Source organism: Gigantopelta aegis, chromosome 9 (genome assembly GCF_016097555.1).
Source record: "Gigantopelta aegis isolate Gae_Host chromosome 9, Gae_host_genome, whole genome shotgun sequence".
NCBI classification, from domain to species: domain Eukaryota; kingdom Metazoa; phylum Mollusca; class Gastropoda; order Neomphalida; family Peltospiridae; genus Gigantopelta; species Gigantopelta aegis.
In genome coordinates, this window is record NC_054707.1 from 23,839,345 (window position 1) to 24,076,844 (window position 237,500).

The following is a 237,500-nucleotide window of genomic DNA, read 5'->3' on the forward strand; positions in this document are numbered from 1 at the left end:
GTCAGAGAGTTGTTTTCAACGTACGCGGTTTTTGGCGCCGTGCGGGCGAAATACGGACACACACACAAAACATCGATTCTGTTAGGCCTAAACAAAAATAGTGATTTCGGGGGGTGGGGTGGGGTGGGGTGGGGTGGGGGAATAAGTATGGTCGATCGGCTTTTTGAAGGGTTTGTTGTTGATGTTTTTTGTTGTTGATGTTTTTGGCGGGGTTTTTTTTGGTGGGGTTTGTTTATTTTTTGTTTGTTTTTGTGTTTTCCTTACTACATTTTCACTCTTTTTATCTACATATTAATGGAGAGAAAATATTGAATTGAATAAAAAATTTTTTTAAAAGTCGGCCCTTTTTTCTACGTAATGTCGGTTTCCTAAAAACATTTTAGTTTTTCAACGCCTCATCAATAGCAATGTTTTAATTTATACGACACTTTTTTTCTTCAGAAATAATGCCCGCACCGCGCCCACGCCGCGCCAAAAACTGCGCGGATATAAAATTACACGTAACATAGTTACGTGGTGTTCATAAACAAGGGAAGGGGATGGGGGGAGGGGGCGGGATTTAGCTCAGTCGGTTGAGTGCTCGCTTGAGTGCGTCGCAGGATCAAACCACCTTGGTGGATCCATTCAACTGATTGGGGTTTTTCTCGTTCCAACCAGTGCACTACAACTGGTTAAAAACCGTGGTGCCGTGGTATGTGCTTTCCTGTCTATGGGGAAGTGCTTATAAAAGATCCTTTGCTGTTAATGGAAACATGTAGCGGGTTTCCTCTGATGACTACAAGTCAGAATTATCACATGTTTGACATCCAATAGCAAATTATTAAATAATGTTCTTCTTCATCATCATAAATCGGCCTCGGTGGCGTCATGGTTAGGCCATCGGTCTACAGGCTGGTAAGTACTGGGTTCAGATCCCAGTGGAGGCATGGGATTTTTAATCCAGATACCGACTCCAAACCCTGAATGAGTGCTCCGCAAGGCTCAATGGGTGGGTGTAGACCACTTGCACCGACCAGTGATCCATAACTGGTTCAACAAAGGCCATGGTGTGTGCTATCCTGCCTGTGGGAAGCGCAAATAAAAGATCCATTGCTACCTGTCGTAAAAGAATAGCCAAATTCTTTAAAAAAAACAGTATCAAAATGATCATATGTTTGACGTCCAATAGCCGATGATAAGATAAAAAAAAACAATGTGCTCTAGTGGCGTCGTTAAATAAAACAAACTTTACTTTACTTTCATCATCATAAACAAAACTCCTTACTTTATATGAAAGAAAATTACATGGGCCGGACCCTTCTTCCTCCGCGAAAATCCAGCCTGACTGGGGCCGTTCCATAAATGACCCGATAAACGTATGGTGGGGGATTAATGTAGATGGATGGGGGGGGGGGGGGGGGGGGGGGGGGGATTCGTTGATTATATTCGTAATGTGGTATTACAAAGTTTGTTTTATAAAGTTTGTTTTGTTTAACGACACCACTAGAGCACATTGATCGATTAATCAGCGGCTATTGGATGTCAAACATTTGGTAATTATGACTCGTAGTCATCAGGGGAAAGCCGCTACATTTTTCAATTAGTAGCAAGCGATCTTTTATATGCACCATCCCACAGACAGAATAGCACATATCACGGCCTTTGTTACACCAGTCGTGGTGCACTGGGTGAAACAAGAAATAGCCCAATGGGCCCACCGACGGGAGTCGATCCTAGACCGACCGCGCATCAAGCGAGCGCTTTACCACTGGACTACGTCTCGACCCTAATGTGGTATTGCAGTCAAAGTTTCACTCAAACGTGTTAAGCTTCAACCAAATGGAATATAAAAATGGCATTTAAAGACGGATGGCTGCTTAATATAGGTCACATTTTTACTATATTAGATGGAATGAAAATGTGGCTTTTTAACACAAGTGGATGTTTTTTCCTGTTATTTTACAAAATACAGGATAATAAATACCACAGCATTTGATATGCTAGTCGATGGAACGAGTTATAGTTTTATGTGTTATATGAAGTGGGTCGGTACTATAGTAGCTGGCTGCCCAAAGAGCACGCTGTTCTGCTTCTATAATAAAAACAAGGGCTCCACTATTGAATATTTAGCCATTAATGATTTATGATCCATTAAAAAAAAAAAAACTACCTTCAGTATCTGTCTACAGTACTAACGTAAGGTGCTAAGTTGTAAAGCGCTCGCGTGATGCGCGGTCGTTCTGGGATCGATCCCCGTTAGTGGGCCCATTTGGCTATTTTTCGTCCCAGACAGTGCACCACGACTAGTATATCAAAGGTCGTGGTATGCGTTATCCTGTCTGTGGGATGGTGCATATAAAAGATCCCTTGATACTGACGGGAAAAGGTAACGAGTTTCCTCTCTAAGACTATAAGTCAAAATTACCAACTGTTTGACATCCAGTAGCCGATGATTAATAAATCAATGTGTTCTAGTGGTATTGTTAAACAAAAAACTATTATAAAAACAAAGCTTCATTATTGAATACTTAGCCATCAATTTGTGATCCATTTTTAAAAATAATCTACCTACAGTACTACCGTAATTTTAATGAAAACTAAATAATAATGTTCTTTTCAATCGATAAAATACATTTTCATAATTCGTTTGACCTATAAAATCAGTTTTAATCAAATCGGTCTATATACTGCCAACATGAAAATATCCAACAACAAACAGTAGACGTGTTCTTTTAATCGATAGCGTCAGCTGGTGGTAAGATATTGCTATTCTTTGTTTTATTTGTCTTTAAACATATAATTGATTTACAACAGATTGTTAAAACATGTTTCTTACACACACGTTGGTGAGAACGCCATGTTATTTTTGATAGCACATGGTTCTTTGCATAGTTAACCTTACAACCATGGGTCTGTGACGCGTAAGTTAGCTACAAAGGAAGGAAATGTTTTATTTAACAACACACTCAACACATTTTATTTACGGTTATATGGCGTCAGACATATGGTTAAGGACCACACAGATATTGAGAGAGGAAACCCGCTGTCGCCACTTCATGGACTACTCTTTTCGATTAGCAGCAAGGGATCTTTTATATGCACAATCCCACAGACAGGATAGTACATACCACGGTCTTTGTTACACCAGTTGTGGAGCACTGGCTGGAACGAGAAATAGCCCAATGGGTCCACCGACGGGGATCGACCGTAGACCGACCGCGCATCGAGCGAACGCTTTACCACTGAGCTACGTCTCGCCCCAGTTAGCTACAAGTGCAACGGCTGTAAATAACTTTTAGTCGAAAAAGATGTTAACATTTGCTTAAAACGTTTTTTGAGGATATGTAAGAAATAGAATAATACATTCGTGCCCGTTAGATAACATTCGCTCGTTAGATACATTTTAAAACAACTCGTCAGATAAATGGTATCTAACGGCCACTCATGAATTATTCTCTATGTATTGATTGTAAATATTATGCAGTAATATCTCTTGTAACATCCAAAATCACAAATAATTGTATTGTTATAAAACATATTATGCGATATAAGGTATATAATACTCTTAAAATGAGGAAAACTGACGGTCTGGAAATACCGATGATTTCTCATATTCAGAAAAATACGCCCAACTTCTTTGATATACCAGTCGTGGAGCATTCATTGGGACAAACCGGCCTCGGTGGCGTCGTGGTTAGGCCATCGGTCTACAGGCTGGTAGGTACTGGGTTCGGATCCCAGTCGAGGCATGGGATTTTTAATCCAGATACCGGATCCAAACCCTGAGTGAGTGCTCCGCAATGCTCAATGGGTAGGTGTAAACCACTTGCACCGACCAGTGATCCATAACTGGTTCAACAAAGGCCATGGTTTGTGCTATCCTGCCTGTGGGAAGTGCAAGTAAACGATCCCTTGCTGCTAATCGGAAAGAGTAGCCCATGTAGTGGCGACAGCGGGTTTCCTCTCAAAATCTGTGTGGTCCTTAACCATATGTCTGACGTCATATAACCTTAAATAAAATGTGTTGAGTGCGTCGTTAAATAAAACATTTCTTTCTTTCATTGGGACGAGGAAGAAAGCCGAGGGTGTTTGATCCAGCTACCGGTTGCTCATCAAATGATCGCTCTGCGACTGAGCCATAACTGGTCTTCCTAACAAAAAGTTTTGTTTTGTTTAACGACACCACTAGAGTACCATGATTTATTAATAATCGGCTATTGGATATCAAACTTTGATAATTTGACTTATTGTCTTAAAGAGGAAACCAGCTACATTTTTTCCATTAGTAACAAAGGATCTTTAATATGCACTATCCCACAGCAGGACAGCAAATACCACGGTCTTTGATATACCAGTCGTGATGCACTGGTTGGGACGAGAAATAGCCCTACCGGTCAGGATCGATCCTAGATGTGTTCTCTCTCTCTCTCTCTCTCTCTCTCTCTCTCTCTCTCTCTCTCTCTCTCTCTCTCTCTCTCTCTCTCTCTCTCTCTCTGCATATACAGCAGGTGTTTTGATATGTCAGTAGTACAGCACTTGTACATTTTTGCATAATCAGTCAAAATTAATTAAATGGCTACCAAAGACCACATAACACATGTCACTGATGAATTCTACTAAAGCATTAAGTAGTCAATGGTCTTCTCATATGAACACAACTGCAATTAAAAAAATATATACGTTCGGACAGAAACATGACCAAAATACAGGTATTTTGAAATTGTAATATTATTTGAGCATGTAGCGTCATGCATCATGGTCTGACGGCATATAACCGAAAATAAAATGTGTTGAGTGCGTCGTTAAATAAAACATTTCCTTCCTTCCTTCATGCACGATGGATTTGTTCCTATGGCGTATTTTCTAGCAGTCACCGATCGAAATATTAGGCAAGTCTAATGTTTCTGAATTGTGGTGCGGTCAGGTCTGTTGCATCACTATTTGCCACATCGTGCCGGGGTGACAAACAGTGAAGCAACAAGGTTCTTTGGACCCTTCTGCCGCTAATGAAGCTGGTCTGACCCACGGCACTAACTAACGACCGCCGGTAGTAGGGGAACATAGTAGGTAGTTACAAGTGCCTCTTAACAATGCCAGAAGTAACTATTGAACACTCTCTGAAGTGGTCAGACTTAAGCTGTATCCTAACCGGACGCGACAATATTTCTATCCTAACCAGACGCGACCATAACGCCATGAAACCGCCAAGTAAAAGTGGTTTGATTAGTTAATATATGTTTGTCGCTCGTGTTGTGCGACAAACAATATAAACAGTTCCTATCGGTATTGTGTCGCGCGCTCGACTACATGAATCTGTCGCGCCGTACGCGTGCGGTTAGGATGCAGCAATTGAAATCAAGGGTTTTTAGATATTAGAGAGGAAACCCGCTACATGTTTCCTTTAGTAGCAAGATATCTTTTATATGCACCATCCCACAGACAGGATAACACATACCACGAACTTTGATATACCAGTTGTGGTGCACTGGCTGGAACATACACACGTTATAAGAATTTAATGAAAGGGAAATGGCTAATTTGGTGTGTAACATATCGTAATTCCCACTTTTGGTCGATAAAAAAGGCGAGTGCCCCATCCCTCAGTTCTTCTGGTGACACCTCGCACTTTTTTTCAAGCACTGTCACTGTCACACTGGCACTAGATTAAATCAAATTACTGGAATCAGAAATCATAACAGTAATATCTGTCACACGGGCACTAGATTAAATCAAATTACTGGAATCAGAAATCATCACAGTAATATCTGTCACACTGGCACTAGATTAAATCAAAATACTGGAATCAGAAATCATCACAGTAATATCTGTCACACTGGCACTAGATTAAATCAAATTACTGGAATCAGAAATCATCACTGTAATATCTGTCACACTGGCACTAGATTAAATCAAATTACTGGAATCAGAAATCATCACTGTAATATCTGTCACACTGGCACTAGATTAAATCAAATTACTGGAATCAGAAATCATCACAGTAATATCTGTCACACTGGCACTAGATTAAATCAAATTACTGGAATCAGAAATCATCACTGTAATATCTGTCACACTGGCACTAGATTAAATCAAATTACTGGAATCAGAAATCATCACTGTAATATCTGTCACACTGGCACTAGATTAAATCAAATTACTGGAATCAGAAATCATCACTGTAATATCTGTCACACTGGCACTAGATTAAATCAAATTACTGGAATCAGAAATCATCACTGTAATATCTGTCACACTGGCACTAGATTAAATCAAATTACTGGAATCAGAAATCATCACTGTGATATCTGTCACACTGGCACTAGATTAAATCAAATTACTGGAATCAGAAATCATCACTGTGATATCTGTCACACTGGCACTAGATTAAATCAAATTACATGTCTCCATTAGTAGCAAAGGATCTTTATATGCAACATCCTACAGGCAGGATAGCACATACCACGGTCTTTGATATACCAGTCATCGTGCACTGGCCGGAACGAGAAAAAGCCCAATGGGTCTACCGACGGGGATCGATCCTAGACCCCTTAAAACTTCTGTTGATACACCGCACATCTTTCAAGCACATACTGGCACTAGATTAAATCAAATTACTAGAATCAGAAAACAACACTGGGTGAATAATTCTGTCAAATATATATATCTTCAATGGAAGACGAGGAAACTAATGTTAGATGCTCTTGGATAAAGATTGAAAGTGGGTAATAAATAGAATACCCAACTCGCTACTCGGCAATACCGTTTATCTTGCACTCGTGAATTGATATTGTCCTTCCCGAGCCTTTGGGCTTAGAGTGCAAGATAAACGGTATAGCTTCGTAGCTCGTTGAGTAGTGTCTAATTACTACCTTAAAGGGACATTCCTGAGTTTGCTGGATTTTTAAAGATGTTATCGACTAACAGAGACTTTTTAACGATTGTAATTACATATCAAATATATTTTTCTGCATAAAATATTAGTGGCTGTATATTAAACGTGTTTATGATCATTCGTAGAAACATTTTATTAGTCGGAAACATCTTACAATGTAGCAAACTCAGGAATGTCCCTTTAATCAACAGCGTATACACTAACTGCACAGATTAACTTAGTTTCATTAAATAACGCAAACAGTAAGGTTCTGGTTTTAGTAAATCAGAGTATGACATACTGTTGCACCAGATATCGTCGGTTGGCAGTATCTGACGTTATGTCACAGGGGTTTTACAGATAATCGCATTAAAGCAGAAATAATGTACGCAGTCTGCTACCCGGAGGCAATGTAATAAAAGATTTGGGTAATCGCTTCAAAAACCAGTTCATTGTGCCGCAGACTTTAGCAGAAACTAACAAGACGTTATGACACAATGAAAAAAAGTTGTATAATACACAAAAATATATGTGTTGGGTTCCCCACTTGTTTGAGACTGTAACTACCGAAACAGCTCAAGACACGAAGAGTGCGCGGAAAGAAAATTTCGCATTGACGGTTTCTATACAGTTGTTTGGATACATAGATTCCTTTCTGCCGAGGATATGAAGATCGTTGAACAGATTTTCCTTAATCTTACTTCCTCATCCTTAATTTTCGACGTGACATTCGCATTCATAGTTCAATAGTCTTGATTATCTTTAATTGAACTGTGCACTTTGATATAAGTGCATGAGTGTTATGTACACTTTGAATGACGAAAAAAACCCACACCATGTTTTTAACTAAATATTTATTTTCACATGTGTCTCTCCTTATAAACTAGGATTACGGAAAATGTTATATTTATCTTGTATGTAAAAATCATCATTTGTCCATCACTCATCAAACACATAACCAAAAGCGGCTATCAAAAGATCGGACCCATCACGGACATGCCTGAAACCCTAGTGGTATAGGGTCATGAGACAATAGTTCAAGCTCAAACTTCAGTTTTGTGATCCTCAAAATCTGCTTTGGAATAAAATATGATTTCTTCAAGGAGCTAATTACGATGTTGAAACAACTATGAATTACTCCTTTAAGGTGCTTACCAATAACACAGGGGATTGATAAGGAGAACAGGAAAGGTCTCCTAACTGATATAATTCATAAGAATTCCACATTTGTTCGAATGTGGCGCTGTGACAAGTAGACATGGAGAGGAAAGGGTCGAGCTTCTTCACGAACTCGGCGTCTATGCGCGAGCTGAAGAACAGGAACAGTCTGGCCACGCTGAAACTGAGGAAGGAGATCTGCCATTTCGAGGAGCAGCAGAAGTTCCTGGTGAAACACATGGCGAGAGACAGGGTCAGCCAGTACGAGTTCCTCAAGGAGATCAGGGTGTGCGAGACGAACCTCAACCCGAACTACCACAGGTAATCACTGTTATCACAGGTAATATATACTACCACAGGTAATCACCACTATCACAGGTAATATATACTACCACAGGTAATCACCGCTATCACAGGTAATATATACTACCACAGGTAATCACCGCTATCACAGGTAATATATACTACCACAGGTAATCACCAGTACCACAGGTAATCACCAGTATCACAGATAATATATACTACCACAGGTAATCACCACTACCACAGGTAATATATACTACCACAGGTAATCACCACTATCACAGGTAATATATACTACCACCGGTAATATATACTACCACAGGTAATCACCACTACCACAGGTAATATATACTACCACAGGTAATCACCGCTATCACAGGTAATATATACTACCACAGGTAATCACCGCTATCACAGGTAATATATACTACCACAGGTAATCACCGCTATCACAGGTAATATATACTACCACAGGTAATCACCAGTACCACAGGTAATCACCACTATCACAGGTAATATATACTACTACAGGTAATCACCACTACCACAGGTAATATATACTACCACAGGTAATCACCACTATCACAGGTAATATATACTACCACAGGTAATCACCACTATCACAGGTAATATATACTACCACAGGTAATCACCACTACCACAGGTAATATATACTACCACAGGTAATCACCCCTATCACAGGTAATATATACTACCACAGGTAATCACCACTATCACAGGTAATATATACTACCACAGGTAATCACCACTACCACAGGTAATATATACTACCACAGGTAATCACCACTATCACAGGTAATCACCACTATCACAGGTAATATATACTACCACAGGTAATCACCACTACCACAGGTAATCACCACTACCACAGGTAATCACCGCTACCACAGGTAATCACAGAACAGAACAGAACAGAACAGAACTTTATTACACTCAGGCCGTTATGCAACGGCGTAAGAGGAACATACATATTTTGATTTTGACAAGATGGTTAACAGGAGGATAAAAATAATAGGAATACATTGCTTGGTATATATATATGAATACAAATACAAATACAGTGCATGACATTACATTATAAAGATATGTGTATTAATAATATAAATACATGATATCACATTATAGAGATATGTGTATTAACCATGTAGATGCATTCTGCGATGTAACAGAGTAGAGGTATATTGTAAAATATAATTATTCAGAAACTTTCAGTTACAACTGTGTACTTTATAAGTATTGGTATTGCAATATATAGATATAAATAAAATAAATAAATAATAATAATAATAATAATAATTAAATTTTCATAAAATAACAATAAGACATAAAATAATGTAATACGATTTAAATTATATCAAGTATAGTTGTATGTTGACCTTTAGTTTCATTAACTGGTTAATGTATGGTACTTTTGGTTGTTGTTGGGTATTGTTGTTGTTATGGGCGTTTAAATACTTGAAAAATTATATTCATGAATTTGGCTAATTTTTTTAGTGTGCTTATTCTTTTACTGCTCATAAGTTCTCTAAATTTATATATATTTGGTCGTATATAATAATATGGACGTAAACATTCTTTCCGGGTATTATTGAAAAAACTACATACAAATAAATAATGAAATTCGTCTCCTATGTCGTTTTCATCACAAATAGTACAAAATCTATCTTCTAATAGAACTGTATTCCAACGTCCAGTCTCAACGGGTAAATAATGGTTAGAAGTCCTAAATTTTATCATAACAGTCCATAATTTTTCATGAATAATATTAAGATAATTTTCAAAATTTAATTGGTCTTTGAAATATTCGTAGGTTTTACCTCTCGATGGATTCTGAAATATAATTTTTCCATGTTTGTAAATACTGGTCGTTTTGTCGTAAGCTAATTTGTTGTGATAGCCATTTTACCGATAGAAAGGTTTGTGATAGCCATATATTACTCATTCCTAGATAATCTAAAATATTTTTAACAGCAGTAATCCAGTTATAGTTAGTTCCATTGCTAATATGGTCTCTCATCATTGATTTGTATAATAATAGAGACAGTTTAGATTGTTTCCCCGAGATAACTCGTGCCCAATAACAAATTAATCTTTTGTGGATAGTCAACTCGACTGGCATTCTATCAAGTTCACCATATAACATGCAAATTGGGGTAGCTTTTTTCACAGGGAGAATATGTCTAATAAAATTGATTTGAACAGAGTTATAGATGTCGTTGTTTTCGAATCCCCATATTTCACATCCATATAATAATATTGGCAGAACCATCGAGTCAAACATTTTGAGTTTACATTCTATTGATAGATGACGATCTTTTGCTTTTGTCAGAACGAAATACATAGCCTTTGTCGCCTGTTGTTTAAGTCTAATCTTAGTATTTTTGAATTTATTTAGTTTAGTAAAAATGGCACCTAAATATTTGTATTCTTTGACATTTTCGAGAGTAGTTTTTCCAATCTTAAAAGTATATTTATAATCTTTAGAATTTCCATTAAAAATTAAGACTTTTGTTTTTCTAGTATTTATTTTAAGTTTCCAAATATTACAATATATATTTAACGTGTGTTGTAAATTGACCGCACTTGTTGCCAGTAAAGCAGTATTGTCAGCGTACAATAAGCAAATAAGATGTATTCCAATGTCTAGTGTGTTATTTTTATTATTTGCGATGGAAGAAACACCTTCACAACCGTGGTTAAGTAAATAGTTTTCTAGATCATTTAGATACATGGAAAATAAAATAGGGGATAAATTTTCACCTTGACGTACACCATTATGGCATGCGAATAATGGTGATTTCTTGTTATTTACAAATATTAATGATTTTATACCTTGATACATTTGATATATGATTCTAAAGAATTTACCATTTATGTTATTTTCTAGTAACTTGTGCCATAGATGTGCTCTTGGGATCATATCGAAAGCTTTTTCAAAATCCACAAATGCGTAATATAGTTTCTTTTTCCTTTTTTTCAGGATATTAATTAGTGAATTAAGTGTAAATAAGTGATCTATAGTCGAATAACCTCTGCGGAAAACATCGTTTTCTTCAATAAAAGTAGTTAACCGGTTATTTAATACTGTTGTAAATAACTTTGAACAGCAACATAGTAATGTAATTGGTCGATAGTTTTCAGGCGATGAACTACTACCTTTATTTTTAAAGATTGGTATAATTATTCCAGTCAACCATTCTTCTGGATACACACTATGGTCTAAAAGTATATTAAAGAGTTTAACAGATGGGAGCAATAAATGGGCTGTCGATTTAATATATTCGTTAATTATTTTATCTACACCTGCTGCTTTATTGTTTTTTTAGTTGTTTTATTGATTTTCGTATTTCGTCCTCGCTGAATCTTCCATTTATGATATCATCGTTGCTTACTTGGTCTACGAGAACATCAATATTTATGACGGGCACTGTATCAGCCGATAGGTCCTTATTTAATTCGCTGAAATAATTAAAGAAGTCTTCAACCGGTGGTACACTTTCTGTCCTGCTTTTTGTCTCTTTAAATATTTTATAGAATTCTTTGGGGTCATTTTTTTTAATACCCTCATGTTCTGCTCTGTTTTAAATTTGCAATGACAATAAGATTTAAATATATATTTCTTATAACATTTACTTGCGTTTGTAAAGTTAATTTTATTTCCTATAGTTTTATGTTTCGACAAAAAATTATTTTGCCTCAAAATATTTTGTTCGTAGAAACTTGCACCGTTTTCTGAACCAGGGTCTCTTATTATCTGGCGAAGTGCTAGATCTATGTTTACGTCTCGGCACGTGGCCGAATGTTAAGTTCGCCACAGGTAATAACCGCTACCACAGGTAATCACCACTACCACACGTAATCACCGCTATCACAGGTAATATATACTACCACAGGTAATCACCACTATAACAGGTAATCACCGCTACCACCGGTAATATATACTACAACAGGTAATCACCGCTATCACAGGTAATCACCACTACCACAGGTAATATATACTACCACAGGTAATCACCGCTACCACAGGAAATCACCACTACCACAGGTAATATATACTACCACAGATAATCACCGCTATCACAGGTAATATATACTACCACAGGTAATCACCGCTATCACAGGTAATATATACTACCACAGGTAATCACCGCTATTACAGGTAATATACACTACCACAGGTAATCACCGCTATTACAGGTAATATACACTACCACAGGTAATCACCACTGCCACAGGTAATCACCGCTACCACAGGTAATCACCGCTACCACAGGTAATCACCGCTAGTACAGGTAATCACCGCTATCACAGGTAATCAACGCTACCACAGGTAATCACCGCTATCACAGGTAATCACCACTATCACAGGTAATCACCGCTATCACAGGTAATCACCACTATCACAGGTAATCACCGATACCACAGGTAATCACCGCTACCACAGGTAATCACCGCTACCACAGGTAATCACCACTATAACAGGTACTCATCGCTACCACAGGTAATCACCGCTACCACAGGTACTCACCGCTACCACAGGTACTCACCACTACCACAGGTAATCACCGCTACCACAGGTAATCACCTCTACCACAGTTGCTCACCGCTACCACATGTACTCACCACTACCACAGGTACTCACCACTACCACAGGTAATCACCACTATAACAGGTAATCACCGCTACCACCGGTAATATATACTACCACAGGTAATCACCGCTATCACAGGTAATATATACTACCACAGGTAATCACCACTATCACAGGTAATCACCGCTACCACAGGTAATCACCGCTACCACAGGTAATCACAACTACAACAGGTAATCACCGCTATCACAGGTAATCACCGCTACCACAGGTAATCACCGCTATCACAGGTAATCACCACTACCACCGGTAATATATACTACCACAGGTAATCACCACTACCACAGATAAGCACCGCTATCACAGGTAATCACCACTACCACAGGTAATCACCGCTATCACAGTTAATCACCACTATCACCGGTAATATATACTACCACAGGTAATCACCGCTACCACCGGTAATATATACAACCACAGGTAATCACCGCAACCACAGGAAATATATAGTACCACAGGTAATCACCACTACCACCGGTAACATATACTATCACAGGTAATCACCGCTACCACCGGTAATATATACTACCACAGGTAATCACCGCTACCACAGGTAATATATAGTACCACAGGTAATCATCACTAACACAGGTAATATATACCACCACAGGTAATCACCACTACTACAGGTAATATATACTACCACAGGTAATCACCACTATAACAGGTAATCACCGCTACCACCGGTAATATATACTACCACAGGTAATCACCGCTATCACAGGTAATCACCACTACCACAGGTAATATATACTACCACAGGTAATCACCGCTACCACAGGTAATCACCACTACCACAGGTAATATATACTACCACAGGTAATCACCGCTATCACAGGTAATATATACTACCACAGGTAATCACCGCTATTACAGGTAATATATACTACCACAGGTAATCACCGCTATTAGAGGTAATATACACTACCACAGGTAATCACCACTGCCACAGGTACTCACCGCTACCACAGGTAATCACCGCTACCACAGGTAATATATACTACCACAGGTAATCACCGCTACCACAGGTAATAAATAGTACCACAGGTAATCACCACTAACACAGGTAATATATACTACCACAGGTAATCACCACTACTACAGGTAATATATACTACCACAGGTAATCACCACTATAACAGGTAATCACCGCTACCACAGGTAATCACCGCTACCACAGGTAATCACCGCTACCACCGGAAATATATTCTACCACAGGTAATCACCGCTATCACAGGTAATCACCGCTACCACAGGTAATCACCGCTACCACAGGTAATCACCGCTATCACAGGTAATCACCACTATCACAGGTAATATATACTACCACAGGTAATCACCACTATCACAGGTAATCACCACTATCACAGGTAATATATACTACCACAGGTAATCATCGCTATCACAGGTAATCACCACTATCACAGGTAATATATACTACCACAGGTAATCACCACTATCACAGGTAATATATACTACCACAGGTAATCACCAGTACCACAGGTAATCACCAGTACCACAGGTAATCACCGCTATCACAGGTAATCACCACTACCACAGTTGCTCACCGCTATCACAGGTAATATATACTACCACAGGTAATCACCGCTATCACAGGTAATCACCACTATCACAGGTAATATATACTACCACAGGTAATCACCACTATTACAGGTAATATACACTACCACAGGTAATCACCACTGCCACAGGTAATCACCGCTACCACAGGTAATCACCGCTACCACAGGTACTCACCGCTACCACAGGTAATCACCGCTACCACAGGTAATCACCGCTACCACAGATAATCACCTCTACCACAGTTGCTCACCGCTACCACATGTACTCACCACTACCACAGGTACTCACCACTACCACAGGTAATCACCACTATAACAGGTAATCACCGCTACCACCGGTAATATATACTACCACAGGTAATCACCACTAACACAGGTAATATATACTACCACAGGTAATCACCACTACTACAGGTAATATATACTACCACAGGTAATCACCACTATAACAGGTAATCACCGCTACCTCCGGTAATATATACTACCACAGGTAATCACCGCTATCACAGGTAATCACCACTACCACAGGTAATATATACTACCACAGGTAATCACCACTATTACAGGTAATATACACTACCACAGGTAATCACCACTGCCACAGGTAATCACCGCTACCACAGGTAATCACCGCTACCACAGGTAATCACCGCTACCACAGGTAATCACCGCTACCACAGGTAATCACCTCTACCACAGGTAATCACCGCTACCACATGTACTCACCACTACCACAGGTACTCACCACTACCACAGGTAATCACCACTATAACAGGTAATCACCGCTACCTCCGGTAATATATACTACCACAGGTAATCACCACTAACACAGGTAATATATACTACCACAGGTAATCACCACTACTACAGGTAATATATACTACCACAGGTAATCACCACTATAACAGGTAATCACCGCTACCACCGGTAATATATACTACCACAGGTAATCACCGCTATCACAGGTAATCACCACTACCACAGGTAATATATACTACCACAGGTAATCACCGCTACCACAGGTAATCACCACTACCACAGGTAATATATACTACCACAGGTAATCACCGCTATCACAGGTAATATATACTACCACAGGTAATCACCGCTATTACAGGTAATATACACTACCACAGGTAATCACCGCTATTACAGGTAATATACACTACCACAGGTAATCACTACTGCCACAGGTAATCACCGCTACCACAGGTAATCACCGCTACCACAGGTAATCACCGCTACCACAGGTACTCACCGCTACCACAGGTAATCACCTCTACCACAGTTGCTCACCGCTACCACAGGTAATCACCGCTACCACAGGTACTCACCGCTACCACAGGTAAACACAACTATCACAGGTAATCACCACTATCACAGGTAATCACCGCTACCACAGGTAAACACCACTATCACAGGTAATCACCACTATCACAGGTAATCACCGCTACCACAGGTAATCACCGCTACCACAGGTAATCACCGCTACCACCGGAAATATATTCTAGCACAGGTAATCACCGCTATCACAGTTAATCACCGCTACCACAGGTAATCACCGCTACCACAGGTAATCACCGCTATCACAGGTAATCACCACTATCACAGGTAATATATACTACCACAGGTAATCACCACTATCACAGGTAATCACCACTATCACAGGTAATATATACTACCACAGGTAATCACCGCTATCACAGGTAATCACCACTATCACAGGTAATATATACTACCACAGGTAATCACCACTATCACAGGTAATATATACTACCACAGGTAATCACCAGTACCACAGGTAATCACCGCTATCACAGGTAATCACCACTACCACAGGTAATCACCCCCACTACCACAGATAATCACCACTACCACAGGTACTTACCGCTATCACAGGTAATCACCACTACCACAGGTAATATATACTACCACAGGTAATCACCGCTATCACAGGTAATATATACTACCACAGGTAATCACCGTTATCACAAGGTAATCACCGCTATCACAGGTAATATATACTACCACAGGTAATCACCAGTACCACAGGTAATCACCACTATCACAGGTAATATATACTACCACAGGTAATTACCACTATTACAGGTAATATATACTACAACAGGTAATCACCAGTACCACAGGTAATCACCGCTATCACAGGTAATCACCACTACCACAGTTGCTCACCGCTATCACAGGTAATATATACTACCACAGGTAATCACCGCTATCACAGGTAATCACCACTATCACAGGTAATATATACTACCACAGGTAATCACCACTATTACAGGTAATATACACTACCACAGGTAATCACCACTGCCACAGGTAATCACCACTGCCACAGGTAATCACCGCTACCACAGGTAATCACCGCTACCACAGGTACTCTCCGCTACCACAGGTAATCACCGCTACCACAGGTAATCACCGCTACCACAGGTAATCACCTCTACCACAGTTGCTCACCGCTACCACATGTACTCACCACTACCACAGGTACTCACCACTACCACAGGTAATCACCACTATAACAGGTAATCACCGCTACCACCGGTAATATATACTACCACAGGTAATCACCACTAACACAGGTAATATATACTACCACAGGTAATCACCACTACTACAGGTAATATATACTACCACAGGTAATCACCACTATAACAGGTAATCACCGCTACCACCGGTAATATATACTACCACAGGTAATCACCGCTATCACAGGTAATCACCACTACCACAGGTAATATATACTACCACAGGTAATCACCACTATTACAGGTAATATACACTACCACAGGTAATCACCACTGCCACAGGTAATCACCGCTACCACAGGTAATCACCGCTACCACAGGTAATCACCGCTACCACAGGTAATCACCTCTACCACAGTTGCTCACCGCTACCACATGTACTCATCACTACCACAGGTACTCACCACTACCACAGGTACTCACCACTACCACAGGTAATCACCACTATAACAGGTAATCACCGCTACCACCGGTAATATATACTACCACAGGTAATCACCACTAACACAGGTAATATATACTACCACAGGTAATCACCACTACTACAGGTAATATATACTACCACAGGTAATCACCACTATAACAGGTAATCACCGCTACCACCGGTAATATATACTACCACAGGTAATCACCGCTATCACAGGTAATCACCACTACCACAGGTAATATATACTACCACAGGTAATCACCGCTACCACAGGTAATCACCACTACCACAGGTAATATATACTACCACAGGTAATCACCGCTATCACAGGTAATATATACTACCACAGGTAATCACCGCTATTACAGGTAATATACACTACCACAGGTAATCACCGCTATTACAGGTAATATACACTACTACAGGTAATCACTACTGCCACAGGTAATCACCGCTACCACAGGTAATCACCGCTACCACAGGTAATCACCGCTACCACAGGTACTCACCGCTACCACAGGTAATCACCTCTACCACAGTTGCTCACCGCTACCACAGGTAATCACCGCTATCACAGGTAATCACCACTATCACAGGTAATATATACTACCACAGGTAATCACCACTATCACAGGTAATCACCACTATCACAGGTAATATATACTACCACAGGTAATCACCGCTATCACAGGTAATCACCACTATCACAGGTAATATATACTACCACAGGTAATCACCACTATCACAGGTAATCACCGCTACCACAGGTAAACACCACTATCACAGGTAATCACCACTATCACAGGTAATCACCGCTACCACAGGTAGTCACCGCTACCACAGGTAAACACCGCTGTCACCGGTAATCACCGCTATCACAGGTAATCACCACTACCACAGGTAATCACCACCACTACCACAGATAATCACCACTACCACAGGTACTCACCGCTATCACAGGTAATCACCACTACCACAGGTAATATATACTACCACAGGTAATCACCGCTATCACAGGTAATATATACTACCACAGGTAATCACCGTTAACACAAGGTAATCACCGCTATCACAGGTAATATATACTACCACAGGTAATCACCAGTACCACAGGTAATCACCACTATCACAGGTAATATATACTACCACAGGTAATTACCACTATTACAGGTAATATATACTACCACAGGTAATCACCAGTACCACAGGTAATCACCGCTATTACAGGTAATCACCACTACCACAGTTGCTCACCGCTATCACAGGTAATATATACTACCACAGGTAATCACCGCTATCACAGGTAATCACCACTATCACAGGTAATATATACTACCACAGGTAATCACCACTATTACAGGTAATATACACTACCACAGGTAATCACCACTGCCACAGGTAATCACCGCTACCACAGGTAATCACCGCTACCACAGGTACTCACCGCTACCACAGGTAATCACCGCTACCACAGGTAATCACCGCTACCACAGGTAATCACCTCTACCACAGTTGCTCACCGCTACCACATGTACTCACCACTACCACAGGTACTCACCACTACCACAGGTAATCACCACTATAACAGGTAATCACCGCTACCACCGGTAATATATACTACCACAGGTAATCACCACTAACACAGGTAATATATACTACCACAGGTAATCACCACTACTACAAGTAATATATACTACCACAGGTAATCACCACTATAACAGGTAATCACCGCTACCACCGGTAATATATACTACCACAGGTAATCACCGCTATCACAGGTAATCACCACTACCACAGGTAATATATACTACCACAGGTAATCACCGCTACCACAGGTAATCACCACTACCACAGGTAATATATACTACCACAGGTAATCACCGCTATCACAGGTAATATATACTACCACAGGTAATCACCGCTATTACAGGTAATATACACTACCACATGTAATCACCGCTATTACAGGTAATATACACTACCACAGGTAATCACTACTGCCACAGGTAATCACCGCTACCACAGGTAATCACCGCTACCGCAGGTAATCACCGCTACCACAGGTACTCACCGCTACCACAGGTACTCACCTCTACCACAGTTGCTCACCGCTACCACAGGTAATCACCGCTACCACAGGTACTCACCGCTACCACAGGTAAACACAACTATCTCAGGTAATCACCACTATCACAGGTAATCACCGCTACAACAGGTAAACACCACTATCACAGGTAATCACCACTATCACAGGTAATCACCGCTACCACAGGTAAACACCGCTGTCACCGGTAATCACCGCTACCACAGGTAATCACCGCTACCACAGGTAATCACCGCTACCACCGGAAATATATTCTAGCACAGGTAATCACCGCTATCACAGGTAATCACCGCTACCACAGGTAATCACCGCTACCACAGGTAATCACCGCTATCACAGGTAATCACCACTATCACAGGTAATATATACTACCACAGGTAATCACCACTATCACAGGTAATCACCACTATCACAGGTAATATATACTACCACAGGTAATCACCGCTATCACAGGTAATCACCACTATCACAGGTAATATATACTACCACAGGTAATCACCACTATCACAGGTAATATATACTACCACAGGTAATCACCAGTACCACAGGTAATCACCGCTATCACAGGTAATCACCACTACCACAGGTAATCACCACCACTACCACAGATAATCACCACTACCACAGGTAATCACCGCTATCACAGGTAATATATACTACCACAGGTAATCACCACTACTACAGGTAATATATACTACCACAGGTAATCACCACTATAACAGGTAATCACCGCTACCACCGGTAATATATACTACCACAGGTAATCACCGCTATCACAGGTAATCACCACTACCACAGGTAATATATACTACCACAGGTAATCACCGCTACCACAGGTAATCACCACTACCACAGGTAATATATACTACCACAGGTAATCACCGCTATCACAGGTAATATATACTACCACAGGTAATCACCGCTATTACAGGTAATATACACTACCACATGTAATCACCGCTATTACAGGTAATATACACTACCACAGGTAATCACTACTGCCACAGGTAATCACCGCTACCACAGGTAATCACCGCTACCGCAGGTAATCACCGCTACCACAGGTACTCACCGCTACCACAGGTACTCACCTCTACCACAGTTGCTCACCGCTACCACAGGTAATCACCGCTACCACAGGTACTCACCGCTACCACAGGTAAACACAACTATCTCAGGTAATCACCACTATCACAGGTAATCACCGCTACAACAGGTAAACACCACTATCACAGGTAATCACCACTATCACAGGTAATCACCGCTACCACAGGTAAACACCGCTGTCACCGGTAATCACCGCTACCACAGGTAATCACCGCTACCACAGGTAATCACCGCTACCACCGGAAATATATTCTAGCACAGGTAATCACCGCTATCACAGGTAATCACCGCTACCACAGGTAATCACCGCTACCACAGGTAATCACCGCTATCACAGGTAATCACCACTATCACAGGTAATATATACTACCACAGGTAATCACCACTATCACAGGTAATCACCACTATCACAGGTAATATATACTACCACAGGTAATCACCGCTATCACAGGTAATCACCACTATCACAGGTAATATATACTACCACAGGTAATCACCACTATCACAGGTAATATATACTACCACAGGTAATCACCAGTACCACAGGTAATCACCGCTATCACAGGTAATCACCACTACCACAGGTAATCACCACCACTACCACAGATAATCACCACTACCACAGGTAATCACCGCTATCACAGGTAATATATACTACCACAGGTAATCACCACTACTACAGGTAATATATACTACCACAGGTAATCACCACTATAACAGGTAATCACCGCTACCACCGGTAATATATACTACCACAGGTAATCACCGCTATCACAGGTAATCACCACTACCACAGGTAATATATACTACCACAGGTAATCACCGCTACCACAGGTAATCACCACTACCACAGGTAATATATACTACCACAGGTAATCACCGCTATCACAGGTAATATATACTACCACAGGTAATCACCGCTATTACAGGTAATATACACTACCACAGGTAATCACCACTATTACAGGTAATATACACTACCACAGGTAATCACTACTGCCACAGGTAATCACCGCTACCACAGGTAATCACCGCTACCACAGGTAATCACCGCTACCACAGGTACTCACCGCTACCACAGGTAATCACCTCTACCACAGTTGCTCACCGCTACCACAGGTAATCACCGCTACCACAGGTACTCACCGCTACCACAGGTAAACACAACTATCACAGTAATCACCACTATCACAGGTAATCACCGCTACCACAGGTAAACACCACTATCACAGGTAATCACCACTATCACAGGTAATCACCGCTACCACAGGTAGTCCCCGCTACCACAGGTAAACACCGCTGTCACCGGTAATCACCGCTACCACAGGTAATCACCGCTACCACAGGTAATCACCGCTACCACCGGAAATATATTCTAGCACAGGTAATCACCGCTATCACAGGTAATCACCGCTACCACAGGTAATCACCGCTACCACAGGTAATCACCACTATCACAGGTAATATATACTACCACAGGTAATCACCACTATCACAGGTAATCACCACTATCACAGGTAATATATACTACCACAGGTAATCACCGCTATCACAGGTAATCACCACTATCACAGGTAATATATACTACCACAGGTAATCACCACTATCACAGGTAATATATACTACCACAGGTAATCACCAGTACCACAGGTAATCACCGCTATCACAGGTAATCACCACTATCACAGGTAATCACCACCACTACCACAGATAATCACCACTACCACAGGTACTCACCGCTATCACAGGTAATCACCACTACCACAGGTAATATATACTACCACAGGTAATCACCGCTATCACAGGTAATATATACTACCACAGGTAATCACCGCTATCACAAGGTAATCACCGCTATCACAGGTAATATATACTACCACAGGTAATCACCAGTACCACAGGTAATCACCACTATCACAGGTAATATATACTACCACAGGTAATCACCACTATTACAGGTAATATATACTACCACAGGTAATCACCAGTACCACAGGTAATCACCGCTATCACAGGTAATCACCACTACCACAGTTGCTCACCGCTATCACAGGTAATATATACTACCACAGGTAATCATCAGTACCACAGGTAATCACCGCTATCACAGGTAATCACCACTACCACAGGTAATCACCACTACCACAGGTAATCACCACTGCCACAGGTAATCACCACCACTACCACAGGTAATCACCACCACCACATGTAGTCACCGCTACCACAGGTAATCACCACTACCACAGGTAATCACCGCTACCACCGGTAATATATTCTACCACAGGTAATCACCGCTATCACAGGTAATCACCGCTACCACAGGTAATATATACTACCACAGGTAATCACCACTATCACAGGTAATATATACTACCACAGGTAATCACCAGTACCACAGGTAATCACCGCTAGCACAGGTAATCACCACTATCACAGGTAATCACCACCACTACCACAGATAATCACCACTACCACAGGTACTCACCGCTATCACAGGTAATCACCACTACCACAGGTAATATATACTACCACAGGTAATCACCGCTATCACAGGTAATATATACTACCACAGGTAATCACCGCTATCACAAGGTAATCACCGCTATCACAGGTAATATATACTACCACAGGTAATCACCAGTACCACAGGTAATCACCACTATCACAGGTAATATATACTACCACAGGTAATCACCACTATTACAGGTAATATATACTACCACAGGTAATCACCAGTACCACAGGTAATCACCGCTATCACAGGTAATCACCACTACCACAGTTGCTCACCGCTATCATAGGTAATATATACTACCACAGGTAATCACCAGTACCACAGGTAATCACCGCTATCACAGGTAATCACCACTACCACAGGTAATCACCACTACCACAGGTAATCACCACTACCACAGGTAATCACCACCACTACCACAGGTAATCACCACTACCACATGTAATCACCGCTACCACAGGTAATCACCACTACCACAGGTAATCACCGCTACCACCGGTAATATTTTCTACCACAGGTAATCACCGCTATCACAGGTAATCACCGCTACCACAGGTAATCACCACTATCACAGGTAATATATACTGCCACAGGTAATCACCAGTACCACAGGTAATCACCGCTATCACGGGTAATCACCGCTACCACAGGTAAAGACACCTACCACAGGTAATCATCGCTACCACAGGTAATCCACACTATCACATATAATTTACACTATCATAGGTAATTCACACTATCACAGGTAATTCATATTATCATTGGTAATAAACCTCAACTCACACTATCAAAGGTAATTTACACTGTTATAGGTAAAATAAACCCCTTAACATACACTATCGCAGATAACCACACTATCACAGGTAACCGACACTATCACAGGTGACACACACTATAACAGATAATCCATACTATCACAGATAATCCACACTATCACAGGTAACCCGTACTATCACAGGTAATCCACAATAACGCAGGTAATAAACACTATTGTAGGTAACCCACACTAGGTAAATCTCAAGTCACACTATCACAGGTAAATCTTAAGCCACACTATCACAGGTAAATCTGAAGCCACACTATCACAGGTCAATCTCAGTTCACACTATCACAGGTAAATCTCAAGTCACACTAGCACAGGTAAATCTCAAGCCACACTATCACAGGTAAATCTCAAGCCACACTATCACAGGTAAATCTCAAGTCACACTATCACAGGTAAATCTCAAGCCACACTACCATAGGTCAATTTCAAGCTATGCTATCACAGAAAACTCCCAAGCCACACTATCACAGGTGAATATCAAGCCACACTATCACAGGTAAATTTCAACTCACTCTATTTTAGTTATTATTGATAGGCCTCAGATGACAGTTATCTTCCCATTTCCTTATCATGTCTAATTGCCCGAATTTTGTGACTTTTACCATCCATCTGACACATTTCTAATACGGTAAAATGAATTCAGTCACCATATCTTTAATAAGCCTCCAATTATCATATCTAAAATGCAAAATTTTACAGATACAGATTTTATTTTTTTTCTCAAAAATTTGAATTTAAGTTTAATATTTCATTAAAAATTAGTGATTGATTTTTTTCTTTAAATATTTCATAATCTTTCCAAGACAACACTGTGTAAATAGAACGTATGTAGAAGAAAATATAGCTGTTTATTGTATGCACAAATTCCAACATTTGATAAAGTTATTACATTTTGAAGTTAGGGTCCCTCAAGTTTCCATTGCTAGAATTGGCCGCGCAAGTAGTCTGCTGGTTTGACTGTGATTATTTGACTGAAATGACAGGGGAGAGCATGTAGTTTGTAAACATGTGTAACTTGCTGACATTGAAGACTTGTTTGTGGTAATTCCGGCCCATGCAAAAGTAATGCTTTTTTGTGTAAAATGGGTGTACCCCGGCCAGGTTAAAAGGGTGTGTTTGTTTAAACTAATAAGCTGGGAGAAAGAGCTGGACAACAGGGGTTGTCCTTTTTAGAGTATGTGTCCCCCAGACAAAAATCCACGTGCCTGCTGATATTAATAAAAATGTTATAGCCACTAAGGCTATATAGAAACATATAGCGAAATTAATTGTCGTCTGTGGCCTGATGACTATTAAAAATTAAATAGGGGAGATAACACCACACGGTCCTGTCGCAAGGAGCAACTGTCAAGAATGATCAGTGATAGGCTGAAGGAAGCGCTTCGCACTGTTGGGGGGGGGGGGGGGGGGTGTGACTGGGGTGAGGCTCGTTATATTATTTGTCTTGTATCTGCATTTCGAGTTCAATGAATGTGATACGCTAATACGACTAATTTGAAAAGGATATTACGTTAAATGATTTCTTTGTTTTCTTTCTTTCTTTCTTTCTTTCTTTCTTTCGTTCGTTTGTTCTTTCTTTCTTTCTTTCTTTTCTTTTCTTTTTTCCCCTTTTTTCTTTGGTTAGTTTTAAAGGGAGGTAACAAATATTCAAAATTCGGTATATTGCCCTCCCCTCCTTCTTTATCTCTCGCTTTCACAACCTTCTTCAGCCCCCCCCCCCCCCTCTCTCTCGCTCTCTCTCTCTCTCTCTCTGTCTGTCTCTCTATCATTCTATCTATCTCTCTCTCCAAAGTATTAAATGTATGCCTAAAAAAACCCCAATAAAATAGCAGCTAAATCCGAAGTAAAGACACGTTACAAAATGGTTACAAAACACGTCTAGACTGACAGACAAGAACTGTGAGTTTTAATCGAATAAATGACGTGTCGTAAACAAAAGACAATTGTTCCTTATAACCAAACACATCGATTCGTTATAGCAGTAGTTCGTTATATACATTTGCGGAAGTTAGCTGTTTTCATTCAGTAAGGCGGACATTTTGAATTTTTCAAATTTAAACACAAAAATTAGTGGGGGGGGGGGGGGTGTTTAATATTTCATTTATTATCACCAATATCAGTGCAATCATTTTGGATGCATTGCCGTTGATGATACTGACTGATGCGATACAAATAAGATAAAAAAAAGAGAAGAAGTTACAATCGGTTTACTGCATATACACTAAGTCTAATTTACACTGAAATTATCAAGTAAATAAGTTTTAGTTTTAAAAACAAATAACAAAAAAATCTAGTTTTTGAGGATATTTAACATACGTAACAGTTAATCCATGCAGTTAGTGTATATGCTGTTCATTAAAGGGACATTCCTGAGTTTGCTGCAATGTCTTAAGATGTTGTCAACTAATTAAATATTTCTACGATTAAACTTACATATTAAATATATTTTCTTGTTTAGAATATTAGTGGCTGTATATTAAATGTGTTTCTGATCGTTCTAATATTTGTACTAGGTTAATTTTCATTTTATTTCCTAAAAAATATTAAAAGACAAAATCCAGTTTGGGCTTCTTACAAATATTAAGACGACCAGAAACACACTGAATATAGAGACATTGATATTCTAAACAAGAAAATATATTTAATATGTAAATTTAATCGTAGAAATATTTTATTAGTCGGAAACATCTTACAATGCAGCAAACTCAGGAATGTCCGTTTAAGGTATGAATGAATGAATGTTTAACGACATCCCAGCACGAAAAATACATCGGCTATTGGGTGTTAAGCTATGGTAATGCAAACAAATAAAGTGATGATCAACATCAATATAAAAATTCAAGATTTAAATAAAAACAGTGTAAAGAACTGTGCAAAAATACAAATATCACAGATAGATACTGACTTTTACTCAAAATTTTAATTGTATCTCGAAGAAAACAAGGGGATTTGTGCTGTATTGGCCATTCGCAAAGAGAATGTTACACCCCTGCACCACGGTGAGGTTACAGCACGCGCAGGGGTGGTACTATTCCAAAAAGCTTCTTATCAAAGATCATCTAAAATTAAATAGTGCATTAGTTGCCTCGTCTTCAAAGGAAAATATATTTGACAGAATTATTCATACAGTGTTGTTTTCTGATTCTAGTAATTTGACTTAATTTAGTGTGTGTCAACAGAAGTTTTGAGGGGTCTACGATCGATCCCCGTCGGTGGGCCCATTGGGTTATTTCTCGTTCCAGCCAGTGCACCACGACTGGTATATGACCGTGGTATGTTCTATCCTGTCTGTGGGATGGTGCATATAAAAGATCCCTTGCTGCTAATCGAAAAGAGTAGCCCATGAAGCGGCGACAGCGGGTTTGCTCTCTCTATATCTGTGTGGTCCTTAACCATATGGCTGACGCCGTATAACCGTAAATAAAATATGTTGAGTGCGTCGTTAAATAAACCATGTCTTTCTTTCATTGCACAGAAAGCATATTTCGTTCACAGCTGATCCATCATTTAGAAATGGAATTAGAAACATTCTGGAAGGAAATACCTAGTTTTTTTTTTTTTTCTATGTCAGATAACCAAACTAACTGTACTGGGTTCGGATCCCAGTCGAAGCATGGGATTTTTAATCCAGATACCGGCTCCAAACCCTGAGAGAGTGCTCCGCAAGGCTCAATGGGTAGGTGTAAACCACTTGCACCCACCAGTGATCTATAACTGGTTCAACAAAGGCCATTTCTTTCTTTCGTGATAATAAAAACAACACGTGTTACACCACTGCTTGCAAACAGTCAGTTCAAAGTTGAATCGTATGCAGTAAGTTAATTTGCTTTGCTGTCTTTGACTAACAATTGACATGTTAATACTTTCGATATATGCAACAATTGACCTAGCAATATGCGTAATATGTGCAACAGCTGACATCTCAATACTTCCTATATGAATTGTGGCCAACTACTAGCATCTCGCAAATTTTTCGCGACGCGCAGTACATAATGTTTGTGCAGTATATGTATGCCATTTTAAAGTTAACAAATCTGTATATTACGTTGGGCACAAACGTATTTGTAAATTATAATCTGCTTAATTTAAATAGGTCAGCCTTTTGAGTGACGTAATAACGAGTGATCTCGTAGGCTAATTCCGTCACATTTTATACAAGACAAGACAAGAATATTATTCTCATAAACTGCACCGAGTGCAGTATGGAGAAAATATAAACAAAATAAGTTACAAAGTGTTTTCTGTAGTGGTAATGGACATAATATTTAAGTAATATTAACCCGGAAGACTGACCCTCTCAATGACAATTTGCAAATACTTACATAGTTTACACAAAAGTGATTTTTTAGTTGTAGAAAATAAATGGTAAAAGGTAATTGCACTTGCTCTATTGGTATAGTAGCTAGGTATATACACATTTCGCTCAGTAGATAAAGACGTACATTTAAAAATATAGTGAAACTCATCACCAACATCAGTGTTGCACAAGTGACATATTCTGTTTTCTTTCTCAATATTAAACCATCTACCGGTTTCAATAGGAAGTCTGACATTACCAGTTCTAAATTTACAAAGAATTGTAGCATTTTTTGTTGAGAGTTTCAACAAATAATTTTGTAATTTAAATTCATGTTTGAACATTCTGTAGTTAATACCTTTTGATGAGTCAAATTTATCACTATTCCATTTTTTTAAGTACTGGTCACATAGTATTCGTTTAACTGCATGTTTTAACCATAAAACATCCACCTGTTTACATGAATATATATTACATAAACCACATTCATCTAATATAGGTTTTATAAAGGATAACCATAATAGATATAATTAGTTTGGCGGTATTAATAATTAATGAATTTTCAACTGAACTTGTTTTCTAATAAAGATAGTGTATGTGTCCAATGACAATGTAGGAGTTTGTTTATTGATGTTTGTTAGGTAGGGATTTTTAACACCCCGTGACGGAATTACAGGGTGTATACTACCAAATCAAATCCCATAGACGACGTTATAGCCGAAATCGTTTATGAAAATAGAGGAATTAATTCCTACAGAAGCGATGTTTGGTGTATGCAATATATAGGGCGTCTTACCTAACATAGTAAAAGTTCACCACAGTCTTTCGATGCTAAATGCCTTCTTTTCTTCTCTTTTTTTTTTCTTTTTCTTTTAGTGTAAAAAGCGTCTATGACTACCGTAGTTCCGCACAGGATTCGAGTACTTTTTTTTACAGGTACCCCGTACAGTTTTCGCGCAGATGAAACTATTTTCTTTCTTTTTTAACAACCAACACACTTACATTTATCACGAATCACAAGACGTGTGGTGTTCAGTTCTCTATCAAAAGTTCGGTGCACCTCGAACTTTGACCCAGTCGGAAGTTATTTGGTTTAGTACTACCTACAGTTTATGGCGTGACGGAATTATATGTTTTCGTAATTCCCTCACATCTGAATACTTTCATTAGTTTAGCCACGAGAAATGCCTAAAATATGATTCTTAAGTTCTGGATTGATCCATCGCGGAATCAAATAGGGATGACAAGTTCATAGTAGTAACATTAGATACTGAAGTTACTTGGTTTTGTACTACGTGCAGTTTATGGCGTGACGGAATTACATGTGTTAGTAATTCCGTCACATCTGAATACTTTCACTAGTTTAACCACGAGAAATGCCTAAAATATTACCAAATTCTGGATTAATCCATCGTGGAATCGAATAAGGATCATATATTCATGGTAGTAACAGTAGATACTGGCCGTCTGACGCTCGAACGGTGTAAGTAAAGAACACGGTCGTGTCAAATAACTTTAAAGAAACTGGCCTACCGCCGTCCATACACACTTTAATAAGTGAATCAGCACCACATGGTAAAGATAAATTTATGGTGACAAAGGCATTACCATGCAGTCCAAGAAAGAGTTCAAATGTTTTAGTCACTTACGTGCGTTTCTTAGGTGTGTGTAAAGAAAATGCTAAACGTGTTCCCGTGAAAAGACCGTTTATATTTACATTTAGTAAAATCGTGTCATGTATGACCGAAAATACCTGAGTAATATAAATGATCTCTACGAGAGTAGTATTTATTACATAGACAATAATATAAACCGGCCTCGGTGGCGTCGTGGTTAGGCCATCGGTCTACAGGCTGGTAGGTACTGGGTTCGGATCCCAGTCGAGGCATGGGATTTTTAATCCAGATACCGACTCCAAACCCTGAGTGAGTGCTCCGCAAGGCTTAATGGGTAGGTTCAACAAAGGCCATGGTTTGTGCTATCCTGCCTGTGGGAAGCGCAAATAAAAGATCCCTTGCTGCTAATCGGAAGAGTAGCCCATGAAGTGGCGACAGCGGGTTTCCTCTCAAAATCTGTGTGGTCCTTAACCATATGTCTGACGCCATATAAAATGTGTTGAGTGCGTCGTTAAATAAAACATTTCTTTCTTTCTTTAGACAATAATACATGAGTAGGGGATAGTTCAAAATGAATTCCTTAATCATAAAACCCAGTCATAGGCGACATATTTGTCATACTATTGAAAGTATCAGATAGTCAGTTCTGTGTTTTGACAGCCATTTTGGACGCCATCTTTAATATTTGAAAATTCTAGAAAGTGCCAAATTTGCAGTCCATGGGTCCTCAAACAACACCTTCCACAGATGCAAAACAAGTGTTGGTACCGAACTGCAAGTTTCAATGTCCTGCCGGCTGACTAACATCTATCTTTGGGCGACCATTTTGGTGGCCATCTTGGATTAAAATGATGGTTATATGTCCTAGTTAGCAAGACGTTGTTATAAATGAAATGTATCACCACTAAAGTCCAATCATGTTTTGGCTTAAGTGAGAAATAGCAGTTTATATGTTTTGGCAGCCAATGCGATATTGATTTAAGTTAACCTTGACCTTGGAACGACCTTGATATTTAACAGTGGGCAGCCCCATCTCAGATATTCTTCATGATTTTAAAGTACAACTTGCCCAGTTTAGTGCTTGTATTGACTTGCTCTAAATTTGACATTTCACCTTGACATGACTTTGAACTCTAAAATCGGTTAGCCCCTCTCAAAATAATTGCATGGTCTTACGGTACAACTGTGCCAACGTTGGTGCTTTGGGCCAACGTGTCACAATATCGTAAACATTTTGACTTAAGCCACCGCACTAAAAACAAAAAAATTCACAGACGGTTTACTAGTTGAAATCCTCTTAGTGGAGGCTGATTATTACTTAAGGCTATAATAAAATAAATGTGAGATGTTCATAGGGGTGGTGGTGAATTTTTTCTTTAATATATATATATACATACACGTTGAGCACAAATTTGATTGGGCTCTGTTTTTTTGTGTGTATTGTTCCGGAGTTTGGAGGGTTTTTTTTCTTTGTAGTTTCTTTTTCAAAGAAATGAAATAACCGTATATGGTTTATATGCTCAAAACGCAAGCCGTAGATGCATTAGCCGCAACAGTCGGACCGCACGCACGCACCGGATCCAGTTTATATGAGCCTTTACAAGGACGATTAACTAAACAATTCTAGTGTAAATGGGTAAATGTATTCTGTTTACTTTTGACTTGATACTAAATAATTAGTCTTTTTAAATGATGAAGGATTACTATACGAAAATTATTTTTGTATGGTTATTAATTCTCTAATACATATTAGTACATAGACCTCCAGGGAGTTTACGGAAACCCCTATAATAATGTTTAATAAATTATGATAGACGTGCCTTTACTTGTTTTATTTTATATACAATAGTTTTAATGTATCTCAATCTCTCGGGCTAGATTTAAGTAAATCATGATAAAAAAAACATGCTAATAATAAATATTGTTTATAACCTCATACACTACTATATATATATATATATATATATATATATATATATATATATATATATATATATATATATATATATATATATATGTATATATATATATATATAAACAAAAATGCATGTTGAATTTTTATTTTACATTATTCAGATTACTTGAAGGTAGACTGTCAAAGGAGCTAATGCCAAATGCTTTACGGAAGTCGAGAAAAACCGTGCAAACAGCGCCACCTGGATATCGCACAGGAGGTACAGGGCTGTCTGCCGGTGGCAGCGCCCTAGTCATACCCCCTCGGACCGCAGCGACCGCCCTGCCGCACCGCATGAAGTCTCAGCTGGAACTGGTGCGCCATCACCGGCGGAAAAGACCGTCGACGCACGACCAAGCGGAGGAATTCCTGAAACAGTTACGAGAGAAGGAGCAAGAGGAGGAGCTGCTACTGAAGGAGCTCTCGGAGCCCAACATCGAAGCCATCCTCCTGAAAAGAATACACAACGGACTCTCAAGGATCCCGCATCCAAAAGTTGTTAACAGTCTGCCCTGCGAACGATGGGCGGGGCCGAGAGAATCGGGCTTTTACTCGTTCTCGAAACCCGACAGTATTTCGGGACATCATTTAATAAAAGTGGCCGATAGTACGCCCAGCGAACGGTGGAACGGACCAGCGGACTCCGGATTTTATTCCTTTTCTAAATCGGACAATACCTCGAATCTACTGCCGCCGAAAGACATGGCGGTACCCAAACTGGAAATAGTGAGTGACGAACATGACTTGGATAAGGACACAGAACAGAAAATGAAGGATCCACCGTTCGACCTTGATGTGTTGTCCACAATGGGAAGTGGCAGTAAACGCAAGTTCAAACGCAAACCGGTGGAACTTCGAATACACGAATTTCTCGAGAAACTAGAAGTCATGAAAAAGGACCAAGAAAAAAGATTGCAAGATTTACCGTTCTGGGAAAAAAGACGCCAGTGGACTGCGTTGACCAGAGGAATTGGAACAACCTTCGTCGAAGCCGGAAGTGACGACGATGAATGACGATGTTTTTAATTGTCATGGCGTGTAGCCAAGAGTTTCGCACGGGATGTGAAGAGTATGTCTGAAAGCTAGTGTTGCCATTGTTTTCACAATGATTTGTAAAAGCTGGCTATTTTAACTTATCAAAGTATTCCTTGAACTCCACTGTGTAAACAAATAGCAATTAAATTTCATGTTTAATGGTACTTGGTCGTCTTGCAATATGGAACGGTATGTTTGGTTAAAACCCATAGTCCGTCCCATCCTCCGTCCCATCCTTCTACAAAAATGTTTTTTTTGTATCCTACAAAGATGTTGTGTTTTTTGTATCCTACAAAGATGTTGGTTTTTTTGTAAATAATGTCAGTTTGGTTTGAGGTAAGAAGAAAAGTAAAAGTGTTTTAAAAAATTTAAAAACTCACAATTTTTGTGTGTATGTGTTTTTTAATCGGTTCAGAAGTAAATATCTTGTAGTAAATTCCATAGTATGAAAAAAAGGCGTTACCTGTAAGAAAGATTATAGCGTCTTGCATCAAATGGTAAGTTTTTTTTCTTTTTTTAAAGTGTTCGATACTCGCCTGTGCAAAATGTATAGATTTTATCTGAAGACGAATAAACCATTATGTTCGTGTTTAGTTGAAATGTTCTGAATTATAAAACATCTCAACAAATCAGTACGATGAATTTGTAGGTGGTAATTAGGAGTAACTAGTATCAGAGGCGAATCTAGGGGAGGGGGCGGACGCCCACCCTAACTTTTGTGACAGTTATAATTTTATTATATATTAATTTTCATTCCCCCCCCCTCCAAACCTCCGCCAGAGTTCCCTTGGCATTCCGCCTCATGTTAATCCCCCCCCCCCCCCCCCCCCCCCCCCTATGGATTTTCGGGATCCGCCACTGAGTATTGTCACTATTATGACGTGCGCTAAACGATCAAATTAACACCGTGTTGAGTTTCTGGGGCATGATTTACCTCAGTCGGTTGAGTGCTCGCTTGAGGTGCTTGCGTGGCAGCATCGAACAACCTCGGTGAATCCATTGAACTAATTGTTTTTTCTGGTTCCAACCAGTGCACCACAACTTGTTAAAAGCCGTGGTATGTGCTTTCCTGTCTGTAGAAAAGTGCATATAAAATTAAAGTTGCTCCATTAGGAAAAATGTAGCTGTGTTTTGACATCTGTTACGCGTTATCACCATAGCAAACATGTCTGACGAAGATGAAATAATTTTGGCTTATTATTATTATTATAAAACCATGAAAAAAAAACGAAATGCAGAGAAATGTGGGTGCGTGATATAACACAAATCAACAACTACGACAATTTCACATTGTTTATACACACCTTTCCTTTTCTTCATCTGGCGTTGTCAAATTATAGCGCATGTCCTTTGTTGTCTGGTGCCAGGACTGTAGTTAGCGCCAGCACAGACGCTGTGTGGTGCAATGCGTTTCATTTTGGACTGGATATGGGGATCAAAGGTCATCAAGGTGCAACACTGTTTGTTTGTTTTGTTTTTCGAAATGACGCAATGTAATACATTTTGGTTAGAATCGTTGGTAATCCACAAGATTATGACAGTTCTGTCCACTGCATATTCAGGTCCTTTACCTCCACTGGGTTCTTACTTCCCTTATTTGCTGCCCGGTAACCATAATCCGGACTACCTTTCACATTCCTCGCTCTACACGGACATCGAGTTGGAAAGTGGTCTGGTAGCAACTGCTGTTGGGTGGAAGGCTTCATCATACAATCTTCCAACTTGAATCCAGAGCTCTTGGAATTTCGGCACAGTGCAACTGCTGGAGGATTCCCTGGAAAGCCCTTAGTATAAGACTCATTGATGAAGGTAAATCAGCGATTTGCACGATGATCCAGATTTGAACACCTGCACAAGATACCGTTTATCAAATCCAGATCAACACTTATCCGGTATCACGATCATCCCAAAGAAATGTTTTATTTTAACGACGCACTCAACACATTTTATTTACGGTTATATGGCGTCAGGCATATGGTTAACGACCACATAGATTTTGAGAGTAAACCCGCTGTCGCCACTACATGGGCTACTCTTTCCGATTAGCAGCAAGGGATCTTTTATTTGCGCTTCCCACAGGCAGGATAGCACAAACCATGGCCTTTGTTGAACCAGTTATGGATCACTGGTCAGTTTAAGTGGTTTACACCTACCCATTGAGCCTTGCGGAGCACTCACTCAGGGTTTGGAGTCGGTATCTGGATTAAAAATCCCATGCCTCGACTGGGATCCGAACCCAGTACCTACCAGTCTGTAGACCGATGGCCTAACCACGACGCCACCGAGGCCGGTACATCAAATCTAGATCAACACTTATCCGGTATCACGATCATCCCAAAGTCATTCAAGTATATTTTCAGATCTGTAGCTTTAGTTGCAAACTTGCTAGCTTTTATCACAGTCAGTTAAATAACGCCCTATGGCACGGACCGTACACACATCTGATCCGACTTTAGTTGCTAAGGTATGGACTAATATGTATCTGGATGTACTCCTAAATGATGGGAAATTATTTATTTACAGCGAGGATATGGAATGTCTTACTCAGTCGGGTGTTTCCGGAAAACGTTGCCTATAAACCCGAGAAGTATATTTGAAAGTGTGGGGTATGTGTAGAGATGTATTTTTTAAGGTCTGAACCTGTTGGAGGGTTCGGGAGTATGCTCCACAATAACAGGGAAACGTGGAGGGTGGGCAAGCCAAAGCGTTTCTCCTGCTCCGCGGATCCTGTATAATTAAAGAAAGAAAGAAATTATTTATTTAACGACGCATTCAACACATTTTATTTACGGTTATATGGCGTCAGACATATGGTTAAAGACCACACAGATTTTGAGAGGAAACCCGCTGTCGCCACTACATGGGCTACTCTTTCCGATTAGCAGCAAGGGATCTTTTATTTGCGCTTCCCACAGGCAGGATAGCACAAACCATGGCCTTTGTTGAACCAGTTATGGATCACTGGTCAGTGCAAGTGGTTTACACCTACCCATTGAGCCTTGCGGAGCACTCACTCAGGGTTTGGTGTCGGTATCTGGATTAAAAATCCCATGCCTCCACTGGGATCCGAACCCAGTACTTACCAGCCTGTAGACCGATGGCCTAACCACGACGCCACCGAGGCCGGTCCTGTATCATTAATGCGTAGCAGTGTATTTTAAAATAATGCAGGCGCCCTTGCTTAAATGAGCACCCCTTTCCTAGAACATATAACAAACAAAATCCTATTTAAATACAAAACAATGTACACACACGTTTTCTTCCTATTTTATTCTCCTGTTTGGTAATATAATGTACCAACCGTAAGATGTTGTAAACCATGATATTGCATTATACATATATTATACAAACATACATATCCGAACAAAAGTATATTCATTATGCTAAACATGCATAGGGGGGGTGGGGGCAACGCCCCTGTCCAGCTCTGAAGACAATACAATATCCTGTCCTCTTGCCGGAATGAAAAAGAATATACAGTGAAACGCCTCTAAACCGGACAATGGTCGGGACCAGTGCCGGATTTATAAGGGAGCAAAGGGGGCAATTGCCCCGGGCCCTTCTGCTAGAGACCCCCCCCCCCCCCCCTCTCCACAGACTAAGGACTTACTTTATAAACAAAAGTAATAATTCTAAAATTAGTTCATTTTTTTTATTCGTCATGTAATTTAATTTCTATTTTTGAGGGACCCCGAACCTGAACTGCCCCGGGCCCCTGCTCCGCCCGCCCCCCCCCCCCCCCCCCGCAAGGTCTAAATTCGGCCCTTCTCGGGACCAAGTAAAAAGTCCAGTATTAAGAGGTATCCGGTTTGCATAGTTTCTCTTCTGCACAGGGACAATGAACAACGTCCGGTCTTGAGGGAATTCCGGTTTACAGAGGGTCCGGTTTTTAGAGGTTTCACTGTATGTAGACCTTCTCTGTCTCTTAAATACGTTGGAAATCACTTTTGAGACTTTTGACCGATAGCTTCGCGGTGATGTCCCGATCGGTACAGACAACAAAATATCCATGCCCGAAATTGATTGCTCCATGACGTACAAGTTAATTTGAAACTGATTACTCTGTGACGTAATGTTTTTTGTTGTGTTTTTTTGTGGATATGTAAGAAATTGATTACTAAACTCGGATTGTTTGGTGTTTTTTCAAAAATGTCTCCAACTCATTTTCTTTCGTTAGATACGTTTTTAAAAGAATTTAAAAAATGATATCCAGAGGCAATCCCTGGTACCATTTATCTGATTAATTGTTTTTAAAAGTTAAAGTTAAAAGTTTTGTTTTGTTTAAAGACATCACAAGAGCATATTGATTTATTAATCACTGGCTGTTTAATGTCAAACATTTGATACTTCTAACAGTCTTAAGAGAGGACATCCCCTACATTTTGCCCACAGACTGGAGTAAACAACAGCCTTTGATATTCCAGTCGTGTTGCACCGGTTGGAACGGGAAATAGCCCAAATACGCCCTCGTGTCACAGCCTGAGAACTATCAATCTGGATCGTTCCAACTAGTATTTCATTAGATGGCATGGCTGTGGCGATCGGATCATCACCTAGGAGCAGTCAATCGTATGTGTGTGTTATTGTCATGTGAGATCATAAATAACAAATTCTAATAATAAAACGCTATTACACAAAATGACCACATATATATATATATATATACCCACAAAAGATAATACATGTAATACGCACGATGCATGAAAATTGTACACCGACAAGAAGAAGTTTGTTTTGTTTAATGACACCACTAGAGCACATCGATTAATAAATAATCGGCCATTGAATGTCAAACATTTGATAATTCCGACTCGTAGTCATCAGAGGAAACCCACTACATTGTTCTATGGAAGGAAGGAAATATTTTTATTTAACGACGCACTCAACACATTTTATTTACGGTTATATGGCGTCAGACATATGGTTAAGGACCACACAGATATTGAGGGAGGAAATCCGCTGTCGCCACTTCATGGGCTACTCTTTTCGATTAGCAGCAAGGGATCTTTTATATGCACCATCACACAGACAGGGTAGTACATACCACGGCCTTTGATATACCAGTCGTGGTGCACTGGCTAAAACGAAAAATAGACCAATGGGCCCACCGACGGGGATCGATCCCAAACCGACCGTACATCAAGCGAGCGCCTTACCACTAAGCTACGTCCCGCCCCCATTTTTCTATGGAGCAAAGGATCTTTTATATGCATTTTTCCACAGACAGGAAAGCATATACCACAATCTAATTAAAATTAGCTTCACTATTACATGTGTAATAGTGGAGCTAATTTTAATTAGATTGCATATACCACGGCCTTTGTCCAGGACTTTCTGCACATTAAAAGCGATATTTTTGTTAGCGTTCAACACAGTTATACCGACACTTTGTCTAAACAGAGAGGTAAATCGCCGTCCGCCACCCATACATATAATTTTGCATAGGCATGGTAGCTCATATCAAGGGCTTTTTTGTGCATCAGTCGTGGAGAATTGGTTGGAACGGGGAGTGGGAGGGGGAGGTAGAAACATTCATGGTTCTAAACACGATTACAGGTAGTATATGTGTGTGACGCGTGCAGGCGTGCGTGCGTGTGTATGTGTGCTTGCGTAAGTGGGAGGCCCAGTTCTAAGATGCTCAGTCGGATGTGTGTGTGTGTGTGTGGGGGGGGGGGGGGCATTTTTATTTACTTGTGTCAACACACGCGCATACGTATATCTCCAGCACGCATGTACACACCGACATACTACCAACTGCATGTATGCACGCACAGTCACACACTCACACGTGCACGCATAGAAACGAAAACACTTAAAAAGAGTTATCCAGGACACTGCAAAAACAGGCCCACAAGAACCGGGTGAACCGGGTTAGCATCCCCCTCGCCCCCCCCCCCCTCCACACACACACTTGGAGACCATGAAGTGTTTGTTGTAAAAAAAAAAAAAAAAAAAAAAAAAAAAAACATAGATGTATAACCTTTAAAACAAATTAAAACCTGATATATTGAGGCTATTATATTAATATCCACTCAAAGATCCTTCGCCACTCACATTCAAATATCTCACACCTCCACATGAAATGTCTTTGCTACTAACCTGTTTGACCCAACAGAATGTCAGGTTTCATCTACGTTGGTAACCAACATAATAAATAGAGGATGCTCCCCGAGTGTCTGGTAATATCATAATTTATTATATAACATTTAGTGAAATATCTAAAAATATCAGTGAAATAAAAGTGTTATCGGTCACTCGGTGGTGATAACACATTTTTGAGTGAAAATTTCACTATTTCACTCTAAAATGTGTTATCGTCACTGTAGAAAGTGTTATCTTAACTGTAAGAAAGCCGGAACTATTTTGTTGCTGTCATTTTAAAAATGAAAGTAAATTGCCAAACGTTATATAATAAATAGAAAATTTCATGTTTTTTGTCAAAGCGCGACTCGTGAGATATGATTGCAAACTTCTCTATTTATCAGCACGAGTTGATAAAAGTATGAAATCCGAGGCTTGTCGAGGATTTTTATACTTTGATTAACGAGTGCTGATAAATTATGATATCACAAGACACGAGGGTGCAAGGTATTCTTTTTATCATCAATCCTTATTTTCATTTACGACAATTGTAAACATTGTCAGTAATGTGGGTTGAATGTCACTATATTTGTCAGCGGTACTCATTAACTAGCAGAACGACAGTGGCGTGACGTCACTAATGATAGGTTTAGCACTGAAACATACACAGTGACGTAACAAAATAATGTCTTGTGGTTAATCTTTGACCAATCAAGATTATAAGAAGCGATATCTCCTAGGGGATATCGCATATTATAGTGTCAGCGATATCCCCTATAAAAGCCTTTAATGGATGATAAATATATGATATCAAGAAACCCACACAAAAAACTTTTAGTAAAGACAATACAAAAAACCGTTTAACTTTTAGTAAAGACAATACAAGGCTCAAAATAGCGGTCTGCAAAAAGAAAATCGTGGTCCATTCTTTAAGCGCGGCAGGTGAAATAAAAATTCACCTATTAAAATTACTAAGAAAATGTCATTTTTCAAGAGACAGATCATCTCATCTTCTATTAAACTGAGATTGTGCTCGCGATTCGGTCCAGCAATGCTAGAACGCAATGCAGTTCCCCGGCAAAGGACATCCAGAATAACGATATTCATGTACACACAGTGATCGTAATGGCGATGTTGGTGAGTGATTGTGAAGCATGCGAACTCGTCTATGCATCCCTGGGATTTGCTGGACTCGACGGTAATCTCCTGTACACATTGGTGTTAGCTCTCAACCATCGTAGTTTGGCCGCTGTTTGCAGTCGTTTACTACTCTCTGGATCATGAGCAAAACCTTTCTCGTACAGCATCTTCTTAACGTAACTCAGAGGACGTTTATTAACATGGGACAGTCCTCCCTGCCCGGGCACGGCCCAGCTCAAAACAATGCCTTCCTTGGCATGGCGAACTACGTTGTCAATGTAGATACCCTCGTACATTCTCGGGATGTGTTCGGCAACTTCTAAACTTATAATCCAGTCATAGAGCGGAAGTCCGTACTGCGGCGCCGTGAGGTCAAGGAATTCTACCACACCTCCACTCGTCTCCTTCCCATAGGGGGCGCCGTCGTAAGCGTCGTAGAGTCGTAGGCGCTTTGTGGAATCGAAGTATTTTTTGTAGTCGCCTGGCCCGTCGCCGAAGCTTGCTACTGCTTTTCCTTCAAAGAATTTCGACAGGTCTTCAGCAAGAAGTCTGTCGTGTGCGTGGTTTCCTCCAGTCGAGCTGCTTACCGCTTTGCACCATCCTCCAGTTGCCGACACTCTAAGGTCTATCTGAAATGATGAAACAATAATAAAGATAATAATATTATTAATAATACATGGAAGGACGGAATGCTTTGTTTTTAACGACGCACTCAACAAATTTTGAATTACCGTTATATGGCGTCGAATAATATGGTTAAGGATCGCAGCTAATGGGCTACTCTTTCCTATTAGCAGAAAGAGATATATCTTATGCAGTGTCCTATATACAGGATAGTTGTGGATCACTGGCTGAAACGAGAAGTAGTCCAATGGACCCACCGACGGGGGTCGATCCTAGACGGACAGTGCACCAAACGAGCGTTGTACCACTGAGGTACGCCCACCACCACCTCTCTCCCTCCCCCCCTCCCCCACCACCACAAAAAAAAAGAAGAAGAAAAGAAAATAACACGGAAAAAATAAATCATAAGCAAATAATGTGCACACAATTAATAAGTCCAAACCCCAAGCAACAAAAAATAACTCACACAAAACGCAGACGCGAACTTTTTGGTTTCTGCAGCCGAATGAATGAATGAATGAATGAATGTTTAACGACACCCCAGCACGAAAAATACATCGGCTATTGGGTGTCAAACTATGGTAATGCAAACAAATAAAGTGATGGTCAACATCAATATAACAATTCAAGATTTAACTAAAAACAATGTAAAGAACTGTGCAAAAATACAAATATCACAGATAGATACTGACTTTTACTCAAAATTTCAATTGTGCTGTATTGGCCATTCTCAAAGAGAATGTTACACCCCTGCACCACGGTGAGGTTACAGCACGTGCAGGGGTTTTGCAGTCGAAGACAAACATACCACTAGAAATGATTTTCATTCAGCCAGTTTTCTGGTATATTACTGTGTACACCACAACCTTTCATATTGCAGTCGTGGAACACTGCGTACCTGTTGTCTTTTTTTTTTCCCCCCGTCCCAACCTGTGCCACACAACCTGTACTAGACTGGACACTGCTGGATAGTCTCGATGTGCTCTAATAATAATGGTGTCGTTAAATAAAACAACTTTTAAATGATTGCAGTAATGAAAGTGACCGGCCTCGGTGGCGTCGTGGTAGGCCATCGGTCTACAGGCTGGTAGGTACTGGGTTCGGATCCCAGTCGAGGCATGGGATTTTTAATCCAGATACCGACTCCAAACCTTGAGTGAGTGCTCCACAAGGCTCTATGGGTAGGTGTAAACCACTTGCACCGACCATTGATCCATAACTGGTTCAAAAAAGGCCATGGTTTGTGCAATCCTGCCTGTGGGAAGCGCAAATAAAAGATCCCTTGCTGCTAATCGGAATAGTAGCCCATGTAGTGGCGACAGCGGGTTTCCTCTCAAAATCTGTGTGGTCCTTAACCATATGTCTGACGCTATATAACCGTAAATAAAATGTGTTGAGTGCGTCGTTAAATAAAACATTTCTTTCTTTTTCTTTTCTGATGAAAGTGGGTTTCGAAAAACAAAACATTCTTAAATTTTAATACTGGAGGCCGGGTACTGAGATGGGTTTGGGTTTCACAATTGTCTGAAACGACAGCCCTATTCAGAATGTATGTACAGTCTCAGCCGAAACCATATCATACCTCCTGGACGGGAAATGCAGAACATTTTGGACAAGCAACGAAAAACCAGGAAACAATGTACACTCCATTAAAAATCCGGAATCCCGGTTAAATTTCTGATTGGAACGGAAAATGACACAATGGTAGTTGCTCCAACAAACTATCGCAGAACATATATCCCAATGGTGGATCCGTCCACCCATTGTTTTCTATGTTAGTTCTAACGTGCTGATTTAAATACTACACCACTAGAACACACTGGTTTATTAATAATCGGCTATTGATTCTATAGTATTGAACGTCAAACATTTGGTAATTTTGACATTTAGTTTTAATAGAGGAAACCCGCTACATTTTTCCATTAGTAACAAGCGATCTTTTATATGCACCATCCCACAGACAGAATAGCACATACCACGGCCGTTGATATACCAGTGGTGGTGCACTGGCTGGAATGAGAAATAGCCCAATGGGCCCACTGACGGGAATCGATCCCAGACCGTCTGCGCATTAGGCGAGCGCTTTACCACTGGTCTACGTCCCGCCACGTTCCAGTTACACAAAAATCAGTGGAATGGTTTATTTCTTCTCATATTCTTTTCAGAAATACAAATCTAACTGGAGCGTTTCAGTGGAGTTCAGTATGTATAACACGTCCACGAATGTATCTAATATTTACCTACTTACAATGTGTGCTCGCTGGTCGTTCATAACGAAATGCTGCGTCCCCCCCCCCCCCCCCCAACCCCCTCCGCCCTTTCGCGTCGACTTTCAAAAAGCTTTAATCGTGTTGAGCTATCTTGGAATCTTTATTAAAATAGTATTTGTATTTTGATCCAAAATAAAGAGAGACATGTTTTATTTAACGACGCACTCAACACATTTTATGTACGGTTATATGGTGTTAGACATATGGTTAAGGACCACAGAGATATTGAGAGAGGAAATCCGCTGTCGCCACTTCATGGACTACTCTTTCCGATTAGCAGCAAGGGATCTTTTATATACACCATCCCATAGACAGGGTAGTACATACCACGGGTATTTTGATCAGTTCACTAAAACAAATGCCCCACTCCTGTCTGTCTGTCTGTCTGTGTCTGTGTGTCTCTGTCTGTCTGTTTCTGTCTGTCTGTCTGTGTCTGTCTGTCTGCCTGCCTGCCTGTGTCTGTCTCTGTCTCTGTCTGTCTGTATATGTCTGTCTGTCTGTCTGTCTCTGTCTGTATTTGTATATCTGTCTGTGTCTGTTTGTCTCTGTCTGCCTGTCACTGTTGTTTCTGTCTGTCTGTTTCTCTGTATGTTTGTTTCTCCGTATGTCTCTGTCTGTCTGTCTCTGTTGTTTCTGTCTGTCTGTCTCTGTCGCTGTCTGTCAGTCTCTGTCTCTGTCTGCCTCTGTCTCCGTCTGTCTCTGTATGTCTCTGTCTGTTTGTCTGTCTCTGTCTGTCTATGCCTCTGTCTGTCTGTCTCTGTCTCTGTGTGTGTAGGTCTCTGTCCGTCTCTGTATGTGTATGTGTGTCTGTCTGTCTGTGTCTGTGTCTGTCTGTCTGTCTGTCTGTCTGTCTCTGTCTCTGCCTGTGTCTGTCTGTCTGTCTCTGTCTGTGTCTGTCTATGTTCGTGTCTGCCTATGTCTGTGTCTGTCTATGTATATGTCTGTGTCTGTCTCTGTATGTCTGTATCTGTCTGTCTGTGCCTGTCTGTCCGTGTCTGTGTCTGTGTCTGCCTCTGTCTGTCTGTCTCTGTCTGTGTCTGTCTGTGTTTGTCTGTCTGTCTGTCTGTCTGTGTTTGTGTCTGTCTCTGTCTGTCTGTCTGTCTGTCTGTCTGTATCTGTATATGTGTGTCTGAGTGTCTCTGTCTCTGCCTGTCTGTCTGGCTGTGTGTCTCTGTCTCTGTCTGTCTGTATGTCTGTCTGTCTCTATCTGTCTCTAGATCTCTGTCTGCCTCTGTCTGTCTGTGTTTGTATCTGCCTCTGTCTGTGTCTGTTTCTGTCTGTGTCCGTCTCTGTCTGTGTCTGTCTGTTTGTGTCTGTCTATGTCTGTGTCTGTCTGTATCTGTCTCTGTCTGTCCGTCTCTCTCTGTCTGTCTGTCTGTCTGTCTGTCTCTGTGTCCGTCTCTCTCTGTCTGTCTGTCTGTCCGTCTCTCTCTGTCTGTCTGTATATGTGTTTGTCTGTGTCTGTTTGTCTGTCAGTCTGTGTGTCTTTTTGTGTCTGTCTCTTTCTCTCTGTCTCCGTCTGTCTGTGTCTGTCTGTGTCTGTCTGTCTGTCTGTGTCTGTCTGTGTATGTCTGTGTCTGCCTATGTCTGTGTTTGTCTGTCTATCTGTGCCTGTCTCTGTCTGGCTGTATCTGTATATGTATGTCTGTGTGTCTCTGTCTGTCTGTGTCTGTCTGTCTCTGTCTGTGTCTGTCTGTGTGTCTCTGTCTGTGTCTGTTGTTCTCTGTCTGTCTGTCTGTCTGTCTGTCTCTGTCTGTGTTTAGGTCTCTGTCTGTCTGTCTGTCTGCATCTGTCTGTTTGTGTATGTCTGTATCTGCTTCTGTCTGTATCTGCCTCTGTCTGTGTCTGTGTGTGTCTCTGTCTGTTTGTCTGTGTCTGTCTATGTTTGTGTCTGTCTGTATCTGTCTCTGTCTGTCCGTCTCTCTCTGTCTGTCCGTCTCTCTCTCTCTCTCTCTCTCTCTCTGTATGTCTGTCTCTGTGTCTGTCTGTGTCTCTCTTTGTCTGTCTGTCCGTCTCTCTCTGTCTGTCTCTGTGTATGTCTGTGTCTGCCTCTTTCTCTCTGTCTCCGTATGTCTGTGTGTCTGTCTGTCTGTATCTGTCTCTGTCTGTCTGTCTGTCTGTCTGTCTGTCTGTGTCTGTCTCTGTCTGTGTTTGTTTGTCTGCTTGTCTGTCTGTCTCTGCATGTGTCTCTGTATCCGTCTGTCTCTGCCTGTGTCTCTGTGTCCGTCTGTGTCTGCCTCTGTCTGTTTGTCTGTGTCTGTCTGTGTGTCTGCCTCTGTGTCTGTCCATCTGTATCTGTCTGTCTGTGTCTGTCTCTGTGTCTGTCTGTCTGTATCTGTCTGTCTGTCTGTCTGTCTGTGTCTGTCTCTATCTATGCCTGTCTGTCAGTCTGTGTGTCTGTCTGTCTGTCTCTGTCTCTCTGTCTCTCTCTCTCTCTCTCTCTCTCTCTCTCTCTCTCTCTCTCTCTCTCTCTCTCTCTCTCTCTCTCTCTCTCTCTGTCTCTCTCTCTCTCTGTCTCTCTCATACACACGCGCGCACATGCATATATATATACACATATTGTCTAAGTGCATTCTATACGAGTGTATAGTTTTAATTATGTATCGTTTATGTATATATACAATAATACCATGTACAGCAATGATTCAAGCCCCAACGTTGACCTTGCTTATGTTTCTGGGAACAATAATAAAAAAAATGCCCTCGATTCTCTCTGTTGAACGACATACTTCCCATCATCTTGATATAAAAACTTAGTGGGCTTATACACCGCAACGACCTTTTTATACCAGAAATTGAGGGTGTAACGACCTTTTTTGTACCAGATATTAAGGACCAACGTAAAAGGTCTGATAATATACATCGATGTGCGGTAACTAAGCATTCAAAAGTGTGGTTAGTTACGGTTTTTGTTATTTATTTATTTATGTTTTGTGTGTGTGTGTGGGGGGGGTGGGGTGGAGAAGGGGGGGTGTCCAAGAAGGTAGAGACCATGTTTTATATAACGACATTCTCAGCACATTTTAATTACAGATGGGGAGAGGGGTTAATGAGGTCAGGAGATATTTACATACGTGAGTATATCCGTCATGAGAGTGCATTTACATACGGGTTTATATACTAAAAGGCAAAAGTTATTGTGACACAAAAAAGACAAAAGATAATTGAATTTTTTTTTTTTTACTGCCGTGTATGAAACGTTATGACATAGAAAGAGAAATGTCCGAAGGTATGGAAACGAGCAATAGCCCATGAAAAGAGCGCACCTGTCATATACAAATGAGCCACATTACTAGAAGGGGTTCCAGAGCGAAGTTCACACAGTCAGTAGCGAGTGTGTCCACCTTGAGCATTGATACCGGCCTGGCACCGTCGTCTCACTGAGGTCACTAAACGCTGGAGAAAGGGACGGTACGGGCTGTGAGGGTTGCTGGCTGAAACCTGTTTCGCAGATGCGTGGTTCGGATCCATGTGTCTTGGCGAGGGGTTGTCACGGGTGGTCGGCCGCTACGGGGACGGTCCCTGATCTGGTTGTTTTGTTGGTATCGTTGCCATAAGTGCCATATGGTGTTTTTGTGGACGTTGAAGTGACGTGCGACGTCACGCTGCGAGGTCCCAGATTCAAGCATCCCTATGACTCGCCATCTGTCATTTTCACTGAGGCGTAGCATGACGAAATTGCATCAAACAGTTCACTAATGTTGTTTTTCTGACTTCTGGACTTCTGAAGGCTGCACAGAGTGGCAATGATTTGCGACTGAATGTCTGGCCTTTTATGGTGAACAATTGACAGCATTTCTCCCGAATATTCCATGTTTCTTGCACAAAGCATGCAATCGCTGCAACAACTACGTGATTGCATTTCTTCGAGCTGTTTCATGCATATTTTCTCTGGTTTACATCCATAAATCCATACATAAATTTATTATTTTAAACAATCCATATCACAATAACTTTTGCCTTTGAGTATATATACTCCTGGATTATATTTGCACGAGCAACAGAGGTTATGCAAAATTATATTTGAGTAGGAGTAAATGTACTCGATACGCAAAAGAATTGAAAACAGATTTTACAACATTCCTATATGACACAATGTTATTGTAATGTATTGCATAAACAGGTACATATATAGACATATTTTGACACTGGCAGTCAGACACGCAGTGTAACAGGTTTGGACAGACTTGGGCGAAGCTCTTCACAAAGAAAATAGAATGTTTCTTTTGTTATTCGAAAGTTTTTAACCCATTGATTCCTTCGCAATACATGTCCATCAGTCACGAGATCGTTACCTCGTCCACAGCACATACCACGGCATTTGATATACCAAGACACCAACTTAGGCCTAATTCATTAAATTGTCGCAACTTTGCGATCTAGTAGTGCAATTACCAAAAAAAAAAAAAGACTTGCAAAATGTTTTGAGAATCAGGCCTCTTGTTGGGTTTCTTTTTCTTCTTTTTTTCTTTCTTGTTTTTTTTGGGGGGTGGGGTTTGTTGTTTTTTTGCTTTTGTTGCTTTAATCTGTACTTACGTTTTCTCCCGATTTCTTGCGCACTTCCAGCATTTCACAGCTCTGTCTGGAGAAGTTGTGTTTCATCGAATTGAGCATCCTTGAGAGTCGGATTCGATCCTGGTGCAGTTTCTGTTCTCCTAGACACGACTCTTTCGTGTTGCCGACCGAGGAGGAGGATTGCGCGGGAAGGAGGTATTTCAACAGCATCGTGTTGTCGTGGTTTGTATCACGGTGGTACATTACCATGAAGACGAAAAACATCAACAGAAGAAAGACGGACAAGAAAGCTTCACGCCTCGTACAAGTAAACATGATTGTTTGCTACACGTTACTGAAATTAAAAAGAAAAGAAGAATATATTATTTTGTTTTAAAATCTCAAACAAAATACCTCACTACGTTTTGAATTGGCTATTGGGAGTCCAAGCAGGCACATGTGCAAAGTGGGGTGGGGTGGTGGAGATGGGGTCGAAATGCCTTCAACCCATTCCATGAAAATTCCTTTTTTACCAATGTATTTTCAGGGTGAGCATACCGGACCCTACAAAAAAAAAATTCAGTTGCCAGTCTAGGACCTCCCCCCCCCCATCCCCACAGACCCCCCTCAAACGTCCAAACTGACAGTAGAAATAAACATATTGCTAGACTGTCCTAAAGGCACAATTGCAATAAACAGACTTAGCCTGTCTTCAAGTTTATTACACAGGTGTGTAGACAGAGTTTGTCCAGAGTTACGGTTCTTGCGATATACTGATAAAAACAAAACAGCGAGACCTTAATAATCCGGACAGTATGGTTTTTCTAAAAGTGTCCAGTTTAACGAATTTCCGTAGTACTGAATCATACCTGAAGACTAAATTTCCCAAGAATAACAAACCAATAAAAAAATAAGCAACAAATACAAATTTGTACATATATTTTTGTTTTTGTTTTATCAAAACATATCTATTGGTGAAAAATAATTCTAAATGAATATTTAAGAAAAAAAAACAATCAATTTTAAAAGCCATTTCTTTACAAGATTTTGAATTTTAAAATTTATTTGTACTGACATTTTTCTTTCAATTTAAAGGCTGTACTTTTGTGACATTTTCATTTCTTTGGATTAGTGTAAACGGTGTGCTAGATCAGTGAACCATGTCATTCCCACGTTGAAGGAAAACTATCGAACAAAGCACCAACACTTAAACATAGTCGGAGGCGTGAGACTAAACTTTGACACATTGTTAACGGTCTATTGCCATGTACTGGCCAAGGTGGTGGATACCGCTGCTTACTGGCCATGGTTGAATGAACTCGGAGCAAGTTATATTCATTTCATTTCAACTTATTTTCGTGCTTATATCCTTTTAAGGTTCAAGCACGCTGTCCTGGGCACATACCTCAGCTATCTGGGCTGTCTGTCCAGAACAGTGGGTCAACACATTTTATTTACGGTTATATGGCGTCAGACATATGGTTACGGTCCACACAGATTTTGAGAGGAAACCCGCTGTCGCAACTACATGGGCTACTCTTCCGATTAGCAGCAAGGGATCTTTTATTTACGCTTCCCACAGACAGGATAGCACAAACCATGGCCTTTGTTGAACCAGTTATGGATCACTGGTCGGTGCAAGTGGTGCCCAGAACATCGTGCTTGAACCTTGAATGAATATAAGCAAGGAAAATAAGTTGAAATAAAAAATGAAAATGAATGAAAAAGTAGCAAGGGATCTTTTATGTGCACCATCCCTCAGACAGGATAACAACATACCACGGCCTTTGTTATACCAATCGTGGTGCACTGGCTGGAACAAAAAATAGCCCAATGGGCCCACCGACAGGGATCGATCCCAGACCGACCGCGCATCAAGCGAGTGCTTTACCACTGGGTACATTCAGAAAAATAATGGTAGTCGAAGAAATAATCGTAGCGGATCTCATACAGTAGTAAGTATCGACAGTTACAAGAGGGATCAGTAATAATCTACAGCGGACCGGCCTCGGTGGCGTCGTGGCAGGCCATCGGTCTACAGGCTGGTAGGTATTGGGTTCGGATCCCAGTCGAGGCATGGGATTTTTAATCCAGATACCGACTCCAAACCCTGAGTGAGTGCTCCGCAAGGCTCAATGGGTAGGTGAAAACCACTTGCACCGACCAGTGATCCATAACTGGTTCAACAAAGGCCATGGTTTGTGCTATCCTGCCTGTGGGAAGCGCAAATAAAAGATCCCTTGCTGCCAATCGGAAGAGTAGCCCATGTAGTGGCGACAGCGGGTTTCCTCTCAAAATCTGTGTGGTCCTTAACCATGTGTCTGACGCCATATAACCGTAAATAAAATGTGTTGAGTGCGTCGTTAAATAAAACACTTCTTTCTTCTTTTTTTTACTAGTTACATCACCTACATATTTATCTTTTCCGCATCTACCATTTAATATATATATATATATACTCTTCAAAAAAAGAAACGCAAAAGGGTACAAATGGGTTATAACTCCGATTTTATGTTTCCTACCGGTTCATGCTTTGTGAATATAAGGTCATTGCATGTCCCAAACACATTCCCACGGTTACATTCGATAAAACGCAGCTACTGTACAATAAAGTTCCAAAATGTGAATATTCGCAAAAACGCAGCCACGTGCAAACCATGTCACCACTGCACGTGCGTTGTCTGCACGTGCAACATGAACACCGACAGTATAAAAGTGCAGGGTGTTCGCTTGCCTGGCCTCTGTATCTGGCCGACAGTTGACAATCCAGGACATGCCACGTCTCAGTGAACCGCAGAGAAACAATGCCATCGGCCGACTAGACGCAGGCGAATCCAGAACGGCCGTTGCCAGGGCATTCCATGTGTCCCCAAGCACCATCTCCAGACTGTGGGACCGTTACCAGCAACATGGATCAACACGTGACCTCCCTAGATCCGGTCGACCACGGGTCACTACCCCCGGGCAGGACCGCTACATCCGGGTACGCCACCTTCGGGAACGATTGACTACTGCCACCTCCACAGCCGCAGCAATACCAGGTTTGCGCAGGATATCCGACCAGACCGTACGGAACCGCCTACGTGAGGTAGGAATTCGTGCCAGACGTCCAGTTCGAGGTGTCATCTTAACACCACAACACCGTCGACTCCGACTGCAGTGGTGCCAGATTCATCGACAATGGCCTCAACTGCGATGGAGACAGGTGTGGTTCAGTGACGAGTCCCGATTTCTGCTCCGACGTCATGATGGAAGATGTCGCGTGTATAGGCGTCGTGGTGAACGTTATGCGGCAAACTGCGTGCAGGAAGTGGACAGATTCGGCGGGGGTAGTGTCATGGTGTGGGCAGCCATCTCACACACTGGCAGAACTGACCTGGTCCACGTGCAGGGCAACCTGAATGCACAGGGCTACCTTGACCAGATCCTCCGGCCACACATCGTTCCAGTTATGGCCAACGCCAACGCAGTGTTCCAACATGACAACGCCAGGCCTCACACAGCACGTCTCACAACGGCTTTCCTACAGAACAACAACATTAATGTCCTTCCTTGGCCATCGATATCACCGGATTTGAACCCAATTGAGCATCTATGGGACGAGTTGGACCGACGCCTCCGACAGCGACAACCACAGCCCCAGACCCTGCCCGAGCTGGCAGCAGCCTTGCAGGCCGAGTGGGCCACCATCCCCCGGGACGTCATCCGTACTCTGGTTGCTTCAATGGGCAGGCGGTGCCAGGCAGTTGTCAACACACGCGGAGGCCACACCCGGTATTGACTCCAGATGACCTTGACCTTGGTGGTGTGTCCTATCACTTACTCACAATGGACTAGAGTGAATTGTGAACAATCCTGCAACATTTGGTAATTATCGGACTCGCCATTCAATAATTAAATCAATTCTCCAAATGTTACGACAATGTGGTTTTGCGTTTCTTCTTTTGAAGAGTATATATATATATATATATATATATATATATATATATATATATATATATATATTATGTATTTTATATAATTCTAGAAGTTTAAGACCATGCCCATTTACCCTGCCATTATCCTTGCTTGCCCGGTCTCTAGGTATATTAAACTATCAAGCTTTGATATATCATTCAGGAAAGTTCTATATCAATATTTTCAATATATATAGAATTATCATCTGGTTTAGTGTAATCTGATAAACACTTTGTTCTTGCATTAAAATCACCCACTAAAAACATGGGTTTTCCAGGTTCCACATTTTGAAAAATCTCATTTTCAAGAACATCAAATGTATTTTCTTTAAAAAAGGGTGAGCCAATTGGAGGGATACATACAACACCAGCAGTTATACAGTTTGTTTTACGTCTTTATAACATATTTTGTCTGTTACATCTGTCTGGGCAAACATGGAATGATTTTTACAATATTTAACCCGATATATCCTTCATTTTTCTTAATGTTATGTTCTGTATTAGCTTCAGAATGGTTGTTCATGGGGGGAGGGGGGGGGGGGTAAACATCACAATGTTGCACTATGGGGTTGTGTCTGTCATGTACACTGTTTAAAATATCTAACTGAAAAACATTTTCCACTGTACAGTTAGTAACAGGAGAGAAAGAAGATAATTTTGGTGTTAATGTACCCTTTTGTTCCTTGTCATTCTTTCCTCATTTTAGACTTGGTCACAGGTACATGTAAGTCAGTTACAATATTACAAATATTAGAATATCTATTTTCATGACAGCTGGGGTATGTGTTATTATGTACAGTGTTGTTTGAAATGTGTACGGGTGAATCAGTTTCAGTATTACAAGTATTAGTACATCTATTTTCATGACAGCTGGGGTTGGTATCAGTATATACAATATTTTTTAAAATGTGAACAGGTAAGTCAGTTTCAGTTTTACAACCATTAGGATATACATTTACGTAACAGCTGGGGGGGGTGTATCACTATATACAATGTTTTTTTAGAAAGGTACAGGTAAGTCAGTTTCAGTATTTGCAGATATTTGAATATCTATTTACATGGCAGCTGGTGTGTGTGTCTCTATACTGAAAGTCTTTTGAGATTGATACAGAAAGAAAGAAAGAAATGTTTTATTTAACGACGCACTCAACACATTTTATTTACAGTTATATGGCGTCAGACATATGGTTAAAGACCACACAGATTTTGAGAGGAAACCCACTGTCGCCACTACATGGGCTACTCTTTCCGATTAGCAGCAAGGGATCTTTTATTTGCACTTCCCACAGGCAGGATAGCACAAACCATGGCCTTTGTTTAACCAGTTATGGATCACTGTTTGGTGCAAGTGGTTTACACCTACCCACTCAGGGTTTGGAGTCGGTATCTGGATTAAAAATTCCATGCCTCGACTGGGATCCGAACCCAATACCTACCAGCCTGTAGACCGATGGCCTAACCACGACGCCACCGAGGCCGGTAAAGATTGATACAGATACGATATTAATATTAGTGTTAACCTTAGAGTCAATACAATGTCATATAGATCTTTGTGGAGCCGGTTCATGACATCTAGAGTGTAGGTCTCCTTGACTGTCCTAACTGCTGTCATCCATGGGTAAACCAGTGAACCTGTTTGTCCTGGGTAGTGGAATTGCTTGGGTAGGAGTACTTTGCCTGTGTCTTTTTCTGGGGGGTGTTGATTTATTTGAGGAGACCCAGAGGGTGGGTTTATGTGTGATGTATTTGAGTTCTTAGTTACAGGTGGGTATGGGTTCATAGTTGCAGGTAAGTATTCTTTTCCCTCAATGGCTTTCTTGTTGTCCCGTCTTGATGCTCTGTAAATGGGGTACAATTCTCTTCTCCTCTCAGCAATTTCAGCCAATGCGTAATAATCAATGCGCTCTAGTGGTGTCGTTAAACAAAACAAACTGTAACTGTATAACCTGCAAATACAATTGCTATTAGACTCTCTAAACATTGCTATACCAGTCAGTCTGCAGTTGGTACTAAATGGTAGATCGGCATTAAATGATGACACTTGAAAACAAATATTTCATTATGTTCAGAACAAAGCGATTTAATCAACAACAAACCCAGTCTGATTAAATCATCACCAGACAGAACTTCTTTATAACATATTTTGTTTGTTACATCTGTCTGGGCAATATGTAACCCGATATATCCTTCATTTTTCTTAAGTCAAGCAACAAATCGTGTACGTACTCGTCCATGCGCTTTGTCGGCGATCGAGCAAAGCAGTATGGGGTGACGCCCATTCCTTACATAGTATCAACCTTTGTGGTGAAAAGCAACTCGGATACCAGGGCCGTAGCTAGGATTTTTGTTGGGGGGGGGGGGGGGGGGGGGGGGAGTAGTTAATAGTCTAAAAACTCCTTAAACTGCCCCCCCCCCCCCCCCCCCCACCACCACCACCACCACCACCACCAGCTACGACCCTGGATACACGTTGTATACGAGTTCAACCACCGGCTTTGTTTTGGTCGGATGAGCTGCTGGGAGTGACTAAACCAGTTTTTCTTGCCCAAACGCGGTCTCCTGCCACATCGAAATATATAAAAAGAATTTAAGGGTCAGACGATATTTTCGACATTATTTTCTGAATGTCAATTATATTAGCTAGACCATAATGTCACGCATGGTATTGTTCCATTTTGACGAAAGTGGGTCTAAGCAACCCATAAATGAATTAAAATCCACTGTCATTGACACTGTCGACTAGTTCTAATGGCGAAAACATGCTTACATTTGCACGTAAATTAGGGCGAAAGCGAAAGGTCTGCTAAGTGCCCATAACTTGCTTTTTCACAAAGCGCTTCATTTGCACGCTTTGCACGTGTATTCCATGTTCCCAATGCTGAATTTCCGTATAATTGGAGCTTGCGTTCGTGTACGGTGCACACTCCAAATTCGACAATGGTACGACTTCAGCTGACTATCGAAGATCGAGGAAGGGCTATTGCTTGGCTTCAGGATGGCAATACGCAAAGAAATGTTGCTCTGAGACTTGGTGTCAGTCAGAGTGTCGTTGGCCGACTGTGGCAACGGTACCAAGCAACGAATTCTGTTCGAAATCGTCCACGTTCGGGAAGACCCCGAAGCACTACAAATAGAGAGGACCGCTACATCACCAATATGGCTCTACGTCAACGCACAACCACTGCACGCCGATTACGTGACAATCTGCGGACTGCGACTGGAACTCGAGTGTCTGATCAAACCATACGCAATCGTCTGAGAGCCAATAATCTACGCTGCCGTCGCCAGGCTGTTCGACCACCACTCCTACCACGTCACAGAACGGCCAGACGTCACTGGTGCACGCTTCATCTGCGGTGGCAACGTGTTCAGTGGGGTCGAGTGATGTTCACTGATGAGTCCAGGTTTAGTCTCCAGTTCAACGACGGTCGGGTTCGTGTCTACAGACGTCCTGGGGAGCGCTTCGCTGACGTTAACGTTAGACAACGTCACCGGTTCGGTGGTGGCAGCGTCATGGTGTGGGGCGGCATCTCTATCCACCACAGGACCCCCCTCTGTGGTGGATGGCAATCTGAAAGGAATCCGCTATCTGAATGAGATTATCCGGCCGTTGGTTCTCCCAGGCCTTCAGCAGATTGGCGGCGGGGCAGTTCTGCAGGATGACAATGCCAGACCCCACCGCGCCAGGGTGGTAACGGACTTTCTCAGACAACAAGGTATCGCCAGGATGGATTGGCCAGCATATTCGCCTGACTTGGCCCCAATAGAGCACGCCTGGGACGAATTAGGCAGGAGAGTTTGGGATAACCATGCCCCTCCGGCCAACCTTCATGATCTGGGTCAACTTCTTATGGCAGAGTGGCAGGCCATTCCCCAAGAGTTCTTCAGACGTCTGATCAACAGCATGAGGCAACGAAGTGTCGAGTGTATTCGCGCCAGGGGTGGATTCACACACTATTAAACGAATGTTCTAATGTGTAAAATCCATGTTTGACAACCTTCAACTTTGACAGCATGTCATGTGACTGTCTTGTATACAGTGACGTTTATTTGTGGGTTTTTGTAAATATGGAACAATAAATAAAAAATTTGGTGTAGTTTACATCATCAATCTAATACACTCTGAAACTTATTTGGTTATAAATTTTTGACCCTTAAATTCTTTTGAGTAGTATATATAGATTAAGGCGTGCCCGCAGAGGCTCAATTACAATGTCTCGGTAACATGAGATGATAAAATGTATTATGACTATACATATATTTTCGAAAAGTATGGAAAGAAGGTCGGTGTATTTCGAGGCTACATACAGTTGTTTGTATTTGAAACCCTGTTATCCAATAATAGTTTTGCGCGATCTATTTTGATCAAGAACAAAGTTTTGTCATTCCTCTCGCACAATGCAGTTGGTTTCGGCAAACGTGCAGATTTCTTTCCCCCACCTACCCTGGGGGCTATGATTAGAAAGAAAGAAATGTTTTATTTAACGACGCACTCAACACATTTTATTTACGGTTATATGGCGTCAGACATATGGTTAAGGACCACACAGATTTTGAGAGGAAACCCGCTGTCGCCACTTCACGGGCTACTCTTTCCGACTAGCAGCAAGGGATCTTTTATTTGCGCTTCCCACAGGCAGGATAGCACAAACCATGGCCTTTGCTGAACCACTTATGGATCACTGGTCGGTGCAAGTGGTTTACACCTACCCATTGAGCCTTGCGGAGCACTCACTCAGGGTTTGGAGTCGGTATCTGGATCAAAAATCCCATGCCTCGACTGGGATCCGAACCCAGTACCTACCAGCCTGTAGACCGACACAGAGTAATGTCCAGCTGTTCCACAACGTCTTAGACGTGTTCGCAGGAATCACTTCAGGAGCGTAACTCCTTCTAAAAACTTTTTTTTCTCTCTCTCTCTCCAATTAAAATTAAAATCTTCTTCATCGTCCAAGTTAAAATGCATAGAAACAGTAGTCAATTTGACGGAACAAACTGTTTAACAAAAAAACGCCATTCCGGACTTCAAAGTCCTTTTTTTCTCGCTGGCTTATCGTCACACACATACGACCGTCTATCACAGTTCACGGTTACAAAATAAGACAAAAAATGGCATTGCTTGGTGACACATCATTTGCATATAACAAAGTTCAAATTATGTTTTCGAAATATTTCAACCAATAGAACTAACCATCTACAAAAATTGGTTTACCTGGGGACATCATTTGCATATACCAAAGTTCAAATTATGTTTTCGAAATATTTCAACCAATAGAACTAACCATCTACAAAAAATGGTTTACCTGGGGACATCATTTGCATATACCAGAGTTCAAATTATGTTTTCATAATATTTTAACCAATAGAAAGAGCCATCTAATTACACATGCGCACTTATTCACAATTCCCTTCAGAGATATTCAGCAGTTAAAAATCATGCAACCTATAAACATTTTAAACGTGAATATTTTACTTAATTTTATGAATCAACTCTCTTGCCAGGATTGCATAGAAGTGCTTTTTGTAAGTTCAGATGCGGAGTTGCACCTTTAAGGTTAGAAACCGGCAGACGTGAACGTTTGCCACTTTAAGAGTGAACGTGCCCTATGTGTAAAAGCCTTTTAATTGAAGATGAATTCCATGTTGTGATGAAGTGCCTTCTGTATGTAGACCTTAGCTATGCGCTGTTTTTAGAAACTAGCTTTTTAATTAATGATTTTTTTTTTCAGTTGTCTGAAGAAGGAAACATTTATGTGCTCTTCAGCGGTTCTCGTTTGTCCGTTTTACGCGCCAAACCATGAAATTCCATACATCTATGTTATGGAATGACCTGCCGCAGAAGTGGTACAAGAAATCATATTTTTTTTTACTATCATAAATATAAAACTATGTTTTAAAGTGGCAAACCTATAAAGCCATTGTTTCGGAAATAGTTTGTCATGAATAGAGTTAATAACAAGAAGTAAACTTACTTGTTTCTTCCTCGAGAAAAAAACATAACAAGGCGGATCCCGTCTTTTAAAAGTGACGCGATGGCCAAAACATCGCCAGGTGTAAAGGGTATTTTGTGTCTCTCAGCTCGGGCCCGACAAGGTCAACAGCTGGCGACCATTACCATCAGGTCAGGGGCGGTGATACCAGTTGCAGCTGCATGAACCCAGTGAGACGTACTACGCCACATCGGATCGGAACGGGGTGTACCGACAAGGATTGCTGAGGTCTCACTACACAGATCACTTCCGGGTGACAGTTCATTCATCACGGTCCACTATAGTTCCTAACTGGGACACATGTTATGGGTCACATATTCACTTCTAGCAAATGGTGAAGAATTAAAACAATATGTATGTTTAATGGTAAGCCTTCTGGCTGTATTTTGCCCATGTTATTTTGTAATATTGTGCATCGACCTTTTGGGACATGGGTATATAGCGCAAGTGACAGCCGGAGTGAATCGGTTAATGAACCACCTATTCGGACCGGTACTACAGCCAGATGCGGTCATATAGCAAAAAACTGAGACGGAAATGTTCTCAATTTTGGAGTGAAAATAAATGCTTATATAATGTATGTTTGCAATGGTGTATGTTGTTAGTGCCAACGAGAACCCGTTCTATGGGCAATCTTCACTTGAAGTTGGGCAGTTTAACATGGGTTTCAATGGCAGATGACATCTGTGTAGTGAGACCTGAGGCACGACATGGATAGCACCACCATCATGGCGTCGTGAAGATGATCATGCCAGAGGATTACCCAGCAATTCTTCGGACTGTTATGTCAACCTGGCGATACACCCCTCACCTTGCCATAAGTTCCGCCGACAACCTCTCCTAGGACAGGTACCTCCTTTTTGGGGCACGTTGGATTAAAAAAAAAATTGGACCGTCATTAAAAAATTTTGTAAACATTCCAACACAATTTAATTTGACAGCCCGTCAAAATTGCACAAATCACCTTAAAACCTTTTCGGCCGAGCACTCCAATTTACTTTTGGGTTTAAACGTTTTTTGTTCCAGACATGTCAGGTTATGTCAGCTACTTTTGGCTTAGGTCTCAGGACCTACTTCTAAATTTGTATTGCAAATTACGCCCACCTCAAACTTACCCCCCCCCCCCCCTCCCCTCCCCCCTGGCCCGGACTTAGTCACTGGCGAAAGTCGGAGATTAAGCCCGTGACAGGCGTGCGTGAAGCTCTCGTGGCATATACGCACGTTAAAACTTATCCGATCCGCTCCGCAAAGTTTTGTCATCGTTAGATTGGGCATAGAATCGAATGTTTCCTGTCACCAGAGGAACGTCTTTTTCTTCGTTTATTTCTTATTCGCATCTCATCACCCTCATCTGACTTTCTTTTCTTTCTTCCGAATTCTTGTCTGTTATCGTCTTTTATACGCTGCATTGTCGATTTTAAATAAGCAAGCTTCTAATTCGGAATATGAAAAAAAATGTTGATTAGTTTAAAAAGGGCGCCACAAATACAGTTTGGTGTTAATATTTGGTTTAGTCCATTTTTCTAAAGGGCGAATTTACTTGTCTAGTGACAAGATACATATGACAAAACGACAAAATTATTTTATTTAATAATGCACAGTTTAGTTAGACTTAGTATAGCCTCTACTAGAAATTATCGAGAAAATTAGGCAGAGTTACATCGCCTAACCGCTGTCCACTTCCGGCGCGTTCCGCTAACAGCAAGCATGGCCGATGACCACAGTTGTTTGTGAATCCTCAATCTGAGATTTATGCATGTCAGCCCCTGGCATCATAAATGTCACCACCTATGCTTTAAAAATAAGGAATAATACAGGTAAAACTTGAGTTGCTGAAATTGCGTTTTGTTATAACTGACCATGTGTTAAATATAGTATGGTACCGCGTAAGCGCTGGTAGGCAAGAAACCACAGTTGACATTAGTAGTAATGAACAATCGAATGTTTTGATAAATGGTATTTCGTCATGGTAATTTCACACGTTGTTGTTAGACGCACAAATCACTATAGGAAGGATTATGAAATTAGTTTCATCAAATACCACTGGAAGCGAAACGTCGAACAGTTAGCTGACAGCAATCAACGTTGTCCATCCCACAACGGAGATCGTCATTTTATACAAGGTTTGTTATATGTTATTCATTCGTAATACTACAACACGTCAGTATTTATTGAAATGAAAAACTGAAAAGATAATAAAAAAATAATAATAATAATAATAATAAACCACCAAACTCTGACATGGAAACAAAGATGTCCTGTGAACAGTACCCAGTCAATCGACAAACAACGTTTTATCCAACGTTTTGTTTGTATTGACAAATCCATTGTAGTGGATAAAAAAAATCTGAATATATTTTATATTGTATCATGCAATAAAATATGTAGGTGGCTGGAGTATTTATATTTTTAATTAAATAACAGGGAGCTGTGTGTGTGCGTGCGTGCGTGTGTGCAATCAAAAAAACACACACACACACACACACACACACACACACATATATATATATATATATAGATAGATAGATAGATAGATAGATAGATAGATAGATAGATAGATATATATATCTATATTCATCATATATGAAAATGGTTTTGAAATATTTCCATTTATAAATTATATTATATGTTTATAATGTTTTACTTTTTTATTGAAGAAGTGATCCACAGGTGTATTTGTAATGTGTAAGTTAATTTTTTAAATAATAAAATAAAAGGTATGAACATTTCAGGGTGGCATATCAGATGTATTAAATCATTTGTTTGGGATTAAAAATAAAAAATAATAATAATAAAATTAGATAGTGATTCACAAGTTGGTGATATCCACCATATTTTATTAAAAACATAAATTGTGCTACATGCATTTATTATATAAGTTACCTGAATTTGTTTGTATGTGTATTCAAACATTCAATAATATTCAATATATATGTCCTTGGGCTTACATGATACAGTCAAATCTTCCTATAGTTACTAATACTAATATGTACACAATATAAAACTTTCATACTTATATCATAGAAAATTAACAATTAAAAAAAAAAAAAATTCTAGATGTCAGTGATCCCTGTTTATGGACTAAAAGAGAACCGGCAACTCTTGGATGAAATAAGGGCCTTTCACGATGGATTAAAGGCGTTTACGTTTTAGGGTGAATAAAGGGATGCTAAGGAGAACACTGATATCAGATTCAGCGATTCTTTTCTACGGTATCTCATCTTTAGGTGCAACAGAAAGAAGGATACCAGAACTTTTTTCACTGACTTTCTATGCAACATTATTGGGGCTATTCAGTATGTGATGATGACATTGACAACACTTAGATTTAATCTTTTTCATCAGGATAAAAACAGACTTTACAAAATCAATAAAAGTATATGAGAAACAATAGACAAGGCATATTTCTTATTTTCTTTCTTTTTTATCATTATAAACCAATGATTAAATGATATTTGCATTGTGTTAATGTGTGTCTTAAATTGAAACATTTTATTGTTACAATTTACAGTAATGTGTTGTTTTAACTTGTTTATTAATCAGGTTGAAAGCGATAGCCTTTGAAACTGTGCCTTTTGTCAAAGGTGACTGACACTGAAATTTGATAGGAAGGAATCTTTTATTTAACGATGCACTCAGGTTATTTCAATTACAGTTATATAGAGTCGGACATGTTTAGGGATCACACAGATAATATTAGGGAAGAAACCGCAAACGTGAGTGACCAAGTGAATTTAAGGTGTATCCGGTTTAAAGGCATATCGTCACAGACTACTGACCTATTTAATGGTCTAACAAAGTATTACCTGAACAAAAATAATTTGATTTGTCCCTAAATGTGCTTTATTCAACCATCTTCATAAGCACCATACTCCATTTATTAATGATATTTTTTTTAAATAATTGAATTATGGCAATGGTCCATAATTCAAAAACTAAAACTGCCGAGAGGCATGACATGGATTTCATTCCATCATGGTTCAGTTACGGTGATGCGATAGCTAGATTTGATTTCCAACAATTAATGTAATTTTTATTTATTATCCATTTTTAGAGAAATAAGGGCCATAAATCCGTGACAGTATGCCTTTAAAAAGGCTAAGTTCTGTACTAATATTTAAAAAGAGACGCTGTAGCTAGAGGAACCAATGTATGTGTGGTCATGGAACATGTACTGAAACTAAATTTAGGTTCCTCCATTTTAATACAATGTGTTAATATGTATCCGATATCAGCAAGTTTAAGGAATAAAAAAAGGACTTAATAAAATTAATAGTTTTAAAGTTTTCGTAAAGTTTTCTAATAAGATACTTACTTGCTTAAACTTTATTGTTGATGAAAAGCCTTACAAATGAACCAGTAGACAAGTCTATATATTGTCTACTGGTTATATACTGAACAAAAAAAGAAACTTCCGATTTGTACATATAGTATTTGTTGTGTTAAAGAATTCATTGTGTAATGAAATTATATAGGTAGTATTAGCCTTGAGCTGTATTATCAGGATTCATGAATTTTATCGATTATTTTTGCACTGTTAATAGTCGGCAACGTGAAATTCAATTTGCACGTGCATGCATGGTTCGACATGTCCCGTGTAGTATTCGGTCAATTTGTTTTACTTGTCTTACTGACATTGTTGTCAAGTGAACGAAAACGCTTCAAAATTTGTAAAAAAATTAACGTTTTTTACATTGTAGCATTTTTAGTATGCCAAGAATACCCAATAATTTACGCGAACGGGCGATTGGCATACTTGATGCTGGCATGTCGACAGAAGACATTGCAAGGCATGTTGGGAGTTCTAGTCGAGCATACGAAATCTTCGCGTAAGATTTCGAACGACAGGAAGCACCAACGACTTGCCACGTCGTGGACGTCCGCGTGTTACAACGCGTGGTCAAGACCGCTATATCATAAACACGCATTTGCGCAATCGATTCCAAACTGCCACTGATACTGCTGCTAACACACCTGGGCTTCATAATAACCGAATCAGTGGGCAAACTGTTCGTAATCGTCTGTGGAAGAACGGTTTACATGCACGACGTCCTTACGTCGGATGCGTTTTAACGCAACGTCATCGTCTAAATCGTCTTAATTGGGCACGTGTACACACTCGTTGGATACGGCGACGCTGGAATACCGTTCTTTTTTCGGATGAATCCAGATTTTTTTTTACAACGTGGTGATGGCAGGGTGCGCGTCTACCGTAGGAGAAATGAACGCTATGCTGATTGTTGTGTTCTTGAACGAGATCGTTTCGGGGGTGGGGGTTGTGTCATGGTTTGGGCAGCCATTGCCCATGGTTATCGTTAATCGTTAATCAATTAACTCGAAAATTATCGATGTAAAAGTATTTAACGTCAAACATAGGATTGTTGTGATATTAGAGCGGAAATCTTTGCCAACTTTTTGGTTGTCGGGAATTGCCAAAAAAATGCATAGCTTGGTCTCTGACTGTAATGAGAGCATATTTATGTTCAAATGTCCGTCTAGCGCTCTTACAGTCAAAGTACTCGGGCTAATGTTTGTTATATTCAAACACTTTTATTTTTATTTTTACGTCAAACCAAACTGAAATTATTTACAAAAAAATCCCCCATTTTTGTAGGAGGATCAGAACAAACCCCTTCACCACGTGCTATATTATGTTGTTTGTTTTCAGTGTATTTCCAACAAATAAAACCCCACAACAATTTTACATCCCCTACCCCCAGTAACAACAACTCTACCCCCAAATAAACAATAGCCAACAAAACAAGCCCCCACACACCAGTACACACGCACAACCAAAACGCACATTTAACAACAAAGTTTTATCTATGTACATATACCAGTGGACCGGCCTCGGTGGCGTCGTGGCAGGTCATCGGTCTACAGGCTGGTAGGTGCTGGGTTCGGATCCCAGTCGAGGCGTGGAATTTTTAATCCAGATACCGACTCCAAACCCTGAGTGAGTGCTCCGCAAGGCTCAATGGGTAGGTGTAAACCACTTGCACCGACCAGTGATCCATAACTGGTTCAACAAAGGCCATGGTTTGTGCTATCCTGCCTGTGGGAAGCGCAAATAAAAGATCCCTTGCTGCCTGTCGTAAAAGAGTAGCCTATGTGGCGACAGCGGGTTTCCTCTAAAAATGTCTGTGTGGTCCTTAACCATATGTCTGACGCCATATAACCGTAAATAAAATGTGTTGAGTGCGTCGTTAAATCAAACACTTCTTTCTTTCTTTATATACCAGTGGCGTAGGAAGGTGGGAGGGGGGGGGGGGGACACACACACACATTCACACACACACACACACACACACACACACACATTCATTCATTCATTCATACACAAATACATACTTACATACGAGCAGTCGAAGTGATCCAAAACTTCGCTTTGACCAGCTTAACTTCGCCGTGCCAGTCACTAGCGATACTGTAAGACGAAATGTTGTGTCGCCTTTTAAAAATAATGACCAGTTGTATTGTACACAATCACGGATGAATGACGCGACAGGATCACAGATATTTATTTATCGATTTATTTTATTTTTTATTTTATTTTATTTTTCCAGAGCAGTTAACAACCAACAACAGGGACTTCTGGCAGCCCTACGCCTCACAAGTACCTCGGAATGAACCGGTAAGTATCTATTTTACAAACCGGCCTCGGTGGCGTAGTGGTTAGGCCATCGGTCTACAGGCTGGTAGGTACTGGTTTCGGATCCCAGTCGAGGCATGGAATTTTTAATCCAGAGTGAGTGCTCTGCAAGGTTCAGTGGGTTGGTGTAAACCACTTGCACCGACCAGTGATCCATAACTGGTTCAACAAAGGCCATGGTTTGTGCTATCCTGCCTGTGGGAAGCGCAAATAAAAGATCCCTTGCTGCTAATCGGAAAGAGTAGCCCATGTAGTGGCGACAGCGGGTTTCCTCTCATAATCTGTGTGGTCCTTAACCGTGTCGACTCCCTAAACATGGAAGATCCCTAGTAACCTTAAACTGTCGAGAATATCTCCGCAGATATTGCATAGTGTTCTGATGAGAACACCAATGAATACCAAAATTACTAGCAACAGCGTTTGTGCCATTCTAACCTCAATCATACCCATCGTTCGAAGGAGTCCATTTTCTGGGAGGCGTGGCATTACACTGACGACGATCAGATACCAACAAAAATGTTTTTCTGAGTGATGAGAATCCATACAATAGTTTTAAAGTCCAATAATAAGAAAAATGACGTCAAACAAGAGCACGTGACAAAGAATGCTAGTAATGCAACTTGTGGTCACAAAGCATGAATAGTTCATGCAATTGACAGGACACCGCGAGAATATCGACTGGAGTGGTTACACGTTCATTTACTGAAAATGTTTTGACCAGATTTCAAGTAAATTATAATCTATATGCAATTATTTGGTGCACAGGAACTTTTTTCCGATATATTATTATTATTATTATTTAAAGGCTCACAGATAGGCGGTCTACCTCAGACAACACCCATGTCTGGCAGTAACAGTAGGCCTACTGACTGGCGTAATTGATTACAAATGTAGTTTCACGCAGACTCATCATGAATAAATTTAACATACAAACAAAGATATCGGAGTTCTAAAATAATGCAGGCAAACCTGTTCTAGCGGCCACTGTAAATTCTATAATAAAAAAAAAGTGTCGCTGTTGACAAGGTGCAACATTTAAGCGATTTAATCGAGTGCGAGTGCAAATGTCATGTCATGTCATAGGGTTTTACGTGCACATTCAGAACAAGCTGTTGTAGCGCACGCCTGTCGTGGGCACAAGGCTCGCTCCTCCGTCCATGACAGGAAAGGTGGGGGGAGGGGAGAGGAGGGACCGCCTGCACTGGCAGGTGCAAGGGAGCACCAGCAGCCCGATCAAATCCGGGTGGGAGTGCGAATAATGTGTACATGCTTATATACCACTAGAGTTTCGAGCATGTCCGTCCCGGGGCCTGTCTCTGGATAGCCAGGCATTGACATTGGTAGATTAATGCACTATGACAATGCTCTGCATGGTGTAATAATTACATGAAAACAGAAAACAAACTTTTGAGAGAATGAATTCCAAACGGCTAAATTAGTACTTTGTAATTACATTTTATTATTTCTAATTGCATTTTATTATTTCTAAAGAAGGCGACATGTGGGAAAGGTGATTTTTTTTTTGATTTTTTTTTTTTAGAAAACTGTAGAACACCCCCCCCCCCCCCCCCCCCCCCATTAATTAGCAGTAAGACGGTAAAAAGAAAAGAAAAAAACAAACAAAAACAGACTGTAAAAGTTGTACCTGTATTCAGCGGTCACTTTTGACTACTCGTTTGTGTGGCATGTTTGATGATATTGGGTTAATATAATTGTTTTCCCCTATTTTATTATTTTAGATTATACATTCAACTCCTGTTAAAAACTTCGCCCTCTCAAAACTTTGAGAGAGAAATGACTTCGCTCTATTATTTTTACCTCGCGTGAGGCCTGTATATATAAATATAAAACATCGTTTCTGTTACTGGATCAAGAAAAGTGATATACAGTGCCATAACAGTGGCAAACATTAATCACATTTGTATTATTTTGGGAGGCTTTGTTTTGACTACGGCGTAGGTCGTAGGTAATAATGCAACTAGCGGTTCAGAAAATTGCAGCTAGTCATTTAGTCAGTGTGATGTACACGTTCGATCGTACACCGTGCACATGCATATTAATTGCAAATATAAAACATTTTATTAAGATGCCGTTTTAACGAGTCAGTCTTCAATGAGCCCCTTTTTCTTGGTCTCCCCAAGACGTGGTCGTAAGTATTTCTGTTGAGCACAATAATAATTGTACATTTTCTTTTCTGTAAAAGAAGGAAAGAAAGAAAGACATAGTTTATTTAACGACGCACTCAATACATTTTATTTACGGTTATATGGCGTCAGACATATGGTTAAGAACCACACGGATATTGAGAGAGGAAACCCGCTGTCGCCACTTCATGGGCTACTCTTTCCAATTAGCAGCAAGGGATCTTTTATATGCACCATCCCACAGACAGGGTAGTGCATACCTCGACCTTTGATATACTTTGTTGCAAGCGACTGGAGCGTAAACGCGCCGTAAGTAATTTAGTGGATGTTCGAGCCACTTAGCGCGCATGAAAATTAAAGGTAGATAAGTATGTTTCTAATAGAGGCTATTTACAGGGCCGTAGCTAGCGGGGGGGGGGGGGGGGGGGGGGGGGCATAAATGGCAATACACGGAGAATAGACATCTGTAAAGGCATTATTATTAAATGTATTTTGCAAATAACACATGCTTGTGTTTGCTACCATGCAAGTGAGGGGGAAAAGTACCATTACTCCATGTGGCCCGTTCCACGTGCGCCTTGTTACTCATGGTTGTCATGTGACATAAACAAGGTACGTCACATGTCCATATACGTCTATTCATTTCTACGCTTCAGAGTTATAAAGTCCAGTTTACCTCTAATTAAAATATCATTGTATAAAAATGTAAATCATTCTTTATATCTTTTACAGTTATATACAAGCGTATCAAATTTTGAGTTACAATATGTTTCAATTGTTCCATAAATAAAAATAAAAAAAGTAACTGTCCAACTTTCAAACATTTTGAATTTAAACTCCGCCCACTCCTATTTATATCGACGACGCCGGTCTAAATCAACACTCTACTAAGATCAATTCTGAATGTAGATTTGTGCCAACGTCGAATACGCGTGGAACATGTAAGACAGCTCAGGGTCCTAGTTTTCGAAGCTGCCTTAGCGGTACGAAATCACAAAACCATCATAAGCTATGACGCCACTATAGCCTACGATGGTTTTACGATTTCGTAGCGCTAAGATAACTTCGAAAATCTTCAGCCAGACTAGCAACTGGACAGTGGCACATGTAGAAGTCGTGACAGAAGAAAGTTAGTCGACTTTTTGATGGCTATTGGTAGTCTGAGCCTAGCATTAAACTGAAGTTGACAGGATTTAGCATGTAGTTTGCAAACGTGTAACTGAGGACATTTTATTGGTAATTCCTGCCCACGCAAACGTAATACTTTTTGTGTAAAATGGGTGTGTTCCGGCCAGATTCAGTTGGTGTTTTTGTTTAAACCAGCAACAAAGGCAGCGATTGTACTTTTCAGCATATTATTATGTTGCCATTAGGTAGGCAAATGTGCATACAAATATCCATCGTTCTAGCCAGTACACCACAACTGGAATATCAAAGGCCGCGGTATGTGCTATCCTGTCTGTGGGATGGTGCATATAAAAGATACCTTGCTTCTAATGAAATTTTTTTGCGGGGTTCCACTCTAAGACTATATGTCAGTATTACCCAATGTTTGACATCCAATAGCTGATGGTTAATAAATCTATGTGTTCTAGTGGTGTCGTTAAACAAAACAAACAAACAAAATACATAAATCCACGGGCCTACTATATATAGCCACTAACGTCATATAGAACATTATAGCGTAAATATTATTGTGGTAGATAATGTACGCGGGGTGATGTAGTGAGTCGCTGCGTTTTGATCACTTTCAGAGAGTTAAAGTTTGTTTTGTACAATGACACCACTAGAGCACAATGATTGATTAATCATCGGTTATTGGATGTCAAACATTGGGTAATTTTGACATATAAGGGTCTTTTATATGCACCATCCCACAGACAGGATAGCACATACCACGGCCTTTGATATACCAGTCGTGGTCTTAGAAAACTAGCTACATTTTCCCATTACGTCAGGGCAGGTCATATGCCTGCGTAACGTGCACATTCAGAGCAAGCTATTGTAGCGCACGCCTGTCATGAGCACAATAGCTCCGTCCAGAACAGGAAAGGGTTTGGGGTGGGTGGGAGAAGGGACAGCCCGCGCTGGATAGTGCATTTGTGGTGATATTGAAGCTGAATATCCCGTATGATTAAGTCTAAAATATAAAAGATTGCCCAGTTTTCATGAGGTAATTTGGCGAATAATTTGGAACAGTTAATCGAAAAGAAATTGAGCCATTTAAGTAATTTTGACTTAGTTTGCCGAATTGTAGTTTATACTGGAACCTTGCTTATTGGGGGGCCGTCGTGGTTGGTCTCTCGAGGTTGCCCTCTTTTTCTATTAGGACAGGTCAGGTCATTAGGTTAAACGTGCACATTCAGAACAAGCTGTTGTAGTGCACAACCAGCTTCGGTGGTGTCGTGGTAAAGCCATCGAACACAAGGCTGATAGGTACAGGGTTCGCAACTCAGTAACGGCTCAGTGGGTTTGTGTAAGACCACTACACCCTCTTCTCTCTCACTAACTACCAAAAAATAACAACTAACCAACTGACAAACAGAAGTTGAACTGAACGAATGAAAAGTAAAGTTTGTTTTATTTAACGACGCCACTAGAGCACATTGATTTTTTATCTTATCATCGGCTATTGGACGTCAGACATATGGTCATTTTGACACTGTTTTGAAGAGGAAACCCGCTGTCGCCACATAGGCTACTCTTTTTTCGACAGACAGCAAGGGATCTTTTATTTGCGCTTCCCACAGGCAGGATAGCACAAACCATGGCCTTTGTTGAACCAGTTATGGATCACTGGTCGGTGCAAGTGGTTTACACCTACCCATTAAGCATTGCGGAGCACTCACTCAGGGTTTGGAGTCGATATCTGGACTAAAAATTCCATGTCTCGACTGGGATCCGAACCCAGTACCTACCAGCCTGTAGTCCGATGGCTTAATCACTGCGCCACCGAGGCCGGTCCTGAATGAATGAATGTTGTAGCGCACGCCTGTCATGGGTGCAGGTGTCGGCCTGGGTCGGCTCCTCCGTCCAGGACAGGAAAATGGTTGGAGTGGGTGGGAGAGGGGACCGCCCGCGCGGCAAATAAAAGTGCGAGAGAACACACCAGTAGCCCGACCTAGATCGGTAGCAGGCGAGGGATAATGTTGGTGCTATTGAATGTTGAATGTCCCGTAGGATTGAGTCAAAAAGTTTTTAAAATGCGTACATTTCTTGGAAGTAATTTTAGTGCATTTTGGAACGATTCGTCGAAAGAGAAAGGGGGTTTCCACTGTCATGTCATGGGGTTTGCGTACACATTCAAAACAAGCTGTTGTAGCGCACGCCTGTGAAGGACAGGAAAAGGCTTGGGGTGGGGGCGGTTTCCATTTATCATTTCAGCTTATTTTCGTGCTTATATCCAATTAAGGTTCAAGCACGCGATCCTGGACACACACTTCAGCTATCTGGGCTGTCTGTCCAGAGCAGTGTGTTAGTTGTTAGTTGTTAGTTGTTAGTGGTTAGTGAGAGAGAAGAGGGTGTAGTGGTCATACACATACCAACTGAGTCGTTAAAACTCGCTCTGGGTGGGAGCCGGTATTGGGTTGCGAACCGTGTACCTACCGGCCTTATGTCCGATGGCTTAACCACCGTTGCTACTAGTGGAAAAATGTAGCGGGTTTCCTCTCTAAGACTATATGTCAAAATTACCAAATGTTTGACATGCAATTAGCCAATGATTAATTAGCCTCGGTGGGGGTACTCTTTTTGGTTTTTTAACGTGCCCCTATCCACTTAAAGTTCAGGCATGCGTATCCCGGGTTCGACCTCTGACTTCGCCAGTGACCGATCCCGGGACGGAAGAAGTGGGGGGTGGGGGGGGGGGGGGGGATAAGGAGATCATTTAGAATTTAGAAGAGATAATTAAAAAGTCCAAATACTGGGAAAAGTGGCGTTTAAACTGATTAATATTAACTAACGCCTTAGTCTTAATAAACAAGTTATTAATTTATAAAAAAAGAATTTAGTTGGCGTAATTTCGAACGGGCCAATCAAAAGAAATTTTACTGATACTATTTACAATATATATTATTTATAATATTTTAAATGTATAAATATTAAACCCATGGGCGTCAATCCGGCTTTAAAAGTGTGTGTGTGTTGGGGGGGGGGGGGGGCGACGTGTTTGTATGTATGTGTGTGTGTGTACATTGTTTTGTGTGTGAGTGTGTGTACACATTGTGTGTGTACATTGTGTGTGTGTGTGTGTGTGTGTACATTATGTGTGTGTGCTAAACGAAAAAGTGGGGGTTGGGGTGTGGGGTGGGGGGGGGCATTTATATAGATTGTCCCCCGGCGTTGAAAAGTGAGGGGGACGCGTCCCCCCTGTCCCCCACCGATCGACGCCCATGATTAAACCTTAACTTTACCATTTATCAAATATCATTATAATACTTTGGCCCTAGAGGAAAGGACCCTTAGAGTGACGCATCGCGACCAACTGAGAGTGCATTCCGACATTCAGGTAAGTACCTAAAGTAGGGTCGGATTTCCATGGGTGGGGTGCGCCGAGGGGGGGGGCGGGGGGGGGGGCATGAGAGAGAGGCCTCCTATCCAGGCAACCTAATTGCCGGAACCACCGATGCCCTACCGCACCCAAACATGGACCCTAACACGGCGTCCCTCCCCCACCCCGCCCAACCCCCAAGTTATCCATACAGCTGTGTTGGGCACCCATGTTGTTATGATGAGATGAAGGGAATGATAAGGAAGGGAAGACGATATAAATGTTGGTGAACAGCCCGCTATCAGTCGTCCCGAGTCATGGAGAGTGAGGAAGGAAGGATATGTTTTATTTGAAGACACACTCAACACATTTTATTTACGGTTATATGGCGTCAGACATATGGTTAAGGACCACACAGATGTTGAGAGAGGAAACCCGCTGTCGCCACTTCATGGGCTACTCTTTTTGATTAGCAGCAAGGGATCTTTTATATGCATCATCCCACAGACAGGGTAGTACATACCACGGCCTTTAATATACCAGTCGTGGTGCACTGGCTGGAACGAGAAATAGCGTGGAGAGTGAAATGCAGGGCTGGAGATTATTTGTCTACTTGAGTTGAGATTTTGGCCCAGAGGTGTTCTCTTTCGTTCTCCTCGAGCGTTCGTGAGCACTACATCGTCAGATGCCTCACGCATAAGGATGACAAACGTCATTAAAATATAAAAGTCCAGCAGTGCCCAGGAAATCACTGATCGTTAGATGAGCACCAACCAGACCTCTTCTTATTTTGTATTTGTTGGTTTGGCTGGTTTAATTAATGGCCAGCTAAAACTGATTTGTATATGTATTAAAAAAATAGGTTAAAACATTAACACACACACACACACACACACACACACACACAGATACACACATACATACACACAGACACACACATATATATACATACATACATACATACATACATGTGTGTGTGTGTGTGTGTGTGTGTGTATATATATATACACACACACACACACACACACATGTATGTATGTATGTGTGTGTGTGTGTGTGTGTGTGCGTGTGTGTGCGTGAATATAACACATCAATAGTTTAAAATAGTTTGAAACTAACATTAATATAAATTTAAATTATAAACAATCTAAAATATCTAAGGTGGGGATATTTACAACAATTAAAAGAATACCACGCCACGGCGCAACATCCAGGACCCTGGATAGATTCGGGGCCAAGGTCGGCGGGAATGCGGGAACTGTAGCCATATCCAATAAAGGTTCAGGCAGTGTACAGGTCGGTGGTTTCCATTAGTCACAAATGATCTTTTATATGCACCATCCTTTGAACCAGGCCTCTATTATGCTGACTCGATTTTGGTACACGGAGGTGTCAGTCATCCGTGACTATTGTGCTACAAGTTGTTTCTGTGGAGCAAAAGAGGTCAGATTAGTAGTCGTTCCCATTTGGCTGTGCAAGGACCGTGGGATGAAAAAGAAAGGAAAGTTTGTTTAACGACAGCTGAGCACATTTTAAACTACGACAATTTGGTGTCTATCATGGTTACTTCGATAATGTGCTGTCTGCCATGGTTACTTCGATACTTTGATGTTTACCCTGGTTATTTCGACATTTGACCGAGCACTCAAACTTTATTTTTGGATTTAACTTTTTGTTTTTGTTTCAGACTTGAGTAGACAGACCAATTCTCCAGTTTTAGCTTTAGGTCCTCGACCTACCGGTAACTACTAAATAGTTATTCCAAATTCCAACCACCTCAAATTTACGCTCCACTTCCCGCCCCGGACTGGTCACTGGCGATGTCAGATATTGAGGCCGTGGTGGGCGTGTCTGAAACCTTTGTGTTATAGGGGCATACCCTTTAAACTTGTAAAACTTGTGATATTTATCTGCCACATTCCACTCACGATGACGCTATTCTCACTAGCAATAAATATTTCCGCCTCACCCCAGGTTATCCTGTATTCCTATCTGAAAATGCGTACAGTGTAGACATGGGCGTACGACCCGGGGGGGGGGGGGGGGGGGGCGAGGGTTCAATTGCCCCCCCCCCCCCCCCGAAATTCGGGCAAAACAGTGGGGAAACAGTGGGGAAAATTCGGGCAGTTTTTATCTGGGTAAAATTTCGGGCAAATCAACCCCTTCAGCCCCCCTAAATCAAAGAGTCCCCATACGCCCATGAGTGTAGACATGTAGTTTGTGTTATGGGTCCGAGTTCCTAACTACAATACTTCGCATATTCAGTCCATCAACGATACCGTGTGAAAACCGTGTATTTTAAATTTCACAAAGCCGTGACATCGCTGTCGACTTAAACAACTTGGCTGGGCAATCAGCCAAACGCACGCACGAACATACAATGATACACACATCTACAGTGTTTACATGCGGAGATAATGTGTTGGACGTGGTTGATAGATACTTAGGATTCTTTTTAGATGAACACTTAAATTTCAATGTCACTGCTAAAGCAGTCGCAATGTCAGCCAGCAGAGCACTGGGACTTGTAATAGCCAGATGTAAAGAAATGGACGGTATGCCGTACACAGTTTTTACCAAACTTTATACGCAACTGTCTTACCAGTGATTGCATACGGTGCAGCGACATGGGGGAACTAGAGAGTACAGTGTTGTTAATAAAATCCAAAATCGGGCGGCCAGATATTTCCTGGATGTAGGAAAGTATACACCAAATGCTGCGGTAAACGGTGATATTGGTTGGCAGCACTTAAAGGAACATTCCTGAGTTTGCTGCATTCTAAGATGTTTCCGAAAAATAAAATATTTCTACTATTAAACTTACATATCAGGCCTGTAGGGCTAAAAATTAGTCCCCCCCCCCCCCCCCCCCCCCACACACACACACACACGTACTTTGAAAATCCGTCCTACGGGCCTGTATGATAAATACATTTTCTTGTTTAGAATATCAGTGTCTGTACATTCAATGTGTTTCTGGTCGTCTTAATATTTGTAAGAAGCCCAAACTGGATTTTGTCTTCTAGGAAATAAAATGAAAATTAACCTAGTACAAATATTAGATAGATCAGAAACACGTTTAATATACAGCCACTAATATTTTATGCAGAAAAATATATTTGATATGTAATTATAATCGTTAAAAAGTATCTGTTAGTCGATGACATTTTAAAATTGCAGCAAACTCAGGAATGTCCCTTTAATTGTGTCTCAGTGGAAAGCTGTTCTGGGTCAGTGGAGAAGGCTCGTCAACATGAAAGTTGAACGGGCAAGGTTTTATCTGGGCTGAAATCTGCAATCAAGACAATGTAAAAACGCAAAATACACAACACGCCTTTTCCTCAAGGAACTCAATATCGAATATGGATCACTTGTTTAAAGGCATACTGTCACGGATTTAAGGACCTTATTTCTCTAAAAATGGATAATAAATAAAAATTACATTAATTGTTGGAAACCAAATCTAGCTATCGCATCACCTTAACTGAACCAAGATGGAGTGAAATCCATGCCAACCCTCTCGGTAATTTTAGTTTTTGAATTATGGACCATTGCCATAATTCAATATTTTTTTTACGAAATATCATTAATAAATGGAGTATGGTGGTTATGAAGATGGTAGAATGAAGTACATTTAGGGACAAATCGAATTATTTTTGTTCAGGTAATACTTTGTTAGGTCATTAAATAGGTCAGTGGTCTGTGACAATATGCCTTTAAAGGGACATACCGTAGTTTTTAAACACTAAGGCATATTTTTGACTATTATAACCATTTTTGATAACTTAAATCATAATTTACTTAGATTTTACTGTTTAGATTATCAATTTCCATACATTCGAAGTGTTTTTGGTCATCCTGGTGTTTTCAATATCTCAAAATGCATTTATCATATTTTTAAGAACGTACGTGCATCTGAGAAGTAACAGTTATGGAGTCAAGTTTCAGTCTATTTTTAAGAGGATATTTCACCATTTCAAAGTCACAGACTCATGTTTCTCTCACCTGTAACTTTATCCAAACGTGTTACAAGTTTGTAGATTAACTAAACTTAGAGTTAATTTTCACAGGTTGAAACTAGGGTATATCCCTTTAATGTAAATAGTATAATATCTGTCGCATTGGTTATCAACGTCTTAGAAAAGTATACAAATAAATTAAATGACATTGCAAATAACGTCGGCAAGTTGCGCTCTTACCGTTTGTTAAAAAAACAATATGGTAATTAATGAACATTATGTTAATGTGATGATGCCTAAACAATACAGGAGTGCATATGCAAAATGTATATGCGGGGTTGCCCCAATTCGTCTTGAGACTGGGCGCTATGAGAACCTTCCAGTGGAACAGCGCATATGCCCTATGTGTCAAAATAATTGTGTGGAAGACGAGGTCCATGTTTTAACCGTGTGACCCATGTATATTGACGTACGTTTTAATTTTACATATTTAGCTCTGTTTTTTAACAACCAGTATGATCTCCTATTAGACGTGCACAAGTTTTGTTTTTTAATGTCGCACAAAGAATTAATTTTTAATACTGCCAAAACCCTATTTTTAATTTTGGCCCGACGTTGGGCACTGTTATATTCTTAAATTTGTATTATTTATAATTTAATATGGTTAAAAATTGATGTTCTACTTTAACTCGAAGTCAAGCCCCTTTTTATTCTCTTAATTTTTTATATTATGTAATAATTATTTTGCATATCCGTATGGAGTGGCTTGCGTACTTTTATTCCTGTATTTTTGTATTTTAATGTTTTTAAACCTGTGTACACATGGTGAGACGTAAATAAAAATATATGTCTGTCTGTGAAATACACACGAACAAACACACACACACACACAATACACACACACACACACACACACATGTACTCTCATACATACACACATACACACACATACAAACATATACACACACACATACACACACACACACGCACATACACACATGTACACACACAACACACACACAACACACACAACACATATACACACGCATGTACACTCATACACGCACACACACGATACACACACACAGACACATATACGTGTACACTTATACACACGCATACATACACACACAAACACACACATACACGTACACACATTTACACTCGTACACACACATACAGATACACACACACACACACACATATAGATACACACACAGAGACACATACATGTACACTTATACACACGCATACATACACACACAAACACACAGACACATACACACATGTACACTCATACACACACATACAAATACACACACACACATACACACACACATACACACACACGCATACATACACACAGAGAAACACACAGACACATACACACATGTACACTCGTACACACATACAGACACAGACACATACATACACACACACACATGTACACTTATACACACGTACACATACACACACAGACACACACATGTACACTCGTACACACACATACATATACACACACACATACATATACACACACACACACACACATGTACACTTATACACACGCATACATACACACACACATAGACACACACACACATGTACACTCATACACACACATACAAATACACACACACACATACACACACACATAGACACGCACACAGACACACGGACACACACAGACACACACACAGACACAAACACAGACACGGACACACACATAGACATACACACACATACACACACACAGACACACACAGACACAGACAGACACACAGACACGCACACAGACACAAACACACACACAGACACAAACACAAACACAGACACGGACACACACAGACACAAACACAGACACAGACACACGGACACACACACACACACGGACACAAACACAGACACGGACACACACAGACACAGACACACGGACACACGGACACACACAGGAACACACACCATTACGACTAACGATTAAAAACACCCGTCGTGAAATGGTAACGAGGAACTGGACGTAGTCCAGTGGTAAAGTGCACGCCTGATGCGCGGTCGGTCTGTTTCTCGTTCCTGGCAGTGCACCACGACTGCTATATCAAAGGCTGTGGTATGTGCTATCCTGTCTGTGGGATGGTGCATATACAATATCCCTTGCTAATAATGAAAAAATGTAGCGGGTTTCCGCTTATGACTGTATCAAAATTACCATGTTTGGCATCCAATAGCCGATTATTAATACAAATCAATATGCTCTAGTGGTGTCGTTAAACAAAACCAACTTTTTGGTAACGAGTTACAGGTAACCCATTAAAATGAACAAACACGGTTCCGGGAAAGTTTGGCCTCATACTGAGATTTCTTTTTCATACATTTGACGGGGCACACTGAAAAATTAATGACTAGGGAGTGCTTTTTATTTAGCTGTACTTTATATACATTTTATTTTGCCCCCAAAAAACCCCAACATTTTATAGGCATACATACGTATTTATAAGTAAAATAATATAATGTGTACATTGCTGGGAATGGTAAGTAGCACGGGTTACAAGAAATAAAAGTCAAGAATAAATGGGTAATGCATGCATAGTTAATGATACACAATACAATATAATACGACTTCATGTATCAATGTACCGGCCTCGGTGGCGTCGTGGCAGGCCATCGGTCTACAGGCTGGTAGGTACTGGGTTCGGATCCCAGTCGAGGCATGGGATTTTTAATCCAGATACCGACTCCAAACCCTGAGTGAGTGCTCCGCAAGGCTCAATGGGTAGGTGTAAACCACTTGCACCGACCAGTGATCCATAACTGGTTCAACAAAGGCCTTGGTTTGTGCTATCCTGCCTGTGGGAAGCGCAAATAAAAGATCCCTTGCTGCCAATCTGAAGAGTAGCCCATGTAATGGCGACAGCGGGTTTCCTCTCAAAATCTGTGTGTTCCTTAACCATATGTCTGACGCCATATAACCGTAAATAAAATGTGTTGAGTGCGTCGTTAAATAAAACATTTCTTTCTTTTTTTCCTTCAGTGGTACAGCGCTCGCTAGATGTGCGGTCGGTCTGGGATCGATCCCAGTCGGTGGGCCCATTGGGCTATTTTTTTTTTCATGTATCAATGTTGTCTGTTCTATGCGTGGTAGTCGTAAGTGCCACTCTAACGATAAACATCTTCTGTCCGGCCATTGAGTTATTTCTCGTTCCAGACAGTGCACCACGACTGGTACATGAAAGGCCGTGGTATGTACTATCCTGTCTGTGGGATGGTGCACATAAACGAACCCTTGCTGCTAATCGAAAAGAGTAGCCCATGAAGTGGCGACAGCGGGTTTCCTCTCTCTATCTGTGTGGTCCATAACCATATGTCTGACGCCATATGACCGTAAATAAAATGGATTGAGTATGTCGTTAAATAAAACATTTCTTTCTTTTCGTACCGGCCTTGGTGGCGTCGTGGTTAGGCCATCGGTATACAGGCTGGTAGGTACTGGGTTCGGATCCCAGTCGAGGCATGGGATTTTTAATCCAGATACCAACTCCAAACCCTTAGTGAGTGTTCCGCAAAGCTCAATGGGTAGGTGTAAACCACTTGCACTGACCAGTGATCCATAACTGGTTCAACAAAGGCCATGGTTTGTGCTGCCTGTAGGAAGCTCAAATAAAAGATCCCTTGCTGCCTGTCGTAAAGGAGCGGGTTTCCTCTAAAAAAAAACCAGTGTCAGAATGACCATATGTCTGACGTCCAATAGTCGATGATAAGATAAAAAATCGTTAAATAAAACAAACTTTACTTTCTTTTGGTAGTTGTAAGTGCCACTCCAACGATTCAAATCTTCTGTGCGGACATTGGGCTATTTCTCGTTCCAGCCAGTGCTCCATAACTGGTGTAACAAAGGATGTGGTATCTACTATCCTGTCTGTAGGATGGTGCATATAAAATATCCCTTGCTGCTAATCGAAAAGAGTAGTCCGTGAAGTGGCGACAGCGGGTTTCCTCTCTCAATATGTGTGTGATCCTTAACCATATGTTCGACGCCATTTAACCGTAAATAAAATGTGTTGAATGTGTTGTTAAATAAAACGTTTCCTTCCTTTGTAGCTAACTTACGCGTCACAGACCCATGGTTGTAAGGTTAACTATACACCACAATGTAATCGATTTCCACCCTTCCTTCTGAAGGCGCCCGGCCTCGGTGGCGCCGTGGTTAGGTCATCGGTCTACAGGCTGGTAGGTACTGGGTTCGAATCCCAGTCGAGGCATGGGGATTTTTAATCCAGATACAGACTCCAAACCCTGAGTGAGTGCTCCGCAAGGCTCAATGGGTAGGTGTAAACCACCTGCACCGACCAGTGATTCATAACTGGTTCAACAAAGGTCATGGTTTGTGCTATTCTGCCTGTGGGAAGCGCAAATAAAAGATCCCTTGCTGCTAATCGGAAAGAGTAGCCCATGTAGTGGCGACAGCGGATTTCCTCTCAAAATCTGTGTGGTCCTTAACCATATGTCTGACGCCATATAACCGTAAATAAAATGTGTTGAGTGCGTCGTTAAATAAAACATTTCTTTCTTTTTTTCCTTCAGTGGTACAGCGCTCGCTAGATGTGCGGTCGGTCTGGGATCGATCCCAGTCGGTGGGCCCATTGGGCTATTTTACGTTCCAGCCAGTGCTCCACAACTGGTGTAACAAAGGCCGTGGTATGGGTCTATAGACTGTTGTGACAGAAAACAGAAATTTTGCTTGAGCCGGGGGTGGGATAGGGGTGGCAAGTGGGTTCCTAGGTCATCATTAAAACCAGGGGGCATTCTGTTTTGTGGCAATAAGTCAGAAATACGACCGTACGTACAAAATGAACATGCTGAAAGAGTGGAAAAGGGGGGAGGGGGGTAAACATTTAATAAAAATCATTATAATGGTTTATATCGTTGTTCCGAAAGAAGACATCTTAAGTAAGTTTTAAAAACCATAACCTTTGAAAAAAAATATTAACCCTTCCACAGGCATTTGACAGTTTGACCAAAATCCAATAATTACTAGATTTTTGGTTTAAAAAAAAGTGTGTGTGTGTGTGGGGGGGGGGGGGGGGGGGGGTGGAGAGAATCGAACTCTACAAAAATGGCAGGACTATTGTTTCATTTGAGAAATAACATTTACCAATGTTCAAAAGCATAATCTGGAAAAAGTTCCTCACTAACTGACATATGGGGTCAAAGGTCATCAAGATGCAACAATGTTGTGTGGGTTTTTTTGTTTGTTTTTGGTTTTGTTTGTTTTTTCTTTTAATCGAAATGACGCAATTTCATACATTTTGGTTAGAATCGTTGGTAATCCACAAGATTATGACAGTTTTGTCCACTGCATATTCAGGTCCTTTACCTCCACTGGGTTCTTACATCCCGTATATGCTGCCCGGTAACCATAATCCGGACTACCTTTCACATTCCTCGCTCTACACGGACATCGAGTCATTGTATCTGGTAGCAACTGCTGTTGGGTGGAAGGCTTCGTGATACCACCTACAAAGTTGAATACAAAGCTCTTGAGATTAGGCACAGTGCAACTGCTGGAGGATTCCCTGGAAAGCCCTTAGTATAAGACTCATTGTTGAAGGTAAATCAGCGATTTGCACGATGATCCAGATTTGAACACCTGCACAAGATACCGTTTACCAAATCCAGATCAACACTTATCCGGTATCACGATCGTCCCAAAGTCATTAAAGTATATTTTCAGACCTGTAGCTTTAGTTGCAAACTTGCTAGCTTTTATCAATGTCAGTTAAATAACGCACTATGGCACGGACCGTGCACACATCTGATCCGACTTTAGTTGCTAAAGTATGGACTAATATGTATCTGGATGTACTCCTAAATGATGGGAAATTTATTTACAGCGGGGGATATGGAATGTCTTACTCAGTCGGGTGTTTCCGGAAAACACTGCCTATAAACCCGCGAAGTATATTTGAAAGTGTGATGGTCAGTGTGATGGGATTTTAAAAAATGTTTTAGGGTGTGTGTAGAGATGTATTTTTAAGGGTCTGAACTTGTTGGGAGGGTTCGGGAGTATGCTCCCCCGAATAAAGTTTGAATGTCAGGTGTTAAAATACTGCATTTCCAGCCTTTTAACCACAATAACAACGCCAAAGCGCCCCCCCCCCCCCCCCACTCCCCTGCTCCGCGGATCCTGTATCATTAATGCGTAGCAGTGTATTCTAAAATAATGTAGGTGATCTTGCTTTGTTGAGCACCCCTTTCCTAGAACATATAACAAACAAAATCCTATTTAAATACAAAACAATGTACAAACACATTTTCTTCATATTTTATTCTCCTTTTTGGTAATATAGTGTACCAACCGTAAATCTGTATCCTAACCGGCCGCGAGCGACGCGAGCGATTATTTTAGAAACCATTGCTTTCAATTGCCGCATCATAACCGCACGCGTGCGACTCGACATAATTATCTGTCGCGTCGCGCGCGTGTAGTTAGGATGCAGCAATGGAAATCAATGATTTCTAAAATAATCGCTCGCATCGCTCGCGTCTGGTTAGAATAGAGCTTTACGGTTGGTACATTAGATGTAAATCATGATATTATATATATACACATATACACACACACACAAACATACATATTCGAACAAAAGTATATTAATTATGCTAAACATGCATAGGGGGTGGGGGCAATGCCCCTGTCCAGCTCTGAAGACAATACAATATCCTGTCCCCTTGCCGGAAGAAAATAGACTATACACAGTATGTAGACCATCTTTGTCTCTTAAATACGTTGGAAATCACTTTTGACCGATTGCTTCGAGGTGATGTCCCTATCGGTACAGACAACAAAATATCCATGCCCGAAATTGATTGCTCCGTGACGTACAAGTTAATTTGAAACTGATTACTCTGTGACGTAATGTATATTTTTTTTATAGTTTTTTTTGTGTGGATATGTAAGGAACTGAATACTACACTCGGATATTTATTTTTTTTGGAAAACGTCTCCAACTCGTTTCCTTTTGTTAGATACGTTTTTAAAAGAACTTGTAAGATAAATGATATCCAGAGGCAACTCTTGTAACACCCCCCCCCCCCCCCCCCCACACACACACACACACATTTGTTGGCAACCTTCCGACGCACATGACCCGCACTATTCGGTTTCACATATGTTAAATGTTAAAGATTGGTATGTGTGAATACCGGTACCATGTATCTGATGAATTGTTTTGTAAAGTTAAAATTAAAAGTTCGTTTTGTTTAACGACACCACTAGAGCATACTGATTTAATAATCATCGGCTACTGAATGTCAAACATTTGGCAATTCTGACAGTCTTAGAGAGGACATCCGCTACATTTCCCCCACAGACTGGACTGCACATAAAACGGATTTTGATAAACCAGTCGTGTTGCACTGGGTGGAACGGGGAATAGCCCAAATACGCCCACATGTCACAGCCTCAGAGCTCTCAATCTGGATCGTTCCAACTAGTATTTCATTAGATGGCATGGCTGTGGCGATCGGATTATCACCACGAAGCAGTCAATCGTATGTGTGTGTTAATGTCATGTGAGATCATAAATAACAAATTCTAATTCTAAACGTTATTACAACAAACAAAAATACCAGTAGGCGATAGGCTTTTCCCCCCCCACCCTCTCAAATAAAGCAAAACTAAAACAATATATATATTATATATATACATGTATATATATTTAAAGCACACAATAGATAATACATGTAATACGCACGATGCATGGAAATTGTACCCACCGACAAGAAGAAGTTTGTTTTGTTTAATGACACCACTGAAGTAATTCTGACTCGTAGACAGACATCAGTGGAAACCCGCTACATTTTTTTTCTAATGCAGCAAAGTATCTTTTATATGCATTTTTCCACAGGCAGAAAAACACATGCCACGGCCTTTGTCCAGTTGTGGTGCACTGGTTGGAACGAGAAAACAAATCAGCTGAATGGATCCACCGAGGTGGTTCGATCCTGCGACGCAAGCACCTTAAGCGAGCACTCAACCGACTGAGCTAAATTCCGACAAGAAAGTCTGGAAAACACATTTTCGTAGTCCCCAAGTTCAGCTGGACCCATATTTTCGAAGCTATCTTAGCCTACGAAATCGTAAAATCATCGTAAGCTATGACGTCACTATGGTGTGCGTTGTAGTGACGTCACAACCTACGACGGGTTTATGATTTCGTAGAGCTAAGATGGCTGCGAAAATAGGGCCCCTGGGCCATAACTCGGTCAAAAATAGGTAAATCGCCACGATAGACAAAACTTGATCTAAAGTTTGTTTCTTTTGTTTAACGACATTGATTTATTAATCATCGGCCATTGCATGTCAAACATTTGGTAATTTTGACAGGAAATCCGCTACATTTGTCCATTAATAGCAAGGGATCTTTTATACGCACTATCCCATAGGCAGGATAGCACACACCACGGCTTTTGGTGTGCTCTAGTGGTGTTATTAAACAAAACATACAAAGAAACTTATCGTTTTGAATATTTAAAAGAGTGTATGTTATGTCTCCTTTTCTGCATGTTACCATTATGCTTCTTTATTTCTTCTTCTTTTTTTTCCTTTTTTTTTTGGCTTTGCTTTCATCCCCCCCCCCCCCCCCACCTTTTCTAGTCTTTCTTACTTTTTTTTTTTTTTTTTTCGTTTTCCTTTTTCTGTAGATGATTTAAAAAACCCAGAAGACTGTTTATCAAATTGTGTAGATTTACACATAAACACATTTATTATTACTTTTTGTTATTTATTTCGTGTGTATCGGTACGAGTACGCGCGTGCGCGCTGTGTATGCGTTGGGTGCCGTGTGTCCGAGTTCTTGTGTGTGTGCGTGAGAGAGAGAGAGAGAGAGAGAGAGAGAGAGAGAGAGAGAGAGAGAGAGAGAGAGAGAGAGAGAGAGAGTTTCATGTTAAAATACAACCATCTATTCATCCATTCATGTAACAAATCTAAACCTTAATTGTATAAAAGACCAAATTAATGGAATCAACAACAAACATTATGCGTTTCATTTTATTACGAAAGGAAAAAAAAAAAATAGGAGTACAAAATTTATATGAAACAGGATTTTATACGAAACTGCACGATAATAAAGGCACGTACATTACATTTATACAGTTTCTTCCTATGGCATTCGAGTCCTTTTTGGAGTGTGTGGGTATTTAGTTAGTTTGTTAATATAACTAAAAAAAGAAAAAAAAAAAGGAACAAAATATAAGTAGATATTCTATGTCCTATTCTATGTGACGAGCATGCTGTTGAATCGCCTGTGGTGTTATGTGACCAGGGCCGTACCCTCCGGGGGGGGGGGGGGGGGGGGGGCGAGAGTTGTCCCCCCCCCCCCCCCCCCCCCGAGAATCTCACTTTTTTTTTTTTTACTCCATAAAATAGCATACACATCTCAGGGTTTAATTTGTATAGTGTTTCATTTGTTTATAAAAAGTAGTGCCCCCCCCCCCCCCCCCCCACTAGGATTTTGATCAAGGTACGTCCCTGGTGACGTATTGTCTACAACAGATCAGTAGGTCATCATAGTCAGATTTCGATCATTTTGAGACCTACAATAAAAATCATATTTGCTTGAAAACAGTGGCAAGCGATGGACATGTTTGCATAATTAAACTTTTCCTGAGTAATGAGAAATCATACTTTCTAAATAAAACTGGATGCAGAGATTAAAAAACCTTAAAACTGAAACCTGTTCAAAATCTATAAATGTGGTTTTAGGTACGACATGCTATAGGATTGCAATTAGGAAAAAAACACGAAAAAAAAACAACAACAACAAACCAACAACATACTGTACTATGCAACTAATACGTTGTAATTGAGGTGAACAATAAGAAGAAAAAAAAAATAATGAAGCAAAGAAAGAAACAAAGAACGGAAAGAAGAAAAACCTATAACCGCCACCGACCTATATATACTCTTCAAAAACAAGTAGGGGAAGATGAAATATTAATGTTAATATCGACTATTAGACCGAACATACGTTTTGTCCACAGACATCCTAGTAAAGTAGGGGAAGCTGAAATATTAATGTTAATATCGACTATTAGACCGAACATACGTTTTGTCCACAGACATCCTAGTAAAGTAGGGGAAGCTGAAATATTAATGTTAATATCGACTATTAGACCGAACATACGTTTTGTCCACAGACATCCTAGTAAAATAGGGGAAGCTGAAATATTAATGTTAATATCGACTATTAGACCGAACATACGTTTTGTCCACAGACATCCTAGTAAAGTAGGGGAAGCTGAAATATTAATGTTAATATCGACTATTAGACCGAACATACGTTTTGTACACAGACATCCTAGTAAAGTAAGGGAACCTGAAATATTAATGTTAATATCGACTATTAGACCGAACATACGTTTTGATCACAGACTTCATAGTAAAGAACGTACAGGTCTGTTTATCAACACACCGAAACACATTCCATAGTATGCACGTGCATCATGCAGTTGCCCCGTACCCGTGCGTGGAGTGTCATTCTCGATTTTGGCAATTTCCAGCAAGGTCCATTGATCACTGTGGAACACTATTTGCGAATTTGCGATTTACTGATAAAAAAAACGTCAACTTTCAAATTTCACTTCTGACCCCAATCGTCCTTCAAGATCTTTGGTGGTCATAAAACCTACTGTAATACTGAACTACTGGTTGTAATGTTTGCCCAATAAATTCACGATTATCATATAACCATTCCCCACAGCTAATATATCTTACAATTTTGGTAGTTGTAAATTCTTATTAGAGTTCCCCTACTTTTTTTGAAGAGTATTCTATCTATCCTAAACGGAGACCATGGCGTGATTTAGGTGTATCAATAAAATCCATTGATGTAGGAAACTGTGTGGATCCAAGTTCTTGAGCAATATCAGTGCTTTTCGTCAACATAATTATGCTATATAATAATGCAAGAACTTAAAAAAATAATGAATTAACATTATTTTCAATCTCATACATATAACGTACATGTCTATCAATGTTAAAATGCCACCATATTTGGTGCTGTAGAACAAACTGAATTATGCTGCAGTATCAGAGTAAAATACAATGATGTATTGCGAGTTGTATGTCAGTAATGTGGGTTGAAAGTCAGTAATATGGAACTGAACAGGGCTCCTAGATTATGGTAGCCCCACTCCCAAGGCTAGTGCTATGTTGGGCTAGGAAATCAACTACTATTGCCATGCTCGACGGCCAGTGAAAAATCCTGACCCCACCCCAACCCCCTAATGTTAACGTTCTTAAGCTCTATCTCCCCCTTTAGGTGACATATCTGATTATTACTATTGTTTAGTGAAACTGTATTAACTTAAAGTAAAGTAGGGCTAGTGAATTTTTAATCATGGCTAGTACATTTTTTAAATCCCTGATCCCATGGCTAGTGGATTTTATAAAAATTCTAGAAGCCCTGGACTGAATGTCAGCAAAGTGTGTTGAATGTCAGTAATGTGGGTTTGAATGTCAGTAATGTGACATTATTACATGGATGGAGGGTTTTTTGCAGTCACTCTTTAACACGTGTTACCGTTGGAGTGCGCCCTCATTTCTTTTCATTGGTGTATTATGCTTATAACTATACGAACATAACATATTTTCTTGTCTCTTAAAGGAACATTTCACAAGATTTTCTGCACATTAAAAGCGATATTTGTGTTAGCGTCCAACATACAGTTATACTGACACTTTGTTTAAACCGAGAGGTAAATTGCCGCCGCCACCCATACAAGAGGTATAACTATATATATATATAATTTTGCATAGGCATGGTAGCTCGTATTAAGGTGTGTTTTTTTATGTATCAGTCGTGGAGAATTGGTTGGAACGGGGAGTTGGGGGTAAAAAAAAAAATACATGGTTCTAAACACGATTACAGATAGTGTGTGTGTGTGTGTGTGTGAGCTTGTGTATGAGGGAGTCCCAGTTCTAAGATGCTCAGTCGGGGATCGGGGGGGGGGGGGGGGGGGGGGGGGCATTTTTATTTACGTGTCAACACACGCGTATACGTACATCCCCAGCACGCACAAACCGACATACTGCCACCTAACACTGTCACACACATGCATGCACGCAGTCACACACTCAAACGTACACGCATAGAAAAGAAAACTTAAAGAGTTATCCACGACACTGCAAAAACAGGCCCGCAAGAACCGGGCGCACTTGGGAGACAATGACGTGTTTGTTGTAAAAAAAACAGAGATGTACAACATGTTAGTTGATACCAATACATTAACATCCACTCAAAAATAAAAAAAATCCTTCGCCACTCACATTCAAACAATCCACCCCTCCACGTGAAATGTCCTTGCTACTAACCTGTTTGACCCAACAGAATGTCAGGTTTCATCTACGCTGGCAATCAACATAATAAATATATGGGGCCTAATTCACTATACTCTCGTAACTTTGCGATCTCGCAGTGTAATGCTAAAAGACTTGCAAAGAGGATGCTTTGTGAATTAGGGCCATGATATCATAAAATCGTTTAACTTTTAGTAAAGACAATACAAGGCTCAAAATAGCGGACTGCGAAAAGCAAAACGTGGTCCATTCTTTAGGCGCGGCTGGTGAAATAAAATTTCACCTGTTAAAATTACTAACAAAATGTCATTTTTCAAGAGACATATCATCTCATCTTCTATTAAACTGAGACTGAGCTCGTGATTCTGTTCTATTTTAATTGTATAATGCTCTAAATTACATCTGGATTGCCTTGTTTTGTCACACACTGTCCCAAAGCCTCCACTCGCTCAATGCCCTCTAATTTCCAGCAGACCATATTTTTGTCTTAGCAGGCCATATTTCATTTGATCTTCTAACTATTTTAAAAGAATTACAGCCAACCGTATTTTGCTTCCTATTTCGAGCCCTGCAGTATTATGATCCATTCAATTTAAGAAATAAGCATACATGTATGAAATTCATTTTAAAAACACTCAACTAATTGTTGCACCAACTTCTGGTCCTTCGCTGGCGAGTGATAGTGGGAATGCAGTTGCGAAAACGAAAAAGTAATCTTCTAAATTTACAAGTACTAACGGTGTCTATCATTGCCATGTAATAATTTTGCCTTCATTAATGTACCGCTATTTAAACAAAAATTTCTAAATTCATCCCTCCCCCCATTAACTAAATACGGTCCAGCAATGCTAGAACGCAATGCAGTTTCCCGGCGAAGGACATCCAGAATAACAGTATTCATGTATACACAGTGATCGTAATGGCGATGTTGGTGAGTGATTGTGAAGCATGCGAACTCGTCTATGCATCCCTGGGATTCGCTGGACTCGACGGTAACCTCCTGTACACATTGGTGTTAGCTCTCAACCAGCCTAGTGTGGCCACTGTTTGCAGTCGTTTACTACTCTCTGGATCATGAGCAAAACCTTTCTCATACAGAACCTTCTTAACGTAATCAAGAGGACGGTTATTAACATGGGACAGTCCTCCCTGCCCGGGCACGGCCCAGCTCAAAACAATGCCTTCTTTAGCATGGCGAGCTATGTTGTCAATGTAGATACCCTCGTACATACTCGGGATGTGTTCGGCAACTTCTAAACTCATAATCCAGTCATAGAGCGGAAGTCCGTACTGCGGCGCCGTGAGGTCAAGGAACTCTACCACACCTCCACTGGTCTCCTTACAATAGGGGGCGCCGTCGTAAGCGTCGTAGAGTCGTAGGCGCTTTGTGGAATCGATGTATTTTTTGTAGTCGCCTGGCCCGTCGCCGAAGCTTGCTACTGCTTTTCCTTCAAAGAATTTTGACAGGTCTTCAGCAAGAGGTCTGTCGTGTATGTGATTCCCTCCTGTCGAGCTGCTGGCCGTTCTGCACCACCCTCCAGATGCTGAAACTCCAACGTTTACCTGAAATGAAGAAACAATAATAAAGATAATATTATTATTAATAATAGATGTTTCTAACGACGCACTCAACGCATTTTGCATTACCGTTATATGGCGTCGGATAATACGGTAAAGGACTGCAGGTAATGGGCTATTCTTTCCGATTAGCACAAAGGGATCTTTTTTTATGCAGTATACAGGATAGTATATGCCATGGATTTTATTAAAGCAGTTGTGGATCACAGTCTGAAACGAGAAGTAGTCCAATAGGTCGATCCTAGACAAACAGTGGCACATCAAACGAGCGTTTTACCACTGAGGTATGTCCACCACCACCACCACCCTCTCTACACCCACCCCCCCCCCCTCCAAAAAAAAAGAGGGAAAAAAAGGAGAAAAGAATAAGAATAAAACTATAAGCAAAAATAAAATCATAAGCAAATAATCTGCACACAATAAGTCCAAAACCCAAGCAACAAAATAAAACAAAAAACCTCAAACAAACGCAGACGTACACTTTTTGGTTTCTGCAGTCAGACAAACATACCAATAGAAATGATTTTCATTCAGCCACTTTTGTACCATATTGCTGCGGACACCATGATCTTCTATACAACAGTCATAGAACACAAAGGACCTGGGCCCTGTTCCACGAAGCAATCTTAGCACTAAGATCACATTAAGTGCATAACTACTCTTATGCACTTAAGGTGATCGTAGCGCTAAGATCGCTTCGTGGAACGTGGCCCTGTAGTGTTATTTTTTTCCCGTCCCAACCCGTGACACACAACCTGTACTGGACTAGACACTGCTGAATAGTCTCTTTAATTAATTAATTAATGTGCAACAATAATAATGGTGTCGTTAAATAAAACAACTTTTAAATGATTGCAGTGATGAAAGTGGATTTCGAAAAACAAAACATCCTGAAATTTTAATACTGGTGGCCGGGTTAGGATTTCACAATGGTCTGAAATCTATTAGTAGCAAGGGATCTTTTATATGCACCATCCCACAGACAGGGTAACACATACCACGGCATTTGATATAGCAAGGCACCAACTTAGCCCCAATTCATTAAATTGTCACAACTTTGCCTCTGGTTGGTTGGGTTTTTCGTGTTATTTTATTTTATTTTTTATATATATATATATATTTTTTTATTTTTTTTTTTTTTTTTTTTTTTTAGGGGGGGGGGGGTGTTTTTGTTTCCTTAAGCTATACTTACTTTTTCTCCCGATTTCTTGCGCACTTCCAGCATTTCACAGCTCTGTCTGGAGAAATTGTGTTTCATCGAATTGAGCATCCTTGAGAGTCGGATTCGATCCTGGTGCAGTTTCTGTTCTCCTACACACGACTCCCTCGTGTTGCTGAAGGAGGAGGATTGCGCGGGAATTAGGTATTTCAGCGGCGTGATGTTGTCCTGGATTGTATCACGGTGGTACGTTGCCATGAACACGAAAAACGTCAACAGAAGAAAAAAGACGGACAAGAAAGCTTCACGCCTCGTACAAGTAAACATGATTGTTTGCTACACGTTTCTGAAAAAAAAAGAAAAAAAAAGAATATATTATTTTGTTTAAAATCTTAAACAAAATACCTCAGTACATTTTGGACTGGCTATTGGGGGTCCAAGCAGGCACGTGTGCAAAGGGGGGTGGGGTGGGGGAGATTGGGTCGAAATACCCCATACCCATTTAATTCCTTTTTTTCTCAATGTATTTTCAGGGTGAGCATACCGGACCCTAAAAAAAAACCACAAGAAAAACTTCACTTGCCACACCCTCCTACACATACACTCACACCTAAACACTGCACAATTTTCTGCACACACACACATGCCAACATGTGGTTATTTTGACATTTTGTGTAGCCGTGACACAGAGGAAACGAGCTACCGTCACATTGAAACAACAAAATAGGCATAGGCGTACAGGCTCCCATTTTTGTAGGGGGTGGGTGGGGAAGGATATTTTGAGCGAGTTAAACGAAAATGCCAGAATTTGGAAAAACATTATTTAATCATAATATTATTAGCTTCTATACAAAGTTTTAAAATGTACTTACCTTGATTTTATGTATTGTATTATACTTTTCACCCACAGCTATTATTTACATATACTTACCATTTGTGACACCCAATAGCCGATGTGTATTTTTGTGCTGGGGTATCGTTAAACATCCATTCATTCATTCATTCATTCATTCATTCATTTATTCATTCATTAATCATATTAGCATTACTACCAAACAGCTGCGCCTTTTTACATGGATTAATACTAATTTTGAGGGTAGAATGATGGAAATACATGGTAAAAAGGTCTCAGGTTAGTACATTTTGCACGAATATCTGTATAATTGTTTATACTCTTTTCGATTAGCAGCAAGGGTTATTTTATATGCACCATCCTACAGACAGGGTGGTACATATCACGGCCTTTGATATACCAGTCATGGTGCAGTGGTTGGAACGAGAAATACCCCAATGGGCCCACCGATGGGGATCGATCCCAGACCGACCGCGCATCGAGCGAGCGCTTTACCGCCCCTCCGAAATTAGAAAGAAAAAAACCCCTAGATTTTACCCTCTTAAAGATTTAACGTTCCAAACATTTTGACCACAACCAAGCATGTATCGCATCTGCTTATGATTCAAGTTTGTTTTGTTTAACGACACCACTAGAGCATATTGATCAATTAATCATAAGCTATTAAATGCCAAATATTATATAATTCTGACTCCCAAGAAAGTTGATAACATACTAAAGTCTGGAGGACCTGCGTATAATATGGTGACAAACACTAGCTGGAAGAGTTTAAAGGGGATTTCAAGATGGTGTCCAAAAACGGCATCCAGGACGTTTAACGGTGTATACTACCCAATCAAATCCCATAGACGACAATAGTAACATAGGTGTCTAAATCTCCTACATTCAACGTATCAATCGACACATACACCGCGGATATACCGTAAATACTACCCCCCCCCCCCCCTCCCTCCCATACACACACTTAAAGTAAATCAGAACAAAGAAAGAACATGAAGGTCGATAAATAACGAGCTACTCTCGAACCACTAACGAGCTACACTCGATTTCCAAACCTATACTAGCTCAAACATTTACCTTTCGACCGACCGTTCAAAATTGCGCCAAAATTACTCAACAAAACTGCGCACCTTTTCTCTTTGGTTTAAATCGCTCCACTCAAAATTCCATAGCACCACCATCCCCATCCGCCTGCTACCGATTCAATCGGACTGCTGGTGCTCCCTTGCACCTGCCAGTGCAGACGGTCCCTCCCCCCCCCCCCCCCCCCCACCTTTCCTGTCTTGGACAGAGAGGCCGGCCAAGGCCGGCACCTGTGCCCACGACAGGCGTGCGCTACAACAGCTTGCTCTGAATGTGCACGTAAAACCCTTTGACCTTGACCTTGAAAGAAAGAAATGTTTTATTTAACGACGCACTCAACACATTTTATTTACGGTTATATGGCGTCAGACATATGGTTAAGGACCACACAGATTTTGAAGGGAAACCGGTGTCGCCACTACATGGGCTACTCTTTCCGATTAGCAAACAAGGGATCTTTTATTTGCGCTTCCCACAGGCAGGATAGCACAAAGCATGGCCTTTGTTGAACCAGTTATGGATCACTGGTCGGTGCAAGTGGTTTACACCTACCCACTGAGCCTTGCGGAGCACTCACTCGGTGTTTGGAGTCGGTATCTGGATTAAAAATATCATGCCTCGACGGGGATCCGAACCCATTACCTACCAGCCTGTAGATCGATGGCCTAACCACGACGCCACCGAGGCCGATAAAATCAGAACAAATGCGGGGTGGTGTGGGGGTGGTGGTGTGGGGGGGGGGGGGGGGGGTAAACTGCTCAGAGATAACGGGAAGCGTCTGTGACTACACCAGTCTGTGACTACACCAGTTCTGTGACTACACCAGTTCTGTGACTACACCAGTTCTGTGACTACACCAGTCTGTGACTACACCAGTTCTGTGACTACACCAGTCTGTGACTACACCAGTCTGTGACTACACCAGTCTGTGACTACACCAGTCTGTGACTACACCAGTTCTGTGACTACACCAGTCCTGTGACTACACCAGTCTGTGACTACACCAGTCTGTTCTGTGACTACACCAGTCCTGTGACTACACCAGTCTGTGACTACACCAGTTCTGTGACTACACCAGTTCTGTGACTACACCAGTTCTGTGACTACACCAGTTCTGTGACTACACCAGTCTGTGACTACACCAGTTCTGTGACTACACCAGTCTGTGACTACACCAGTTCTGTGACTACACCAGTTCTGTGACTACACCAGTCTGTGACTACACCAGTTCTGTGACTACACCAGTTCTGTGACTACACCAGTCCTGTGACTACACCAGTCCTGTGACTACACCAGTCTGTGACTACACCAGTCTGTTCTGTGACTACACCAGTCCTGTGACTACACCAGTCTGTGACTACACCAGTTCTGTGACTACACCAGTCTGTGACTACACCAGTTCTGTGACTACACCAGTCTGTGACTACACCAGTTCTGTGACTACACCAGTTCTGTGACTACACCAGTTCTGTGACTACACCAGTTCTGTGACTACACCAGTCTGTGACTACACCAGTTCTGTGACTACACCAGTCCTGTGACTACACCAGTCTGTGACTACACCAGTTCTGTGACTACACCAGTCTGTGACTACACCAGTTCTGTGACTACACCAGTCTGTGACTACACCAGTTCTGTGACTACACCAGTTCTGTGACTACACCAGTTCTGTGACTACACCAGTCTGTGACTACACCAGTCTGTGACTACACCAGTTCTGTGACTACACCAGTCTGTGACTACACCAGTCCTGTGACTACACCAGTTCTGTGACTACACCAGTCTGTGACTACACCAGTCTGTTCTGTGACTACACCAGTCTGTGACTACACCAGTTCTGTGACTACACCAGTCTGTGACTACACCAGTTCTGTGACTACACCAGTTCTGTGACTACACCAGTTCTGTGACTACACCAGTCTGTGACTACACCAGTCTGTGACTACACCAGTCTGTGACTACACCAGTTCTGTGACTACACCAGTCTGTGACTACACCAGTCTGTGACTACACCAGTCTGTGACTACACCAGTCTGTGACTACACCAGTTCTGTGACTACACCAGTCTGTGACTACACCAGTCTGTGACTACACCAGTTCTGTGACTACACCAGTCTGTGACTACACCAGTTCTGTGACTACACCAGTCTGTGACTACACCAGTCTGTGACTACACCAGTTCTGTGACTACACCAGTCTGTGACTACACCAGTCTGTGACTACACCAGTCTGTGACTACACCAGTTCTGCACAAAAATAGTCATGCTATTTTTAGTAGGACCCCGCACGTGTTTCAAGCACAAGACAACTTGACACAGTGGTACGAGATGAAATAAAATTGCATACATTTTTAAAAACACTGTTGTAGTTATTACTAGTGGTATTAACTGCGCGATAAAAAGTCAGGTGCACCTCGAACTTTGATTCAGCCGGATGGTATTTGGTTTAGTACTACTTTAAGGGTTGTGGCAGGCATATAGATTTTCCGATAGGTAAAAGTTAGTTTTGTTTAACAACAAAAACCCAGAGTACGCTCATTTATTATATTATTCATCGACTATTGTATGTCAAACATTTGGTAATTTTGACTCGTAGTATTAGAGGAAACTTACAGCACTTTCCCACAGACAGGACAGCACATACCACGAATATTTTCTGATAGAAGAATGTATATAGTACATTCAGCTATACAATAAGACTTAGTGTTGGGGTTTGTTTGTTGTTTGGGGGAGGGGTGTTTGTGTATGTTTTTGCTGCTTATTATTTCTCCAAAGACGCCACACAAATATTTAACACAGTGACAAAGACACTTTTGCTAGGATGTGATTATATAGATGATTTAAGCGTTTTTAAACTTTAGCAGAGTTCCCCTTCACCTATCTTCATGCATACTGGTTGGTTTGTTGTAAAGCAAAGTATGCGTTTTTAAACTTTAGCAGAGTTCCCCTTCACCTATCTTCATGCATACTGGTTGGTTTGTTGTAAAGCAAAGTCATTTCATTTCATTTCAACTTATTTTTCGTGCTTACATCAAATTAAGGTTCAAGCACGCTGTCCTGGGTACACACAATTCAGCTATCTGTGCTGTCTGTCCAGGACAGTGTGTTAGTTGTTAGCTGTTAGTGATTAGTAAAAGAGAAGAGGGTGTAGTGGTCTTACCAACCCAGTGAGTCGTTAAAACACGCTCTGGGTGGAAGCCGATACCGGGCTGCGAACCCCGTATCTACCAACCTTATGTCCGATGGCTTAACCACGACGCCACCCTTGCTACTAATGTAAAAATGTAGCGGGTGTCCTGTCTAAGACTATATGACAAAATTACGAAATGTTTGACATGCAATTAGTCAATGATTAATAATCAATGTGCTCTAGTGGTCTCGTTAAACAAAAACTGTAACTGTATAACCTGCAAATACAATTGCTATTAGACTCTCTAAACATTGTTACACCAGTCAGTCTGCAGTTGGTACTGAATGGTAGATCAACATTAAATGATGACACTTGAAAACAAATAGTTCATTATGTTCAGAACAAAGCGATTTAATCAATAAAAAACCCAGTCTGATTAAATCAACACCAGCTGTGCCGAACCGATCTATTATATATTAACTAACATAGTCGGTCTGTCTACTTTATTTGTTTTGTTTCATCTTTTACATAGTTTTGAGTTCCTACGTATTTAATACGTTATTGATGTTTATATTCTAATAATAGTTGTATTAGCCGATATTGTCATTGTTATTTGTAATTCGAGGAGGGCGTCGTAAGTTGGATACATCTGTGCAGTCCTTTTGTAGGTCATATACATTAAACTGTTCCAATCAATATATGAATGCATGTATGCCATTTGTGAGAGGGTAATAGTGCATTTACACTTTTACCATATCAGAAATGTCAGAAATAATTGCCTCACAGTGGATTTACAAATTACAGTGCACAGCCAGGTATACGAAATTTCTTTAGGTTGAACTATTTTAACATGCGCCTGTACCACTAAGATTTCAGGCATGCCCATCCCGGGTCCTGTCTCTGGATAGCCAGGGACTTGACCTGGGACAGAAATGTTTTAGGTCAATACCGTGAAACACTGCAAATAAAGGTATTGTTCGTAATGGTTGTAATAGCTCCTAAGTTCATGCGCCATATCTCCGAGAGAAAGAAAAAGGGCTTAAACCACGTGCAATTCAAACTTGGTTTGCAATTCTTCACGATAAATGTATATGCGAAATGTAAGCTCAGTATCATTTAGGCTTAGTATCTTGACGCAGTGCAAACACGCCAATTGTATATGCAAAATTTACGCTCAGTATCATTTAGGCATAGTATCTTGACAGTGCAAACACGACAATTGTATGTGCAAACACGACAGTTGTATATGCAAAATGTACGCTCAGTATCATTTAGGCTTAGTATATTGACGCAGTGCAAACACGACAATTTAAGTGCAAAATGTACGCTCATTATCATTTAGGCTCAGTACTGTGACGCAATGCAAACACGACAATTGTATATGCATAATGTACGCTCATTATCATTTAGGCTCAGTACTGTGACGCAATGCAAACACGACAATTGTATATGCAAAATGTACGCTCATTATCATTTAGGCTTAGTATCCTGACGTAGTGCAAACACGACAATTGTATATGCAAAATGTATACTCATGATACTGATTATCATTTAAGCTTAGTATCTTGACGCAGTGTAAACACGACGATTGTAAACACGACGATTGTATATGCAAAGTGTACGCTCATTATCATTTAGGCTTAGTATCGTGACGCAGCGCAAACACGACAATTGTATATGCAAAACGTACGCTCATTATCATTTAGGCTTAGTATCTTGACGCAGTGCAAACACGACAATTGTATATGCAAAACGTACGCTCATTATCATTTAGGCTTAGTATCCTGACGCAGTGCAAACACGACAGTTGTATATGCAAAACATACGCTCATTATCATTTAGGCTTAATATCTTGACGCAGTGCAAACACGATAATTGTATATGCAAAATGTAAGCTCATTTATACTGAGTATCATTTAAGCGTAGTATCTTGACGCAGTGCAAACACTGCAATTGTATATGCAAAACGTACGCTCATTATCATTTAGGCTTAGTATCCTAACGCAGTGCAAAGTACCAACAACTGTGATGATTGTTTATCTCCTAGGTCCAACGGCCATAATAATTGTCAAAAATGGTGAAATCGCAATCAAACTTAAACTTCATTAATAACTCTAGATAACTCTTTCTTTTTTTAAAATGGGATCTTTGTCCGGTTCACGAATCCATATGTATTATGGTTCGACGTATCATGAAAACAATATGAAAACCATTGTGTCAACTTACCTTCAGTCCATCACTTAGTTTAAATAGTTCAGGCTCTGTCAACGCTATCGCCACATTTCACATACATACAAACTGACGGTCGAGCTATAAATTGTCGCTTGTCGGTGGAAATACGTCATTCGCGGTCAACAATATATGTTCGTTAGTGTGCATACTTGTAGAAGCAAGGCGATGTTTCCATTGACTGGAAATCTAATATCTAATCCGCAACTCATATGTGTAGACAGCGCTACTGATATCCATAGAATCGATTTGTTTTTAAAGGTCTAGGCTCATGGCATATTATTAATACACGGTATGTGTGTGTGTGTGTATATATATATATATATATATATATATTAAAAATAAAAATAAAAAATACCACCCCAATTATTAATAGCGACTTTTTGTAAAACGCTTGGGAAAAAAACACTGATCCAGTCGATTCGTATCGCATCAGACATGTGACGTAGCATGTGGCGGATTCCACTCATGCTGTTAGTAAGTCAACATGGAAATAAAATGAAAATTAACCTAGTACAAATATTAGAACGATCAGAAACACATTTAATATACAGCCACTAATATTTTATGCAGAAACATATATTTGATATGTAATTACCATCGTTAAAAAGTCTGCGTTAGTCGATGATAACATCTTAAAAAATTGCACCAAACTCAGGAATGTCCCTTTAAAAAACAGCTGATTCTTAACGGACGCTAGTTTGGACATTAAATTTTTGGTCAATCTATTCTAATGGTACAACGCTTGGTCACGAAAGAGGATAAAATCTGTTAGGGGTCTCAGAAATACTTAATAAAACATGTCTCTAACCAATGAAGCAGTGCACAATCTGAGATACACTACAAATTGTTTTATGTCTGTCATAAATAAACATTGTGCATAAATGTAGGCACGCCCTTGTATCCAAAATGATTTGCATGTCCGGTGATTCGGCGCAGTAGATGTGGATCGGTGACCCCGCTATTTATAGACCGCCCATGACCGCACTTTGTAGCCCATAAACGCTACATTATTGTCCCAAAATTTTGTTTTTGTCTTGTTAAAAATATTACTATGAAAATAAACTATCACACATGACACTTCGCATGTTCGGTTTCCAAGTCGTTTTCTTGACTGGCACATTACTGCAGATGCATACATGGATTTTTTTTCTCAGGTAGATTGTGCGCACATGTGGATCTTATAACAATGTGACAATTGTGAACTGGACTGAATGTCAAGTAAGGTGTTAAAACTTTTGTTTTGTTTGCATTTTTTTGGTGTTTTCCTTTTTAGTTTAAATAAAAAAATAACCGAAAAAAGAAAAAGAATTATACATAATTTAAAAAATGCGGGAAAGGTTTTCGTAATCCCAAAGGATGAAGTGGTCACTAGATCCTATCGCATCGTGACGGTCATTTCCATTACACACTGTGATGGTCGGTTCGTCTAAAGATCGGAAAAACTGCAACTTTGATACATCCAAAGACTAAACAATGGTTCACCATACTTTACATTTGAAAACTATCTCCAAAAGAATATTCCATCCATACAAGTCAATTCACTGGAATAATATTTTCGCATTTAAAAAAAACAAAACTGCGGTCCAAATCAAATGTGTGAAAAGGTCAGGTCAGGTCAGGTGTGAAAAGCTGTGTACAATGATGCTTTCATAGTATGCCGCATAGCGCGTCACAGGGACATGTGACTTTGACGGAGGAGTTTTTGGCAAGCGATGGGGAAAACGCGACTTTTTATTGCGAATATATTAAAAACGGGTAAATGTTTTGGAATTTGTTTTATTGCTACTTCATATATATTGTAAAAGGTATAGGTAGATACCAAGCAATAGTGAATTATGTTTTCGATAAGCCTGGACCTTTAATGCATTTGTTTTCCACATTCTGCGCACATTGCAAACGGTCCTGTCGATACAGAGATAGTCTTCTGAGTGGTTTCGGGTATACACGGCTTGGCGGCTGTTGTCTGTGTGTACGGATTTGGTGCGGATGCGGAATCGAGGCACAGCGGAGCGGGGGCTGGGTAAGGGGGACTATCAAAAAACTATTTTATGGTTATCAATACTGGTTTCAACTTTTAACTTTTTTTCAAGGTTTTATTATTATTGAGGTGGGATTTTTTGTTTTTAGGGTGTGTGGTTTTTTTTGTAGTTTTTTTTGGGGGGGTGTTTTTTTTTGGGGGGGTGGGGGGGTGGGGTTTTTTTGTTGTTGTTTTGTTGTGGGGGTTTTGTTTTGAGGGGGGGGTAGGGTTAATTAAAACAGCCAATTTTTATATTATTATCCGTGTGGATAGCCAGTCCTCATTTGCCGAGGCAATATACATGGCCGCCGTGTATATAGCTAATTCTGTTAAGTTAAGTAACAAATATGGTGACCTCCATTACGGTTGTATTGATGGAATTCATAATTATACGCAATAGTTACCACGTTGTGTGAACGGTAGTTAGTCGACTGGACCTGAGCGCAAAAAAGATCCTAACTGAATAGAAAGAAGTCTGATCTTGTCAAAAGTGGAGAAGCGGTCAGAACGATGGGAAACTACCCAGTAATGTTGATCGGTTATGTCAAGGCGACACTGAAAGGAGGTTGGGCTGTTACAAAACGTTATCTGGGATTTTTTTTTTTTTTTTTTAAACACACAATTTTTATTTAGGTGATTGTTGTATGACCCTTTTCTTTCAAAGAAGAACATGTTTTATTTACGACGCACTCAACATAGTCTGCCGAGGTCCGTGGATGTGTAAAAAAAAAAAAAAATAGTCCGACGATGTGAACTGTATGAAGTTTTCGTAATGCGCAGTAGAAATGTGCTGTAATTTTTCCGCGGATCCGTTTTGATAGACACTAACTTCATTATCTCCCTTGCCAATTTGCTGTCATTAAAGCTGTAAATGATCTTGGCTTAGACATTGAAAACGTCAGAGGTCAAGGCTACGATGGAGCAGCAAAGGCACTCAAGGAGTGTGATCAGTTGCTGTTTCCAAACATTTCCACCTTGCTAAAGCTAGTTTGTACTATCCCTGCCACGAGCTGTCAATGTGAAAGGAGTGCAAACTGTGCGTTACGCAGACTACACACTTACAACAGAGCCAGCATGACTTAAGAGAAACGTCCGGCATTTGCACTCATTCACTACACTGCGACCGTCAACCTGGATAAAGTTGTGGACATATTTTCAATTAAACACTCAAGAAGGATCGAATTTGGCACACTTCTCAGGGACAACCAAGTCGTACGATTGTAACTGAGATACTAAATGAGTCTCCTGTGGTCATACAGGGACACATTGGCAATCATTATACCTCCGCAGTATTCTGGCATCAGGTTGTCTGTCCGTCCGTGTGTGCGTCCCAACAAAACTTAGTGTCGTTAATTATCGTAATTCCGTCCGTTTCATTCTGTGTCCCACCCATGTTGCCACAGGGCCCATGTTCAAAATTAAGTTCATATGAGCTCATTATAGTGACAACTATATGTGTTGGACACCTGTCGTCTGTACTTTATTGTTATGAATCATGCATGCAGATGTAGCCTATCGCATTACCTCTTTCTAGTCAGTACAGTAGTCCACATGTTTTGATACAATTATGTTCTAGTCATTTCTTGTTTATTTTGTTATGGCAAGAAATACAAACTTTTTTTCTGTTCATTTATAGCTAGTATTCTTATGTATTGCTTCAGAAACAAATATTGCAATACTGAAATTTGTGGCAATATCCGCCCCTACTAGGTTGACCCAATGATGTGATACACATGTACCAGGTTGCTGAAATTTTAAACACCGAATCAAGCAAAATAGATTAGTTGATACCGAGTATACACTTTGTATCAAACAATCATTATGCTACTGTCTGAACTTGAGACTTCAACTATGGCCATATAGAAAACCAATGGTCTAGTGACAGACGGTCATAACAGCCACGCATAGCAGTCACAACCTTCTGTTACCAGCCCCTAGTTACATTTTTACCCCCAAAATGCGACGACCAAGAAATAATGTTGTAAAATATTGTCTAGTTGTCCTCGACATGGTATTAAAATTAATGTGTTTGCCAAACAATAGACATATATTTTATTAGCCGTAAACATACAGTTCATAGGCATTACAAACATTAAAATATAATACACATATCACTAAAGGGGGGAAACAATTTACTTATAGACTTACGTTTATGTTGCTGAAAAGACAGTTATTTTCGTACCAGCAAACAAATGGTCTACAACTTGTGGATTATGATCCAAGTCACAGTGTTCATTACCGTTGGGTACTAGACAGCCTATTACGTCGGGAGGGTGTTATTTATCCAGAAAGTTGTTAATCTCTTTTTTTTAAATAATAATTAAGAAAAATAACGCACCCAAGCTTACAAATAACTGAAGTAGTCTTGACACTGGATTATTCTTGGATTATTCTTGCATTTCAATGCAAATTCCCATACACCGTCATCACATACACATACACGTACACATACACACACAGACAGATATATAGATATATATCTGCAATGTGACAATTCAGTATGTGATTAATCTCCTTTACTCTCTCTCTCTCTCTCACACTCACTCACTCACTCACTCACTCACTCACTCACTCACTCACTCACTCACTCACACACACACACACACACACACACACACACCCATTCACACACTCTCTCTCTCTCTCTCTCTCTCTCTCTCTCTCTCTCTCTCTCTCAGGAAGGACTAGATTAATAAGTGTGTGTGTGTGTGGGGGGGGGGGGGGGGGTCATGTAGCAAGGCATATATGGCCAACGTAAAACATTCCGCCAGATAGTAGGTCTATAACGCGAGTGCTATAAACTATTTTAATCTTACAAATATTGACCCAATATATTGATTCATGCAGGTAAAGGTGTTGGCCTACAAAATGGCGATGTCTACCGAGGTTGTCATGGCAATTTCTGCCATGCACGCTTGCTTCAGGGTTTCATTATTTCAGAAATCATTCACATAGGCGTATGGGCTCCGATTGTTTTGTTTTGAGATATTTTATTGATCAGGGCCCCGTTCACGAAGCGATCTTAGCACTAAGATCACCTTAGTGCATAAGGTAGCTATGCACTCAAGGTGATTATAGGGCTAAGATCGCTTTGTGGAACGGGGCCCAGAAAAAAAGTCAAAAGGATTGAACAACAGGCAGAGCCTATATAAGAACAACAGGCAGAGCCTATATAAGTGCTCTTCTAAACAAGATGGACATTTGACAATAATCAATATTCCAGATCATATATAAAAAATTAACATAATGTCCAATGACATAAAGTATTTAACATAATAAACGTATAGTAATAAAAGGTAGAGAGTAGATAGAATAGAAATGGGATAGCCGAGAAAAGTTATCATAGTGATGATCCTAATGTTGGAGCTAAACCTTATATGGGGCAATAAAAAAATCAGAATAATAAGTTAGTTCAACTCGAATCTCTTACTTTCAGCTGTATAGTTATTAATCTGATTAAAATTAGCTCTACTGGTCTACCAGTAGATCTAACAGCATTGCGTGGACTCCTACGTCCAGGTGACATTTCATCTATAAATAACAATTTAAATATCGACCAATTACATTTCGCCTTTTATAGCGTTATTCGGGACCATACAAATTCCAAAAATATCGGGCGAGACTATTTATGCAATAGGCAACTTGTCGGTCTATTTCAACATTAAAAAACGGGGGGGGGGGGGGGGGGGGGGGTGCAGTAATAAACTCTGGATTGTTTACTAGTATAAACATATTTTATGGCTAAACCATCACGTTGTTTTTTTGTTTCGTCTTGAAACGAATTTTATATAAAATTTTATATTGAAATTAGTTTCCGGCATACTTCGTAATTCACCCGAATCATTTCGTATACCCTAGACACAATCCCGAATATTTACAAATTCTTTTCAAATCACTGGCATGATCTTGCAAGCAAGGTTTCGATTGGTCGAATGAAAGGTCAACTGGACATGAGTTCCAACGGGGTGCTGTTAGATCCACAGGTAATAGTAATTAACCAGTGGAGCTAATTTTAATTAGATTGTATAGTTATGTACTGCTTTAAAAATTAAATAGTTTTCTTCAATTGGTAGGTTTATTGAACCGGATAATAGTAGATCAATCTCTAAGATATCAATGTAATTCCTTAAGGATGCAAATACATTATATCTTTGTCTGATGAACAGAGGGCAGACATAAAAATAATTAAAATTATCTTCACAGTTATCTCCACATGCACAGCTTGGGTTATCAGAAAGATGGCTTAAAAATAAATTATAGTTTAGGTTGCTAGTAGAGTTACGAAGCTGACAATGGATAATGTTACATTTACGATTTCCATAATAATAGAGAGTAGATGAAGGATTGGGATTTCCTTTTTTATTAATTTTTTTATAGGCACGAAGACATGATTCATTTTGAGTTAAACTGTCAAGATCATTCCGTAACTCCATAGTATTGGGAATAAAACTGTTTTATATGAATTAGTATGGCATGATGGTGGAGTGAATGGACGTTGATTTCTGAGTGTGAAACGATTATTGGGATTAACATAATATGGTAATATTTCATCCAGTAGATATTGAGGTGTTTCGCCTTTTAAGTATTTTATGTATTAGAATTAATATACTATTTTTGCGACGTTTATATAATGCTTCCCAACAAAGTTCGTGATATAGTTTGTCAGATGTTCCTTTCACCAAGTCCTGTAATGATATAGGCAGTCTCAAGTTGCACTGACTCAGTTGTATTGGATTCTTCTGCTGTACAATTATCCCAAATTATATTACCACATTCCAAGATTGTGGCTCCGACTGTTCTATGGGGAGGGGATGAGGGAGGCAGCAGGCTGATTTAACCCGAATTAAACGACAATGCCCGAATTTTGGATAACAACATTTATTCAAATAATTAGCATTACTGCCAGATAGCTGCATAGGTTTGCAAATGAATCACTGCATTTTTACATGGATTACAACTAATATTGTGGGTAGAATGATGCAAATACGAGTATATGGTAAAAAGGTTTCAAGCCAGCTCATTTTGCTCGAATATCTGTGGCGTTTTTGCGCAAATTTGAGAATTTGCTTCAGCACTGGGAAGGCTTTATTTTTAATCACCGAACACAGAAACAATTGTCAGTAACAGTATAAACTTGCTATCGCTCAAGACGGTCTCTTTAAATCTTTATTTTTAATAATCAGTAACAGTATAAACTTGTAATCGCTTTCATAGGTAAAACGCATTGCCTCGAAACTGATGATTGTTAAGATTTCTTCATTTTCGTTTTATGTTAATATTTTCGGATAGAAATAAAGTGGTGGGATATCAAATGAAAAATTCGTGTAAAAATTGTGCGTAAACTTTACTGGGGCAAGGGGCAGGGGCAGGGCAGAATCAATCATTGGCTAGTTTACTGAACACAAGACGATAGGGTGCATACATTTGGATATATGCAAAACATTAATTAATGTTTAACAACAATGCAACATATGCACACACACAAGCACACACACCCACTAACAATCTGCTACCGGATGTCAAACTGTAAATATATTATATGCAAGCTATAGAAGAGAAAAATTCATGAGATCCACTCCTGCCCCGGAATTGGTCACTGACGAAAGAAAGAAATGTTTTATTTAACGACGCACTCAACACATTTTATTTACGGTTATATGGCGTCAGACATATGGTTAAGAACCACACAGATTTTTAGAGGAAACCCGCTGTCGCCACTACATGGGCTACTCTTTCCGATTAGCAGCAAGAGATCTTTTATTTGCACTTCCCACAGGCAGGATAGCACAAACCATGGCCTTTGTTGAACCAGTGATGGATCACTGGTCGGTGCAAGTGGTTTACACCTACCCACTGAGCCTTGCGGGGCACTCACTCAGCCTCTCAGGGTTTGGAGTCGGTATCTGGGTTAAAAATCCCATGCCTCGACTGGGATCCGAACCCAGTACCTACCAGCATGTAGACCGATGGCCTAACCACGACGCCACCGAGGCCGGTGGTCACTGACGAAGTCAGAGGCTAAGTCCAGGGTGGGCGTGTCTGAACCACTGTGGATATGGGTACGTAAATAGAGTTCCCGATTCCCGATTCACGAGATCGCTATACCGGCAAACGCGTTGTAACGGCAATACAGAAATTGCACAGACATGGCCATTATAACGAGACTTGACTGCTCATAAATTATTCATGAACATTAACATAAAAATTCAAGAGTTAATTTAAAACACAAGCGTAAAGAAAAGCTATTAAATAGGTATACATGCAGTGCAGTGGAGTCGACATTGATAAAAACTGATGTTTTATTTTAATACATACCCTATGTCGCTACGCTTACAATAACGAATGAAAATCTCCTGTATCCCGTTGATAATGTGAAAGGTAAAAGAGGAAACTCCCATTTCTCCTGGCCAATACCAGTGCGTCATCGAAACATGCAGAGCTGCTATTCAACGAATTCGTACGCACGCAAAAGGTTGCTCACAATACGTAACGGTTACTGGTGACACCTATTATTCGTATTGTTACTGGTGTTTTGACAACAGGTTTGGAGAATGAAGTTTGAACAGTGTTTTCGCGTCTTATCTGAACACTGGTTGCGGCGCGTGCGTGCGGTCTAATTTTTATATTGTATTCTCATGCACTACACTATATTATGCAGTCATTGTATGTAAGGTATGTGGGTTTTTTTGTACCGATGAGCTGTAAAACTCTAGGTAAATAAAGAACTGAATTGATTGTTGCACATGCACTTGCGTTTAGGACATTTACACCAGCTAACCGCATGCGTTATGCCAGGCGTTGGACCCCGGAGAGACATGCCTGAACCTTGAATGGATATAGGCATGTAAAACAAGTGTCATGTCATGCGTTATGCAAACACACGCATCGTGCGATCGAAAATAGTAGCCCATGATGTGGCGACAGCGGGTTTCCTCTCTAAATAGCTGTCCTTAACCATAAGTCCGACGCCATATAACCGTAAATAAAATAGTGTCGAGTGCGTCGTTAAATAAAATATTTCCTCCTTTTTACATCACGCGAATCTAGTCTAGACTAATGTACTGTATTTTAAAAAAAACACCAAATTAGCCGGACCGTCGCATCAAGTCAATATGAGCATTCAGACTCGACCAGGTGATGTAGTGGTTAAGATGGTAGGCACTGGGTTCGCCTCCCGGCACGAGTTTCCACACAGAGCGGGTTTTAACAACTCGGTGGGTAGGAATTGTCTCTCACTGAACACTAATCCACTGCCCTGCACAGGAAGGAAGGACATGTTTTATTTAACGATGCACTCAACACATTTTATTTACGGTTATATGGCGTCGGACATATCGTTAAGGACCACACAGATATTGAGAGAGGAAAACCTCTGTCGCCACTTCATGGGCTACTCTTTTCGATTAGCAGCAAGGGATCTTTTATATGCACCATCCCATAGACAGATAGTACGTACCACGGCCTTTGATGTACCAGTCGTGGTGTACTGGCTGGAGCCCTGCACAGAGTCTGACAGACCAGATACTTTAACCATAAAGAGACAGGCCCTAGTTTTTAAACACTACAGCATTTTTTTTCTCTCACTATTACAGCCGTTTATGATCACTAAAACCAAACACTAGTTATATTTCATTGGTTAGATATCCATTTCCGTAGAACCGAACTGTTTCTGGTCATCCTGTTGTTTCTAATAACACAAAATGCATTTTTCATATTTAAAAAAAACCACAAAAAACAAACAAACACGTGCGTCTTAGAAGTAGCGGTTATTGATTAGATTTCTAGTCCATTTTTTTAAAAGGATATTTCCCGGTTTTAAAGTCACAGACTCTTCTTAAACTCGGTTGTAACTTCATCCAAATGTGTTACAGGTTTGTAGATGAACTAAACTTGGTGTCCATGTTTACGAGTTAAAACTAGGGTCAGCGCCTTTAATTGGATATCTGCACGAAACTAAGTATAAATGAAATGAAATAAACGCTTTAGATTTTTCTATGCGTACATGATTTAAACAAAACGTAATTTGGTGGGTGAAAGTACACTCTGGCCTATTCAAATTAATGGAGAAAAAAATTACTCCATTTTATTTTCATTTCAACATATTTCCAGGACAGTGGGTTAGTTGTTAGTGAGAGAACAAAGGTGCAATGGTCTTACACCTACCCATTGAGTCGTTAAAACTCGCTCTGGATATGAGCCGATACCGGGCAGCGAACCCAGTACCTACCAGCCGTATGTCCGATGGCTTAACCACGACATCAACGAGGCCGTTCACTACATTTAAATATGTTCAGCTTCAGCTATGGTTCTATACATGTAGAAGTATTTTCACATTGTATAATGTAAAACAAAACAAAAATAATAATGTCAATTGTCGAACTTTAATATATTTCAGTTTATTTCTTGAATTCTTTTTTTAAAAATAAAAAATGAGGACCCAGCCAGAATGGGCGTCATTTGCTAGCTGGTTTTTCAGTTCAATGAAAAGTTTGTTTTGTTTAACGACACCACTAGAGCACATTGATTTGTTAATCATCGGCTACTGGATGCCAAACATTTGGTCGTTTTTGACATATAGTCTTAGAGAGGAAACCCGCTAAAAAAAATCCATTAGTAGCAAGTTATCTTTTATATGCATTATCCCACAGACAGGATAGCACATACCACGGCCTTTCTTATACCAGTCGTGGTGTACTGGCTGGACTGTTCAATGGATACATTATAGTATTGTCAATTAATGGTTAAAACAACAAATCTTGAAGTACTGGAATGCGCATCTTCCAACTTTCCAGGTTTATTGGCTAATACGTTGACTTTAATATAAACGAAACAAAAAACACGTTTTACAATATTGGAGGTTACTCGATTTTTGCAAACAGGTCAAAGGTCTGACCAACAACAGAACTTTGATATAGTCCCTTTAAAGGCATATTGTCACAGACCACTAACCTATTTAATGGTCTAACAAAGTATTACCTGAACAAAAATTATTTGATTTGTCCCTAAATGTACTTTATTCAACCACCTTCATAACCGCCATACTCCATTTATTAATTATATTTTGTAAAAAAAAAAATTAAATTATGGCAATGGTCCATAATTCAAGAACAAAAATTGCCGAGGGGGATGCCATGGATTCCCATCATGGTTCAGTTAATGTGATGAGATAGCTGGATTTGGTTTCCAACACTTAATGTAATTTTTATTTATTATCCATTATTAGAGAAATAAGGTCCTTAAATCCGTGACAGTATGCCTTTAAATGCCTCAGTCACTAGGTTTCAACATACATGCACGTGGTATACCTGAAGGCAACTTGACGTGTGGCATAGTATATCTATTCATCACATGGTATCGTATCTGCTGTATGAAACACGCACTGTATATATCATTAGCCAGCCATCGAATAACGGGCACAAACAGCGCATCGACTAGTGCGTGTCGAACAAAGATAGCTGTGACTGGATCGCAATCAATACTAAAATTGTAAACCCATCAATAAGACGACCGTGAGAGACGATCATCCATCAGAGACACAATGATACAAATCAAGATACCATAACAAAAAAAAGAAAGAAAAAAGAGAAAAACAAGAGAGATAATAATGGTTATGGTCCATAGAAACGGTGTTTGAAATTACCAGGCTCTAGCCCCCACTCCCCCTCCCCAATTCTGAATAAAAAAAAAAATTATTGGTAGTAAGTCTTAAGACAGATGAATTTTACTTGTAGAATGCCGGAAATTGCAATTCAGGACATCTAGTTTTCAAACGTTTTCGCGGGAACATACCCTCAAAACCACTACAAACTTTGCTTTGCGCACTCGATCTATCAGCCCCCCCCCCCCCCCCACCAATGTGTACTTGCTTCCGCTGTGCCTGGATCCCCACCAGTGGTCCCATTCGGGTTATTTTTCGTTCCAGCCAGTACACCACATCAGATATATCAAAGGCTGTGGTATGTGCTATCCAGTCTGTGGGATGGTGCATATAAAAGATCCCTTGCAGCTACTAATATATTTAGGCAAATATCAGGGCTTCTAGAATTGTTTTAAAATCTACTAGCCATGGGTTAAGTGGTTAAAAAAATTTACTAGCCACGATTAAAAATTCACAAGCCCTACTTTACTTTAAGTTAATACAATTTTACTAAATAAAAGAGGGAGATATAGAGCTTTAAAACACTAACATTGTGGGGGTTGGGTGAAGGTCTTGATACTCATATTTACAAAATAGAAAACTGCAACATTTGACTCTTTTTTTTTTCACTAGCTGTCATGCATTGCAATAGTAGTTATTTACTAGCCCAACATTGAATATCACTAGCCATGGGAGTGGGGCTACCATAATCTAGGTCTGCAAATATCTAAACAAACACTGCCCCGCCAACTATTTATAACGGATCATCGGTGATCTGTGGGATGGGGCAAATAAGAGATCCCTTGCTGCTTATCAGGTTTCCTGATGACTGTGTCAGAATGACTAAATGTTTGACATCCAATAGCCGATGATTAAATAATCAATGTGCTTATGTGGTGTCGTTAAACAAAACAAACTTTTGATTGAACTGAAAAACCAGCTAGCAAATGACGCCCATTCTGGCTGGGTCCTCATTTTTCATTTTAAAAAAAAGAAAAAAAGTTCCATCCCACAGATCATTGATAGTCGGTTATAATTGGCTGGCACCAACCAATCAACTTTCGATTACACAACTGGTTAGAATTACACATGTTACTTGTATGAACATAAGATTTGAATTATAAAGACAATGCACCACTTGTCGTGTTAAGCCTACAAATGGCTAATTTTACCTTTAATAACTTCATATCTTTTTATCTTTAAGCACACATGAAAACAAACCCAAACCCTAGCTTATTTACATCACTTCTATTACCTGAACTAGGGAAACAATTAGTTAGACCACAGGGCACGCCCTCCTGACTTTTAACATTTTCTCTCTCCCAACCAGTACCCCACAACTGGCAGATATCAAAGGCAATATGGTATCATACTATGTTTAGCTATAGGGAAATCTGTATATGGTATGCTTAGCTATAGGGAAATCTATATATATGGCATGTTTAGCTATAGGGAAATCTGTATATGGTATGCTTAGCTATAGGGAAATCTGTATATGGTATGCTTAGCTATAGGGAAATCTGTATATGGTATGCTTAGCTGTAGGGAAATCTGTATATGGTATGCTTAGCTATATGGAAATCTATATATGGTATGACTAGCTATAGGGGAATCTGTATATGGTATGGTATGTTTAGCTATAGGGAAATCTGTATATGGCATGTTTAGTTATAGGGAAATCTGATGTTTAGCTATAGAGAAATCTGTATATGGTATGACTATAGGGAAATTAGTATTATATGGTATTGATAGCTACAGGAAAATTTGTATATGGTGTGGATAGTTATAGGGAAATTTGTATATGGCATGTTTAGCTACATGTATAGGGAAGTCCGTATAAAAGTAGTATTAGTAGTAGGCTGTGGTGGAAGTGGGCTTCCCTTCTCAATGCATTGTGAAAAAAGTCCACAAAGCTATGTTGGACAGATTATAGGAAGGAAGGAAGGAAATGTTTTATTTAATGACACACTCGACACATTATTTACGGTTATATGGTGTCAGACATATGGTTAAGGACCACACAGATATTGAGAGAGGCAACCTGCTGTCGCCACTTCATGGGCTACTCTTTTTGATTAGCAGCAAGGGATCTTTCCCTGATCTAAAGTTTATCTGTTTGTTTTTTAAAGACATCGATTTATTAATCATCGGCTATTGCATGTGAAACATTTGATAATTTTGACAGGAAACTTGCTACATTTGTCGATTCATAGCAAGGGATCTTTTATATGCACCATCCCACACACAGGATAGCACAAAACACGGCCTTTGATATATCAGTCGTGGTGCACTAGCTGGAACGAGAAATAGCCCAATGGGCCTACTGACGGGGATCGATCCCAAACGGACCGCGCATCAAGCGAGCACTTTACTACTGGACTACATCCCACCCCCTATAGGCAGAAAGAGACAAAACCTATTATCTACTCCAGATGGACTGGTAGGGGACAAATATCTCAATAAAAAGATGTTCACTTGTTGTGATCCATATTATTGATGATTAGAGAAGAAACCTGCTGCTACTACACCATGGGCTATTCTCTTTCATTTTCATTAGGGGCCATTAAGAGCTTGGCATATGTTGGCAAACCCATCTCTCCGTTACCTATTTATAGGTAAATTAATGCCCGAACCCTCGCCACCCTCAAGGTGTACATGTATGTACTACCATTTATGGCCCCTAATCCAACTAGGGTCTGGACATAGTTCAGTGTGCTCACTTGATGGCCCCTAATCCAACTAGGGTCTGGACATAGCTCAGTGCTCTCACTTGATGCACAATCAGTTTGGAATCGACCACGGTCGGTGGGCCCATTGGGCACTGGCTGGAACAAGAAATAGCCCAATGGGCCCACTGACGGGGATCGATCCCAAACCAACTGCATATCAACCAAGCGAGTACTTTACCAGTGAGCTACATCTCGCCCCTATTTAACGATAGTGTAACACACTCATTCAACACATTTGTATTATAGTTATAGGGCATCTGACATAATCTTACATACAACACAGATCAAAGGAATCAACCTGCTGCTGTCAAGCCATAGGTTACTCTTTTTGATTAGCGGAAAGGGTAATTTTATATAATATTATGCACAATTCCACATAACCCTTGCTGCTAATGAAAAAAATCTAGCGGGTTTCCTCTGCTGACTTTGTCATAATTACCAAATGTTTGACATCCAATAGCCGATGATTAATAAATAAATGTGCTCTAGTGGTATCATTAAACAAAACAAACTTTAACATCCCACCTCAACACTCTACTACCACTGACCATTTGAAAATATTTTACAGTTTGTGTTCGCTAAAAAAACTAATTTATTACCATTTTGTTTTTAACTTAATTTAACTATCTATGTTATGACCATTACATGTACTATTGTTCTTTATATTTCAGGCTGTCCAGCACACCCTTATGAAAAAGTAGGACAAAAGTAGGACTGAAACAGTACGTAGTGCAACATTAAGAAAAAAGAAATGTTTTATTTAACGACACACTCAACACATTTTATTTACGGTTATATGGCATCAGATATATGGTTAAGGACCATACAGATTTTGAGAAGAAACCTGCTGTCGCCACTTCATGGACTACTCTTTCCGACTGGCAGCAAGGTTATCTTTTATTTGCGCTTCCCACAGGCAGGATAGCACAAACCATGGCCTTTGTTGAACCGGTTATGTATCACTGGTTGGTGCAAGAGGTTTACACCTACCCACTGAGCCTTGCGGAGCACTCACTCAGGGTTTGGGAGTCGGTATCTGGATTAAAAATCCCATGACTCGACTGGGATCCGAACCCAGTACCTACCAGCCTGTTGACCGATGGCCTAACCACGACGCCACCGAGGCCGGTTTACATTGAAGGAGGAAATCCTCTGTCACCACTTCATGGGGTACTTTTTTCGATTAGCAGCAAGGGATCTTTTATGTGCACCATCTCATAGACAGGATAGCACATACCAGTTTTGATATACCAGTCGTAGTGCACTGGCTGGAGCGAGAAATTGGTTTAGCGGAAATAGTTTTCATATACTCCATCAGGGCTTTAGTTCAATCTCACTAATTTGAGCACAAGAGGTTTTTGTGTAACAACACCACTAGAGCACATTGATTTATTAATCATCAGCTACTGGATGTCAAACATTTGGTAATTCTGACTTAACAGTCTTAGCAAGAAAACCTGCAACTGTTTCCATTAGAAGCAAGGGATCTTTAATATGCACCATCGCAAAGACAGGACAGCACATACCACTGCCTTTGATATACCAGTCGTGATGCACTGGCTGGAACGACAAATACTTGAGCAGAACAGGTTTTCTGTCTGTTCCGAGCATGGTGTTCTTTTTAGTGCAGTAATGATCTTACCTGCGGCTGAAGACTCTCAGTTGTGAATATTCAGAAATGCATATCAAGTTATTTTAATCTTATTAATTTAAGCTTAACAATTCATGGTTTATGTGGTGAAATGTTTTGAGGACAACATGTTTTTTATTTTATTTAATCTAATTATGGCGTAACATTTCAGTGGATTTGAGGTGAAATGTTCCGAGGTCAACTGGTTGTACTTAATCTGAAGCATGATTATTTTGATTTGGAAACAAAGTACATCATGACAATTGTGCGATTAAAGAAAGAAAATGTTTTATTTAACGACGCACTCAACACATTTTATTTACGGTTATATGGCGTCAGACATATGGTTACGGCCACACAGATTTGGAGAGTAAACCCGCTGTCGCCACATAGGCTACTCTTTTATGACAGGCAGCAAGGGATCTTTTATTTGCGCTTCCCACAGGCAGGATAGCACAAACCATGGCCTTTGTTGAACCAGTTATGGATCACTGGTCGGTGCAAGTGGTTTACACCTACCCATTGAGCCTTGCGGAGCACTCACTCAGGGTTTGGAGTCGGTATCTGGATTAAAAACCCCATGCCTCGACTGGGATCCGAACCCAGTACCTACCAGTCTGTAGACCGATGGCTAACCACGATGCCACAGAGGCTGGTTTGTGCGATTAAAACCCTGTCCATGTTTTGAAACAGGGTTTCTTTTCGAGGTCGACATATTTAAGTGATTTAACTCAACATAGTAAGCTTTTTTTTTTTAAATAACTTGCTCAATGATATGCAATAGCCATGCCATGCCATCATGCAAAATATCTCATTTGAGTTGTGAATAATGTAAGCAACTGAAATTACATGTACATGTAGTTGCTGGTTTGCCCATGTTTTGGAATGGGACTCGGTTTCAGAGGGTTGTCTTAAGGCACAACCATCAATCAGATTAATATTAGTGTGTGTGTGTGTTGATACCTAACTGATTTTACTCTTATCAATTCAGCGAGTTATACTTGTCAGCCTAAAGTGTAAACAACACTACCTGCAATCGTACGATGTTAACATTTCTGTGGAGAGAAAACGAATAACAAATGGAAAGTTTGAAAATCTAAATGGATTGTTGCACCAATGGTTTAATCAGGCAAGATCTAAAACTCTACCAATTTCTGGCCCAATTTTAATTAATTAATTTTTTTACGATCCCACTCCAAACCTCCCCAAAAGTTCTCACCAATGGGGATTGATCCTAGACCATCCGCACATCAAGCGAGTGCTTTACCACTGGGATACGTCCCACCCTTTAAAATGTAACAGATTCACAAGCTAAATAACAGTTGACACAATCATACATACGACTGAAAAATGACAGTAGTTTTTGCGGGCGAATTTCTATTTCAAGTCCTCCCAGGGGACAATATTTCAAAATCGTAGGCAACCGAAGTCAGTTCACATGAGTTTTACTTAGGTAACCGATTGTTCGTTTACAAGACTATAGTTCTTGTAACCAATGACATAGGCCTACCTAATCGTAAAACTCTCGAAACTATGGTTCTATGCTACATTGGTGGTTTAAATGTATTTAAAAACAAACTGATATTTACTTTCATTACTGATATATGGTACTTTTAAGTTTAGAATGTAATTGTTCACCACATAACCAATTGGCAGTTCTCGTGATTTTAAAGTTGCGTAACCGACATGCAAACAGAATGGTTTTCATGAAATATTGTGCCCTCAATCCTGCTTTTGTCACTAAAAACACTTAATAAAAATAATAATAACATGCTCAGTAAAATTTAATATCTTTACTACCATGCAGTTATCTCAAATGAATTTAGATATTGTAAAGAATGTTAAGCACCTAAAAATACATACAGATGTGGTAATTTAATATCCCAAGTCTTGAAAGGGGATTTTTGAAGGCCGAATGTTAACAGTACAAGCACATTTACACTGAAAATAAATTTAAAAATATATATATTTAAATAATAACACCAAACATGCTCAATACAATTTAATAGATTTTACCATCATGCATCACACAGGCATCTCACTTGAATTTGGACTGAATTAATTTAACATCTGTGCTACTCTCCATATCCAACAAGCCATACTGGTACCGTACAGTACTTCAACAAGACAATATAATATCTTTACTATCATGCAGAACAGGCATCTCACTTGAATTTAGACCGATTTAACTTCTGTGCCACTCTCAAGTCCAATATGCCATACTGGTACAGTGCTTCAAAAAGACCAAGCTTAGTGCGACCTTTCCCACAGCTCAGGCTTGCTCCAGACTTGTCCTGATAATAGGGTGAAGAGGGTATTAAATTTAAACTACCTGTACTTCTGATGGACTTGCCCGCATAATAGGGTGAAGAGGGTGTTAAATTTAAACTTGAAGTTGAAGTGCACAAATCACCTGTTTACTGACATATTTTTTTTAATTTCAAGAGTACCGGTAAACATCACCTTATACATCAATGCGAGCCCAACCAAGTAAATGCTAAATTAGGTAGAGTATCATTAAATAGATATTTACAAAATACTTACATGTCAGTTTAATATGAAAGACATAATCGACGAAAATAAGTTTATTTTATTCCGACACTACTTTAGTAACGTTTCACCTAACACTTAAATGTAGCAGCTGATCTCATGACACATGTAGTGGATAAGCCATTAGAAGTAAAGTTGGTACATGTACGTGCATGCAACCCCTGCAAGTAAGAAAATGTCCATTACAAAACACATGCCGTAGATAAAACAATTCTCCTGTAGTCCACAGCAAAAGGGGGCGGGACGTAGTCCAGTGGTAAAGCGTTTGCTCGATGCGCGGTCGGTCTGGGATCGATCCCCGTCGGTGGGCCCATTGGGCTATTTCTCGTTCCAGCCAGTGCACCACGATAGCCATATCAAAGGCTGTGGTATGTACTACCATCTGTGGGATGGTGCATATAAAAGATCCCTTGCTGCTAATCGAATAGAGTAGTCCATGAAGTGGCGACAGCGGGTTTACTCTCTCTATATCTGTGTGGATCTTAACCATATGTCTGGCACCATATAACTAAATAAAATGTGTTGAGTGCATCGTTAAATAAAATAGTTCCTTCCTTCCACAGCAAACAAATAAGTGCTGTGGAGAATAAAAACCTCCATCGCATTGCTGATTGTCGTGGGCAATTGCATGGCTTGTGCATGTACTGGTAGCAGCTCAATGGCAAGGCACATTATTTCAAGTGAACCACCGTTTTCTTTACGTGTCGTTTTGCAACTTTAAATTCACTGTCACATCTCAGACTAAAAGTTGCAAACTTCACAGTATCAAACTTTATTCATGTATTTAAAAAAAACCCAGCAGTCCCTTCACGTTTGAGAATATCAGACAAGTAATAAATCACTTGCTTCATAAGCTTCAGGAAGGAAATGTTTTATTTAACAACGCACTCAACACATTTTTTTAACGGTTATATGGCGTCGGAATGGTGAAGGAAGGAAAATTAAAAATAAATAACGGATTATTCCGCTCTTTATAATTTGACACGACATAGTGGGTAAAAATTAAACACACTTCTACGAGTAAGTAAGGAAGAAAGGAAATGTTTTATTTAACAACGCACTTAACCACGGCTTCTAGAATATTCTTTTAAATCCACTAGCCATGGGATCAGTGCTTTTTTTTTAATTTACTAGCCACGATTAAAAATTCACTAGCCCTACTTTAAGTTATCAAATTTTACTAAATAATAGTAATAATCAGATATGTCACCTAAAGAGGGAGAAAGAGCTTACAAACACTAACATTGAGGGTTGGGGTGGGGTCAGGATATTCATATTTACAAAATAAGACTTAACTGTACATATCACGGCTTTTGTTAACCAGTTGTGGAGCACTGGATGAAAAGAGAAATAGCCCAATGGGGCCACCGTCAGAGATCGATCCTAAACCAACTGTGCATCAAGCGAGCGCTTTACCACTGGGCTACATCCCGCCCCATATCCTGTGGTGAAGGTATGGTGTGTGCCAGCATGTTCGCACACCTCAGATGTGAAGGATTGAAAACATGTTCTACACAGATTTGTACACACATAATGCCAGGGCCGTAGCTAGGATTTTTTGTTTGGGGGGGGGGGGGGGGGGGGGGGGGGGGGGGGGGCAACTGAATAGCTAATAGTCTAAAAATCCTTAAAGGGTTAAAGGGACATTCCTGAGTTTGCTGCATTGTCAGATGTTTCCAACTAATAAAATATTTCTACGATTAAACTTACATATTAAATATATTTTCTTGTTTAGAATACCAGTGTCTGTATATTGAATTCAATGTGTTTCTGGTCGTCTTAATATTTGTAAGAAGCCCAAACTGGATTTTGTCTTCAAATAATTTCGTACGTACGAAAAAGCTATATTTTAGGAAATAAAATGAAATTTAACCTAGTACAAATATTAGAACAATCAGAAACACGTTTAATATATAGCCACTAATATTTTATGCAGAAAAATATATTTGATATGTAATTACATTCGTTAAAAAGTATCTGTTAGTTGACATCTTAAAAACTGCAGCAAACTCAGGAATGTCCCTTTAAGAAGATATTTTCTTTAAGTTTCTATAATACTTTCCGGATTTTTCCCAGGATGTGTGCCCTTCTAGCTACGGCCCTGAATGCACAGTTTGTGCTCGCACTGGAACACATTTTGCTTCAGTTAATTTTCAGATTTATAAGTATTCTAATACGTTTTTGAAAATTACAGGCTTCAACAAATCCACTGGATCTCATTTCCGGCTAGTGAATTTTTGGTCTAGGCTATTGGATATTATCAACTGTATTACTATAATATATAAAGTTTGTTTTATTTAACGACGCCACAAGAGCACATTGATTTGTTAATCATCTGGCTATTAGATTGGTATTATGGTAATTTGGCAATTTTGACATAGTCTTGTACAGAGAAAACCTGCTACATTTTTTCATTAGTAACAAGGGATCTTGTATCTGCACCATCCCACAGACAGGATAGCACATCCCACAGACTTAGATATATCAGTCGTGTGCACTGGCTGGAATGAGAAATAGCTCAATGGGTCCAGTGACGGGGTGCAATATATTATTATAGGGCACTAGCTAAAGCTTCTGTAAGGGCTAGTGACTTTCTCAAACATTTGCTGAACACTGAAATTATTAAAATGTAATTAATTTTAAAGAATATTTTATTAGACAAAGACCAAAAATTAGCAGTTCTGGCTAATTTGGCAATATACAGACAGACTGATAAATGCTATTTTCTTGGTAAATTGGTTTTGTTTAAAATGCATTGCCATTTGGATAGTCAATGCAGTACACAACCTCAGTTGAAATGTGTTACATTTCAGGGCTTTAGATCTCACTAATTTGGGCACGACAGGGACTTTGGCCTTGTCCGAGTGCAGAAAGGTCGGTTTAGTTCAGTACTGTTATTAACAGTTGCTGCAAAAGTTGTAAATATTTAAAAATACATTTTAGTTATCCTCTTTGTAGGATGGTGCATAAAAAAGATCCCTTGCTACTAATGGAAAAATGTAGTGCAATTCCTCTCTAACACTATAATAAAATTACCAAATATTTGACATCCAATAGCCAATGATTAATGGATCAATGTGCTCTAGTGGTGTCATTGAACAAAATCCTTTTTTTGGTGATTGTCGGGCACTTGTCTCCCCTGGAAGACGGAATTGCTGAGTAAGCCATCATGTGACGCTACGTCACAATATATGTAAGCAAACTTAGAATTCTGCTGTCCGGAGTTTGCCAAAGCTTAGCTGAATGTGGGTGCTGTCAGGTTTCTTTCTGTAGTGTGTTTATTAGTGATGAATATCTCGATTTTTTTAAATCAAGGAACTCGAAAATGATTGATGTAAATGTATTTGACGTCAAACATAGGATTGTTCTGGTATTAGAGTGGGAATCTTTGACTACTCTTTGGTGGGCAGCGATTGAAAGAAAATTACATAGCTTGGTCTCCGATTGTAATGAGAGCGTATAACCCTCCAAATGTCTGTCTACATGTAGCTCTTACAGTCAAAAGAACTGGGTTACATGAAATGGAGCCCAGATTATTAAACATTTTAAATTTTACAAATTATTTACAGGTATGAAAATGTTATCCATATGTATTGATATCAAGTTTGACAAGTCAGTGTGCCTGGGAAACAAAGGAATCCGGGTTGTTTTGCCCTAGAACCATCTTGAACTCTGCGTTGTTTCGCCCTTAGTCCTATTGGATCGTAGTCATAACGGCCCCAGTACTAAATGGCCTTAACAATAATTGGTCAAAACGGCCCTAAAAAAGTCAAAACGGCCAAAGTGAAAATGTCAAAACGGCCCTTAACAAAAGTCAAAACGGCCCTTGAAAAAAGTCAAGACTTTAAAAATGTATTTCATCTACACAAGTGTCGAGAAAGATAACTGTGCAAAGACAGTTTTTATAGTACGGTCTCACTACATGGATATTATCTACGTCTTATTTATGTTTGAATAAAAAAAAAGGATTTAAAATCTACATATGTGGTTAGTGTACTAGTACATCTGTGTTAATATGTAGATTTTAAGTACAGGTAAGTTTTGGAGAAACATGAATAGTTATTAATATAACCATTTCAAACACATCGCCCGAGCCATTATACAAGAGATTGCACCAAGCAAAGGGCGTCCCACCCCAACCTTACCTCAAAGCCCAAACATGAGAGGGAACGCTAACAAATACATTTACGATGAAAACTATTTATTACAAACTATGGTTGCATTAAACCAGTATTTTATTGATATTTAAGGAAGAGCTCTCTTTCAAGATTAACTCACAGCGATTTCTTTTTTTTTTTTTTTTTTTTTTACCCAGGGCAGAGGAAAAGTTACTCCTGTTGATTTGACAATCAACAAAACCACCCGAGCCTTAAAACACTCCGAATACCTAACCAATTACCTAATAAAAACATGAATGGTATCATGAAATGTTTGTAAAGCAGATTTTATACAAACTCGATACACTCACTGTAGAATTTAAAAGGCTAATTGCTGTTACCTGCCGACGGTATCAAAGATCGGTCTATCGGTCTTTTCAAATACAGGGTCGATTGGTGGTCTTAATTATATTAGTAAATTGGGGGACAGGCCCGTTGTGGCCCCCGGGTGAGCAGCGCCACTAGGAACTCGTTCAGACGATACGCACTCACCCGGAAAGCCTAGATGGTCCACTACCCCCCCCCCCCCCTCCCTTTCTGTGATTTAATTATTAAAATAATGAATTACAGGGCGGGCACGCACGACACCCCGACGAGTAGCGCCACATGGAACTCGTCCGGGGGACACGGCCGGGTCGGTCTATCAGTGTTGTTAAATAAAATGTTAATTGGTGGTCTTAATTACAATAGTAAATTGCATTGTGTAGGCTAATAAATTGTTACCAGTGATTCCGTAGTTTTTATACATATTTTTGAACTGCCTGTGATATAGGCTATACTAATTATTACTAATGGGAATTAATTTAACGTGATAGTAGGCCTACCTATTGGCAGTTTTGACCATTTCTTTTGGCCGTTTTGACTTTTTTCTTTGGCCGTTTTCTTTGGCCCTTTTAACTTTTTTCTTTGGCCGTTTAGACTTTTTTCTTTGGCCGTTTTGACTTACATGTTCAAGGCCGTTTCATCATGGGGCCGTTTTGACCGCATACCCTCCTATTCACCCAGGGTTGGTTTGCCCTAAATCTCATTCGTACCGAGTCGTTTTGCCCCCAAAAATAAAAATATTTATTATAGTTTTGAAGTATTTTTTCTTGTTTATTCAATATTCATGACCAAATATTAGGTAATTTTCTGTCTTTGGATATTAATGCTTTATCAGCAGTTTACTTTCTGTCAGCTGAAGCTAGGCGAAATCAACATACTGTACTCGGCATTTTAAGACCATGCTACACGATACGACTCATACGAGTCACTCAGATTTCAACGCCAACAAGCAAATCGTAACGTGCAAGGGCTATAACGGAGTTTTAAGTACAACACGATGCCGTTAAACTTTTGTTTACAAGAATGGATTCGTTTCACATTTAGCTTATTTATATTGTACATAAACTACTTGGAATATATTTAATTTTACATACCGTAATTGTAAAATGTAGAATATTATTTACGTACATAGGGGCTACTGCATTCGTGTACTGGTCATTACCCTAACGAAATGTGGCATTGTGGGACATGTCTGTACGCAAGTCACGTACAATCTCAACAATGTGGGTGGTTACCTTTCATTTTAACAGGCCTGAGAATATACGGCGTGTGTTAGTTCGGCTTGCCTCAGACTCGCTTCCTTTTAACGCGAACGAAAAACCGGTTGCCATGAATTGATTTGTGTGGGAAAAAACCCATAAAAATTCCCCAATACTAGCGCGACATGTTTGTTATTCTGTATTATAATTTCCTCCTAGAGAAGTGTATTCGAAGCTGCGTTCGAGAACGTCTAAAAACCAGTTCTCGTCACGCCATCAGGCGAAGAAGCAGTTCACGGTAACCGTGGAATATTGCGTTCACAAACCCGCTCCCTACACTAGAACAGAGTTTCGAATGCACGTCTACGCTTGTGAAACTGAAAGGTACCACATGCAGAACTTCCGTTATCGTTGTTACTGGTTGGACTATACCAATTAAAATCCCATAGGCGACCATGTTAACGTCTGTGTTTAAAAACACTATATGCAATATATCAACCAAACTATGACCTATACATATCAGTACTACAACCATACCTCAAATGGTACCTTTCATGGCTCATTTTCGGTATAACCAGATGTTTTTACAACACCCCTAGTTTCGCACAAAATTTGAGTACTTTTATTTACAGGTATCCCATACGTGTTCTAAGCACAAGGCTACTTTACAGTGGTACCAGATGAAATAAATTGCACACATTTTATTAGCCCAGATGAAACTAATTATTTTTACAACCAACACACTCACATTTATAACCAATCACAGGAATTTCTCTATCAAAAGTACGCTGCACCTCCAACTTTGACCCAACCGGAAATTATTTGCTTTAGTGCTACCTACTGTTAGCGTCGTTTCAAGATGCTATCTCGAGTATTACTATATGTTATGTAATCATTTAGAAAGGACTACTTCATCCACATTAAACGTTCTTATCATTTAACACTATTTTTCAAAGGGGCGGAACGTACCCCAATGGTAAAGCGCTCGCTTGACGCGCGGTCGGTCTGGGATCGATCCCCGTCGGTGGGCCCATTGACTATATGCTATATGCAAATAATTAAGCATCACCAGGATTCGTACGGGTAATGGAAAACCTGGAAAGTCATGGAATTTGCTAATGGCCTGGCAACTCGTACATTTATTTTTTGATTCATGGAAATTCATAAAAAATTAAACTGACCTGAATTATATTGCAGCTCAAAAGAAGAAGTTTTGTTTAACGACACCACTAGAGTACATTGATTTATTAATCATCGGCTATTGGATGTCAGACATTTGGTAATTTTTACATATAGTCTTAGAGAGGAAACCTGCCACATTTTTCCATCCCACCATCCCACAAACAGGGTAGCATATACCACGGCCTTTGATATACCAGTCTTGTTTTAGCTATATATATCTCTCTCTCTCTCTGTGTGTGTGTGTGTGTGTGTGTGTGTGTGTGTGTGTGTGTGTGTGTGTGTGTGTGTGTGTGTGTGTGTGTGTGTGTGTGTGTGTGTGTGTGTGTGTGTGTGTGTGTGTGTGTGTGTGTGTGTGTGTGTGTGTGTGTGTGTGTGTGTGTGTGTGTGTGTGTGTGTGTGTGTGTGTGTGTGTGTGTGTGCTCATGTATTATTAACATTTTATGTCACCGAGTTCAAATAAAAGTTGTGTTTTTGGTTTTGATTGACAAAAAGCGGATAAATAACGATTTCTTTCATGCTTAAAAAATATACTTCGTACTTTTTACATAATGTATTCGATTGTTTAGTTATACATTTTTCCATCTGCCCGTTTCAATAAGAAGGATATGATATGAAAATCTGAATCGTAATAATGGGCACCAGTGATTTATCTCTATAAGTGTGAGATATGTCTCAAAAGCAACAGTCCGTTTTTAATAATTTGTCATTTGTAGCTTTGGATGAATTATTAACGTGAGTTTTCCCTGTATCACTTGCTGCCAGTCTTTTTCAATAGGCTACCCTTGTATTGATAGAACATTACTGTCAGTGCTTCATATTCATAAAATGTTCACAATTACTTACCAAGTATATAAGCCACACGGTCAAATATGGATTGCGGGCAGCTGATGACAACCGCTGTTTGCTATTAACTACAAGGTAATTATAACTAATACTGTATAGCAGGTGCGTTTACATTTTGTATCGATCAGTAAATAGAAGTGATTACCAGAGTGTTTTTCGGTATCGTCAATATCATACATTCGGAATAAAACAAATGTATTATGCGAGCAACTGGCGAGTATGGCTGTCACGTTTAAACGGTATCGTTTCATTTAGGTCATCTAAACGTTCATTAAGCTTGTGGCACGTTTAAACGAAAATATCACATGTTATTAAAAATATATATTTTCTTAATAAGTAAACAATATATAGTTGCTTTATAGAGCAAATCTCTAGTACTTTTAGTGTTAAAATAATTCCAATATATATATTTTTAATTTCTATATTTTGTTTAAGGTAGCCTTGATTTTTCGTTTTCAAGCATTGCTGTTTTTGAAACATAAAATTCATTGGATTAACCAGATGATTGTTACGCACATAACATTACATACATTACATACACATAACTTGCACCGGCCTCTGTGACAGTGGTTAAGCCATCGGACTGCAGGTTGGTAGGTACAGACCCGGTACCGGCTCCAACCCAGTGCGAGTTCTTAAGGGTTCATCGGTGTATGGCTACTACACCCTCTTCTCTCTCACTAATCAACTAACCCACTGTCCTGGACAGACAGCCCATATAGCTGAGGTGTGTGTGTGTGTGCCCAGGGTAGCGTGCTTGAACCTCAATTGGATATCAGCACCAAAATAAGTTGAAATGAAATGAATATAACTTGCTCCGAGTTCTTTTAATCATGGCCAGTAAGCAGCGGTATCCACCACCATGGCAAGACAAGACAAGACTTTATTTACACAACGGCATAGGAGGAATATGTACATAAACATTTTGTTATATACACGTGACAAGATGGTTGACAGTAAATACATTAATTACAATACATTCACAAACACATATACAAACATATACAATCACGCACATCAATATATTATGTAATAATACAGATATTTGATACAGATATACGGGTATCCAAGTACTTATAAACGAATAGATTGTTAAACTTGTATATGGTGCAGTGGATAATGATAGTATTTTGTTAAATATGTTTGGTTTTGATGGTGTTTGTAGTCAAGGGCGTTTGAATTCATTAGTTATTATATTTATGAAATATGATAATTTCTTTAGGGTACTAATTCGTTTATTCTCCATTAGTTCTCTAAATGTATTAGTACTTGGTCGCGTATAATAATATGGGTGTAGCAACTGGACTCTTGAATTATGAAAAAAAGGCAAATAAAAAGATAATGGAACTCGTCGCCAATGTCCATTACATTACATAATGTGCAAATTCTATCTTCTATGAGTATATTATTCCAACGTCCAATTTCAACGGGTAGGTAATGGTTAGACGTTATACATTTTAAGAGTGCTGTCCAGTTTTTCTGGTAGTTTATTGATATAGCTTTCGAAAAATAGTTGTTCTTTGTATAATCGTTAAGTGTTGCCTCTCGATGACAGTGATATGTTATTTTTCCATGTTTGTAAATACTGATCGCATTGTCTTTGTTTAATTTGTTGTGAAAGACAATTTACTGATATGAAAGATTGTCTTATCCAGATATAACCCGTACACGTCAATGGACAGTTAACAATGTGCCAAAGTTTAGGTCTCACACCTCCGACTATGTTTAAGTGTTGGTGCTTTGTTCCATAGTTTTCCTTCAACGTGGGAGGGGCGGGACGTAGCCCAGTGGTAAAGCGTTCGCTTGATGCGCGGTCGGTCCAGGATCGATCCCCGTCGGTCGACCCATTGGGCTATTTCTCGTTCCAGCCAGTGCTCCACAACTGGTGTAACCCGCTGTCGCCACTTCATGAGCTACTCTTTTCGATTAGCAGCAATGGATAGTGCATACACCAGTTGTGGAGCACTGGCTGGCACGAGAAATAGCCCAATAGGTCCATCTATCCTAGACCGACCGCACATCAAGCGAACGTTTTACCACTGGGCTACGTCCCGTCCCTCCGGTTACCCATAACAGCGTACAAAAATCGTCCGATTTAACATGATCATTAACAACTGAAAAATAGGCTTATGGTAACAAGTTGTGATAGAAATGTAATACATCGTTAAAAGTCCAGGAGGTAATATTTGTCTGACCAATATTGACCACTGAAGCGGTGTTTGCGATATGATTAACAATTAAGCCTTTAGCAGAATAATAATAATAAAAAATTATCACCAGTACTACTACAATCGAAGAAATTGCTTTATAAACCTCATGACTGTATTCTGTATTGGATTGTATAACATATTAACGTGCCTATATATATATATATATATATATATATATATATATATATATATATATATATATATATATATATATATATATATATATACAATTAAGGTTCAAGCACCGCATTCTGCAACTGACCGTTGATATACCCAGAAATATAACCAAACAGAACTGGATGTGAATTCAACGTTCACATACTGATATGCAGAGTTTCTGTCAGAGGGTGTTTTTTTGTATTTTTTACATTTAATTCAATGCTAACACGAGAAGGTATAACGGGTATGGCGCCATACCCACAAAATTAATTACTCTTATCATTACTTTATGATTTTCTTAACCCTAAGAATAAACTTAAACCATTCTCTTTCTGGGCAAGGCCTCCCATACTCCCTGTTGACAGTGGTTACATTCAATTTCATAGCGCCACACCCAAAACTTTCTTCCTGGCAGAAACACTGGTGTGAAATGGGCTGGAAGTACGTCGACACGCTTGGTACCTAAGTTGCTATAGCAACAACCAGAAATACTATTAGCCGTACTGAATCCATCGATTAGATTTGGATGTTGTGAATCAAAGGTATTAATCACATGTACCCCGAAACAACAACCTCGAGATGCTGTCATATAATAAAGAGTACTTTTATTAGTGAATAAATAAAGGTAACGGGTCGTTTTGCCCTTAGTACTAGATCACCCATGTCATTTCGACCAGGATCCATCCTAGATACGATAACGTAGCGTTGACATCGACACGGGGTCTTCGGAGACATAGGCGAAAGTTTCTGTTACAATACCGTAACTCATGGGCGTACATAGGATTTTGAAAAGGGGGGTTCCAATACATAGGATTTTGAAAAGGGGGTTCCAAAATAGATTGCAGAGATATTGGGCATATATTTCTATGTTGAGTAAATATAATAATGTCAGATATTAATAAAGTACATTTATTCATTGATTTGTCCTATATCCACTGATTTTTAGATGTCACACATAGCGATCTATATTGCGTGTTTATATTTACAGTAAAAAACAATATTATAATTTTGTTTATTTTCAATATCATTTATTCAAGCCATATACACGAAATACATACAGGCCTTAGATAATATACAGGCAATGTATTCACATTAATAATTAATTCATGAACACTCACACTGCAGAGTTCGAAATGGTTTTAGGGCGAAACGACCCTGATTCCTTCCTACCAGCAACAGAGTCGTTTCGCCCCCATGTAGAGTTAATACAAAATCTTAAATTATTCATCCTATATCCATCGATTTTTTTTTTCATTTTATATAACAACCACAGCGCTTGGTCCAATACACGGAATGGTTTATACTAAACTTCGCGATGATCGATTTATGTCTGTGGTTATTTGTTAAGCTTATAATAGTATTATTGTTCAGCGCTTTATATATATCAACAAAAAGATCATGATCTAGTAGAATTGGAGGGATGCACGAGGCATGTACATATTAAACAAGAAATCCTCAAACAAGCACAAAAATCAACATCATCACAAAACCTACTACTACACAAGAAAACTAATTATATCCATACCTTTGTGCGACTTGTCCAGCACATGTACCTGCAAGCGATATTAACGCACACAATCCTTTCTAGAACACCCTCGGGATTACGTAACAGCGAAAGCTTTGTAGTTACTGCCTGGACGTCATAATGTATTGTCTCCGAAACCGCAGGTAAAAAGTACCACAGTAGTACTAGTGTAGCCAAGCGTAATGGATACCCTTTGTGCTTTAACTAGCAAACTGTAGGCTACCCAGTTTCTTGTGCCAACGCGACAATTGCTGGCCTTTTCCCGCGTACAAACACTCTTGACAAGTACTCCAGCGTGGCTGGCCTTGTATTATTTATGGAATCTTTCAGGTAAGCTAAGTAGCACACCTGGATTTTATTTTCTCTTCTCTCAAAGAAAAAATATCGATCCGCACCCAAAGGCAGAACAAAAGAAAATTATTGCCTGGCTAATGCTACCAGCCTAATGCTACCAGCCTAAGCGACATGCCATGAAACGGTTAACACTACATCGGACAAACAATGTTCATATTATGCAAAACTAACTGTAGACGTAGCCTGGTTCATCGGAATCTGAATAAAATGTTATGTATGTTATATAACTAACATTAAAGGGACTATATATCCTAAGCTTTCGGCCATTGTTAGGATGATGTCGACCACCGGCCTCGGTGGCGCAGTGGTTAAGCCATCGGACTACAGGCTGGTAGGTACAGGATTCGCAACCCGGTACCGGCTCCAACCCAGAGCGAGTTCTTAAGGGCTCAATGGGTAAGTGTAAGGCCACTACACCCTCTTCTCTCACACTAACCACTAACCAACTTATCTACTGCTGTTGCACTCACTCACTCACTCACTCACTCACTCACTCACTCACTCACTCTCTCTCTCTCTCTCTCTCTCTCTCTCTCTCTCTCTCTCTCTCTCTCTCTCTCTCTCTCTCTCTCTCTCTCTCTCTCTCTCTCTCTCTCTCTCTCTCTCTCTCTCTCTCTGTCTTATAAATACCACAGAAAGCATTAACATATTCAAATAGCATATTTTGTTTAGATACTATTGTTTAAATATGTACTTTGTAAGGCAGTGACCACGGCTCCCCAACCTGTTCACTGCCCATGTTCTGGGGGCAATAAATCTTTAAAAAAAAACAAAAAACAAACAAACAAACAAAAAACACACACAAAAAAATACTAACCAACTAGCAACTAACCCACTGTCCTGGACAGACAGCCCAGATACCTGAGGTGTACGCCCAGGACAGCGTGCTTGAACCTTAATTGCATATAAGCACGAGAATAAATCCGGGGAAAATATAGAAACTCTTCTCTTTTTAACCGTTTAAGGAGTTTTAGACTATTAACTACTCAGTTGCCCCCCCCCCCCCCCCCCCCCCAAACAAAAAATCCTAGCTACGGCCCTGAATTTTAGGTCCTAAAAACAGCCTACAAAAGTTACAATATTTCTTTGTTTTTAGCAAATAAGACGTACGACATTTCAACAAAAGAATTTTTTTTTTAAAGAATTTCGGTTTTTATGCCCCTACATAGCGATATCCCATTTTCCCAGTCAAATTCCCTAGCATCAAAAGAGAGAATGTCGATAGTAGATTACGATGGCTGTTACACTGTTACCCAATGACTCTGTACATCATGGTACCGGCCTCGGTGGTGTCGTGGCAGGCCATCGGTCTACAGGCTGGTAGGTACTGGGTTCGGATCCCAATCGAGGCATGGAATTTTTAATCCAGATACCGACTCCAAACCCTGAGTGAGTGCTCCGCAAGGCTCAATGGGTAGGTGTAGACCACTTGCACCGACCAGTGATCCATAACTGGTTCAACAAAGGCCATGGTTTGTGCTATCCTGTCTGTGGGAAGCGCAAATAAAAGATCCCTTGCTGCTAATCGGAAGAGTAGCCCATGTAGTGGCGACAGCGGGTTTCCTCTCAAAAACTGTGTGGTCTGACGCCATATAACCGTAAATAAAATGTGTTGAGTGCGTCGTTAAATAAAACACTTCTTTCTTTCTGTACATCATGGCATTGCACAGACAACAATTTTATTTATTAACAGATCACTACAATATCCAGTACAAAACTGACAATAATTGAATGCATTGGCTATATTTTTTCATTGCAACTTATTTTTTCGTGATTATATCCGATTAAGGTTCAAGCACGCTGTCCTGGGCACACACACCTCAGTTATCCGGGCTGTCTGTCCAGGACAGTGGGTTAGTTGTTAATTGTTAGTGGTTAGTGAAACAGAAGAGGGTGTAGTCGTTAAAACTCGCTCTGGGTGGGAGCCGGTACCGGGCTGCGAACACTGTATTTACCAAGCCTTATGTTCGATGGCTTAACAACGACGCCACCGAGGTCGGTATTGACTATATAATTATTTTTTAACAATGTAAGCAGGCGCGGATCCAGTTTTTTTTAAAAACCCGTTTTAGTTTTTGAAAATAGAATTTAAAGATCCTTCACAGGTGGACGGGATAACTTACTATTCTGTGGAGAAGCAGAACAGACGACAAAACATGTCATCCAAGACTGCATAAACCTTCAGCAGCTGAGTGAGACTACAACAACTCCCCAGAAGAAACTGTATGGCACAAGAAGTGATCTACAGAGAACCGTATCGTTCATAGTCATTGCTGGCCTTGACGTGTAGTCAACAAGCGAACGAAAAGACGACGACCACGACGACTTTGTATTTTGGTTTATTCTGTAATATATATTGTTTCACCAAAAATAGGGGTGTGTGTGTGTGTTGGGGGGGGGGGGGGGGCTCTGCCTGAATGCGCCTGTTAAGGAGGATAACTATGTAAAAAGAATACAATTTTCAGTAAAATGACAAAGCATTACGAGTGCAATGTTACGCCGTAATAGTCGTATGACTAATTCAAACAAAGGAACCACTTTGGGACTTCACTTTCGAGACAGAGCTGGATTAGCAATTTACGAACATACACTTATTTGTTTTGCAAGAACATATATCATGTCATTGCTGAGTTGCACAGTATGACACAGACCACGACCTCTCAAAAGCGATATTCCACAATGTGACGAGGCAATAAATATGTCATGGGTACATATATCTTCCACTGCGGTGTTGTAAGTGTTGTAAAAAAATCCAACATCAAACGGGACAACTGGTTTGGATATTTATTCTGATGTAATTTGTTTTATCGTTTGTTTGGGTGGGTTTTTTTGGTGGGTTTTTTGTGTGGGTGTGGGTACTTTCTGGCATGCTTCAAGCACGCCTGTCGTGGGTACAACCTCCGACTTCACCAGAGTTCTGTCCATGACGGAGCATATTTTTGTGGATGTGGGTAATTTCTGGCATGCTTCCGTCAAAGGACTGTTCAAGCACGCCTGCCGTGGGCACAAGCTCCGATTTGCCAGAGTTCTGTTCCTGACAGAGCAGATTGATTTTGGGGTGTGTGGGTAATTTCTGGCATGCTTCCACCAAATAACTGTTCAATCACGCCTATCGTGGGCACAACCTCCGACTTTGCCACAGAGTTCTTTGTTGTTAAATGATAAACAGTGCCTTAAATATAGGACTGTCTGGCACACGTGACATAGGCAGGCTCATACACACTGCTGGAGGGATGGGGGAGGGGGCGAACCACAGAGTCCATCAAATATTACAAATATTCTTGTTTCTGGTCATATATCTTCGTTCCAGCTAGTGCACCATGACTGGTGTATTAAAGGACGTGGTATTGGTTATCCTGTGTGGGATGATACATATAAAAGATCCCTTGCTACTAATGGAAAAAATGTAGCGGGCTTCCTCTCTAAGACTGTATATATGTAATTTTTTTTACCAAATGTGCTCTAGTGGTGTCGTTAAATAATTTTCCCAACTAAAGGCTTTCGATCTCTCACACTTTCATGCTCCGATCTTAAACCCGACCACTCTGAGCTGGCTTCCGCCGGGTCTGTGCGTGATATATTCTAAGGTCCCGTTTCTCAACCATGTTCTAGTGAATTGTGAACAAAACAAACGAAAAGGATAAAAGAACACTTGCGTAGCTGAGAAGACCAACACGTTTCACCCGAAAATAAGTACACATTTTAAAAAGCTAGGTACGCCCATCCCAAACAGTTTCAATCATATCCGAGAACAAGTCCGTGCTTATATGTGTGGACAGATAAAACGTTTTGAATTGTCATATATGTTTGTTTAGAAGGATGTATTTTCATTAAAAAAATTAATATAGATGAATAGCTTTTCGTGGAACAACAATTCACCGTTAACGGTTCGGTCATGACAGCGATTCAAATGAAAACGAACACGAATTCATATTTTTGAGTCGAATCAAGAATAAAAAATAAAAAATACACTACTGATCATGTATATATGGGTAGCTTAGTTGTTCCACATTATCACACGGCACTAAGTACATATCTTGAAAGCCTATACACCTGTAGCTAGTTTACGCCTATACCAAACACTTCAAATCGTGTTTAACGACGATCCAACGCTTGTGTTTGTGGTTAGATGAAGCGTTTTTTAACACACATAATGTTGATTCAGTATCTTGAATGTTATAGTACTAGAACTGGACAAAGGCCATGGTATATGCTTATAAAAGATCCCTTACTGCAGTGTTCGAGATTAACAGTATCCCGATATCCCGGGGATACCAGAATTTAATTTTGGATACCAGACTTCAAGAACCCAGTATCCCACGCAAGTATAATACAAGTTTGCAATTTATAAGGAATCGCGACTGACAACTTAAAAAAATTCTAGGTGTTCTAGGTGTCGCGTGAACAGTACATGCTGGTACATATTTTAGTGTTCTTTCTGTTTAATATTCTGACAATATTCTCCGAAAGTAGATATCTTTGAAAATGTTTCAAGCGGGAACACCCCTGCAGCACCAACTGCAAGAGGAGGACACCCCTCACACACCCACCCTCTCCGCCGACCCAGTGTCAAATTCCTTACGACGCCTCTGTTCTTCTTTCTGTTTTTCTTCTAAAAGTGAAATGGCCCAGGAAAAGGATTTTTATTGCCTAAAGTCCGTGTAACTTGAATTTGAAACCCACAACGCAACTGCAATGAATTAAAAGGCAATTTCTGTTCTTATAAGCGTTGATATTCCAAATAAAACGAAAATATGCTAATCGTTTTTATTTTTAATAATAGCAGAATAATTTTAAAAACTAAAAAACTAAACTAAAACAAAACAAAACAAAACAAAAAAATTTCAGTCTGAAATAGCAAAAACAAAATTAAATACAAATATTAACTGCTACGCGTCATCTGTGCCAATAATATCTGTCCTTCAATACAAGTTTGAACAACGATATTCAGTTACAAAATCACGCGCTTCTGTTTGCATAGCCACGTGTCAAATAAACTATACTAAACGTCAACAGAAACGCAAATTAATGTTTATTATGTGGATAAAGTTCGGTTAGGTTTACATACATGCGCTCACTCTGTGAAATGATTAAACAGTATACCAATGATAAACATGATACCAATGATAAACAGAATAACATTGATAAACATGATACCAGTGATAAACACTATAACATTGATAAACATGATACCAGTGATAAACACTATAACATTGATAAACATGATACCAACGAAAAACAGTATACCAATGATAAACTACACAAATGGTAAACAGTATACCAATGGTAAACAGTACACAAATGATAAACATGATAAACAGTATACCATTGATAAACCGTACACCAATGATAAACAGTATACCATTGATAAATAGTACACCAATGATAAACAGTATAACATTGATAAATAGTACACCAATGATAAACAGTATAACATTGATAAATAGTACACCAATGATAAACAGTATACCATTGATAAATAGTACACCAATGATAAACAGTATACCATTGATAAACCGTACACCAATGATAAACAGTATACCATTGATAAATAGTACACCAATGATAAACAGTATAACATTGATAAACAGTATACCAATGGTAAACAGTACACCAATGATAAACATGATACCAATGATAAACAGTATAACATTGATAAACAGTATACCAATGGTAAACAGTACACCAATGATAAACATGATACCAATGATAAACAGTATAACATTGATAAACAGTATAACATTGATAAACATGATACCAGTGATAAACAGTATAACAATGATAAACAGTATAACAATGATAAACAGTATAACAACGATAAACCATATAGCAATGAAAAACAGTATACCATTTGATAAACAGTATACCATTGATAAACAGTATAGCATTGATAAACATGATACCAATGATAAACATGATACCAATGATAAACAGTAAAACAATGATAAACAGTACAACAATGATAAACCATATACCATTGATAAACAGTATATCATTGATACACAGTATAGCGTTGATAAACAGTATACCATTGATAAACAGTATAGCGTTGATAAACAGTATACCATTACCAATCTGTAATTTTTCTAAATCTCAGTTGATATGTGTTAATCTCTTTAGAAAGGAAATAATAATAATAATAATAATAATAATAATATTTCCGTTTAAAACATTTCGCGTTTCGTTTGGTGCCCAGTATATGTCATAGTGTATTGTGTTGTGTAGGCGTGACCGACAGCTGACCGAGATCAAATCAAGTACTTGGACAGATTGCTTCTTAAACGAACACCACGCCCAGTCTTACAAACAGTTAAAGAGACTGTCACGAGGTTTTCAGCCATTGTAAGAAAAACAAAATTGATTTGTTAACGACACCACTAGAGAACACTATTTATTAATCATCGGCTAGTGGATGTCAAACATTTGGTAATTTTGACATATCGCCTTAGAGAGGAAACCCGCTACATTTTGTCATTAGCAGCAAAGGATTTTTTTATATGCACCATCCCACAGGCAGAATAGCACATACCACGGTTTTTGATATGCCAGTTGTGGTGTACTGGCTGGAACGAGACCATTGTAAGATGTTTCTGGCCAATATAGCCTTTTTGGCGACTACAGTGACACATTAAATACATTTGATATTTAGAAGGAAGGGAATATTTCTATTTAACGATGCACTCAACACATTTTATTTACGGTTATATGGCGTTAGACATATGGTTAAGGACCACACAGATATTAAGAGAGTAAACCCGCTGTCGCCACTTCATGGGCAACGTTTTTCGATTAGCAGCAACGGATCTTTTATATGCACTATCCCACAGACTGGATAGTACATACCACGGCCTTTGTTACACCAGTTATGGAGCACTGGCTGGAACGACAAATAGACCAATGGGCCCACCGACGGGAATCGATCCTAGATCGATCGCTCATCGGGAGAGCGCTGTACCACTGAGCTACGTCCCGCACCTTGATATTTAGAATGCCAGTGCCTGTATATTCAATGTGTTTGTGGTCGTTTGCTGTTTCCAGCACTGATTTATATTTTATCTCATATGTTTTGTTGTTTTGGGGTTTTTTAAAATCCCTACGTAGACATTATTTGGAGGTAGAATCCGGTTTGGGCTACTACAAACTTTAGGACGACAACAAACGCTGATATTGTAAACAAGAAAATGTATTTAATATCATATATAAATTTAATCCTCAAAAAGGCTATTTTAGCCAGAAACATTACAGGGGCGGAACGTAACCCAGTGGTACAGCGTTCGCTCGATGCGAGGTCTGTGTAGGATCGATCCCGTCAGTAGGCCCATTGGGCTATTTCTCGTTCCATTGCACGGCGACTGGTATATTAAAAGGCCGTGGAATGTACTACCCTGTCTGTGGGATGGTGCATATAAAAGATCCCTTGCTGCGTCGTTAGATAAAGCATTTCTTTCTTTCTTTCTTACAATGGCAGCAAACTCGGGACAGTCCCTTTAAACAGCAGGTAAAGAAGTTCGCATCCTGATACCAGCCCAGTTGAGACGTGTGAGGCCACTATGCCGACTTCCTTCTCCGTCACCGTTTACATCAACAACTGATCATTCCTTCTCCGTCACCGTTTACATCAACAACTGATCATTCTTTCTCAGTCACCATTTACATCAACAACTGAACATTCTTTCTCAGTCACCATTTACATCAACAAGTGATCATTCTTTCTCAGTCACCGTTTACATCAACAACTGAACATTCTTTCTCAGTCACCGTTTACATCAACAACTGAACATTCTTTCTCAGTCAACGTTTACATCAACAACTGATCATTCTTTCTCAGTCACCGTTTACATCAACAACTGAACATTCTTTCTCAGTCACCGTTTACATCAACAACTGATCATTCTTTCTCAGTCACCATTTACATCAACAACTGAACATTCTTTCTCAGTCACCATTTACATCAACAACTGAACATTCTTTCTCAGTCACCATTTACATCAACAACTGATCATTCTTTCTCAGTCACCATTTACATCAACAACTGATCATTCTTTCTCAATCACCATTTACATCAACAACTAATCATTCTTTCTCAGTCACCATTTACATCAACAAGTGATCATTCTTTCTCAGTCACCGTTTACATCAACAACTGATCATTCTTTCTCAGTCACCATTTACATCAACAACTGATCATTCTTTCTCAGTCACCGTTTACATCAACAACTGAACATTCTTTCTCAGTCACCGTTTACATCAACAACTGAACATTCTTTCTCAGTCACCGTTTACATCAACAACTGAACATTCTTTCTCAGTCACCGTTTACATCAACAACTGATCATTCTTTCTCAGTCACCGTTTACATCAACAACTGAACATTCTTTCTCAGTCACCGTTTACATCAACAACTGAACATTCTTTCTCAGTCATTGTCTAAACTAATAACTCATCACTAACCTGTCTAGGGCTGACAGTCCAGATAGCTGAGGTGTGTGCCTAGGACAGCGTGCTTGAACCTTAAATGTATATATAAAGTTTAATTTATTTAACGACATCACTAGAGCACATTGATTTATTAATCATAGACTATTGTATGTCAGACATTTGGTAATTTTTACATATACATGTAGTTTTAGACAGGAAACGGGCTATATTTCTTCGATTAGTAGCAAGGGATCTTTTATATACACAGACAGGATAGTACATACCACGGCCTTTTGATATACCAGTCGCCGTGCAATGGCTTGAACGAGAAATAGCCCAATGGGCCTACTGACGGGATCGATCCTACACAGACCGCGCATCGAGCGAACGCTACAGTGGGTTACGTTCCGCCCCTGTAATGTTTCTGGCTAAAATAGCCTTTTTGAGGATTAAATTTATATATGATATTAAATACATTTTCTTGTTTACAATATCAGCGTTTGTTGTCGCCTTTGATATACCAGTCGTGGTGCACTGGCTGGAACGAGAAATAACTCAATGGGCCCACCGACGGGGATCGATCCTAGTCCAACCGCGCATCAAGCGAACACTTTACCACTCAGCTGGGCTACGTCCCGCCCCAATGACGATAAGTTTGTTTGTTTTATTTAACGACGCCACTAGAGCACATTGATTTTTAATCTTATCATCGGCTATTGGACGTCAAACATATGGTCTGACACTGGTTTTAGAGGAAACCCGCTGTCGCCACATAGGCTACTCTTTTTTTACGACAGGCAGCAAGGGATCTTTTATTTGCGCTTCCCACAGGCAGGATAGCACAAACCATGGCCTTTGTTGAACCAGTTATGGATCACTGGTCGGTGCAAGTGGTTTACACCTACCCATTGAGCCTTGCGGAGCACTCACTCAGGGTTTGGAGTCGGTATCTGGATTAAAAATCCCATGCCTCGACTGGAATCCGAACCCAGTACCTACCAGCCTGTAGACCGATGGCCTGCCACGACGCCACCGAGGCCGGTCCAATGACGATAAGGACAAACTAAGTAAATATTGATATTCAAGAAACAGGTAAGCCAGAACGTATCCAGTGCAGTGTAGACGAACTATCTCAATTATTGAAATTAAACGTCTCGCTACCCAGATCGTAGTAATTGCAAGCATTGCTTAAATTGCCTATACATGTACATTACGTAACGAAGAATGCACGCCGAAGTAAAGATGTTCCAAAGATCGATTATAATCGAAAATTTATCGATTTGATGATCGATTATAAAAATCCATAATCGATTGTGTGGGAAAATATTAAATGTAATTGAAAGAAAGGCATGTTTTATTTAACGACGCACTCAACACATTTTATTTATGATTATATGGCGTCAGACATATGGTTAAGGACCACACAGATGTTGAGAGAGGATACTCGCTGTCGCCACTTCATGGGCTACTCTTTCCGATTAGCAGCAAGGGATCTTTTATATGTACCATCCCACAGACAGGGCAGTACATACCACGGCCTTTGATATACCTGTCGTGCTGCAATGGCTGTAACGAGAAATGACCCAATTGGCCCACCGACGGAACTGTAATTCTGGAAGGACTTTCCTTTGGCACTGTCACTAATCCTAACCCTATTTATGTTAAGTATTTATAATGTTCTTTATATGTGACAGTGCCAAAGGAAAGTCCTACCTAATAAACAAATTGGTTAAAATGGAAAGGAAATTTTACAAAACTTATAACCCCAAAACGATAGAATTATTTCGGACTTTACCTGAACTATTCAACAAGCAAATTCTCAGCAATGGATGGCTGACATTAGGTATGTTACACGTGCTGAACGTGATATCTGTTATTAACGATTTAGCATTCGGCAATCTTCGTTGTATTCCGCCTGATCAGGTTTATAAGGCTTAAAAGTTATTTCGGTGATGCATTTGTGTGTCCAAGGAGCGGGACGTAGTCTAGTGGTAAAACATTCGCTCGATGCGCGGTCGGTCTGGGATCGATCTCCGTCAGTGGGCCCATTGGGCTATTTCTCGTACCAGCAATGTACTACCCTGGCTGTGGGATGGTGTATATAAAAGATCCCTTGCTGCTAAGCGAAAAGAGTAGCCCATGAAGTGGCGACAACGGGTTAACTCTCTCAATATCTGTGTGGTCCTTAACTACATGATTGACGCCATATAACGGTAAATAAAATGTGTTGAGTGCGTCATTAAATAAAACATTTCTTTCTTTCGTGGGCTAAAGCGTTGTCCTTGTTTACAGCGTACAATTTAATTCAATTCAATTCATTTATTTTGGCAAGACGGTAAATAGTATAACAATAACGGTAACTACAATACAGTACTATAATTATAAGATAATAGTAAATACTTTTTGTACATACATTTAGAGATATATGTATAGGACGATTGAACTGAATTGAATTGACTTTCCGAAATATTGTATGTTTGACTCGTTGATAACTCCATCACACACAACAGGACTTTAATTAATTTGGAAGCTAACATATTAATCACAATCATTATAGTCTATGGGCCGAATTTACAAAGCATCTTTATGTCTTACAGGTAGTACTAAACCAAATAACTTCCGCAAGTGAACACCACAAGTCCTGTGTTTGGTGATCAATGTGAGTGTGTTGGTTGTGAAAAGAAAGTTTCATCTGGGCAAAAAATGTATGCAATTTTATTTCATCTAGTACCAATGTGTCAAGTAGCCTTGTCCTTGAAACATGTATGGGGTTCGAATCCCCGACCTAATATTCAAAGTTCTAATTGCATTGTTGTCAACTGCAGATTCTTGAAAAAATAATTTACAGTTATAACAATAGTGTGACGTCACAGGTGTGAATTATTATTGTCATACACGTCTGTTTCCATTTGGGTTCGATCATCGTTCCATCGAGTGGTACTAACTAAACAACCATAAGCTCGAACCTGGACCCGAAAGACCGTGGTTCTTAGTGTGCTTGTCTATACCGATAACATACATTGCACTTGTAACTTGCTACCTAGTCTAGTTGTGCACATATAAATATTTCCATTGAATGTTTATATAAACTAACTTATATTTGCGGAAACGTATCACGCTATGGTTGTATGGGAGATAAAGCGTGTATCTGTCTGGATTTTAGTATTATACGTCTCGCGGACATGCACGACTTCATGATAGGCGAATTATTTTATTTTATTTTATTTTTTTGGGGGTGGGTGGGGTGGAGGTGGATGGCATTACGACCAGGTAAACTTCAAATGTCTTAATATAACACAACATATAACCCATTCAAAATAAATAAGTGTGAACAGTTTCATGTTGTTGGGTTTTTTGTTATTATTATGATTAGTTTTTTGTTGTTGTAATAAAACAACTTCCAGGAGTCGCGTTCGAGTATGATGACCAATTACTAACATTCAATTTAGCCTTGAGACTGTTTTTAAGCTTCAGGGCGATAGAGCACATGGCTAGGGCATTGGAGTAATTTACCGCACGGCCGCCGTTAATTTCGAGCTATGACGGGTGCGAGCGAGCGCGCATGTGTTCAATTACTTATTATAATATTATGTGCGTTTCAGACGAAGAAGCGTTTAGTTAGGCATGGACGACCGAATCTATAAGATCTTTATGATTGGCGAATTTAATGCAAATGTATTTGAACGTGACCATTTTAGAATTGATCACCTGTGTACCAGCTTTCAATTATTTCAATTAATAAAAGAACCCACACGAATCACACAGAATAGTAATGGTGCTCTTGAGTTGGTGTTTGTTTCGTTTCCGTTAAATATTGTTAATTGTGTTCTTACACACCGGCCTCGGTGGCGTCGTGGTTAGGCCATCGGTCTACAGGCTGGTAGGTGATGAGTTCGGATCCCAGTCGACGTATGGGATGTTTAATCCAGATACAGACTCCAAACCCTGAGTGAGTGCTCCGCAAGGCTCAATGGGTAGGTGTAAACTACTTGCACAGACCAGTGATCCATAACTGGTTCAACAAAGGCCATGGTTTGTGCTATCCTGCCTGTGGGAAGCGCAAATAAAAGATCCCTTGCTGCTAATCGGAAAGAGTAGCCCATGTAGTGGCGACAGCGGGTTTCCTCTCATAATCTGTGTGGTCCTTAACCATATGTCTTACGCCATATAACCGTAAATACAATGTGTTGAGTGCGTCGTTAAATAAAACATTTCTTTCTTTTTTTCAGTTCTTACACCTTTTTGTAGTGACCATTCTCCTGTTGTTTCTGAACATAGAACGTATTAATAATATGTGATCAAAAAATGGTTGGTTAAGCTTAGTGTGGGAAAAAACTTAGGCTACGTCCTTCAGTCGTAAAATATGAACGTGACAAATAATCCAAACGTAGTTTTAGATGATGTTCAAATATTCGAGGTTGAAGTGGGACTCACATTCCACAAGTCTGGAGATTGGGAGTTTGATATAAAAAGTATTACGAATACGACCAGTAAAATGATTAACTGTATCCGATCCTTTGAAGTTAAAAGTTTGTTTTGTTGAACGACACCACTAGAGCACATTAAATGTATTAATCATCGGCTATTGGATGTCAAACAATTGGTCATTCTGCTACATTTTTTAATTTTATTAGCAACAAGGAATCTTTCATATGCACTTTCCCACAGAAAGGAAAGCGCATGCCACGGCCTTTGACCAGTTGTGGTGCACTAGCTAGAACGGGAAATAGCCTAATGGGCCCACCGACGGGGATCGATCGTACACCGATCGCGCATCACGCAAGCGCTCTACCACTAGGCTACGTCTCGCTCTCGACCATTTAAATACAGGCTACCCAAAAGGTTGTTGGATAAAATATATAGGTAATTTATTCTGTCCGTGTGACTACGCTAATATCCTTTGGGATAACTGTTCTCTGTAACTAGCACTCTCTCTCTCTCTTGAAAACATTAATTTAGATTTCCTCCGAACGATTCGTGGTGCTGTTCGAGGAACACAACACCAGCTTCTTTACAAAGAAACTGGATTTATATCGTTAAAGGAAAGGAGACGTCAAAATTATGTATGATGTACAAAATTGCTAATAATGTAGTACCCACCTGCTTGAGATAAATACATACTCTATACGTAAAGTTGATTAATTGCAAACATACTAAGGTCGAACAGAGTTCTTTGCGGACTATTTCTTTCCTTCTGCTGTTAAACTACGGAACAGTACAACACTTGAAACTAGGAAATCTGTACCATTAAACGAATTGGTCATACACTCCGGAAACCAGCATCGAATATCACCAGGCAGGCTCTGACATAGAACCCACAAGGCAGAAGAAAAAGAGGCCGCCCAAAGAACACATGGCGAAGGGACCTCCAGGTGGACACCAAGAAGACAGGCCCCTGCGCGTGCTGTAACCTCACCGTGGTGCAGGGGTGTAACATTCTCTTTGAGAATGGCCAATACAGCACAAATTGAGTAAAAGTCAGTATCTATCTGTGATATTTATGTTTTTGCACGGTTCTTTACACTGTGTTTTTGTTTAACTGTTGAATTTTTATTATTGATGTTGATCATCACTTTAGATTTGCATTTACCATAGTTTGACACCCAATAGCCGATGTATTTTTCGTGCTGGGGTGTCGTTAAACATCCATTCATTCATTCCAAGAAGACAGGATACACCTGGAGGCAGCTTGAAACCAGAGCCCAGGACAGACAACTCCGGAAAACTGTAGACAATGGCTTATGCCCCAGAAGGGACGACGGGCATAAGTAAGTAAGTAAACAAATTTAAGACACTACGAAATAAATAAGTCTGATCCCAAGGCACCATCTTATGTCTATGTGGGCGACAGAAGGTGACATATATTACACTGTCGACTCCGCTTGGGTATTAGTGATTAGTATACCATCAAATAAAATCACATAGTATGTAAGACACATACATACATGTACATATATGTTACTATTGTCGTCAGAAAACAACTGGGATTTAAGCTGCTCGTTTCAAAACAAGACAAGACAAGAATTTATTACACTCAGGCCGTATTCTACGGCACATGAGGACATGGCTGTATTCAATGGTAGGACATGGCTTACAGGAGCAAAAATAGTCGAAGTATAATATTGGTAGTAGTACAGATATAATACAATTGCGAAAATTAGTAAATATATTTTATCAATGGTATATAAATATAGCTTATGATGTAGTAGAAAAAAAAAAGTTATATGTTTGCTACATATAGAGTTTGGGGTGGGTGTGTACGAAACATAACATCCATGAAACCATTTCGAGATCTCAATTATACACGGCACTGGAAGTGAGAAACATGCACTGTTCAAAACTATGTACTTTTTTCCTGTAATGTTTTGTTCAGACGGTAAGATATCGTCTTTGACTACCCTAGTTCCGCACAAAAAAATTGTCATCCTGTTCATTGTAAGACCCCGCACTTGTTTCAAGTAGCAGTTCCTTTCCTTTTAACTTGTTTTTCGTGCTTATATCCAGTTACGGTCCAAGCACGCTGTCATGGGCACACACACGCACGCGCGCACACACACACACACACACACACACACACACACACACACACACACACACCTCAGCCATCGGGGCTGTCTGTCCTGGCCACTGAGTTATGGGTTAGTGGTTAGCGAGAGAGAGGAGGGTGTAGTGGTCTTACACCTACCCATTGAGTCGTTTAAAACTGGCTCTTGGTGGGAGCCGGTACCGGGCAGCGAACCCTGTAACCACGACGCCACCGAGGCCGGTGAAAAGTAGTAGTTTAATACAGGAATTTACTGGCCAGATGAAACAACATTGTTAGTAGCAGAGGGGTCACTTGAGCCCCATGTGTACTCGTTGACCCTGAGGTCACGTGACCTGGGCGTGGCCTCTTCTGATCTAAGCGTAGGGTGTGACGTCACTGGGACGCTAACCTTGACCTACTTAGAGTACCTCTGGGTTAATGGCTTGGACAGCTGTGGGTGTGGGAACATGACCTTTGTGTCAGGAAACGCTGGATGTCGACCAGATTTAGGGGTGTGTTAACCGTCGGGGGTTCTTTGATGTACTGGAAACAGATGATGCGGAAGTCGTTAATGTCCCATAGAGTGATGTCGAATGACGGGGGGGGGGGGGGGGGGGGGAGTATTTCCAGGATACATCTGCTGTGCCAAGGTTAAGACTTGCTGCTTGTCGATGGGGTTGTTGAACAGTGCCAGGTAATGACAGTTTCTTCTCCGTGTAGGGTCTTTGCTGTTACAGAGGTTCTGGTTGATGGCAATCACCGAGAGGTTTCTGTGGTGACTTCCTTCCGTGAACAGATCGCTGATACGAGAGTCTTTTCCAGCTGTAGACACGATGAGATTTCTGACTCTGGGGTCCAAATAACGATCCTTTTCCAAATTCTCGGGTATCCCTTGAACAAATTTCACTCGAGCATACCATTTTGATCGTATCATAGAGAAGTTGCCATGTTTGTAGAGCCAGTTGATGCGCTGGGGAGACGGGTGGATTTTACCATCCCTTAGCAGTTAGTACAACAAAAATGTTTTTCCACACGACGTGGGTCCCGACACGATCATGGTGAACGGATGTAACAATCTTAGGGGCTGCTGCTGCTGCTGTTGCTGTTGTTGCTGCTGCTGCTGTTGCTGCTGCTGCTGCTGTTGTTGCTGCTGCTGTTGTTGCTGCTGCTGCTGCTGGGAAGGCTTATTTTCAGATTCCAAGAGTCCATGTTTATTTCGTACATGCCGAGTTAGGTCGTGGGTCCAAATATATTTTTTTTCGCAAATGTGACACTGATTTATGGTGTTGACTGTTGAAGTGTTCGACGTGAACTGGCGATGTTGAAACTGCCATGCCCCCTTTTATAGTCTTCTCAGAAATGCTTGTGCCGTTTTTGACCAGTCTGCTCTCGTCGTTTCTGTTCCACGCCGCTCTGTTCTCGTTTCCGTTTCTGCTGAGCCTTGGCTTGTTCTACCACCTGCTGCGCTGGGGAGACCATGACGACTTTAGGTGTCGGGGGCTTGTTCTGTTCCTCTTTTTCTTTTTTCCAAGTGGGATCGTAGAGTTCTAGACATCGATCCACGCTGTACATCATCTGACTTTTCCCACCACGCTGCACTGGAAAATGAAGTGAAGTTTGCCTTGGGCTTGTAAAAGCGGGTCCACTTGTCCGCGTCGGGAATGTACAACTTGTACTGTTGCGCCCCTGAAGGTTCTATCTCAAATGACGATGTTACTCATTGCCCTTTTATTTATACTCTCTATAATTTCGCGCATGCGCACAAAGATTAAATTTTGTGTGACACGTATGGTCCATGCCCCCCATCCCAAAGAATAACTCGTGCACAGCGAGAGAGAGAGAGAGAGAGAGAGAGAGAGAGAGAGAGAGAGAGAGAGAGAGAGAGAGAGAGAGAGAGAGAGAGAGAGTGAGTCACCCTTACATTAATAACACACAAAACGTGTTATTCACGTTTATTTTACAAAACGAAAAGTAGCACACACATGTTTAATGTCTCAACACATTGTTAATGTAGGGACATCTTGGGGACAGCCTGTAATGTTCCATCACTGGATCGTCCATCTTCTGCCATCTGTAGGTGCGTAGTCCACAAAAGTAGCAGACGACGGCATCGTGGTCTCCCGTGTAGAAGAAACCGGCCTTGGCGAGTTCCTTCGGTTTCTGGCGTAACTGTATGGGCCACCACCCAAACGTGCAGAGTCGTCTGCAGAATCCTCTCATTTCGGGTCGATGACAGAACAAGTACTGTCTTGAAAGGCCATCCCATTCGTCATCGGCGTCGTAGGCATCATCATCGTAGGGAGCCGAGTCCGTTTTATATTCTCGAGCAGCATCCGTCTGATCCATGGGTTCTTCGTCCACGATTTCGCCAGGTTCACGAGCAGCGTCCGTTTGACCCGTGTCATTTACTTCTGGTTTGGTAGCCACTCTTTTGCATTGGATCGTGTGTCTTTCAGAACATTTGCATACCAAGACATCGTCACCGCTGCTGCTACAACTGTTGTTACTACTGCTGTCCATTCTCGAATATCCCGATGCCATCTCTGAAGCGCACGACTTCACTCTACAACGGTACTTACGACGCACAGTAACCACAGACTAAACAATATAGGTCTTCATCCATATCCGCATCATCTGTTTCCTGTACATCAAAGGACCCCCGACGATAACACCCCCCTAAATCTGGTCGATATCCGGCGTTTCCTGACACAAAGGTCATGTTCCCACACCCACAGCTGTCCAAGCCATTATCCCAGAGGTACTCTAAGTAGGTCAAGGTTAGCGTCCCCGTGACGTCACACCCCACGCTTAAGAGGTCACGTGACCTCAGGGTCAACGAGTACACATGGGGCTCAAGTGACCCCTCTACTACTATTGTATGACAGCAAACACTGTCACATTTATCACCAATGGCAGCGTTAACCGTGGAATGAAACAACATTGTATGACAGCAAACACTGTCACATTTAGCACCAATGGCAGCGTTAACCGTGGAATGAAACAACATTGTATGACAGCAAATACTGTCACATTTAGCACCAATGGCAGCGTTAACCGTGGAATGAAACAACATTGTATGACAGCAAACACTGTCACATTTAGCACCAATGGCAGCGTTAACCGTGGAATGAAACAACATTGTATGACAGCAAACACTGTCACATTTAGCACCAATGGCAGCGTTAACCGTGGAATGAAACAACATTGTATGACAGCAAACACTGTCACATTTAGCACCAATGGCAGCGTTAACCGTGGAATAAAACAACATTGTATGACAGCAAACACTGTCACATTTAGCACCAATGGCAGCGTTAACTGTGGAATGAAACAACATTGTATGACACATTTAGCACCAATGGCAGCGTTAACTGTGGAATGAAACAACATTGTATGACAGCAAACACTGTCACATTTAGCACCAATGGCAGTGTTAACTGTGGAATGAAACGGTGGGTGTACGTTGAACTTTGACTCAGCGAATTATTGTACGTTTGACTCGTTAATAACTCTATCACACACAACGGGACTTTAATTAATTAAATTTGGAAGTTGACATTGTTTAAACACCTGCGTTTAAGAAAAATAGGCTTCGTAAATTCGGCCCTATTTGTTTAATTTAAAGTTCTATACAACATATTTAATTTATATAATCCACATGGAGATTTTCAAACAATTAAAATAGATATATCTATACTGACGCCCAAAAGAAACTTTACAAGGCTTGAAATTGTATTGTAGAAAACCAACAAATGGTATGGTGGGATATGAAAACCAACATATAATATGGTGGGATATGAAAACCCACATATAGTATTGTGGGATATGAAAACCAACATATAGTATGGTGGGATATGAAAACCAACATACAGTATGGTGGGATATGAAAACCAACATACCGTACAGTATGGTGGGATATGAAAACCAACATACAGTATGGTGGGATATGAAAACCAACATACAGTATGGTGGGATATGAAAACCAACATACAGCATGGTGGGATATGAAAACCAACATACAGTATGGTGGGATATGAAAACCAGCATATGGCATGGTGGGATATGAAAACCAACATATAGTATGGTGGGATATGAAAACCAACACATGGCATGGTGGGATATGAAAACCAACACATGGTATGGTGGTATATGAAAACCAACACATGGCATGGTGGGATATGAAAACCAACACATGGAATAGTGGGATATGAAAACCAACACATGGCATGGTGGGATATGAAAACCAACACATGGTATGGTGGGATATGAAAACCAACATACGTTATGGTGGGATATGAAAACCAACATACGTTATGGTGGGATATGAAAACCAACATACGGTATGGTGGGATATGAAAACCAACATACAGCATGGTGGGATATGAAAACCAACATACGGCATGGTGGGATATGAAAACCAACATATAGTATGGTGGGATATGAAAACCAACATATAGTATCGTGGGATATGAAAACCAACATATAGTATGGTGGGATATGAAAACCAACATATAGTATGGTGGGATATGAAAACCAACATATAGCATGGTGGGATATGAAAACCAACATACAGTAATGTGGGATATGAAAACCAACATATAGTGTGGTGGGATATGAAAGTATCAGGAAGTTCAACAATGCACATAGTATCACATTGCATGTACTGCATGTATTGCATGCAAAACGTTAGTACGGTGGTTTCTAAATTGGTTCTTTTCAATTAGCAACAATATTGATCAAATTATTATAATTTTGGACGTCAATATATATATATCAATGCTCTGTTGTTCACCCCTTTATGACAAAGCAAATCGAGCAAGGCCGGCGATAAGTTAAATCAGCGTATCATATAATACTCACATTTATCAAAAGATGACACACATTATACAAAGAAAGAACGGGGATGTTTGTTTAACCCGTTTTCGGCTACTGGACTGAACTGAACTGAACTGAACTGACCTTTACGTATCGCATGACCGTACTTCAACGGCTCATATAAGGTACATTGTGTGAATGAATAACTCCCTGTCGTGGACAGAACTCTGGTGAAGTCAGAGGATGTGCCCACGACAGGCGTGCTTGAACCTGTCTCTGATGGAAGCATGCCAAATATTACCCACACCCACAATGAATAAATCATCTCCTGTATCCCTCCTGTCCCGGAATTAGTCACTGGCGAAAGAAATGAAAGAAATGCTTTATTTAACGACGCACTCAGCACATTTTATTTACGGTTATATGGCGTCAGACATATGGTTAAGGACCACACAGATTTTGAGAGGAAACCCGCTGTCGCCACTTCATGGGCTACTCTTTCCGATTAGCAGCAAGGGGTCTTTTATTTGCGCTTCCCACAGGCAGGATAGCACAAACCATGGCCTTTGTTGAACCAGTTATCGATCACTGGTCGGTGCAAGTGATTTACACCTACCCATGGAGCCTTGCGAAGCACTCACTCAGGGTTTGGAGTCGGTATCTGGATTAAAAATCCCATGCCTCGACTGGGATCCGAACCCAGAACCTACTAGCCTGTAGACCGATGGCCTAACCACGACGCCACCGAGACCGGTTAGTCACTGGCGATGTCAGAGGTTAAGTCTGTTTGCCTACTCGGTTGTAGGCAGATATTCCGCGTTTCCGTTTTAACATTAATTGTCCATCAGGGCAGATAGCGATTGTAACCGTCCACCTGTTTGTCTAGTTCTCGAATGACAGTGTACACGGGTTAAGGGCACATGCCCCCCTTGCCCTCCGCTTCCTACGCCAGTGAACAGTACATATAAAAGACCCCTTGCTGCTAATTGAAAACGTGCACTGGCTGGAACGACAAATAGCACTTTGCCTAATATCTCAAGGCCTTCTGAAAAAGAAAGTCCGGAAAAAACATTTTCATATCTCCTAAGTTCAAGGGCCATAATTCCGTCAAAATGAGTAAATCGCCATGGAAGTCAGACTTGATCTGTAACAGTACATGATAAAGCTATACACAAAATTTCAGCTCAATATCTCAAGGCATTCTAAAACATTCATCCGGAAAATGTGGGGCATAAACCAGAAACTCCATATGTATAAACCTGTGTACTGTATATTTTAGTTTTTAAAAGCGGACCATTTGCTTCAGCGGGGGGGGGGGGGGGGGGGGGGGGTGTCCCGAAACCTCCAGCCTATGTCCCTGCCTATAGCCCCTCCGGTTGGACCGACAGGGGACTAAAAAGAAGATGGGGTCTGCCCTACAAATTAAAGACCAATATCACTGATTGGCCGAGTAGGAATTATATTTGAAAGAATCGTTTTTAAGCCTCCTTATCACATTTAAGGATTGTCTGTTATTTCTTTTACGTTCATCGGGGTATGAACAAAGACAATCGTCCGCAAACTGTGTGAATAGGCGAAGCCGTTCTCACATAAGTTGGAGATGAATTTTCTTTCATACCCAGATGAAGGTGACGACAAATAAGAGACAATAGGTCTACTTATAATAAAATTTGAAAAATAGGCTTACCTACAATTAAATAATAACACTAATTTCATGTTTTATTTTGTATTATTATTTGGCTTTAAACAAAAACGCTCAATAAGACAAAATAAAATAAAATAAGGTGACGTCATCAGATATGACGTTCCCTGACATTATTGTTACGTTCATCGAGAAATGAATAAAATCGCGTTGGACCAAATGGGGTGACGTTAAATTGCAATGAACGTAACGGAAATTAATTATTTTTATATCCACTAATCTCTTTTATAAGTTTCAGTGTGCTTACCGCCCGAACCACAGCGCGTTATATCAATTAATAGAACTATATACAAAGATATGTTAATCGCTTGAATATAAGGCGCATTTATGTGCAGGTTTCTGTGGTATGTTATTGTCAAAAGCTTTTGACAGTCTGACAGTTTAATTTAGAAGCTATAGAAAACTGCATATATCAAACAGAACACAGAGAGGTTTTGTGAATTGTTCCCTATTCAACTATACAGTTAGTATATAGAGATTATTATCCGAGCTTGGTTTAAACAATATTTTATTTGCCAAAACAGCATACTGGGATTGGTCAGGCTTAGCCTATATTAAGACCTCTCCCTACAATTTACATGCGGATACATGTTTAGATACCACAGACTATAGTAGATTTAAAGGAGGAAGAAAAGAAGAGGGGATAGAGTGAAAGGTGTAGGTATAGTAAATAGAAAACCAGAACATTTTCTGTGGATTGGGGAATTTCTAGCCAAAAAATTTGTGTAAACTTTAGCCGAAAGGTTTAGTAGCAGTTATGTATTTTAAAGTAGTTTTAATAATGTTTTCATTTTCTTTTTCACTAAATTCTGAATTTCCTAATAGGATCTTCTTATAATTTAGATGTAAATAGTTTGACATGAAAGTGTTTCTTTGTTCAATGTATAGGGGACAGTGAAGAATGAAATGATTTGTATCTTCTATTGGATGGCCACAAGAACAAGAAGGATCATCTGAGATATAACGAAAAAAATTATGACTATTAAGATCACTGATGTCTAGTCGAAGTTTACAGTGGAGTATCTGCTCAAGTCTAGAACCCAGATAAAAATATCTAGCAACAGCTTTGTCCGATTCCTTTAATTGATGTTTAAAAGATGCCAATGATTTAGCTTTCCGGCCTTCAACATTTAATGCATTCCACAACCTTATTCCAGAAGGAAAAAACGACTCACAGTACAGTTTTGTACGACTTGCTACTGTTTTCATATTTTCTTTATTCCTTAGACCATATGTTCTATTAGAACTTGATAGAAAAAGTGATAAATAGGTGGGTGTACCATCATTGACAAGTTTGTACATCTTGCATAGCTTATGGCGTTTTCGTCTGTCTATTAGTGGGATAAATCCAGTTTCGTCATACAATTTTTGATGAGGTGTACCTTTAACTGCACCGCATTATCCGAGCTTGTGTGTCGTACTGATTTTACGATACGAGTGTCAGGATTATTGTATTGCCCGAGCGAGATCCAGGGTAATACATGAATCCGGACACGAGTTTCGTAAAATCAGTACGATTCACACGCGAGTGTAATCATTTCTTTATTATCCATATTATTATTGTAATTTTTTTTTTTTTTTATGATTAACAAGGCCTAAGGGTCGTCTCGAAATATTTCAACCACAACTAGAAACCCCCCCCCCCCCCCCCCCCCCCCCTAGCCAACGCCTCTGGTTGGGCCGTCTGAGCAGAACATGAATTATTTTGAAATCATTTGTTCCCTTTTTCTTCATTCAAATTATTTGTTTTGCTTCTTTTTATAAAGTTTTTAAAACACTTAAAATTATCTATACACAGTTTTAAAATATACCTACTTTGATGTTGGTTTTTTTTTGTTGGTTTTTTACTCAAAGCCTTTTAATCACATTTGGATTAGTGGTAATTAAGTGAATAATAAACAATATACAGTGAAACCAGTTTAAACAAGATCACTTTGGGGATCTAATATTATTTATCTGATTTAGGCAGGATCCAGTATTTACAGTGTAGCATGTTAGAAATTTAGAAAATTTGGAACCATGAAACTTGGCCGTTTTTGATAGGATTCTGGGGCCAATGATTCACAAATAAAAGGCCTCTTGGGCTCTGTTCGACAACAAAGCATGCTCTTTGCAAACGTCTTTTATCATTGCACTGCGAGATCGCAAAGTTGCAAGAGTTTAGTGAATTAAGCCCCTGGTTAGGCCAGGGTCCGATTTAGACAAGTTTCACTGTACGTGTATATACTCTCCTATCGGGGAGAGCAAATATAATAATAATTCTAAATTCTAACTTAAACAATGTTTTATTGTGTATTTAATAATATAATATATGCTATTAAAATTAATGAAAAACATTCATAATTACCATTACATCTCTTCAAAATTAATGTATTTAATAATATACATGTAATATGCTAATATTAATGAAAAGCATTCATAATTACCATTACATCGCTTCAAAATTAATGTATTTAATAATATACATGTAATATGCTAATATTAATGAAAAGCATTCACAATTACCATTACATCTCTTCAAAATAATGTATTTACCAATATAATATGCCATTAAAATTACAACAAAAAACTCCACAACACCACAAAGTTAAAGCTTGATGTTTCGTCTGTATAATACTATAAATTACATCTCTTCAAAATAATGTATTTACCAATATAATATGCCATTAAAATTACAACAAAAAACTCCACAACACCACAAAGTTAAAGCTTGATGTTTCGTCTGTATAATACTATAAATTACACCTCTTCGAAATAATGTATTTAACAATATAATATGCTATTAAAATTACCACAAAACCCCCCACAACACCACAAAGTTAAAGCTTGATGTTTCGTCTGTATAATACTATAAATTACACCTCTTCGAAATAATGTACTTAACAATATAATATGCCATTAAAATTACAACAAAACCCCCCACAACAACACAAAGTTAAAGCTTGATGTTTCGTCTGTATAATGCTATAAATTACACCTCTTCGAAATAATGTATTTAACAATATAATATGCTATTAAAATTACCACAAAACCCCCCACAACACCACAAAGTTAAAACTTGATGTTTCGTCTGTATAATACTATAAATTACACCTCTTCGAAATAATGTATTTAACAATATAATATGCCATTAAAATTACAACAAAAACCCCCACAACACCACAAAGTTAAAGCTTGATGTTTCGTCTGTATAATACTATAAATTACACCAGGTCATTTTGACGATGCCAGGGTTGCTACTTTGATGTTTGTATTGTATCACACTTTTCCCCACAGCTCTTTACACTGCGGTTTTAAATAATTATATACATTTTATTCTTAAAGGCATATTGTCACAGACCACTGACCTATTTAATGGTCTAAAAAAGTATTAACTGAACAAAAATTATTTGATTTGTCCCTAAATCTACTTTATTCAACCATCTTCAAAACCACCATACTCCACTTATTAATGATATTTTATAAAAATAATTAAATTATGGCAATGGTCCGTAATTCAAAAACTAAAATTGCCGAGGTTGACATGGATTTCACTCGATCATGGTTCAGTTAAGGCGACGCAATAGCTAGATTTGGTATCCAACAATTAACATAATTTTTATTTATTATCCATTTTTAGAAAAATAAGGTCGTTAAATCCATGACAGTATGCCTTTAATGTAGCCAATGTATGTTTGTGTTGTGTTTGTGTTAAACATTCATTCACGTTTTTATTCTTTTTTCTATGTATTTACTTTGTTTTGTGAGAGCAGGAGGTAACCCAGTGGTAAAACGTTCGCCTGATGCGCGGTCGGTCTAGGATCGATCCTCAAAAGTGGGCTCGTTGGGCGTTTTCTTGTCTCAGCCAGTGCACCACGACTAGTAGGTCTATATCAAAGGCTGTGGTGTGTGCTATCATGTCTGTGGGATGGTGCTTATAAAAGATCCTTTGCTACTAATAAAACAAAATATTGCGGGTTTCCCCTCTGAGAGTATATGTCAAAATTATCAAATGTTTGACATCCAATAGCCGATGATTAATAAATCAATGTGTTCTAGTGTTGTCGTTAAACAAAGATGGCATGGGTCGGGGCGGGGGGGGGGGGGGGGGGGTCTCATATTAAATAAGTGCAGTTCGTGCTGTTGCGCTGACAGTAAGGCAATAACAATACAGTGGCGGATCCAGAAAATCCATTGGGGGGGGGGGGGGGGCAATGACATGAGGCGGAATGCCAAGGAACTTTGGGGGAGGTTTAGAGGGGAATCATAAATTTACCCTCTGCACCGAAGTAAATGGGTCATTCCACAGAAAAGGGAAAAAATTCAGATTTTGATTTTCTTAAACATGAAACAACTTGAATATAGTTTTTATTTGCAGTACTATATTCAATATATATTTCTGCACATGAAATGATGGTTTGGCACGCTAATAGCCATTTCAGTTTGTATGTGTGTTTTTTAAAACTGTCACAGGTAAGAAATAGTGTCCACTAAGTTATGGACAACAGCAATATCAAACATTGCACTAAACATACACAGGGGACATTTTATATGGTACTACAATTTAGGCAAGCTGTCCTTTTCTATGAATTAATGTCACTTTGTTACAAGATAAGGTTATATTTTACGTAATCACCTAAATGTTTACTCTTATCATATATTTTCTTACAAACTATCATTTATCATTTGAAAAAATATTTTTTATATGTTGCAAGAAGTAGTTTTACTATATATCATCCAGCAAATCCTTTTACTGCCCTTGTAAATATATGCTAATATCCATTAACAACATACCTTTTAATTTAAAAAAAATACATTTGTTGATGAAAGTAACCTAGTGGACATGCGGTAACATAGTAGACCAGGTTTAACTTCCACTAAGTTACTTATAATAACCATCTAATGAACTAACTGACTTACAGTAAAAACTCTGATTATCTATATTTAATGATCAGAACAGGCTGATGAACTAACTGACTTACAGTAAAAACTCCGATTATCTATATTTAATGATCAGAACAGGCTGATGAACTAACTGACTTACAGTAAAAACTCCGATTATCTATATTTAATGATCAGAACAGGCTGATGAACTAACTGACTTACAGTAAAAACTCCGATTATCTATATTTAATGATCAGAACAGGCTGATGAACTAACTGACTTACAGTAAAAACTCCGATTATCTATATTTAATGATCAGAACAGGCTGATGAACTAACTGACTTACAGTAAAAACTCCGATTATCTATATTTAATGATCAGAACAGGCTGATGAACTAACTGACTTACAGTAAAAACTCTGATTATCTATATTTAATGATCAGAACAGGCTGATACTGATTGAATGTTTGTTTAACGACACCCCAGCACAAAAATACATATCGGCTATTGGGTGTCAGTAATAAGAATGAGTAACAAGGTCATATGTCTAAATACAGACAAATAATTATTTTACTGATGTGAGGTCATCATCAGGTGTAAATGATTCAATCGGAACTGACAATAAATAACATTTAAAATCTTAACTATTACACATTTAATTCAAATGAGTAAATGAATGATTAAAGACACCTCGGCATGAATATCATAATATTTGGAATCAACCAAAATGTTCCATGGACAGTGTTTCTGCCAGAAAGAAATGTATGGGTATGGCGCTATGGAATTGAATGCAACCACAGTATGAGGGCCTCCTCCAGAAAGAAAATGGGTTAAGTTTTGGGCTAGGGTTAAGACAATCTTACAGTGCTGATAAGAATAATTAATTTTGTCAAAAGTTAATTAAAACAAAAATCTACCTAAAAATGTGGGTATGGCGCCATACCCGTTTTACCCTCTGATGGATCAATATAACAAATACAAAACTGAACTACAAGCCAATACACATCTTTTTTTTAAATTTACTTAGCTGACAAAATCATATATTATTTCTGTTTTTATTTTTCAACACTTTTGAAACTGTATATGTTAAATGCATGCATGTGTACATGCTTATATCATTTATAAGATCTGGTCTCATAACTTGTGTCAGTTTGTTTATGCTTACTACCATTAGCAGTTGGTTTGGGAAGGAGACAAAACAGTTTTCATAAATATACCCATAAATGTCCTTATTGTTGAGGCAGAATGCACTCCACCTGTATAGCTGTCTCATTGTACAACCTTATAATGCCTTGTTTAACACTGAATCGTAAAAACTAAATACAGCCAGATACATTTAATGCAAAGATGCACGAATATCTTTCATTTGTAGTAGTTTGAGGTACAAGAATAAGGAGTGTACACATCAACAGCGACCCATGGGATTATATATACAAGAAGTCACTTCAGTGTTGATTGAGCTATTTGTGCTGTAATTTGAGTAAGAGTAGTGTTAGCCAATATTTCATAATTAACATAAACAGAAACTTTATTATGACTTAGGCTGATACACAACGGCATATGAGGTTCATGCAATGCATAATATAATACAGTGACAAGATGGTGTTTACAGGAGATAATATACGTGACTCTACAGAAGTTAGAATATAAGAACTCTGCAGAAAGAATGTATTTGCATTTGCACAGGTCAGCTATTGAACAAACATAACTGGCATCCCCCTGGTTAGAATTCAGTGTGTGTGTGTGTGGGGGAGGGGGGTATTTTTGGTTTGTTAATTTTTTATTTATTATTATTTACTTCGGTGACACTTTCATGTGCCAGGTAGAGAACACATTCATTAGGATATATATCACTAAATCAAACTGAAAAGATGCTATTAGTAATAAACTCAATAGTGCATACAGCAGCTATATGTATAACCATTAATTTATTTTAATCAAAATATTACCACAAAATTGAAATATTAATACAGTGCACACCATAACACCTGACCCTTAAAATGTTTTATATATCGGGACACATCTCTGACTTCCGACTATCCTAGTTCCACATAAAAAAGTTCATCCTAATTTTACTGGCACTCTGCATATGTTATAAACAGGGTATATAGTAATTAACTGGTACACTAGTAGTAGTTAAATAAAATCTACCTGTATTTATTAAAATAACTGAAAACAAGTATGTGTCCATCATTAACTATTAGTATAAATCAATGTGATGACAACTGTGATGTGTTTTATACTGGTAACTGATATACTGACAGTGTGGCCACTAAGTTACTCCGTTGTCCGCTATGTTACTAAAGTGTCACAAATTTACAGTAAAGCTAATGTTCTAGGACTACACTTTAAATAGGTAAACTATTATTCAGTATAAACATGTAGGAGACGTATTAATATTAACATTTTATTAATAACTCCATGTAATGATGGCATTTCTACCTGTTTGTCTACTAGGTTACCAACACTGGTCTACTAAGTTACTTTGTTAAAGGTAACTTAGCAGACAGTAACATAGTAGACATTTTCTTAAATGTCTCATCCTATGACCTTGCTTGTCTGACATATTACCACTCAGGCTTTTGTTTTAGGGTTTGGTATACTTAACCTACTTTGTGGTATAATGGTCAAACTCATTCAGTATATTGGTGGATTACTACATTGGTAACCTTGCAGACATATAATAAAGGAACGACTGACTCGCGTTTCCAAAATTGAAAATAAATTAGAAATGTGTCACATCTGATCAAAACCATGCTTCTCATTACTAACAGGGATTGCAATGCCATCTGGTGAGTATTTAAAAACATTCCATATGTATCTCACATTGACTATACTTGTCTAAAATAAAATAATAACATTGTGGACATAATAAATGGGGACACAAAGTAAATCCTAAATAATTTCTATAGTTTCAACAACTGTGTCATTTATATAATTGATTTCAACACTGGAAACAATCCAAAATAAAATGGTTTTGAAAGAAAAATAATACTACCTGTTTATTTGGTTCATACAACAGACTGCATGTATAGACTTACTGTTTGGGACAGTAACTTAGTGCACAAATTTGACAAAATTTGGTTTTTGACTGTCAGTTTCAGTGAAATAATTATTATTGAAATGATGAATGTTTATGTCCACAATATTTATTTTCATATAAAGATAAAAGTGAAGTAATTTGTTACTGAATAAATAGATGGGGACAAAATCATCCATAATTTTTTACCTTTTCTGTGGAATGACCCAAATACTAAACACACTGAAGGGAGGCGGAGGGGGGGGGGGGGGACGACCTATATTTTCTTACTGCAGGCCTGCTACAGACACATTTGCAAAAAAAAAAAATTAAAGTTTAAACAAGAATTTAGGCCTATATTATAATTATTTATTATAATTATTATATGTGTGTAATTTAGCAGTATAAACTTATTTTAAAATTAAAAAATAAATAAATAAGATGTAGTAGCTGTGGTATGGCAAAATAAATACAAGTATAGATAATATCCAAGCAACTAAGATTAAATGAAAAATAAAGACCACACAAATTTAATGATAAAGGAATATACTCTTTATAAAAGTTTATTCAAGAACTGGATGAATCGTTTTGTTGGGGGGGGGTTTTCATGGAAGATGATGGAATTGTGTATTTTATTTACAGTATAATGTGGGATTTTTATCACTGCACATGCTTTAACCATTTTGTTTGCTAAATTAATCTCTGCTGGTGTCAACAAGCAACAACATTAAAGTCAACGTAGTCACATTCTGTGAGGGAAGCCATGGAATTCCATCAGGTTTGTCGTTTTAATGACCCTACCCACAAGCGGCGCCTAGTCTCTTCTTTTGGAAATTTGTAAAACGATATTTTTTTTAACATCATGTTATGGTTTATGCAGCCAACTGCACAACATGTGTTAGGCATCGTGACCGTTAACTGTTGTAAATGATCGACCAAAGTTGCCTCATTTCACTATCAAACCATACGTAACTAAGGAGAAGCTTCACTGCGTCACGTGATAAACAATGGCGGTCAGGGGTCGAAGTACCCGTATGTTCGGTTCCGAGAATATTCGTTCCTTGTATTCACCCTGGCAAGTCATCTGTGATGTTTCTCCCAATGATCGACATGAGTGCTAGTGATGTTACATGCATTTACTCAACGCTGCAGTTTATCACGCCAATATAATGTGACATCAATTGTAACATTTGACCAACCTGTGACGGTATATGCTCTTAACTTGTTTTCGCCTGTGGCGATTTTTATTGTGTTAGAGGGCCGTGTACAGTTCCACATGCACTTAGCTAGCTGGGCAACTTGTTACGTAATACTTCGCGCGATCGGGCATTCCAATATGCACTTAGTCCAGCTGTGGAGGCCATGTGGCGAGTAGTTACGTAATACCTCTGCGAGTGCGGTTTTTACAACCGTGATTTGGCGACGATGGCGTCAGTAAGTCTGACGATCAGAGAGAAATATATCGACGCTAGTAGAGGTGAAATATCAGATGATAGGGGGAGGTACCGCCTTGTACCCCCAGGCCAATCCTGATTTATAATAAATAGCTAGTGTTTTGGAGATATCGAGGAGAACGAAAAGGACGGCTCCCAGGGAACGTAGTCCGTTGGACTTTGGTAAATATTTTTATTTCTGCTCTGTGTATAACCTTGATGTGATTGATGTGACTTTAAATATTTTGATACTGTATTATTCCAATATTCTTTAGACAGTGTCTTCGGTCATCTGACGAAGTAAATCGTAGACTTTTTGTTCTAACATTATACGAGTATTTGGTAATATAAAGCTTAGCCAGTCATCCTAGACGACCTAGGTAAACTGTAGGTTATTGTCTTTATTGTGATAAGTATTAATTCAGTGTTACAAGGTTACTGAATGAGTAGTTAGGGTTAATTAAAAATTAACCAGTTAGGAATGGTGTTGTAATTCCTTTATTAATTAACTTCTCCTGGAAGCGTTTCTCAATTATCACACGTGTGGGTGTGGTGTAACGGTGAAGTGATTCGCATATTGTGTAACTAGACTAGAGATTAACTAATTAAGTGATCAGTTCTGGGTTGTTATTATTGCTGTTATTAATTAACTACTACGGCTGTACATTTGTCAGCGTAGGATAATACAGATTCCAAAGTGTATTGTGTTTTGTTGTGTTTCTAGTGAGCTAAACGTGCTATAATAATATATACTTTATATAAGATCGTATCTCTGATCATACCTAGACGAGCCATACTAGGGTTTAACCGCCTGTTACAGAGAGATCTAATAGATATACAGTTAGGAGAGATATTTTGATAATCGTGTTTTATTCAGTTACGGGAATTATAGAATCCCCGTGACACAACCACTGTAGTGGAAAGCTCTCAACATTATCGATGCGGAACCTGTAACAAGCAAGTTGCATGATGTTGTCCTGAGCTTAGGTGGCTTTCATACACAAATGAGCTTTCTTGGATGTATCGGGCACCTCATGGCTGCATCTGGACTACAGCAAGTACTGGAATTAATCTATGCACCTAATGCAGTTGTACACATCCTTTCCGGTAAAGCAATTGCCCGAGCAGTTCGAGCACACCTCATTGTTGATGCTGCCCTCAATGCACTGGTGATATCCAACACATTCAATGTATCTCTATCAAGTCGGCTTGACGATCTGGATGACAGAGGTTTTCGAGGTACTGAAGCATTGGAGACTGAGGAAGGCAGACGTGAAGCGACTAGTGCACACATGTCTAGCAACCCTGACATGCAGGAAGTTTGTGATCTCTATGACAATCTTATGGAAGGTACAATGTCAGCAGCTGAAGTTTGCCAGGCAGACGTGGTGTCCAGAATCAAGAATCTTCTTGAAAAAAATAATCAAACCTTAAAGAACTCTTCTAGGACTGCTACACTCTGGTTGCACTATATGGACATGATGGATATTCTACGCATGTTTGTACGAGCTGAGCGTACTGGCAATTGGGCACTGCATCTTCATGCTGTTTCCGAAATGCTACCATATATGGTCGCATCTGGACATAACCTATATACAAAATCTGCACGTGTATATCTGCAACGGATATCCAACCTTCGAGGTGAATTTCCAGATGTCCACCAACACTTCGAGAACGGCATGCATGTGGTTAGACGGAGTGATCGTCTATGGGCTGGCTTGTCATCAGATCTGATAATAGAGCAAGTGCTAATGAGAAGCATGAAGACCAGTGGGGGCCTTACGAGGGGACGAGGCATGACTGAGCAACAGCGACTGACGTGGCTGATGTCGATGCCGGCTTGTGCTGAAGTGAACAGGGTGATGCAAGAATTGACAAGAATAAGCTACGACACATGAGAGCAGAACAAGGACATGACAAAAGCGAGACAATCCCGTGATTGGAAGGACACCCTGTCTGTTCTCGAGAATCTCAAGGAAAGGAGCCCTTTCAGTGATGATCAGACCCTCCGCAACATCTTCACAGGAGTACATGCCCACAGCACTGTCAACATCGACAAGGCAAAGACTGTTGGAAAGTCAATTCTGGATGGTATGGATGGGGAAACTGTTGCAGAGTATACCTTCAAGCGGAAACACCAGGTTGTCACACTAGATACCAAGTCAACGATTAAGATAGATGGCGAATCAGTGCAGACTGACCCACAGCTACTTTTCCAGCGACTGACAATAGCTGCAAAGACCTCAAAGGATCTTGAGGATGTCTTCAAATATGAATTGTGTACTCACCCACCAGCCCTCTTTGATCCCAATCTACTTCTTCGACAACCACAGAAGCCAGTTCTTGCCGATGCCATTTGGGCTCTTCTTACCCCAGATGACACAAGTATCACTGGTGAAATTCGATATGTGTTGGATGGTGGAGCACTCATCCAGCGCATCCCATGGACACTAGGGGCCACATACCTAGACATATGCCATGTCTATACTGAGTATGTTACAAGAAAATGTGGAGAAGCGGTTATTGTGTTCGATGGCTATGATGGAACATCAACAAAAGACATGACTCACCAAAGGCGAACTAAAAGCAAAGTTGGAGAAACCGTCACATTTGCAAAGGACATGCATATCGCGATGACCAAGGAACAATTTCTTGCCAACAGCATGAATAAGCAACGATTTATCAACATGCTAAGCGAGGAACTAGTGAAAGCAAACTGCCATACACATGCTCCTAGAGATGCCGACTTCCTCATCACTAAAGAACTGTGGAATCTGCTACACTTTCAGACACGGTATTGGTCGGTGATGACACAGACCTGCTGATCCTGCTTTGCTACCATGCCTGTCTCGACTCTCACAACATATTCTTCCGACCTGAACCAAAGAAGACCACCAAACATCATCGTGTTTGGAACATAAAAGCTGTCAAAGAACAGCTAGGTGCAGATGTATGTAATCATATCTTCCTTCACGCCATTCTGGGATGTGACACAACCTCGCGCATGTATGGAATTGGAAAGGGATTGTCCCTAAGAAAATTTAAGACAAGCCACCACTTTCGTGAGCAAGCAAAAGTGTTCGATGAAGAGTCAGCTTCCCAAGAAGCCATATGTGCTGCTGGAGAACAAATCCTGGTGAGTTTGTATGGTGGGAAAACTGAAGACACGCTGAACTCTCTGCGATACAAACGATTTTGCGAGAAGGTTGCATGCAGTAGTACTTCCCATGTCCAACCACAGAGTTTGCCACCTACATCAGATGCTGCGAAGTACCACAGCCTTCGTGTGTATTGCCAGATACAGCAGTAGAAGGGCTTTGATGATGGAATTTCACCAACAGAATGGGGATGGAGTGAGAGTAATGGTGGACTTATTCCTGTACAGACAGACCTGCCCCCAGCCCCACAAGAACTACTTCCTGTAATCAGATGTAACTGTAAGAGTGACTGTGGTAGTCCGAGATGTACCTGCAAAAAACATGACGTGGAATGCTCTCCAGCATGTGGCAACTGTCGTGGATCTGGTTGCAGTAACTCAAGTGGGCTTCTATTAGACGAAGATGACGAAAACAACGCAATGTACCTGTGACTTAATTGTGAGCAGCTGAAAAGGTATCAGGATAGTGATGAGCTACTGGTGATGTATGGAAATCTATTGGCTGATGGTTTTGATGCGCTATGAAGTAAAACCACTTCAATTAATACAAAAGTATGTATCATTATTGTGTATGAACTATATACATAAAGCTATAACAGAAAGTTTGAATTCAAATAGCTAATAGTTGAAACACCAGAAATTCAAGTAAAGTACAAGAGCACTGAAAATGTACAAAACATTGGGTTAGGGCCGATTATATGTACTTTCCGCTTCCAAGATGCCTCAATACTCTTACTTGTTTGTACGTGTTAAAGAGGACATCTTATATACAAACAGTTGAGCTACTTTCTGTAGCAATTTATGTGAGTTGCACGTATGATTGGATTGTTTAAATCTGATTTTTTTAAAAATAAGAAATCTAGTAACCATTTCCAAAATGGCCGCCATGGAAGGAATTTACGTTGGCTCCATATCTTGAAATTCTTAATATTCAGTCATTATCTGTTTGGGGGCCAAGCTTCATGCTTCTAATACATTTAGTAAGTATTTTAGTGCATCATTTCTGCGATACTAATATTTCTCGAAAAAGAATTTTAAAAATAGCCGCCATCTTGGATTTTATCGCTTTCTGATTGGTCGATTTTCTATAAAAAAAATAGTGTAGTAATGTGCACACCTCAACAAGCATAAAACCACCCAAAAGAATGCTTGTAGCAATTGTTTTTGGTGAGTTAAGCCGTATCTTGATTACTACATGTACAGACAAATCTACTAAAATGCACAGAAAGTTGTACGAGGGTGGGGTAATGCAGGAACGATTTAAAATACTTTCCCCTTGCAGGATTCATTAAGACTTTTTATATGTTAAAGAGGACATATTAATGTATATAAAACAGTTGAAATACTTTTTGTTGCAATTTGTGTGAGGTTTGACCTATATATCGCTCAAAATGCCTGGACTATTGATACACGTAGTCAAGATTACTGATATCCACTACTAGCGCCCTCTATTGGAACAAAATGTGTAACACCGATTATGTCCCTTACACGATGACATCGCTGACCAATCACAGCATCGGTAACATGTGACAATCTTGAAAGCAACATCAAAAATTAACCGCCAAACACGACACGTTTCCACGGACGCTGACGCTGCCATCTTTGTTTACAATAACAAGGGAATCTATAAGGAGCGTTGCGATTCGTTGCAATCAGATCTCACCGCATCCAATGAAATTTAAGCATTTTGTGGCACGATTTCTTGACGACATGTATCAAGGATGAATACGAGGAACGAATATTATCCTTGATTTATGAAGATGCGAGACTGGACGCTTGGGCTTGTGGTGACGTCAAGCCGGGAAGGACTGTACAGACGGCATTCTCTTCAGAGAAATGGACAATACCACCGTCCACAGAGTCCTTAAGATCATCGCCGGCGCCCATTACGTCGAGCTAGCTAAGACCCTGCTAGCCCAACACCAAGCAAGCTCATACCGTCAACACCAGGCGCTCATCTCGTCTCCATAGGCGCCAACCTCTCCGAGAACTTTCGCCTCCAGCTAAGGGCTCAGTCGGACTTTAAAACGTTATGGCCTCATTCAAAATTTTATGTTTATTTTTTTGTAAACAGTCCGACGCACTTTATTTTTAGATGCCCGTCTAAATTGCTCAAATCACCTTAAAACCTTTTTTTTTTTGGCCAACCACTCTAATTTTATTTGTTTAGACTTTAAAGGAGAGGACAATTAAGGCATTTGGCCAGGTATGCATATTCAACGATATATAATGCAGATTATTGCTTAATATCAACACGTAGGCCCTATAATCGTATAGTTAATTAATAAAACGGTTAAATGTGACGGCTATTATATATAACGGGCGCAGCCATTTTGTACCATCTCAGTGAGTACGCCCTCAGGCGAGCTGGTGGTTACGTAATACTTAACGCGTCACGTCAGGAATGAGCCTTAGAACTAGAGAAACACAATCTACCTGGTATTTGCGGGATGATAAATAGTCATACATTGCAATGTTCTGTAATAATATACATCCCAGTAAGCCAGCAATAAGTATATCCAGCACTATATAAAAAAAAAAAAAATACCATTGTTAAAGTGGCTACACAACAAGTCGAAACAATTAACAATGTTTTGCACATGCATTAACCTACGTACTGAAATGATATACGGAGTGTTTTCTTAGTTAATTGGTCTATGCTGTTAGTTGCTTCTACCTGTAATTCCTGATTGGCAGGTGTGTATTTGATTGGTAACCAGACGAGCCAATTAATTGACGCTGTCTAGACACAAAAATACATACCGGTATTGTGGAATATTACCTGTCGCCCCTAAAATTGTAATGGACATGGTTTATTACTGTAAATAGTTCTGTAAAACTATTGATCAAGTAGACTTTTCCATCTAAAACCACAGAACTGACCAATTACGTAGTCCCAAAAGAAAAGAAAAATTATCACTTGGGTATCGTGGGTTGTCGTTTTTGCTCCAACGTAGCATATCAATAGGCCTAATAGTGTACATTTTTCCTTTGGATTATTAAACAGAGAAAAATACTATAACCCCATTTTGTTCCGTTAATGCAACTTGAAATATATTTAGTTAAATAGTTTATTATATTATTACGTCATTTATGCTGTTTTACAAGTCAGGTTGATCAAAGAAAAGCGCCTTGTCGAAAATTACTGCTTTTGTTTACACTGTACATACAGGAGATGGTCAGGAGCTGACGTCACTTCGCCCCAAGCTATCCCACCAGACGTCACAAAAACGATACAAAATGGCTGCCCCCAGTTAGCAGGAATAATCATGTTTTTTAATTAACTCTAAAATTACGCGGTTTTCATTTGCTAAAGTGTCAGTATGTGTTGGTGGTCCGGGTATGCATCTTTCCAACACATAAGGCTCTTGTTTAAGTTGACCCTACCTTTAACGTTTTTTTGCCAGACATGGTAGAATGGATCAGCTATCTCATTAATGTTTTTGGCCTTAGGTCTTTGACCTACCTACTACATTTTTAGTCCAAATTCCGTCCACCTCAAACATACCTTTAAATTCCCATTCTTTTTCTTTTTTTTTTTGGTGTAAAATTCTAAATTGTCCTTTAGTATTCTGTCCCGGACCAGACCACTGGCTATCCAGAGACCTGGCCCATGACAGACATGCCCGAAACCTTAAAGGTATACACTCACTCTCTCACACTCACACACTCACACACTCTCACTCTCACTCTCACTCTCACTCTCTCTCTCTCTCACTCACTCTCTCTCTCTCTCTCTCTCTCTCTCTCTCTCTCTCTCTCTCTCTCTCTCTCTCTTTCAAACTTACGATACCCCCACCCCCCCCACCCCCTTTCTGGCCCGGACTTGGTCACTGGCGATGTCAGAAGTTACGCCCGAGTCAGGCGTGTGCGAAACCTTCGTGGTATATGCACACGTTAAACGAGTTACTCACAAGTATTCAGTCTACCACGCCATCGTAATTTACGGACCAATGTTGATATGCTCAACTGGTGTCGACCAACATAGCCAGATACGGTGAGAGGACACTTGATTGATGTGTACCTCACACATCCAGCGGCAGATCCAGAATTTTGGAACGGGGTGGGGGGTGGGGGGGGAGTATTATTGGGTTAAAGGTTGTTTTGTTTAATGACACCACTAGAGCATATTGATTGATTAATCATCGGTTATTGGATGTCAAACATTTGGTTATCAGGCGAGCGCTTTACCACTGGGCTACGTCCTGCAACTTATCACTGGGCGAAGCGTGTACTAGTCTATACCATCTGTAGTACACCGGTTGGATTGTGGGATCAAACCACTGGGTCTACCGACGAATAATCGATCACATGACCCATTGCGTCTCAGGTAAACCGTCTACCACTTAACTACAACCCACCCCCTCCCTGTATCCCCCAGCCCTGTATCCCCCAGCCCTGTATTTGGCACGAACAAATGAGCCCCAGATTTATAGCGCCCGAGCTGGGGTTTTTTTTTTTTTTTTATTGCTGGTGGTGGTGGGTGGTGGTAGTGGTGGTGGTGATGATAACACGCGATATGTCTGGTATGTCAATCCGAAGATTAATCGCAATGATGTTGCCCTATTTTAAGAGTTATAATTTTAGTATTACAGTAATTCGTTTTATTTGACAGTTATTTTGCCCCTAAGATAAACTGCAATAATTTTAGTTTGAAAAAACAAACATGTATGTTAATAATTACCAACATAATCGTATAACACTAACAAATATGTTGTTCAGTTTCGAAATGTTATATTTGGTAGAACCGTACCCTGATCAAAATCCGGGGGGGGGGGGGGGGGGGGGGGGGGGGGGGGGCACTACTTTTTATAAACAAATGAAACACTATACAAATTAAACCCCGAGATGTGTATGCTATTTCCAGAGTAAATAAAAATGAAAAAAGTGAGATTCTCGTGTGGGGGGGGGGGGGGGGGGGGGGGGGGGGGCAACCGCGGTGGCTATACAGGGGCGTAGCGTGAGCTGGACCTGGGGGGGGGGGGGGAGACCTTTTCTGTTTTGTTCTTGCACCACCAGAAACTCCATATGTATAAACCTGTTTGTTTTAGTTCTGAAAGCGGACCATTTGCTTCAGCCTACGACCCTGGCTATATTGCCAACCAATTCACCCGCCAACCTATCCGCCCATGGCACGAAACGGTCTACACCGAAACCGGTATTATCTGAATGTGAAAAAAAGAAGAAGAAAAAACGAGTCAGAAAAACGGTCACATAAACATACCTTTAAAAAAAGTGACGCTGTCAGATGTTCATTTACCAGACTTCAGATCCACGTAAGATTGACACACTGCAAACAGAGTAAGTGTGTACTGTCTGGTACATGGAAGATACACGAACTACGTCGGGCACGTCACTGAAACAGCCCAGCTCGACAGTCGCCAAATCTCGCGTATAGAGTTTGACAATAAGCAGCTCGAGGCAAACAGAATGTACGCACCAGCTTGTACTGTGTAATTTTAACATCGAACAGGGCCGCACTTAACAAAAGTAATGGAGGCGGGGGTGGGTGGGGTGGGTAAATGTTAAACTAGCATCTCGAGCCAAACAAAATATACGTACCAGTTTGGACTCTGTACATTTTAACATCTAAATGTAAAAATGTTCTTACAGGGTAGTACTTTAGCAAAATTTATGGAGGCGGGCGGGGGTGGGGGTGGGGGTGGAGGTGGTGAAGGGTCAGTGAAACAGCTGTGCTTCCGGGAACTCGATCCTACAGAGAAAAAGGGACGTTTGTTTTTATTTTGTTTTGTTCTATTCTGTTTTATTTTATTTTATTTATTTATTTGGGCTATTTATTTATTTAGGTTATTTATTTAGGCTATTTATTTTATTTTATTTTATTTGTTTGTTGTTTTGTTTTTATTTTGTTTTGTTTGTGGGGTTTTTTGTTGTGTTTTTTTTTGGGGGGGTGTTTGTGGTTGTTTTGGGGGGGGGTTGGTGTGTGTGTGTGTGTGTGTGTGTGTGTGTGTGTGTGTGTGTGTGTTGTTTTTTGTCTGTCTGTTTTTAAATTAATATGTAGGTGAAAAAAGAGTACATACATAATATTTTATCTAGATTCATTAAGGTGAATTTAGTAAAAACAAAATAATAATAACAATGACGTCATAGCTACTGGTACGTATATTTTAACACGCCTCTAGAGAGGAAACATTTCAGTGTTTAACGTGTATTTTCAGAGCAAGCTGTTGTAGCGCACGCCTGTCCTGGGCACAGGCTTCTACATTAGTAGCAAGTGGTCTTTTATACAGGACACATAAAGGATAGCACATACCACGTCATTTGATATAAGAGTCGTGTGTGCACTGGCTGAAACAAGAAATAGCCCAATGGGCCCACCAATGGGGATCAATCCTAGACCGACCGCGCATCAGACGAACGCTAAATACCAGAGGCTACGTCCCGCCCCCAATATGTATTAAGAATAAAACACATTTATATTGATACACATGGCTAGTTTACAGATATTAACAGTTCACTGCCAGTGATTGGGACATTCTTAAAGGGAAGAGATGTACACGTTCACTGAAGGGGCGAGACGTAGGCCAGTGGTAAAGCATTCGCTTGATGCGCGGTGGCTTTGGGATCGATCCCCCTCAGTGGGCCCATTGGCCTATTTCTCACTCCACCCAGTGCATCACGACGGGTACATCAAAGGTCGTGGTATGTGCTATCATGTCTGTGGGATGGTGCATATAAAAGATCCCTTGCTACTAACTGAAAAGAGTAGCCCATGAAGTGGCGACAGCGGGTTTCCTCCCTCAATATCTATTTGGGCCTTAACCATATGTCCGACGCCATCTTTTATATGCACCATCCCACAGACAGGGTAGTACATACTGGCTGGAACGAGAAATAGCCCAATGGGCCCACACCGACCGCGCATCGAGCGAGCGCTGTACCACTGGGCTACGTCCCGCCCCCGCGGGTGTTCGAATGAATTCTAAAAAGTTATCACAATCATATAAATTTGTGTCTTTTAAATAAGGTCTCGAGTACGCACTCCACCCCCCCCCCCCCCCCCCACCACCACAAACCATGAAATTTTAGTTGTTACATTGTTGTAATTGAATAAAGGGTTGTAGAAAATAATCTGTATTGAAATATTACCAATTATACTCAAGCCACGTGAGTAGGCCTACAAAGATAATAATAAACTCTTACACACACACACACACACACACACACACACACACACACGCAAAAAAATTTAAAATAAAAATAAAAAAAGTGTCCAAATTGTCTCCCGAACCTCCAACATCATATATTTAGGACCAGCCTTTACACATTCCGATCGTCTATTTTTAGACAGGTAGTGCGGCCACGTATCACGTAAATGGTATAGTTACATAGTGTTACCTCTCTTGTCACCTGTCAGACGGTGAAAGCTAAGCTGTATGACGACTAGCTCTAAAAATAGGATCAGGTGGAGTCTACCGCTTTTAAATCGTTTATTGTTAAAGGAAGGATCAGGTCAAACTTGTGGAGGCGACTTAAGGTAGTACTAAACCAAATAACTTCCGGCTGGGTCAAAGTTCGAGGTGCAGCGAATGTTTGATAGAGAAGTGAACACCTTAAGTCCTGTGAGTGGTGATAAATGCGAGTGTGTTGGTTATGAAACAAAACATACTTTCATCTGGGCAAAAAATGTATGCAATTTTAGTTTCATCTAGTACGACTGTGTCAAGTAGCCTTGTGCTTGTATGGGGTACCTGTAAAAGAAGTACTCGAATTTTGTGCGGAACTAGAGTAGTTATAGACGCTACCCGTTATCTCAGAATGAGCAGTTTGACCCCCCCCCCCCCCCCCCCATCCCACACACACATTTTTTTAAAATTCACTTTAAGGGTGAGGGATGGTAGTATTTATATCTGTGGCGTTTATGTCGATTGATACGCTGCAGATACGAGTTTAAGCCACATATGTTACTATTGTCGTCTATGGGATTTGATTTGGTAGTATACACCCTTAAGAACAGTGGTCGACCTGGTTTTGCCGGCCAATATCACTATGGGCAGGGAGAGTTGGTTTAAAGACTCGTGTTGATTGGAGGCGGTTCATCGTCAGTGTGATGCCACGCCTCCAAGAAAATGAACGTCTTCAAACGATGGGTATGATTGAAAAAAGTTAATTTTTTGTTTAACAACACCACTAGAGCACATTGATTTATTTATCATTGGCTATTGGATGTCAAACATATGGTTATTTTGACACAGTCATGGAGAAGAAACCCGCTACATTTTTTTCCATTAGTAGCAAGGGATCTTTTATATGCACCATCCCACAGAGAGGATAGCACATACCACGGCCTTTGATAGACTAGTCGTGGTGCACTGGTTGGAACGAGAAATATCCCAATGGGCCCACCGACGGGGGTCTATAGTTTATCCTATCCTACAATAATGTGGGGGTTTTTTTTGTAAATAATTTCAGTTTAGTTTTACTTAACAAGAAAAGTAAAAGTGTTTTGGAAATAAATTCTTTTTTTTACTATTTGTGTGTGCAGTTTAGAAAACAATCGCTTACAAATAAATAATTTGTAGTAAATTTCATAGTATGAAAAAGGCGTTCCCTGTGTGAAGAACTATAGCTATAACTACCTACGTTAAACACTGTTGCCGTGACAGTGTTTATGAGAAGGTAAAAAAAAAAAAAAATTAAAAAGTGCGTTACGTAATGTTGTTCAGTACACTCATCCCATGTAACGCTACATAATGTTTGTACATACATCCACCCACCCCCTCAATATTTGAATGGTCCTAAGGTTGTCACACAACACATTTTACTACCTTAATAATGCAGTATAAATATTATTTAATAAAATAATACTTTATTTATAAAAAAAAAATCTTTATATTTTTCATATACCAGTAAGACATTTAAAATATTAATTTTGGAAAAGTTTCATGTCTATTTTCATGTCTATTTTTTATTACTGTAAATAGTGAAAATTTGTTAACTTCAGTAATATTTCTTTTATTTGGGCTTTCTAATACATTATTTAGGTGCATATCACATTTCTCACTTTTAGTGACACCCAATAGCCGATTTGTATTTTTGTGCTGGGGTGTCGTTAAACATTCATTCATTCATTCATTCATTATTATGCCTTCTTCAACAACCCCGATCAGGCCCCATTATATCGATTGGTAAATTTTCTGAAATAGGTAATGTAACAATCAACGGTCACGGTTGTAATACACTGTTTTAAAGTTTTGACGGCAAAATACTTGAGTTTACAAAACTGGGGAGCTGTATATTCGTTCCCTGAATACGAGAAACGAATATTAGCCTTGATTTATGAAGATGCTTCGTCATTATCGTGAAATAAGTAGTAAGGCGCCATATTGGTTTCTAGTCTACGACAGATAGGAACCTGTCGTAGGATCTAAGATGTATTTACGATATTTTGGAGTTTCGACAATTTCGAAAATACACTAGGACATTTGCCGCAGTCACTTACGACTGATTTACGACATATCATGTCTAAGATGGCTTCGAAAATATGGGCCCTTGTTTATACATGTTACGTTGATAAGCAATACATTTTTAACAATTTTACAAAGGCGGACACAATCCCTCCCATGAAAATTCTGTTCAACTTCATGGCCTTAAATATATATATATTTTTTTTTCTTTCAGGTGTGTCTTTTTTCTCGAATTGTTTTATTAACATTCGGGTGAAAAGAGTACACGCATAACTACTATATGTATATAGTACCTACTACGTTTACGTTCCACACATTATCGTGAACGTGAACTGTAATACCTGCCTTGAATTATAATAAAAACTGTCCTGACTTGTAATAAAACTGCCCTGAATTGGAATACTGCCTTGAATTGTAATAAAAACTGTCCTGAATTGTAATGCCGACTTGAACTGTAATAAAACTGCCCTGAATTGTAATAAACTAGCTGACTTGAATTGTAATAAAGAATTGTCCTGATTTGTAATAACACAAAAATGGAAAGGAACGTGTGCTTGACGACACCGCAGTTTTATTACAATTCAAGTCAGTATTACAATTCAGGTAATTTATTACAATTCAAGGCAGGTATTACAATTCAGGTAATTTATTACAATTCAGGGCAATACATGCCCCCATACCACATGCCCCCATCTAAAAATAAAATAATTAATAAATATACACATTAACTGAAAACCGAATAACGCTCTATGTGTAAACATGGTCCAAACTGAACCTAGAAACATGGGTGTTTTTAGTTTCCAGTCCCATCTTGAATTAGAATAGGTAAACACACATATATTTAAAAACACGTGGAAAAAGACCTATTAGCTACTTACTATATAATGCACCTATGTGGGTATACCGATACGGTAACAAAAGGGGAATACTAAAGGCAAAATCAAAAACAACAACGGACAATTATGTCAAGTTTACCTGATACGAACAACAGTCAGTGACGTCGGCGTGTGTCGTGGTACACAGTCCACTTACTAGTAAAGGTCAGCCTGTAACTCCGATACCTGTAAGCGCTGTTTGAAAGAGTCATTATAAATCACAACCACAGGTCGGTGGAGTTGGACAGGGCTTTATCGGGCAGTACTGCCCACTAACGGATCAAGTTTCAATTCAGGCGCGGTTATACTAAAGTACTGATGACCACGAAATATCTTGACGTTTTATATTGATGTTGATCATCACCTTATTTGTTTGCATTACCATTGTTCGACACCCAATAGCCGGTGTATTTTTCGTGCTGGGGTGTCGTTAAACATTCATTCATTCATACCACGAAATGTTTTCAACGACGCACGCACTCGATACTTTTATTATTATTATTACTGTTTGTTTGTTTGTTTGTTAATTTACCGTTATATGTACCTGTGCCCGTCGGGCTTTTGGCTCTCACAGCAGGCTGATCGAAATTAATAATAATCAAACGTAAAGTGACCTTGGAATATGTTGTTAACAGGTGTTCCGCTGTTTAGTAACAGATCATGCATATATATATATATATATATATATATATATATATATATAAACAACGCAGCTTTGGGAAGTCATATGGCTGTACCACTTTGTGTGGGGGGAGGGGATATATTTGTTATATCTGAGAAAATGTGTGCGTGTGTGTGTGTGTGTACTGGCGTAGATATTTTGCTTTATATTTGCTTCATAATAGTGTAAAAGTGTGTAAATATAAAAGTGTGCCCCCACTTTTTGGCACCTTCCTACGCCACCGGTGTGTGTGTGTGTGTGTGTGTGTGTGTGTGTGTGTGTGTGTGTGTGTGTGTGTCTGTGTGTGTGTCTGTGTGTCTGTGTCTGTGTCTTGTGTGTGTCTGTGTGTGTGTGTGTTTCTGTCTGTGTGTATGTGTGTGTGTGTGTGTACGTGCGTGTTTGTGTGTGTCTGTGTGTGTGTGTGTTTGTAAGTGTGTCTGTATCTGTGTGAGTGTGTCTGTGTGTGTGAGTGTGTGTGTGTGTCTGTGTGTTTCTGTGTGTGTGTGTGTGTGCGTGCGCGTGTGTCTGTGTGTGTGTGAGTGCGTCTGTGTGTATCTCTGTGTGTGTGTGTGTGTCTGTGTGTGTGTGTCTGTGTGTGTGTGTGTGTGTGTCTGTGTGTGTGTGTGAGAGAGAATGTGTCTCTGTGTGTGTGTGACCGGCCTCGGTGGCGTCGTGGTTAGGCCATCGGTCTACAGGCTGGTAGGTACTGGGTTCGGATCCCAGTCGAGGCATGGGATTTTTAATCCAGATACCGACTCCAAACCCCGAGTGAGTGCTCCGTAAGGCTCAATGGGTAGGTGTAAACCACTTGCACCGACCAGTGATCCATAACTGGTTCAACAAAGGCCATGGTTTGTGCTATCCTGCCTGTGGGAAGCGCAAATAAAAGATCCCTTGCTGCCAATCGGAAGAGTAGCCCATGTAATGGCGACAGCGGGTTTCCTCTCAAAATCTGTGTGGTCCTTAACCATATGTCCGACGCCATATAACCGTAAATAAAATGTGTTGAGTGCACTTCTTTCTTTCTGTGTGTGTGTGTGTCTGTCTGTGTGTGTGTGTGTGTGTGTGAGTGAGTGTCGGTCTCTCTGTGTGGGTGTGTGTCTGTGTGAGTGTGTGTGTCTGTGTATGTGTGTGTGTGTATGTGTGTGTCTGTGTTTGTGTGTGTGTGTGTGTCTTGTGTGTGTGTGTGTCTGTGTGTATGTGTGTGTTTGTTTGTGTGTGTGTGTTTGTGTTTGTTTGTGTGTGTGTGTGTGTGTGTCTGTGTGTGTGTATGTGTGTGTGTATGTGTGTGTGTGTGTGTGTGTGTGTCTGTGTGTGTGTGTCTGTGTGTGTGTGTGTGTGTGTGTGTGTGTGTGTGTGTGTGTTCTAAAAAGAAATTGCACATGAGTCAACTCGTCAAAAGCGCAACTCCATTAAAAAACACAAAAATATAAACAATACAACAAAAAAACCCCACAATAAAATTAAAATAAAAACAATGAACCAAACAAAACACAAAACAAACAAACAACAACAACAAACTCAACAAACAAGGTACGAGACGGGGGGAGGCAGGGAACAGAACAGAGCAGGACTTTATCACTTTATCAGGACATTGACGTGTTTACAAACATATATATATACAATACAATGGAGGCTGCTGATTAAAATATACATGCATATAATTTATTATATATATATATATATATATATATATATATATATATATATATATGTGTGTGTGTGTGTGTGTGTGTGTGTGTGTGTGTGTGTGTGCATGTGCGTGTGTGTGTGTGTGTCATATACAAAAGCTAAAATATATTAGTTTAATAAATCTATGACAAAGGTGTGTCTTTTAATACACTATTAATGACATTAAGAAACGTACATAGTTTCTTTATAATAGATAATTGTTTTGTGTTAAAGAGCTTGTGTAATTTGAAAGTGTTTGGTCTGTTGAAGTAATATTTATTTAGGTAGGTTGATCTTTCGTTAGTAAAGTGTGGACATTGAAATAGATAATGAAATTCATCACCAATTGTGATTTTGCAAAGAGGGCAAATTCAATTTTTTCATTCAATATTTTGCCATCTGCCAGTTTTAATTGGAAGATAGTGATTGCTGTTTCTGAATCGACTGTAAATAATGTGTATTTCTTCAGGTAAGTAAACAAGGTAATTTTCAAAAGCATGTGCTGATTTAAATATTCTATAAGTAATACATTTGGGATAAGTGTTAATATTTTCGTTCCAGGTTTGTCTGAATTGATCTTTTAAGTTCAGTAACTAACTTAATAAATGAGTTCTTATTTGAGACTGTCTGGTTTAACCAATAATTTCCAGTCCTAATTTATTTAATATATCGTTTACATTACTTATTATTATTCCATTTTGCCAATCTTCTGGTAGTATGCCTGTGTTGAAAATGATATTAAATAGTTTTACTAAGATTGGGGCGAGTTTGCTTTCTCCATATTTAAGGTATTCATTTGAAATTTCATCTGAACCCATTGCTTTATTGTTTTGAAGGCATCTAATAGCTTTCAGTACTTCATCAGGGAGAACTGGCCTCGGTGGCGTCGTGGTTAGGCCATCGGTCTACAGGCTGGTAGGTACTGGGTTCGGATCCCAGTCGAGGTATGCGATTTTTAATCCAGATACCGACTCCAAACCCTGAGTGAGTGCTCCGCAAGGCTCAATGGGTAGGTGTAAATCCACTTGTACCGACCAGTGATCCATAACTGGATCAACAAGGCCATGGTTTGTGATATCCTGCCTGTGGGAAGCGCAAATAAAAGATCCCTTGCTGCTAATCAGAAAGAGTAGCCCATGTAGTGGCAACAGCGGGTTTCCTCTCAAAATCTGTGTGGTCCTTAACCATATGTCTGACGCCATATAACCGTAAATAAAATGTGTTGAGTGCGTTGTTAAATAAAACATTTCTTTGAGCTGGCCTGAACACTTTTCACCATGTATTTCCATCATTCTACCCACCCACTGTACTCGACAGACTTCTCTCTCACTAACAACCCACTTAACACACTGTACAACCACTAACTGTACTCGACAGACTTCTCTCTCACTAACAATTAACACACTGTACAACCACTGTACTCGACAGACTTCTCTCTCACTAACATTTAACACACTGTACTCGACAGACTTCTCTCTCACTAACACTTAACACTGTACTCGACAGTGTACAACCACTGTACTCGACAGACTTCTCTCTCACTAACCACTAACCCACTGTACTCGACAGACTTCTCTCTCACTAACAATTAACACACTGTACAACCACTGTACTCGACAGACTTCTCTCTCACTAACAGGATAACACTTACTTGTACTCGACAGACTTCTCTCTCACTAATTTAACACTGTACAACCACTGTACTCGACAGACTTCTCTCTCACTAACACACTGTACACCCACTGTACTCGACAGACTTCTCTCTCACTAACACACTAACCACTGTACTCGACAGACTGTACTCGACAGACTTGTACTCTCTCTCTCTCACTAACAATTAACACACTGTACAACCACTGTACTCGACAGACTTCTCTCTCACTAACATTTAACACACTGTACAACCACTGTACTCGACAGACTTCTCTCTCATTAACAATTACACCACTGTACTCGACAGACTTCTCTCTCACTAACAATTAACACACTGTACAACCACTGTACTCGACAGACTTCTCTCTCATTAACAATTAACACACTGTACTCGACAGACTTCTCTCTCACTAACAATTAACACATTGTACAACCACTGTACTCGACAGACTTCTCTCTCACTAACATTTAACACACTGTACAACCACTGTACTCGACAGACTTCTCTCTCACTAACTAACCACTAACCCACTGTACTCGACAGACTTCTCTCTCACTAACAACTAACCCACTGTACTCGACAGACTTCTCTCTCACTAACCATTAACTAACCCACTGTACTCGACAGACTTCTCTCTCACTAACATTTAACACACTGTACAACCACTGTACTCGACAGACTTCTCTCTCACAACCCACTGTACTCGACAGACTTCTCTCTCACTAACCACTAACCCACTGTACTCGACAGACTTCTCTCTCACTAACCACTAACCCACTGTACTCGACAGACTTCTCTCTCACTAACTCACTAACCCACTGTACTCGACAGACTTCTCTCTCACTAACCACTAACCCACTGTACTCGACAGACTTCTCTCTCACTAACCACTAACCCACTGTACTCGACAGACTTCTCTCTCACTAACCACTAACCCACTGTACTCGACAGACTTCTTCTCACTAACCACTAACCCACTGTACTCGACAGACTTCTCTCTCACTAACCACTAACCCACTGTACTCGACAGACTTCTCTCTCACTAACCACTAACCCACTGTACTCGACAGACTTCTCTCTCACTAACCTCTCTAACCCACTGTACTCGACAGACTTCTCTCTCACTAACCACTAACCCACTGTACTCGACAGACTTCTCTCTCACTAACCACTAACCCACTGTACTCGACAGACTTCTCTCTCACTAACCCACTGTACTCGACAGACTTCTCTCTCACTAACCCACTGTACTCGACAGACTTCTCTCTCTCACTAACCCACTGTACTCGACAGACTTCTCTCTCACTAACCACTGTACTCGACACCTGTCCCACTGTACTCGACAGACTTCTCTCTCACTAACCACTAACCCACTGTACTCGACAGACTTCTCTCTCACTAACCACTAACCCACTGTACTCGACAGACTTCTCTCTCACTAACCACTAACCCACTGTACTCGACAGACTTCTCTCTCACTAACCACTAACCCACTGTACTCGACAGACTTCTCTCTCACTAACCCACTGTACTCGACAGACTTCTCTCTCACTAACCACTAACCCACTGTACTCGACAGACTTCTCTCTCACTAACCACTAACCCACTGTACTCGACAGACTTCTCTCTCACTAACCACTAACCCACTGTACTCGACAGACTTCTCTCTCACTAACTCGACAGACTTCTCTCTCACCCACACTGTACTCGACAGACTTCTCTCTCACTAACCACTAACCACTGTACTGTACTCGACAGACTTCTCTCTCACTAACCACTAACCCACTGTACTCGACAGACTTCTCTCTCACTAACCCACTAACAGACTTCTTCCACTGTACTCGACAGACTTCTCTCTCACTAACGTACACAGACTTCTCTCTCTCGACTAACAACTTCACCCACTGTACTCGACAGACTTCTCTCTCACTAACTACTTACCCACTGTACTCGACAGACTTCTCTCTCACTAATCAAGCCAATAACCCACTGTACTCGACAGACTTCTCTCTCACTAACCACTAACCCACTGTACTCGACAGACTTCTCTCTCACTAACCATTTAAACTTTAGTAAACCCACTGTACTCGACAGACTTCTCTCTCACTAGACTTCTCTCACACTACCCTCTACCACTGTACTCGACAGACTTTTCTCTCACTAACCACTAACCCACTGTACTCGACAGACTTCTCTCTCACTACTCGACATACCACTAACCCACTGTACTCGACAGACTTCTCTCTCACTAACCACTAACCACTGTACTCGACAGACTTCTCTCTCACTAACAGTGATTGCTAACAATGGGTAGTACTCGACAGACTTCTCTCTCACTAACCACTAACCCACTGTACTCGACAGTACTTCTCTCTTCTCTCGGACAAACCCACTGTACACATTTCTCTCTCCCACTACTAACCCACTGTACTCGACAGACTTCTCTCTCACTAACATACTAACCCACTGTACTCGACGATGGTACTCGACAGACTTCTCTCTCAGACTTCTCTCTAACACTAACTAACCACTGTACTTAACAGACTTCTAAACCTCACTGTACTAACTCACTAACGTGTACTCGACAGACTTCTCTCACTAACCACTAACACCACTGTACTCGTACTCGACAGACTTCTCTCTCACTAAAATCACTAACAGGACTGTACTCGACAGACTTCTCTCTCACTTTGTGCCACTGTACCCACTGTACTCGACAGACTTCTCTCTCACTAACATTTTACACACTGTCACCCACTGTACTCGACAGACTTCTCTCTCACTAACCACTTAAACCCACTGTACTCGACAGACTTCTCTCTCACTAACCACTTACCCACTGTACTCGACAGTACTTCTTCTCACTCAATATTTAAACAACACTAACACACTGTACTACGACAGACTTCTCTCTCACTAACAATGGGCCAACCACTGTACTCAACAGTAGTTTCTTTCTCACTAACAGGTGTACTCACATAATGACACTGTACTCGACAGACTTCTCTCTCACTAACAATTAACACACTACAACCCACTGTACTCGACAGACTTCTCTCTCACTAACAATTAACACACTGTACAACCACTGTACTCGACAGACTTGTACTCGACAGACTTCTCTCTCACTAACATAAACACACTAACACAACCACTGTACTCGACAGACTTCTCTCGACAGACTTCTCTCTCACTAACATTTAACACACTGTACAACCACTGTACTCGACAGACTTCTCTCTCACTAACATTTAACACACTGTACTCGACAGACTTCTCTCTCACTAACATTTAACACACTGTACAACTTCTCCCACTGTACTCGACAGACTTCTCTCTCACTAACATTTAACACACTGTACAACCACTGTACTCGACAGACTTCTCTCTCACTAACATTTAACACACTGTACAACCACTGTACTCGACAGACTTCTCTCTCACTAACATTTAACACACTGTACAACCACTGTACTCGACAGACTTCTCTCTCACTAACATTTAACACACTGTACTCGACAGACTTCTCTCTCACTAACATTTAACACACTGTACTCGACAGACTTCTCTCTCACTAACACTTAACACACTGTACAACCACTGTACTCGACAGACTTCTCTCTCACTAACACTTAACACACTGTACAACCACTGTACTCGACAGACTTCTCTCTCACTAACATTTAACACACTGTACAACCACTGTACTCGACAGACTTCTCTCTCACTAACACTTAACACACTGTACTCGACACACTAACAATTAACCCACTGTACTCGACAGACTTCTCTCTCACTAACAATTAACACATTGTACAACCACTGTACTCGACAGACTTCTCTCTCACTAACATTTAACACACTGTACAACCACTGTACTCGACAGACTTCTCTCTCATTAACAATTAACACACTGTACTCGACAGACTTCTCTCTCACTAACAATTAACACATTGTACAACCACTGTACTCGACAGACTTCTCTCTCACTAACATTTAACACACTGTACAACCACTGTACTAACAGACTGTACTCTCTCACTAACACTAACAAATACCCACCACTGTACTCGACAGACTTCTCTCTCTACACTAACCACTAACCCACTGTACTCGACAGACTTCTCTCTCACTAACCACTAACCCACTGTACACCATTCAAATCCACAAACTAATGTACACACATGTAATTATACCAACCCAAAACATGATTATGCTGATCCTGATTTAACTATACCTAGTGATATAAAAGATGTCAATTGTACATATAGTAAATATAATGCTGAAAATGCAGATGCTACCCCAAGGTGTGTCCATACAAATACTGATAACAGGTTGGAAGCCAACACTTTAGATATTGATGATATGGCTAATACTGCTTTGAACAGTGACTGCATTAAGTTGCGAATACTCAGTTTGAATGTCTGTGGTTATACCTGTTTTCTTATTATCAATATACAAATATAGTATACTATGTTTTTTAGAAAGCAAAACAGATCAAACTGACTGCATGTCAAATCTTATTCCAGGATATACAACTTATTTCAATAACAGAAAGGGTATAAGGCCCTCTGGTGGCATTGTTATTAGTGTTCAAAACGAACTGGTTAATATTGTTAAAATTAATGAAACAAACCACTCACAGTACATGTCCTGGTTTAGTATCACAGGCACTCAGACTAAGAATGATAGTAATTGTCTAATGGTTGGTGTTGTATATATTCCACCTACTGGTTCACCATATTACAAAGATGACACTTTTAATATTATTGAAAATGAAATATTTGACAATGTGCAATCAGGAAAAGCACTGCTCCTGCTTGGTGATTTTAATGCCAGAACTAGATGTTCTCCCGATTACACTACAGTTGATGATAATATTTATATTGATGATACTGATATGGATAATTTTCTGAATGACATATTAAAACTTGATAACCTTAATATCCCTAGAGACAGGGCGAGCCAGGACCAAGGAAAAGTAAATCAGCATGGTGTTAAACTACTAGATTTATGCAAGTTACATAACATTTATATTCTCAATGGCAGATGTAGAAATGATAACAATATAGGTAAAGTTACCAGTAAAGATTGCAGTTTAATTGATTATGCTATAGGTACTTACCATGTTTTTAAAACTGTTACTGATTTTGAAATATGTGATTTTAGGTCAGGTCAGGTCATAGGGTTTTACGTGCACATTCAGAACAAGCTGTTGTAGCGCACGCCATGACAGGAAAGGTGGGGGGAGGGGAGAGGAGGGACCGCCTGCACTGGCAGGTGCAAGGGAGCACCAGCAGCCGATCGAATCGGTAGCAGGCGGGTGGGGGTGGTGGTGGTGCTATGGAATTTTGAATGGAGCCGTTAATGCCAAAGAGAAAGTGGTGCGCAATTTTGAACGGTCAGTCGAAAGGTAAATGGCTGAGCTAGCATAGGTTTTAATATTAGTGAATCGAGAGTAGCTCGTTAATTATAGACATTTATGTCGCTGGTTGTCTCCCTAGGTTGCCCATAGGCCCTGTGACGGAACATGTTCTTAATTTGTTTTCGCCTGTGGCGATGTTAATTGTTTCAGAGGGCTGTGTGCAGCGTGGTTACGTAATACCTCTGCGCGACGGTGGTCGAGCTGTGCTTAATACACACCCAGACCAGGTGCGGAGGCCATGTGGCCAGTAGTTACGTAATACCTCCGCTAGTTCGGTACAATCGGGGTATTGCTGGCGAACTAGGCGACGACCAGTCTAGGCTTCTAAGAAAAATATGCCGGCTTGGTCGCTGTGGAAATATCACTTGTAGGTATTCGGTTCCGCCTTGTAACCCCAGGCGATATTCGGTTTTTGTAATAAATAGATAGGATTTAGAATTATCAGGGAGAAACACAGGAAGGCTTCCAGGGGGAACGTTGTCCGTCCGGACTGGTAAATATTTTATTTCTGCTCTGTTGTATAACCTTGATGTGATTGATGTGACTTTAAATATTTTAATACTGTATTATACCAATATTATTTAGAGGGTGTTTCCGGTAATCTAACGAAGTAAACTGTAGGCTTCACTGTTCTAATATATATAAAGCTTAACCAGTCATCCTAGAGGACCTAGGTAAACTGTAGGTTATTGCCTTTATTGTGATAGGTACCAGTATTAATTCTGTATTACAAGGTTACTGAATGAGTAGTTAAGGGTTAATTAAAAATTAACCAGTTAGGAATAGAGTTGTAATTCCTTTACTAATTAAGTTCCCCTGTCAGCGTTTCTCAATTATCACACGTGTGTGTGTTGTGTCACGGTGAAGTGATTAGAATATTGTGTAAACTAGACACCTAGTGATTAACTAATTAAGTGATTAGTTCTGGGTTGTTATTATTATTGTTGTTGTAAACCATTAACTGCGGCAAATGTTTGTCAGCTTAAGGCTAATACAGATTCCAAAGTGTATTGTGTTTTGTTGTGTTTTCTAGTGAACTAAAGGTGCTATATTATATATACTTTATATAAGATCTTATCTCTGATCATACCTAGACGAGCCACTCGGGTTTTGAACTGCCCGATACAGAGAGATCTAATAGATATAGTTAGGTGAGATATTTGGATAATCGTGTTTTATTCAGTTACGCGTATTATAGGATCCCCGTGACAGGCCCTTATAAGGACCTGACCGCTTCTGGTCGTGGCATGACAACCCAGGGGAGACTCGTGCAATTGTGATGTGATTTTGACCCACTTCTGTCAGATATACATTGTGCACTGGTACTTACAAATACTTGCAGATGTAACACTGACAATAACCGAAACAATTCGGCTGACAACAGAGAAAAAGTGCCTAAATGGGTCCCTAGTAAACGTGAGGAATTTACTAATAATATAGACAACAATATAATTGAAAAATCTCTTTAGCTCTTGGCGACGCATCTGTTGATACAAAAACGCGTGTTAATCAAGCAGCCGATATGTTAAAAAATATATTTTTAGACACAGCAGTCACGACATTCGGTCACACGCGCGTGTACACAAATAGCCGGAGTGAAAAAAAAGAAATGATTTATTTAACGACGCACTCAACACATTTTATTTACGGTTATATGGCGTCAGACAAAAATCTGTGTGGTCCTTAACCATATGTCTGACGCCATATAACCGTAAATAAAATGTGTTGAGTGCGTCGTTAAATAAAACATTTCTTTCTTTACTCATACATAGAAGAATGATATGCTACTGGGCACGGCTTTTATCAGGAAAAGAATCAAAACTCTCTTTGTTATTATACAAATCTATGTTAAACAATCATCTTACTAACGGAATCAACTGTAATTGGATCACCGTTATCAAAAACATTTTGAATAACTTAGGAATGAGCAATGTATGGATATCTCAATCGTTCATATCAGTAAACTGCCTCTCGCAACAAATCAAACAAAGGCAACACGATCAATATTTACAAATATGGAGAAATAACTTATCACAATCATCGAGAGGGAAAGGTTACGAGCTATATAAAGAAAACTTATTTCTTGAAAATTATTTTAGTATACTTCCTGAAAAGCTATGGTCAGTTATCATAAAATTTAGAACGTCTAACCATTATTTACCTGTTGAAACTGGTCGTTGGAATAACACACCTATAGATGAGAGACTTTGTACACTATGCGACGTCAATGATATTGGCGATGAGTTTCATTATCTTTTTGTTTGTAATTTTTTTCATGATTTAAGGGTCCAGTATATACATTCATATTACTATAAACGACCAAGTACTTATAAATTTAAAGAATTAATGAACAGTAAGCGAATCGGAATATTAAAGAAATTGGCATATTTTATAAAAGTAATTATTAGTAACTTTAAACGTCCCTAACCAAACAAAACAAAAATATATAACTATTATTACGATGACATGTTTGCTTATAAGTACTTGGCCACACATGATGTATATCCAGATCATATTTATATGAACACCAACTTATGGTTTGTGTTCGATGTTCTTAAATATGTACATGTATCTAATGCATTTAGAGTTTTTGTTATACATATTGTTCTTATAGAATTTTATTTATTGGTCTTTGTATATGTTCATTATTAACCATCTTGTCACGTGAATGTTATAAATTGTATATGTATATATTCCTCCTATGCCGTTGTGCAACGGCCTGAGTGTAAATAAATTATTGTATTGTCTTGTCTTGTCACAACGGACCGATGCGATCAAGACTGATCCAGCAGGTTTTGATTCGGTCCGGTAGGTTTTGTAGCTTACCTGTCTCTGGGTCATTACACCGACTTCCCTCTCATTGTTAACCAACCATTAACACACTGTCTGGACATAAAAAATATAGCTGCTCAAGGTGTATGTCCAGGAAAACCTGCTTGAACCTTAATTGAATACAAGCAAGAAAATAATTTGTTTTTATTTATCTGTTTTTACTTTTATTTTTTAATTATATTTTAATTAATTTATTTTAAAAAATAATAATAATGTACATGTAGTTTCACCGGTCTCGGTTATGTAATGGTTAAACCATCGGATTTAAAACCGGTAGGTCCTGGGTTCATAACCCGGCGATGACTTTCACGGTAACATTTAGAGTGATAACGGCTATGTCGGTGTTAGGTACCTAAAACCAGTACACTGAATTCTCTGTTACAAACAACTACCCATTAAAACATTTAATTCTCTGTCTTGAACAAAGCGGAGGTGTGTCAAGGACGGCATGTTTGGAACTTGAATCTTTATTTGAGTACACTCAGGCCATCAAACAACAGTATATCTAAATCTTATTGAATGTCAGTGCGATTGTTATGAAGAAAACGTCACATAGGTTCCGTATTCGGGTAATATGGTGTGTGTGTGGGGGAGGGGGGGGGGATGCTGCTAAAGAGACATGACACATGAGCCAACTCGTCAAAAGCGCAACCCGATTAAAAAGACACAACAAAAAACAAACAATGAAACAAACAACAAAACAAACAAAACAACAACAACAAACAAACCCAACAAACATAAGCGTACAACAAATCCTCAAATTCGGGCAAAAACAATAGAAAAATTCGAGGGAAATGAGCTGGCCTGAACACTTTTCACCATGTATTTTCATCATTCTACCCACAATATTAGATGTAATCCATGTAAACATGCGTGGCGATTCGTTTGCAACCCTATACAGCTGTCTGGAACCAGGAAGGTGATGCTAATTGTGAACAGACGTTGTAATCCAGATTCGCGCACTTTTGATTGATTCGGGCAAAAATCGTACGCCTATGCCAACAAAGTACAACCCCAGGAAAGAAAGTTAAAGGGACATTCCTGAGTTTGTTGCACTGTAAGATGTTTCCGACTAATAAAATAGTTCTACGATTAAACTTACATATTAAATATATTTTCTTGTTTAGAATATCAGTGTCTGTATATTCAATGTGTTTTTGGTCGTGTAAATATTTGTAAGAAGTCCAAACTGGATTTTGTCTTCGAAAAAATCTTTTTTTTAGGAAATGAAATTTAACCTAGTACAAATATTAGAAAGATCAGAAACACGTTTAATATAAAGCCATTAATATGTTATGCAGAAAATATATATTTGATATGTAATTACAATCGTTAAAAAGTCTCTGTTAGTCGATAACATCTTAAAAAGTGCAGCAAACTCAGGAATGTCCCTTGAACATTTTTTTAACGACACCACTATAGTCCGTCCCATCCTTTTATATAAATTTTTTTTTTTTGTAAATATGTAAATAATTTCAGTTTGGATTGATGTAAGAAAAAAAGTAAAAGTGTTTTGGAAAAAAATAAAATTGTGTGCAATTAAAAAAAAATTCGATTTAAATAAAACTGTAATACATACCATAGCAAGAAACCGGCTATCGGCTATTGGATGTCAAACATTTGGTAATTTTGACATATAGTCTTAGAGAGGAAACCCGCCACATGTTTCCAATTGTAACAAGATATCTTTTATATGCACCACAGACAGTCGTTAGGTCATCGGTCTACAGGCTGGTAGGTACTGGGTTCGGATACCAGTCGAGGCATGGGATTTTTAATCCAGATACCGACTCCAAACCCTGAGTGAGTGCTCCGCAAGGCTCAATGGGTAGGTGTAAACCACTTGCACCGACCAGTGATCCATAACTGGTTCAACAAAGGCCATGGTTTGTGCTATTCTGCCTGTGGGAAGCGCAAATAAAAGATCCCTTGCTGCCTGTCGTAAAAGAGTAGACTATGTGGCGACAGCGGGTTTCCTCTAAAAAAAAACCCAGTGTCAGAATGACCATATGTTTGACGTCCACTAGCCGATGATGAGATAAAAAATCAATGTGCTCTAGTGGCGTCGTTAAATAAAACAAACTTCACTTTAATAAATAACAGGAAAAATATGTATTTAAGCAATGTGGTATTCTCGTAATTATTGCTGGTGTTTATAGAAGAAAACATATCCAGAGATAATATATGAACTCAGTCAATTATATTAATAACACGTAGCAATTACAGACCCAGACGTCAAAATACGCCAGACAGACAGTGTCAGATTTATAAGGGGGGCAAAAAGGGCAATTGCCCAGGGCCCCACCTGCCAGAGCCCCCCCCCCCCCCCCCCCCGACTAAGGACTTCCTTTATATTAAAAAAAAAGAAGTAATAATTATAAACTTAGTTCATTTTTTATTTTTTTATTTGTCATGAAATTTAATTTCTATGTTGAGGGGCCCCGGAAACTGAAGTGCCCCGGGCCTCCCAAGGTCTAAATCCGGCCCTGCAGACAATTAATTACGCAATTAATTACGCTATATGTTTCTGTATAGCGTTAGTGGCTATAGTATTTGTATTAATATCAGCAGGCCCGTGAATTTCTTTTTTTATGTACCTTTGCCTGCCTGAGGGAAACATACCCTGGAAATGATAACCCCTGTTGTCCAGCTCTTTCTCACAGGATATCGGTTTAAACAAACACAGCCACTAAACCTAGCCGGAGTACACCCATTTTACACAAAAAACACTACTTTTGCATGAGCCGGAATTACCACAAACAAGTCTTCATTGTGAACACAAGAAGTTAGACATGTTTGCAAACTACATTCTTTGCCCTGTCATGTTCAGTTTAATAGTTGCCACTTCAGAGCTGTCTGCCATGAAATAATCACAAACAGCAGACTACTTGCGCGTACAAATTTCCAAATGGACAACCAAATGGAAAGATAACTGTGTTCTGTGGCCAGCCCTTTGCCACATTCTCCTTACCCAGACCCAGATTCGGTGTGGTTTTGGGACTTAGTATTTTTATCCAAAACAACCAATACTATATAACATACTAAACATCTACCAAAATCTGAACATGAATGATATGTCAATTTTTAGCTTGTATGTTTTTTATTTTTTTATTACAATGTGTCAAAAAAAGTATTCTAAATACATAAATATTAAATGCTAAAACAGGTCTATATTTAAGTTAAATACATTTCGAACATATCTGGTGAGTTACAAAATACATTTAGAAAAATTCTTTACAAGTTTGAATTTATAAAACCCATTCATTATCATGATTTATGAAGTATACGTTAGTCAAAGGTAGCCTTATGGCAGTTAGTAATATCAGGTTTCGAAAGCTCAAAATTATCTCATTGGAAGTGCTTCGAGTTCTAGCTTGCAATAAATAGAAGGGCGCTGCGCCCTGTCCCCGGTTTGTGGCGCCCTGCCCTAATTCATTGCCGTACAAAACAAAAAAAAACAAAAACAAAAAAAACAAAAACAAAAACAAAAAACCCCCCAAAACCCCAATAAAACCAATAAAATTAATATATATTCAGTGAAACCTCTCAAAATCGGACCCTCTATAAATCGGAATTCCCTTAAAAAACGGAAATTTTTCACGTCCTTTAAAAAAAAATCAGTACCGAATTTAACCTCTCTAAACCGGATACCTCTTGTAACCGGACATTTAACTTGGTCCCAAGGGTGCCCGGTTTAGAGGGGTTTTACTACATATACATAATAATTAATACATATAATATCTGTTTTCCTCTCAAAGCGTGTAAGGTGTTGTCAAAGTCTCAATTCTTAACTAAGACAGGGGCGGTGCAGACGGTACGGCCGGTACGGCCATGGCCGTACCAGTTTTCAAAGAGATACGGCATGGCCGTACCACCTTTGTTTCGTGTGGGGGTTATATTTGTTGTATCTGTGAAAATGTCCTTCACAGGTAAATTTGAAAGGATAGTCTAGCAACTTCGAGCCGTACCACTATTTTGTACACTGTGCCGCGCCTGTAAGAAATCGTTTGGTCACAGGTGTGAAAGTTTACTAACGGAGCTGAAACATGTTTTCATTTTGTTTGTTTTAACATTTCGTTTAGCTTTCAATTGATTACAATGGCAGTCACCTTCACCCTGTCACAGATCCATATATCGCTATATAAGTAAACACCCAGTTGAAAGTTGTCCATCAAGATCAAGACGTTTTGTTTGTTTCTGCCCTCAGGGTTTTTTCATGACAAGATCTTTCTGGCCAGGTTTAATCTACAGGTAGTCCTGTCATAATTTTTTCTTTTTTTTCTTTTTTTTTCTTCATTTTTTTAAGCTTCATGGAAGAGTTTAAGAAACTGAATCTCGGTGAAAACAGAGTAATTAAAGTGGTCAAGGAGAGGATATTTTCACTTGCCATCCACCCATCGGAGGACAAGATCCTGGTTGCAGCTGGAGACAAGTGGGGCAACCTCGGTTTTTGGGATGTGGTAAGTAGAGCTGGGCGGTATACCGTATATACCGTTTGGTATCGGTATTATGTCAATACCGATTTACCGTACCGACCATATTTTAAAATACCGAAATTTCGGTACTGAAAACTATTTCCCGGAAAGCACTAATAATATATCTGACGAACGCAAAATGGGTTGGTATAAATCAGACGAGAGCCTTGTGTATGGAATTTGATTGTATTTAGATGAAATTAGCGGATGAGCCTTAACACAGCCATGCAATTAAAGGTGAATATACCGAAAATAGCGCTCGATATCGGTATCGTGTCAATACTAAATACCGTACAAATACTGAAGTAAATCACCCCAAAAATACTGATATCGCTACCGAACCTCAAATTTCAATACCGGCCAGCCCTAGTGGTAAGCTTTAAAAAGTTAAAGTTTGTTTTGTTTAACGACACCACTAGAGCACATTGATTTAATAATCATCACCTATTGGATGTCAAACATTTGGTAATTTTGACATATAGTCTTAGAGAGGAAACCCGCTACATTTTTCAATTAGTAGCAAGGGATCTTTTATATGCACCATCCCACAGACATGATGGCACATACCACGGCCTTTGATATACCAGTCGTGGTGCACTGGCTGGAACGAGAAATAGCCCAATTGGCCTACCGACGGGGATCGATCCCAAACCGATCGCGAATCAAGCGAGCGCTTTACCACTGGGCTACGTCCCGCCCCTCCTTTTAATTGAAGATGAATTCCATATTGTGACGAAGTGCTTTCTGTATGTAGACCTTAGATATCCGCTGTTTTTAGAAACTAGCTTTTTGGGGGTTTTCCAGTTGTCTGAGAAAAACATTTACGTGCTCTTCAGCGATTCTTTTTTGTCCATTTTACGCGCCAAAACATGTTACTGTATTTTAAAAAACCCCGTAAATGTTTTGTTTTTTTTATATATGAATAATATGTATTTTATTACATATAATATGTCTGTCTGTTTTACTACTATCCTATTCAATTATTTAGACCCAAAGATTTTTGCAAATGTTACGTTTATTTCCTATTCGATATTTGTTTTCTTTGCATTTACATGAAAACAAACCCAAACCCCGACAGGTTTTATATACAAATCATCATATAAAATGCACGAAGTTGACTTAATTCCACTTTTTAAAAATCTCTGTGTCTTTTAAATGCACGTTATTTCTCCTATAAATAAGGTCATTTGCATATCAAAACATTGGGATCTGAGGCTACGTGAAGGCCATTATAGCTTGTTTCACTAAATCAAGGTTATTATTGTTTTGCAGTGTGTAACAGCATTGTCTAATCTTTCCGTTAAACATAGATGTAAACAAACAGAACATGTAACCCTTTCTTGTAGGTGCATTATATTTAATAAATTTAGCTAATGTATTATGTATTTTTATTTTATTATATCAATTATATATTAGCATACCATACCTAACCTAACACAACTGAGGTGTAGCACAGTAATAAACACAAATCACCTCACACACCGCAGGAATGTGCTTTCCAAATTTATAAATAAATTTAATGCAGGGCCGGACCCAGAAGACCGGGGGGGGGGGAGGGGGGGATAAAAAAATGTCAAAGGCCACCAACATCAAATAATAATAAAAATGTTATTTAATTTGCCTCTAAATTGGGAACTCATACGTATATATATATATATATATATATATATATATATATATATATATATATATATAGTATTTAGGGTGGTGCTAGGGGCTGGGGTTTGGGGGTTGGGTGTTACATTTGTAATGCGAAAAACCAAAGGGCTATTGTTCGGACTCGTATGGGTTCAACCACTTTTTCATCCCGCAGACACAGCCCTGAATGTTCAAAATACGATAGCATTGCTTGGTCAATAACATCATTATTTCGATCTATGACTGCACGTGCTATTGTAGCAATGTGTAAACCACGTAAAATACAAGTTAGGTAGGGTATATAAATTCATTGAAAATGTATTAGTCGACATTCTTGTTATTGTTATTTGAGGAAAAATATTGGTAAATCGAAAAACACTTCAGTTGATGTAAAATCGTGTATTAAGAACGTTTTCGAATATTTTGAAGATGAATATCAGCGCGGTAGACCTAGGTATGCTTCTTATCGAATTGTCGATCGAGTTGCCGCTGCACTTAAAGTTTCGGTTTCAACAGTAAAAAGAACTGTGAAAAATCTAAGCTCTACGAATCCAAGCACAGAAATCACTGTTAAAAAACGCGACCGAAAACTCATCGATTTATTTGATTAAGATGTTATTAGACGACGAGTATACAGATTTTATAGAGAGGGCGAATTACCTACATTACATAAGATTAACGTGGCTTTAAAGTGCTGTTCCAGATGTATGATGTATTGAGCTATATCAATCAAGATATTAGTTAATATGATTAGAAAATTAAAAAAAAAAAGTTAAAAAAATTATATAACGGTATATTTTCCATTTAAAAATATTCCCCTGAAAAACAGAACCAGCTGAATTCGTTTCGGGAATTTCCGTAAGATTTGATCCGTGACGTCACGAAGGGAACGCCTTTCGATAGTCAGCGCCATTATTCATTGCTTCTTTTGTGTTTATTATGGTTAAACGGCGTGTTGTTGGCGGCTGTAGCAATACAAAAGCCGATAAATTTAGTCTTCACACATTTCCTAGTAATGTTGCTGTGAATAATCTGTGTGTAAATTTGATTAAAACAACGTTAAAATACTGGACAGGAAGAAAATGCCGGAGACCGTTGACTGCAGGCACTTTAGTTTCGATTCGTCCGAAACTGGCTTGTCGGCTTAAGCGAGATATGGGAATACCATGTGTTATGGCTTTTAAAAAAAAGATGCCGTACCAACAATTTTTTCTGCGACACAAAACAAATGACAACAGCCGATGCCATCCACACCGAAACGACTTTGGGGTGCATATCGTCAATGTCCCAATTGCGTTATGCTTTCAACTCCGGTCAGTTTTGTTTTTTCATGCACGTTTCGTGCAATCATCGAGATACGATTTGTTGTCGTTTGCATCTCGTTCATTTGTGAGATTTTTCTTTACAGTTCGAAAACATTAAAAACAATAAAGTACAAACAAGGTAAGTATCTATAGCCTAGTCCGTCCCATCCTACAAAAAATGTAGGGTTTTTTTGTGAAAAAAAAAAACCTAATTTTGTATGCATCTTAGAAAACAATCGGCTCAGAAATAAATGACTTGTAAATTCCATAGTATAAAAAAAGGCGTTCCCTGTAAAACAAACTATAAATACATTAAATTAATTTTACTATACCTTCCCACAAAGAAAACCTTTTTTTCATACTATGGAATGTGCTATAAGTTATTTATTTCTGAGCAGACTGTTTTCACAACTGCACACAAAAAAATAGTATTGTTTTGTTGTTTCCAAAACACTTTTACTTTTTTTTTTTACGTCAAACTAAACTGAAATTATTCGCACAAAAAATATCTTCATGGATGGGACGGGCTAAAAAGTCGTTTTTGTTTATTTCTTAAAATTAAAATAAGTTATTTATTTCTGAGCAGACTGTTTTCACAACACTACACAAAAAATAGTATTGTTTTGTTATTTCCAAAACACTTACTTTTTTTTTTTTTACGTCAAACTAAACTGAAATTGTTCATAAAAACCCCTATCTTCATAGAGGGATGGGAACGGACTAAAAAAATCGTTTTTGTTTATTTCTTAAAATTACCGATATCGGGTCCAACTTGACTCGTAGAATTCAAGAGTTATTTATCGTCTTCTCTACTACATCACAAGTATTAGAACATACAGTGTAGCAAAATAATTCGCACCAAAAGCTAAAGAACAAAACAAGAATAAAAGTTGTAACTTAGTGGTAAGCTGTCTCCACGACCATTTTCATCGTCATCTGTCAGGCCGGTGGTTCATCGGAAGATGTTCCAGGTTCAAACTGATAAGGCATTATTTTTTGTGTTGCACAAATATTAGTCCAGTCGTCATTACTACACTATTCATCATCGAAAGAAGAATCGCATGATCAATGAGCTTGGCAGTCGCTGTCGGTCCCACTTTCGCTTGCGCTAAAAGTCGTCTCGTGGTAGGTTTCTGTGAAGCCCGTTCCCTTCATGACGTCATGGCTATTTACAGGCAAATGTTTTTACCGAGAATTTTACTCGGTCGTTTCCGGCAGTGTTCTACGGGAGTGATGTTTTAATACTTTTATGGGGCATTTTCGTAATTATTGATTTACATATCGGTGTAAAATATTATTGCATTGAATTAAGAAAGCATTTAATTGTTGAATTTGAAATTTTAGTGTATGGTCTGGCACAGCACTTTAAGGGAGGAATGTGGAATCAACATATCCATATCCAACTTTACGAAGAACACTCCATGACCTCGATTTTAAATACCAACATATGTCTACAACCGGAAAAGTGATTTTTGAGGACGCTAATATATCAGACAGGAGACTGTCCTATCTCCATGAAATATCCAGTTTACGAGAACAGGGGTATTTAATAGTGTATCAAGATGAGACCTGGGTGAATGTCAACCACACAACATCCCACCACTGGACAGATATCCACCCGGGCACAAGTACCGCCAATCACCTGCCGAAATCAGACGCTGCTGATCGAGTTCCTAAACTCTGTTCGGTGACTGGGAAGGGAAAAAGACTTATTAGTTGTCATGCTGGCTGTAATAAATATGGATTGATAGATGGCTGTAAATTGATCTTTGAGGCTAAAAAAAACAGACGGAGACTATCATGGTGAGATGAATCATGAAAATTTCATCAAATGGTTTGAAGAACAACTTATGCCTTCTCTACCAGAACCTTCTGTTATCGTCATGGATAACGCAAGCTACCACAACAAATTAACTGAGATTACACGATGTCCTGCACTAAACGCTAAAAAGGAAGAAATTCAGTCGTGGCTACGAAACAAAAATATACCTTTTGAGAGTAACATGACAAAGCCAGTTCTTTATGAACTTGTGTAAAGTAACAAATGTGCAAAGCAATTTGTTACTGATGATATTGCTGAACGCCATGGGCACTTGTGTCTAAGACTGCCGCCAAGACATTCTGAACTCAATCCGATAGAACTGATCTGGAGTCAAGTCAAAGGGCACATAGCTCGTCATAATGATGGTAAAAAGACCACGGTGCGGAGAGAACTTGCACATGCATTGAACTCTGTCATACCTACACACTTCTCTGACGCAGTTAAACATGTAATAAAGATAGAAGAAGATTTTAGAAAACAAAATAGTTTTATAAGAAATAAAATACCCCCTGTGATAGTCCCCCTTAACGAAGATAGTGATGAAGAAATGAGTTCGTCGACTGATTAAGTTATTTCTCCATACCCATAAGGAGTATTACTTTAATGTATGCATGAACTCTTTAACACCAAAAACAATTTATACCCATTTCATTCACTATCAAACAACTTAACAACCTATAAACTAATCGACTAGAAATGCATATAGACTACACATACATACGAGAGAAATGTTTATTTAACGACACACTCAACGCATTTGATATACGTTTATGTGGCGTCAGACAAAACGGTTAAGGAGCATTATGAGTGAGAAAGAAACTCGCTACCGCCACATGGGCCACTGTTTCCGATAAGTAATTTTGATCAGCAATAAGGGACGTTTTATATGCACCATCCCATAGACAGGATAACACATACCACAGCCTTTATACATCAGTTGTGGTGCACAGGCTGGAACTAGACACAACCCAATGGGTCCACCATGTGGGATCGATCAGTCGACCTACCATGAGCGAACGCTTTACCTCTGAGCTACGTCCCGCTCCATATACAAAAGAAGCCTTAAGTGGGGTTGGGGTTGTGCAGAGGGTCACACCTCCACCAATCGCATGCATACCACATTCTTCTCTCTCTCTCCCTATAACCATATAACCATAGATTAAAATGTTGAGTGCGTCGTTACATAAATGACGTATCTCTCTCTCGCTCTCTCTCTCTCTCTCTCTCTCTCTCTCTCTCTCTCTCTCTCTCTCTCTCTCCCCCTTTCAGCTCGCGCGCTTGTGTATTCCACAATTTAATTATAATATTTGATACATTTTGTTTTTCAAACTGAGGTTTTGTTACTTGAACTCCCCACCTGAATCCGCGCCTGCATGATGTTTACAGATATTTTCTTAAATATAGGTCACACTACGATTTGTGCGGATAGGACGATAGAACCGAACATTAGTTTGAAACGCACTATAGAATGATGCTTTTGATATGCAAATGACCTTAGTTATTTATAGGAGAAATAACGTGCATTCAAAAGACACAGAGATTTTTAAAAAGTGGAATTAAGTTAACTTCGTGCATTTTATATGATGATTTGTATATAAAACCTGTCGGGGTTTGGGTTTGTTTTCATGTAAATGCAAAGAAAACAAATATCGAATAGGAAATAAACGTAACATTTGCAAAAAACTTTGGGTCTAAATAATTGAACAGGATAATAGTATTTAAATGCATTTTAGTCTCATAACTCCTTTTGTGACACCCAATAGCCGATGTGTTTTGTTTTATTCGCTGGGATGTCGTTTCAACGTTTAAAAACATTCATTCATTCATTCATTTATTCCATGATGAGCTTTGTTTTTGTTTAACGACACCACTAGAGCACATTGATTAATTAATCATCGGCTATTGGATGTCAAACATTTGGTAAATATGACTCGTAGTCATCAGAGGAAACCTGCTACATTTTTTCCTAATGCAGCAAGGGCTATTTTATATGCACTTTTCCACAGACAGGCAAGCACATACCACGGCCTTTGTCCAGTTGTGGTGCACTGGTTGGAATGAGAGAAAAAAAAACAATCAGCTGAATGGTTACAAGGAGTGGCCTTTACATTGTTTATTAAAATGTTTCTCATGTATTTTACTGTATATACTGGGTGAGACTTTAATATATATATATATATATGTGTGTGTGTGTGTGTGTGTGTTTGTGTGTGTGTGTGTGTGTGTGTGTGTGTGTGTGTGTGTGTGTGTGTGTGTGTGTGTGTGTGTCTGTCTGTCTGTATTTCTGTCTGTCTAATCGATCATTGGAACATCACAACTTTTGCTGCCGAGCCCACTCATAACAGAACCACTTTAAAATAGCAACCAAGTTTAAAATAATGTTGTCGTCTGCTGCTGACATGCAGGTCACCATATGTGGCTTCCTGAACTCAGTGGTATCAGATTTCTCCTACACAATTTTCTCGCCGCCACGTAACAGATATTTCGTGTCAGTCCCGAAGAAATATCGATAATGCTCTTTACTAATTACATAATTATTACACTAAAACAAAAATTAACTGCCATAGAGACATTTGGAACATAAGGCAGGGCAGACGGACTTTTTAATTGGTGTGGGAAAGGGGCGTGGGTGGACCAATCTTTCTGATAACATGTATTCTTTGGTGGGGTGTTTTGTTGTTTTTTCTTTATGTTTTTTTAAAATTATTACAACTCAACGTGGATCAAGAGTGCGCTACTCTATTTACAACTATAATATCCGATATAGGCAGCTAATAGGTAAGTGGTCCAAAGTTATGAGGTAGTCGTAGATGGGGTTTCTTATAAACCCCGCCATGGGCGTCAATCCTGCTTTAAAAGTGTATGTGGGGGGACGTGTTAGTGTGTGTGTGTGTGAGAGAGAGAGAGAGAGAGAGAGAGAGAGAGAGAGAGAGAGAGAGAGAGAGAGAGAGAGAGAGAGAGAGAGAGAGAGAGTGGGAGAGAGGAGAGAGAGGGGAGGGAGGAATGTCAATGAAAATCATAAAGCTACATTTTAGTGGTTAAACTTTTAATTTTTGTTTGTTTTTTGTTGTTGCTGTTGTTTTTGTTGGTGGTATTGTTGTTGTTGCTTTTGCTAAACGAAAAAGTGTGTGTGGGGGGCGGGGGCGGGGAGGGGGACACTTATATAGATTGTCCCCCGGCGTTGAAAAGTGAGGTGGACGCATTCCCCCGTCCCCCACCGATCGAATGAATGAATGGATGAATGAATGAATGTTTAACGACACCCCAGCACGGAAAATACATCGGCTATTGGGTGTCAAACTATGGTAAAGGCAACAAAAAAATGTGATGATCACCATCAATATAAAAATTCAACAGTTCAATTAAAACACAGTGTAAAGAACTGTGCAACAAATACAAATATCACAGATATATACCCACCGATCGACGCCCATGAACCCCGCAAATGCCATTCCATGCATCTATGTTGTGGAATGACCTGCCGCAGAATTCTACTGGAAGCAACGACAAATGTCGCCGATATTAATAACGGTACAAGAAATCATATTTTTTTACTATCATAAATATAAAACTTTAATGGGTTTTTTTTTAAAGTGGCAAACCTATAAAGCCACTGTTTCGGAAATATTTTGTCATGAACAGACTTAACAACAAGAAGTAAACTTACTTGTTTCTTCCTCGAGAAAAATGTACTAGGCGGGTCCCGTCATTCAGTAAAGCGTAGTTTTGTGTCAGCTCGCTGTGTCATGTATTGGTTGTCATGTGACATAAACAAGGTACGTCACATGTATTAAAATAACTTTAATAATAAACAAAACAAAAAACAAAAAAAAATCAGCTGAATAATATTATACGCCTATAACATAATGGAAAATGCTTTTTTTTATTTTTGTTTTTAGAGCCGTAATTATTCAGTGTTACAGATCACGCAAGTGCCAGTCACGGCTGTTTTATTGTATCAGTCAGTCACCAGGATATGATCAGTTGTCAGCTGGTTTTAAATAGCAGGAATTGTGGTCTGTTAGTCCAACAGACAAACGTTTGAATAAATGTACAACTTCGATTTCGGTTCCACAAAAACTTTAATGGGGCCGAACTACCTGTTGATCATCAATCATTTAAATTGGACTAGTATCTTTTATTTATTTTATTTATATTTATTTATTTAGGCGAAAATAAATGAAATAAATTTTATCGACACCTTAGCACATACTGTACATTGGCCATTGGGTGTTAAATAGAGTTAAGTAGACAAATCTGACCATTTACATTAGAAATACAAATTATATAAGTATGTAAAACCACAGTGTAAAGAGGTGAGGTGAGGGGAGTAGAATGTAAAACAAAAATCAAGGTAAGTATATTTTTTTTTTTTTTTATAGAAATTAAAATGTTTTGTATACTATAAAATAGGTTCTGGGTAGAATTTAAGATTCCGCCACCAAATATATATTTTCTCATCGACTCCAGATGATCACACTCCACCAAAATGTGGCGAACACCGGTGGTGCTTAGGCGAAAATTGTAAACAGTTAAATAAATAAATATAAAACAAATAAATAAATAAATATAAAACTAAATAAATAAAAAGTAAAGTATTTAACGAAGAGCAATTTTTTATCTAATCGGCTATTGGAAAACAATATGGTCATTCTGACACTGTTTTTAGAGGAAACCCGCTGTCGCCACATATAAACAGGCAGCAAGGGATCTTTTATTTGCGCTTCCCAAGGCAGGATAACAAACCATGAGCCTTTGTAACCAGTTATCTCACTGCCCGGTGCAAATCCCCCCCCCCCCCCTCGATTAAAAATCCCACCCGACTGGGAATTCCAGTTTACAACTGTATGATCCAAAATTAAAACACAATAAAAAAATCAAAAAAGAGATACAGTAAGACCAGTTTACGTTATGACAAAAATTAAAAGTATATCACAGTACTTAATATTCTGCACTCGCTTCGATTCCCTACCTGCTGGTTATGTCAGCAACTGTACACCTGTTCAAGTATTTATTAGATTGAGAATACTACATGCGTTGCCGTTAGATACCATTTAACCGGCCTCGGTGGCGCAGTGGTTAAGCCATCGGATTACAGGCTGGTAGGTACAAGGTTCACAGCTCGGTACCGGCTCCAACCCAGAGCGAGTTCTTAAGGGCTCAGTGGGTACGTGTAAGGCCACTACACCCTCTTCTCTTCACTAACCACTAACCAACTAACCAACCCACTGTCCTGGACAGACGGCCCAGATAGCGAAGGAGTGTGCCCATGACAGCGTGCTTGAACCATAATTGGATATAAGCATGAAAATAAATGAAATTATACCGTTATCTTACAACGAATTGTTTCAAAACATATATACGAGTTGTGAAAGCGAGTTGGATTAGTTTGTAAATGAGTTGTAAAATAAATGGTATCTTACGGACACATATCCAGAAAAGTTTTAAAATAAAATTAAACGCCTTTTCCAACTAAAACCTATGTACGGCCCTAGCATTTATAGTTAACTTGTGCGTCACAGACAAGTCAATTTCAGGTTAACTTGCACGTCACAGAGTGGTCGATTCGACAGTTGTTTTTTTGTGGGGGTTTTCTGTTTTTTTATTTTTTTTATTGGACGATATAGCATTGGTGACCAGGTCATCACCTAGGAGCAGCCAGTCGTATGTCTAAAATGTCATCGCACGTATGTGTGTTAACACTGTATATGTGTTATCAAAAATAAGGAATAATGTTCTGACCAACAGGTGTGTAAGAATACTAAATAACAACTTGAGACACACTTCACATGCGAAAGCAATGGAAATATTAATTTAACAAAAGGGTTGAGATTAGCGTTGTGAATCGGCTGGAATTTCATCATCGATCATCGGTTTACGCCAGGCGATCAATTTTCGATTACATCAATCTTTCAGGGTTATGTAAACATAAGCAGGATTTGAATTATAAGGACCATGCATCTATTCATCGGTACAATTTGCCTACAAATCAATAATTTTACTATCAATAATATAACAATTCTACTGTATTCCAAACTCCTCATATTTAATTTAGGGAATTATGTTTGGAAGGTTATTGTCTTGTAGGAGATACTGGAAAGGATTTTGTCGTGGGTTCACATTTTTCCATTAGCAGTAAGGGATCTTTTATAAGCACGTTTCCAAGGACAGGCCAGGACACAAATGCAATAGCCTGCATGTATAAACTACCAGTTGTGAGATCCCGGTTGGGACAGGAGCTTGCGTGTACTGGAGTAGGTTACGTTACCCAAGCAATTTCTTATTCTCAAGATTTTACAAGCTCTCGATTGAAACCTTTAGCAGCTTCTTAAAAATGGTCAGTAATTTTTTGGAACTCCTTTTCATTCAAGAATATTCCTTTTGTAAAAGATGCAGGGTTAATTTTGGCACAAAGTCTTTATATCCTTTAAAAGAAAGAAAGAAATGTTTTATTTAACGACGCACTCAACACATTTTATTTACGGTTATATGGTGTCAGACATGGTTTAAGGACCACACAGATTTTGTGAGGAAACCCGCTGTCGCCACTTCATGGGCTACTCTTTCTGATTAGCAGCAAGGGATCTTTTATTTGCGCTTCCCACAGGCAGGCTAGCACAAACCATGGCCTTTGCTGAACCAATTATAGATAACTGGCCGGTGCAAGTGGTTTACACCTACCCACTGAGCCTTGCGGAGCACTCACTCAGGGTTTAGAGTCGGTATCTGGATTAAAAATCCCATGCCTCGACTGGGATCCGAACCCAGTACCTACCAGCCTGTTGACCAATGACCTAACCACGACGCCACCGAGGCCGGTTTATATCCTTTAAGGCAAACACACATAGTTCATAATATTATATGCATTACTAACATTCCATTGTTCACATAAGACTGCAAATACCAGTATATAAAAGTATATTTTTGCCAATCTCGTATATATGATGGAGGGCCTAGTAAATTCCTTGCCCAATCCCTTTGATTTTTTTCAAATATATATGATAGGTTTCAATAAAATAAAAAAACAATAAACATGATAGACCAGGTTAACAAGTAATTATTTTAAGGATGTTCCAGCACAATCAATAATTTAACATGTTCAAGAAGAATAAATGTGTTGTAAAAAACAAAAAAACACAACATTTTCTGCATTCCTTGGTTTAAAAATAACAAAACGTCTTCAAAAAGTCAAAACTGAAATCTTTCTCACATTTTCTGCCATATTTGAACATTTTCTATCATAATCAGCCAATTATAATTAACAAGTAGAAATAGCCAACTTCCAACACTATTCTAGAATAGAGAAAAATGGAGACTGGTAATTTTCACCCACAACTGGCAATATTCTATCACAATCAACAAAAAAACAAAACAAAATAAAACAAATAACAAACTAAAATAAAAATACACAATCTTTTAATGGCAAAAAGATTCCCTTCTAAACTGAAAATTCCTCCTATTTTTCATTTTATTTCAAATTTTTTATTTCTGTTAAAAGTCAAATTTAATTAAATTTTATCTATATTTGAAATCATTATTGTGTGGTATACCACTTAAACCCACCAAATGATTATTATTACAACAGCTCTTAGCATAAAACAATAACCTATTACCTTGATAAAAAAAAAAGAAGGAAGTACCCACTCCTTTGCAAGGGGGCAGAACGTAGCCCAGTGGTAAAGCACTCGCTTGATGCGCGGTCGGTTTGGGATCGATCCCCGTCGGAGGGCCAATTGCGCTATTTCTCGCTCCAGCCAGTGCACCACAACTGGTACATTAAAGGCCGTGGTATGTGCTATCCTGTCTATGGGATAGTGCATATACAAGATCTCTTGCTGCTAATCAAAAAGAGTAGCCCATGAAGTGGCGACAGCAGGTTTCCTCCCTCAATATCTGTGTGGTCCTTAACCATATATCTGACGCCATATAACCGTAAATAAAATGTGTTGAGTGCATCGTTAAATAAACCATTTCCTTCCTTCCTTTGCAAGGTCTTGAAAAGAAGTGTTTATTGTAAAAAATTATTTCAAGCACATTTTCTGATGCACCTAAAGTCTGTAATTCCAGAACAATGAAAATGTCTCCATTCAGCGCTATAGTGAGACAGGGGCAGATAGTTTTGCTTGACAGCTTTCCAAGCAAACCGCTTACTTAGCAATAATTAAAGCAATATAATAATGCTACTTAAATGATACCCGTGTCTGGATCAAAAAAAGAAAAAACATTTATTGCTACATATTTTTTTTTTTTTTTAATTTTTAAATTTTGTTCATCCTTATATACAGTCAGACCTTGTTACAATGACCGTCATTACTACGACATTTACACCATCCGACCACAAATTGTCGGAACTAACGTACATCAGTGTTATTCTGTTCATTACACCGGAATTCACACCTTCCGACACCGACAGAGCAAATTAGGAACAAACGTGCATCCGAGGTCTGAAAACACCTCTTTACAACAACATTGCATAATCACATATATCGTAGCACGTTGGCAGTACACACACAGCCACTTAGAATCCTTGATCTCGTAGTGAGCCTACAGTGTCACATGCTGTCCGAGCTACCGATGTCTGCTAAATCTGTAGACATGTATTGGTTTTGCAAATAAGCCTTTAGTCGATCAATTAAAGGATTAACTTCGAACAATCAAGTCTTCTATTTAATGATATTTTGTAAAGAAACGGGTACCAATCATAGGCGAAGTCAGAGGCTAAATCCGAGGTGGGCGTGCCTGAACCGTTGTGGATATGGGCACGTTAATAGAGTTCCCATCCCATCCAATCGTAGATGTCTTTAACCAAGGAATGATTAGACGGCCTCAGACCACAATTAATTTCGCTACATGTTTCTATATAGCCTTAATGGCTATATCATTTTTATTAATATCAGCAGGCCCATGGATTTTTATGTACCTTTGCCTGCCTGGGGGACACATACCCTGAAAAGGACAACCCCTGTTGTCCAGCTCTTTCTCCCAGCATATTGGTTTAAACAAACACACCCTCTAAACCAGGCTGGAGTACACCCATTTTACACAAAAAGCACCACTTTTGCATGGGCCGGAATTACCACAAACAAGTCTTCAATGTCAACAAATTACACATGTTTACAAACTACATGCTCTCCCCCGTTACTTCAGTCAAATAGTTGCCACTTCATAGCTGTCTGCCATGAAATAATCACAGTCAAACAGCAGACTACTTGCGCGGTCAAATTTCCGGATTTTGGACAACCAAATGGGCAGATAACTGTAATCTGAGGCCAGAATGACGGTGAATGCGCCTTGTTTAATATATTTAATGATGTTTGTTTAAAAACATATTTAATAAATGTATGTGACAATTCGATACAACGGCAATTTCAAAATAACGACAAAGTGACCCAGGGACAAACATGGTCATTGCAACGAGGTCTGACTATATATATATATATATATATATATATATATATATATATATATATATATATATATACTGTATATATATATATATATTATCTTATATTATTACTTATTTTCATGCTTATATCCAACTGAGGTTAAAACATGCTGTTCTGAGCACACACTTCAGTAGCCCGAGTACTCTGACTGTAAGAGAGCTAGACGGACATTTGGACATAAATACGCTCTCATTACAGTCAGAGACCAAGCCATGTATTTTTTGGCAATTCCAGACAACCAAAAAGTTGGCAAAGATTTCCACTCTAATACCACAACAGTCCTATGTTTGACGTCAAATACCTTTACATCGATCATTTTCGAGTTAACTGATTAAAAAAAATCCACATAATAATCACTAATACACATACTACAGAAAGAAATCCGACAGCACCCACATTCAGCTACGCTTCGTGTCACTCCGTCACGCTTCGTGACACTCCGTCGCAAGAATTACAAAGCTCGGTGACCTATTTCGTAACGTAGATCACGTGATCGCCCACTGGGCGATTCCGCCTTGTGCAACAGTTACAGGGGCCATCTCATACCAAGCGACGTTACAACATGGAAGTGTTGGCTAATGGTTTCCTCTCTAACACAGTGATAAAATTACCAAATATTTGACATCCAATAGCCGATGATTAATGAATCAATGTGCTGTAGTGGTGTCGTTACACAAAACAAACTTTTTTTTGGTGATTGTCGGGCACTTGTCGTTTTGAGACGGCCCCTGGAAGACGGAATGGCTGAGTGGGCGATCATGTGACGCATCGTCACGATATAGGTCGGCGAACTTAGAATTCTGCTGTCCGGAGTTTGCCGAAGCTTAGCTGAATGTGGGTGCTGTCGGGTTTCTTTCTGTAGTGTGTGTATTAGTGATTAATATCTGAATTTCTTTTAATCAATCAACTCGAAAATGATCGATGTAAAGGTATTTCACGTCAAACATAGGATTGTTGTGGTATTAGAGCGGAAATCTTTGCCAACTTTTTGGTTGTCGGGAATTGCCAAAAAAATACATAGCTTGGTCTCCGACTGTAATGAGAGCATATTTATGTCCAAATGTCCGTCTAGCTCTCTTACAATCAGAGTACTCGGGCTAGCACTTCAGCTATCTGGACTGTCTGTCAGTGGGTCAGTGGCAGGGCTCACCCTGAATCAAAAATACCTGCAGCCAAAATATTAGTCAATTAGAATGTTTATTAGCCATATTGAAAATGCTTTAGCCAAAATTGTTTTACGCAGTACTGTATAGAGTTTGCTTTCATACATGTTGAATGCATGCCGTTAAAATTAATAACCGTGATTATTAAAATAAGCAAACATCATTAGGCCTACGCTGTATTCTGGATGACACCGTTTCTTGTTACTGGTCGTGAGATCGCTATTGTTGCTAATTGAATATTTGGTATTATTATTATGTTTTAGGTGTCGGATAGATTATGAAACCATCTGTTCACATCAGAAGATAGAAAATGACTTAGCCAAAATTTTAGCCACTTTCAAATTTTATTAGCCATTTTTTGTAAAAATAAGCCAATGGCTAATTTGTCTACCGACAGCGTGAACCCTGCAGTGGTTAGTTGTTAGTGGTTAGTGGTTAGTGGTTAGTGGTTAGTAGTTAGTGAGAGAGAAGTCAATGTAGTGGTCTTGTACCATTGAGTTGTTAAACTTGCTCTGGGTGGGTACAGGGATACAGGGAAGGAATCCAATACCTACATTTTGGTACCAGTCTTTAGACCAATGGCTTGCCCACTATACCTCAGAGGCCAGTCTATTGCTACATAAAGTACTTGGGTTTTTTTTTTATTAGCACCATATTATGCTTTAAATATATTTGTCTACATACTATACAAGCACATATCAAGTCCTTTGATTTTTCTTTTAAAACTATTTGCCCGCTGATACAAGAACAATTTTTGAGTAGCACCAGGCTTCTGATGATTGAACATTGATGTATGGTAACCCAATTTTGGGTTACGCAAAAACACATTCAGGTAATCAATTTTGTTTTTGTTTCAACATGTCAGGATTATGTAAATGGAAGTCCTATGACTCGTGAAAAATAAGTTATGCCAAACTAAAATTGTGCTACAACATGTGAATGGAACTATCACTTTCACAATTTTCACAGGCTTGTTAGCAGCAAAAGATATTTCACATATATTCACGGACTTTTGTTATTAACTAAATGTCATGACTTCCCATGATTTTTTTTTTTTTTTTTTTAAATGTCATGACTTCCCCATCTTTGTTTTATTTTCGGGAAATTTCATGACTTCCGATAATTTTTTTTTGCTTTTAAAATGAACTGTTCCCCTCTTTGTGGTTATTTTCGGGAAATTTTTAAATAATTATTAATCTTCAATGATTTTACTATAAAACTGTTGATCCTTTGGTTACTTAAAACTGCAAACTTTTCAGGCATGAAAAATGATATTTGTAAATTCCAGGACTTTTCTGGATTTCTACGAACCTGTAAGAATCTAGATTCAGCGTATATAGAGGGTTCATCATGAGTGTTTTTTAATATGGAAAATATCAACCGAATCTATGTTAATCAGTATTTGTCGAGGCTCTGCCGAGACAAATACTGATTAACTAGATGAGGTTGATAGTTTACATATTAAAAAACACGAGTAGCGAATTCTATTTATCCTATAACACTCCAAAAATAACACTTTAAATTGATATGTAGTCAAATCAAAGTTCTGAAGTCGCCTCACTGGTAATATGACGCTTATCGTGATTAGCACAAATAGCACTTCCACTAAATCTCATCAAAATGTTATGCTCAGGTATACAAGTCGTGTTGGCTGTAAACAAATGACCCATTGACAACAAAACTATATTAACTGAGTTAGTAAATATCAAATGGGTTCATGACATGGATATTATGGGCAAGTTATAAGATAAAAAACCAGTATTCTATTCTATCAGTCTTCATCTTAGACTTCACAATATTGCAGTGTTCTTCTGCACCACAGTTTTAATAGAACAGAAAATTTCTGAGTTTACACTTTCCGTCTACATGAACACGTGCACCCTGCCACTGGAGTTGCCACCAGCGAGGATGTTGCGACTTGGGTGGACCATGTTGATGGAGCACACAGAATTCAGGCTAACATCAGAGAATGCTTTGAGAAGCTGACCAGTGTCGGAGAAAATCTCGATCTGTAAATCAGAAAAAAACTAAAGTTTGTTTTGTTTAACAACATTACTAGAGCACATTGATGTATTAATTACTGGCTACTGGATGTCAAACATTTTGTAATTTTTACATGTAAAAAATATGTTTCCCTTGTAAAATTGTCCACTAAAACCCCCCCTCCCTTCCCCCTCCCTCTCCTGTCCCGGAATTGGCTACTGGCGATGTCAGAGGTTAGGTTCAGGATGGGCGTGCCTGAACTTATTTGGATATGAGAATGTAAAAAAAAAAAAGAGATCCCACATCCCATATAAACACTATACCATTGAGCTATATTCAGTCACACGGGGGGGGGGGGGGGGGGGGGGGGGGGAGAGGCATAGTCCAGTGGTAAAGCACTCGCTTGATGTGAAGTTGGTTTGGAATCGATCCCCGTAAGTGGGGTCATCTCGCTCCAGCCAGTACATCACAACTGGTACATCAAAGGCCGTGGTATGTGGTATTCGGTCTATGGGATGGTGCATATAAAAGATCCCTCGCTGTTAATTGAAAAGAGTAGCCCATGAAGTGGCAACAGCGGGTTTCCTCTCTGAATATCTGTGTGGTCCTTAACCATATGTCCGACGCCATATAACTGTAAATAAAATGTGTTGAGCACATCCTTAAATAAGACATTTCCTTCCTTCCTTCCAGTCGCACAGATTTAAAAATAGTGTCACTGCTTTACTAGGCAGTCTAGTTACAGTGACTCCTTGTTTTGTTCAAGTCATTGTGACATTTACCTGTCTGGGATGTGTCATGCTTCCACTAACAAACAGGTCGTCTCGTGATGGATGCCACACGGCGCGGAATTTTGTCAACCACCGCCCAACGTAGTTGTTGTGTCTGTAGAATAAAACAAAATAAACTGAATAAATATAGAACAATAAAATTCAGAATAAAACAAAATAAATTATTAAATAAACTTCAGACTAAAACAAAATACACTGAATAAATTATTAAATAAACTTCAGAATAAAACAAAATAAATTATTAAATAAACTTCAGACTAAAACAAAATACACTGAATAAATTATTAAACAAACTTTAGAATAATACAAAATAAATTATTAAATAAACTTCAGAATAAAATAAATTATTAAATAAACTTCAGAATAAAATAAATTATTAAATAAACTTCAGACTAAAACAAAATACACTGAATAAATTAATATAAATAAACTTTAGAATAATACAAAATAAATTATTAAATAAACTTTAGCAACCCCTGCAACTGTCCATGGCAATTTATATGGAGTAATAAGGGTATGATACTTTGCTTACAGTTTTTTAATGCATCTAACTGCTGAGGAGGGAGACCTATGCCATTTTGTGACTACTTTGTCGGCCTTCTCAATGGTTCATGCCATGTTCCAAAATCTAAACTCAAAGTATTTCATATCATTTTTTAATGACTGTCCCTTATTACCCCATGGATGGGTTTATAATGAATTGTTGTTGGTTTTAATTAGTGTCTCAATCAGGACATAAAATTTGAATTTTTCAGGCAACTGATATGTCGTTCGTGTGGTTTTAGTGTTTGCACAAACAATATCTTTTTTTTCAGTAGTTCAGATACAAATGAAAAGGTTAATGAACTTAATGAGCAACGATATTCAAACGATAATCTAAGATGAGCGATTTTAGTAGATTTTCTCCTATCATAAATATAAAAATACTATTTCTGTGTGCTAGGACTAACTTAAAAGCTACAAGGCGAATAAAATTAGGTTTGTTTATCCTAACCCAACCGACCCACGAAAATCACCCATGTCAAATCCTTTTGACCTGTTTCGGGGAAGATTTTTTAAAATTTGTTTTAAAATATTTAACCAATTTCAATTTAGGCTTAAACAATACAGCTTTTGCACGAACGATCCGTCGTTTATGTTGATAACGGATTTGCATAAGACAGACGAACGACAAAATCGTTCGTGCCAAATTTTATGCGCTGCTCAATTATACCTACAATAGGGGTTATAAGGAACACAGAGCATATTTTAAAAAATAAATTTAATAATGTTTCACAACAAAACAATAGAACACAAGTAAATAAGAGCTCTCAATAAAACCAAGCAAGTCTAGCGGGTCAATCTTTTGGCACAAAATTAACAGCAAGCAGGCAGCAAATGCCACTAAAAATGTATTATATACACTTTCTACAGATTAATTTCACAACTTCTTCCTGCTTAGCCTGATATGTTTACATCACATGACCTAGATTTTTGTCTTTTTCTTCATGTTACAATCAATACACAATATAGCCGTTGACAAATGAATAAGGAAGAATGGGCAGAGTAGGAAACCAGATAGGTAGTTAAGCCAAGCTATAGTCCTTCTCAAACACAACGCCTTTTGTCATACTAAGGAATTTACTACATGTTATTTATATGTGAGTCAGTTGTTTTATAAATTGCACACAAAAATAGTAGGGTTTTTTTGTGTTATTTCTACAATTAATATTACTTATTTTACCAAACTAAAATTTATAAAAACAAAATTTGTACGATTGGATGGACTATAAGTACATTGTATAACTAGCAATGTGATAATAGAGGGTTCGTCAAGAGTGTTTTTTAATCTGGAAAATATCAACTGAATCTACGTAAATCGGCAGAGCCTCGACAAATACCAATTAACTAGATGAGGTTGATACAGGGTGTGCACTTTACAGTTGCCCGATCGCTCATGGCGAGTCAAAATAGCATTGGGCAAGTCAAAACCTTATCACATGTCGCCCGCCTGGCGACCGAAAATTTCCGTATAGTGTATTATGTATCAAAATGCAAATAACTAATGTTTGTAAGAGATCGAAAAGTTATTTATTTATTTATTGTTTTCAACTGGTTTCCTATTAGTATCTGCGCAACCAAACCCATATAGGACATAATAGCGATAATAGCGATTACTTCCCCAGTCTATCGAACAGTCTAAAACCATTCGGAATGCCTCGGCCGGTTTTGATGATGTATTCAGAAAACCTCGGCCACATAAATGTATTCGTAGGTTCAGTTGTAACACCTCGATCATGTTCATCTTTACTTTCCATTTAGTTACAATCAGAACAACTCGTTACATTCTGCTACGCTATGTTTCGCAGACAGATTTTGCTTAGGTCTCACTTCACAGACGTCATCTGCCATTGAAACCCATGTTAAATTGCCCAACTTCAAATGAAGATTGCCAATAGAATGGGTTCTCGTTGGCACTAACAACATACACCATTGCGAACATACATTATATACGCATTTATTTTCACTCCAAAATTGAGAACATTTCCGTCTCAGTTTTTTTGCTATATAACCGCATCTGGCTGTAGTACCAGACCGAACAGGTAATTCATTAACCGATTCACTCCGGCTGTCTCTTGCGCTATACACCCATGTCCCAAAAGGTCAAAGAACAATATTACAAAATAACATGGGCAAAATACAGCCAGAAGGCTTACCATTAAACATACATATTGTTTGAATTCTTCGCCATTTCCTGGAAGTGAATATGTGAACCATAACATGTGTCACAATTAGGAACTATAGTGGACCGTTATCGATCAACTCTCACCCAGAAGTCAACTGTGTAGTGAGACCGAAGGGTCCACCAGAATAACCTGTGTCTGCGACGTCACAGTTGAATTTACAATATATATATGTGTATGTGTATATGAAGGGTCCACCAGAATAACCTGTGTCTGTGACGTCACAGTTGAATTTACAATATATATATGTGTGTGTATATGAAGGGTCCACCAGAATAACTTATCAGTGATGTCACATTTTCAATAAGGTGATATGTTTTAATTGAACTCTGCAATCACGGACTATTTATGCTCAAGAAAGCATGATTTACCAACTAATTCATACATCATACACATATCATACACACATCATACACACATACACTATAACACACACACACACACACACACACACTATATTTCAGACATACAAATATGGTTCTCTTAAGTTGGTTGTACGTCAATTTTTGACAATACACTCAACTGACTGTCCCTGATTTTGTTAATACACTGTAGATACACCATTAAAAATGTTAAATGTGTATGAGAGAAACGCACCAACGTGCAAACCAGTCACCACTGCACGAGAGAGAGACGAGCAGACATGAGACCGAGAGTAGAGAGAGTGCAGGGGAGGTGGAGGTGGAGAGGTCTGGTATCACAGGCTGAGATGTTTTCTGTTTGTTTGTCTGCTTTGTCAACTTTATACAAGTATTTAATATTTATACTGGTTACACGTAGAGGACCTGATTTTAATCAGACTGATATTTACTTCATGTACAATCATAATTCTCATCTTTAAAATGTCCCCCAAACATATATATGTTTCTACCCTTTCTGTCAGTTTCCTCCGACTCTGTCTTCTGAGCTGTTCACACCATCGCCTATCTGTCTCAACTTCCTCCACGGTTGCAATCTCTGTGTATTTCCCTGAACCCACCTGGCATCCTCGTCCTTTGCCACTAATAAAGTTGGTCTGACTTACGGCACTAACTAACGACCACTGGTAGTAGGGGTGCATAATAGGTGGTTACAAGTGCCTCTTAACAATGCCAGAAGTAAATACTGAATACTCCCCTGAAGTGGTCAGACTAAGCGACAATGCCTCAAAAGCTGCGATGGAATGGCAGGTGTGGTTCACAGATAGCCCCGATTTCAAGCACCGTACGTCATGATGGAGAGTCGCGGACTGGGCGTGGAGGTGGAACGTGATGCGGCAAACTGAAAGATAAGAGGAGTTGACAGATCGGCGGGGAAATGTCATGGTGTTCAAAGGAGAGACACACTGGCAGAACTGACAGTGGGATAACGTGCAGGGCAACCCCCCCCCCACAGGGCTACATTGACCAATCCTAAAACCACACATCGTTCCAGTTTGGCCAACGCCATTATTGTTTCCAATGATAACGCCATTTTTCAACAGCAATTCTAACAACGGCTTTCTTTTTTAACAACAACATTAATGTCGGTCCTTGGCCATTCGATATCACCGAATTGTAAGGGCGAGTCAAAGTGCTGCTGTGAGTGGCCAGATTGGCCAGTCAAAACAAATCCCAAGTGCATACCCTGTTGATATTTTACGTATTAAAAAATACGAGTAGCGAATTCTATTTATCTTATAACACTTCTAAAATAACATTTTCATTCGAAAGTTAGTAAATCACAGTACTCCATCGGTAATATGACGTCATCACGATTAACACAAATAAGTCTAACGTCATGCATTTTAACTAAATCTTATGAAAACGTTACTCTCAGGGGTACAACTCATTGGCTTTTAAAAAATTTACCCATTGACAGTAACACATTATTACCTAGAGACCTTGCAAATTTGCATATATCTTTAAATTTGCATATCATTATTAACCGGGTTAATACACAAAATTATCACATGGGTTTATGACATGGATATCATGGGTAAGCTATAGGATAAATATACATACTTAATGGAATGTGTCCGTGTAATATTCTTATTCAATGTGGAACTGTCGAACAGGCTGCAATGTAAATTGTAACAATTAGCACAAAATAGAAAATCCAGCACTGGCTTCATGAAAGGAACGGAATATTTGCTAATTATAGTCCTGAGACAGTACAATGTAAACTATGGCTATTTAGTGTCTAGTATTTGGCAATTTTAACACTAGTGAAAGAGGGAACCTACAGACGTCTGTTAAGACTACTCTAAAGCAGCTTTGATTTGTACATATACCAGACCTTACACATACCATCAGATTTGTTGTATGCACTTTCCAAAGACAGAACAGTACATACCAGACCTTACACATACCATCAGATTTGTTGTATGCACTTTCCATAGACAAGACAGTACATACCAGACCTTACACATACCATCAGATTTGTTGTATGCACTTTCCAAAGACAGAACAGTACATACCAGACCTTACACATACCATCAGATTTGTTGTGTTTGTTTGTTTCCAAAGACAGAACAGTACATACCAGACCTTACACATACAATCAGATTTGTTGTATGCACTTTCCAAAGACAGAACAGTACATACCAGACCTTACACATACCATCAGATTTGTTGTATGCACTTCCCAAAGACAGGACAGTACATACCAGACCTTAGACACACCAATCAGCCTATCTGTCTCAACTTCCTCCACGATAGCACAGTACAATATACCTGACCCACCTGGCATATCCAATCAGCTTAGCTATATGCATTTCCCACTTAGACGGCACAGTACAACGACCAAACCTTAGAATATACCAATCAGATTTGCTATACTAAAACAATGCAAAAGAAATACGCAGGTTCTCCCCCGAAGTGGATATAAACTATTAAAAAAACAAAAAGAAATGAAGATTTCAACATTTATTTGGCACAGACAGCCAAAGAGGCACACATTGGTGTTGGAAATTTTTGATTGAATTCCTTTTTGGCTATTGTTTCAGTGTCATAAAGTAGGGTGGGGGTCCATGTTAAAAATGTGAAAGAGACGACCTGTAGCATTGTCAAAGTCAGTATCGCGTGTGACCACCCTGGGCATTCAAACAGGCAAACTGCAACGTCTCCTCATTTGAGTTGACAAGCCGTTGAAAGAATGCCTGAGGGAGTGAGTTCCATTCAATTTACCAAGCTGCCTTTTTTTAACAAAATTCTGAGGTTGTCCATTCGAGCCTGAAGGGCGACGTCAAATTTCATCCCAGACGTGTTCGATAGGCAGCCATGTCCGGTGATAAGGCATGGCCCTGGCATACGTTGGGACGTTTAAAAAATGAGCCAGCAACGCCTGTGTTGCCTTGGCAGTGTGCGGCCTGGCATTGTCTTTCTGCAAGTTAGTAAACACGTGGGTGAGCGGCAAATGACGGGATCGACGTGATTGTTGATGACGTCATTTTGGTTAACGTCGGCATTTTAACGCGTTGTCTGAAAACATGAAGTTGTGTTCTGTGGTTGAATGAGAAACCCACCCCACCCATCACACTACCCCCGCCCCCATCGGTCGGCCTTGCAGAACACAGCATATATCTTAACGTTGCATGTCGACATTAACGCCATACTCGGATTCGGCCATCAGCGGTTGGAAACATTGTAACGGCTCTCATCAGTAAACATAACTTGTTACTTAATGGCCACGTGTGTCATCTTTGATGTTGTTGCGCCCATGTTGACGTGTCGAACGGGCCGCAATGTCAATATTGGTAACACATAAGCACGGCGGTTAGAAAATCCAGCTGCCCATAGACGGCGTCGGAATATCGCTAACACTGGTCCACGTGGACCATGCAAAACTGGTGAGCGGTATTAGCTGTCTGTAGCATCCGATTTTAAGGTAGTGTCACCCGGATGTACCTCTAGGGCTGCTGTTAAGTCTACTCTAAAGCAGCTTTGATTTGTCGATATACGTTCTTACACATACCAGTCAGATTTGTTGTGCACTTTCCAGAAAGGCAGTGCAGATTGTCGAAACATGACATACCCAATTGTGTGGCTACAGCACTTTCCATAGACAAGACTTACATACAGACCTTGGCACATCCCTCGCTGGAGTTGCGTGCAGTCTTTCCATTTTTAAAATGTGATTCCAGACCTCTGTCACATACTCAAATTTGTTTATGCACTTAAAGACCAGGTGTGTAGACTTTATAAGCTTTCAATCAGTGTGTTGTGCACTGGATTCCAAAGACGGAACATCCAGCACGACCAAACAACGTGTTTTCAGAATTCGTGCACTTCCCACAGACAGGACATTACATACCAGGTTAGGACATACGGTCAGATTTGTTGTAATGTCCTTTAACAGACAGTTGAGGTTCAATTACCACCAAAGAATACTGCTTTACAAAGTGCAATTCTTTCGCATTTTCAGGACCTGCGTTTCTTTTGCGTTTTAGTATATATGCACTTCCCATAGACAGGACAGTACATACCAGACCTTAGAATATACCAATCAGATTTGTTTTATGCACTTCCCATAGACAAGACAGTACATACTGTCTATGGGAAGTGCATATAACAAATCTGATTGGTATGTGTAAGGTCTGGTATGTACTGTCCTGGCTTTGTTGTCTAGCAGAGGCTAAGAGACCTTTGTGAATTAGGCCCCTGGTCATCCACCTAGTCAACCCAGCTGGTGTGTATGACCAAAACAGCATGCTTGATTCTCAACTGGATATAAGTATGAAAATAAAGTGAAATTACCAAAAATAACATCTGTATCTGTAATAACAGAAACTATCCATATGTTAATACAGCCAGGCCTGTACTGGATTGAAAAATCTTTTAAATTGCAAACACAGAGCCAGACTGCATAATTTTTATATCTTTCCTAAAAAAATAAATAATTAAAGTTAAGTATTAATCAGAGCTGTAAAATAAAGTCATAATGGAATTATCCCCCTTGATGATATAAATTTAACTCTCTTACTTGATTGTGTTGTCTGACGAGCATGACAGTATTTTGTTTCCTGTGATGGGCGAAAAACATGCTGAGTCAACACTTCGGGCATGCATCATTGTGGCAATTGCCACGTTTGACTTTGATTTCATCTTTCTCATGTCCCACAAACATACCGACCTAAAACAAAAAAAACAAAATATATAACCAAGGGTGCAGCATTTACCTGTTTGAGCATAATTTGGGGGGGGGGTTTAAAAAATAATTTATTATTTTAAGTCAAAATGCCTCTGGACCTCCTTGCATACATCCAGCCATACCACTTTTAGCTGTGATTGTATGGAGAAAACTTGGGAGTGTTTTCTCTTTTATAGAAAGAAAGAAAGAAATGTTTTATTTAACAACGTCAGACATATGGTTAAGGACCACACAGATTTTGAGAGGAAACCCGCTGTCGCCACTACATGGGCTACTCTTTCCGATTAGCAGCAAGGGATCTTTTATTTGCGCTTCCCACAGGCAGGATAGCACAAACCATGGCCTTTGTTGAACCAGTTATGGATCACTGGTCGGTGCAAGTGGTTTACACCTACCCATTGAGCCTTGCGGATCACTCACTCAGGGTTTGGAGTCGGTATCTGGATTAAAATCCCATGCCTCGACTGGGATCCGAACCCAGTACCTACCAGCCTGTAGACCAATGGCCTACCACGACGCCATCGAGGCCGGTTCTCTTTTATAGATACATCACCTGTCCTCAAACTGGTGCATATTCCCTAAGGTTAGTAGACTGGTCCGAACATCCCAACAGCCAATGGGATGGCATAAAATTCTTCTACTGCGCACCCCTTCCTGTTCCAGTCATGTGACTGTAACTTCCTTTTTTTTCCTTCGCGTTCGTTTTTTTTTCCTTTGGACCAGTCTACTAACCATAGAGAATATGCACTAGTTTTGAGGACAGGTGATGTTGAAAAGAAAAACAAGCATTCTGAGAATACTGTTAATGGCAATACAAATTTTCATATCTCAAGTGCCATAACAGAGTCTGTCATATTTCAAGGGCCATAACAGAGTCTGTCATATTTCAAGGGCCATAACAGAGTCTGTCATATTTCAAGGGCCATAACTCTAACAAATGGGCAAATTCCTATGAAAAGTCAAACTTGGTCTGTAACTCCACATATGTGATAAAGCTACATACAGAAGTTCAGGGGCCTAATTCACTAAACTATCGCAACTTTGCGATCTCGCAGTGCAGTGCTAAAAGACTTGCAAAGAGGATGCCCTGTTGTCTAACAGAGCCTAAGAGACCTTTGTGAATTAGGCCCCTGCTCAATATCTTGCGATATTGTGGAAAACAAGTCTGGAAACTGTATGTGGGAAAAACGGACCGAGAGAGACGAGACAAAAGACAAACCCATAGACCCCATGTACCGTTCTCATTATGCAATGCCATTAGTTGCACTAACTTGTCACATGCGATCGAATTATACTGTAAGAACACTGAAATGAGAATGACTTTAGTATTACCGGTACACATTTCGATTTTTGTAGGGCTGACAAATTGCATATGACAAGTCGGTGCGACTAAACGCATAATGTGAATACTGCTTAAGGGATTAGTAAAAGGGAAAGCACTATTTGCTGACACCACAGAAAGCTGTAAAAGGCAGAGTAGTACAGACCTGTAAATGGGCAAATAAAATGGTACAATAAAATTTATACATTTAGTTTGTTCTTTATTCAGCCAGCTACATAGAGATCAAATTCCACTTGTTAAAGTTTGTTTTGTTTAACAACACCACTAGAGCACATTATTATTTAAATTATCGACTACTGGGTGTTAATTTGTTCCATAAGCAGTTTTATATGCACTTTTCCACAAACAGGTCAGCACATACCATGGCTTCTGATATACGAGTCATGGGGTACTTGATGGTACAGAAAAAACCCAAATGGATCTGCTATGGAGGTTCAATCCTACAGCTCAAGCATCTCGGGGCAAGGGCTTTAATTGTCAATTGAGCTAAATTCTGCCCCTATTCCGCTTGTTTTCAATATTTTGTTCTTCCATAATAAATCTGTCTTGCATGGGCTATGACGTCACTGAATTTAACATGGGGAGTATTACGGCCTTGGTAATATATGACGTCATATCAATGCGAGTTGGTTAGTTTTATATCAATATTTTGTTATTAAAACCTTCATTATAAAAGCTACCTTGTTAATTTGTAGTGTTAAATTGTATTTAACACGAGACAGACGTCGCAAATATGATAGTGTAGTTTATTTATGATAAAACAGTTAAATAAAGAAGTGACTTTTTCAGCCATCTTTGGGGTTTTTTTTGTGTAAAATAATGGTTAATTTATCGAATGGATGGGAGAAAAAGACTATCATATGTGTTCATGTGGGATAGAAAAAATACACCCTCGATGGTGGAAATTTTGACCATGGTAATCAGCAAACCTCATCCCGGGTTGAAATTTCCACCACCTCGGGTGTACTTTTTCTCTCTCACATGACTGCATATGATGGGAGTCTATTAGTATATAACTGAAATATAGCTTTGTAGTCTTACATAAATCAGAAAAAAACCTATATTCATTTTTAGCTAGGGTTCTCATTCATCCAAAAATATTGAGAGTCCATGGACTCATGACCTTATATTTTGAGAGTCCATTAGGAATCAGCGGTTGCAAAACGATGTACTAGTAGGCATTGGAACTGACAGAGTAGGAGTTGGGGGTTTGTCGAGAGCTACATACACCGAGTAATGGGTGCATGCGGGGGGAGAGGGGGGTGGGGGCGCTCTATGAGCCGGAGTCTGTGTGCAATGTAGTCCACTTGTAATGCATATAGTCGGTGAAGTTGTTGGCCACAGAATACAACAAGTATGACTCACGGGTTAAGAAACATTTCATATCTTTAATGCACATGTCTTGCAAAAGTTGTTGGTTCAAACTATGTTACATCACATGATGTATTCTATTTCTCTGTTTCTAGACAAAACAGTGGCAAATTGTGTCAGAAAGAAACAGTCTCACTCTAACCACTCTAGCTGCTTCAGGTTCAGACAATTTGAAAAACCAAGAAATCTGACTGCCAGGCTGTGTGACCATTTGGTTTACCGTGAAGCGCATAATCCAGTCTAGCATTTGCCAATAGTACTGTACACGGGTCAATCATCAGTTTTACAGCGTGTGGCAATAGTAAAATAGTATTAATCATAGTTCCGTTTCCAAATGTAATCGCCACAGCAATGAGCAGTCCTGGATGCTGCATTCGTGGGAAGCTCAAAGTTTTCCTGAAGAAATTAACCCATAGAAGCCGAGCTATACATTCAGACAAGAACCAAGAAAATATGAACTGGAGTCTAAGCAACTGTGGCGAAAATAGACGTTGGAAATGAGGGTAGTAAACGTCACATGCGACACGTGGCGCCTTGTTTTGCAACCACTGGGAATGTAGGAGAGTCCACATTTGAAGAATTGATATATCTAATAAAATATCAAGTGAATTGTATAACAACTGACAACACAAAAACATTGACATTTAAATGGTTTTAGCCTATGTCATAATAAAAAGTACATGAACATGAATACATTTTCTTATTATTAAATTGTATGATAAAATATAAAACAAATACCAGGTAACTCATATATAATCAACTAATAATGACACAAAAGAACTCAAATACGTATGTATTTATATATTCTATACAGAATGCCCCACATACAAAATATTTTCACTACCACCTTACCAATATCTAAAAAAAAGAAACTAAAATAAAATTTCACCATTCTATCAAGGTTACTAATTCAATACACACACTAAAATTTGTTGTATTAAACTTTTGTTTGTAATTATAGCAACAAGTATCTTCAACCAGATCGATATAACAAAACATAATTGGTGACTATTATTAATATTTCGCCAATTGCAAAAAAAACCTAAAAACTACTGTGAAAGAATTTTCGGTTCGGCGCAAATTTTTGCGAAAGATTGTTTTCCATCGCGATTTTTTGAACCAAATATTTTCAACCAGTTTTGTTCAGTTGATCCGCCTCACGGTGTGAATAAGCGCTGTTCGCATGTCCACGTGGCCAGTCTATTCAGTAGTGTACTGTCAGCTGCTGGTCGTAAAGCTAGAAAACGCGATTAAATAAAATGAAATACTGTTTAAGACATGTTGCATTTTTTATATTAAATGTTTATTACTTGCAACAACAAATTTTACTTTTTATTAGTTCATGTTTTGTCCTACCGGTTAATGTTGTAAATCTGGGTCACGTGGTTGAGTTAATTTCCACGAAGTGGGTGCATTGATGAGGAATGTATGTATGTATGTACATGTATGTATGTATGCCCACAAATGACTGTCAGGTCAGATGTCGGGAAATAACGTGCTTATATCAATTTAATGTTCAAACACGCTCGTTTCGAGCACGATTTCTGACTAGGGCCAGAAACTGCTCACAACGAGAGGGGTGGGGAGAGTCTTAGTAAAAAAAAATAAAAATAATAATAATTAAAGTTAAAAATGTTTATACAAATGATTAGATAAAAAATACTAATTAATGGTTAAATAAACTTTATTTATGAGGAATACATATTGTTTCTCATTTATATACAATCTTGTGCCCAGGACAGGCATGCGCTACAACAGCTTGCTCTGAATGTGCACGTAAAGCCCTATGACCTGATCTGACCTTATCAAAACCATAGTATTAGTCAATGGCCTCCTGTTTTGACGACAGTTGTTTTGTAGTTGAATTTGCATGCGTTAAGGCATGGCCGCTAACAAATTTAATAATAATTTCCTTTTAAATCATGAATGGATAATCTTTAATGAGAAATGCGCCCAGAAAAAGCAATCAGAGTAGTTGTCACAACAGTAATTGGTCTAAGGGGCCTCAGTCATCCCGATCAGCAATCGTCGACAGTCGGTGACCATGTCAATCAGAATGAGTAGCCCCACCTGTAAAAACATCGACGTATGACTAGAGATATCATTTCCAGGCGGCTTTCTGGAGTGACCAACTGATTGTACCAATTAACAATAATTTCCAAGAATTTTTATGAATGTTGCCGATTTACTTTACAGTAAATTTAGATGTTTAAAAAAAAAAAAAAATTATATTGAAGTTAAATAAAAATTAAAATATACTGCGTCCACAGGGACGCACGTGTATGCAATATGGTGCGTCCCATCCTTGATCGCTGCGTCAGGGACCCGGGACTCCGGGCCCGTGAGAACCCTGTTAGCCAATGCTAGCCATTTTAAATCTTTGCCAAACAGCTTATAGTAAAATATGTTAGCTGTAGTATGCTATTCAATAGAAGGGAGATAACTCAGGACAAAATGACTTATATAGAAAAATCATAAACAGTGCATCTGTGAAATCAGGATTTCTGTATAAACCAGCACAAGTCTTATCCTGTTACAACTGCTTGGGTAACATCTATTCAAGGGCTCGAAACGGCCTGTAGCCAGGTCACCAAATGCAACTAATGTCCCATTTGGGTGACTTTAATATTTTAAAATAATGGTGTTAGTCACCCAAATATTATTTGGGTGATCTTCTTTAGAGCTGTATCATATGAGCCACTATTAATATTTGTATTGCTTATATTTATTCCACATTAAAATCTTGCTTGTGGTTCGTGGTTCGCTTACCATAATTTGTCAATATCCATTATTATTTTTTGGGGGCACCATATTTTTTGGCAAGTTTCGAGCCCTGCTATTCCACCACTCTGTGTAAGGTGAAAGCTGGTTGAGACAGTCCACTATGTAACAATTTGTATACATAAGGATTGTCTGTTATGTTTTTTTACGTTCATCAGGGTATGTGCCAAAAAAATCATCTGTAAACTATGTAAATCGGCGAAGCCGTTCTAACAGAACTTTGCAGATTTTTTTTTTTTTTTCCCCAGATGAACATAAAACAAATAACATCAATAATTAAATTTCTTACTAATAATAACACTAAAAGTTCATATTTTATTTTGAATTCTTTTTTGGTTATTAAACAATAATGTTCAGTAAGACAAAGGGCCAATATAAAGTGACGTCATCAGATAAGGGCCAATATAAAGTGACGTCATCTTATAAGGGCCAATATAAAGTGACGTCATCAGATAAGGGCCAATATAAAGTGACGTCATCTTATAAGGGCCAATATAAAGTGACGTCATCTTATAAGGGCCAATATAAAGTGACGTCATCTTATAAGGGCCCTGTGGGCAACCTAGGGAGACACCACAGCATCGTAGAGGTCTAAAGTTAACGAGCTACTCTCGATTCACTAATATCAAAACCTATATTAGCTCGGCCGTTCAAAATTGCGCCAAATTCCCTCAATCAAATTTTCTCTTTGGCATTTAACTGCTCCATTCAAATTCCATTGCACCACCACCACCCGCCTGCTACCGATTTGATCGGGCTGCTGGTGCTCCCTTGCACCTGCCAGTGCAGGCGGTCCCTCCTCTCCCCTCCCCCCACCTTTCCTGTCATGGACGGAGGAGCCGGCCAATGCCCGCTCTTGTGCCCATGACAGGCGTGCACTACAACAGCTTGTTCTGAATGTGCACGTAAAACCCTATGACATGACATGACATATGACGTTTCCCGACGCTATTTTTTACATTCATCAAGAAATGAACAAGTTCGTGTCACTACGACTGGACCAATGGGATGATGTTAAATCGTAAAGAATGTGACGAAAATTTAATTGTAATAAAATTGAATGCAACATGAAACTACCTACCCATCGACAGATCCTGTGAGGAAATACTGTTTGTTAGTGGGATGAATGTCCAGTGCTCGAAGGCCTTTCTTGTGGAGGTGATATATATTCTCTGCAGATGTTCTGAAAATGAAGAAGAAAAAAATGGTAATTGTTTTTCTGCCAATTTAAGTTTACAAATTTATGTACCTGTATGGGTTTTTTTTTTCATACCATTGCATTTTTTTGGAGAAAATTTCAAACATTTTTTTTTATTAAGCTACAATCAGATATTCTGACAAGTCCTTTTTTAGTGGATATGCCTATTACTTCCAGCGAGTACATAGAGATTATACGAACTTGTTTGTCATACTTATTTTACGAAACCAGTTTCAGGATTATTGTATATGAATCCTGACATGAGTTAAGTTATGATGTCGCTTCACAAAATTACGTCATTCGATATGCATGTGAAATCATTACGACACACGTGGGTCGTACTGGTTATATTTCCTTGAATATCTTGAACTATGTGGATAATAAATTTTCATAGGTGTCAGAAGATGGCAGCAACTGGGGAAGGGGGCAACTTACTAAATGCGAGTTCATATTGTGCATATTGTGGCCCCCCAGTTTCCAACGCCTATGGTTTTGCATAAACAACAAAATTACATGTTATCTCCCTTGTTTTCCACTGACAATATATTTTTAATAAAAATATCTGTAATTTTAGCCATAACAGTCTTAGAAACAATTAGATTTGTGTATGTCCTATTAAAGAGAATGGTGTTTGAGTCAATACACACCCAGGGGTTCTCTGATCAACCACTGCAACACACCCATCAGACTGGGCAATGGCGACTACATCTTTCGACTGGAAACCAAACGACCTCAGCATTATGTCTTCCTCCACGGGAACAGAATACACCTAAAAGGAAAGGAATGTTTTGTTTTATGACACCTAAACATATTTTAAACTACAGCTCTTTGGTGTCTAACATATGATTATTTTGACAAATGTTCGGGTTTAGGGGGATGGGGGAGGGGGAGACAAGAGTCTGACAGATAATAACCCACAGACATTAGACAGTATACTCTTAACAAAAAAGGGGGCAGGATTTAGTTCAGTCAGCTGAGTGCTCACTTGAGAAGCTTGCATCACAGGATCAAACTACTTCGGTGGATCCATTCAGCGGATTGGGTTTTTTTCTCGTTCCAACCAGTGCACTACAACTGGACAAAGGCGTGGTATGAGCTTGCCTGTCTCTGGGAAAGTGCATATAAAAGGCCAGCACTCAACTGAGCTAAATCCAGGGTTTCACATGACGAAGGAATCCTGCATATTTGAAGCAATATTTATCTAAAATACTCCTAAATAAAATCTGTGTGTGTCATGGTTGATGCAAAATATTTCCAATGTCAATCAATTTTACAGTATTATTTTTTAAATACATAAAAACCTAACTACTATGAAATTCAAAACCAAAATAGCCGAGTGGTTTAACTGGTTCCCAACCTTATCAATACGTTTAACGTAACCTAAGTGTAAAAACCAGTGTGGCTGATGTAGTGTGACAGTCATCACGACAATGTCGAATGCACAGTTTATTTACGAAGTTTTTAATTCAGTCTATATATCTAGTTTTTTGTTAAGTTTTTATTATTGTTCTTTATTGTTTTTAATACATGTAGACGGTTGAGCATATCACTAAAAAGAGTGAGTAAAAATTATTGTGCTAATGAAGCTATGTTACAAAACAGGTTAGCATGCAGCACTGGGTAGCCAATGGGTGCATGAAAAGAGAGAAAAAACCCACTATATTATTTACAAGAAGAAAAACAATGGATATACATGTATATCATTTATATGTATTATACAGATAGAAATAGTGGATATAATACATGTACATGCATGTAATATAAACGAGACAGTTATTCAGTTAATTATGTGATTTAAGAAATATATTATAGAAGACTCCCATTTTTTAATGCATGACTCCCCAAATAAAACTCCGTGAGTCATGACGACTCCCATTTTCCAGATGTTAGGTGGAACATTGTAAATCCCACCCCTAACTGTGGTTGCATTCAACTCCATAGTGCCATACCCAAATATTTCTTTCTGGCAGAAACACTGCAGACGGACTGACAGACAAACAGACAGAAGGACGGCCAAAACAAAACAAACCTCACTGAAGACAGCTCGTTCAAAATCACCATGTCGGAACGTTCCATCGTAACTACAGGTAAACACTGTGGCTGGCTTCCACTGACAGAACTCCACGTGGTTAATAGGTGACGTATGAGGAGTGTAGGCAGTCACAGCGTCATCTTCAGATTCCTGGAACCGTGAAGAAAAAACTACAGGTAAACTTACGATAAACATTTAAACCATATACAGTTGAATCCCAGGTTCGACCTAACTATTTCGTCAACAACTGGTAAGTGTAACTCGGGACTTCGTTTTTGGTTCGAGCATTGAAAGCGTATTCGACACTTCAGAGTTCAACCCAATGAGATTCTACTGTCCATGTAGTTTTGTGAGCAAAGCAACAAACAGAACATTATTGTAATTTATGCCAATCATAAAACGGACACAAATAAACAATAGCAATACAATGAATGCAGAGTACTGCTACAGCAATAAATGTCCCCTTCAGGGCCCAACAAATTTTCATATCTCCTAAGTTCAAGGGCCATAACTCTGTGAAAAATGGGTATGTCACAATGAAACTCAAACTTGATCTGTAACAGAACATAATAAAGCTATACCAGTCTCTGTGGCGTCGTGGTTAAGCCATCGGACATAAGGCTAATAGGTACAGAGTTCGCATCCCGGTACCGGCTCCCACCCAGAGCGAGTTTTTGCGACTCAGTGGGTAGGTGTATGGTCATTATACCCTCTTCTCTCTCGCTAAACACTAACAATTAACAACTAACCCACTGTGCTCGACAGACAGTCCAGATAGCGGAGGTGTGTGCCCAGGACAGCATGCTTAAACCTTAATTGGATATAAGCACACAGATAAGATGAAATGAAAAAAAAAAGAAGCTATATATACAAAATATTTCACCTCAATATCTCTAGGCAGTGCAAAAAACAAAAGGTCCTGAAACAAATATTTGTATCTCGCTATGAAAGTAAACTTGATCTGTAACAGTACATTATAAGGCTACACACAAAACATCAGCGTAATATCTTGAGGCGTTGTGAAAAAAAGGTCTGGAAAATTACATGTATATGAGGAAGGAAGGAAGGAAGGAAGAAATGTTTTTATTTAACGACGCACTCGGCACATTTCATTTTGAGTTATATGCAGGTGTCAGACATGTGGTTAAGGACCACACAGATATTGAGAGAGGAAACCTGCTATCGCCACTTCATGGGCTACTCTTTTCGATTAGCAGTAAGGGATCTTTTATCTGCACCATCCTACAGACAGGGTAGTACATACCACAGCCTTTGATTTACCAGTCGTGGTGTACTGGCTGGAACGAGAAATAGCCCAATGGGCCCACCGACGGGGATTGATCCCACACTGACTGTGCATCGAGCGAGCGCTTTACCACTGGGCTACGTCCCGCCTCTCCATGTATATGAGAAAGAAAAGTAAGAAATGTTTTATTTAATGACGAACTCAACACATTTTATTTATATGGCATCAGACATATGGTTAAGGATTTTGAGAGGAAACCCGCTGTCGCCACTACATGGGCTACTCTTTCCAATTAGCAGTAAGGGATCTTTATTTGCGCTTCCCACAGGCAGCATAGCACAAACCATGGCCTTTGTTGAACCAGTTATGGATCACTGGTCGGTGCAAGTGGTTTACACCTACCCATTGAGTCTTGCGGAGCACTCACTCAGGGTTTGGAGTCGGTATCTGGATTAAAAATCCCATGCCTCGACTGGGATGCGAACCCATTACCTACCAGCCTGTAGACAGATGGCCTAATCACGACGCCACCAAGGCCGGTCCATGTATATGAGAGACAGACAGATATATAGAAGAAGATGTAACCTATAGTCATCTCCAGTTGGACCAGTAGGGGACTAACAAGCCAACATTAGAGAAACAATTCTTTTTAATTTCATGTACAATCAATAAATTATTACAAATGTACACGTTTTTCCTTTTTTAACCACATATTGCAATGAAATAAGTAAGAAATGTTTACAGATGCTTTTTGTAAAAATTACAGATGCTTCTTGTAAAAAAAAACCGGCCTCGGTGGCATCATGGTTAGGCCATCAGTCTACAGGCTGGTAGGTACTGGGTTCGGATCCCAGTCGAGGCATGGGATTTTCAATCCAGATACCGACTCCAAACCCTGAGTGAGTGCTCCACAAGGCTCAATGGGTAGGTGTAAACCACTTGCACCGACCAGTGATCCATAAATGGTTCAACAAAGGCCATGGTTTGTGCTATCCTGCCTGTGGGAAGCGCAAATAAAAGATCCCTTGCTGCTAATCGGAAAGAGTAGCCCATGTAGTGGCGACAGCGGGTTTCCTCTCAAAATCTGTGGTCCTTAACCATATTTCTGACGCCATATAACCGTAAATAAAATGTGTTGAGTGCGTCGTTAAATAAAACATTTCTTTTTTTCTTTCTTTCTTGTAAAAAAAATTAATTTGAAATTTATTTTCGTAGATATATTTCAATTACTTCCCAGCACAAATAAATCAAGAACTAAATGACACATTAGCAGCAAGGGGTATCTTAGAGAAGAATACTTTATACCAAAGCCTCTAATACACCAAGGCAAGACTCGAAAATCGTTTGCTTTCATTGTAAAGCTTCAAATTAACAAATTAGTGCCAACTATGTTGACATTAGGACAACCAATATTAAATTACATATTTTTAAAAATAAAAATTTATATTTACATAAAATGAAAGTAAAGTTTATATAATTCTAAGAGTTGTATAAATGTGCAGGTTTACTTGAGACAAATGGACAAACATCCACAAAATGTTTATTGTCATCTTCCAGAGAAGCTCTCGCCTGATGTGTGTTCGGTTTGGGATCGATCCCTGTCTGTGGACCTGTTGGGCTATTTCTCGTTCCAGGTCCCTTACTACTCATGGAAAAATGTAGCAGGTTTCCTCTCTAAGACTATATGTCAAAATTACCAAATGTTTGACATCCAATAGGCGATGATTAATAAATCAATGTGCTCTAGTGGTGTCGTTAAACAAAACAAACTTTAACTTTTTAAAGCTTACCACTAGGGCTGGCCGGTATTGAAATTTGAGGTTCGGTAGCGATATCAGTATTTTTGGGGTGATTTACGTCAGTATATTTGTACGGTATTTGGTATTGCCACGATACCGATATCGAGCGCTATTTTCGGTATACTCGCCTTTATTTGCATGGCTGTGTTAAACCTCACCCGCTAATTTCATCTAAATACAATCAAATTCCATACACAAGGCTCTCGTCTGATTTATACCAACCCATTTTGTGTCCGTCAGATATATTATTAGTGCTTTCTGGGAAATAGTTTTCAGTACCGAAATTTCGGTATTTTGAAATTTGGTCGGTACGGTAAATCGGTATTAACATAATACCGATATCAAACGGTATATATGGTATACCGCCCAGCTCTACTTACCACATCCCAAAAACCGAGGTTGCCCCACTTGTCTCCAGCTGCAACCAGGATCTTGTTCTCCGATGGGTGGATGGCAAGTGAAAATATCCTCTCCTTGACCACTTTAATTACTCGGTTTTCACCGAGATTCAGTTTTTTAAACTCTTCCATGAAGCTTAAAAAAAAAAAAAAAAAAAAGAAAAAAATTATGACAGGACTACCTGTAGATTAAACCTGGCCAGAAAGATCTTGTCATGAAAAACCCCTGAGGGCAATGATTAATTAAAAAAGAAGAAGGAAATGTTTTATTTAATAATGCATCAAACACATTTCATTTACGGACCAGGACCCATATTTTCGAAGCCATCTTAGCACTACGAAATCGTAAAAATGTTATAGGTTGTGACGTCACTACAACACACGCCATAGTGACGTCATAGCTTACGATGATTTTACGATTTCGTAGGCTAAGATAGCTTCGAAAATATGGGCCCAGATATTGAGGAAGGAAATCTGCTGTTGCCACTTCATGGCCTACTCTTTTCAATTAGCAGGTCAGGTCAGGTCATAGGGCTTTACGTGCACATTCAGAACAAGCTGTTGTAGCGCACACCTGGCCAGGACAGGGTGGAGAGAGGGGCCGCTCTCCACTGGAACAGGAAAGGGGGGGGGGGGGTGGAGAGAGGAGGGACTGGGGAGCACCAGCAGCCCGACCAAGGTCAGTAGCAGGCATCAATTAGCAGCAAGGGATCTTTTATATGCACCATCCCACAGACAGGATAGAACATACCACGGCCTTTGATGTACCAGTCATGATGCACTGGATGGAGTGAGAAATAGCCCAATAGGCCCACCGATGGGAATCAATCCCAAACCGACTGTGCTACAATTCCAAAACCACTGGGCTACGTCTCGCTCCACAGTGATTAATTACTTCTCTCACTTAGATTATAAGGAACCATTTAAGTTATTACCATACTAAGCCTTGGTACATGTATCACAGTTTCTAGATTATGGTAGCCCCTTTCCCATGGCTAGTGATATCCAATGTTGGGCTAGTAAATAACTACTATTGTCATGCCCAGTGGCTAGTGAAAGAACAAGAAATCAAATGTTGCAGTTAAGTCCATTTTGTAAATATGAATATCCTGCCCCCATCCCCAATGTTAGTATTTTTTTAGCTCTATTTCCGCATTTAGGTGACATATCTGACTATTACTATTATTTAGTAAACTTGTATTAACTTTAAAGTAAAGTAGGGCTAGTGAATTTTTAATTGTGGCAAGTAAATTTTTAAAATCGTTGATCCCATGGCTCATGGGTTTGATAAAAATTCTAGAAACCCTGTTGTATCTGAAAAAAATTAATTGAGTTTAGCTACATTTTAATTGCCAGAAATATCATCTTTACACTGAATCTTTTAAAAATAGAGACAACTTTGTCAACATTACATGTTCAAGATTTTAGTCACCTCATATTTCTTTGTTCTGAAAAATGTGGACACTGTACTCTTATGACCACTGGCTATTTGAAAAAAATTGCCCCCCCCCCCCCCCCCCACCAAATTTTTGGTAATTTTTCCTTTTTCACAGGAAGGAAATGTTTTATTTAACGATGCACTCAACACATTTTATTTACGGTTATATAGCGTCAGGCATATGGTTATGGACCACCCAGATATTGAGAGAGGAAACCCGCTGTCGCCACTTCACAGGCTACTCTTTTCGATTAGCAGCATGGGATCTTTTATATGCACCATCCCACAGACAGGATAGTACATACCACGGCCTTTGTTACACCAGTTGTGGAGCACTGGCTGGAACGAGAAATAAGCCAATGGGTCCACTGATGGGGATCCCACCCCCCAATTTGTCACAGATGCAGTCACAAGCATTCACCTCTTCAGTGATGATGTGAGCGGTTCCACTTGTTCTTCCACATCACACGCTGATCGGACTGTGTCGCGCAGCTTGTTGTGTAAGTTTTCTGTCACAGACGGAAACAAACAACATGTCATATCGAAGGGGCCTGGTGGATGTCTTTCCTATGAATAACAAATAAGTATGTCATATTCATAATTAATCTAGTTCTGAAAACAAAAAGTTCTTAGATTTAGACCGATTTCAGTTCAGTTACCTTTTCTGAGATAAAACTCACCATGTATAATATGTAAAGTTTGTTTTGTTTAACGACACCACTAGAGCACATTGATTAATTAATCATCGGCTTATTGGATATCAAACATTTGGTAATTCTGAATAAGTGATCCCACTACATTTTTTCATTAGCAGCAAGGGATCTTTTTATGTACTTTTCCAGACAGAAAGGCACATACCATGGCCTTTGGCCAGTTGTGGTGCACTGGTTGGAATGAGAACAAAACCCTAGTTTAGACAGAGACCACTATATAATCTTATATTTTAAATATTCATCGTTCCCATGGCTCACCATATAGCTGTTCCTGACTCACCATATAGCTGTTCCACCTCACCATAAAGCTGTTCACGATTCACTATATAGCTGTTCCACCTCACCATATACATGTAACTGTTCCTGACTCACCATATACATATAACTGTTCCCGACTCACCATATAGCTGTTCCCGACTCACCATATAGCTGTTCCCGACTCACCATATAGCTGTTCCTGACTCACCATATAGTTGTTCCAGACTCACCATATAGCTGTTCCACCTCACCCTATAGCTGTTCCGAACTCACCATATAGCTGTTCCCGACTCACCATATAGCTGCAGGGCTCAAATTTAACGACAACAATTGCTGTTGTTGAGATATGAATTGCCATAGGTCGGGAGTAAAGCTCCTTAATGATAGCAAAATGTTTACACCTGGTGTACATTAGATGACAGTATATAACCTTAGTACATTTAAAATATGTCTACATACACAAAAATAACCTTTCAGTCTTATTTGTTTTCTGCAAAAGTCTTCTTTTTTTCTTCAAATGCCATTGGCAGGCTTTAAATTGCCGTGGGAGACAAATTCTTAAGTTAAGGCCCTGAGCTGTTCCTGACTCAGCATATATTTGTTCCTGACTCACCATATATCTGTTCCAGACTCACCATATAGCTGTTCCTGACTCACCATGTATCTGTTCCTGACTCACCATGTATCTGTTCTTGACTCACCATACAGCTGTTCCCAACTCACCATACAGCTGTTCCCAACTCACCATGTATCTGTTCCTGACTCGCCATGTAGCTGTTCATGACTCGCCATATCTCTGTTCATGACTCAACATATATCTGTTCCAGACTTACCATATATCTGTTCCGGAATAACCATATAGCTGTTCCTGACTCACCATACAGCTGTTCCCAACTCACCATGTATCTGTTCCTGACTCGCCACATCTCTGTTCATGACTCGCCACATCTCAGTTTACGACTCAACATATATCTGTTCCAGACTTACCATATAGCTGTTCCTGACTCACCATATACATGTATCTGTTCCTGACTCACCATATAGCTGTTCCCGACTCACCATGTAGCTGTTCCCGACTCACCATGTATCTGTTTCTCACAGACGAGTACGTCACGGAGGGAGTCTCCACCGCGTCTATCGGCTTGATACTGCGAACCCTCAGACTCCTTCTTGTTGGTTCTCTTGGGGAGCTTTCTTTAGCACTAAAACAACACAGAAAACAGATACAGTAAAATGAAACAAGACTTGCCTGCAGGTCACCGTCATCTTGTCACCTTTAATTACCATTGGATTTCCCCCAAATTTTGTCCAGACACAAATTGTGAAAAAATCATTGCAGTGACACAGATTTACGTATTTGAACCTGTAGTGGATGTAAGCTTGTCTGAATTGTTTTATTGTCTGTGCATGTTCAATCCAACAACCAGATAAATTTAACAACATCCAGGGCTAGGTCTGGGTCAGCAGAAAATTTCGCCAAATTATGTTAAAATTCAAAAATAGCAAAACCCCAGTTATTTTGTATCAAAATATCAATTATTACATAAAATTATTTCGCCAAATAAAAATAAAAATTTGCCAATTGTTTTTGAAATCCACAATTGGCGAGTGCCAGAGATAGCCCTGACATCATTGTTTCCCATGTCCAATACAAAGTAAAATAATAATAATTTCTTTGTAATTACTTACCTTTGTTGTCAACAAATGTAAAATTCCTACCATGAAGTGAATATTTGTAAATTTTTTAACACCATCGAAATCCGCCCCATGTGAACATCACAAATGTGGAATGTATGGAAGACCACATCCGTCATAAAATTGAGGAAACAAGAACACAACAGATTGTCAACGAAGCAAATGTAAATCAATTATGAATTTATCTATACGTTTTTGAAGAACATTGGTTGTCATCCAGCACCACTGTGTTCGAGAATAGAAAGTTCCCCTTGCTTTTTTGAAGAACATTGGTTGTCATCCAGCACCACTGTGTTCGAGAATAGAAAGTTCCCCTTGCTTTTTTGTTCTTTAAAGTTTGTTTTAGATTGAATTTTTTTTAGATGCTTTGTAAACAGTCATGCCACTCTTAACGGCTTTTCAAGTAGTCAACAAATTTTTACGAATATAGGAAAATGGTTTTCTTGTGCTAACAACTTTTATATTTGGCTGAAGAAAGAAGAAAATCAACTAATGTTGTTTCTTAACAACAATTGTGGATCTGACACAAACAGCCTTCCATACATCACCCCTCCCATAAGAGTGTCAGTTATGTTACTTTTAACAAAATATAGACAAAACTAATGTAGTCGACAGTCATAACCGATCTGTCAAGTCTAGTCTTTTCGTTTATACAGGTTTTAATCTATTATAACCTTTGGATATGGTTTCTGTATGCAATAACAGAATTACCGCTACTGTACAAGGAACAAACAGACTTTAAAAAAACTCTTTCCACCCTCATTTTCAATTTTGATCGATCGAGGCTTGGTTAGTTGATACCTGTACATATGCAGTAAAATTAAAATTTGTGCTTGCGCAGTTTGATTAGAGCGAGTGTGGAAGTGAAATGGGACAGAATGCGATGGGGGATGGAATTCGATAGTTTAGGATACATCTATGATGTTTTGCACCCACAGACAGTTTGCCCCCTGTCACTTCTGCCCATGAAAATGTGCCATTTCGCCTCATGTTGAAATGACTGGAAAACTGAATGTAAATTCAGACCAAAGTGGGTTGATACAGATAAAAAAAAAAAAAAGGGAAAAGTTACAAGAAAAAAAACACCCAACTAATTAAAAAAAATTTTTTTTAAATACACCGACATAATGGTGTCCAGTTTCATCTACCCTTTTGATCCAAGTAGTTTTGTAATGGAATTTTATTTACATGTAAATGATAATACATACATTTTGATCAAAAATCTGATTTTAAAATATCTTAATATAATGCAAACATGACACGTACTGCTAGTAGGTGTTACAATATTTTACGTGTTGTAGAATACTAAGTGTCATGATGTAGAGGCACTTTCCTGATTAAGTCACTGTTCCCGGTCAACTCAAGTGTTTTCCAGAAATTTAAAAAAAAGAAGAAAAAAAAAGCCAAATGTCACAGCATCAGTGCTAGGTAGCCTATCGGTTAACACAAAGTTTCGCCAAATTATGTATTAAACTTTCAAAAATGGCAGAAAACCAGTTATTTTCTAATAAAATGTAGTAAAATTATTTCGCCAACTTAAAATAAAATTCATCAATTGTTTTTAAGATTCGCAATTGGCGAATTTGGCGAGTGCCAGAGCTAGCCCTGCAACATGTACAGCACACATTAAAAATTCATTATTTTTTATTTTTTAATAGGGGAATTTGATAACATGAAGACTTTCCAAATATGCTGCACCCAGTAGATTCGTCTGGACTGAAGAGACATCCCAGAGTCGAAGCCGACTGGATAGAATAACAAGACTTCAGAAAAGGTGTACTCAGAAAGTTGAAGAGTTAACAGAGAAAGGTTGTTCAGATTGGACAGAGTAATTTAATAATGAAAAATTTATTAATGAAGAAATTATTGAAACAGTTGATGATTCCTTTCCTATTGTAAGTGATGTTGAGCAGAATGTATCACAACACTGTGACAGTAGTACACAAACTGCACAAGACTTTGCCCTGATTTCAATAGAAAATTTTATCTGTGAAGACAAAGCAATGCAATTTTACACAGGTTTATGCAATTACTCTGATTTTCTGTTGTTTTATCAACACTAGGTCCAGCTGCATATCACCTACATTGTAAGTATGACCAAGTAGTGAATGTGAGCATAGAGAACCAGGTTTTTTTATCACATTAATGAAATTACATGAACATAAAGTCAATTTTGAACTGGCAAGGGTGTTTGGAATTTCGGAGTCAATGGTATCCAATATTTTCCTGACGTTGATCAGCTTTATGGCAAGACAATGGAGTGAGGTTCAGATATGGCCAACAAAAGATACTGTTAAATTCTTTTCACCTTTTGACTTCAAAAAAAATAATTCATGAAAACCTGAATTAATTAGATGGCATTGAATGCCCAATTAAAAAACCAAAAACACCAATAGCACAACAGTCAACCTTCTCAACCTATAAAAATAGAAACACAGTAAAAGTATCAGTAGGAATGTCGCCAGGTGGACTTGTATCATACACATCTCCTGCATATGGTGGATCTACCAGTGACAGGGAGATAGTTGAACGAAGCTCCTTAAGATAAGGAATTCAATGATTCAATTTCAATTTCATTTATTGCAAATTACCAAACAAACTGGTGTCAGCAAACAGATAAAAAAAATAAAAAAACATACAACATCTATAACAACAATAACAATTAATAATAATAATATTTAATGTACATGACAGACAGAGAAACAGTTTGTATTATATTTGTAGAAATAAAGTTTGTTATAAAAATAAATGGTTAAAGTACTAGGAAATAATTAAATTAAATTACTGCCCCACTGATAGCTGGAACAAGAAATTTACGTTTAGAAATACAGCCGACAATAAACGTTAATACATGGTTAAGAATTTCAATGTCACCATTATTTTATGACATAATAAATATAAATTGTAAATTGCTATTTAGAGTAGAGAAGTCAGAAAAGGAGTTTAACTTATCAAATAGTTGTTGCCTTTCAACATAATAAATAGGGCAGTCTAAAACAAAATGTTTTTCATCTTCTTTCAATGTTCAAGATCTCTTTGCTGTTTCAAATGTAAAGATCAACATGCTTACTTTTTTTCTTAAGAAATATCGGATGTCAGGAAAAATTGTTCTGAAAGACAGAAATTCTTTTAGTAAAAAATGCCATGTAGAAAGAATTATCGGACTAGCTAAAAGTTACAAGATCCTAAAGAAGACCATGACGTCCTCAGAGAGTAAACTTAGTTCAGAAATTATATTTGTTTGCTTTATGCTGTGCAATTTCCGAAAGTGCATAATGTCTGAACATGCCTGAACAATTTTAGCTCATTATGACATTTTAATAACTGACAAAGCCGGTTTCTGTCAGTATCACAAAAGTAAAGTTTGTTTTATTTAATTACGCCACTGGAGCACATTGATTTTTTATCTTATCATCGGCTATTGGACATCAAACATATGGTCATTCTGACACTGTTTTTAGAGGAAACCCGCTGTCGCCACATAGGCTACTCTTTTACGACAGGCAGGATAGCACAAACCATGGCCTTTGTTGAACAAGTTATGGATCACTGGTCGGTGCAAGTGGTTTACACCTACCCATGGAGCCTTGCGGAGCACTCACTCAGGGTTTGGAGTCGGTATCTGGATTAGAAATCCCATGCCTCGACTGGGATCCGAACTCGGTACCTACCAGCCTTTAGACTGATGGCCTAACCATGACGCCACCGAGGCCGGTCGTCAGTATCACAAAGTCACAATCATAATATACTTGAGTATTTGTTGCTCCTAACAATGTCCTGTCTGTATAACAGTAACATTCACATTTGTCAATGGCTGAAGTGTGTACATGAATACACAGTTACAAACAACTGCTTACTATATGTGTATATGTTTTTGTTTCACCAAGACTCAAGTGCAATAAGTTCAGTTTGACAAATACCCTAGCTGGATACAGTGATTGTTCTATGTCAAGTTGTTGACATACAAACATTAACCTAAATATACATGTAACAGTCACTCGTCTTTGAAAATGGAGAATACAGTTTGACAGTTTTAGGGTGGAAATTAAAGTACTATGATTTGTTTAAAAAAATAATAATTTATTATTATTATTTTTTAATAAATAGTTTATTGCCCCAGAAATATGTTATGATAGTGTCAGGGTTGGGGCCCTGAATTCACTACCTTACAAAGTACATAGCAAACAATATACTAATATATAAAAAAAAGGAGCAGTGACAAAAGTGGAAATAAAAAGAAGATTGAAAAGAGAAAACTTAAAATGAAGTTATAGATATACATACTTCCAAACTGGCGTCATACTTAAAAATTATACACATAACAAAAGTACTAAGTGTCTCAGTTGTGGCCTTCTAGAACTTTTAACCATGGTTCCCAATTGTCGTCGAATTCTGTATGTAAACAGTTTTTGTAATATATGTATTTTTTTATTTGTAAGTTATCTTTAATAAAATTGTTGATACTGTTTCATTTAGTGTACTCTTTTGTAATTTTGATTTGTATATGTAATATTTTACGTTAACAATTAACCAGTTTACAAATATATGTTTACTACTTATAATTCCAAATAAGACTGCGTTTCTATTCAAATGCATATAATCACCTTTTTGCAATAACCATTTTTCTTTAATACTCCAGAGTTCAACGACTTTAGGAGTCATAAAATAGATGCTGCAGTGTTTCTGGTTCATGTGAACAAAAGTTACACATACTAGAATCAATCAGTTTTATTTTATGTAAAAAGGTATTTGTTTTACCTATGAAATTTCATTCAAGCCTTAATGCTGCTATTTACATGTATGGGCAGTTTTGTAATGTTGGACTTACTTTTCAGACATTTCAGACATTTCAGTCATGTACTACATAAAAGTACCCCCAAAAACCACAACGTTTTGTCATTGTAAGAACCAACTTGGACACCATTTTGTATATAAAATGTATTTCTTCCAAATTGTATTTACCTTTGTATAGTAAATGCACCAGTAGTCATTTTTTCAATTACATGTTGAATGCTAATGAAATATGCAATGACAAATTTCATTATCATAATATCAGCGATTATAACAACTAGTTCAGAAACTAGCACAAGATAATTTATGGAATGTACTGCTCTGTTTATAGTGCAAGTTGTACATAGGATGTTCAGCTGTATCAGTTTAATAACACATGTATTAATATTTACATACATGTGAGTTGTGCCTTTTCATTAAAGTACATAATGCTAGTATTGTATACAATTCACTATCATTTGTCTTGAGTTATTATTTCTTTTAATTCTAATTAAGGAATTGCTACACTGACTGACAAAAAACTGTAAAATAGGCTTCTGTATGGTATTATTCTTAACCAGGGGTGCAGAAAGTACTCTTCCGCTCGCCAATTGCAAGTGAAAATTTTAACTGACAAGTTAAGACATGTATCTGACAATCTAACAGGCGACCTGTTTTTTTGTTTGTTTGTTTATTTGTTTGTTTCTGTTTTGTTTTTTGACTGACTATGTAAGTAAAATAGTTATTTTGTGGCAAATCCGGAACTCAGCATCAGCTACAAATGTATGCCACAGTTTCAAATTGTCTTCAACAGTTTACGAAATATGGTGTCAAAACAATATATACATAATGAACTGCATTTTTATGGGTCAATATAGTTTCCATAATCAAGACATTGTTTATTGGTGAACTAGCTTTACTTTAAGTTTGGTTCTTTTTATTTATAAGTTTGTGCTCTGTTGTCAGTATTAAAGGAATAATATAAATTAATGTCAAAATGTTCTGGCTTTTGTGGATGATCATATGAAGTGAAGTGTACATAGGAAGTGAAGTGTATATTATAATATTATCAAAAATTATTATAGTGTCCTACAGGCTGGTGGACAAGTAGACATTCTGGTGGGCTAGTAGATTTTAATTGTTACTGGTCCAGCGGGTTAGTGAAATAGCTTCCATTTCTGTACCCCTGTCAACATATACATGTACATTTAATAGGTTTGTTAATGGCAATTTACCATCATGTGAAATCAAAGTATCATCATATTAAAGAAATGTATGTCATCACCATATAAATCATAATTGTAATAACTTTGGAAAAAAATTCAAGATTTTTGTTTTGTTTTTTTAAAGAAAATTCCTGACTGTTCAGGCCTGCACAAATTCAAAATTTGAATAACCAGAAATAGGTTATGCCATACAAAATTGCATAACCTATTTTTATTTGCATAACCAGTTTTCAAAAAATGGTAAATAAAAACTTTAAAATTAATTTTAATAAATAAGACTACTGTCACTTTAAATTCCATAACTTTTTTCATTGGAAAAACCTCGCCATGTTGGATATTGATCATTCTCCATAATCAGCGAAGTTTTCTGATTAACATTTATTAATGGAAGTATCGCAGTTTCTGATTGGCCATTTTGAAGGAATTCCCTTTGGCAACATCCAACAACCATTGAGAATACATTACATTTCCCAACAGAAGTATTCTAACTAGACTAATATTCCGTTAAATGTAATTATAACAATACATGTTGGAAATAGTCAAGTTGTTTGTACTCTGACAAAAGATGCGATGTAGGAATTTCATTTAGCATATTTTACA

General features: G+C 39.3%; 3 protein-coding genes across 11 annotated transcripts in view; all 3 read right to left on the reverse strand.

The window, feature by feature from the left end:
* Positions 1-39,696: 39,696 nt before the first annotated feature.
* LOC121381843 lies at positions 39,697-57,772 on the reverse strand. Its single transcript, XM_041511207.1, has 3 exons — positions 57,534-57,772; positions 47,648-47,960; positions 39,697-40,846 (listed from the first exon to the last, which is right to left on the reverse strand). The coding sequence occupies exons 2-3, from the start codon at positions 47,939-47,941 to the stop codon at positions 40,244-40,246; spliced, it is 897 nt and encodes a 298-aa protein (XP_041367141.1). The 5' UTR covers positions 47,942-47,960; positions 57,534-57,772; the 3' UTR covers positions 39,697-40,243.
* Positions 57,773-86,196: 28,424 nt separating this feature from the next.
* Positions 86,197-197,149, reverse strand: LOC121382174. 9 transcript variants are annotated; one of them, XM_041511688.1, is made up of 5 exons: positions 166,858-167,101; positions 136,152-136,210; positions 115,367-115,491; positions 89,921-90,233; positions 86,197-88,713 (listed from the first exon to the last, which is right to left on the reverse strand). In XM_041511688.1, exons 4-5 carry the CDS (start codon positions 90,212-90,214, stop codon positions 88,111-88,113), a joined length of 897 nt encoding a protein of 298 aa, XP_041367622.1. In that variant the 5' UTR covers positions 90,215-90,233; positions 115,367-115,491; positions 136,152-136,210; positions 166,858-167,101; the 3' UTR covers positions 86,197-88,110. The 9 variants fall into 9 exon arrangements, with proteins under 9 accessions (XP_041367622.1, XP_041367626.1, XP_041367621.1 ...); XM_041511692.1 differs by lacking the exons at positions 115,367-115,491; positions 166,858-167,101 and adding an exon at positions 197,086-197,149; XM_041511687.1 differs by lacking the exon at positions 115,367-115,491.
* Positions 197,150-205,277: 8,128 nt separating this feature from the next.
* The window catches only part of LOC121382215 (WD repeat-containing protein 76-like), a 48,201-nt gene continuing 15,978 nt past the window's right edge, over positions 205,278-237,500 (reverse strand). The window contains exons 6-15 of the mRNA XM_041511741.1: positions 230,291-230,411; positions 228,660-228,805; positions 226,783-226,936; positions 223,355-223,507; positions 221,973-222,094; positions 221,209-221,310; positions 214,466-214,615; positions 211,507-211,560; positions 206,793-206,895; positions 205,278-206,036 (exon numbers count right to left, since the gene is read on the reverse strand). Of these exons, the coding sequence (XP_041367675.1) occupies positions 205,890-206,036; positions 206,793-206,895; positions 211,507-211,560; positions 214,466-214,615; positions 221,209-221,310; positions 221,973-222,094; positions 223,355-223,507; positions 226,783-226,936; positions 228,660-228,805; positions 230,291-230,411 (1,252 nt within the window). The 3' untranslated portion in view covers positions 205,278-205,889. The remainder of the gene's footprint in view (positions 206,037-206,792; positions 206,896-211,506; positions 211,561-214,465; positions 214,616-221,208; positions 221,311-221,972; positions 222,095-223,354; positions 223,508-226,782; positions 226,937-228,659; positions 228,806-230,290; positions 230,412-237,500) is intronic.

Excerpts from the sequence above, each read along its gene's own strand:
- LOC121381843 (XM_041511207.1), bottom strand. The coding sequence starts at position 47,941 with ATGTTTACTTGTACGAGGCGTGAAGCTTTCTTGTCCGTCTTTCTTCTG. Across the intron at positions 40,847-47,647 it reads GCAAGAAATCGGGAGAAAAC|ATAGACCTTAGAGTGTCGGC; the intron begins GTAAGTACAGAT and ends TCATCATTTCAG.
- LOC121382174 (XM_041511692.1), bottom strand. The coding sequence starts at position 90,214 with ATGTTTACTTGTACGAGGCGTGAAGCTTTCTTGTCCGTCTTTTTTCTT. Across the intron at positions 88,714-89,920 it reads GCAAGAAATCGGGAGAAAAA|GTAAACGTTGGAGTTTCAGC; the intron begins GTAAGTATAGCT and ends TCTTCATTTCAG.